Source organism: Netta rufina (genome assembly GCF_964035555.1).
Source record: "Netta rufina genome assembly, chromosome: 3".
Classification (NCBI taxonomy): domain Eukaryota; kingdom Metazoa; phylum Chordata; class Aves; order Anseriformes; family Anatidae; genus Netta; species Netta rufina.
Genome location: NC_140125.1, coordinates 86,832,592 through 87,120,949, shown reverse-complemented (window position 1 = coordinate 87,120,949; position 288,358 = coordinate 86,832,592). Strand labels below are relative to the sequence as shown.

Sequence of the window (288,358 nt, the reverse complement as noted above, 5' to 3'; positions counted from 1 at the left end):
AGATGTAAACACAAATCTGCACACAGTATTGAAGGTATAGGTGCTCTAAGATTTTGTATAGCTGCAAAATTATGTTTTTTTCTTTTGCACCTAGTACCTGATGATACACAGTTGGAGTAAGACAGGAAGGATATTTATCCTACTTGCAGACTTACAACCAAAAGCTTGAACAGGACTGCAAGTCTTAATTACTCATTCTATAATATTTTGTGCGTATGTGTTTCGTGATCTGGAAGCACAAAGGTTGCAGTGTCTTTCAGTAGTAGTATCTGTTTGTTGCCACTTTACAGGAAGCTATGCTGCTCATGAGTTTTGTAGGAGTTTCTGAACTTTAATGGTCATGAATTGAACAGTGAGCTGAAGTTTCGAAACTAAGACCCTCCTCTTCTCCTGTGCTTTTACCATGTTTGTGGTCATTTAGACGAATATGCTTGACTCTGCAAATGAAGTGAGCTGAGAGATGTGGCTCAGAAGACCAGGTGGTAACTCAGCATGCCTCAATAATTCAGTCCCTTTGGCTTCAAACTTTTAGAGAGCTTGTCAATGACAGAGGAAAGAATTAGCCTCTTGCTATGCTTTCTTTGTAACCCACTGGTCACAGAAGCAATCACCTTTTGTATTTTTGTCTCTTATTTGTTCAGATTTCTTTGATCTAAACCAGGGACCTACTGAGTAAGTATTTCTGGCTGATGCCTTTGTAGTATTTGTCTGTTGCATAGGAAGGTAAATTCAAGAAAAATAAACGTACATCAAAAAAGATACAATGGTTCATTTGTATGAACCCTAAGCATGTATATGCAAATTTGAGGGGGTGCAAAATTCTGAAAATGTGGATATTAAGAATATGTTTTCTTGGCACTAAAAATATTTTTGCTTACTGTCTTAAAGAACACATGCCACTGAAAGTCACAGTAGCAATAAGAAAAATATGACCAACAAAGGATTGGCCTTGAAGGAAAATAAAGTTATTTCCAAGAAAAAGAAATTAAGGTAGGAATTGATAACAAAAAAAAAATGAAGTTTTCTTTCCTTCAGATTTCACCTCAATTGGAGAATGAGGAATTAAAATCCATAACACACATTTCTATTCTGGCCTATTATTTTTTTTTATTTTTTTTTCTCAAAATTATTTAAGCAATGATGGCTTTCCGTTTGAGACTGCTGCTTTAGTGCTACACTAATTATCAAATGTATATAGGCATTGAACATTCCCCTCCATCAATATTGATATTGAATTTATGTTTTTAAAAAAAGATGCCCGTTTATACCATGTGTTTCATAAGCAAATGCATTGACACTTGCTTCAGGATTCTTGTTTTACATTTTGTGGCTGAAGGGCAGGTATAAATAAATTAATCAGGTTATTACCTTGGCCCACACTATGAATTACAACTCTGCACACAGAGAGCAGAACATCCGACACTTGCCCTCCTGACCTGCAGAACGGTGGAAGAACTGGCACAGAAACATGGGTATGCTTTCCAAGAGATTTGAAAGTCAGCCAGCCTGGCACATGCTTGAATCAAGGCAAGCTAAAATATTTTAGCATAGACCTATCAATGAAGGTCTTCACTCTCTCCTCTGAACATGATGCCTTAGGTGAGAACTGTCTCCAGCCTTTCAATCCATAGGAAACATAACTGACCATGACTACTGTTGTATAAATACAGAAAATACCACCTGATGTGCTTTCAATGCTTTTGGTGAAAGCAAATTCAAGGGGTGATATTTGAGAAAATCGGGGTGCATCAGGCACAGCATTGCTAACCAGTCAAGGGAAGTGATTGTTCTACTCCACTCTGCACTGGTGAGGCTTCTCTTTGAGTACTGAGTACAGTTTTGGGTGCCACTAAGGACATAAAACTATTAGAGAATGTCCAAAGGAGGGCTGCAAAGACGGTGAAGGGTCTGGAGGGCAAGAGGAGTGAGGAGAGGCTGAGGTCCCTTGGTTTGTTCAGCCCAGAGCAGAGCAGGCTGAGGAGAGGCCTCATGGCAGCTTGCAGCTCCCTCACGAGGGGAGCGGAGGGGCAGGCACTGAGCTCTGCTCTCTGGGGACAGCGACAGGACCCGAGGGGACGGCATGGAGCTGGGACAGGGGAGGGTCAGGCTGGGGGTTAGGGAAAGGTTCTGCACCCAGAGGGTGGTCAGGCACTGGTACAGGTCCCCAGGGCAGTGGTCACAGCACTTACCCTGTCAGAGTTCATGAAGCATTTGGACAAAGCTCTAAGACATATGACCTGATTTTTGGGTGGTCCTGTGTGGGTTCGGAAGTTGGACTCAATAATCCTTGTGGGTCCCTTCCAACTCAGGATATTCTAAGATTCTACATTTTTATGCATTGTCAAAGCATAATAAACACATTTGAATAGTGCAGTTGAACATAAGCCATTCAAAACAAGCCTGTCAAAATAGCCACGGGCTTAGTATGTATTAATCACTTTTGGCATGCCAATACCCTTCTGACATCACTAGAGAAAATACAACAATACATCAAAATGATGGCAATAAAGATAAAATATGGAGAAGACCCAAGGAGGTGCAGAGAGGTCTTCTCATTGGTGCTTGGTCACTGGCCATCATGAGAGGGGACTTAGCCATACGATCTCCTGCACCCCTATCCTTCTTACTTTTCTGGGTGAGTAGTGGAAGCAGTCGTAGCACAACAGGGCCTACGAGCACAACTCACTGCTTTCTTTGCTGATGGAAAGTTTGGTCCATGCAATGAAAGTATTTATTTGCAAAGAGGAAAACACATCTGGAATCTAGAAGTATCTCATGACATCCAGCCCTGCAGAGGACTTGGGGGTAATGGTGGACAAAAAGCTTGACATGAGCAAGCAGTGCATGTTTCCAGCCCAGAAGGCCGACTGCATCCTGAGCTGCATCAAAAGAGCAGTGGCCATCAGGTTGAGGGAGGTGACTGTCCCCCTCTGCTCTGCCCTCATGAGGCCCCACCTGGAGTGCTGCATCCGGGCCTGGGGCCTCCAGCACAGGAAGGATGTGGGGCTATTAGAGTGGGTCCAGAGGAGGTCCACAAAGTTGATCAAAGGACCGGAGCACTTCTCCTATGAGGAAAGACTGAGAGAGCTAAGGCTATTCAGCCTGGAGAAGAGAAGGCTCTAGGGAGACCTCACTGTGGCCTTTCAGTACCTAAAGAGGGTTTATAAAAAAGATAGAGAGTGACTTATTACAAGGGCAGATAGCAACAGGACAAGGGGAAACAGTTTTAAGCTAAAAGAGATTTAGATTAGATGTTAGGAGGAAATTCATCAGTCAGAAGGTGGTAAGGCACTGGCACAGTTTGCCCAGAGAAGGTGTGGATGCCCTATCTCTGAAGGTGTTCAAGGCCAGGTTGGACAAGGCCCCAAGAAACATGATCTACTGGGTGACATCCCTGCCCATGGCAGTGGGGTTGGAAATAAATGATCTTTAAAGTCCCTTTCAACTCAAGCCATTCTATGGTTCTGTGATTTACTATGTATTGCTTTTATGATATAGCACAATAGTTGTGCATAGCATTTTGATACATTAAGTGAATAGTTCTTGTCTTATAATTTTATGATGTAAAATGAAATATATGTGCATATAAATAAATACATGTATGAGTATACTTTTAAACACATAGATCCCAGTGCTGACAGCACAGAAATAAGGAAGTCAGCTTCTCACTTGCTTAAAAGAACTGTCAGTTTTCAGCCTGTCCAGGGGGGGAAAAAGAAAAAAAAAAGGAAAGTTGCAGTTAATGATGACAAACTGAAGTCTGGTGGCAAATACACCATCTGTAAAAACAGTCTTTGAATTCTCATGAATGAGTTGCTGAAGACAACCTTAGTCAATTAACAAGACATTCTTCAGCTGCCTAACAGATAGCTCAGCATGGTCACAGCTTGCCTTGGCCCTCATATTACAGCTCAATTGTTTCCCAAGACAGTGCACATACAAACACACACATTCCACCAGCTGCCTTCACTGGATGAATACAAATAGACAAAGATGCTGAAAAAGCTGGAGGAACTTGATCAGAAATTAATAGCTTAGGTCAGGTTACCTTCAAGTTTTCCTTTCAACACAAAATACAGAAAATTCCCTCACAAAAGAAATTTGCCTCTGATGGATGAAATGCACTCTGTGGGGTCTGATTCTGGACCAGTTGTCATGTGTTGCAGGTTTGGTTGATTATCTCCTAGCTGGACTCATCAAGCTACACTGAAGGATGCTCCAGTCCTGGATTTCTAGGTGTCCCTCTGAACCAGAAGTGTGATGGGCTTTTTCTCTCCCATTAGTCTGTTTTGTACATTCAGTTGGGTACCTGCACCCTATTTGCCACCACAAAACAGGCAGACCAACAGTCTGTATTTAATCTGTGATGGAAGCAACTGCAGTGGTTTATGTCCTCCTTCTAACATACGAGCAGTCTTCACAATGACAATATCCCATATTCCATGATGTGACTGTGAACCCATCTTAAAGTATTCCCAAGGGATCAGGTTCCTAAGACCTCTGCAAAGGGGCCTTCAACACTTCTCCCAAGAGTCTTTCCAGAGTTTCCAGGGCTTTGGCCCTGAGGTAGGACAAATCTGCTGCTGTCTACAAACTAGTAAAGCAAAGGAGAGGTCAAACTAAAGTGGATTTGACCTTGATCAGCTGTTAGACTTTTCAACATCTCCAAGCTGTGCAGAAACTGAACAAGTTTTTCAGAAAAAGAATGTGGGTGCAAGATGTAATGAAGATGAATATTAAGCATTTCAGCTCTCTGCCCTTAGAATGGGAATATCACTTTCTCACCTCAGAGAGGTGCATGTTTAAGTTTCATACCCAACAAACTGGTATGTCTAGCAGGAAAGTTTCTCTTAAAACTAAGAATTCACAGGGAAAGAAGGTCATTGCATAAATAATTCAGTATCAAAATAAAGAAAAAAAAAAAAAGAGAGAATAAAAATTAAAAACTCTGTTCAAGATTCTTCTCATCCTTCTCCTTGAAACCTGTATAAAAAATAGCAATAAACAAGCTAAATCAAAATTCATTGCAGACCTTTTGAAGGCCACCACAAGGGAAGTCCTTGGAAAGTGCCAGAGAAAATTTAGGCTTCTTAAAAGAAGACATCATCTCTCATCTAGCCCACCATTAATTGGTCTTCCCTAGTGAGAACATGCCCAACAGTCATACATTCCATCATGAATGTAGTTTAAATGTTCATTTGTATTTTAGTGCTGGAAATGCCACAGAACCTTTTGGGAGTCTCTTTTAACCCATACTTGTGAACACTGCTATGATATAGTAATGCTCCAATGTTGTTCAGAACATAATAGTAATATTTCTAAAACAAAATATGGAGTGCGTACAGTTTTGACATCCATAATATGTGGCTATGCAAGGAGCAATATGCAAGATCCAAACTTCTGTCTACTGGGTTTTGAAGAGATATGAAGATTTTTGAAGAGAGAAGAAGTGCGGGAAGGAGATGAAAGCAAACAGATATGTATTTTAGGCTTTAAAAGGACCCAAGTATGTAGACAAATCAGCAAGGAGTTCTTCATTGTAGAGGAAAAAAAAAAAAGTGTAAGTTCTGTAATATTTCCTTAATATAAGTTTAAAAGAAAAAAATATATCCTCTGAAAGACTAGGGGAGTCCTCTGTCCTAACTTAAGGAGTTTGATTAATCACTTTAATCACACTTCTTGCACTTTTCTAATCAACTGCATAATGATTTCTATGCTTATACATGAAAATGCCATATTTGTATTGCTTACAACAGCACAACTAGCATGCTCAAAAAAATACAGGACTGACTTCACTTAATTGTTATCATAGGTAAGGCTTAGGCTAAGTCATTCTTTTAGGTACTTCCAGATGGTGATTCAGAGAAGGTGGGTGAGGCTCCAGCTCTGAATTACCTTCAGAGGATATTTCTTTCTCCACAACCACAGCAGAAGTTTGAAGAGACTGTTCTCATAAATCTGGTACCTAGGCATGACTCCTAATTTTGGTAGTTGTAAACGCTTTCAGTAGTTTCAGATGCTCTTCATATGTGCTTTCCTTAGGACTGTGGCCAATGTGCAGAATGCTCTGTTGCTTAATGACAGGAAGGAAACTACTGTTTGGCTCAGTAATTTGGATCCATTTGTGTCAACATTGCCCATCATCTCTCTTGCCACTCAGGAAAGTGGAATTCCAAAGAAATCAGACTTCATTAATTAAGCCAGAATATTTTTTTCAGAACTATTACTGGATTACATTCAATAGGAATTGCAAATCATCTGTTACATGTCAGAGGATCTTGCCAAAATATTTTCAAAAATAATCATTTCATGGTGCCTGACTAAGTAACACAATTTGAACATCCCTTTCCAAACACATGCTGTGCCTTTTTAGATACAACTTTTCAGCCAACTGTTTCTCTGTGACAATCTCCTCAACTCTTCCAAGAAACTTCTCTACATAAAAATATCCAACCTCTCTTCACTGGGTGCATGTGCTTATTGGGCACTTGTTATCTCTACAAATATACCTGCTTGACACAATGCAGTGCTGCATAGAGAAACTTAAACGAGCTCTGAAGAAATCAGAGAGGCATCCACATCTGCATTAGACTTCTCTCTACCTAAGACTAAAGCATCTAGCCTTGAAAGTGTCCTCATCTGCTCTGCACTAGGGCTGCCACTCTGGCTCTGGTTCCTAAAGTAGATCATTCATTAAATTGTGCTGTCTGCATACCCCTTCGCCTCGGTTTTCAAAGCAGTGTTTTTTCCTCCTATGGAGACAAAATAAGTGGGAGCTATCAGAAGCCTGAAAAAAAAAAAAAAATTAGGCTGAGTTTTATTAGAGAAAGTAGTGAACACAAAACAACAAATCCCATAGAAACAGCCTCAAGGCTGTCTTCATGCCCTTGGGTGGTGAAGGCTTCTTCCCTTTCCACATTTACAGACATGGATGAGGGAGCCAAGCAGTGATACAATACTTGGAGCTGTGCTACAAGAAAGAAATGTGACTGTGAGGCATAAATTAACACTAGAGTGAATAACTTTAAATTATATTGAGAAACACTCATTTTAGCATGGTGGAAGTTTAAGGTTGACATTTAGTTTAAACTAGTTGTCTAAACTCCCTCTTCCACGAGGCTAGGTGGGTTCCTTACAGGTAACTATCTAGGGGGATGGAGTTACACAAGATGGACACATGGAGGAAGACAGGCTCTGTAGAACTCCTCCCTTATTCTTCCCTGCTAAGGGCTGCCACATCTTTCAGATCTGTCATGCGGGTTTTCCTCTAAGACCCAAGACAGAAAAAAATCTGCCTACAGGTTCTCTTCAGCACTGAGAAGCTTCTCACACAAAGTCACTTCTTATGAAAAATCCATTCAGTGAAGCGTCCTTCAGCCTTCTCTCAAGATGTGGACTGAACAAAGAGGGGGGTTATTATTACTATTTGCTTTTGCCTGTTTTCTATTCCCCTCTGTTAAAATTTTACAAGAAGGCCACTAATCAAATCTAAATTTAAATAAAAATCCTATTGCATTATCTTTTATTGTTGGTACTGTTGTTCTCATAATGCTGAATAATGTTAATGGTGTACTGGTGTGCAACCAAAGGATAAAGTGTAAAAAAAAAAAAAAAAAAAAAAAACTCTTTGTGGCATTTCTTGTTTCATATTGAACTTAGGACAGATTTTGCTAGATCAAGTATGGTCTGGTCTATTTTATTGCAAAATAATTCACATTTTCTTTTTCATTTTCTGCAAAGGCTACAGATAAGCAATGATTTTATGCAGAATACTAAACAAACTACAGCCATATACATATCTACATAGCCCACTCATTAATACATTCATGAGATGGAACACTTATGCATTCCAAACATTTTTGCAAGTAATTTATACATTTTGAACAGGGATGTTGCACTTTCAATGCAAGGTCTAATTCTAAGGAATGCTACCCCCATATCAGTGCAGTCAGCATTTTGCCAGCCACTCCTACATCTTTGCTTTCATCCATTTCTACGTGCCTTTTGTCTTTGCATTTCATTGTATTAGCATTGAGATCAGTCACAAGATTCCTGCTGGGAGTAGAGGGAGATGTCTAAATCCGGTATTTATGATACCAATATTTGTATATTGTACAATCCAATATTTGTCACCATTCCTCTCTAATACCAGCTGCAAACCAGTGTCTGCTCTTCTAACTCATCAGTTTTAGATATTTAACTATTTAGGTCTTCTCACTATTTAAAACAAAGATAAAAATATGAACATGAAAAAAATTTCAAATAATGCTGACACCCTAGGGTGTATTAACACCCTAGAATTTTTGCACAGTTCGTTTTCTAATTTAATTTCATATATTCACAGTTGTGAATATACTTGTTTAGCTACACAGTCCCCACAGGACAAAAGGTTAATTTCTCTCTGGTTTTCACAAGAGCTGAGCAAGCAAAGCTCACATTCACTGGATGTTTATGAGTTTTCAGAGTGCACAAAATGCACCAACTTACAAAAACACACCAACTGCAGCCATTCAGATAAGGAAAACCAACCTGAAGGTCTGCAGATTGTAGAAAGGTCTACCCCAGAACTTTCTTTTTGTGAAACAGTTCCTTCTTTACTTACTGTGGTGACTCTTCTTGAGAAATACACTTTGATAGTTTTCACACTGGGAAGAAAAAAGTAAGTATATTTTTTCCCTTTAATAGCAGCTCACTAGCAAAAGGAAAGTAATTAAAATTATATCTATTCTCATATCATTTTTATTTTCTGAGAATGTGTAGTACATGTAAGATTGCTCATCTTAGTACGTATACTTGTAAAAACACATTAATTATGAATACTTGCCACTGGATATCATTTTTAATCCAGTTAAGATTGATGGTGGATGACAGACCAGCAAAGTAAATACCATTTTAATCAAAACAATTGTTGTAACTGATCTCTGTTGTTTCACTACTCACATACTTGACATGGAAAATGAAAATTATTTCTCTGATATTTTCACACCTGGAATTTCAAGACTGTCACTACTATGAAATAAACAGGAATCTTTTCATTTGCTTTTTTTTATGTCCTTTTTTTTTTTTTGGAATCAATGTTTATTCTTGTTGTAAAACAAATGCCATGGGAAATATAAAATTTCAAACTGTCTTTTCTGTTAGACTGGTAAATTAGCACACAATTCACTGATGTTTTAAGTTCCCATGTTACCACAGAGTTCAAGATACTTCTGAACAACACATAACATTTGCATACAGCCCTATCTTCCAGGTTCCTAAATTAGTCCCAGGATTACCACAGATTTCATTAGGTGTTTAGACCAGGATTGTTATTTCCAAACAAATGATAGAGAATGAATCAGCAGTGAAGATGGTCTGTAGATATGAATTTGATATAATCTGGAAGGCTGGAGGACTTTCCAGAATACTGGAAAATTGCTACAAAAAACAGTGTGCTTCCCTAGGAGTGACAACCTGATATGAGGGTTAAAAAGAGGACCACAACCCACAGGGAGTGTGTGGCTATGTGCATCACTGCCTTATCAACATCACCTTTATTGATTATAAATATTCAAAACTTATAAAGCAGACAAGTGTTAGAATTTGGCTTTTAAAAACAATAAGCGTTGGATTGTTTTTACTTACCTTCTAATTTGTCTTTGGAGAAAATTTGTGTTGTGCTTTTGAGTTTTTCCACTGCAACCAGTAAGACTAATAGCTGTTTATGGACTTTTTTCTTTCTGAAATAAGGGATTTATCTCCCGTAACCACTTGTTTCCAGGAATGAAGGCTTTGACTGAAAAAAAATAACCACTGCACAACTTGAGATCTATTGTTCCCCATAAAGAGCTGGCAACTCCAAAACGCAGTGCAGCTTTCCAGAAATAAGAGGGAAATTGGAACTACATAGGGGTTTTATCAGATAATATAAAAGAAAACAAAAGTGTTATCATACTTGTTAGTAGGCACAGAGAAAAACAGGAGCTGCTTGGTAACCAAGCACCTCCTGTACTTTAGGGCTGTTAGGAACCTGGGATTGTTTCCAGTGTTACCTTTAGTCACCTCCAGTGCTGGACCTAATACACACTGGCCCTCAGAAATCTGGGGACAATGATGAAGACAAAGAAAGATGGTATCTGTGAAGCAAGGGGGTATATTAAGCTTTCATCTCTATGCCTAGGCAACTCAGAAAGGGTTGAACTAAAAACATATGGGGACAGCTCAGGACCTCCTGATGAAATGCACAGAATATCAGAGCTAGTAAAAAGACATTCAGTCTCTACACCACCAGGTAAGTGTCCATTCACCCTTGAAAATGAATAGAATAGAATAGAATAGAATAGAATAGAATAGAATAGAATAGAATAGAATAGAATAGAATAGAATAGAATAGAATAGAATGTCAAAATATAGCCTAATGGTCTTTTTAGCATACATAATTTCTGATAAATTTTACATAGTTTTCTTCTACAACCTAAATAGAAAATGGGTTTTAAGCTCTGAATGGGGGTGCTGCATGTGGTGAAGGTGTTGTGTGATTATTACCTTCCAGCAGCTCCATAGCACTGACTTTCACACGTCACCACCACTTGGGATGCCTAGGAAGAGGACAGTCACCTTCCTATTACACTGTCTGGATGCATGGTAGAGCCTAATTCAGTTTGACTGCCACATCAAAATGCAGCTTGTGCTAGATGCTAATGACAGGCTTCTGCAATTCAATGCTTTCAACAACAATTTATTGTCTTGGATAGGATCTAGCAGGGCACAAGGCATTTTATTCATGAGAATATACTGTAATAAAGGAGAAATACCATCAAAATTCAACTGCTGTGTTCATGACGAATCTGAGGGGGCTTCCACCTATTTAGAATTTTATTACTTTTTTAGAACTCCCAGCAGCACTAGTGACTAAAATGTAGGAAAATGGCTCCTAGAGCACACCAAGGGGCAAGGACATTCAGGCAAGGTGACAAAGCAGGAAGAAAACCAAGAAGTCTGTTGCTCCTCCAAGCAGAGCAGCACTCACTCCCATCACAGGATTCAGCTCACAAGTACAGGTCTACTACTTGCCAGCCTTCTCCACTACCATGTATTTATGTCAGGGTTTTATTCTGTTCAGTAAACAGAACATATTTAAAGATGAAGCATACTGGATATATATACAGAACACTGCATAGCAATGGTTTTTGCCAGCTAGATACAGGCTCAAACTGATCTCTGGTACCTGTAGGAGACTCACACACAGCTACTTGGCAGCAGCATAGCTCACTCCCACACTGCGGACACCCAAACTGGGACCAATGGCATGGCCAAGATGGCTTAAGCATCACTCGATAGAATGCAGAGGAACACATCCATGAATAATATGACAGAAGGGTGGCAATTGCTGAGGAAAAAGTGGAGAAAATAACAGTGGGCAGTCACTTCCTCAGCCCCCATAGCATCACTGTTTGCTGTTTACAAGTCAGCTCCTGCCATGGGCCTGTGCAGTGCAAAGTACCTGGAAAGAACAGGAGAGATGTGAAATCAACATAATGAAATGTGGACTTCTAATCCTTGTATCTCCATACTTGTAAAACAGCCTGCCTCAGTGAAATTCAAATAAAAGGAATGGCCTCTTCTTTAAGCTTTTAATAGCTTCTTTTATAAGAAAAGAATAATATTAAAAAGAAAGAGGTAACATGAAATTGTCTAAATGGAGATACAATTTTGTCTTGCCTGATACACGAGTTGAACACTAATGACATCTCAAGAGTCCCATCTTAATTCCAGTCAAACCAAAATCATAATTAATTACTTCAGGAGGCTACTAAATGCCCACAGCACTGAAAAGTCTGTGGAAATCACTTCAGTGCTTCTGTGCCGTAAGTACAAAATCTCAAACATGTAAATGATTAACCAGGTCTTGTCAGTTTTCCATGGAGAGACTGGCTTCTCCCAACATTTCCTGCAGAGCCTCATTCTCCCAGTGTGCAAACACACACACACACTGTTTGCATGAAGGGGTTGCCACAGCGTTGATTTTATGAAGCAACATACAACAAAACCCGTTAGAGAATATTGGGAGAAGTTGTTGGAGCAGGGGGATCCACCCCAGCTCAAACCACTAGGGTTAGTGAGTTCATGATGCACTTTTGGTGAAACCATCCACAATCAATTACTGAGGTATAAATAGGAGTGTGGGAAGCAACCCCCTTTAAATAAACCAATGATGCACCTGGAGCAAGGTCCTTTGGGGAAAACTGTTCCTTACTTTCCTATCCATGAGAGAGAACTGGCTCCTATATACTTAAATTCCTGTACAGTCCTGGGGACTTAAGAACCAGCTTTGATCACTTTTCTCACTGTGGCAGCTCTCTGGTTAAATAAGAGGCCTTTAAAGTAAAGAAGGTATAGTATGAAATGCAACTAACATCTCCCCTTTAAGGAAAATACTGTTTGACTAAGAGTTGCTAGTGAAAGCGATGAGATACATTCAGATAATTCAGAGATGCGTTCAGATTGCTCAGACATTAACTCATGTTTGCTGCAGCCGCAGGCTCAGGTAGAAGCCCTTAAGATTTAGGAGCATTGCTGAGTTTTTCAGAAACGCCATGTTAACATTTTCCACCAGCTTGCCTCCTGGAGTCTCACATTTTACAGCTGAGGCAGGAGAGCCTGCAGACCTATTGGGACCACTAGCAGTGCTGCCTGCTGCCCAGTCCTGTCCCCGTGCTGGGGGTGGCACTGGCCCAGCCCCACGTTTCAGCTGCTCACCTGAGCGCTGCCTTGGGACTGCCTTTGGCACGGAACACTGCACAAACTGGGCTGACACAACTCCTTTCTTTTCCACCACACAGCTTCTGTCACGCGCCAGTTGAAAGCAGCACGCAAAACAAAGACCAACTATTATGTAAAAGAAAGGGGAAAAAAAAAATCTTAGGGCTTAGATTTAAATCTTTAAGCAATTACCAGGAAATCAGACTGACTGTACAGGAGTACAGGAGAGATAACCTTAGAAGCATGATGCCTGTGTTCATTTCTTTGAGTTGCATTTTGTTCTAATAACCTGGTAAAACAAAGTATGAAATAGATTCTGGCAAATGAGCAGATTATTTCATATTAAATTAACCAGTATTTAATAACTGCTTGTTTCAGATACTGTCTCCTTTTATAAGCAAGGTTTTTGAATGTTCAGAGTATATGTATTACCAACCCTCAAAAGGTTTCTTTTGTCATTTGACAGAAATTCAACCTGCATTGGAGCACGAGAGCAGGAAATCAACACAACAGAATTCCCTCCCAGAAGATATTTAAATTTTATGTAATAAGCAAGGCCTATGACAAAAGTACGTGTAATGTAATGTAATTGTGTCATTTCTCAAAGTTTTACATAATGATTTTCTGTTTCTAAATTGTACTTCATTACTAGGAGCAGGAGAAGGTAATTGTTCTCTGGGTGCTGCTGATAGCTCCTAAGGGTACAATCAATCCTGCTGAGACACATAATTCATGCACTGTTTGCTTCTGATACAGCTACATTTACGAAAGCAGTGCTGTGATTAGATTCCTCTGGAATAAATGTGCCTATAAATCCTTGTGTTGCGAGTATTTCTAAAAACTACATCCACTAAAGGACTTGGGCCACTAACATAAGGCTGAGACACAGCTAACAGGTCTCCAACCAAATCGTAATTCAATAAATAAACAAATAAATCTCATCTATTGCTTAACCCCAGGCACAGTTTCACTCACGCAGCACCTTCCTGTCTAACTCCAGTCCACTGGTGCCTGAGGCACTGCTCCAGCTCCTGCTCAGCACTGACTATCCGAGCTTTTCCTACAGAAGGGAAAACAGTCGGGGCATTGAGCCCTCTTCTGCTAAGCTTTTGGAAAGATTGAATCTGATAGGCATTTAACACAGCACAAGCAGAATCGGATGCCTTCACAAAATGCAACTAGGGACACTCATAAAAAATAGTTGCCACTTTAGCTGTCAGCAGGTGATCAAGAAGGGAGATTGCTCTCTGAAATATCTCAAGCCAGAGGAGAACAGGGCTCTTAGCTACCACGGGCTAAACACCACCCTACATTATAATCCAGGTACACACAGAAATTACACAAATAGAGCAGAGGGTCAGGTTCATCTCTCCAAAATAAGACATCTGCATTGGAGCTAGCTGGAGAAAGATCAGTGTTTTAGGGAATAATTCATCTTACTTAAGGAAAGTACCTAAAACTCATGATGTGTTTCACTCCTTAGGGTTGTGATTCCCATACCAACTCTAATGGGAGCCCCCAAAGCTAAATCAGATGTAAATGTATGCACTGCAGGCTGCTAAAGTTAGCTGAAATCAGTCTTGCACTAAGCATATATTAATAATTTAACTAACCAGAAACACAGACAAAAGTGAGTCGATGCATTGTTTTAATATTATTTATGTTACCATTGGGCTGAGCAGAGAGCAGAAAGATTAAATACTGAAAAGGCATAAATCTTTCCTAACCATGGAGAAAGTCACATTTAAAAATATATATCCTTGTATCATATTGATTTCCATCAATTCCACATAGGCCATTAATATAAAGAAACCAAATTCTGAAGTCAATAATTAAAAATAAATAAAAATAAAAAATAAAAGAATGGGAGCCTTGATAAGCCTATAGGACTCCTACGGGAGTCATAAGAGTTTCACATGAGGCTGTGTAGCCACTAAAGTTCAAATTGGGTTCCATGGACACAAATATAATCAAATTGTTTCAGTCATTTCTGAATCAGCTTTGAAAAAGATGTATTTTTTTTCATCTTCCAGTATAGTCAGATTCTCAGAGCTTTCCTCCCATTTGCAACCAGGCTGTATAGTGCTCAGGTAGGTACATCTGTGCTGAGTTGTTCTTTCCACCACTGCATGTTTCCAACATGCACGTAATTTAAGAAAAGACCACCAATGTGAAGGCATATTTCCATTGTTTTTACACCATCTGGTAGCATGAAACATCAGTGCAGAACTTATTGAGTCTTTATGGACAGTATTATATTGAAAACTTTTAATAATTCCCTCTATTAGCCAGACATCATGTATGCAGGCCATCCACATGAAGACAGACTGAAGAATGTGATTTTTGCCTGGTGCAGTGATCTGTTCATATCTTTACATTTGCAAAATTGACACCAAGATTTCCAAAATGATGACATAGGAATTTTTTATCCTTTAAAGCAAATCAGAACTACACACCCTGTGCATCACCTCTTGTTGACACTAGTCTCTAATTTTGAATATGTCCTCCCCACCCCATGAATCTTGCCAGTAAATCTTTCACTGTCTTTGGTACATAGTCTGACTTCCAGGACAGCATCACTAACTGTTTTCCAAGTGTTCAATTAGCTGGTACTTCAGACAGGCACATAAAGTAGTTTTCCTGCAAATGAGCCATTTAAGAAGAGCCAAAGATGATAACCATCAAATGTCATAGGAAAAAAAAAAAAAAAAAAAAAAACACAGAGAGAAAGAGAGAGAGAGAGAGAGAGAGAAGACAAATAACAAAACCGAAGGAAAATGATCAGGAAATCCCCACGAGAAGAAACAAAGATAAACAATCCTTAACTGAAAGAAAGCAGGACTCAAAGACCAGCACTCACATTTCTTCGTTTTGAGCTCTGTTTTCTTCCTGAGCACACACCAGCTGTGGCATAGCTAATGTTGGCTGTGGTCATCTTTCATGGTCTAATTGTTGCCCACATTTGTAGCTGCATAGGGCACAACCCTGGGCCACAAAACAGCCTAACTTGGTGTAGGTGGAATAGAGCATGAAGTATATAGTATATATACAGTAAGGTACAAGGCATCTGAGCACATCTGGCCATTTCACAGAAAGATGGGTTGCTTTTGTGCAGCCTCCATCTTTCAATGCTATCACAGCCTTGAGGCACATCAAGACTTTTTCCCCTTCCTTTTTTTGATGTCTCACAGTTGCTTTAGCTCTAAATCAGACTCCTCCACACCCAGACGTGTGTCTCCCAGCTTCAATCATCAGTGGCACATTCTCAAAAAAACTACCCAGAGAGGAGGAGGGCTTAATGTATTTGATTCTCAGTTTGACAGGTTGGGCCCTCTCAAAGCTCTCAGCAGTCTGCAGCAGTGATGCTGACAACAAGAAGCCAGGAGCACAAATATATATTAAAAAACAGCACTGGGTAATCAAATACAGGTAATAATTTCCCTCACCCAGCAAACACGAAAAATTAAAAACCTCAGAGGTACACCTGTGAGCCCCTGGATCATATTCAGTAACCTACTGTTATCTTCCTTGCAAATTCAGACTTATGAAGGCTGATTGTGCTCATCCCAGTTAATACATTGCAACCCCAAGCAGGACTAAGGAGGACTCTGAAATTTAGCTTCTGAGATCTCAGATGGTAACTGTCAGTCCCATGTAGGAAAAGGAAGGATAATGCCTATCTCTGCCATCTGTCCAGTATCAGCAGTGCACAGCAGCTCCAATACAATACCAGATCCAGTTGGGCTCCTTAGTATAAACAGGACCACAAAGACATAAAAATTTATTAACTTACCCCACCCCTCCGTATTGTGCAACTGTAGACCAGAAGGGAGCTGAGGGCTGAAATGGTTTAATGAGAGATGACCTGGACTGGAAGGAAACAGACTGGGCATCCTCTTGAGGTCCCTGACATCTCTATCTCCTGTGACTGCTCACTGGTTCAAGTAGTGTAGCTCCTATCTGTACACCTAACTTTAGGCTTCAACCTATTAAAGGAGCTAATTTAAAATAGACAAGAAAACATGTCCCAGACTTCCATTCATCTGGACGATGTCTCCCTCTTTAAAAAGAAGATCTATTCACTTAGCACTTAAGCGACATTCCTAAGCCATGCTCAGGCACTACCTTCCCTAGAAAAGTTACAGTACTGATTATTTTCACTAGAAGTTTGTAATATTTATCATTTTCACATGGATTTTTTTTATTATTATTTTTTTTAATGTCAAGACCCTTAGCAAAGGTAAATAGCTGCAAAATAAACCTTTAAAGAACTGCAGTTCAGCATGCAATGGTTTCAGTTCAAGGGACGTTAAAGTTCCAGCCCCACCAGACCAGGCTGCCCAAAGCCCCATCCAACCTGGCCTTGAACACTTCCAGGGATGGGACATCCACAGCCTCTCTGTGCAACCTGTGCCAGTGCCTCACCACTATCAGAGTAAAGGATTTCTTCCAAATATCTAATCTAAATCCACACTTTTTAAGTTTAAAGTCTTTACTCCTTGTTCTGTCACTACATGTCTTATAAAGTCCCTTCACAGCTTTCCTGTAGGTGTCCTTTACATACTGAAGGCCACTGTAAGGTCTGCCTGAAGGCTTCTCTTCTCCAAGCTGAACAACCCCAGCTCCCCCAACCTGTCTTCGTAGGAGAGGTGCTCCAGCCCTCTGGTCATCCTTATGGAGAATCACCTTCCTTGACCTGCTGGTCACACTTCCCTTTATGCAGCCCAGGATCCAGTTGGCTTTCTGAGCTGCAAGCACACATTACTGGCTCTTGTTGAGCTTCTCATTTACCATCATCCCCAAGTCCTTCTCATCAGGGCTGCTCTCAATCCATTCTCTGTCCAGCCTACGTTTGTTCTTGGGATTGCCCCAACCTATGTGCAAGAACTTACACTTGGTGCAGTTCTAGTAACTATTTGTTGTACGAGAAATTGGTTATAAAGGTATAATTTAGGGCTTCAAGGAAAATGTTAAAGCCAGGTATAAATTAACAACCTAATGCTGCTGTCACTGAAGTCTGTTAGAACATGACTGGATTCTAAATGACCACTGGAAGTTACCATTTCCCCACAGAAATTCAGTGAGTCAAGCATTATGCTAATTCTTCTCAGTTATTAAGGGCAGACATCCTTAATATCAATAGCTGCAAAATACTCCCACATATGGCAAGCTGTGTGAGTGTGCTTGGGGCATGATGGGGTGTGGGGTTGTATTTGAGCATGTAAGCATAGAAAGGTGCTTGGAGAAAGATTTCTTGTTGCTTATTATTTGTTATAAATAGCTTTATTACCCCAGGACCTAGAAACCCAATATCTCATAGAATCACAGAATGGTTTGGGTTGGAAGGGACCTTAAAGACCATCCAGTTCCACCCCCATGCCATGAGCAGGGACACCGCCCACCAGACCAGACTGCCCAAAGCCCCATCCAGCCTGGCCTTGGACACCTCCAGGAATGGGGCATCCACAGCTTCTCTGGGCAACCTGTGCCAGTGCCTCACCACCACCGAGCAAAGAATTTCCTCCCAACATCTAATCTAAATTTCCCCTCTTTCATTTTAAAATCATTCCCCCTTGTCCTGTCATTATCTGCCCAAGAAAAAAGTGGCTCTCCGTGTTTCTCTGTGTGATGTACTCTACAAAGCTGTAAGGCTGCTCTAACCACCCACAGCCTCAGCGAAGAGGCAACGGAGCATTAAAGGCATATAAGAACCGATCAGACAGTATTGATTGGCCTGATAGACAACAACATCTGCATGCCAGCAGCCTCATCATCGCTATGTCCTGGCAGAAATTACAGGCACAGAGAGCTATTTTAAGGTGCCATCCAAGAGGAGATAACAAAGCTGTTCTGTACTTGTTTTCAGAAGCTATTCTGCAGCACGTTGGCAACATGAGCTATATCAGTGCACTTTTGAAAACTGGTGAGCAGGCAGTCTTGACTTTCTGGGATGACTGAGTGCAGCAACCAACATCTTTAGTATGAATGAGAGATGCTAGCCTGGCTAATATGACTGATTATCTCTGCTTGCACATTTTAGTTACTGTGGATACCTTGTACGACACCATGTGAGGAAGAGACACCTCAGAAGCTTTGGTACCAGAACACAGATAACAACCTTAACACACCACTTCACGTTAGAGCTTGTAAGAAGGTGGTCATTTTAGGACAGACATGGTATCATCCTCCTTTGGCTATATTACTTAAATTTTCAATTCATAGCTTGTTGTGTTTTTTTTTTTTTTTTTTTTTTAAAAAAAAAAAAAAAAAAAAAAAAAAACACTTCTTCTGTACAGCACTGGAGAGCCTTAGGTTCCTACTGGAAATTGGGGATAGTAATTGTCTTTTTTCTGTCTCACTTATTTGAAGACAAGATCTGGGAGGCAGGCACTGCCTTTTAATATTCATGTGTGCAACAACTGTACAATAGAGCCCAGATACGGGCAAGGGCCTCTAGAAATTCCTTCAGTACAAGTAGTAAAAGCAATAATAAGGTAATCCTACCTCTCAAAATATCTTCAACAAGTAGACATGGACTATAGTATTATCAGTCATGTCAGGAAGAACCTAATGGCAGTTTACCCACAAGACCTGTTCTTCTCACTCACTACTGATACTCAGGGGCGCCTAATGGCATGTTAGAGGCAGAGCAACAAGAGAAGATCAATGTGACACAGAAAGAAAAAAACATAACCCAGTGGTGTGTGGAGAAAGCATTCAATCAAGCACAGGGGAAGCAGCTGCTTTGTCATCTGCAAGGCTCTGTAAAATACCACAATCTAAAAAGAATAAAAGAATTTTAAAAATAGCACTCCATTTTCCCTTCTTTAAAGATTTTTCACCCCCATCATTTTCTCTTCTGCAAAGTTCTTCTCACCATCAAAGCATTTTAGCTTTAATATTAAAGTGACATATCACTTTCTTTGTCTTTCTTTTTATTTTAGGGGGAGGAGGGGATTTGAATACTTTCTTTCATTGTTGGATTTATTTTCTTCAATCTAAAAATGGTTTTGAAATTCTAAGCAGGTTGAGAAGCTCTGGTAGAAATTCAACAACTTTCTATTTATTTTATAATTTAAAAAAAAATCTATTATATAAACCTCTATCATACTGTGCAAAGGACATTAACAAACCCTTTGCAGCTCTTGCACTGAAAGTCTTTCTGCAGGTAAAGCAGGACAATGGACAAAAGGAAGCTCACCTACCAAGATCCCAAGTCTGGTTGTCGTACAAACACCTTCCTTCTGGCACAGACAGGCATCCTCACTTTGGCCGTAAGATATTCTTCTGCCATTTGTCACTCTGAACCTGGGTGAGTGTGGCAGTGGAGGGTTACCACTGCCTCTTAAACAGGCTCTGGAAAAACACAGCAGGCCAGACTACTCTTGGGGCAAGTCATTTGGTAATCCTTCTACTGGGACTTGAGTGGAAACAGCTGTAGGTAGGTTCACTTTTAAGGGTAAATCACTGCTAAAGCACCATTCAAGACCTTACTCAGAGACCAAGGGATATTATACTGATGCAATGAGTAACACAAATGACTCAGAGATCAAACCATCCCCACTGGCAACTGTAAAATGAATGGCTTAACAAGCAAATATTTTTATTAAAGGGAGAAAAACAAAAAAGGCTCTAGCAGACAGATAAACAGGGTAACAATAAGTAATCCTCAAAGCATAACTGTAATGTATAGCCTTTTCTTCTGCGGAGGGAACAGCTATGACAGCTGGATGCCTTTCCACCTTTCTGCCAACCTTCACTCACAGGGCAAGACTTTGCAGCCTTTCAATGGCAAATTTCAGTTGGGCAAGCTGGTTTTGGGAAGCCCTTGCCTCTGCCCCAGCTGCTGCCCTTTGCCTGGGACTGGGAGAGAGAGGAGCTTTGTGGTTCCTGTCCCTCTGCCACCACTCTGCCTGACCCCTGTGGTCTCTCTGATGGGTTCAGCTCTGGTGCCCTGGAGGCTATGGGCACAAACTGGAGCACAGGAGGTTCCCTCTGAACATCAGGCAGCACTTCTGTGCTGTGTGGATGATGGAGCACTGGCACAGGTTGTCCAGAGAGGCCGTGGGGTCTCCCTCCTTGGAGATCTTCAAAAGCCACCTGGACATGGTCCTGGGCAACCTGCTCTGGGTGGCCCTGCTTGAACACGGCTGCCAGATATGCACATGACATGAACATATTTCAACATATCTGTGCCATTAGACGTGGCACAGATATACCCCTACATCTGGATGTGGGGAATATATGGGCCTATTTGAGCCCACCTCCCAGAGACATTAAAGGTGGCTTCTTGCATGAGTCACATACACAGCACTGAAATATTCGTGGGTTGTATAAGGGACCCAGCTGGAAATTGCCAGCTCAGGCCCCTGCTTCCTGACTAGCCCATACAGAAAGCAGACATCCCTCTGATGAGAGCAAAGGCACCCAGCAAACAGCCCTCAGGGCAAGATGACATGATGATGGCTTTCCCGTGTCTCCAGAAAAGCATCTTCTGCGTGGCAGGCAAAGAGGAAACACGCGGGGGAGAAGGCAGGAACCACATGTGGGAGTCCCCTAGCAGAAGTGAGAATAAACACTCGCAGCCAGATGCCCAAACACAGTCACGATGCTGGGACTGGAAAGGAAACAAGAAAACTCAATTAGTGTCATACTTTTTCTTTCCTTTATTTTTTCACAGGTCCAGGAGCTCCCAGGGGGGTGAGAGTGTAGCGTCCACAAAGCCTAGACAATATTGTGTTTTATCAAGGGCAGAATAAAAAAGAATCTAAGGATTCCCAGTTTCCAATGGGAAAATCATCCCTGTCTTTTATTGCAAGTACGACTCAATGAAGAATGCTGCTACCGATAAAACCTCACGCAAAGCTCTGAAAGAATAGTACACAGGATCCTTAAATACTAACATTATAGGGCTCGGTTTATGTCTTCACTGCAGAAAAATATAAGGCACATATTATATAAGGCAGGACTGGTAAATTCTGAACCAGCTCCTTTAACGGTGCAGAGATCTCAAGTGCAAATAGCGTCATTATCAATAAAAATAACTTTTCATTTACTGCAGTTTTTGTAAGAATGCCTATTCTGTTCACAGAAATCTGCTGTTGATTGAAAAAGCCAGCAGTTTTCAAAGTAGTGACAGAAATTACCTGCCTTTCTCTGTATGTTTGCTTTCTCCCCTATGATTTAGCTGCCTTGATAGCAAAACTGTTTTGACTAAATTACTGCAGCCTGCTTAGGCAGACAGTTATATCAATATAAAGGAGGTAATATATTTATAGGCAGTACCAACAAATATTCACATTGACATAATGGTTATATAGATTTAAATGCATTTGTACTTCTCCCACGGTCACTTCACAGAGCTAAGACTTCTGAATAAACAATAGCTATATTAACCATGCACAATAGTCAGTAAACTTTTATATCAGCTTGATTTGATTACTAAAGTTGAGACGAAAACTGTCCTCCAGGCTTCAATGCATGAAAGTCTAGAAACAGCCACAAAAAAAAATAAGGTAAAAAATGGTATTTTGCTGATGGAGTTATTTTAACTCTGGAGTTAAATAAATTTCTGACTGCACAAACTGACAAAATGACACATTCGGTGGTTCCACTTTGACTGCAACCACTACTGCGTTGCTTGATCCTGTCTTTCTTCTTCTAAAGATTTTGTTTCCAGTGAAACAAAAAAAAAAAAAAAAAAAAATATGTGGAGCCTGTCTTTCTGTTCTACCTTTGAGCAGCACTAGGACAGCAGGAGGTTAGCTCACAATAAAGTGAAATAACCGATAAGCAGATATATTGCAGCATAGCTTGCAATTATCAGTTGATAATGAAACTGTCAAGGGTTATCTAAGAGGAAAACACATCTGGCTATGCAGAGCATCCCAAGTAATCCATAACTTTTTGTTACCTTGTCACCAAACAGTCTAACAGGTATTCAATAACATATTAAACCGAGCTCGTAATAGAGGCTATGTGTCAAAACATCCTTCAAAAATTTACTAATGAAATTTTTATAACATAAAAAATTCTTGATAAATCAGGCCATTAATTTGGTCATATTTTCTTAAAATCAGGAGCAGTAGCTGTTTGAAGCCAAGGACATGCAATAGCCGTTCCAGTCAAGATGAAAGGAGGATCAGGGACAATTTGCCCATTTCAGAGAATGCTCTTTCTAATCACGATCAAAGCCTTCTTTGTAGTGCAGGTGAGAAATTTTTCAATTAATGGCTCCCACCTACCCAGTGGGAAACATTGACTTGCTAAAACTTTTTGTAGAAAAGACTTAGATTTAATAGATTTCTTCATAGTGAAAAGAAAAGAAAAAAAAAAAAAAAAAAAGAAAAAAAAGGAAAAAAAAGAGGAAATGTAAGTTTTCAAATTGTTGTATGGTTTTATCTGGGAAAAAAAGTTACAATTTGTTTATTCAAGCTACTTTGTTTTGAAATTTCAACTAAAACACTGTATACTTTCACCGAAACTGTGTGATCTAAAGATTTTTAATCGTTAACATTACTGAGATTTTAATTTTGCATTGCCACAAAAGAAAACATTTTTTTAACTTGAAAATTCTCCCGCTAGCTTCTCTATTATTTATTGGTTTGTGTTTTTGTATTGTTTAGTTTTGTTTTGTTTTCCCCTGAGAATTAGGAGATTTTTAAATAAATTGAATACTTTGATTCAATAGACACTGAAGTTGCAGCTGGAGACAACTGTCAATGCAATGTTTCAACATGCTTTCATCTTTTTTCTCCAAAACAAGTTGTCAGCAAAATAAATAAAATTTCAAAAGATAGTACAACTAGTCTATGTATTTTTTCTTAGCAGATGTTATTTATCTTTTAATCCTCTAACGTACTAACATACTTCCTGCTTCTTATCTCTGTTTTGATCTCTTCAGGTTTTCTCCAGAAGCTTGGCTTCAAAAAATGCTGCCAACACATGAGAGAGGTCAAATATCTGTGTGCAGAAAAATGGGACACCCAGCTCATAAATAAATTTCCGTGCAGGAGAGGTCACTGTGCTACTCTTGCTGAACCATTTCCATGTGCAAGGTATTGCAAACTTACCATGAATGTCTTTAGGTGTAAGAAAGTAGTTATTGTAGCATTTCAAAACCACAAAACTTTATGAAAATCGTAGATATTAAATGTTATTGGTTCTACTAAATCTGAGATCATGCAGGCTGAAAGTTTGTCTAGAGAGAACCAGAGAGATATGTCCCCTGTAACTCTGAGAGAGTACAGCTTTACTGCCACCTTTTTCCAAAGCACAAGCTAGGGCCCTTATTAAAGAAAGCACATAAATTCATAGCTTACTTCACTTACTCATAAAGGAATAAAACAAGTTTGACTCTTTAACACATTCTTCCATTTGGAAGAACACTGACAGACAGTAGATTTTAATCTGGGTTTTCCAGAAAGAAGATATCTGCTTTATCTCTTTTGGTGCAGCTCTCAGTACAAATAGACTTTAAATGAACAAAATCACTTCTTTTTATCTTCCAATGATGTCTTGGAAAAGATGTGATGGTAGAGGGTTATTTCATAGCTGAAAGAAAAATAAAATAAAAAAGAATGGGACCACTATTCCATAATCCATCGGAGTCTTTCTAACCACTACCTTCTTCTCTGGATTATGACTTCCAGTTCTACTGCCAATAAATTTCAGGAGGTTTATTGTGATTGCAGCTGGGAACCTCAGCCCTATTATGGCTGGTTATCTCAGTCTCACAATGCATTTGATGCAACCTAATCCATGAGTAGTAATTTCACCATTGGTTGGAACCATTATAGTCTCTCTAATACAGAAACAAACATAAAAATAGTGAAAACAAAACCCTCATGTGTCAGAGTCCACATTATAGAAGTCACAATCAGAAGTTTTCTATGCAATAAGCATTATCAGCAAAACGTAAATTAACCATAACTGAGAGTGCAATACCATCAAAAAGAAATGGTTCAAATAGAACAATGACACCCTAGGAGTAAAGAACAGTTTGTTGTTACACTCTTTTCTCTGAGAGAGAAACTAATTTCCTAGCTCCATGAGCAGCAGAGGTGATGCAAGTTGGTTTCCTACAGCTCCGTATCTCCAGACTGTGTTCTCCTCTGGATTCTGTGATGTCTGACACAAGCACTTCACACCAGCCTCTCCTCTGCTGGGGCATGAGCCTTTCACCTCCTCCACTTGACCAACTATTTTCACTAAAGTTGTAGGGGGTTTTTGATATCTTTACCTTTCTGACAAGTCTGCATGAAATCAGCTCATGCTTCCCCACAATACGACAGGACCCATCAGTGAACAGGGCATATTTCTTTTCATTCTCTGGCAACTGGTTGTACAGTGGGGCTTCTTCAGCACGACCCACCTCCTCCTCTGATGATATCCCAAAGTATTTGCCTTCTGGCCAGTCCATGATCACTTCCAATATTCCTGGGCGACTGGGGTTTCCTATTCGAGCCCGCTGAGTAATCAGTGCAACCCACTTGCTCCATGTAGCATCAGTTGCATGATGCGTAGAGGGGACCCTTCCCTTGAACATCCAGCCTAGTACTGGTAATCGGGGTGCTAGGAGGAGCTGCGCTTCAGTACCGACCACCTCCGAAGCAGATCGAACTCCTTCATATGCTGCCAATATCTCCTTTTCAGTTGGAGTATAGCGGGCCTCAGATCCTCTGTATCCCCGACTCCAAAACCCCAGAGGCCGACCTCGAGTTTCCCCAGGTTCTTTCTGCCAGAGGCTCCAGGTGGGGCCGTTCTCCCCGGCTGCAGTGTAGAGCACATTCTTTACATCTGGTCCTGTTCGAACTGGCCCAAGGGCTACTGCATGGACTATTTCCTGCTTGATTTGTTCAAAGGCTTGTCGTTGTTCAGGGCCCCATTCAAACTCATTCTTCTTGCGAGTTACTTGGTAGAGTGGGTTTACAATCAGACTGTAATTTGGGATGTGCATTCTCCAAAACCCCACAACACCTAGGAAAGTCTGTGTTTCTTTTTTGTTAGTTGGTGGAGACATAGCTGTTATTTTGTTGATCACATCCATTGGGATTTGACGACGTCCATCTTGCCATTTTATTCCTAAAAACTGGATCTCCCGTGCAGGTCCTTTGACTTTATTTTGTTTTATGGCAAAACCGGCTTTCAGAAGGATTTGGACTATTTTCTTCCCTTTCTCGAAAACTTCCTCTGCTGTGTCACCCCACACAATAATGTCATCGATGTACTGCAGGTGTTCAGGAGCTTCCCCCTGCTCTAGTGCAGACTGGATCAGCCCATGGCAAATGGTAGGGCTGTGTTTCCACCCCTGGGGCAGCCTATTCCAAGTATATTGGACTCCCCTCCAAGTGAAGGCAAATTGTGGCCTGCACTCTGCTGCTAGAGGGATGGAGAAAAATGCATTAGCGATATCAATTGTGGCGTACCACTTGGCTGCCTTCGATTCAAGTTCATACTGAAGTTCCAGCATGTCCGGCACTGCAGCACTCAGTGGTGGCGTGACTTCGTTCAGGCCGCGATAGTCCACTGTTAGTCTCCACTCGCCATTAGACTTTCGCACTGGCCATATGGGACTATTGAAAGGTGAATGAGTCTTGCTGATCACTCCTTGGCTCTCCAATTGACGAATTAGCTTATGGATGGGAATCAGGGAGTCTCGGTTGGTGCGATATTGCCGCCGGTGCACAGTTGTGGTAGCAATTGGCACTTGCTGTTCTTCGACCCTCAGCAACCCCACAACAGAGGGGTCCTCTGAGAGACCAGGCAAGGTAGATAATTGTTTAATGCCCTCTGTCTCTAAGGCAGCAATACCAAAAGCCCACCGGAACCCTTTTGGGTCCTTGCAGTATCCTCTTCTAAGATAGTCTATGCCAAGGATACATGGAGCATCCGGACCAGTCACAATGCGGTGCTTTTCCCACTCATTCCCAGTCAGACTCACTTCAGCCTCCAATACAGTCAACTGCTGAGATCCCCCTGTCACTCCACAAATATAGATGGGCTCTGGTCCTTTATAGCTCGATGGCATTATAGTACATTGTGCACCGGTGTCTACTAAAGCCTTATACTTCTGTGCGCGTGATGTGCCAGGCCATCGAATCCACACAGTCCAATAAACTCGATTGTCCCTTTCCTCCCCCTGGCAGGAGGCAGGGCCCCCCTAATCCTGGTCAGAATCTTCCTCGTTTCTGTGTTTGAAGGACTGTCTGCTGGAAGTTGGAGCAGCAAACTTTTCGGAGAATCCCTTTTTCCTGATTGTTTTCTTTTGCAACTCACGTACCCGTGCCTCTAGGGTCGCGGTAGATTTTCCATCCCACTTTCTCATGTCCTCTCCATGGTCTCGTAAGTAAAACCACAGGGTGGCACGGGGTGAGTACCCACCATATCGTCTTCCTTGTGTGGGTGAACGCCTACCCCTGACAGCTGAGACACTGCTTTGTACAGGTGCGAAGGAGAATAATCTCTCTTCAAGTTGGTGAACCTTTTCAGAAAGTTTCTCCCAAGTGTTCTCCTTTGGTCGGTGGGCACTGGTTGGTTCAGGTGGGGAGGACAATAGATTCTCTTCAAGTTGGTGAACCTTTTCAGAAAGTTTCTCCACAGCTGAGACGCAGGCCTGTAAGGAAGAGGAGAGACTTTCTTCGTACTGCCGGAGTTGTTTAGCCGCTTCACCCACTGTGGGTTCCTCATCCTCTTTCCAGGCCATTATTGCCAATGAGCTGGCATATGATGATGGTGCACTCCGTACAAACTTCCGCCACATGGGTCGTGTACACTTGACTTCATCTGGATCTGTGGATGTTTGTTTGAGGTCTGGATCCTCATAAATCACTTCCCGTACGGCTAATTCCCTCAGGTACTGGATTCCCTTCTCCATAGTGGTCCACTTGCCTGGTAGACATAAAATATCTTCCTTGAAGGGATACCTTTCCCTCACAGCTGAGAGGAGACGCCTCCAGAGGCTGGTGGGTCGTGCTCCATCTGCAATTGCTTTGTCAATGCCGGCGTCTCGAGCAAGGGATCCCAGCCGCTTGGCTTCCCTGCCGTCTAATTCCACACAATTGGCTCCAGAGTCCCAGCACCGGAGCAGCCAGGTGACAAGCTGCTCACCTATACAGCGACCAAAATCTTTTCGCACATCTCGTAGCTCGCGCTCGTTTAGGCTTCGGGTAGTTACTGTTGCTCTTTCGGCATCCTCATCTTCCTCCTCCTGAATCCTTGACGGCCCAGCGTCGTCATCATCTTCGTCATCTCTATACTTAGTTTTGGCAGAAGCCTTACCTGGATTGGCAGAAGACTCTCTGCGTTCTAAACGACTTGAATTTCTGTACCATATTTTCACCTTCTCTACAGGGGCAGCTTGCACTGCTACTGCTCGTTTCTCTGACTTTGTTACAGGGTCTGCCACAGGGGTTGGAATGCCCTCTGCAGGGTCAACTTGCACTGCTACAGCTCGTTTCTCTGACACGGCCACAGGAGCTGGAGCGGCTACAGGAGCTGGAGCAGTTGCAGGAACCGGAGCTGTAGCGGCTACAGGAGCTGGAGCTGGAGCTGGAGCAGTTGCAGGAGCTGGGACTGGAGCAGCAGTAGGAGCTGGAGCTGGAGCGGCTTCAGGAGCTGGAGCTGGAGCGGCTTCAGAAGCTGGGACTGGAGCAGTTGCAGGAACTGGGACTGGAGTAGTGGCCGGAGCTGGAACTGGAGCGACTGCAGGAACTGGGACTGGAGCAGCTGCAGGAGCTGGAGCTGGAGCGGCTTCAGGAGCTGGAGCTGGAGCAGTTGCAGGAACTGGGACTGGAGTAGCGGCCGGAGCTGGAACTGGAGCGACTGCAGGAACTGGGACTGGAGCAGCTGCAGGAGCTGGGACTGGAGCGGCTGCAGGAGCTGGGACTGGAGCGGCTGCAGGAGCTGGGACTGGAGCGGCTGCAGAATCCACCGTAGGGGTCACAGTGGCCGTTGGATCTGTCACAGGGTTTGGAGTGGCCGCAGGGTCTGTCACTAAGTTGACAGCAGTATCAATGGCAGCTCGATAGGCATGAGCCAGGCCCCAGCACGTTACAATGATTTGTGTTACTTTGGAACTGCCAGAATCATTACACCTTTTTTTCAAGCATTCTGCCAGTTTTTGAGGATTTTGCCATTGTTCAGGGGTGAATTTCCAACACACTGGGGGTGCCAACTGCTCTAGATGCCTGCCCATATCCACCCATACTCCCTGCCACCCACAACTATACTGCCTCCGGGCAGATCTCCGGATGAGCTTCATAAGTAGTTGTTTAACTTTAAGCAGAATCTGAAGTGCATTCATGAGGCAGAACAACAAGACTATGGTATTCTGAGTATTCCAGAAATATTCAATATCTTGGAGAGCTATTGTGACAAGCTCAGGGGATAAGAGGGTGGTGAAGGAGGAAGGCAGAGTGACCCAGGAGGATACAGGGGTGGTGAAGGAGAAAGGGAGAGTAAGCAAGTAAGGAAAAATATCCTCCCCTTTCCCCTCCACAGATTGACTCTCTAATGGAGAAAAACAATAGGTATAATTGCTAATAGTTCCCAAGATGCTGTTTCCAAAGTACAGAGTCCACGATGTTACTGAGTATAAATACCAAGTTAGAGTCATGACCAGATATCTTATCGTCTCATAAGCCATTGCTATAACACTTAGTACCATAATGGTCTGAAACCAGGGCCCGGAGAGGAGAAACAACACTACAGAGAGCAAATACGGAAAATAATGTACTATAATACTCAATTTGGAAAACAGGCGCAGCAGAGTTGTGATTAAAGCAATCAGCATCATGACAAGTGACTATTAAGCAGGTCTAATCCTTACACCAATTTTAGTTTAACACACTCTGATCAGATCTGCCGTTATCTCAACCTTTCGGGCCCCACGTTGGGCGCCAAAAAGACTGTCGTGGTTTAACCCGACCGGCAGCTAAACACCACGCAGCCGTTCGCTCACCCTCCCCCCTCCCTCTCTGGGACGGGGGAGAGAAATGGAAAGTGAAGCCCGTGAGTTGAGATAAAGACAGTTTAATAAGACAGGAAAAAAAAATAACAAAAATAATAATAACAATAATAATAATGATGATACAATGGGGATAATACGAAAGTAATAATAGTATGTACAAACAAGTGATGCACAATGCAATTGCTCACCACCCGCTGACCGATGCCCAGCCTAACCCCGAGCAGTCCGGCCCCCTCCCCCCGGCTAGCCACCCCTATATATTGTTTAGCATGACGTCAGATGGTATGGAATACCCCTTTGGCTAGTTTGGGTCACCTGTCCTGGGTCTGTCCCCTCCCAGCTCTTACTGCACCCCCCAGCCTGCCCGTTGGCAGGACAGAGCAAAGGCTGAGATGTCCTTGGCTTAGTATAAGCACTGCTCTGCAACAATTAAAGCATCGGGGTGTTATCAGCACTCTTCTCATTCTAAGCCAAAACACAGCATTCCACCAGCTACTAGGAAGAAAATTAATTCTGTGCTAACTGAAACCAGGACACATGTCCAAAAGTTCTGGGCCAGTACAGGCAGGACTCTGGGCAACTGATCAACAACCAGTCAGACAAATGCAACATTTTTTCATAAGTTTTGTTTTATTGTTTCTGCCTGCCATCTTCCAACTCATGCTGCTTTTGATTTATCTGTGGGATGGGGAATAAATTATATATCAGAGAAAGGGGTGAGGGAGGTAAATCATCAGCTTTCCTAAAAATTACAGAGAAGAAGTGTGCCTGTAAAGGCAGTGAGCAAGAGAGATGCTTAACTTCTGTGTCACGGATGTGCCATGGGAGGATACTGAGAGGCAGATGGCTAGGGAACAGCAAAAACATGTTAAAGAGAAGCCTCTGGGAAGACTTTATAGTGGCCTTCTAGTACATATGGGGGGCCTACAGGGAGAGACTCGATCAGGGAGTGTAGCAATAGGACAAGGGAGAACAGTTTAAAACTAAAAGATGGTAGATTTATATCAGATATTAGGGAGACATTCTTCACAGTGAGGGTGATGGAACAGGTTGCCCAGAGAAGCTGCGGATGCCCCATTCCTGGAAGTGTTCAGGGCCAGGCTGGATGGGGCTTTGAGCAACCTGGTCTAGTGGAAGGTGTCCCTGCCCATGGCAGAGGGTTGGAACTGAAATATCTTTAAGGTCCCTTCCAACCCATGCTGTTCTGCAATTCCATGGTTCTAAGGGAAACTCTTGTTCCACACCTGAGAGTTGGAAGAGAGTTAAAGCCTCTTGACATCTACATCTAATGAGAAACCTATTCTTTAGTGAAGACAGTGATAATTTACTTTCCAACAGCATGGAAGCAAAACTCTGCATTGTCCACATCAGAAATGGTCTGAATCACATAGCTGAGAATGACAAAAGGAGTCACAGACACAATAAGTGCTCCTTATCCCCAAGCACTTCCATGACTCATCTGCTGGTACATTTCACGTCTAAATGATTCTCAGAAAACTTCTGAAGCTCCCTAAGGAAGAGAAAGTGAGAGAAAGAGAGAAAGAGAGAGAGAAAGAGAGAGATTGGCAATAACATTTGCCATTTTAATAGCATCTGACTTCTTTGAGATATTCCATGCAAGACAAGGGGACCTGTCTACTTTCACTTACCAACAAATATGAGTGTAGAAAGAAGCAGTTTTTATAAACATGGTTTCCTTTTGGGTGATGGATTCTCCATATGGGATATAATAGTGATTGAATGCCACTGCTGCTTAAAGTGAAGGCAGGAGCACTGCCTGCCCAGGCTGTGGTAGCTCCAGAGCTACCAGTTTCTCTCTGTCTCCAGCACTGTGTATGACCATGCTTCTTGCACTTGTATCAAAGCAAAGGGGAAGATTGTGGAGCACTGTTGACTGACCCAAGTTCAGCTTGTGTTACTGTCTTACTGCTGGCCTCTACAAAATGAATTTGTCTTTATAGCATTTCATTATTTCATTAACAATTAAACTCAATCTCGCCTAGCTGTATGCTTGAATAAGATGTAAATCAGAGGACCACTCTAGTTAGAGACGGGCCAAAATTAGTGTCAAACTCTATGTCACATTAGGTTTCCAGGGCGTTGAATTTTGAGGCGTGAATCCAGATTGGTCTCACCAATACTTTGCAGCAGAAGATGAGCAATTTGTCCAAATATAGAAGCCCCATCTCCACTCAGACAGACATACTGAATTCAGCCTCTCCTCCAGCATGGGAGATGTAAGAAAAAGCCCCCACTTTCTGTGTGTGATTGCTGTGGAGATCAAAAAGGCACCCATAAATCTTTCTTTCAGCAGTCTGAACAAACATGGGTGAAGGTATCAAAGGCTAGACATGAGCCCAAATGGATCTCCTGGCTTTGCCCACAGAAAGGCATAAATGTGCCGTTGGTATCTGTGCCCTCAATGATAGGTAAACATCTACCTTGAAATGGGCTCAGCAAAAGCTGTGCAGATATTTACCTTTAAGAATCTAAGACCTAAAGCTGCAGAGATGAGTTCCTGTATTGTCCAACAGTGAAAACTAAATTGATTTGGACTCAGGATTTAAAATAAAATAAAATATAAACCCTAGTTAAGTTAAAGAAAAAAAAATAGCTGTTCCATCTGTTTCTAACTAAAATTTACTACCTTGACCTTAAAGTCAAAACTTCAACAAAGATTTGAAGATTGAGCTAAATTAACTTTTCTTTCTGAGATATAATCAAGAAAGAACTGTGGCATGTGATTCTTTGGAGCATACTTGTGTTCTGGAAGGTTTTTTACAGAGCTGAGAAATCAGGCTTAGCAACACAGTGCTTTCCATCTTAAAGTACTTCAAAGACTTTGCCCTGGACTATGGCTCTGTGAGCTGCTGCAGGACTTGCCTCTTCTCAATCCTCTGCTTGCCAGGACTGGCAGCACTGACCTCCCCAGCACATTCCCCAGCTGCAGCCTGCCCCAATGCAATCCTGAAAAGCATTCCCAGGGAACACTGAGCTGCAAAATTACATTGCACAGCCATGTATCAATTAAACACAATAGCCCTCATGAAAACACGAGGCAACTTCTGGAAGAGTGAGCCTCTTTGTGGTCTGCTGTATAGCAAACCTCTCAACCTTTAATTTCATCCTGCTCCCAGTGCTGTGGGGCTCTGAACTTCGTCAGAAAAGATGCTTGTTAATGACTCAGCTCTGGGAACCCTGACTGGTTTAAAGAAAATGTATTCTTTGAAAAAGATCTAATGGGAATCTTCTCTTTCAAATCATTCCTCAAGATCTCTCTCTGCTGTGACATCCATCAGCCAGACTACAATTGTAAGATGTGATAGCAGACAGGGGCAACCTGCATCCCCTATCAAACATGTTTTCAGACGATTCAGAAACACCACGCTGGGTGTATAGTTTATGTAATCTCCGTTATAGTTTATGTAATCTTGTCATATCGTTCTCATCTTTTTCCCTTCCTTGTTACTTCTTTCCATTTTAAACATATTTGTTGCATTTTTTATGAGCCCCTGCCCTCCTCTTGTGTTGGGGCAGCATGAGATGCTGGCCAGATTGCACGAATCCTGCAGCTGAAGCTCTGCACAGATAGGCGGTTGGATGCCTATGTGTACATACTTAAATGCACTTAAAAAGCACAGATGAGTTTGTATATATGCATATAAGTGCATGCACACACCTATACACCCCTCCCCACATACCCTATCGGTTCCCAGAAAACCTACCTGGAGCTCCCTACAGCAGAGCTCCCAAACATGAAATGATTCACATCGCTGACATGCCATTTAAAAATCTTAAAAATCAAAAGTAAACAAGCCAAATTCTCTTAGGTACATTTTTAATATCTGATGAGAAGAACATTTGTTTTTAAGGAATATGAATTAATTCCCCTAAATATACATAGCTACTTCACTGGAGAAATGGAATATACTTAGCAGGATCAAATAAGAGACTAAATCTGCCAGAAGAACTCTCTTTAAGGAAAATGTTCAAACACATAAAACTTTTAATACTTTTTTTCCCTTGGAAGCCACACAAGATAAAAGCAAATGTGTCACCATTCTAAGTGAATTTTAAAAGGTGAAGAATCACTGCATGTTTTACTACCTCTATATACATTGTAGAATTACTTACAGCATGAAAGATGTTTGCCAATAAAATGGTAAGTAAAGCATGAGAAAATAAACTGAAAATGCTTTGGGGCTGTTACGACCAGGATTATTTATTGCAATGGATGACAGCCATCCCCCTTTGGAATCGGTTAGAGCTTCACCACCCTGACTTCACCCAGGTGGCTGCGCTGGGACACGGGGCTAGGTCTCAGTCTGATTACCTGGCATGAGTACTTTGACCAGTAACACTGGGACATGGAAAAAATAAATGCAAACAATGATGAAATGTCCTTTCATTGCCACATTAGGAACATAAATCTCCCAATAAGTTCACATGGTTGGGTACAGCTGGATTCTGGCCCTGTTTGTACTGGTCACTCCGGTAAAGTTGCAGGTGCATCTGAGAGCTGCTTTACCAATTACCCAGCAAGCTCCCAGTTCACTCACTGTGCCTTGAGCCTGTGGCAGACTACCAGCTTCTCTGTTTGGATGCCCAAATTCACATGCTACCAGCAACTTTTCCCTAGCACTGAGTAACAGTGGCTGAGTTTTGAGCTTTGGCCATGAAGAGAAAGGGCAGAGCAGCACGGCCCCTGGCCCGTTAAGACACCAGGCAGCAGTTTGATAGATTCCTGAAACTGGCTTTGAACACATTACAGTTTTTTCTCCCCATTTGAAAGCTCTTTAACACTTTCACATCTGACTGAACGCTACATCAGTGGCAAATTATTTAGCAAAAGCAGCAGAGTGGAGCTGAGAAGAGCACAGCCAGGAGATTTAGGAAGTCTTTGGAGTCACCTGCTCACAGGCCAGCCCATGCCAGAGCAGCCCTACCCAGCACTGTGCCCCTCTGTAGGACTTATAGCTGCATACCAGCAACCAGGATAAAAGCCAAAGCAGTGGTTTCATACCACATGGAAGTTTTCTTGACAAAGCTGAAGTCCCTAAGCTCAGGGAAAAAGTGAGTTTCACGTTGTCCACATAGCACAAAGCTACCTCCTAGGGGGAGACCTCTGCAATGAACATTCCCAAATAACTTTTCCTTTATCAGGTTAACTAGGAACATTCTCAAAATTTACTACTATTACAGTCTATATAAGAGAATATCAAGGTCAGACATAGCCAATTTGTAAAGCTGAGTTATGCTAAACTGAATACTATGCTATAAAATAGCATACTAAAGCCTTTGCCACTGGAAGGCCTCCAGATACCTTACTCGTTATGTGCCAGAACCAATCTGGTCAGGATCACTTATCACCTGTAAATCAAGCTAACAAATCTGATGTACACAGTAAAATGCCTTTTTTGTGTGTGTTAGAGGCTCTTACTTGTCACACAGACGGAGCAGCTGCTAAGAGGACTGCAGTAGCTGCTGTGGCTGAGATGTTGTCAGCTCCTGTTTCAAGCCATTTGATGTATTCTGAAAAATCAGCATCAAAAGTACTTACCAGAAATTATGTAGCAATATACTCACCAAAGGTAAATAAAAAAATATATATATACCTGTCAAAGATATATAAGAAGTGGAACAGCTGCATGAAGTTGATGATTTTAAAATATACAAAAGCTATAGAAATTGGGTGTTAGGGAGTTAAAGTCTGTTTGGGGAGAAGCTTGCAATGCTGCACAGAGAAAGGTCAAAGCTCACCTCCTTCCATCTGTCTTTATTCTGGTTTTCTACTCGCTTCTTGGACTACATGGTGTGTTTGTGGCTGAATCTTCTGGCTAAACTGCAGATTTTCTCTAAAAAGTGTCTTACTTCCTTGAGACAAATCCAAGCTGGCACCTTGGACTTCCTGAGCCAGAAGGCATCCAAACACCTGGGTCAGTCTCTGGTGACACAGATATGAGAAGATGCCCAGCCAAGTACTTGCCACTGATGCTGAACAGCAGAGCTGCAGACCAACTCCAGGTTTTTATGCACATGATGAATATTTTACCTAATAGAAGATAAAGTATTTTGCTATCATATATCAGAAAAGCTCTTGAGCAGAATTTAAACAAGCTTATTAAAACAAAACTTGACAAGCTTCCAGAACAACATAAGCCAAGTGATATTCCAAAATACATCCTCAAGATCACTACGACCAACAGAAATTACTTCAAAATTACCTTATCTGTGCATTTAGGTCATAACTCCATTCAGACTGAATTAGCTGCCATCAAATACAACCACAGCATAGAATCGCCACCTTCATCTGATATTTGCTGTCTCCTAGAGTTTGGGGTTTTCTTTATTTAATAATTTACAGAAAGGAACAGATGTTAGTGTCCTTGTAACTAGCAGGCTTTCCATAAATTCTTAAGCACATATTTCAACTTCAGCACTGCTTAGGTATTGCTTTTGCTGCCAACAAAAAACAAATAAACTTTCCCTGTTCTGAGAATAAATTCACTCGACGGTGTAGCAGCTTCCACCTCTTTACACCATCAGGAAGAGAAAGAATCAGCTGCTGATGGTTAAAATAAAATAAAATAAGTAAAATAAAATAAAATAAAATAAAATAAAATAAAATAAAATAAAATAAAATAAAATAAAGTGCTCCTCGGTTAGAGGGGAACTTGAGGTGTACTAGGCAATCACATGTCACATAGATTCCCGAAAAATTCTCTCTCTGCTATCCTGCAGTAAAGCCTATGTCCCCAAAGTGCATCTGCCTGCCAAATGAGGAAGCCATAGGAAAAGGATTTCTTTTATCCCTGTTTAAATACTCATATGCAGCTAAATGTGTGCCACACTCTGCTACATGGACACACATTGCTGCAGAGGTGGTGAACAGCAAGAGGAGGCTGGGCAGGGCTCACCACAGTCCCTTGAGGTGGGACAGGAGTGAACCTGGAGTGTCCTCTGCAAGTCCCTGGTGGCCACCGGACACTGCTCTGGCTACTCTTTGTGCGGCTTATTTATGTGAGGAAAGATAAAATCTATCAACTTCCAATAATGATTAAATAAATCTAAAGGAAAGGAAAGTTTCTATGCATCTTAAAATTGCTATAGTCTCATGAAGTTTTAAAAAAAAAAAAAAAAAAAAAAAAAAAAAGTATACCATTTGGTGCAATGCAGAGTATTCCAAGGGCAAGAACTTTTGTTCTTCAGAATTATTTTTATAATGTCACCTCTGCCAGGAATGATTTAGGAGTTTCCAGATAAAGGAATGAATTTCATCAGAAGCAGAAAGATCACCTCAAGACTCTCTTCCAATTCTTGATGAATAAAATCCCCAGCCCTTTCCAGCAGCTTACTGCTCCACTCAGAAGCAGGACTTTAAAGCAAGGGAAATTATTTCTGAGTCTCAGTCTAAAGAACATCCAAAAAAAAATTAAGAAAGGACACACGAGTGTACTGAATAGAGTCAAGCTTCTTGACTAAGTTTTAGATGCCTTTAAAAGTGAAATTCTCTTAAATCAAGTGTGTTCAATGTACCTCTCTGAACCGTTATTACTGCATGGCACCACCATGCCCGCTGCAAGTGGGAGCAAATATCCGCTCACATTTTCAGAAAGTGTCATAGCACTTCAGGTGTCTTGCAAGCAGGAATCCTCTCTATAAAACTGACACTTCTTTCAGTGCTAGACACAGCAGAGTATCAGCTAAAAACTTAAATAAGGCCAGCTCCAAAAGGATTTAAATATAAATCAACCTCACATCATAGAGGAGGTTCCTACTGAGTCTTGCTCACCAGGCCTTGCTCACCAGGCATTTCCTTCTCAGTATCAGTTAGTTCCTCTTAGTAAGCACAAATAAATGGGCAAAAAAGAACTAGAAATGGGAAATCGTTTGCAATTTGCTCCTTCAGCCAACAGAAGCAGCTGATAAAAGGGCTCTTCCTCCATTATAACCCTTCTGCATAGCTCCAGTAAGGAGAAAGAACCCTAAACATTGCATGCTCCCAGCCACAAATCACCACAAAAGGCACTACACTGGAGTGACACCAATCCCGTCCACATGTTCAGGGAATACTGCTTAGATGAATGAAGAAATGGAGAAGCTTATCTTGTAAGGGGATGCTACTACAAATTGGCTTACTCAGCCTAAGAAAAAGCAAAGATTCCACATCCTGAGACAGGGTGTGGTTGTGTTACAAATATGTTAGGGAGAAAATAAAAGAGAGAAGAACCTTCCCAGCTCACCGACAGTGTTGGCATATGAAAAAATAGTTATGAAGAAATCAGATTTCTAGACATCTAGAGACTGAGGTTCTGGAACAGATTTCCAGAAATATATATATATTAGGAAAATCAAATAAACAAGCAAGCAAAATTTTTTACAAGGTAGAGCTGACTGTGTTTGCACAAGGGGATTACTTGGCACGGTTTCTCGCAAGGAAATGCACCTCTGTACTTTATCTGTTGCTCAATGCTACTAATAACCTATAATCAATTCTAGGGAATCAGAACACCGAAAGGCTGTTCAAGCAGAGCATTGGTCACATCAGCCTCTACGTCAAAACACAGTGCCAGCATAAAAATTTTTTTTGCACACTTCTGCCCCTATGCCTTCACTGCTGTAAGTTCTGAGTGGCAACTTTATGAGGTATGGTAGAGCATTATATGCAAACAGCACAACATACTTAGGAAAAGCGTATCTGAAATATTTAAAGATGAGGAAACACACAAAATGAAAGTTTTAAATGTTCATTTAAGGAAAAGAGCTATCTACAATGCACAGTATACTGAAAGGCAATGAATTGAATTAGTATTTACTGCTGTATTTCAAGAGCCTTTGATCATTTCTTCTTAGCATGTAATTTACGTATTAATAAGGGAAGTGCCATTTGTTTGTCCATTGCATTATCACTGTCTGATAAGCAAGTGTCATTAATACATACAAATAAGAAGCTCCCACCTGTCTGCTAGGACTCACAGCCCGAAGTTCTTTACAGAGGAGTCACACCCAGCCTGTTTCACACTGTCATGAATCAGCTGCCTCGTTAGTGGACACCTCTCCTTCCTGCACATCAAATCAGCAGAGAAATGTCTTAATGCATGCTGGGTAATAGCACAAGAAGACTTGAGATTTTAAAATCTAAATGCTGTTTTGCTGTGAGACCAAAATAGAGACGTGCCGGAATTGTACCCATGTGCCTCTTCAAGCTGCACCCTGTACTTGTGCTTCTTAAAAAGGAAGGAAGCTAAAACCCAACTTTTAGGGAAATCAAGGCTTGAGAAAAAAAGGAAAAGAAAAAAAAAATCCTGGACAGTGACTGAAGCAGAAGCTTTCGGTAAGCCACAGTTTCCTTCTGGTAGAAGATGAGTCCCAGCAGCCACCTGAGTCCTTTGGCGTTTGGTCACTCAGTCAATAGCAAAGAACATGGTTAATGCTATGTAGCCGACAGAACAGATATGAGCAGAAATATTTTAAGACATTTTGGTCAGACTGAAGGTCCATTTGTTCCTGTAGCCATTCTCTGGCAAAGGCTATTAGCAGATGTTACTGCCAGGGAACATGGCCCATAGAGAGCCCCATTGACCACAGACAATCTTCCCAGCAAGCAGGTGTCTGAGGCTGCTGTGTGCCAATTTGTTCTTCATGGCCTTTCTTCTCCAAATCCATCCCATCCGCTTAACACATTCCTACTTTTACATCTGACACTTCATATGGTAATGAGTTCCTAAGCTGTATTACAGGCTGTGCAGAAAAAGTATGTGTAATACAGATGTCTAATAGTACCATTACACTGCCCATACTGCAAGGGTTGTGAGATACAGGGAACAATCATCCCTGACTTGCCTTCTCCACATATATCTCAGTAGTCTCTTTCCCAGGCTAAAGGGCATAACTCATTTAATTTCTCCATATGCAAAAGCCGTTTCAGATTCCTGGTTAACCTTACCGTACTCTCTGTACCTTTTCAATCTCTACAATATCTTTTGAGATAAAAGAATCAGAAATGAATGCCTTATTCAACACCCTGAATATGTAAGCAGAGAGAAAATGATATTTTATCCATTCCTTTCCTTGTCACTTCTAGCATTCAATTTTCCTTCCATTTTCATTGATCATTACAATGATTCAGAAAAGTATGTATAATATCTTCAAATTGATATAGCTAATAAGAAAATTATAATTTTGTACATATAGTTGAGATTGGTTTTCCCATGTACATTACTTAGATTTTATGGTCACAAGATTTCATCTGCCATTTTTATCTTAGAGTCAAATAGTATAAAGCAATGATATTAGAATGAAGGAAAAAAAGAGTGTCCTTTAAGGAATGAAGAACATCCTTCTAATGCTCTTTACAGTTGGTTTGAATTTTGGCTTCTCAAAAATATCTTGTTTGATCAAGCAGTAGTTGTCACCACATCACCCACCCCTTTTCTCAGCTCATTTATGAGTATACTAAACAGCACAGAGCTGGGACTACGGACTTTCCGCTCTATTGTGAAAATGGAGACCATTTACTCTTACCCTGTGTCTCCCTTCATTTAACCAATTGTTAATCCATGACAGCTTAACCACATCCAGAACCTTTGGTAAAAGGTGTTGTTGAAAGGTGTTTGTTTGTTGTGTTGTTTTTTGTTTTTTTTTTGTTTGTTTGTTTGTTTTGTTTTGTTTTGTTTTTTAAATTTGTAATTAACTGCATCACCCTACATATTCTTCAAAGAACTAGACCAGATTTGTGAGGAATGACTTCAGCCTAAAAAATCTGTTTTCGCTATTTCCCAATATGTTGTATTTCAAATCTCTACTAACTCTATCATTTGTTACAGCTTCTACTGATTTTTCTGGTACAAAAACCAGACTTACTGTTCTGTAGTTCCTTAAATTCTCTTTGCAGCACTTTGTTAAAGAATTGGTGCCATTTCTCATCCATCCAAAAAGGGAAAAACAAAGAAAAAAATAAAAACACAATAGGTTGGAAGACACAATTAATTGTTCATCAAATTCAGCCCTGAATTCCAAAAAGTACTGTGCTCATGTTACCTGCTGCTGCCACTTTGATAGTACTCTTTCCACTGATTTTTCTAAAACCTCTTCTGGTGACATTTCATATTGAGAGTGTTCCCCAGACTCATCCCTGAAAAAGGAAGGTGTTACAGTAGGGCATCTTCCACAGTGGCCGTCATTGAAAATAATTTGCTTTAACTTTTGTTCCTTACTTTCACTGGGGTCCCTACAATTTCCTTCTGCTGTTTGAGATGTCAGTAGCTTCACCTAAAACCAGTTATTCTAGTCCATACTTCATTTTTCATTTTCTAATGCTGGTAGAAAAGTACTCACATTCGTATGATTTTTTCCAATACATATGCATTTTATCTAGCTGCCTATTTCTGTGTCTCAATCTTAACCAGATTTTATTTTTTTTAATGTTGATTGATAAAGACAGGGATCTTACATGTATTTGTCCACACATGCTGTTATGCAGCCTCATGTTTCATAGCATCCTGTATTTCTGTGTAAAATCACTTTATTCCAGAACATTTAACAACTCCAATGATGACAGAGAAAAGCACAAAGAATAAATTCAAGACAGCTAGCACTTTCACTCTTCTGTTCATTAGCTGTTCACCCCTAAGCACCACCACCATGACCCCTTCCCCTCCCCCCCAAAAAAAAAAAAAAAAAAAAATGTATTTAAATGAGAAGATTAGACTATGTTACTTAAGCACAGTCTTAAATGTGAAAGGAAGATACATATTTCTGCTCTGGGTTTATCATTAGTTTTTGAACATAAAGCAAATGTTCAATGTCATGTTTATACTACCACCTGCTGTAAGAGGCTCCAGGGAATTTGCACTCTGCTCATCTGAAGTGGTAAAAGTATTTGAGCTATCATTTGTACAGCAAGCCAGTAGTAGGGAATGAAAGCATGAAACCATCCTTTTAAAACCATGTGCAATACCTTGGCTGAAATCAACACCAGCACTTCAGTGCTCACATACAAAAAGGAAACACCAAGTTCTCTCTCTCTAATGTTGCTTTTTCTTTCAGAAGCTATCAAAATTGGATATTGCTTTCATGATGAAGCTGACAAACGATTTCTACTCACAATTCAGCATCCCCAAATATTTGTCAGCAGCTTTTCTTCTCATTACTTCTAAATAAGTATTTTCTAACAGCACTGTGTTGAGACCTATGAATCATAATGGCATTCTTATCCAGGGCAAAAAAATATGATGATGAGCTTTTTCAGATACATTTATGAGTATCAATCGAAAAACAGTTCTGCGGGTACAAGCTCTGGAGAGCACCTTTTTTAGTGATTTACCTTTGTATAGAATTCCCTAGCAGCTAAAATCTATGATCCTTTCTGTCTACTAACCTCAGCAGGACTACTTGTACAATTAAGGATTAATTGTTTCAGAGGGATTGCTTACAATGCAAGCAAACATAATGAACATGTAAGATGTTCTTATATTCACATGGTTTGGGCCAAATCATCAACTGATGTACTTAGCACAGCTCCAAAGAATTCAGTTAATTGATGCTGAAGGTCTGGTTCCTACTGTTTGTATGATTTAGAGGGAATGTGATAAAGAGAAATATATTTTTGTCCAAAAAATAAAGAAAAAAAAATGCCTACTAACATATGAGAATTTTATTCAGCAGACTAATAAGAGAAATAGGCTGGCAATGTATGATTTATTTCATTTTTCATTAAGATCTTTTTGAGGCTATTAAAGACACTGATAAATCACAGGTTAAATGTCAATCCTCTGCCCTTGCTGGGATTTAAAACTTTTTAAAAAATAAGAAGGTAGAGAATTTAAAAGTAGCTGTAGACTGGCAGCTTTATGTATGATGTATGTCATTAGTAAATAATCAGAAGATGATTTGCTGGAAGTCTCTTTGGGTGACAAAAATGTTGAGGTGCATCGAGTCTGAAGGGGCTTGAGGGATTAAAAAATGTACTTACATTATATGTGTAAGTGCATAAGGTAGTTACCATTTCTAATACAAAGGGACCCTGGAACACTCTGCTCTTAATAAGAGAGAACACTGTCCTCATCTGCCCAGAGTTTAATATACTGCATTTATCCTGGGCAGTGTTGTAACAGTATTTTCAATTCCCCTCGTTTTGCTTTGTCTTTTCCCTTTTTCCAGAAAAAAAAAAAAAAAAAAAAAAAAAAAATCCTTCTCTTTTAGTGATCCATCTCTTTTAGTCTATTAGTGATAAGACACTCCTGGAAAAAAAGTTCCAGGCTGAATTTGGTTTCTTGTGCTTTAAATGGTTTTATAAGAGAGACAGGAAGTTCTGTCCTCACCTACTGCCTGGTGTTAAAAAGAGTTTTCCTAACACTGCTCCAGCTCCTAAGAAATAAATAGATAAATAAATAAAACTATTGCTCCAGTACAAATATGTCATCAGAGCTAACTCAAATCCAACAGAAGGACACCTGCAAGTCTTTGAGACTGTAGTTAAGTCTTGCCAGTGTCATTCAGCAGAGGACTCGGCACTACTGGCCATGACTCTACTGAAGAGTCATGTGGCCTGGGACAGGGGCAATAAGCAAAGCTATGAGCTAAGTGCTTGCTTCAAATCAGCCCTTGTGTAGGTGCTGCCAGAAGGGAAAATGGATCATAGCACATGATAGTACTGAAATGCAGTGAAGAGAATGGTATTTCTTGTACCCAGCACACAAGGACACTTGAGCTTTCCCTTCCTTTCTTCCTTCCTCCCACCTTTCCACCTCTCTTCCCCTTCTTTCTCTGCTTCCTTCTGCTATAAAATCTCCACGGGATGGACCACAACCATTGTGCCTCTGTTCAGAGATACCCCGTGCAGCTGCCAAGGGTTGACCTGGGAGGAGCAGCTGCCTGTAAAGGAAACAATATCTCTTTTAGCAATTTTTCTCACCATTATCTCACATTTCTATGGGCACAGCAACTTCAGAGGTGAAGAAGTCTTGCATACCAGCATATATAATGAAAAAAAAAATATATATATTCTCCACTGACCTTGTTCTTCTACATCTGTGGGAGGTGTATGGAACATAACAGCAGCGTGTGGAAAAGTTCAATTCAGTCAGTCACGGCTTTCACACGGTAAATGCATTTTATTAACTATAAGCTTTCATTTTCTCTCGTGGGTTCACAGGAGCCTCATGTGACACTTATCTAAGGAGAAAACAGAACAGAACAATCTTTCAAGAAAAGAACACCATAAAGCTCACAATTAATTCAGCTCTAAAATATGCAGAACACAGGCCCAAAAGCCAATTTAAAATCTTCAACATAAGATCAAAAACTACTACAAAAGGATATAAGTATTTTTAAACAGGAATGTTCTCTTTAGGAGTCAAACTATTTCACAAGTTGACAACTTTCTGTGTTCAAACCCAGTAGCTTTCCTTTGAAGCAACATTTCACATTGAGATCTGATGGAATCATTCAACATTACAAAACAGGAAAGTATTATTAATTATTCTTATTATTTTGAAAGTTCCAAAACTACAGTCACAGTTAAAGGTCTCAAGATGTACACAGCCTAAAAATAAGAATTAAAATTAAAATTAAAAAGAAAAAATTGACTAGACCCTTTCGTATAGAGAGTATAGCTGACACATTAGAGAGCAAGTAGACAAAATACGTAGGAAAACAATGTAATGATCAAGAAAAAAAAATCCATGAATTTGCATCCTGTTTCACAGGGTCATATATAAAGAAATAGTAGGTCAACCAAGTATTTGTATAAGTTCCCTCTTCAACCAAAGTATGGTTGTATTCCTGCAGCGACATTTGGAACAGAAGAAATGTACTGTCAGACCCTGCCAAACACAGCCTCATCATCTGAAAACAGCATGAGACAGAGAAGGAAGTAAAAATCAGTCATCTACAAAACTCAAAGCACTGGCAAGTCTATCAGCCAGATGATTGAACCATATGTGTATAAACACGCAGTCAATGAGGGGCATTAGCAGAATAATATTCTTGTCATTTTAGTGTTACTAGCACACGGTAGGGGTATTAACTTAGCAAAACTTAAAACTGCAAACACATAGCAAACCTAAAGCCCAAGTTCTCCTTAAGATCAGACACGAAGTGGTGTTTAGACTTCCCATTAGACTGCTACACAGAAGTGGACTTCATACAATTTTTTTATTGGATCTTTTTAATTTTGCACTCCATTTCTCGAGCACATGTGTACCTGCTGCAGAGCACTGTGAGTGCCACAGCCTCACAGGTGCACAGGTGGATGCTCTGCAGCCAGCTCACGATATCTGCTCTGCACAATGTGTGATCACATCACAGTGTTGTTGTTATCTCTACAGCATCAGTTAACAGCTTGCTGGAGCAAAATACACGCTTTGGTTTGTTCATGACATCATTTATCGTTTTATACCACTAAGAACTCATCTGGAGATGTCAAAGGTGTGAAGCCATCTAGAGGCCCATAGTATTTATATATTAAACAAGGAAAGGTTCATACCCGTCAGCTAAAAGTATAAAGGAAAAGTCACTTTTTTGAGAGATTAAAAAAAATAATAAAATGAAAGCAATGGCTGTAAACTTTACTTTTGTCTCCAGCACCTCCTCCATTTGCTCATTATTAGAATAGCAAAATGATTTTTTTTCTAAGGTTGTTGCTGTTTAAGAAAAATGAAATGATCTGTGGCTGTTTCCATGGCTCCTGAAGGGGAATTTACCTATGGGATCAGCTCACCAGGCATGAGACTGGAAATAAGGGTGCTGCAAAGGATGATATACCATGCTGTCAGGATGGTGTGATGCATTCACTGCTTAAAAGTAAGAATTTATTTGGCAACACTATTGCTTTGTGATTACGTGACACCGCATGGTACCAGGGAAGAGCAGAAATCAAAGGGAACAACATGAACAGAAGAACAGTGCAGCTAAAAGCTTCAGCAGAAACACTCTGAAAAAAAAAAATAGGGGCAGAAAGGATATGGGAGAGACCTAAACAGCATGCATCTCCGCGAGTAACGGTTGCCAGAAAAATGGAAGGCTTGTCAAAGGATGGGCTTAATTCTGGAAATCTCTGGCTGTGAAGCAGTGGATGTGCTTTACAAGTTTGAAGTAATTTGGGCAGAGGAAGCTAAATCTGCAGCAGCAGCACATATTTTGAAGGAACTCTTTCTTCTATGCAAACGAAGAAAGGGCACCCAGAGGGTGTGCAAGCAGTTTTGCTCATTCCCCTGTCCAACAGAAGTACCTTAATGATGATCACAGACCCATTCACTTTTAGGAAACCTTAGAACAGAGGTAAATAGCAGATGTTTTCCTTCTACCCTCTCCCTTCTCCTCCCTTTCATGTGCATGTCATGGTGTTGTATCTCCCAGAGAAGCCCTGGGGCTGGCACTGACACCCTAGGAGCAGAGCGTACAGAAAGCTACACAGCTGCTGCCAGTGCCACATGTGGGTTAAAGGGATTTCTGTCACCACTGGGGCCAGATGGTTTAACGTTCTTTGTGAACACTGTGCTTGCTTTCTTAAAAAGTATTAGGACTCTGTCATTAAATGCTCCCTGATTTGCACAGAATTAAACTCTATTGTGATGTAATTTTTGCTATGTTTTCTTGCATATTGTTTCAACTGTTGGCACAGTCCTTTGAAATTTGTCATCTGTGCCCTGAGCATTAAAGAATTCACTGGGCCACCACTTATCTTAATCTTTTTTTTGACAATTTTCATATACAAAGTCCCCTGCATAATAGCAGGTTCAATACTGTTAAAAAAAAAAATGTAACTAGCAATTTTTCACGGAGTCGGGCACATATGCAATATGCTCGGTAGATTACTTGCTCTGTCCTTGCCTGTACAGGACATATCCAAAAGAAGATTTTCCCCATTGGGCACAGCTTGCATACGTATGTAATCAGTTAATTTTCACACATGCATGATTACAGGAGGAAGACTGGACAGACATTTATGTTCATAGGACATCCTGCATAGCTGTAGGAACATCTCCTCCTTCGAGACCCCATTTGCACTTCAAAATCAATCATATTAAGGAACTCTGGGCATGATTCACAGGGAACCCAAACTCTGATTTATAGCAGACCTGGAGTGCAATTTGTCTCCTGCCACCTCAGCTGTCCACAAGCTCAGCACCTAGGGTAAGCAAGTCTTCTCCATCCCCTCCATACTCCAGGGAGTATCTTTGGATACAGGTAACTTTCTGATCAGTGATTCATCAGCATCTCCTTTTTTTTTTAGGACAAGCTGAGTCATTTCCTGGATGTCTCTGCCCACTGATTAAGAGCCTAGATCACTTTCTCAGACTAAATAGCTAACTTCAAAGCAATTAATGTTAGGACATATTAATCCTACCCTCAGTTAAAACACTGTTCTTCAGTTCAGGTGCTGTTTTCATGTTGGGAAGGAAACTACAACTTAAATCTCGGGGAATCCTGGCAAAGTAACACTCCTCTGAGAGTCAAGAGTCCCGGTGGCTCAGGTGTTATTCTCTATTCCAACACTATTTATGCTCTACAGACCAATTAGAAAGATAATTTAAAAAAAAATAAAAAATAAAATAAATAAATAAAAAAGCAAGAATAGTGATAAGAGGGACACCTGCCTCCCAAACCATGTCTTTTATCACTACACAAGTGCCAGGTCCCTTTCCTCACTCTGTCCTAAGTTCCCACTCCCAGGTCCCCACTGGTCCAGCCTCAATGGGACAACTGCAGCCACTTAGAGCAGTTACTGGCCCAGCACCAAAAGCACTTTCATTTGCAAGAAGCCTTGAATCATTCTCCCACAGTCTGTCTGAGAGCTAAATTATTACATACAGAAAAAGCATCTCTGTTGCTCCCACAAGAACATGAAGGCTCATCACCTGAGTCCATGAAACAGATTTAGGCTGCAGATTCCACTCTCATCTAAGTATTAAGAGGGCATGGAGGTAGTGAGACAGTTCTGCTTTCACAGGCAGGTTTCAATATATCTCTGTAGACTGTCTAATGTTAACACCAATCCTAGGTGCCAAAGATCCCTATTAGATTCAGAAAAACAGAAAATTCATACTTAATGCAAGCTTACAAATTATATATCAAAAATCGGTGCTTAACATTGGGTCCAGTGTAGTGAAAGAGGATTTGGGTGCCTGGCCTGCTCCTGACTTGCTGAATACACTTTTCTTGGAGTCTGGAGGCACCTGGTGTGGAGATCACAGATAGGTATCAATGATGCCTTTTGCAGACCATAAGCAAAATATCCGTGAAAGAAGCTCTAGCAACCACATTTTCTATCGATTAACTTTGGTATTTGGACAGAATATTCCGTTAAATGCATTATTGCGTAGGCAACCTCCTGACCTTTGGATCTTTAAATAGGAATATTTTTTGCCCATGCTGAAGAAAAAGCATAAACATCCAAACTGAGAATTATTTGCTCACTGCACGGCAATAGCCTCATACCATGTAAGTGAATTTGTTTGCTTTTTGTCTTACACAAAATCACTATTAGGAGAGATGTTCAGAGGGTCTGTTGGCTGGAGGTCTATTGGCAGAGAAAATAATTTTGATATTCTGCCAACAGGCAAAGATTTAAAGGAGAGACTTACGGAACAGTGATAATAAACCCTCCCAACTCCCAGGTGTTAGACACCTCATTGCAGTGCAATCTGAGGGAGACTGGGGCTGGAGGAGATGAAGGTATAAAATAACCTTTAGCATGAATAACACTTCTAAGAATCCTGCTTTACAAGTTGCAAGGTTTTCTTCCATCCTGTCTGGTAGGTAAGTCTACAACATAATTCAGCACGGTGGTACCCAAATTATTCACCTATTCTTTTTGCTGGAAACGGTGCGATCATATTATTGTGATCATATCCTAGCTATTCTGGTCCTCAACAAGAATGGGTCCCACACTGTCCCAGCTCTCCTGCTCTGGAAAATGAAGCTCTTCAACACTGTTTTGTGCCCTGAGCAACAACCCTTAGTGACACTGGAAGTACCTGCAGGCATAAGAGAAGAAGAAGCAACACATTCAAACAGAAGCTGCTAGCCCACCACAGACTCTCTTAAACTAAATAAAAGACTAAATAAAAGGGCAGAGAACAAGAGGAACTATAAAAGTTGTACAGAGAGGGAAAAAACTTCCTTAGGTATATCCTGCATGGGCAAGGACAGAACAAGCCAGGAGTGTTTGCTGTAACCGACACATTCTCTTACCAACTTCTTGCTTGAACTTTCTCTTGCTCCTGGAAACTTGATCTAGCATTGCTCTTATTAACCCAGCACACAATTCAGGAATGATCAGTAAAACAGACCAAACAAATAAATCTTTATTTAAAGATCTAAATTTTAAGATTTACAAATGAATAGTGTAAAGAAGCTGACATCAGGAACCTACATTGGTAACTAGAAATCCCCACAGGATGGCATTCCTGAACTAGAATCTACAAAAGGTAAAATATATTCACCAAATAAAAAGGGATGCTTTTCATATTTTGTACTCAGAGAATTAGAATTACATTTCAAAGGACTGAATGTGCTTCTAGCACAGGGGAACAGAATTTCTTTCACCTTCACTAAGTAAAACATGCATTTATGCTGAAATCTTTCATCTGTGAAGCCACTGCTGGAGTCACATAAAGCATTTGACTAAGTACACAAAAGCTCATGAGCCCTCCATTCAGTATTTGGGTGATTATGTTTGTTCACACAAACTGTATCTTACTTTTGTAAACAGCTAGAAAAATTATGTTGTTTTGGGGGAAGTTTATACATCAATATTCAGGTATCTTGTTTTGCAACTCTTACTTCCAGTTATTAATTAAGTCCCAGTGATCCTAAACTGAGCCAGCAGAGTTGGTCTTACATATACCTACCCAGAACATCACACCTGCATAAATAGTGGCTCAGCATAAGAGAGGGTCTAAAAACCTGCATGGAATAAATTTATATATATAATAGATTTTTATTTTTTCACTGATGTATTAGTTTTTAATAATTTAGCTCATCTATAGAGACTAATGAACAGCATACTTAATTTTAGAATGGTAGCTGAGTTACTGTAGCTTACAACACCATTTGAAATCAGTTGTTTCATGCATTCACATTAATAATAAACTTTTCGACTCTGTTTTTCTCTGTACCAGAGTTATGTGTCAGGCCTATGTCTGAATCCCGTGTTTACAGTTGTGGTCCAAGTCCATGAAGACACAGACAAAAGACAGACAAGCACAGTTGTTCTCCTGCAAAGTCCTTAAATCTTGTCACTGAGAAGGACATGAACTACTGGATCTAGCTATATTAAAGGTAAGGTATGGAAAATGAACCCAGGAATGGGTACAACTTCTATACAAATATATTTCCGTCTTCCTCTTTAAACCTAAAGAGAAAAAGGTGCACATAGTTTGCAGAGTTAAAACTTTGAAATATGTTCTTCTTTCATAATATGTTTGTTCAGTATTTCTCAAACTCAGAAACCACAAGAATTTTGGGGAACAGCCTCAAAACCAACATACGAGAGATAAAGAGGAAAAAGGTTTTTCTCTGACATTCTTGGTTTTGGCTAATATTTTTTCGGCACACAGATATGTTTATAAGCAACTAATAACTATGTTAATTTTATTCAGAAGTTTACTAATCCATTTAATTCTAAGGCCTTTGTGGCTTTGGTGGAATTAGTGCAGGGATTCAGAAAGGATAACAAAAGATTATTTTGATGAGTACCAGTCAACATATTTCTAAAGACAAGAAATCTAGTTATTCTTTAAGGAAGACCAAACAGATAAAGTGAAATTTACCTTCACAAATTTTAATAATAATGCATTCCCACAAGTGCTTAAAATTCCAGTTAACTAGAGAATTTCATTAAAAATAAAATAACATATTTATATTTGACACATTTTTTTACTTACAAGCATTTAATTTTATTAATAAGAATCTGGTAAAACACAGAATGGACTATTTTATTATTTTATATGTTTTACTTTCACGTTTTGCTGACAGTTCACATTGACTTCAGTAAGAAGTATGTCTCTATAATCAGACTAGATGGCTTATTGTATTTTTCTGAAATACCTATACGTGCAGAATCAAATATTAAAAATCTAATTACAATCAAATTAATATATCTATTAGTCACAGAGCTGACTTTTTTAATATGTAATATAGGTAGAATTCAACACTACTTGCTACCCAAAAAGTGACTTTAATTTATGTATTTGACTTAGAGATGAATCTGGCTCCATATATATTTAAACAACTGTCAACTTCAACCTACATAATGTCCTATAATTAATGTTCACAGCATTTCATGAGCAGATTGACTTTATTTGCAGTTACTTCTCTTTTCTAGCCTTAATGTAACAAACTGTTCTCCCTCAGTGAAAACAAAACAAAACAAAACAAAACAAAACAAAACAAAACAGAAAAGAGGTTGAAAATCCAAAGTTTGTATCTCAAGTGATGATCACCTCCAAAACAGGTCATGTGTGTATTAACACAGATACTTCCATTTCCACTCATTTCTTAAGAATATCTGATGGTAATGAAAATGTAGAATTCTAATGAAGAGATGCAGTCCACCAGAAATAATATTTCTATTCAAATCAAATAATTTTATTTCAAAACCAAGTACAAAACCCTAAGCAAACTCAATATAGTCTAAATTTCCAATAGTGTATGTGGACTACCTTATTAGTCCATATATATTTTGATATATATCATAGATGCTTAAATCTTATTGACCATCAGTGAGATTGAGGGCTCCATAGGAGGACTTTGGTCCTTCAAAATGCATTTGAATGGAAAATGGAAAATCCCACTATGTAACCACATATATTTTTAGTAGGTAAATACCTTTAAGAATCCAGCCATTAAAAAACAAAAACCAAAACCAAAACCAAAACCAAAAAAAAAAAAAAACAAAAAAAAAACCACTTCTTTGAAAATGTGAGAAGAATTACTGAGACCAACTCAGTAATTGAGCTGTCTGAACAAATTAGGTGCCAGAGTTTTCACAAAATATGCATATTCTCCTCAGCAAATGTTGGGCCAGATTTCTAAAGATATGCACTAAATCCAACGTTACCTCGACACTTTCTTTAATCCTGCCTTAAGTGCAGCTGCTGGCATATAGGAAAAACATATCTGAATTTATGCTAATTTAATGTTAGAGGAGGTGGAAGGAATAATAGGAGATATCTAAACTATTCGGGTGTAAATCAGGTGCAGTTGAACTTTGAGCTGAGTTCTCTTCTCACTCTAAATAATCTGACTAAGCAGGTTGTTCAGATTGGATTATTATTGACTCAGAAAATCCAGATTTTTCAGAGAAATTATAATTTATTTCAGGTAAAATTATTAGATACCTAGCTTATATTTTTATAAGCATAGTGTAGACCTATCAGAGTATCAGAAGGGTGCCCTTTCAAACCAGCAGACCTGTCTGTCTTAATGGCTTGGAGAAGGAAATGGGAGAGATCAAGAGAGAGCAGCAGCAACAGAAACCTCTTCAGATTCTCTTGATAGGGATTTTCTAACTTTGTCATTTAAAAGTCAACTGCCTAAATGTCAGCTAATCCCCTGGGCTCCTTTCTATCCAAAGAGAAGGAGGCACCTCCAGAAAGCTATTCATCTCATCCTAAAGTAGATATCTACAACAGGTTTGGTGAATCACTCTCTTTTCATTTTTATCCTATGGCTATGAAGGGAATGTGACGAGTAAATTTTAGATGCCTGAATCTGGTAAGTTGAATCCTGCCCTAGCGGGTTTTTTTTCACTACACTTTGAAAATTTGCTTTTGGATTTTCGTCACCTTTGTTGTATTACTGCCTTTGGGTCTTGGTTCTGTTTCTTGCCACTGCTGCCGAGCTGTATCATGCCTGACCCAACCTCACTCACTGACCCAAACCAAAGCCCACTGGAAGATTCTCCTTGATATGAATGATCTTTGGATCAGAGTTTAAGGAAAAAGCAGTAGAAAGGCAAAAGCATTCACCAAAATTATTCCAGAACAGCAAGCAAGTCACTTTACTCCAATCTCTGAAGGAAAAGTTCTCCCTTGACACTGCCAATGCATCAGTTAGCCCATTTTGGTCCAGAAGGTCAGCAGTTTTTTGATCTTGTATCTTATGCTGTCACAGATAATTTGACAAATGCATCAAATCTGATCCATATGGCTGCTGTTCACTTCTGGCCAGTAGAAAGGCCAATGAGAGGTGTATCAAAAATCTGTATTGTAAGAGTCTTTCTGAATTCCGACATTCCCTCTATTGTGGAGCTAGTTAAAAGTTTAGAATCATAGAATCATAAAACCACAGAATGGTTTGGATTGGAAGGGACCTTAAAGACCATCCAGTTCCAACCCCCCTGCCATGGGCAGGGACACCTCCCACCAGACCAGGTTGCCCAAAGCCCCATCCAGCCTGGCCTTAAACACCTCCAGGGATGGGGCATGCACAGCTTCTCTGGGCAACCTGTGCCAGGGCCTCACCACCCTCAAAGTGAGGAATTTATTCCAAATATCTAATCTAAACCTACCCTCTTTTATTTTAAATCCATTCCCATTTCTCCTATCCCTACACTCCCTGACAAAGAGTCCCTCCCCAACCTTTCTGTAGGCCCTCCTTAGGTACTAGAAGGCCATTGTAACATCTCTCTGGAGCCTTCTTTTCTCCAGGCTGAACAGCTCCAGGTCTTTCAGTCTGTCTTTGAAGGAGAGGTGCTCCAGAACTTTGATCATTGTCGTGGCCCTCCTCTGGACTCAATATAAAAGATCCACAATCATTTTATTAGATTTTAGCAATACTTAAAATATTGCTTTTTAAATGTGTCCTGCTTGTCACTGAGGCAAAATCACATGATTAACTGACTTTTTTCCACTTCTGAAAACAGGATCAGTTTATTTAGCACATGAACAGTCAACTATTTCTAGTATCATACACCAGTACCATGAGAAAGCAATTATAGTGGAGGTTGCATTCAGTGACACTGTATGAAAATCTCTCAATTTTTCTACCCTAAGATTAGTGGAAAAGATTTCTTACTGAAATCAAAAATAGTTTGTTCAGTGCATCAAAATAGCTTGTATTCTTCAGAATTGTGGGTAAGGGAAGCCAGAAAATAAAACAATCTGTTAAATGTGTTATCAACAAAGAGAAGCTGTCAGTCATGGTACTGCACTGTACATTACAAAAATGGAAAAAAAAAAAAAATGAACCTGGACTCAAAAGCATCCATTTATTCTGCATATATGAGAAAAACAAAGCTGTTATGCAGATATTTTACTGATTTCCTTATAATAACAGAATTCTTCTTGAGAGAGCTGTTGATAGAACAAGAATCTAGAATCTGGAAACTTGTTTGCAAGTTATAATCAGAAGTGGTCCATACCTGATGAAGTGGAAGGGTAAAGATGAAGAAAAGCAACAGTTAAATTCTCAAAAACTCTGGAAGCGTATCTGAGAGCTTCCAACTCTGAAGATTAAGGAGGAAAAAAAATAGGAATAGAAAGCACCATTGCATTTAAATTTGCAAACAATTACCGTATAAATAATAAGTCTGTTTAGAAAACTCAACCACAGTTGAAAATCATTTCTAAGCAGACTGGAGGAAAACAATTTGCATTTTTAGTTCAGGTGTGTCTGCCTACATATTTAGTCATATCTATCTACCTATATGAATCTATGTTAATTAAACACAGAAGTAAGAACTTCATTAAATGAAACTTAGGTGGTTTTTACATAATTTAATCAAAACCTAAGGTTCTTTATCATTTTCTCATCAGAATGAATAGGATATAGGCACAGTAAAATGTCCCATTATTGGAATTTCATTATTATGCAGTGCCATGCATTTACTATTATAATGTAAAATAACATAAATATTAAAATCTCTCTGTCCAATGTGGAAATTAACAGAAATATATATTTATATATATTAGCAAAAAGAAGGGAAAATAATAAGTTCCAGAGCTACTTTATCTTTCTCACAAATGCAAAGTAAATGGATAATTTAAAGTCTCAAATCAGATTCCATTTTTCCTACTAGTACTATCTTAATGAACATTTGGAGTTTAAATCTAGTTAAATAATGACATCTTATGACATGTGACCTTTGATCTTCTACATACATAACTGTTATACTACTCATTTTTATTTTCAGTATGAAAGTTAATCATGACAGTGCAATATCCTCCACTCCATGCCATGTAGTTGAGTTACAAAAGTTTTTTCATGGCTTTTGTTAATAGAGCAGTCCATGTCCTTAATAACAGCTTTGGTCATCCTAGGACAGTTCATCTAGCTTAAATTCCTGTTTCCACATGTGGCCAATAGAAATTGTTTAGAGAAAACACAAACATACAGGACTGGAATCAAGTGATTTCTCTGAGCTATATTTCCGAAGTAACTAGCTGAATTCCTGAGACTACATCTTCAGAAAGCCTTACTTAGACCTTGTCTGGAGAAAGAGGGAGAAGGAAAACAAGAATGAGAATAAACAACACAATGAATGTTCAGCAAGGGGAGCCCACAACAAAGTAGAAAGACTGAGGGTGAGCCTATGTTAGGGTGTCAATGCAGCCAAGGAGAGTGGTTTTGAAGAAAATCATTTGTCACCATTTTGTGTGGCTTGGTTCATACTGCAGAATGGTCTCTGACCATATTAACTGGATCCTTTTTGGATGAAAATAAATCTGATGGTGACCTCCAGGACTATAACCTCAGCCCCGAAAGAGTATGCAGTCTATAGGACAACACTAGGCTTAGTCTCAAGCATGTAGGCATAGTGTAGACACTGAGTCCTCAGTAGCAACCATTCTGCTCTACAAATATAGCTAGTGTCTCTTACTACTTCTCTATGAATATGGAGCCAGAAAAGCTCCCAAATGGAACACAGTCTGGTAGAGCCAACCCTCAAAGGTGACAGGGTGACCAGAAAGGACTGCAAAAATTGTGCTACAACCCACAATACCTCTAAGTTGACTGAAACTATGCTTGGGAGCAAGGACCTGAGTTCAACATTGAATTGGGCAGGGGAAGATGTTTTTCGAAAAAGACGTCCAAGAAAATGCCCATTTGACCTTCCCAGAAGCATCATTGTTAAAAAAAACGCAGAAATATATAATATCGATTGACTTTTGCTTTTTATTTCCAGAAATGTTAAAACCTTGACTGGGAGGAATTGGGCACATATGAACTACAGTGAAACAAATCTTACACTTCAAAGATGAAAATACTCATAGCTCATCACAATCCATCTCCTGGCTTGCAGACCAAGGCCTTCAGGGAGCATGACAATTTTCCATCACCTTTTAAATGCCAATTTTGTGTTTTGACCTATGGCTTTGATAACTAATAAAAATCACGTATAACCATGTAATTCCCCAGTGATTACATTAATGCAGATGCTGAAAAGAATAAGTTACTTGAGTGAAAACCTTCATGAACTTAAGCAAACATAAAAATTTCTTCCAAATCTACCTTTCCCTGATAAAACAGAGGTTAGGCAATACATCACTAGGTACTTTAGAGAAAAGATTACTGCTCGCTGTTGTTTTATGCAAATTTTACTTCATTTAATCACATAAATCCCTTTTTGGTAAGTGATAAGTACATTTATAAAGCTCTTTCAGTTGCAAGGATGAAAAGCACTAGCTAAAAATGCTATCACCATTTTCACTGTAGAGGATTCAGAAGACGTGACTCTAGTAGTCTGAGAGGAACATGAAATAGATAGTCTGAGGCTACAGAACATAGCTTTCAATGCAAACATAAAGTCATGACTAAATTTCAACACAGATCTAACAGAATCATTGGCACTGAGAAATTACACACCTACATGTCGCAAGTTACCTGTATTTTCTCTCTCTTAGCAAGGTATAAACTGGAAAAATCCTACCAGACTCTGTTATTCAGAAATACAGCCCTCTTCTCCTAACTTTGGCTAACTTTTTGCCAAGAAGGGGTCTACACCCACGGTGAGCTGCTCCCTGAACTGGGGGTTGTCATGGACCACCTTAATAGCCCCTCAGTATTAACAGGGATAGTGGTTTTACCAGTCCACATTGCCCATGCCCCACTAGGCAGGCTACAAAGTTCCGTGTGCATTACTGACATGATTGTTTTGACCTACTTCATTCCTACCAGCATATGATGGCATATTTAATGTACCTCTAAATTTGGAGTAATTTTCATGCAGCACAGATTAAAAAAATATATGAGCAGTAAACTTCAGGCACTTTCACACAGATGGCAATGCAGTGTGAAATGTTATTCCATTTTCCCACACTAAGATAAGAAAGTATAAATGTCAAGTAAACTGGAGGTTTTCCTTTGGGGAAAAAAAAATGCAAAAAGTTAGAAACTAGTGCCTAGATGGTGCTCAGCATCCCCCATTTTGTCACTTGTTATACAATCATGTTTTCTGCAAGGCAGTAGTTGATTCACTGGAATGTGTCACTCTAAACCACTATATTTTGCAATCTCTTACTGCCATCTTATGCCATTTTTTGTCACTGCACAACCCATGGCTTACTAAAAATTGTTAAAGAAATGTTTTCTCACATATACCATTCTTTTCGTAAGCATGTGTCATCCTATCAGCTCATTATCATCTGGCTCTCCTTTCTGCACCCCCAATTCTGCAAGAAAATATTGAACACTGAATTCTCTTTGAAGTTGATGAGAACTGAGAGACCCCAGCACCTTTAAGGATTGTGTTCGAAAGGGTAATAATAAGCTCTCCCCTTCAAAACTGTTTCTTCAGTTGCTCATTGCTTTTCAAACATTTGGCTTGATTCTCATTTGCACTCCATGTTTCTCATTCCAGTACTGCACCAGGACTACAAAGTAAATGGAGACAGGCCTGTAGTCTTCCCTCTGTAAAGAGATGGCTATAAGTGGTGAAAACAGACACACAGTATGCATTGTTCATGCAAAAAAATATTTGGAAAGGTTGTCAATTTAAACAGCTTTAGATGCTAGAACAAAATGAGTGAAACACAAGCAAAATTAGTGGTCTATAATGTGATCTTTTAAAACAGTGGGTTTGTTTTCTTTGTCTAAAAACTCATTTAATGACTTGGGACCTCTGTGCATGTTCTTTTTCTTGAATTCCACATTAAAATTCCAGTTTATATGTAAAGGAACACTCCTGGTGTTTCTCCAGTAAAGCACGAAAAATTGTCTTTAAGTATTAAAGTCTGTTTTCTTGTTTTCTTGTCCCATCCACTCTAACAGATTTTCCACCAACCAAGCACTATCCCCAGCACTATCCATAAAAAACAATAGATTTTAGTTCTGTTTGAGACGTTGATGATTAGAGTTTAGTAAAAAATATATCTTGTGGCTGATGTATTAGAGCAAATAGATTCATTTCTCTCCCATTCTTTTCTCTCATTCGGTTGTGGTTTTGTTCTGGTTGCTGCACTGATGAAAATTAAAATAGAGCTCAGCTTCTCAATACAGCTAATGCAAACTAACCTTCCAATTCACAGCAAACCCTGCAATCACATTTTATGCCACATAAAGTCAATTTTCTTCAAATGCATCGACTTTAACCATTCCCAGCTATCGTATTCCCAAAGCACAATGTTGCAAGACGACTAACATTTGTATTGATTTTTCAATATGCACTAGAATAACTTCTTTTAAGCACACTTCAGTGATCACTCTAAATGACAATGCAATCAAATGAGAGCTGCAAAGTATTTCTTTGTTTGCTTCTCCCTAACACTGGAGCAACTTCTGTATCTCACTTAATAACACATTCACAGGAGAATCAACTAATGCATTAGGGACCTTGCCATCTAAAAGCAAAATTATATTCTTCTGTACTAAGATTCCTGAGAGATATTAATGTAAACTAGTTTTACTAAAAAAGGACAAATTGATGTCATGTTCTCCACTCTTAGACATCATTTGGCGCTTGTCACTACTCTTGCTCTGTGGCATACTCCAGTGTGGGGAAATCTAAATAGCTCAAAGTCCCAGTTTTCGGCTGACTTACAAGGAGGAGCGCAGAATCTAACCCTGAAAACTCTCCATACATGCCAGATTGATGTAAACAGAATCATACGATTAATCTTGCAACTACCTGTTTTCATAAGTATTTGTATAACTCCCTATGTTGTGTATTTTTAAACATGAGACCTAATTTGCCATTTCAGGTACAAAAGAGGGACCCATTGAAAATGGATATTAGAGTCATTAGGTCATTAAAAATAACAGTTTCTTTCTTTCTTTCTTTCTTTCTTTCTTTCTTTCTTTCTTTATTTATTTATTTATTTATTTCCTTTCTTTCTCTCTCTCTTTCTCTCTTTCTCTCTCTCCTTCTCTCTTTCTTTAATCTAAGCCTAGTTAAAGAAGTTGTGATCTTACTTCTACAAAAAGACAAAGAACAAAAATTAAGAAAGGTGGTGTGTTAACAAGGCCAACCTCTTTCTCATTGAACACTGGTCTATTGAAAACTGGGGGAAGACAGCAGATATGAGGCTCTGCTAATATTAAAAAGGGGAAAAAAAGTCATTTCTTTAACAAAATGTAATATGATACAATGTTTTGTGCTGAGGGAATAGAGATTATTTAGAGAATAATTCAACTCCCAGTAAGGTCCATAGATGTTACAGCACCAAGACCTAAAATAAAGTAATTTGCCATTTTGACTTCAATAGCAGGCAAAAACATACTCTAAACCAAAGATGATGCATTTATAAATGCTGAAGGGTATTCTACACATCCCTAGGTTTATGTAGAGCAAAATGGCCATGGACATTCTATATTAAAAAAAAAAAAAAAAAAAAATAGTTTCTTAGTACAGAAAATAATCCTTCCATTGCACTTTTTAGAATATAATTTATTGTTTGGAAAAAAGAAAAAGAAGAAAAAAAAAAAAAGAGAGAGAGAGAAAAAGAGAGAGAAAATATAAAAACAAGTGATGCACAACGCAATTGCATACCACCTGCTAACCAATGCCCAGCCCAGCCCTGAGCAGTAGCGGCTCCTCCAGCCAACCCCCCCAGTTTTATTGCTGAGCAGGACACCTCCTGGTGTGGGCCATCCCTTTGGCCAGCCTGGGCCTCCCAGCTCCCGGTGTACCCCCAGCCTCCTCACTGGCAGGGCAGCACAAGGAGCAGGAAGGGCCTTGGCTCTGTGTAAGCACTGCTCTGCAACAACTAAAACATCAGTGTGTTAGCAGCATTATTCTAATCTTAAATTCAAAATACAGCATCATACCCACTACTGGGAAGAAAATTAACTGTATCCCAGCTGAAAACAGAAAACTAAGTAATCTACTTTTTGTGTTGAGTTATTGATTCCCAAATCACATTATACTATTACTACTATTTCAAACCCTAGAAGAATCTTCTCTGCTAACCAAAAACAAGATGAGGAGAGACAGTTCCCTCTACTCCATCTGTTGGCAGTTGCATGGTTTGAGGACAGGTCAGGAGGCTGCCTGATCGAGGTGCCCCAGTGGCATGTAACTGCTGTGACAAGCATTTCTACCTGGGAACAACCATACTGCTGCACCGAGAGTCTGCTCTGGGACTCAGGAAGCCTTAAGGCACCTTCTGACAGCACAAACACCACCTGTGTCATGTAGGGTGATACTTGGGGCAGCTGCTCAGGATGGGCGCTGTGGTCCCTTGCAAGGGCTTATAGCTTCAGGGAGAAGAGCTCTTGCCAGCAGGCACCTGACCTCCCCCTGTATTACAAAGCACACTGAGCTTCTGCCAGAGACATTGTTTCTAACGGCACAGATAACAATCAGTCAAGAAGAGGAATGTTTGTGCACAAAGTATTATCACTTTGCATGGTTTCACTGCAAACCCCATCATTGGGTACAGTCTGATGCTAGTCTAGGTCTTTGACATCAGGCTTAACTTTTCAGAAGGAACAGGGTTAGAGTTCGCAGGAAAACCTTTTCTGAGAAAGGACTTGAAGAGTGTTAAGACTGTAAACTTCATCCTCCAAGAAATTCCAGGAATGTGGAAGAAATCTACATGTATAAAAGGTAGAGAAGAATTCAGTGGATAGGAATTAGCCTGAAGGCCGCACCCAGAGACCCAGGTCAATGGCTCTGTGTTCAGGTGGAGGCCGGTGATGAGTGGTGTCCATCCAGAGTCTGTCCTGGGACAGGTGCTGTTTACCAGTGAACTGGACAGTGGGATCAGATGCACCCTCAGCAAGTTTGCGGGTGACACCAAGTTGAGTGGTGCAGTTGGCACAACAGAAGGAAGAGATGCCATCCAGAAGGATCTGGACAAGATTGAGAAGTGGGCCCATGTGAACCTAACGAGGTTCAACAAGGCCAAGTGCAAGGTGCTGCACCTGGGTCGGGGCAATCCCAGACATGAGGACAGGCTGGATGAAGAGAGCAGCTCTGCAGAGAAGGACTTGGGGCTTCTGGTGGACAAAAAGCTTGACATGAGCCAGCTGTGTGTGCTTACAGCCCAGGAGGTCAACTGCATCCTGGGCTGCATTAACAGAGGACTGGCCAGCAGGGCAAGGGTGGGGATTGTCCCCCTCTGCTCTACCCTTGTGAGGCCCCACCTGGAGTGCTGCATCCAGGTCTGGGGACACCAGCACAAGAAGGATGTGGGGCTGTTAGAGCGGGTCCAGAGGGCCACAAGGGTGATCAGGGGGCTGGAGCACCTCTGCTATGAATAAAGGTTGAGAGAGCTCGGGCTGTTTAGCCTGGAGAAGGCTCAGAGAAGACTTCATTACAACTTTTCAATACTTAAAGTGGGCTTGTAAAAAAGATGAAAAGCAATTGCTTTTTTTTTTTTTTTTTCTGGAAGACAATGACAGGACAAGGGGAAATGATTTTAAACTGAAAGAGGGGAGATTCAGATTAGATATACGGAAGAAGCTCTTTACTCAGAGGTTGGTGAGGCCCTGGCACAGGTTGTCCAGAGAAGCTGTGGATGCCCCATCCCTGGAGGTGTTCAAGGCCAGGCTGGATGGGGCTTTGGGCAGCCTGGTCTGGTGGAAGGTGTCCCTGCCCTTGGCAGGGGGGTGGAATCGGATGGTCTTTAAGGTCCCTTCCAACCTATGCTGCTCTATGGTTCTACAGTTCTATTAAGGTGAAAACCAAATCAACTGGATTGAGTAGATGGAGTCAAAAGGCATAGGATATAGCCAAACCCCAAGGTCATCAATGGCAAGAATTTGAACCTTAATCACAGAAAATCTGAGGGACAAAAAATGAAAGTTTGACAAAAAAAATGGAGAGAAAATACTGTGCCATTATCTGTTTCTAAAGACAATGATCTTTCTAGTTTTCATTCCCCTGGGTACAAGAAAGCACCGACAGTCTCTTGCTGTCAGCTACCCTGGTCTGAATCTCCCACTCCTGCTGCTTCTCATCCAAACTCATGCATGCAAAATCTCAGCTAATTTCTGAATTGTCACACCCTCTTGCAGCTATTCTTACATCTCTCATTCCCACCTTCTGCAACTTACCCTTTTAACATGTGTAATTTAAAGAAAGTATCTGTTACAAGCTGAACATGCACCTTTACCATTCATTAGTATATTCATCATTTCAGATCAACACGCATCATTGAAAATAATCTTAAATAAGTAATTTACAAGACCCCTAACAACACCAAACACCAGTTACACATTGCTGCAAACATTTTTAAAAAATGAGGTGCCATGTATTAAAAAAATAATAAAAGGTCAATGACTAGCAGATTCAGAGAGTAGCAGAGTTTTTGCCTTGTCCTCCTCCTACTATGCAATAGTGAGATCTCATTTGAGTTGACAGCTTGGAAATGAAAAACTAAGGAAAGGAAATTTTCAGTCAGTATATAGTCAAATTATGGATTTCCTTGCTGCAGGAGATTCCTGCTACAAATTATAGGGTCAAGTCTAATGGCTGCCTGGGTAATTTTCTGAAAGCTAACATTTGTTGCATTGCATACCTAATTAATCTTACGCTTCAACACATTAAATTGTAACATGCCCCACTGAAAAAGAAGCTGGTTTTTGTCATGGTGCTGTGAGACTAAGATAGGTTCAGTATAGTTAAATAAATAAACGACATGTAACGGAAGGATCGTTTTTTATTTTAATTATATATTTTTTTCTAATCCAAGGCTTAGATGGACAATTTTTAAGTATTGATTTCTACAACATCTATTTTCCATTGTGTAGTTTCCATTACATTAACAGAACCGTGAGTGAGCAGACAAATTCCAGGAACAGGACTGATAAAAGCTGTTTGGGGGAAAAAATACAGCCTTGGGCTGACACAGTTAAAGATTGTTGGTAAATCAGACCATAGACGTGAGCAAAGAAGTGTGTCTCAGAACTGAGCCTCAGAAAGAAGTCCACCTGGAATAAAAAACAAATAAACAAATATATATATATACATATATATGTGTATATGTATATATATACACATATATATGTGTGTATATATATACATATACATATATAAATATATATACATACATATATATTTTTTTTTGCATTTTGAAGCTGAGACACAGGTCAGCAATCAGTCATGAGGAAGGGAAGTCAAAGAGATGGTGCATCTGAAATTTAGAGACTGCTTGTAGAAAGAGGGAGACTGAATCTCTCAAAATCCGTGTCTCCCTTGCTGCTGATTATAATAAAGTGTTGAGTCAGTGCATTACTAGCACCGCCTGACAAAAAGGATGTAAGCATGAAATAGACAGTTAGGACAGCTAAGGCACTGGGAAGTGAAAAAAATCTCTACCATCAGAGGGGATTTTGAGAACCAGGTAACCAAAAAAAAAAAAAAAAAATCAATGACTGCTTGGAAAAGAAGAGACTTGCTAACTTTGAGCCTCCTCTAACTTGTATTTTCTATTCATCTAGGTGGCATGCTATTTCATCTAATTTTGAAAACAATCAGAATAATTAATCAATAAATATCTGACAAAGAAGAGTAAGAGGCCCTCCATACCATGAAATCTTTCCATCAAGATTACAAAGTTTTCTAAAAGTTCAGCCAGCACACTTTAAAACTTCTGAAAGTTGTGTGACTTTTTATGGAGGTCAGGACATGGGGATATCTTTTGACCTTAAACTACTGCATTTTGTAATTCTCCCCTGTTGTATGGCTGCCTCCACAAAGCTCCTTTAAAGTGTTTCTGCTGAACATGTAATTGCTGGAAGTGCCAGGTTCCCAGTGGTCAAATTACAGAGTCATATTGCCTTGCTAAAAAGGAGCATTTGTGGGCAGTTAGCATTAAGTTGGCTAGCAGTGCTTATATTTAAGAAGTATACATGTGCATTCATTCACGGCTGTTCTGGATGCCTAAGAAAATATAAAATTATAGACTGGGGAAAATATGGATCATTTCCTCCATAAGTCATGAAAGTTCTAATGACATTTTGAGTAACAACAAACTGAGAGGAATATTAAACTTATTAAGCACGTATGTTTTAATTAACAGTTGCTTATAATATTTTAAACTACACTTTAATCTTCAGATCCTAGAAAATTAATATTTTTAAGTTACCAATTTATATAAATATTGCTTCTTTTGACGCATAATTTTTGGTGCAGATTTATTGCCCACAACAAATAATTCCAGCCCATTTCCTCACAAATGCAATGCTGAAGACCACTGCAAGGAGTCATTTCATTTAGCCTTTCTGTAACGTTCATATCCTTGAACAGAGCCTGACTTTCTTCTCTTTTAGGCGCTGCTGAATACAGAACACGAGACATTTCAGTGAGATCTGCCACAGAAACTAGATTTAAACCTCATTTCTACTACTCTTAATTTAACTTTCTCTCTGACAGCTCTCTGCATGAGTAATACTGATACATCCCATGATTTAGGGCTTCATTCAGTCGTGACCAAAGACAACCACTGCCTTTTAATTGATTTCAGGAGCAACAGTATTAAGCTCTTTACAGTTTTACAGAAACCGTCAATAATGATGTTATGAGGGCTTTTTGTGTGGAGGGCTTTTGACTAGCAGGCTAAATCTATCAGCTCATTTCGTCAATAGCTAGCTACTGCCAGAGAACAGAAAACAATTTTGTTGTTCCCATTATACACTAAATTTGACTTCAGAAAATAAAGAGATCTCCACCTTTATTAACAGGACTGATTTAAAGCTAGAAGTCAGATCACATCTGAGCCCAGCCTGAATCCGTGGTTTTGCAGGGGCTACCTCTAAAATCATTTCACCTTGTCAAATCAGTATTTAGGTGGAAGACAAGGAGGAAAAGAAATGACTGGTGTCTTTTCTGAACCTGTGAGGTGTTGAGCTGTTTAAAGGAAGGTAAGAAATGTGATGAATTCATTCTTACTTTCCAGCAGTGCTATCTCTTCTCATGCTTACGCAACAAATTCTGTTCATAAGAATGGTGTCTTCCAGTTGGCGACATCTAGAGCAGAAACAAATGGGCTTAACCCTTTTTGACCAACCTCCCTTGCTGCAGAAATTATTAATATCCCTTGGGAATTCTGTAGGCAAGCTCAGGAAGCTGCGAAGACTGCAGGCATTTCTCTTTCTCAGTGGGTTGTTAAAGGCAAAACCTTGGTTTTGCTTTAAAGTTCTGACTGGTCTCATCAACTGTGAGCCCTATCAGATTCCCTTCAAGGCTCAGTATGCCTGTCACTGATTCCCATTGGGAAGGAAAAAAAAAAATCTTTTTCATGGCAGTATAAAAATTCTCCTGAGGACTCACATTTCCTTAGGTAGAAGGTTTCAAAGAAATCATCTAAGTTCTATATTGGTGCCAGCTTATCCAGTAAATTTTGATCTTGGAAATAAAATGCCAGCAGGGGCAGCGCTACCAATTTTGCTCTCACTTCCACGCATGGTATATGGTTTTGAAAAGGCTGACAGTGGATATATATTTGCCCTACAGAGTGATTTTCAAGGTCATGTAGACAGTGGGTGACTGACTTTGCAAATAAATATTGTAAGGAATAACTAAGTAATACACATATAGAGCTTCCGTTCATTAAAATGTTTTACAGCACAGTTAGTTTAACAAACTTAAACAAAACAAAGTCTTTTTTTCTAACAAAAAATCAAATCCCATGCACAATTAAGCACCACCTCCATCTCTTCATAATCTGTAGTCAAATTTTCAATTTTTTAGTTGAACGGCAAGTTCGCGGAATGCTCTTCTCAATTATGTTAGCTTTTCCAACACTGCTTTTCCAGCTGTTTAATCCATCATTTTCAAAAGTGCTTCCTACTCAAATTATAAGTCAAAAAAAAAAAAGCTTGTTATCTGTAGATTTGGCTTTATCTTCCAGTTCTGAGTGACAGCTTTTCGGTATACTTAGACCAGACTTATACTTAGACTTTGTGAAGCACCCCTAAAACGACTGCAAAGTAAATGTGCTATAGCCATCCCATTATCCTTAGTGTACATTGTTCTTATAGTGCATACTGACTACTCAGTATAGATTAATTTGCATCTAAGGTAATTTTGTAACTGGCCTTGGAAAAGGTCTTCTAGGATACGTCCAATTAAGCTGTTCACTTATAATACCTTTTTGTGGCAGTTACACAAGAAACACGATGTTCCCAGAAAGTTAAACATCGTACAGCATTGAATTAGGAAGTGCATAACGCTTCCTAATAACACATAATTTCGTTGCACATCTGCATATATGTGTGTAACTACTATAACAGATTTTTTTTTTTGGCTGTTACAGGCTGTCTTTCATAAAAAGGTAAATCAATTTTAATCAACAGTTAAATCAGAATAGTTTTAAACACACAAAAACAACCTGGAGAGTACATCGTTTGGCTTCATTACATTATCTTTAAAAGCTTTATTGATTATTTCTTAATGAGTGGCATTCAATATTTAGAATGTGTCTATTTATATTGGTACATTTACAAGCAAATTTTCTGCAAACATCTCAGCGAAACACAAAGCACTGCTGCAACAGAATAATTTCAAAAGCATTTTAAACTCCCTCTGTAATGAAATAATTTATTTCAGAGGAATATACATTTACCTCATCTGCACAGATGATGAATACCTAACAGGTATTTCGTCTGAAGCTTTGAGTGTTCAGCATGTCTAGAGGGAAAAACAGACTCAAGGGCAGAAGACTCCTAAAGTCATGAGGCATGCAAGAGTCATTGATACATCTTAAGGTAGAGGTGATATTAATGATGGGAAAGGCAGCTGGTACAGATTCTCTCTAATGACAGGACATGAAGCACACGCTGCATGAAGATCAATGAGGGAAAAAAGACAGGACTTCAATTCCCTTAATAGTTCTCTTTCCTGCCACCTCCAGTGAATTTGCATCTGATTTGTAAAATCAGGTCTTGATGTCTTTACATGTCATGTTTTTATCTAGAAGGAGGGTATAGCAATATTTATCTGTACCTTTTCAGGCAGATATTCGTACAGAGATTCTGAAGGCTGTGAGACCTTATATACAGCACTGTTTGATTTCAGCCTCTGTGCAAGATTCCAGATTTCAATTAACCAAAAAAAAAAAAATGTACCACAAATGTACACAATAACAACACACTAGAGACCTCTCAAGAAATTGTCATACAAATGAGGTCAGATATACAAGCCAATGCTAGCTGGATACACATAAGAAATTTAGGGTTTTGATTATTAAAATAATTTGTTGAATTTGAGAATTTCAACAAATATCTTAATTTATAGAAAATGGAGACTGGAGAGTCTGCTCATCCCCTCCCACAGCCTGCTGGATTTTCCTAATGCAGCCCAGGACGCTGCTGGTCATCTTTGCTGCGAGGGCACACTGCTGGCTCATGTTCAACTTGGTGTCCACCAGTTCTTCCAGATCCTTTTCTGCAAAGCTGCCTTCCAGCCAGCCAGCCCACTGACTGCATTGGTTATTCCTCCTTAATGGCAGGACTTGCCATCTGCCCTTGTGGAACTTGATGAGGTTCCTGTCAGTCCATTTCTCCAGCCTGTTCAGGTCCCTCTAGATGGCAGCACAGCCCTCTGGTGTACCAGCCCGTCCTCCCAGGTTTTTATCCCCAGAAAATTTGTGAAGGGTGCACAAGTGGAGGGTCCACCCCATCACCCATCTCATAAAGAGAACTGTATTGGTTTCAGGCTCTGGGGTACCCCACTAATGACTGGTCTCCAGCTGGATTTTGTGCTGCTGATCACAAGTCTCTGAGTGTGGCAGCTCAGCTAGTTTTCAGTTCATCTACAGTCCACATACCTAGTTTGAACTTCATTTTTTTTGTGAGGGTGCTATGGGAGAGAGTTTTGAAAATCCTGTTAAAGACACAATGAACACATCCACTGCTCTCGCTTCATCCAGAGAGTGAGTCATTTCATAGTCACTTGGACAGGCTGGAGAACTGGGCTGAGGGGAATCTCATGAAGTTGAGCAAGGAGAAAAGCCAAATTCTGCATCTGGACAAGAATAACCTCATGCACCAGTGCATGCTGACAGCTGGCTAGCAAAGAAAGCCCAACAGCCTTGTGGGCTGCATTAGGAAGAACAGTGCCAGCAGGTCAAGGGAGGTGATCCTCCTCTGCTCAGTATTAGTGAGGCCACACCAGGGTTCAGCTCTGGGCTCCCCAGTACAAGAAAAGTGCGGAGTTAACTGAATCTAGACCAGCACAGGGTCACAAACACGATGAAGGGATGGCGCATCTTCCACATGAGGAGAGGCTGAGGGAGCTGGGACTGCTCAGCCTGGAGAAGGGGAGGCTCAGGGGAGATCTCATCAATGTCTGTAAATGCCTGAAGGGCAGGTGCAAAGTGGAAAGAGCCAGGCTCTTCTCAGTGCTACCCAGTGACAAGACAGGAGACAAACAGCACAAACTTAACCACAGGAGGTTCCCTCTGAGGACCTGGCAACACCATGAGTATAGTTAAATGTTAGCACAGCCCAGAGAGGCTGCAGGGTTCTCTCTTTCAAAATATTGAAGGAGACCCAACCCAACCAAACTGGACACGGTCTTGGGCAACCAGCTCCAGCTGAGCCAGCTTGAGCAGTGAGTTGCACTAAATCTCAAGAGGTCCCTTCCAGCCTCAAGAGTCCTGTGGTTGCACTCTTGCATCAGGGATTGCATCCCTGCACAGGACCTGCATCCCTGCGCCTTTCCAGAGGAAGGGGCAGCACTCGGCCAGCAGACATGAGCAGAGCCAACACGTGTGCTACAAGACCTCACTGCGGAGAAAGGGCTGGTGTGTGAGGTGTGAGGAAGGGCAGCACCAAGCTGGGGCTGCTTTGTGACCCTCCTGCCTGGCAAGGCGAGGGGGGTCGCGAGAGTCGCGACATGGCGGAGCCTCTTTCCCAGCGTGCAGCGCTGCAGCGGTTACCATGGAGCCGGGCGGGCTCCGCCGCCATGGCGCTGCCCGCGCCGCTCCCCGCCCGCAGCATGGAGCTCGCCCCGGCCTCGGTGCCGTCCCCGGTGGCGGCGGCGGCCGGCCGGGAGCTGCATGTGAGCGGCAGCGCGGAGCTGAGCGCCGGCCCCGACCGGGCCCGGGTGTCGGTGCGGCTGGGCAGCAGGAAGGGGGCGGCCGGGGCGGCGCGGAGCAGCGTGTCCCGCCGGCTGGAGTACATCGCGCACAGCGCCCGGCACCGCGGCGTGCCGGTGAGGGGCTGAGGGGGGGGCGGGCACGGCGCTGGGAAGGTGCCGTGGGGGTGGGTGTCCCCCCGGCAGTGCGGTCTTTGGGATGTTGTGAAGCGGTTCTGGAGGGTTCCGCACTCAGGGCTCTTAAAAATAAAACGTGGCAAAGCAGGGCTGCGGTGGGGAGGTGGCTGGGCTTGGGCGCCTCAAAACAAAACGGAACAAACCAGATCTATGGTGGGGTGAGTGGGTGGGTTTGGAGTCCTAAAAAACGCAGCAAACCCTATCTTTGGTGGGATAAGTGGCTGGGTTTGAAAGTTTCTTACTCCCGAAGGCCCCTAGGAAGTCTGTGCCGTTTCCGTGCGTTCACAGATGAGCTGAGGAAAAGGGAGATGACAGTTTGCTCCCAAATTATTCAGTATGGTAATAAAAGCATTGCAGATTTGTCACAAAAAAAAAAAAAAAAAAAAAAAAAAAAAGATTTTGTGATAGTGCATGGCGTTACAGTGAAATTCGGTATCTGTAAATACGAAGTAAGAGTGGGTCAGGAAGAAGGAAGGTGATAGGAAAGACCCCCTAGCCCCCCTGTTTCGGGAAGGGTCACGTTGTAGCTGTGGGTTTAGATGGCGAGGAGGCACCGAGGCTGCTGCGGGCCAGAGCTGTCACCCGTGTTTTTCCCTACACGTGGCTGTGGGGTGTCTGTCACATCACAGGATCCCTGCTCATACTGATGACAACCAGGAGGAGGATTCATTCATCATCAGAGTAACTTGCTCGGTCAGAAATGGTGCGTTTTTTGGGGGGGATGCAGGCTGAGAGCCTTCAGTTTGCATCGTGAGTTGGTGGGAGCTTAGTCGTGGATTTTCAGAGGAAGACAAGGCGACTTATCATTCATTCACATTTATTAGTAGACAGAAACGATAAGCTTTGTACCCACCACTGTGATAAACTATTAGGTCACGGGGTATTTTCATCCTGGATGCAATTAAATAGCACTTCAAACTGCAGAAAGGTGAGAAAAGATAGCTGCAGCTGCCCACCCTACAAGGAACCTGAAGAACTGACTTTGGGTTTTGACATGAGCCTGGCTGAAATGGAATTGCGGGGAGCATTGGACTTCATGGCAGGTGACACACAAAAGGAGTAAACGGGCTGTTAAGTCAGTGAGTGTACTTTTGAGGTGTTGTGCACACGCAGGCTGGAAAAAATAAGTGCAAAATGAAGTGTGATCAGGACAAGTGTGGTGATATTTGGGTATAGTCAGAGAGAAATGTAATGGGGACATGTAAACGGTGGTGTAACATAGGTAGAAAGTGGACTGCTTTTGTGCTGTGAGAGCAGAGCATTCAGTGGGCTGTTTGTAGTTTCTTTTATAATGAAATGAAACTCATAGTTTCTTTTATAATGAAATGAAGCTTTTAATAGTTTCACAGCCCTCTCTCCGGCTGTTCCAGACACAGCACATATTGGAGACTGGACGTGTTCTGTCTGCAGGCCGGAGAGGCTGTGAAATGCTGCTTAAGTTCTTGGCTTCTCAGTGTTAGCGATGTGTTAGCTCTGGGGAACAACAAGGTGGTGTGTTTTTTTTCCAGAGTAGTTCCCTATGGTGTAATTTTTAGTGCTTTTTTTCCATCCAATTGTAAACCACTAGTGCTGGAGCTTTCGTTTGCCCTCTGGCTTTTCTCCCGACTAACAGATCTCACTGCTGGCAGTTTGCTCCTAACTGCATTCCCTAACACCGCTTGTAGCTAATGCCTTTCTAGACCACTGTAAAATTCATCTCTCTTTGCAATCTCCATATGGTTCTAGTTCTTGCAAGGCTGTCTACGGCCCCTTTAGAAATCAGCAGGTTGGACCATATATTTATTTTTTAATTAACCTGTAGGACCATTTCCTTAGCCGTTCGTGCCGCTGCTGTAGGAAGCCTGTGGGATCAGGAGTGCGTAACCTCTGCAGCAGCAGGAGTTTGCGTTAGCAGCTTGTCAGGATGCCGGGGGCTGCTCCTAATTTCCATATATATTTACACAGGTTTTTAATCAGAAGTAGTTGCACATAGTAGCATTTATTTATAGAGTGCTCTAAGTATCTACTGCTCTTAGAGCACAGAATCTGTACTTTCCCTGCAGCCCTCAAAGCAATCAATGGGGAAACCAATCTCTTACTGAGCCCAGCTGTTCAAAAGCAGCATTTTTTTTCTTCCTTCTCTAGAAGCAAACTGATTTATATTTACAGCTTGTTATTTATCCGGGGGGTGGTGTGGAGATGACATTTGTTTTCTTTAATCACTGTATCCAAAAATTGTCATTGGCCATCTTGTTTAAAAATAGCAGTGATTGTACAGGTTAGCTGAGGAATTAGAGAGGGGGTGTTACTTAAGGAGAAAAAACAGTTCACAAACTGTATCCAGCAGGCTCTGTCAGCACTGGGCTGTGTCCTTGGATATACATGAACTGTTCTCTGTATTTGGAACCTGTTACTCAGGAGTCACAGCTGTGGATGCGCATCCATGCAGTCAGTGGAAAAAAGGATTTGAAGCTTTGCTCACCCAGTTAAGCTTTTTTTTTTTCCAATTTCAATGCATCCTTGATTAAGAAATGCAGAAAGACCTGCATAAGACATCACCTTCCACATAGTTTAAGACATATCCCTGAAGTATCCTGACATTTGCTGAGTACAAACTTGCCTTTTACCTTTCTTAAAATAACTGTCACCTATGCGCCTGTTATTTTTTGAGCAGACGTAAAGCACCAGAAACTACCTCACCGTAGGTGTCATTCTGTCTGTGTAATGCCAAGGGGAAGGCACAGCGTGAGGGGCTGAGAGGCTGGGGAACAGACCCGCCACCTGGAGTGCATGCATGATGCGTGCTGACTGTCAGGGCTTCCCGTCCTGAAATGCTGGGGTAACCTTGCAGAGACACTCTGATGGACGGGCTGTTGTGTCAGTCTCTCATACATCACATCTCTCATTAAATGATTCTTTAATACTAAGAGAAAAAAAAATGTATATTCAGGTGGAAGAAGCCAGCTCTTTTGGTTATTTCAATATCTTTTGGGTATTATTTTTGAGTCTAGAGTTACATTAGATGCATCTTTGCAAACATACAAGTAAATTTTAAGAGGCATTTCCAGGTGTCTCCAGAGTTTTAAGCAATAGCTACACATACCAGTATAGCTCATTACAACTGTGTGCTAGTGTGCATTTCCAATCCATGGACATTTTTGCTTATTGAGGCTGGTCTTGTAAGAAGGACTCGTAATTTTGTTAACTCAGTAGTTAGGAACAGTGCACGTAATTTTACCTTCAGATAGGTTTTTTCGCATACTATACTGTTACATAGCTGTCTCCTTGAAGCGTGCTTTCGCTGAATATTTAGGATTTTCGCTGATAATTTAGGATTTTTTCCTGTTCTCTTCTGGGGAAAGCAGTAGCTGTTCCTACAACAGTGACGTTGTGATGAGGGTGGACACAACAGTTCTGTGAAGAAGCAAGTGTCCCGAAGTAGCAGAGAGGCAGGAGGAAGGGCTATATACGGACTTTGGTGTGTTGAAATGGGGCAAAACATAAGGTGAGGAACAGTTCTAGACTTGATACTCTAAGCTCAATGGGATGTTGCCTGTCCTCTCATTTTTTCACCTGCAACAGTGATAGTTTATATCACTGCTGGATCAGAAAATACACTATATAGGCAGCATACAGATGTGATTCTGTTAAGAATCATTCAATGGCTTCTAGGGGTAATTATCATATAAAAATAATGTTATATTCATTTATTTTGTATCCTGTGTCTCTTGGCCCACAGATTTAGAAAATTGAGAAAACTATTCCAGAAGTCCAGGACACCTGACACACTGGAAGTGTAGTTTTTCTTAAGGCACATTGAAAACTACTTTTTTCCTGTGGTTATTGCTGTCAAATGAACAGTTCCTGAGCCAAAATATAAACAGCAGGCATAAGCAGTAGGGGGAAATAAAGCCTTTTGCTTTTGATGTAGTCAAAGCCCTGATTTCAATTTAAAATTCTGCCGTCACCTCCTTGTCTTCCCCGTGTCCTTGTCTGAAGATGGAACAGGCTCCTGAAAAGGAACAAAGCACCTGGCAGAAGATGCATCAGAAGAGGCCACATCATTATGACTTCAGCAATTAGGTCTTCCCTTTATCTTCAGGAACACATAGAGCTACTGTCAAATCTTGGGGGATACAAATTAGCAACGAGAGAAATTGCCTAGTGGATGGCACAAGGTGGTTTTTCACTCCCAACTGCATCGGTTTTGCAGTAGTGCCTAGAACCACACGATGGCACTGCCCTTAAATATACAGCAAGCAGGCGAAGCGCAAAAACAAACAGAATAAGATGCAAACAAAAGGTTTAGAAGAAGACTGACTTGTTCGGAGGAAAAATAATATTTTTAAAGGGATTAAGGAATGGGGACGTGGGAAAAAATGCACCTTTTCTATGGTTACTCTCAAGTTTTATTACAGTATTGGTATTTCTGTGAAATAGGGGTTTTATGTGTGATTATTCTTATAAGACATGTATATGTATCTCTAGGGGGGAAAAAAAAGAGAAAAAAATTCCTGATAATTATTATAAAAAGTGTGGTTTGCTCCATGTTTCTCTAACAAACCACAGCCAGCCATGCTTCCCAAGTATCTTGAACCTATGAGTGTAAAAAGGGGAAATATGGTTTTTAGGGACTAACTCCACGTGGTCCTTGCCTTTGCTAGGAGAGATTTTCCAAAAATAAGGATGTTTTCTTGTATTTGAGCGTTATTTGTCAATCATAAAATTGAAAACTCAATTTTTATTTTTCAAAAAACCCAAAAGCTTCTTGTAGGCACTGTGCGATGATAATTATAGGTCTGATTTCCATGTGATATTTTAGAAGGAAAATGCTTCTCGTGATTAATGTCATTTCTAAAAAAATATGCATTCTACACAATAAACTTGAAGATTGGAGTCCTCTGTAGAAAATATTCTGACACAAAGCATCCTTTGAAATGTGTCAACACTGAAAGCAAATATTATGTTCCTATGCAAATACATTTAGTAAGTAAAACTTTTTTAGTAATTTGGAAGGCTTGGTATCCGCTTCTCTACAGCTCATGACTAAAAAATGCAAACTCATACTTACAATTAAACTGTAAACTGTGCTTTCTGTTATGGTGTAGTAATTTTACAATAACCTATTCATCCAAACTCTTTACCAAAGAGGGCAGGGGGTGAAAGAAATGTTCGGCTGCTAGCAAGCTGGCCAAATGTTCAGAGGTAGCCAGAGTTGTTCCGTATCTTACTTGTAAATCTTAAAGTTTCTGCTAGTGCTCTGTACAGACCTTACACTGAAAATATAGCTGGTATTAACGCAGAAGGGTCAAAGTGGAATAACCTCTTTTAAGGGTTTCCTTCCTGCTGAATAACCATTGATTAATCATTGTTTAGATCATGAAAATGACTGAAATGTCTTGGGTTTAGTACCAGGTGAATTGACAGCTACACACGGATACACAGAGCCTCTAGCTTGCAGTTGCTTTTAAGAACTAATTCTTCTCTTCAAGTGAATAGCAGCAAAATTGCCGTATAGAGCTACTGTATAATTTACTTTAAGTGATGTCAAGAAATCTTTAATATCCAGCCTTAACTGACGAGATTTGCATGGAAAATTCCAAACTTGTGTTGCTAAGTTATAAGCAATAAGCCAAAACAGTTCAACTTTTATAGAACACAGTGTACGTACATTTCCAACAGACCCTTCATTTCTGTCTTTTAAGATTATATTCTTGTGTTTTGTTTTAGGAAGAAAATATGACTGTAACAGAGGATTTTAGTAGACTAGAGAACACCTACCAAATGGAAGCAGAGGTATGTATTCAACCCAAGAAAACAAAAAATGTAGCAAGAACCAAGGAAAATTTGCAGACTCTTTCCTTGTAGCTAGACATTCTCTGCAGTAAAGGCAGCATAGTCCAAAGAAGCTACTGAAGGACTGCAATTTAAAGCAGAATTCAATTGCAGTCTTCAGTTGTGTGCAGAGCTTGTTTTCTGCTCCTATAGCATGGAAAGGATTATTTTCTTGTCAGATGAATGTGTGCTGTGACTCTACGATGCCGCGGGAGGGACTCTTTTGTTCTGGGACTCCAAGGTTGTCATCCTGTGGTGGTGTAAGCAAACCTATGGTTCTGCTCTCTCCTCAACCCCTAGATGTCCCTGCCCTCTGCTTTTTTGAAAGAATTTGTATGTAGGTGATGAGGTAATAGGCAGCTTTGGAAAGCTGCTCCAATTAAAACTAATCTGAAAAAAAAATGATTATTTTTTCCATTATTTTAGCTCCACGAACTGGAGACAGTGAAAGGCAGAGGACAAGAGTGGACGGGGAACAACCGTGGCATGGCAGCCCTAAGCTATATCTGCTTAAGCCACAGTTGAACAGCACCTGGACTTTGGTCTATCCTACATTACTCTGCCATCAGCTTGCTGCAAGTAAAGCAAAGCTAATTGTTTCCTAGGTAATTCACTTTGAATTCTGTAGGTTAAAAGTGCTGAGTGAAAGTTAAATGTTATTAGAATAATTCCATTACTTCAGAATCAGCTCAGGGGAGTTTATTTTTGCACATCTGTATTATAGCAAGAAGTAAATGCACTGAAAATATTCATTAAGGGAAATAGCATGTTTTCAATCAATGAATCTTTCCAGATTTAATCACTTCAGTCACTACCCAGCAACTTCAGTGATTCTTATGAAGATTCCTATAAAAGTCTGCAGTAAAACTCTAGCAGTATTATAGAGTTACTGTTTACAGTCCCCTAAATCAGAGTTCAGCCTCTTTAATTTGCGTGTTTGTTTTAAGGTATATTGTCATCTAAATAACAGCGATAAATATACAAATAAATGAGAATTTGGAGAACAAAATTAGATTTTAAAATGAGTCCTCGGATACTTAAATGATATCATCAGTGTCGTCTGCTGAATGGCTTTAACTTCATAATTTAGACACCTACTATCATGAGAGCTTCAATTATCAAGTCTTTTAGATAAGCTGTACTTAATTAATACAACTATATGCAGTTGTTATTTAGGCTACAAACAAGCTTAGGCCTACAGCTTCAGCCTTATGCAGTAACTAATCCAATCGTCAGCCTGCTTCTGCCATCAGTTTTTATACAACAAAGATTGTAAGTAAGTGGAAAGCAAATGACATGGGCCAACTTTACACCAGTGGGCAGTTTGGACCGGCTGTAATTGTCGTTCAGAAGTTCTGTGGTTGCCAGGGGCCTGAACTTGAAATTCTGGCCGCAGTACTGTGGCTGTGGTCTGCTTAAGTAGCAGTCTGGTAGCGCTTCATGCAGAGGTTAGTTTCACCTAGACTCCCCCCTTATGTGAGCGCTAGTTTTGTTAGTGCAGCTTCATAAACCAGTGAAGTTCAATGTATGGGACAACTTTAGCAATACAAATGAATTTTAAATTAACTTACACTGTCTTCTGTACTAAGGAGTTTGCCATTGCATTTGTGTTACGTATCAAATCACAGAGGTCCTGCATTATTTCATTCTGTACACTCCTTTTCCCATTTGTCTAACGGTTTTTAGAAGACTGAAGAAATTCCCAGACAAATAGCTATTTTAAGGTGTAATTAAGAATTCAAGGCGTACTTTCAACTGTAAGAAGATAAATTCTAATTCATGCTTTAACAAAGGAAAATATGCAGAAGAATGAAGTTTTGTAGGGGATCACAAAGCTCTGTAGTATCTTAACCGTAACAGTTCATTTGTTGCATGATGATCTCATGGGATGATTAGTTTGTTCTTGTGCATATCTTAACACACTTGCCTTTTTGTAAAACACAACTTCTTGTCCTTTACAGCCTTATCCAAACCTTACAATGTGGCCATAACGGTTTTGCGTTCCTCATATTATTTTTTTCACAGTTTTTAACCTTAATCATAATTTTATTGAAGAAATTGAAATACTGCTTTGCATATTAATGCTCAGGTATCCTCTGTAAAAAAAAAAAAAAAAAAAAAAAAAAAGTGGAATTTATTTTATTGGATCTAGCTCTAAGTAATCTATGTGAAAACTGTGTTTGGGGGTGGGGGAAACAAAATTCACAAGTGTTACTCAGTTGTTTTCTGCACCGAGGACGCCTGATCCCATGCTTTTTTACCCATAAAGTTCCTGAATGCCCAGAGCTGCCCCAGTCTGAGCAGTTTCCCTCTTGCTTAAGCCCCACCATTATTTTGTTTGACCAGTCCTCTGTTTCATCCCCTTGAGGGAACTGATCTTATAAACACTGGCAGCCATCTGGCAGACGCTGTGATGGTCCTCACAGTGACAGCGTGCAGTCAGCTTTCCACAAAACACAATCAGGAGTTTTCTTGCAAAGCAGCACGAGAGGCTGTATGGGTTTTACATACGGCAAGAGCTCTCACTGAAGAAAGAAATCCAGGTTTAAGCTCATCTTTGGTCTTAGTTCAGATTGGCACCGCACCTTCCAGAAAGTGATCCAGCCGCCGAGTTACAGGTGAGGGGTGTGTAATTCAGAGGAAGCAGTAACCCCTTGCAGCTTTATTTCTGTGCAAAAAGAAGTGAAAGAGTCCGGGACAGGAGATGGTGACCCCGGCTTGGTGATGAGAGCACTGTATGGCAAGGTGAAGATGAAGACTCTTAAAAAAAGGGTTTGGGAACTGGGATTTCTGCTTCCTGAACACTCTAGCAGCTGGGCATGACTACTTGACTGCTGAAAAGAGTGCTGTGCCACAGAGGAGGGCTTGCTCCTGCCTGGAAAGCTGCCACCTGGCTGGTGCTTCCCTGCCAGGAAGGCTGTAGGGCTCTGGATCCTGGGCTGATAGTGATGCCTGCTTTGTTGGGAAAACACCCAAATTCCTGCTGTATCATCTGTGTGTAATGCTTCTTCATGCCAAAGGTACAGAAGGCTGCACGTTTAAATTGTTTTTCATCCTAGACTGAAGTGACCAGTTCTCTGCAGGCACTGGGGCGAATCTGTTCACCCAGCACAGGGCTTTGAACAAGTGGGATGGGACTGGGCTAGGCTTCTTTTGGTCTCATAGGTCAGGTTTCTTGAACCTAATGCGTGGAATTAAAATGTAATTTTCCTTCCTGCCCGATATTTTCCACATCCTTTTGCTTGGGCTTCTGCATAATTAACATCTGGTAATCTAAGTTTAAATTTAAAAGGGAAGAGCTAAGATGCATCTGAGGATGTGTCACACACAGTACGCGTTCGTTCTTCAAATTGTCTACATACCAGGAATGCCAGACTTCCTCACAAAGAGCATTTTCTTAATCCTCAATTTTAAACCATTTCATAAGCTTCTTTCTGTTGGAAAACAACTGATAGTTTCTAGGGCTATATAAAAGTGTCTGACTCAATAAATTTATTATATACAGGACTACTACGTTTAGTTAGTTTGTACAAATCTGTCTTTACATTGATTTAATTACAGGTGTTGGATCATAGGAGAAGAGTTTAAAAAAGAAATGTACTTGTCTGATGTCTGTGTTCGTTCCAGGTCTCTATTATATTCAGTGATTTTGGAAAAATGCAGAATGTTTGCAATTTACTTACTGAAAAACTAGGGACTTCTGTTACCATCAGTCCACCTCATTTCTACCACACTCCAGAAGCCATAGACGCCCTTCGGTAAGTTTTCTCTTATGCCACAGATTTTACAGCCTCAGATACCATTTAATATGAATACATAATTTATACTGTTTGTAGTGGGAGCAAATAGTTTCCTTCATACCTATTAAAATTTATGTTCAGATCTCAGCATTTGTTCTAAATATAACTTAGAAATTAATGCTGTTCAGCCTAGGAAGAGGCATCTTGTTCTTTCTGCAGTGCCCCTGTGCAGAAGCAGACTGTAATAAATATTTTCTCACTGATTTCCATTGGAAGTATAATCTGCTGTGAATATTAGGTCAACATAATTTGACTTTGGTTACATCAGCACGTGTAGATTTAATTTGAATTTATTCATGGAGGTACAAATGCGTTACCAGATGTTGGTAATTCTAAGTACCCTTGCCAATTCCCATTACTTTTAGCTACTGACATGCTCTGAAGTGAGCCATGGATGGCGCTTGCTCAGCACCAAAATATGCTACCTTGATGCTCGTGGTCTTAAAATTGTAGGTGTTTACCAACTATTTGATTTTTTGCATATCCTGCTGATGTTGGAGAGGGTGGGAGAACCAGCGGGAAGTTTAATCTTGGTTTGGGGTTTGCCCCTTTAAAGAAACATGCCTGGGCTAAGGAGGGAGCTCAGCTCACTGCAGGTAACATTTCTGGAGATGTCAGAAGTGGATCCCAAAGTGTCGACGCAGGAGTCTGGAAATGAGGCCAGTGAGTTCAAGGGGGTGCAGGTTTGGCTTACAGCTGGGCACCCAGATGTTTGGAGCAGGGCTTGGACGCTTGCTCTGCACCACACGCCACCGGTGCCTGCAGCAGACAGGTGTTTGAAATGCCTGATTACAGCTGATGAGGACGCTCACAATTTCTCCTGTTTCCCCTCAAACTTTCAATCTACCACCCAGAAGGTGGGTAAAGGTGATGCTCCTTACTCCATGCAGTTATAAGAACTGAAACACAGGGGAAAAAAAAATGTTTGGCTTGAATATTTATGCAAGTTGACCCTGCTTGTTGTTGTGCTGCATTCTCTGCCTCTCAGCCGTCAAGTGTGCGTCGCTGCTGTTGGAAACACGCGGCAGAAAGCCCAAGAAGTATGTCGGCTGCTTGGCCAGTCACTGGGAAAACCTTTATTAATAAGAGAAGAAGAAACAAAAGAATGGGGAGGCCACACAGACAGTCAGCAACCTAACACCCCAGATTCACTGACTCTGCAGGAAAGAATCCTGAATGCTACTGCTTATGCTTCTTGTAGAGTGTTTGCTGTGTTTGAGATAAAGGGAAAGGAAAACAGAAGAAAGAAGTTGCTCTAAAACCTTACAAATTTTCTTAATAAATTTTTATACTTTCTTCATTTTTTTGTTTTCCTTTATTGATTTTTATTCTTACGATAGCAAGTATGGTTAAGACAGGATATTAAGAACATTGTTTAAGTACAGAGCAAAAATAGAAAGTTTCTTAATTTGCCTATCCAGGTGCAAGAAATGACATTTAGTAGTTTTATGTCACTCAAAACTCTTCCTTTGCACGGGTCATTTGAAAACAGCACAATGCATGCTTTTTATAAAGAGAATAGTCAAACTACTGCAGGAATACTTTACTGTAGCTCTCACTAGAAATATTTAAATTCCAGCTGGCCTTTACTTAGCTCTCGCCTCTAAAATTAAGATAATTAGTTCTGCAGATACAGTATTTAACTGTTTCATTTATTCTGCTCCCCACCCCCCAGCTCACTTAATGATGGTAAACTGAACATGCCATTTGTCCACTTCTAACGAAATGAATCCTTCAACATAAAACTTGCTTAGGAACATTTTATTTCATCATAGGAAAAAAATATACATTAGCTTTATCCTGGTGTCTGTTTGCTCAAGTTTAAAAAGGAACTATGTTGTCCAGATGCACATCATATGTACAAATAGCTGAACATTTCAGTCATGAGGATAGATTTTTTTCAACCACGGCTGCATAATGTATTTTGAGCCATCATATCCGCTGAAATAGGCCTTCATATCAGGGTGGTGCACCTGAGAAAAATCACATTTCGAGTCGAATTAGCAATGAATACAAACTGATACTTTAACGATTTAAGTTACTAGAGTTAACTTCCTGAAGACTGCTGATTAGTTTAAATGCATTTTGTACATAGATACACTTTCAGTGGGATTTTCCACACTTTGCTGTAGTTTATGGCATAAGAACAGTGGCTTTCTCAGACTGTCAGTGCCCTGTATGCATTGAACACGTCTCCTGAGATGTTACTGGCTAGATCTATACCAGGGTTGATGTTTTAACCTCAGCGCTGTTTCTTATTGAAGTAGTTTCCACTCCTTTGTTGCTGGTACAGCTTCTTGTTATTTTTTTCAGCTGGATCAGGTATCTAATCCAACTAAGCAGGCAGCAGGAACACTAAAGTAGTCAAGGAAATTGTGAAGACACACTGAGTTGATGGGCTTCTGTATGATGGTGTCTAAATTGAAGATCCATCTCCACAAAGGGCAACCTGAGTTGTGAGCTTTGTTATGATCCAGAAAGCCTAAAGTGAGTAGGTTAGAACTGGGAACTGGTTAGAGCAAGGTGAAACATTTTGTCATCCTCAACTCTTTTTAGGAAATCAGTGTCTATTAGGCTGGAGGAAAGGCTGTGGGAAGGCAATCCGCAGACCTTTTTGAAAGTGAGGTGTAGGCATGACTCATCATCTGTAATTAATCTCACCTAGACAGTTTTCAACTCTCTAAATTTGTGAGCTTGTTACCATCAGTCACCGTAACCGTCTGTGGGAAGAGTAAGCTTCCCCTATGGGTCAATAAAGCCATCTGATAACTTAAAGGCTGGCTTTCACAAGGTAAATGTTTGTGGTGAGGTATTTGTGTCTCCCCGTGGACTGTAAAGGTCACCAAAGGTAGGCAACTGACTGACATAATAAAAGGTGCATTTTTTAGACATGAGTCCGAGGGCTCAGAACCCAATTTTAAATCCTTATGTCACGTATCTGGGCTAGCATATTTCCTACTCCTTTGTTCCGGCCCGTTAGCACATTTTATGTTACAGTCACTGGCTAGAGCAGAAACATTTTAAGGAAGGCTGTCTTCTGGATCAGAGCCTCTGACTAGTTGAAGAATCAAGTGCACCTTGTGTAAGCTAGAAATCAAAGGCAACCGAGACCATGATACACAAACCAGAATTTTAGGCAGTTTTTGCAGTTAAAGAAGGGAGACATTATTCAGCAAAAGCTTTTTGAAACACGGATTTTTCAGAGTGGAATTGTGAAAGCAGTGTGTTTTGCTAGATCCAGTCGAAAGGGATGAAAGGAGTTGCCCAACTTTGATTGGTCAGTGAAATCCTAAAACAAAAGTCCATGTCTGCAACAGCCTGTATGTAACAGAAGCCAAAAATGCTAAAGGACTTAAAGACAAAGAAAAAATTATGCAGTTGGATACTTTTAAGTAGACAGCACATGGTTTGAGTCATTTATCACCTTCTAAAAACATATATTTGAAAGTACAGCTATAGTTTGTGCGTCTGCTTCCTCTATTAGTTTCACTACCTTTGTAAAATAAATAGTATCCATTAAGCCAAAGGTCAGCCAACTTTTAAACACAGAGGATAACAAGCAAGTTGCAACGGAATAAAAATAAATACTACCTCTAATCCCATAATAATCGTTATCTCTTCCTCAGGAATGTAAGTGGTAGATTTGCCAAATCCATTTGCTTTGTTAATTAGAATTCGATAGTGAGGAGTATCTCTTACATCCTGTAAAAATAGAAGGAAAATAAATAGCCTTGAGAGGAGCTGATGACTAAAGATTACATTATATAATCAGTTAACTCTCACTAGACTTACAGGGCCTAAAACCTCTCAATGTATACATACAGCAGGTTTATTTTTATGATCTTGCCAACGCCAGTTTGGAAAAATAAGTATAAAACCATCAACAATGCAATATGTGACGTTCTTCTTCTCAAATCTTTTTTGATTTTAAGAGCCAAGATATTTATTAAGTGACCTTTTTGTTTGTATATCTTGCAAGAAATATGACTTAGACTATCCCTGCTTTTTGTATATAGGTCCCACAACAGTTTGTTAGTCCCCCTTCTACCTTCACAAGTGGTGATGCCAGAGAGAAAGGAGCAAATTCAGAGCATAACACCACCTCTTACAGCCTCGATCCCAGTCCTGGATAAAGCTAAGGCAACTTCCACATATATCTAAAAGTCCTCCCGCCAAGAAAGCAGTGTAGCTTATGATTATTTTTGTATTGCCTATAAACCCCAGTCACAGGCCAGGGTCCCACTGCGCTGACTGCTGCCCATAAATATTCCCATCAAAAGTAACCCACAATCTAAACACGAAAAAGTGATGGATGAATACGGGCAGATAAATGGAGTTTGTGCAGCCATTAGTATTGATCAACGTGACAGGCAGTGGCCTCTGCTCAGCAATGTGCTGATGAACTGCAAGGCAGAGAAAGGCCGGGCTGAAAGCCTGGCTAATAACGCCGGGGGGGTTGTAATGACCAAGCTTAGCAGTTGCCTCTTAAAGGTCAGAGGACATTTTGCATAGCTGATGCACAAAACGTAGAAAAACAAAGGCAAGTTTAATTAAAAAAAATACACTTCAACCACAGTATCAATAGTGAACTTAAAACCTTAAAGATGAACACAAGATCTTTTAATGTTTTCCCAATTATATAAGATACATAAAAGGATTGAGAACGTCTGATGGGGAATGCATAGGTGTGCAGTTGGTGACAATGCCACTGAGAGGAGAAAAAAAGAGGGGAAAAAGCAAGGCCGCAGGTGTTTTTGAAGCCAAAGATGAGTAGCAGATGGATGAAATTGCAGTCGGGAAGGGGCAAAATGCACCCAACAGTACTGAACGTCTGCTCCCAGCTGAACATGGATTCTCATCTACAGGCAGAGCTTCTCATTTTTTCTCATTTTCAGTCCTCTTTGGCTTACTGATTAGTGCCTTCCGGCCACTTAAGCAGCATGTCAGCGGCCAACCCACAGGGTATGTAGCACTGTATTAGCAGCCCAGCACTGTCAACAAAGATTTAGCATCTGATTTCCAAATGCAACAAGGACTTTGGCTAGAGAATTTCAAAAGCTCTAAGAATCGTAGCAAAAACACATTGTTAAGTAGATTTATATTCCAACTGTCCAGATGCCTCAAAACACAGCTTTCTCTCTCGGAAATTGATTAAACACAGAGGCTTACTTGCATTTCTTAGGTGCAGTGAAGATGTTACCAATTGTGCCTACGCTGGAAGATCAGATCAGATATTTAAAAGCTTTTCAATTTTAGTAATACACCATGAGAAATTTGTTCTGTTAAAGGTTGACACTGCTGCTTTAAATGCAACACTGTGTATTAAAAGTAATTTTAATTCGAGAGACATCCAGAACAACCCTGACCAGTAAAGTTTAACCAATCCAAGCTGCAAAACCAAATCTCTCCTGTGACAACAGCGCAGAAGAAACAGAGCTTTCTCTCAGCTGCACAGATGATCGGGGTATTAAGTATTCCCTATTAGGCTAGCAGGAAGTCCATAGCAGCGTTAGAGATTTTTTAACAGCGTTATTGTGTGCATGTATTGATAAAATAAGAGTTTAATACAGTCAAACCTGTTTTGCTGGAGGATATTTGTGTTGTAGCCATTCTTCTGGAGCTTTAGCTTTTACATCCCATCCAACAATGACTCCCGAGTAACCAAGTCTTTTGTGAACTATCACCTGGCCCACACTGAACTGGATGGACTCAGGCTTTGGGCTGCGAACCTGAGTTGATTCTAATTTAACAGAGAAAGAGACTTGTAAAGAAATGTTTTATCAAGCATTTTAAACATTTAAACAGACACTCACATTCTTCTGGTTTCTACCGGAAGAGAAGTGACAGTTAGATTAATAGGCAAAGTAAACAAGGAAACATGTACTTTGTTTCTTTTCCCCCCAGAATATTACTACAATTTTTGACAGACCAGCATCCACTAAGGAAGGTATTTTTCTACTTGTGTGCCTTTGATATCACGTATGGGTCTTAACAGAAAGCATAAACACGTGTATGTATTGGCAATTGCTGTTTAACTGCACCTCTATATTCAATATTTCACAGTGCTACACACAATAACTAATTTTGCCATATTTTTTTCCAGTTTGGGTCACGGAATTTTTCTATTCAGTCTGACTGCAGGGATTTTTTTTGTAGCAGCAGACTAATCAATGGTTTCTTTTTCCTTTTATGAAGTTGTTCTAAATCATTCATTTGAATCAAGTGAAAGCTATACCATTGTTGCTCCATACACCAGTACAAAACAGGCACACTCAGATCTGCTCCACGAAACAGACGGATACACGTAGTGCATCACACTGATACCCTTACACAACACAGGGCGGGAAGACTTCAGATTTGACGTGTCTTGTTTTGCCTACTGAATACGATCAGACAGGAGGAAAATGACTAACATTTGCAAGACAAGTGTAGAAATACCCTACAGAAAGACCTTAGAACGCAATGCCACCAGCAAAACACAAAAAGGATTGCAAAGACTTTGATACCTGCAAAATAGGAATGGTTTTCTGCTTCAGTGTTGGCACTTTTAATTTTCTTTTCTCCGAAGTACCAGTTCCTAAAATGTAAAATTAATAACCCAGCATTCAAACACATTCTTTTGCAGGTGAGTTTTAGGATAATCAGCCTTCAGGTTATTACTTTAAGCCTTTGTCTGAATAGAGGAATAGTGCAAAGCCTTTGATGCAAAATTCTTCACAACTAGAAGCCCAAACAGAATGAGAGTTTTACATTAACACCACTTCTAGGGAACATACAAGACAAAGAAGCTTGTTCCAACAGGAGAAAAGAGTATATATATAGCTTCTTTGGATATGTAGCTCCACAGCTGCATTATAATTTTATGTCAAGGAAAAGCCATTTACTTTATATAGGTGAGCTTGATACTATTCTGACTTCTGAGAGAGATTCTTCAGTCTCTTCTGTAAATTCTACTTTGAAATCTTTAAAGATTGGTTAACTGTAGTATGGACAAGGTGCCTGGCCATGAGTCCCAGCTTAAGGCTACAGTAAAAGTGTCTTCCTCTGCAGTAGGCTGAATTTCATCTGAATTTCACAGGTGGGGAACTCAGTGTTGTGGGTTGTTTTGGTGGTTTTGTTGTTGTTTTAGGATAACCAATTCTTTATAGTAATATAAGATATTCAGAAGATGTAAGCTGCTCCAACAATGCACAAATAATCAAAGGATCTTTTGGTGTTTAGAGGCTTTATCTCTACACATGCCTGAAGATTCCTGCAAAGTTGCAAAGCAATTTGTGGTGAACCTGAGAAAAGCACAGTTTCTGTTGCCTTTTGTACATCTCCTAGGCTTTTCTGGGGGCAAAAGTAATTCTGAATTTTCCACAGTTCAGAGGTACTCCTTGACACCCCTGGTCATTGAACATGAATCAATAATAAAGGACCTTTGAAGGTCCAGACAAGGTAAAACCTTTGGAGTATTTCTACTGCACAAGAATTAAATCTCACAAACAAGCCCTTTTAACCTCCCTGAACAAGTCATCTTAAAACTAACCGGGTACATATGCAAATGGATACAACCTTACTTCTTCCAGACCAACCCCCTGTCATTTATCCAATAATCACATTTTCCCTCCATCCTAAACCCACAGATTTCCCATCTACGTTTTCTACAACCACCGTATACAGCATAAGATATCCATCCCATGTTGTAGGATCTGATCCTGTAAACGTATCACAGCTTATAATCTGTAATGTGGTTAATCCTACAGACAATCAGATTGCACAAGCAGATGAATTTAAAGTAGAGGATAACACATACAGAATTACTGCCCGGATTTATGTTTAGTTTCACATGGAGCTCCAATTGCATGTTTGTGTAGAATACAAACAAAAGCTTTTCTTAAACTGGTAGAAAGTCCCAAATCAGTCTCAATAGGAAAATGAGAAGCATTTCCCCTTCGTTACTTATTTCACCCGTGCAGCATGCCTTCCTGTTTAAAAATAGACCGTGTTTGAAAGATAGGCTTAAATGCAGACAGAATGCAACATCCTACCTTGTCTTCAACAGCCACAGCTTTAACCGATCTGCCCACGCATCCACACTCAGGTAGGACTTGGTAAAGCTGCTCCCACAGGCAATTAGCCTTCAGTAGTAAAAACAATCACCATGTCGTTTGAAAACTTTCTATCGTGTTTTTTTAATATATACTTATTTTCCTTTTTTAATGTTTAAACTTTAAGGTTTCACTTCTGTAGCAAACAGGAAAAAGAAGTCAGTGGCCAGGAACAAGTTCTCCCTAAAGATTACTACTTACACTGCAAATGAATGTCCTTTCAATCATCACTTGTACCAGTAAACCATACGTGAATTTTGGAAAATGCCATTTGCCATGACAAAGTTGCTTTTTTTTTCCTGTAGTCAGACCACAGGAGTTGCCAAATTGCATCAGATTCTGCTGTTTCAACTGTAACTTGAGGATACTGAGAACAAAACATTTCAAAAGTTGTGCACATAATCAAAGGACTATTCAAAAACAGCAAAGCAAATTCTGCATAAATCTAAATGGTTAGTAGTTGACTCATGCCATGAAACCCTGAAAGTGTTTTAAATCTGGGTCCTCGCCCACAAAGACAAACTTTGTTCTTTTTTAATCCAGCTTAATCTTTTGCTCTCATTACTTCATGGATTTGAGTTGTACAGATGAACCACACAACGAAGGCACTACACAGACCATATTAAAACTCTAAGTCATACACAACTCTCTTTGCATGGTACATCTTCAAGATGCTAACATTTGCCAGTGGTTACCACTATTAAATCCTTGGACCTGATGCACTGTTCTTCACTTTACATTTAGAACAGACACATGGGACCCTGTCAGTACATAAATTCCTAATTCATATACAATATAAGTGTCAGAAGGTAATGGAAAGTTTGAAATAGTCTTACTAATAAAACATTTAATTTCTCCCATTTTAAAGGGTTTTAATCAATAGTCACATATATTGGAATGTCCAAAAGCAGAAGAGGTTAAGACACAGCCATGCAGTCTCGCAGATTATACACAGATTTTTACGGGAAGAAAACAATGGTTGTTATTCAAATGCTGAAGGACCTCTTTAAACTACTAAATACAGTCACGTTAAGCCACAGAAATGTCTGAGGTATGATTTGAATGTTGTTTTCATGCAGGAATGGGCAACGCATTCCCACTCGCCAGGACAAAGTGTATTGGGGATGAGAATGAGAACTCTTATAGATGAATACAGTAGGGAAGGACAGACTTACAACCTTTCAGTTATCTGGATGCGCTGAGCGGAGTCTGTTCCATACCACTGGGATAGGAAATACTGTGCAGGAAGCGCGGACAGCAGCATGCAGAACTGCAGAGCCGCAGCTGCATTGATGTGAGGCATTCCGACAGGAAGCTTCTTCAAAGACTCTTCCCTGCTCTCTAATCTGAAAAAGAGGGAAAAAAAAAAAAAAAAAAAAAAAAAAAAAAAAAAAAAAAAAAAAGGCAAAATGCAGCAGCCAGCTTTGCTGGCTGTGTGTACTTAAAAGTTTCCTTCAGATTGCTTTTGTTGCTTCACAAGATAATATACAGGCTGTCCACACACATTGCAGTTACATCCAGAGCATTCCTAAATTAGGTCTCACTACATTTACAGAAACTAAAAAAAGACTAACATTGACTAATTCAGTGTATTAAACACGTCTGACACATCAGATTGATGGCCTCAGAAAAGTCTGCTTCGTTACAGTGAGTAATGCATATACAGAACCGAGGGATTTTTCTTTCAGATCAGAAGCGTGCACGGCGTTGTACCTGGACAACAACTGTGTGCCACAGTCACATCGCTAGAGCAGGAACACACCCGACATCACCCTTCACTCCAGTGGCACCTGCCGCACCTTGCCAATGCAGGAAGATACTCGTGACTCTTCTCCCCTTGCCCACCAAACTAAGATACTTGCCTTCAGATGAGGAGAGCATTTTCTGTCCTTTTGTATCTATGAAAGTTCTTCACATCAGAGCCCGGACTGCTCAGATCTGTGCCTCTTACACACGCATTCACAGACCGTACAGGCTTACTGCGACCTTCAAAACACCACCTACATCATGAGCCCTCTGCATCCTCTTTTATTCGCTTCCAGCAGAGGCGAATTGTATCTCCTGCTCCCTAGCAGAGCATTCAGCTTGCAAGCAAACACAAATTGTTCAAGTTGCTTCTAGCTTTTGCTATCAAACTTACTTCAGTTACAAAATAATGCAGGTTACTGTAACATATGCCGTACAGGTGCCTGGGGGAAGTTAGACTTATGAAAACTGCCTAGAAAACACAGTCAAGATCACAAAATTACGCTGAAGGACACCTAAGGAATACCATAAGGAATACAAAAACACACACACCACGACAGACAGCTAGCAGAAATCGCGTTTTTCTCCTCGACATTCCCTCCTTTAGAACCTATGGGGAAAATAACGAAGCCTGGCCCCGGGGCGGATCCTCGGGCAGCCGGCGGGGCGCTGCAGCAGGTGCCCCGCTCCCCCCCTTCCCTCCCGGCCACCCTCTCCCGTCAGGCGGCTCCGTTCCCGCTCACCCGGCGGTGTCGGCGGAGCTCCCCGCTCCCCTCGGCGGTGCCGGTGCCGGTGCCGGTGCCGACCTCAGCCCGGTGAGGGGCCGATCCCGCAGCGGGGCGGGCCGCGGGGCTCCCCCTCAGCGGCGGCGGCGCCGCCCTCGCGGCAGGTGGCGGCCGTTGTGGCCGGCGGACATCTTGTGCGGCTGAGGGGAGGCAGCCCGCCGTCGCGCGTTAGGAAGCGATGTGCATCAATAAAAATGGTCTTAAACGTTCTTAATTCGACAGATAGGCGTCTTGCTTTGAGCCCTACCATACGTAAAAGAAGCGCTGAAATCCCGCGCTTCGTGTTGGGCGGATTATGGTACTTTAAAGCGTGGAAAAGCTGTCCAGAGTCTCCCACAAAGCATCGTTTCCACAAAACACTGCTTCCACAAAACATTGGGGGGAATTTTGTGGGTTCTGACAGGGGAAGAAACCCAAAGGTACAGCCACCCTGTTCTGATGCTGGGCTGCAGGCTGAGGGGGTCTCCTCAGCTCCCATCACCTCACGGAGTTGCTCGGGCCACAATTCCTTCTTTAATAAAAACACAACAAGACCAACACCTCAGCAGACTGTACGCTCTTACCCTTTTTAAGAGGAATAGAAAGAAAGGACAAAAAAGTTCCGTTCTATTTTTGCAGCTTAGTTTTAAATAAATATGCACTACTCCCCTGAGCATTCATTTAAATAGCTTTTTTTCCAGGAAAGAGAAAACAGCCGGTGTACCCTGCTATGAATAGAAGCCAGAAGAAAGTCCCCTAGTATGAGTTTTATGCAAAAAGCATCACGGTTTTAACATAAACTTTTAACACAGCACCACAGCGCGTCTCAGACCACCCTCCTGGTGGTTCAGAGAGCACTTCGTGGTGGTCCACGGGCTGGGCTTTGTGGCAGATGGATGAATGTGTAACGAAACAAAAGTCTGCGGCGCGGTTTCGACAGTGCGCGTGTCAGACTTCAAACACAGCCTCCCCCTGGGCCCGGGACGGCTGCACTGGGGTCGAAGCCTCTGAGCGAGTCTCTTCTTTGTCAGGGATTTCTTTGGTGCAAATTCAACAGCGGTCAAATTTGTTGATGACACCGAAATCAGAACGGGAGCCAACAGAGGAGGACAGACTCAAACTGCAAATGACCCCAGGGAGATTAGAGCAACAGGGAAGTTATAGACAATGGGAGAATTCGGCAGCAGCAAATGTGAAGTCTTACTGGGGAGAGGAAATAAATGTTCATCTCTTCTTGTTTGCTGAACACATCTCTATAACATGCAGTACCATGAAAAAAATAAAAAAGGTTATCGTGCCACACCTAGTTCAATAATGTACCTTATTTCTCATTGTCTCTTCAGTGAGTAACATGAACCACCTCTTGCTTTCCCTTGTGTATAAAATCAGCAATGTGTATACTATAACTACCAGCCTAATACAAAATATGTTAGACAGCTAACTAGAGTCGTTATGCCTCTTCTGTAGATACAGGAAAATCATATAGGGTCTCCCATGCTGTGCTGGACAGAGCAGAGGAGTGGCATTATCTTATAAATAGAGTGCATTGCTGGCTGGAACAGTTTGACTTGTTGCTTGGGCTGAAGTGAGTTTTCTTGGACTATGGATTTGAGCCTGGAGCCCATGAAAGATAATTTAGAAAAACAAACATAATATCCAGAGGCTTACATTCAGCATCCTGGGGCATGCAGTCAAACAAGGATAATCCATCTTTCTAGTGCAGAAAGTGCTTTGAATTCCTGTGCCTTGGCTATGCAGGAAGCTGAGGAAAAACATGTCAGGATTTGGCCCTGCTTTTTTCTCTTCTCCCTTGCTTGATGTTCTTCCCTTCTGCCACAGCCTCAGGGTCTCCTCAGAGACCTTCCTTGCTGTGGGGTCTGCTTGCATTTGTCAACTCTAAATTCATACAAAGATGATGAGGGGTTTGCAAAAATTACAATACCAATTTCAAGACAGCATTGTTGGAAAATAGATTATTTGGGAACTAAGCGTCAGCTGCAGGTTTTTGTTTGCTGATGGATTTAAGCCTGTGCAACGTGGCAGGTCTGCCCAGGTAAAAACTCATCTGAGTAATGACCCAGATTAGAAATACTAATTTAACATAAGAAAAATGTTTTTAAAACATAATTAATTGAGTTGTTTCTTTATAGATAAAATATAGTGTAAATAGCTTCAGTTGGATAATTTAGCTATCATTCTTCCACCCAATTAAAATTTCATTATAGGGGGAACACAACATTAACTTTTCTGAAGGTACTTAGGAGTAACTTATCATGACTGTATTCAGAGCATGGCCAACTCAACAAAAGAGAAAAAGTACATTTATTCCCCACCTTGCCACCGCAGTAACAAGAGTGAGTTTAGGACCTATGCAAATAGGAAAAATAAAAAAAAAAAAAAAAAAAGTATATTTCTTCTAGGAGCCCCACTTTCCTTCCAGCCCTTCCAGCATCTTTTTTTTTTTTTTTTTCTTGGAAAGCCTCTTTCTCCAAGTGGATGTTTGGTGCTCAGACTGCCATGAATAACTATTTTAGCATTTAAATGGGCAAGCTGGATGGGAAGGTAGCAACTCTTTGAGGAAGAAGTGATAGAGAGGTTGAGGTGATACTTTTCCTGTTACTTGAAGAGAGACAATTTCCTGCAGGACAGCACATTCCTCCCTGGTGGTAGAAAGGTTATCAGTGCAGTGGCAAAGTTTCTCTGTATAGCAATGACATGAAAAAGGTTTAAGTTATCAGCGAACTGCCGAGGAAGTTATTCAAAAAGGAGTATTTTACAATCCTTCAGCATTTCTCAGCTCACACCACTGTTCTCCGCAGTGATCTGGGCAATGAGGGTCTGCCCAGCAGGTAAAGAGCAAGACTTCTAATATAAATATATTGTTATATATATACTTACATGCTTTTTCTTTTAAGGAATAGGCGCATCACCTCATGTAATGGGCTGAACTGTGTTTTATTGTCTTCTGGTAAAAAAAAAAAAAAAAAAAAAAGCCTGTGACTTGTAAGCATCAGTGGGGTGTCAGGTGGTTGGAAAGCAATCTACATCCACACTTTTTGTGTGAATGGTACATAATGTGGTGAAGCAGCACTGAACTCTTTTTTTTTTTTTCCTTTCTCTTTCTCTCAGCATCAAGTCTTTATGTATTCTGAGCATATTTGCTGAGGATTTGCAGCTAAGGTCACTAAAGTCAACCCTTTTCTAGTCCTGGATTGGATATGTACCTTTTCAAAAATGAGAAGATACTTTCTCCCTCTCATTTTTTTATTTATTTTTTTTTTCCAGCCTGGGAACAAAATACATCCTGTACTGCCATGAAGAGCAGGTGCTGTTTTGTAGGTTTCCTTTATGTAGACAATAGAAAGACTGGGGAAAACAAAATGAGAACAATTTGCCATGATAGCAAGCAGGTCAAAAAAAAATAGAATAAAAATCAACCAAATTTGTAACTGAGTGACAGCAATACCAGCCTTAGCATTTTAAGGGCACTGGAAGCCAAACCACTATTGCATTTACAGTCCCTGTGGTCTCACTTCTCTGCTGACTGCAGTTTACCATTCTAATTGCTGGCCAAGATTTATAGATTTAACCATGATACTGACTGAGCAGCCTAACAACATTCATTAAAGCAGAGCTAATGCTTTTTCTGATGGAAAGTCAAGTTCAGTGAAACTCAAACCTTTGAAAACCAGGAAAGAAATATCTAATGTACATATTCTGCACAGGCTTAGCCCCAGTAGAAGAGTTTACTGAAAATGCTCTCCAGGTGCGGCAGGTAGCCGAAGAGCCAGGTTGGAGCAGGTGGACAGAGCTGCGGTTGCAACAGAAGATGAGCCTTGCTTGGAAAAAACACTCATGTATTGGAGTAGGGGCGTTCACTCGGTGCCTCCACATGGAGGTCCATGGATTTCATGTCAGTGGTTCTGCTTGCTCTCCTTCCCAGCTAGCTGATGCCGTCTGGCTGCTGCAGTCCTCTTACAGAGGGTTTTGTTGATGCTTTTTTGAGCATCGATCTCTTTTATGAACAAGAAGAGCTTTCCAAAGAGAGTCAGGGATCATTTTGTTGAACTTGTTTGCACTTGAGGTAGTGCTAAGCAAAGATGAAGCATGTTACCTAAATGCTCCTTACCCTCCTCTGCACTTTGCATTAGTAGAATGGAAATTGCTAACATGTGCCAGAACGTATGGCTAATGTAATTGCTAGGGGGCCTGGCACAACAAAGAAACACAAACCAGCATATAACCACCACAACAAAACCACAGATCCATGATCTTGGCAGTTTACTCAATTGTCATCACCACAGCAGGAGGCACAAGCCCGAGTTGTTCACCTTTTTTCATCCAGCTCTGTCCCTCCACCTGTCATTCTTTCCTTGTTGAGATAGCAAATACGTTTTTTTTTAGCTGTCTGAAGCGCTGTTCTACTCAAGTGACTCTTGGTCACCCATCAACCTTAAGACAAAAATACTCCTGCATCCTTTCTCTCTGTTAGCTCAAACTTGAAACTCTCGGGGAGACTGGAAGTCTCTAGGTGGGATTCAAGCAACTTCTCAAACACGATGACATCTTCCAGAAATGCAAGGTAAATCAAATTGCAGGATGCTGCTGCTAGGAAGCAGGTTGTTGCCCAAGCACTTGAGCAGAGGTTTGTGGTGGGGGAGCCAGAGACCTGCCACCCGTACGCTCCACTGTGACCCAGAGGCGTGCAGAGAGGAGGACCATCTACCTCGTCCTCCTTTGCTGGAGCAGGGTGAGGTTTCGGTACCGGTCTGACTCAAAGGACATCCGTGGTCTGAGCGACTGGGTTCCTGCACAGCATCGCAGTGGTTTCCCCTCTTACCAGGCAGCAGTTTCTGTCCAACTTTCCTACCACAGCTGGGCCACCACGCAGCCAAGCATGCAAGAGCCACCATGCAAGAGCCAGCGCCCGGACAAGCGCAGGCAGAGGCAGCCCAAGTGCCACTGCCCGGTCAGTGAAGCCGTCTGGGAAGAGAGACACTGCTCCCCAAACCACTTGTTTCATCCCAGAGAATCCAACACAAAATGCTTGGAGAGAGCTTTGAGCACCAGCTCTACCTTTCACTCAGCAGCAGCTGAGAGAAACACGTGAGGGCTGCCGTGGTTAAATGTTTTCTTTCCCTGGAGCCGTGGAGTGGCCTGTGCAGCACGGTGTGTATCAGAAGATCTTCCCAGCAACAAATGGCAGACATCCTTTTCCAAGCCCAGGGCTTTCACTGTCACCATCTCCACGAAGAACATTAAAGTTTGGTGCAGCTGGGTTTCAACAGGTCCAATCTGACACGTGCACAGGACGGCAGGTGCCGCCATTTTGTGGCTCATGGAACAGGCTCCTCTCCTCTCCCCAAAATGGGGGCACGCCCTGGCAGGAGAGGGCAGAGTCAGCGGTCAGAGCTCCAGCAGCATGAGCAGGCTTGAACCACATCCTTGTTCATCCGTGGAAGGTGACAAAAGTGGAGATGGAAGGTCCCTAAAAGCGAGGGCAGTCGCAGCCCCTGCCAAAGCAGGCTCTTCAAGTGGGCTTAAGAAACAATCGCAAGAAAGATTGTGCCCAACAGCACATTTGGGTTTCATTTAATTGGGTTCCTGGAAACAGTCATTGACTTGGGTCCAAGAAAGCAGAGTTATTTTTTTGATGTTTCAAACAGCTGTGGAGGGCAGGGAGAAAGACACAAGAGCTACCATCCACTTGGGGTGATCCCAGTTTGCTCTGGGGGAAGATCCCAGGTGTAGAAAGCTATTTCTTTGCAGAAATTTTCTTGCACACATAAGATCTCTGGGTTTCCACCATTCTTTTTCTCCATGAAGAAGCAGGAACTTGCAGATCTACAACCATACCAAACGCCTCTCACTTGTTGAGATAGGCAGAGTTTCACAAAGCTGTGTGGAACAACAGCTTTTCATCTCCAAGATGTAGAGAGCTAGGGAGGTTGCTTTGTGTCCTAAGAAGTTCAAAACGGCCTCTTTGTTGAAGACTGGGTTCTCCATAAAGCTGGTGCAATCTAATTACAGGCACAGAAACTGGAATTCTCCACCAACCTGTGAAGCCTGGGTGAGGGAGTTCCTCAGCAAACTGTACTTCTGCCATCCAGGTGCCCTTGAGTCTTCCCTGGCAGTAACAATCCTCTGAGAGAGGAAGAGGATGCTTAGCAAGGAGTCGGGGCACCAAAACAAGTGCAAAAATAAGGACCAAAGCTCACAAGAATTTATATACAAACTTAAGTTTTGTAAAAAAGCCAGACACTGCTGCACAGACTGAAGCATTTTCTTGGAACACTTCCAAAGAAGAAAACCATGGTTTGATAAATCAGCATGTAAGAAGAAAACCTTGTCCATAGGACAGTTTCTTAAGAGAAAGCTTATACGAACTTTCTAATCATTTTCTTAAATAATTGAACCTCTCATTTCCCTTACAGCTTTAGTTATCAGGAGACTTTAATATTAATGCACATTTTCCAACCTCAAACCCTTTACAACCATTAAACAGAATAAAAATTCGAAGTACTAGAGTTTTAATCCTTCCCTATGTACTTGTGCATGAGGAGTTATCTGATGCCCGTGAAGGACAGCAGTCGTACGTCAAGTGCTCCCCGGTCTCCACGTTAAGGCTTTGGTTGGGTAAAATTATGCAGTGCAGTGAAAGTTGCTGGCATGATCGCAAGATAAAAAAAACACCTCTGAGTAATTTCGTTCTGTAAGTGTCATTAACATAAAACCTTGGCGAATGGGAAGTTTCTGACAGCTGTATTCCCATTTTTAGCTGTTCGTGGCAGCTTGCCCCAATCCCCTTCATAATAATGAGAATTCAGATTTTGAATTAGGGTTTATAATACGGGGGAAAAAATAACCACACCAGATTCCCCTACTGTGAGATGTAAATCAAGTAATCCTTTCTAGAGTTTTAGCCATTTTCTAAACTAGCTTTACATTTAAAGTTACAGTCTTTCTTGTTTCAAACATCCTTGTTCAAACACAAAATCAGAGACCTGAAACAAATTGCATGTTAACAGATAAGGCTGCATGGCACCATGAATGCTAATATTTACTTTGAACCTGGTATCTTCAGGTTTCAAACATGCCTCTGCAGAAATGCGACGCTGATTGAATTGATTACCTGCCTCGGCTTTTGTTTCCTCTTTCTCTCCCTCTCTTTTTCATTGATGTACCTAAAAGATAAGTACATCAGATAGGACCAAGTTTGGGTAAAACCTCCCCATTTCTGAAAGGAGAAAAAGAAGCATGTAGGAAATTTGTACGCTTGTTATCAGATTAGAAACAGCACTCCAGAATTCTCCATCCCGTCTTCCCTTCAAATAACACAAAGATTTCAAAGCACGAGAGAGGATTCATAAACCTTTACTACACTTCTGTCAAAATAAATTAAGCCTGTTGTGCGGAGATCTGGCATGCAAGGTTCCTCTGAGCTAGAAAAACAGCCTGAGTGTTGGGCTTTGAGCTTCCTGTCCACATTAGCAAAACCCATAAAAATTACATTCTGCGTGCTAATTTTATGAACAATGAGTCAACTATCAGCTATTTAAATTCCAGTCACCTTCTACATTGCTTGCGGTATTTAGTTTTCTGGCACTGGCTTTATTTCCACATATGCTTCAAATAGAAACATTGATCAATTTTTATAGCCGTTACGCTTTGCTTATTTGTCTTTGGGAAAAAATGACAAACACACGCTTTTCTAAAGTGCATATTGATTGCCAGGGCAGGAAAAAGCAAGGGTTTTCATACAAGAACTTTTCGCTTTGGAAACAAAATGGCCACCTTCAAGGCTAGCGCTTGATTTCCTTCATGTAATGAGCATTATGATCCAACAGGAGTACATGGTTTTAATGAGGTAATGAAGCCTTAGTACTTGGGAAGTCAGCATACTCTAGCTGCCAGACTCCACCGTTTCGCAACGTGTGATAATCCTAAACAAAATCTTGATTCCTACTTGGAGTAACTACGGTAGCCTTTAAAAATTCATCTGTCAGACACATGAGGACAGAGAACTGGGATATCACGGTATTTTAAAGCTTCTGTACAAAGTTACGCAGAAAAAAAGACCAAAAACTTCCTATAAAATTACCCCGTGTTCATCCCCTAGAAGAACCAACCAACCAAAGTCATTAACTACTCAGAGACATGAACGGTAACAACACTAAAACCAGGCCTAACGCTAAAATCCTGGACCCAGGGTGGCTTAGCTATGGAAAGCACACCACTACTTGAACGTAGTAATACTGGAGATGTGTATAAAATAGAAACACCACCTCCCGTACTCCATGTACACATGAAAGGGAAACAACATTGCATTTTCATAACTCGTTCTCTCAAAGCAGAGCATGCCAGTGACTACAACTCACACAGGTACTTGAGGGAACAGATTTTTTTCTAAACGATGCTAAAACAACTCTTCTTTTTGCCATAGACTCCGTCACAGCCAAGTCTGATATGCACAGGTCTTACAGGGTTCCCAGCACTACGCCACGACCATCTGGTCCCACTGCTCAGCAGCACACGTACCTGCAGCTGCTAGGCTAGAAAAGGTTTCTTCTACCACTGTCTTGGGATTTCAGGTAATGTATAAGGAGGGAAAAATTATCTGCTAAAGCAAGTAAAAGGTGACATTAAACATGACCTACACGGTGCAGCATTTGAGATACCAAACATTTCTTTTGTATACCTATTTATTATTTTGTATACCTATTTAGCGGAAACAATGCAGATATAAATGAACAAAACCCTGCTACTTTCAGACAACATCCTTTATGGAGCTTTCTGTGCACCACCCATTCAGGGCAGCCAGGCTGCAGCCCCGAACTCTGCGTGCAGGGAGGCAGGGGCCTTCTCTCTGCCTGGTTGGTTTAGCTTCTTCTAGAGCTGTCGAGAAGCAGATTTCCACCCATACTGGAGGTTGCTCTGGTACAAACAGCTGTCACCTGAGCAGGGATGGCTTCCTGCAGGATGAGGGCTACCCTGCTGCACACGCGAAAATGAGCTAAGAGAGCTGGGCAACATTGTGTCTTCAGTGCCAGGTGCTACTGCCTTTATACTGCCTCCAGAGCTGTGTTTTTTCAGTAAAATAAACCCTGACAGAATAGCAAATTTTGATCTCTATCACAGATTTCTTTGGCTGCAATTCTGTCTTTTGCCACGTAATGCACTAGGCAATAGCAGATTCCACAAGGAATCAAAACAAGCTGATTTTAGGCTGTTTTGAAGAACACGTACAATTGTCCCCAAACACAGTAAGTCACTAGATAGAAACAAACACTGTTGGACAACTTAGAAAAACATGTTTTCTATTTATTTAAAAATAAGTTTGTAGTTACTACATTGCAGTGACAGTAATTCTTACACATACATTCTAGTTTGTATAAAAGGATTCAAAGTATTATGCATCAAAACTAACATAGAAAGTGTCCACATAACAGTAAAGAAATTTCCAATCCTTATGTACAAAAAGAAAGGGCACTGTTATCCTGGTGAGATACTTCAGGTTATAACATGATAATCCAGATTTCTGGAAGGAGGAGAAAAAAAAAAAAACTCAATAAAGCTAAAGAATTATAGTTTTCAAAACTGTTACTCATTACATACAACAGATTTGTGTTTTACATAATTCTGTACAAAATAAGTGTAATTTTTTAATCTGAAAATGTGTCAGTTCCAAAATTAACCTTTCTAGGTCATTTCCTTAAGGTTGAGCTCCGTTCTATACATATTTAAGGATTATGACAGAATTTAATACACTCATGATCATTATCCAGTTGTCCGCCACAGTTCTGCAGTTTTAGTATGGTCCAAAAATGTAACTTCTGTATGGTCTCAGTCTATCAGCAAACCAACACACGCAGTTGTAAGCACAAAAATAGTACATGTACGTCATACAGGCATGGGCACACACTAGGTGCTTCTATTTCTTTCTCCTCCTAATTTTTATGACCTTGTTCTTTGTTCTTCCAGGGTGGAAATTGATAGCATAACACTACCTTCCCTCCCTAAAATGCATTACATGCAGTATTTGAAGTGAATTTCCTGATGTATTTATCTGCATTAAAAAAAGGATCCAAATGCCTACTTGCCTCGCTATCTAACCCCTAAAAGCTAAATTTATTCACCTTTATTTTATTGCAGCATATAAGGTTTCTCTCTAGAATGCCCTGCGGCCATTACAGTTGGGGAGGGGGAGCGCTAATCTCATTTTTCTGCAATTTAAGATGCCTTTCAACCTAGCTTTCCTGGAGTGTTTCCTTCTCTAACACATTGCAAAATGACACGGCCAATTCCCACATTAAAATTAGCACAAACGCGAGAGCACCTAGGGGTTAGCTCTGGTTTAAAGGCTACCTGTTATTTCCCCCAGACGTCGTAGCAAGTGTACAAGCTGTGTTCCTGATTCAAAACCAGTTAAGTACAGACGCTGTCATTACCAGATTTGTTATTGGAAACACACTGTCAGCTTTGGCCAATTTTACAAAATGTAGTACAGTTTATTCTGCATATGAACAAGCACTTATTTACAATAATTTACAGCAGAAAACTAACAGCCCTTTTATCAGTTGAGTATCCAAGTCCCCTTGGAAACCAATCTGTTACAGGAACTTCAGGGAAAAAAAGAAGCTATGCAGTAATTAGTAAACAGAAAATGAGCTTTTGCTGTTTCTAGGTGAGGTCTGAAAGCCCTACCTTCTGCTTCACAGCACTGTTGCAGAGATGCATTAAAAGTCTTCATAATAAATACTCAACCATGTTATAAAAAAATGAAAAATAATGCAGACAAAATACACTACTTTAGTCAGATAAGGACTCAGGACACAATGCAATTATTGTGATACGGCTGTATCTTGATCGATCAGCAGTATGTTAAAATTACCTCAGCAAGATTCGTATGCTTCAAATTAAATGCAAAGGTCAATGAAAAGTGAGCTTGAAATCACCTAACCTCCAACCTACTATTAAAGTACGGGGTGAAAGGGTCTCCAGGTAAGCCTATTGCTTTTGTAGAACCAGCCAGCCATTTAACATGTGCCTCAATTCAAATTAACACGCTAAAGCATTTACTTGTGGTCCTTGGTCCAACAAAGGTGGGCAAAAGATTTATACCAAGGTGGTGCAAAGATTGTAACAAGCCTGATGTTACCGAATGGACAGACTGTTGCTTGTGTTGTATGCAATTTTTTTTCGTAAGGCAAAAGAATCGGAATTGGTACTTGAAAAATATTTGTACAGCAATACAGTGAATAACTTGTCTCTACACTACAATTTATTTTTTATCGATATTAATATGTCCTACGTGCTGCATCAGGGTCCTTTATCAATTAATAGTTTTACAAATATTAAGCCATAGTAATATTTAACTCAACCAACTCAATCTTACAAGTCTAACAACAAACTGATCACATGTACAACCTGGACACTGTACAAATAAACATATGTAAATATATATCACAGCAGTCTAATCACTGGAGGAAGACATTTCTCTGTAAGGTTTCGCTGTCATTGCGAGTGACAATGAACTCTAGTTCAATATTGACAATAATGATCAATATAGTGGTAAAATTTTAAGTTAATTTCCTGGATAACACATTAACAACAGAAACAAAACGGCTGAAGAGCTGTTAAATAGGCACAAGTACAATGATTTCTGTTAAACATTTAAAGCACACTGGTATCACAGAAACAGAAGTTACCTCCTCGTCTGTAGGTAGAGAACACGCTGCTATTAAGATACCACTCAGTGGTAAATACCAATTTTAACGTTTCCCAGTATACAGCAGATTATCAGAACGGTATCCTCACATTTATGGCAAATATAAATGAATTTAATGAATAAAACTGTGTTAGTCGCTGCCAGATCAGTAAGATCATTTGACGTTTGTATACGACTATGAACCTGTGCAATATTTACAATGGGTACGAGAAACAAGCACGTGAGATTTTGATATTCCATTTTGTGAATTAGCTGTTAGGTACCGGAGATGGCATTTCATAACATGCAGATAGCTACAGTTCTTAAATTATTTCAGAACACTGACCAATAGTTTATTGCTCACATTTAAAAACTTAAAACTTTGTAATCAAAAGCTCCTGTGTCCATACAGCATGTCACAACCTCAAATGATACATTTTTTCCCAACCGAAATGCACAGTCTGACGGTGACTAAAGTCTCATAAATAAAGCTTGCAATCTAGTGAAACGAAATTACAAAAATAAAACTTTTAAATAAATCTGGTATTAACTTCCAATTTTATTTTATTTCATTTTTAGTGTCGCTTTTATTAAAAACTATCTAAATGATGCACGATTTATTTTAAAAGGAAAGCCATTGATGTATCTAATATGAATTAAAAAAATACTGGCTAAAGTCACCGGTATTACTGGGTGGGAAGCAGTAGCCACATTCTGCAGGTAAGGCCTTCTAGTCTTGTAAAATTAAGGTGTATAATTTTCTACCTAGTGTTTAAGGGAACGCGTATTACTTCAGTTTCCAAAACGTACGTACAAGGTATTTCCGATATATAAATATATACATAAACATGCCGTATAAAACATTATTACAAAGGGAGTAAATACAGAAGTTGGATTTTAGATATAATCTATTTCATATATTACAATGCAGATAACATCAGGAAATTACACATTTTCAAATGATTGCCTTCATCAGTGAGAACTGACAAAATCAACAGGTAGAATCAATTAGCTTTGAATTATGAAGCTGTATTGCAACTGTATAACCATAGCTTTTACCTTACCACATCATCAGTGATTCTAGTTTAATTGAATAAAGACACACTTGTTTAAAAAAAAATAAATAAATACACCAACAAATGAAATGCAAACTGATCCCTGTTCCCCAAATTCACAACCAAAACAATTCAAAGAGGATCTGGAAAATATTTTAGACTTTTTTTGTAACAAAATCCATAGTGAACTACATAAAACTAAGTACGGTGGATACCAGTTTGCCATCCACAATAGCATATTTCTGTTCCTCTTGGTGCCAGATATCAGTGTTCTTTGCTCAAACATTTTTTTTGTAACAGAAAATAAAGGGTGAAGAATTCAGCCCCAAATAAGTATACAGAATCTGTGCAAATTTAAGGTCTTAATTCTGTATGCCCTCCCAGATATTGCAGATGTTGTTTGTTAAGGAAAAAAAAGGAAAAAAGAAAAAACAATCGTTGTAAAGTAAGGGTGTACAGAATTGAGGTTTCATTTCAGGTTTATTTCTTCAGCTAAGTTAGGGTCACACAAAAATCTGTAACACTACCCAAAGTTCCAAAATAATGTATAAGCAGAAAATTTTGGTTACATTTTTGTACCATACCAGATTTCAGAAAATATGATTACTTCCGTATTTTTTTCTTAAAACTGGACAATATTTTTTTTTTGAAGTGATAGAAAATGGTATTAAAGTTTGTTTGTAAAGGTATAAAATAACTAAATGTACCATAAACAAATAAATAACTGCTTTTCTTTTCCATAGCAGTACATATAACAATACATTCCCCTAAGTCATATAGTTATCATTTACAATAGACAACTTAATTTTACTAAGGATGCAAGAAATAATAGAATACAAGGCACAATCATTAAATGGAATTTTTTCTTTAGGGTGAATATTGACTTATGTCAGCGTGATATACCATAAAAAGTGCAGAAAAACGCAATGTGCAATGAGACCACTGTATAAAACATGATTGCATAAAAAGTGATTTGGCCTTTTTAACCTTAATAATTGAAAATAACCAATCTTCCCCTTAAAATTAAACTATAAAGTATGACATTTTAAAATTTATTTTCAATTCTAGTGCTATCTAAAAAATCCTGAAAAAAATTTATTTACCTGGGAAATATTTTATAGGTGTTTATGTATATATTAATATATACACATACACTCTTCTTTGTAGGTCATTTTAGCCTTTTAAGCATGTCTAAAGTTGTAGAAACAACAATCAATCTGGATCAGAAAGTAAACATCATAATTCCATACCTGTCCTGTAAGTTCCTTGAATCCTTTAACCAATTATACATTTTGTCTAAAACATCTCTGTCAAAGGACCCCACCAGTGCATTATTTTCTACCAAAAGTACCAAAAAGGATACATTTCAGAACAATGTTAACAACGTACTATTTAAAACAATACACAGCTTTGATCACTGCAAATCGTATGCTGTACTGACACTCAAAAAGAAAAAAAAGGCTTTCCACTGCACTGATTCTCAGTCTTTGGCACAATAAACAGAGATTTAGTGATTGATACAAGAATCAAGGTCTGAAAAATTAGACATTAGTCAAACTTTTTCCAATGTGGATATATATATATTTGTGATTACATTTTTGCTATGTTTGGCAGAACTTGGATAAACCAACAGCCTGCTAGGCTTCTTTTGCAGTTGAATGTTCCGTCACTACTGAAATTAAGCATTTTCAGATTAGCAAAGTTTGGTATTCTTGTATTTGTATTTAATAGAAATGTAAGTAAATTTACTGCCACTTTTTGCCAAAATCTGCCTTCCTAAGCGACTTGACTTTACAATCAAAGTGTACCTTGCTTGGTCAAAAATAGACTTCTGTTTTCAGTTTGTGGCATTAAAAGTTCTGTCACCTTTTTTAATTACGTAGAGATACTACGCACTACTTGAGTAGAGTAGCTCTCGATTCTGTAAGTCAGTCAGAAATTGCTTCAATTATTCTCAACTATGAACAAAATGACTGTTGAAATGCATAACCTATTTGGAGGGCAATAAATAGCAAAAGTTTAAAATATATATTTCTTTCAAAGAATGTTCGTTCAGTTTATTTTTTGCTAAATTTTTCTCCCAACTCAGAACATATTCTTCTAACCCATAATAGCAGCAGGGAAGCAGAAGTCTGTTCTGCTGTTCCTTAACTGTACCTGCTTCATAGCATTCTGAAGTAAAACCCTTGGTAAAAGTTACCAACCGATTAAATTAGCTTTTGCTTTTTCAGTCAACTTTCGGACTCTGCCTCTGCTAGACGTTCCAAAAGTTAAGGAGGTGTCTTCAAACAATAGCTGCCTTTGCTCTTCCTCAGAGTCATCTTCATTGTAAAAGGCTGTCCTCCTACCCTGGTTTCTAGTTCTCATGTGAGGTTCAGAATCTTTAAGCTCCTCAGACCCTTCTTCCATAGGCTCATCTATCTTTTTCCTCCTGCTTCTTGTTTGCATTTTAACGTTTGCAGGAACTAAAAGGTCCGAGCCCGGCTGATGCGTCTTTATCTTTCTTTTTGGCTTTCTACCCCCACGGCCTTTTTTTTGTAACAAGTCTTCCTTCATATTATTTTCAGAAAGAGAATTGCAAGCAGTAGAAGCGGAGGCTTCTTCTGGTATATCCCTTGTGGTCTGGACTGTATTCTGCTCTGCAGCCTTCTGCTGTTCAATAAGTTGTAGCTTTTTTGGTTTTCTGCCTCTTTTCTTGTGCACCACTTCACAGCTACTGTTATTAGTCTCCACCTTCGGTTTCCGTCCAGGACCTCTCTTAACTGGAGGCTTTGAAGGCTGCCCTCCGTGTCCGTTTACCTGAACGCTTCCCGATGCCAAAGCGTTGTTCTTGCATTCCGCTGTAAGAAAAATCAGAGCATGGATCACGCAAAAGATTTGCACTTACATTCATTTTCACGCTGTCCTAACAAAACTCTTAGTAAAATATCTGAATGGATTCAAAGCAATTATATAATCAACCTGTCCAAACCCAAGAGACAGACCCAAAGTAGAACTCAAGAGTTTCATGCTAGTACACAATGAGGATTAACTGTAGCTGGGCTAATAAGCTCAAGGTAGCTTGAGACAAAGGGGAAAAAACAAAAAGCCAGAACAGGGAACAGGTAAGGTTTTTTTTCTTGGCTGATGCAACACGTGTCCAAAAACTCATACTTGATATCTGCAACAGCAAAGTTTCTCAAGAAGCACTGCCATAAGGAGTAGCAACGCTTCACAGCAAGTCATCTCTGGATAAACGAGAAACCTTCTTTCAGCCCAAGGCAGCATCCTTTACAATGAATTCATTAGACCAGGGCTATTTAAAAAATAAGTGAGGGCAAGGGTAAAAATTACGAAGACTTCAAAAAAGAATGGATGTAATCTGCACAAAATTTCTTATATGATCAGACAAACGTCAGAAGTTGTTTGCTTGGAGACTCATATGAGCTATGAGGTTTTCTTAGCCGAGTGTTACTGAACTTTCTCAGTGGGGCATGTCACAGGACCTCGTATGGAGGTGTTCTGGTAACACCGCCCTTGCCTAAATAAAATATGACTCATAGCCAGCATGGTGCTGCAACCATTTCTTTGATTGAGTGTCTATGCACACTGTGGTCCTGCTGTGATTAAGTGTGCCCCATAAGTCTACTAACAGCACAAGGCTCCACTTTCACGAGTGGTCGTGCAGGAGAGAGGATCAGGTAAACCAAATCCATCTCTGTGACGCTACCGATCCTCCGGTCACAGGATGGGTACGTATTCTGCCATGCCGTACAGTAACAACTGAGACCTTTGTGAGAAAGCTGGCAAGGAATGGACAGAGAATTTAACTGATCAGACCACGAGTTGCTTGTTCAGAAGCATGGAAGAGTAAGAAAGAAGAAATCCTCAGGGAGAAGAGGGCTACAGGCAGTAACAAGATTAATTAGGTGGGGCCCAATTTGCAGACTACCATTTCTCCATCTCCAGAAAATAAAAATACTCAGAGGATCTAGCTCTTCATAACAACTTTGTAACAGTTCAAAGCTCCTTCATAAGCAGGAGAGCTTTTATGTCTGGGAGATCTAATTTCAGTCTCCACAGAAACCTTGAGTTTGAACATATTCAGACATCAAAAGACCAAGCAAGTTCAGTCAGAAGATTACATGAAACTGAGTCCAATGAACCCATACAAATGTGTTCAACAGAAAGAGCAAACACTACACAGTTCTATCTTGCTGTGACACAAAATGAAAGAAAAAATGCAGCTGCAATGCTCCCATATTTATGCTCATGGTTGTGGGGAGTGACATCACACAATGTTAATGAGCCAAATGTAACCTAAACAAAAGCAGGTAAAACCCACAGGGTTTCAAGTGTGACCCTGCAAAAGTCTGCTTTGAGGTTTTAGAACTCATAAGCTAGTTGTAATACATTGAAAGTATTACCCTTGTAATAATTTAAAAGAAGGTAAAGATAATTTAACATATCCAAATTGGCTACACAACACTTATCACACCGTGCAAATCGTGTCGAGAATAGCCAAAACCATCAACTACTTGGCTAATTGTCAAAAAGGAAACTAACCATGACTGGTTAATAATTATTCCATTAGACTTTTTCTGCAAGATCATCACAGTACATATTAAATGCTCCACCCCCAAAATATCAAGTCTAAGGTGCCACTAGAACTACTACGTCAATACCAAGGTGTGTGTGGGGGTAAATATTACCAAGAAACTCCATACCTTGACCTTGTTGATTAACAGTGGAGGATTTTACTTTGCGTTTGATTTGCTTCTCTTTCTCAGGATTTTCTTTTGTGGAATTATTCCTAGTGTTATGACTGTTATCAGATTGGCTAGGGATTGGTAAAATATTCTGGTTCTTGGAATGTTTGGTTGAATTCTCCAGTACTAGAAGAAAAAAAGAAAATATGTATTTTTAGAAGTACTTTATACCATGCCCAATCTTATCTGGCTAAAAGAAAGTCACTCATGTTCTTCTACAAGCAAGCAACTTGAATCAGTGATCTGGAAGTGAAAGATTCCTGCATTAAATAACATAGCTTAACCTTTCTTCTGACAAACCTCAAGGCCGAGCAGCTTGAAAACAGCACCCAGTCTTATCTGAGACAAATACATTTGATTTTTAAAAAATGTGAAGTTTATATTTAAAAACATTGTTTGTGAAGGAGAAAGAAAAAAGAAAAGAAATGAACAACCCCCAAAATCAACTTACCTGACTTTCCTGTCCCTGCAGTAGTATTAGGTTTTGTAATTAAAGGCTTTATTGTTAAAGGCTTTGCCCCTGAAGAAGTAGATGGTTGCTCCGTAGCAGCTGCATCTGTTGTACCCCTATTGCTTCTAGTCCGCACAAGTGAAGAGGTTTCAGCTGCTTTTCCATTCATCTGAGGTGGGGCATGTCTCAGTGCTGTTGATCGTGCAGGTGCAGAAGATGATGAGGAGGCAGAAGTTTCCGCCTTCACTTGAGGTTTTATTAATCTCCTCTTCCTTTCAGGGCTGCAAAAGGAGCAACAATTTGAAACCTGGATGACCACTTTCATATGTTACAGGAATAAATAAAATTTAGTGCTAGTGTCTGAGACTGTGGAAGAAAAATGACCATCTCTGTATGAAGTAAGTTAAAAATATGACATTTTCTGTTGAAATTCATGCGGTTGTGAGCTTCTGAAAAGTGAATTTTCAGTGAAGGGCCATAAAAAATGCTATATTTATATGACAGAGCATGATGCCATCACTATCCTAATGGGGCTGAAGGCTGAGATTTCCTGTACACGGTTAGCAGTTATTTGAATGTTAAGCACTTACACTAGGACAGCTCTAGTTAAAGTTTAAAAATCTTCCACACCATAGGGACTTGCATTTCAAAGCTATACAGGGAATAGTAAAAGGAAGTATTAAAAAACCACCACGCTCAGTTCTGCTATTTAGGAATGTCAAACTTGCGTAGCATTTCATGAATACTGTAAAAAATGAATGTACCTGGATGCAACACTACTGGAAACCGAGCTGCTTCTACTTCTTTTTTTCCTTCGTTTCTTTATCGTATTTCTTTTATGAAAACGCAGGGCAGATTTATAATCCGATAAAATAGAACTTATGTGTTCTTCAAAGAAAGCAGAAAGGCGCAAACTCATGCTGTAGATCTAAAAAAAGGAATACCAGGAAATGAGAAAGTTTTCCAGTCTTCTAAAGCATCATCTATCATCTTACTTATTTACAGTTGAGCAATAGCTAGAAACGGATACTAGTTAATATGGAAAAGTTTCAAGGAAATTTACAGTTTCTCACAACAAATTTACACTAATCCATGCAAAGGTTTGCATCAAGTGTTTTCATGGTTGGAAAAAGTGTGCTATGACTGAAGATTGTACACACAAGCAGAATGAAAAATCAGAAGTGACATGTTTCCAGCTGTCACTTTCCAACTGCCCTTCCAGAACGTGTTCCTTTCTAGCTTCTGCGGAAACAGAGAGACCCTTACAGGAATTTACTTTGTCATACTGAGGGTTAAGAAATCCAATCTTCTGCATTATGCTGCACCCATATATCCTGTATTTGAACATCACTTTATTTCTCTTATGGATGAATTGATACTAGTGGTGGATACTAGTTGGTTGCAAAAACTACAATTGATGAATTAGAATTATGTAGACACTTCTTTTCTTTTTTTTTTTTTTTTTTTTCCCCCTCCAGCCTTGGATAGTTTACAGAGAGAACCAGTCAAATTCAGTTTAGATCACAACTAACTAATGGCACACAGTTGCTGTTAATTCTGGAAACAAAAACTCATAAATGAATTGAGTAGATAAATTAAGAAGGGAAACCACAGTCTTGGAACATGAAACACAAAGACAATATTGTAGCAGTAGCCTACCTAAAGACACAGGGAATTATCTGAGTGCCAGCCTAAACAGTCAAAGTGACAGAAACTGAATGCATTTCTGGAGAGGACAGCCAAGGAAGTTTTATAGGAAAATCTGTAAAAACTAGACAAAAACGTTATGCCTGATGTGTCAAGAATAAAAAGCAGATAGGTTTAGGATTACTCTTCCAGAAAAGCATCAGTGATGTAAGGTAAGGTGCTAAAAATATCACTAAATGACAAGAATCAGAGTAAAAACATAACCAAATATCACTAAATGACAAGAATCAGAGTAAAAACATAACCATTCAACAACAATGTATTGCAAGCCTATGCATGGAAGTACATAGGTTTTGAAATATTAAAATTCCTGACACCAGAACATTCCACTTATGCTTCTAAGTAAAAGAGAGAAGAGCTATAATCTAAACTAAAGAGCTAAAATTCTAAACCAGTCAGCCAAGAGAAAAAAAAAAAAAAAAAAAAAAGTCATTTAAACCAAACTGGAGCTGAGACTATGGCCAACATTCTCCTATCTTGCTTTCAGGAGAGAAAGAAAAAACGCACAAAAAAAAATCTAGATCTACCCCAAAATCCCCGCACTTTGATGTGATGAAAGACAAGGGACTTGAGTGGAACAATTACTGGCTGAAAAGAGATCAATCACTGATCAGTGCCACCTACTTGCTAAGGCCACCTACGAAGACATTTTGTCCATGCCTTTTAAGACAATGAAGTCCTGATGATTAATTTGCTGTTTAAAACAGCCAGGCACGGAAGCTAGTGAGGATTTTAGTCTAACACCTAAACCGTATTAGGAGAAGAAAAGCTACCAAGTAGCTTTGGGCATGCCTAAGTAGCCCTGAACAAAAACTACATTTGTACCTTTCACCTCGAACAGATACTGCACCTACGTGTCAATGTGAGAGAAAATATTAAGAACTTTACCACTGGCAGGGCATTTCAGTATCAGCTCAGCAACAATGGCTTTGTAGGCTCATGTTTTACATAAGATTTCTGAGAAATAGAACTGGGTAAGTGCCTCTTTACAGTATCACCACATAGTAGTGAACAGCGTAGAATATCATTATCACAACTCTGTGTGATATTTCGGTTTTAGGCAACTTTGAAAGTGGAAGAATTTGGGGGAATCTGCATGCACATTGGTAATCTGGTTTCTTCCCCAAAATATCAGTTACCTTCCCCTACTGATCATAATCACATTTCTACAGATCTTCTCTTTAGTGTGGCCCTCCCACTAGATCCACCTTGAAACACGCTTGCAGAATATCAGATTTCAGACATTTAAACAGCATGCACTCCTTTAAAATACAAAGTTGTAATACTTTCTCAGAAAGTCTCATGTCTGAAGATGAGAAAAACTTTTTTTTTTTTTAAGTAATCAATTACATTATCTGTTTTTCTGTCCCTTTTTTTTTTCTTCCCAGCTATAAATATTCTTTCAGACAAAAAATGAAGTCTTACCCTTGATCTTTTACTTGGTGTATAGGCCTTGGAATTGCTGAAAATAAGCCTCACATCTTTACATAACTCCATTGGTGACTCATAGTTACCAGCTTCCAGTGTTTCTCTAACAGTAGCAAAATCCATAGGAGTGTCAATGATATCTCTATAATCCTGTTAAAAAACAGCAAAACAACCTATTACAATTTTTTTTTTAAGACTTATTTTCATTTGGAAGCATTTGATAAATCTATTAAAACCAAACAGTCCTCCTTGAAAATACATCTGGAAGACCAATGAAGACATGTGCTCCTTCCTACTCATACATAACTCAACTCCTCACAAACATACTCAAAAAGACCAAGTTTAGAAGTTAAATGACACAAGATTTAATTCATTTTGCAAAATGATTTCCGGATATATCGAGCTCAAAAATTTCTGGCTCCTAAGGGTTAAGTACTGACATACTCTCATGGAGATAATGGATATAAAAACGTGACTACAAGCTCTCTGGATGGTTTAACAACTCAGTACTAAACCTAATACTGTTCTCACATACTAGCTTTAAAACGTGAAGTTAGAATGTTTGAACCTGATGACAGTCTTGGTGCATCTCTGCTGAAACCTGAGCAGTCTCCCAGATGGAGAGCTGACAATTTAAGAAAGTAACACTGAAATAATGAAAACTCCACAGGGTGAAATATGACCTTGTTCAAATCAACCACTGAAGTTTTTCTAGGCTAGAGAAGAAACAGGAGAATGTACACATAACAAGAAGCTCAAATACCCATATGACAAGAAGGTGGGGTAATCCACCAGAACACATGTAACCTATGTAAGTACCCCTTAATGTTAAAGAGGCACTAGGGAGCAGAGTGTTTCATGCCAAACCCTAGTAAGGAGCTCTCTATCAGATCATCTGAGGATCTGAATTGCAAAAGGTGGCTCCTTGTAGCTAGCCACAGCATGAAGTTTAGCTTACTTCAAAAAATTTGGTGCCCAATGGTTTGCCAGAGCATCAACACAGACCTACCACCAACTTCCAAAACATGACCTTTTCTTTTTTCTAACTCAGACAAATAGTTTCCCCCAAGCTAATCACCTCAGAGTAGTATTTTAAAGAAAAAATTCTGAAAACCTTTGCTTTGTTATTTAAGGTAAAACTAGTCTAGAAAAGAGATCCAAGGCAGCAAGACTTCTTGTTAAAATATTCTGTAGTTACATCTGAACTCCAGTGAAATCACCCAGGCAGAAAGTGAAATTGGAGAAACTCAGTTGTTATTACAGCTAATATAATAATAAAATATCACTACAGTGCTTCAGTCGGCACTTCTTCCCCAACAGCCCCGATGACTGTGATATGAAAATTACTCATATTTTCTACACGTCCAAAATGAAAACCAAAAATGTGCCATGACAACATTTGTCACAACAAGAAATCAAACATATTCCATTGATATATGACTATTTTTCACTCAGAAAAAGAAACAAGTGTCTCAATTGCAAATGCTGTTTACTCAACAACATAGTCATCCCTTAACATAAAACATTTTGCTACTACACTATTTAAGTGAGTAGAGAAGTACAATTTATTTTGAAACTACTTCAAAGAGACAATGAATATTATCATCAAGTGACAACCAAAAACTGACAGAATAGCTCTGTGAATAATGCTGCCTGAAGTTTCGATTAAGTGAGTTGAAAGAATGGTCACAATTAAAGAACTGACTGACTGTATTACAACCAGCTTTCCTGTCTGAGAACACTCACCGGATATTCAAGGAGATCCACCGGTTGTCGAAATGGTTCAGAGTCTTCACACTGAAAAATGAGATTCAACAGCTCCTGACACTGCTTCTTCCATGACTGAATGTCATACGACTGGGCTCTATTACGTAGCCGCCGCTTCGGCTGATGATCCTGAAATGACAGTATGGTCTGTTATTTATTAAATAAACTATCTCTTTTTACAAAATCAAAGGGAAAAGGTACCCTGCAGGATATAAATTCTAATTCATTAATTAGTAATGTGCAACAGCACGTACGGAAATGCTTTCACATTGCACAGCTCAGAAGAGTAACACTTTAATCACTCTAAGTTCAAAACTTTCCAAAAGGTGATTACACAATAATAAAACATTTTCAGTTTTATATCCATTTGTTTACAAACGCACTGTGAATTATTTACAGCACTATAAATCATTAAAAAAAAAAAAGGAGTACAGTTTTACCTTTCTTTTTCTAGTGGAAGTTCCTGGCATATTTGTATCTTTCTCTTCTTCCTTTGAGCAAGATAATGAGTCGCATAAAAAGGTTAAAAAAATATAAGCATACATGAGTAGGTGAGTTATTTTATAATTCACTTTATAATTTGAGTCTTCACAATCCTATCCCTATCTCTTTAATGCAACTGTCAGTTTGAGAACCTCTCAGATGTCTAAACAATCTCCAATAAACAGTTAATGCTCTCTGCAGTACAGGAGAAGAGGAGGCTGGATTTTTACCAGTAACCAAGTTAACATAAAGAAACATCCAGTTGTTTCAGTACTTTGTTACAGTGACTGAATACCGTCCTTTTACATCAAGTGGGACAGAGGCATCAGTCCCATTTCTCCAGTCTAGCTATGCGAGTGTCTAAGACACAACCACTTACCTCATCAGAGTCAGACAACACTTTCTTCTTCATTGAATTGTATAATGGAATGATGTCATAGCAACTCTGGTCTCTGTGCAAGAAGAAATACACACTAACATTTATTTTCCATCTTCACCCATGGAATCAACTGTATTTTGCATAGAGTAAGGAAAATATTTATGAACTCATTCCCCCAAAAAGCGATAGAGTGTTTAGTGCCAAAAGAATATTAAGAGGATGACAGTAGTAGGAAAAAATAAACAACAACAACAAAACCAAAAACCAATTTTGCTTCTAAGATATATAGTTAACTTTAGAGACTAACCCCTAGATAGTGAGAGATATCTAGATCTAATTTCACTCATTAAAACCATGGGGTTGTCCTTTGTTGGTCTAGGTAGTTAGAAACCTAACAAAATCTTTGCAAGCCTGGACTTTTTATGTATTACTAGTTCACTGAAATGAGTATACTAATTGGCATAAGCTATAGGCTGTTATTAAATAAGAATATCTACATGATGCATTAATTTTGGTAAGTCAATTAAAACCACACACTCAAAATTCCCAATCTGCTTAATTAATCAAAAAGAGAAACTACGTTGGATAAAGATGTTAAAGAACAAAATTATTAACAGTGAAACCTTTCAGGTGCATATGTGTTCCTAAAAGTGTATTTCACTAAAATTTTAGTGTCTGAAACAATTAAGTATTTTTCGCTGTTCAGCCAGTATCAGAAATCAATGGCATTAAAGATCTCAAAGATTTATGTACAGTTACATGTCTTAGATTTCCAAATACATAAGTCTAATGTTTTTAATGAGCGCATTCAACGTTTTGCTCAACTAGTAACGTATCTTGCCATTTTTACAGAGTAGGAACAGCAGTGTTCGCTACATACAAGCAAATCAAGACAACAGATGCAGTAGGCTCTTACAAACTTTACATCTGCTAATGTGTCATCTGAGAACTCTGAAATATTTCTCACAGATTCCATTTTTTATGGGCAGTAACAAAAAAAGAAAGTTTGAGATGAATATTTCTTTTGACTACAAAGCTTCCAATTTTAATTTTATCAACCACCATTTTCAGACTCATCCAGTTATAAATATTTTAGAATTAAATTCCCAGTTATATTAACACAGGCAGCATTAAAACTCAATACTAAAGCTCTTAACTTACCTGTAAATATTGTTCCATGAAGATACTAAGACACATTTTTTATTATTTAGCAAAAAGTCTATAAAATACACTTTTGAAATAAAATGCCAATCTATACTAGTCAATGTATTATAAAATTTCATCTGTTTTGCAATCTTGTCTACTCTTGTTTTGTAAACACAAACTTTCTTCTTTTCTGTCCCAACAGCAGACTTTAAAATTACTATTTCAAAAAGCCAAGTACCTTGATAAGAGACAGAATAATAGTAGACCTACTAAGCAACTCACTTTATGAAGTGCAGCAGCAGATCTGTGACAAATTTGGCAGACTTGACAATAGGACTTCCAGGCTCATTAAATGTGCGAGTGTTATGTTCAATGTATCGGACTTCCCACATTAATGAAGAAAGTCGCCTGTGTATGAAAGAAGTGGAGAAGGGATGAGGAAAAGAAAGTATCAAAAAGATTACATTTCTGAAAATGTATCACAAAACAGGGGAAGAAGTATTCAATCATTCCTCTTTAAATCTTATTATCCCATTCATCACGTTTTGACATTAAATCAGAAAATATACAGGCACAGACATACTGCCCTACATGACCAGCAGAAGGTAGCTTCCTCAGGCTCTTTTTATTAAAAAAAAATAAATTTATTAAATAAAAAGAAATTATTAAAAGTACAGATTTTTTTCTGATAGGTAGACAAGACCAGCATTCCTCACATAGCTCTGATTTAATGACCTAACTACAGAATTGCCATAGCATTGTGAGAAACAATGCACATTCAAAGAAAAAATGAAAAAAATAAATCAATCTAAAAAAGATTTTCTATGTTCATACTGGCAAAACAAAATGAAAAGAAATGCCATACTTTAAATGCCGGGCTTTATAGACTGAAGTGGGAGATCATTTAACATATTTTAAGTAGCATAAACATTTAGATACCATTCTATCATTTTTATGGTCCAATGTTTAGTTCTATATGATGCCAGAAATGACAGGGAATCTTTTTTTTTTTGTTTTTTTTTTTTTCTCCTGGTGTGCATTGTGTTTTTGTTTAAAAACAAAAACCATACAGGCAGCTACTTAAGACAACTCAAGCAATCTGAACAGTCCCCCCTACACAAGTTAAAGAAAAAAAAACAAAACACTAGAAAGCACAATACAAGGCAACTAGTATCTAACCATGCCTTGGCAATCCTAAAAACTAGTAGAAGGTGATTTACTGAAGAAGGTATGATAGTGACCAAAAATAACTGCTAATACTTTGTGATAAGTATTTTTGTGATAATTTGTGATAATACTTTTGTGTGATAAGAATGGGGGGAAAAAAAAAAAGAAAAAAAAGAGCTTGCCAGCTCTGACTGCAACACATTAGAGAAGTCCAAGATGAATTATATCTTACCACACAATTAACATGGAACAAAATGTATGTGAATGATAACATGTAATATCCAGGTTTAGTTTTGAAAATGAAAAGTGATTTTAATTTAGAATGCTATTTTCAGTTAGTACACTTGAAGTGCTACAAATAAACATTGAAATTTGGCTGAAAACATTATCCACTTGTATCCTACAAATGAAGTATTAGAGGGAAACTAATTTCCAAACCAGAAAGATTCCAAGATCCAAAGGAAACAGAAATATTTTAAAGGAGCATGCTCCTACACAGATAACATTTATTGCAAATAACATACAGCAATTGCAATTGCATTTTAGGAAAAGATCAAAAGTGTATCAAAAAGTTAAAACTTATTTTAAAACCATTTAAAATTTCAAGGCCAATTATTTAAGCAGCTATTTTCCATCTAATGTCTTATGCAAGTTTAAACAACAAACAAAAAAAGTCTATTAGGACTAAACACTTTACATACGTGTGGTGGTTTTACCATGCTGGGCAGCTAAACACCACAACCGCTCTCTCACTCCCCCTCCTTAGACGTGGAGGGGAAGAAGTAAAGCAAAGAACAACTCACGGGTTGAGATAAGGATAATTTAATTAAAGGGAAATAATAATAATAATTAAAGAAAGATTATTATGAACTAAACAATTTAACTAAAGGGAAATAAAAAGGGAAAGGGGAAAAGGGAGTGGCAAAAGGGAAAGGGAAAAAAAGGGAGGGAAACAAATAAAACAAATGAAGGCTATGTGGAAGTGCAGAGGAAAGAAATTACTCTCTACTTCCCACAAATGCACAATGATTGACCACGTCCTTGAAGCAGGGCCTCAACGCACATAGCTGGTGTTCGGGAGGAGGACCGACATTTTCTCAACGAGAGCCCACCCCTCCCCTCTTCTTCCTGTTTCCACCTTTTATTGCTGAGTGTGACATTATATGGTATGGAATATCCCTTTGGTTGGTTTAGGTCAGCTGCCCTGGTGATGTTTCTCTTCTCACTTTTTGCCCGCCCCCTAGGAGGGTTAGAGAAAGGCCCGATGCTGTGCCACTGCTGCTCAGCAGTAGACACAACACTGGTGTGATAACACTGCTGTTCCAGCTACAAGTGCAGAGCACAGCACTGTATGGGCTGCTACAGGGAAAGTTAACATCCCAGCCAGACCCAGTACAATATGCCTACGGTTTCTCTTATTTAAAAAAAAAAAAAGCCTTAAAAAGTGCACTGTTTTGCAATTTGCATCTGACATGGAACGATTTGCATTATCAGGAATTTACACCACATAATTCTAAAATACATTTAGAAGAAGAGACATTCAATCCTTTTTAACAAACCTTATACAATAGAAACTTAGGTGAAGGATTAGACAAACAGAAAGAGCACACCTGTACCCATTTCCAAGTCAGGTATTATGAGACGAACAGCTACCAAAACCACAGTTGGTAGTATTTCACAGCAGTACCTGACACTTGAATCTAACCTGTAAAATCTGCTTTCCAGTCTTTGTTTAATGGTACTGAGGTCCGTGGGATATGCCACAACAGTGCAATACATTGGGTAAGCTTGAAGATCCACAGGTGCCACAAACGCAGATGCAATATCTAGACAGAAGTGAAAAGTAGTCAAAGTTATTATGTACCACAGAACAGTCCTTTTGGAGTCTCAAGAATTCCACCCCCCGCAGCACATGATTTTTTTCATGCTTGAAATGCAGGGCACTTTCCCAAAACCAACAACAATAACCGCTGTAGATATTCTGAATGTTATTTTGTGATATAAAAGTGCTTGCTGACGTATATGCTGCAAGTACAGTCGCTGTAGTGAGTACCCATCCTGTTGTGCATGAAGCGCCACGCTCTTCAGAGACATGGCGAGTGCATGCAAAATATACGTGTTTGAAAAGTCAAATTAAATGTATAAATTATACATTACGAAGATATGCAATTCAGCATTATTATTTACAAGACAGGCTCATTTCATTTGGTTTTATACTGCCACTCTTCCAATTTCAAACAAGGCAATTCATTAAATTCTCACCATAAATGTCATCGTAGTATTTCAATCTCATTAAGATATGAGGAAAAATCACTCTCAAAATACAATCTCCTGTCCCCTCCAAATAGCAAAGAAGCCATCTCATACCAATCCACCACAATGCCAGAAGATTGCTGAGCAAGCTAAGTCTACGCACCTACACATTTTTTTTCCTCCTGTGCTTAGAAGCATCATGCATGCTTAAACATGTCATTTTAACATTTTACACCTCAAGGGAAAATGCGGTAATAGAAAAGCATCAAAAGCCTTTAAAAGTCTTCCTTGAATGTCTTTAAAAACAGAAAAATTGTTGATGTTAAACAGACTGCTCTTCTAAAAGCTGTTTACTTCCTCTTATGAATGTTCTAGCAACTGCTGCATTGGACCAGTATGTACCACATATGCTATAGTCAAATCCTAAACTAAGCAGTATGCCATACAATGTAACACAAAATGTAAAACTGTTACTCTTAGATGAGACAGTGAAAACAACCAAAGTTTCATTTTCTCATTTTTTTAATGTCATTCTGTAAATTTGGATGGGTTCACTATGTAGGTATTTTGTTTCTTTTAGAAGCAACAGGAAGCTTCTTACTAAGTGTGTCATGAAAGAAGTCATAATGTGGGATATTTAGATATTAGAAGTATTTCAATAATTTTCTGGGATTTGTGAAACCTGTCACTTTGAGTAATTCAAAATCATAAAAGTAATAATCTGTGACAACCTGTATATATGTAATTTATGATTGCTGTTACCCAAGAACCAAGACTGGCAGCTTATCACAGAACATACAAGAGATTTGTGATTCAGCCTGTACTTCACAATGTCAAAATCAAGTAGTTGTTTTTATCAAGACCCAAACCCCTAGTGTATGTCAAATTATCTACCAAAAAAATACAGTTATCTTTGAAATTAAGAGAAAGTGTAGGCTTTTACGTGTACTTACTATATGAAACATTTAAAATGTGCTATGAGAAAGTTTTATTCCAGTTAATCAGGAAGTTAAAGGTGTATTTTTTCATGACATAACAGTTACTGATATTGGTAATTTCATAAGTATACATGAGCATAGCCTGTAAAACATAACACAAAAATGTTTTCTATAATATTCAGAATTTACCTAGAGTCATGAGCTGGTTTATCCCTGCAATAATTCTGTCACACTCCTCGTCTCGTGTCCTGGAGCCCCATTCTCCATCCAGAGGTTTGTACAGCAGTGTTCTACGCTCATCATCTGTTAAAGGAACACTAGTTCCTAGTTCTTCTGGAAATACAGCTAGAACGTAACACGAAAACTAAATAAAATACAAATCTTTGTATCTGGTGAAATACATAGTCCACGTAACTAAGAAAAATCAATTCAAATATACATAACATCTTTCTACTAACCAAGACAAATGCATAGTTCCTGATTTGCTCAAAAACATTTTTGACACACTGAGAATCCCTTCTACTGTTGTATGTAAGATTTAAATCTTTATGATGCAATTTGGTGTACAAGTCCTCCATTAAACAAGATTTACTTTCTTCCAAATAGCTAACTGTAGAATTTATTTTAGAACCAACTAAGGTAATCCTTTATCATAACTGAAGTTCACGTTGCTTGTTTTTCTTAAAACCCTAAATTCTCGGTAATGTAACTAGGATTTGCGGTTGATGATTTTCAGATGGAATTTAAGATAATGGCTTTGATGTTAGACTGGTTTATTAACCAGTCTCCATTTAGTGGTTCTACACTGCCAGTTTTGTGAGGTCAAATGCTAAAAGCAGAGCTACTGAGCAAGCAAACTGAAACACCATCACCCTGGCATTCTTCAGGGCCTGCTGACTTTGACTAAATTCATAATGTAACAGAATGATGCACAGTGCTCCTCTAACTTTTTATTTCTTTTTTTTGAAAGGAAGTGTAACAAAAATCAGTATTTGTGGACACAGCAACAAATTCAGGTTCAGGTTCAGTTGTCTGCCTGTTTCAGTTACTCACTTTAGTCATGTTATCACACTAGCTTCTGTATTTGACTTGTACGAGGTACTCATTAAAAGAAGGGTTGAAATAGAAAAAAAGTTGAAATGTGCACAACTTAAAAGAATAAAAAATATTTATGGTTACTTATTCTCTGTACAATGCCTAACAACAACAATTTCTGAACCAGACAGGCAGCAAATCCTACTATTATCAAACTCTCTCACTGGTGCATCTTGAGTCTTCAATGCATTGATTACCTGCCGGCAGGCTAACAGCTTGCAGAACAGTCAGCTTCCTTACAGCTGACATGGGCACAAGTCTACCTTCAAACCTCTCTAACTGTATGAGAAGTTAATTACAACTGTATGCCATTTATTTTGAGGTTTTGTGCTATTAGAGGCTAAATCTAACATATATTTTGTTTGTCTAAGTATGGTTGTATGTCTTTCCTAAAGGAAAGATCAGTTTATTTATGTTAATACGTATTTATTTTAATAATTCACAATGTTATTTAGACGCAACTGGTTGGTGGTACTACACTCCTTAACTGGTGAAATCACACGACATTTTTTTACTTCTTCATAAAAACTCTTAAAGCAAATTAAATTATGAATGTACCATACCATTACTTGGTATCAGCTCCATGTCCCAAGGACTCATCTTCTCGGTATCCCCATTGTCCCAGCTTAAAAATAACCACATTTAAATTATCTACTAATACAGCTTAAACAAAGTAATTATTTAATATCTGTAGCATAACTTATTTATTTATTACAGAATATTAAAATAAACTGGTACAGTGAGATGCTTGATTGAATTTAATAAAAGGAAGTTGCTCAGTCAGTACTTCAAATGAAATATCTAATTAAAATAAAAGATTTTAGATAAGTTTGCTAACCAGACATTGTAGCATTGAAACAAGCTGTCAGGATAATCGGGCTGAAGAGGTTCCTGGCTTTCAATTGTTCCAAACCACCAAGCATCATCTATTACTGATCTGAAACGATCACCTAGGTAAGAACACAAAATAATTTCATCAATACAAGCTCCTTCCTTCCTCCTCCTCTGAAAAGCAGTTTTCAGATACATTCAGCTAGATCTTGAATACAGAAACCCCTTTAAGCATTTGCAGCATCAACAGACAAATATGAATCATATTATTTAAAAAAAAAAATAAATAAATTCTGAATGCTGCCTTTAAACCTAAATGAAACAGTTAATAATTAGCATAGACAGAAGCAATTGATGATTTGCAAATATATCCACGTAACTTTTATATATGAATTTATTTCTTAATTTCATATAAAGGTGAAACATGCAAATGCTATATCTTTAAAACTACAATCTACTTGCATTAAATACTACACACTATCTTAAAATAACTGTGCACTGACACCCCTGTACAGGGAATACATTTACATGCTGCTGAGCTCATCCTCCTTGGTTTCTGGTGTTCTTCAGCTGTGTGTATAAACAACTTCCAAACACAACTTAGACAATTATGCCCTTCACTAATGCAGGCAATATGACTGATACAAGAATCACATTTATTAATGCTTCTTCAAAAGGTTAGCAAAGTCACTTAGGATGATTTGAAATGGTTTTACTACTGCAAAGCATTCGTACAGCTGAGCAAAAAGGTCAGAAGTGTTATTAAAAAAAAGAGACATCTGAATATGTTACACACATCACCATAATTTCTAATATTTTCTGTAAAACAGGCTACAAAATTTAGAAACAATTTTTTTTAGTGAAACACTCAGTTAACTCAATCCAAGAACAAATGGAATTTAAATCTGAGATTCCAAGAACAGCATTTTTTTTTTGTTGTTTTCATGGGATTTGAAGACTATACATGTAGATACTTTATCACCTTCTGTAGGGCTTTTTTTTCCCCAGTATTTCCACAAAAAAGGAAAAAACCCACAACATTCTGCTCAAGTGCTTGCTGAAGTTGTCTGAATTATTAACAACTATGTATATTCCCAAAATGTTCTCAAAATGTTTACTGATTATTTTTTTTTTAGTTTAATGGATTAGTTCCATTTATGTAATTCTAGGACAAATACAAAACTTCCACTAAGTCCTAGTTGTGCCGAATGCAATAGAACCAAGTCATTCATACCACAGATATCTTAAAAGCAAGATCAGAAATTTAAACAAGGGCTAATGATCTATTTTAAAGGAATAAATTAGTCCACAGAGCTCTTAAAGATCAGTCTCCCAAGCAGTTTTACAAAGAAATGTGAGTAGGCACAATTGTGAGTGCCTTTCCAGTGCTAAGCAGTTCAAAACCACTTAAAGGACTGTATACACCGGCGGTCAACTTTGGATTTCTCAAAAGCCGGAGCATTCCAGTGCTAAATGAGAATGCTAAAATAAGTGCATGTGAATGAAAACACTCACAGAACAGTCTCCTCAATCACCATCTCTCCAGTGACCTCTGTCATTTTATCCGTGGGATACTAGAAAGCCATCTATGTAGATATTAGATGGAAACTTCTAAGTAATGGAGGGATTTAGCATAATTTTCCAAAACTGAGTATCACCAGATGATATTAGCTTGGTGGAGATATAAAACATATGTTGAACTTAAAGTAGCTGATACATAAGAGACATGTATCACCTATCCTATATGTACACCTACCTTATATGTATAGCAAAAGCTCAAGGTATCCTATCAGAATAGGTTTTAGCCCAGATATTTGTATTCTAGTTGAACTATAAGACAATGATGTGCAATAAATAGAATCTAAGTAGAAATAAGAACCCAAAACTCCTCAACCTTTAGAAGAGTGCTCTTTTTAAAAGGATTCATACATTTAAAACACAGGGTCCCTTAGTATTAGAAACTATAAATGCTGCAGGTAAGTAAATATTCTTCCTCTTACCACCACCACCAAAAGTCTACCACAAAAAAACAAAACAAAACAAAAAACACAAAAAGCCCACCACCACCAAGGATCGTTAAGAGATCAATGTTTAATGACTTAAAGTGGAGCCAGAAAATTTAATATTCAGCGACTCTCTAAAGAGTAGCTCTAAAAATATTGATTTGCAGGCTAAGTGGCAGAAATCATAAAGGAATAAGAAATGATAATGACAGTGGTCCTGAGAAAACAAACCAGAACTGCATGGAACATTTATATCTCGTATTCCACAGTGCAACAAAACAGGGCAGGGTTTGTTCCAAATAAATAAGCATACACTAGTAAAGTATCAACAGTGTCAAGTAGAGACAAGGGTAGTGTTTCAGAAGATTCCTGGAAGAGCTGTAACAATTTTATCAGTGCTTTTGCTATCTCTGCTTTACCGTTTCATACTGTCTCACAAAAGGAGACTATTTTACTGCTACTCTTACCACCCAGAAGAGGAACTGAACAATGAACACAGTTGTCAGAGTTACAAACTCTGTATTAGTGTTGACCTGAAACTCAAGTTATTTGCACTGAAGGCTTGATAAATGCTTCTGGTGCTTACAAAAATACTTTCTACACTTCAAGTTTCTGGAAATATACTTGACAGCCTAGGAAGGAGATGCTACCTGTGCTCATAACCTTGAGTCCTTGTTAGAAGGGCTAACAATTTAAGTTTCCTCCACTACTCCTGAATTTCTGTTAGGACAATTGACTTCTGGCTAGGCTGTTCACATATGAGGTATGGCACTCATTATTTTACTGCTGCCATAAACTTGTGGGAAAACATTTACATTGTGGCAGAGGAGAAGACCACAGATCCATACCTGTCAAGAAACAGCAAAGCATGGTGACATCTTTGTAGGTGTTAACCAAGCCTGACAATTAAGGGATCTTTCAGCTGTAATGATCTTTAAAGAGGAAATTGAGGGACATTTTCCTACTGATTCGGAAGCCTAGAATTTTTACTATATTCCCTATAGATCTGAAGGCTAGCTGTTCTTTTTGACAAGTTCATGTAAAGTATTAATAGGGCATTATGTAATTTATGTATTGTCAATGCATACACACACTAAGCAAGGATGTCATGATGTGCAAAGGACAGGATATCAATTCATCTTTTCTGGCAGAAAAATCAGGTAAGAATCAATAAGAAAGAGCATCTAACATCCATCTGTGCCACTTCTTCAGGCTACTTAGTCACAATGAACTTAGGAGAGGACATCAAAAAGTAAATAATGCGTATAGATGAAGGGATGCAGTGTATTTGCAGAAATATGTATTATACCAGTTCGTTCTGAACAGGCAATCAGATGTACCATCATGTTGTTACAATAAAATCCTCCACTCTTTTATATGATGCTTTGCCTGAAGCAGTAAAAAGTGCCACCAAGTCAGCTGCGTATATGCTAGTCACAGCTCATGAGTAGGAGAGCCGAAGGAATTGAATGTGTACATCAATCATTGCTAGTTTACAGGAGATGTGTTTAACACTGAGAATTTGAGAATTGGTTTAAAAAAAAAAAAAAAAAAAAAAGTAGGCTATCAATATTTCACTTTCGGGAGCTTGTCACTACAAAATATACTGAGATACTAGAGAGGACTTAAAAGGTGTCTGTAATTCTACAAACATGGTATCAAAAACAGATTACTCTCTTAGGGGAACAGAACTCATGTTGAACTCTGAAGAATCAGTAATACTTGCTCAATCTTTTAAGTTTCAGCGACAATCTAAGGATGTTCTTAGGAATAAGAACATGAATTTCACGACCTCCTGAAAAAAACACACTTTAGAGAATCATTTTGCTGTACCGCATGTTTTTCTCCTCCTAGTTAGATTTCATTGTTAAAAGGTGATCTTTGCTACTGCACAGAAAAGATGACTAGGAAGCTGATCTGACTGGAGGACTTGCCTGTTATTAACATTCTCCAGTATACAATGCTTTACTCAAACAAGTCAAAAATAGATGGGAAAGGTATTTTCTTTGCGCAATCTAGAGAATATAAATATCAAATGCTTGATAAAGTGTTTCTGTATTTCCAGAAATAAGCAGGCCTGAAAAAATCTGGGGAAAAAACCTCTAGTAACAATGCAGTTTTAAGAGAGCCTTCAATCACAGATAGGATAAAGTAAATTATTAGTTACCGATAAACATCTGAACATTATAATAAACATATTTCTAAAAATTTATTCTTCATTCCTCCCTGCAAACACACAAGTGAGATTTATTTTTCTTTTACAAAACACATTTTATGTTTTGTTTACTTGCCTGTAGCTTCAGTCAAGGACAAAGTGGGACTCCACATCCAAATATGGCCAGAACTTTTCCTCCATTTCCATCATAGTATTAAGGATTTATTTACCATAACCTACTTTGTAATAACTTATCATGAAACCAGGGAGACATGTAAACACAAACCATTAAAAAGCCCAAACAAACTCACACAACTCACCTATATTCCATCGTCTATGTTTTGCATCATCAAACTGCTGCCTCAGAACTAGGAAATCTATGACATCTGGCATGTCATGGTACCTAATGACAACAGAACACAAAACTAATAAGCAATACAATAGCAAGAGCAGGAAGTAAAGCATAATTCAACATTCTGAATTCAAAACTTCAAAAGCAAAAGTTCCAGTCATGACATTGACTTTCAAAATAACCCAAAATTACAGAGAAGTAATTTGAATATACTAGTGCTTACTTCATGGTGAACGATCCTCCAGTTAGTTTACCCGTATCCGGGTCAAGAAAAGCTAGTTTAAGACAGCAGAGAGTAGGCAATCCCACTTCATACTTAATCCCAACTATCTTCATCAACTCTTGCTCCTGGAATCAACAAAATATTACATACCATCACGGAAGTTACGATGACTAGCAACTTTCTGAAACGTGAAAATATAGGTATACTGAAAATACCAGATTTTTGCCAAAACACGTCAAAATCAAATATTAGAAATTTAGTCTTTCAAACCAAGGTATTACTTTGTATTGTAACTTGTTTCAAAAATATGCTGCTATGAGATGTAACCAAATTAAAAATAAAATTGGCATAAACTGACCAAGCATGATTTTAGCATAACTTGCTAAAATGTTTCAAAGAAAAAGTACAGTTTAAGATCTTATTTCATTTGACAGTTAGGTTAACTTTTTCCCCTTCCATCTATCTAAAATATTAAGAGCACAGTATCAGAAATAATCTGCATTAAGAATCTTCTTTAAGTTTGTTTTGTTAAGTTTCCAAACTTTTTTTACATTAAGATGCCGAACAAAAATGAAAAAGAAATCATACCCGTAATTCCATTTTATGCCATGGCTGTTTTTTGGGATTAATACTATATATTTTGTTCTTCTTAGCCATTACAACATATGCTTCATGACCTTGTCGGAAATAGTAGACCTAGGAGTGAAATGGGACTGTTATCTTAGAAGTTATGAAGACTTTTATAAGTAAAAATGCTAGTGTATTGCTGCCATGTAATGCGTGTATTCTCTCTTTTACCATTTTTGTCTTTGCTGTCTGTTTTTCCTGCATAAGTCACAGGTTCTCAAATAAAATTAAGTAGACAGTCAAAGCAGGTATCACAGAAACTTTCCCCTTTTACAGAAAAAAGTGGGGAAGGATACCATTTTCAATACGAGCAAAATATCCTAAAATGCAAAAACAGTGAAACGAACCAGTGAAACATGTGAAACCGGAACATCAATAGCAAAACCAAAACCAGCTATTAGTCATCACACTACAGCACAATTCAATGGCAGTAACATAAATCCCACTAATCCACCTGCTCACCACTGTAAGACAGCCCTAAGATGACAATCAACCATCCCTAAAATTGAGTTAATTGCATCTTTTTTGAACAAGATATATATTCTAAAAGGAAAATTCAACTACTGGCTATTCTACTGGTCAGATCTCGGTGTTCATTTCCATACCACCAAACAGCCTAACAAAGATGAGAACAAACCAAAAATAGACATTTCAAGTGCTTATGACAATTTTTTTCAAATCTATCCATTACAAACTTCCACAATTCAGGCATCTAGACTCTTCTTTGTTTTACAATGATCCTGATACCGCTTGGATGAGTGCTTTTGTTAAAAACCGCTGTTGTAATAAAGAAGTAAGCCAAAAATCTTAAACTTACATTCAAGGAATGTTTGTGAAATGCAAAACTGAGCTTCTTCAAACTAATTAGAACAAAGATCTTATAAAGAGGTATCTGCTAAGCATAGTGCACACCAAATAAAAATCCTTTAAAAAGGTACGAAACCATAAACATGAGATTTCTACCAAGTAGGATGAAAGAAGAATAGCTTAAATGCAAAGGCCTAAAACAACAACAAAAAAAGAAGAGTAAACAGCCCTCTATAAGTTTTAAAATACATTTATAAAGACAAACACTAATATCTGTATTTCTACATGCTTCACAAAAATGTTCTATCATAAAATACTATAAAGAGTATCTGCCAAGTTTCTACATTAACTGTTACTGACTTTTCTTACTTTCATATAGCTTTTTTTTTTTTTCTTCTTTTAAATAGAGGACTCTTAAGCTTTACTTCACAACACAAACTCCTTATAACCTTGCTTTTCACGGTATTTGAAATGCATAATACCCAGAAAGCAAAAAAAGAGCACAGCAGCTACAGAAGGCATAGAAGTCAATGCACTGTCAGAACCTAAATGGCAGGAAGAGGAACTGAGGCTTCTAGGAGACTCCTCTAAAATAATACCAAGTTAAATTACACTTTCAACATTATGATAATTGTTTCCTACACCTTAATGGGTTGATAAATAACAACAACAAAATCAGCTGAGTGGCTCAGGCTACAAATAGTTCCTTCTACATTTATTGTTTCTCCTAAACCTACAATAATGCATCGTTTACAAAAGCAGAATATTTTCCTTTGAAAACTGCTCCACGCACTGTGCCTTCCATCAAAACAACAACTCCGAAAGATGTCTGTGGAAAAAAAAATACTTCGTGCTCTCTTCCAGGAAATTGTATTTTTAATCTTGATCAAGATTTTGCTTCTGGATATTATTGGCAGTACCCAGACACAAATGTTCTTTATCGCGTTAAAAACAGAATATTACAAAGACCATGTACTGTACTTGGGTAATCAGCCAGGCAAAACTAGAGTCCCGTGTCTTTTGTATGTTTCCCCTATTCCTCAAGACACATGACAAAGGTCTTTAAATATTCAAAAAGGGCAAAGGGATGGTATGTGCTATTCTTATATACTCGGTATGCCTAAATATAGCACTACTTTTGTTTCTTACTTGTTTGCACAGCTGTTAAGAGAACAAATTTGAAAACTCTCTCCTTCCAAATCTTACGAAATATATCAAACATCCCACCAAAACATTCCAAGCCCACAGGAGACTACTTCTCTCATCATATTTCTCTAATTAAACCTCTCTTTTATTTCTGTGGATCTCAAAAGTAACTTTCTAGTGAAAAGAGGCTATTCATCATCTTAAAGCAAATCCATGAAAAGCAAATGACACAAAGAATTTTAGACTAAGCAGCTTGATTACTAATGTATCCTCTATTGATGCAACTAGTCCTGCTTTCTAGATGCAGCATAGGAAATTTCCTGTTCACCAATATGAAGATTTTTTCAGCAAAAGAATGTAGCCTACTTAAATATTCCTAGTACAGAGTGCATAAGCTATTTAGCAGCTGCCAAACCAAACACCGGAGTTTATCTTACTAAACTGGGGTATGATGCCAAAGTCTCCTGGGTAATGTGGTACAGATAAATCCCTGGCTGCTTCACCGTATCCAGATGCTATCAGGCACCAAATATATTTGTTTAGATTTGATCTTTTGAGCAGCACAGTCTCCAAAACATGTTTATTTTCCTTGCTCACTAGTGATAACTTGCTTAGTTATGCTGCAAACTGGATCAGTGAGGTTGTCCACTAAAAACAAAAGCAAAACTTCTTGTACATGCAGCCACTGCTCTCCATTCAGTTTGTAAGGTGATACCAACAAATGGCTGCAGCTCAGGAGCAAATTAACCAACTTTGCCACCAAGTCAAGTACTTCTCCAACTATGTTCTAAAGATCTGAGCTATACAAGAACTCTGTTTAGTACCTCTGAAACATGTTGCTCCCTGAAGAGCCAACAGACTACACATTACAGCATAAGCCAGCTATTTCCTCTTATTTTAACCTGGGGGAATTTAGGAAACATGCACAGACTCTGATGTTCAGTATTACTTTCTATTTGATACTTATTCATGAAATTCACTGTACTGTTCGCATTTCACATATTCCAAAGTAGAAACTGGTGTGTGTCTATTTGCTATGGTATTCCGAGACATCTGAACCATGTTTACAACATGTTTTTAGTTTAGTTCATGTAAAATGGATATATACAAAATTATTCTTGTGGTTTTCTGACTTAAGAGACTAGTAGAAGTTATCTGGCATCAGCAATGTACGTGAAAAGGAACAGCATCAGAGCTTGTCTTCAGATTAAATTAAGTTTTTGAAAAACACCACCAGCACTTTTTTCTTCCTCTCTTTTCTTTATAAAAAGGTTTAATTCCCAGTTTTTACTTCAAGTCCCAAAATGAAGTTCTCCAAACAATACTTGAATTCCTATTTGATTTCGTACGTATTCTTTGAGGTGCAAGATGCTCTACCACAAAGGCCTAGTCGTACTAGATAAAGCATCTCAGACAGCTTGTATAAGCGTGCCGTAAGTCACACACTGAATATAGTTCAAGAAGGAATGTTACTGTAACAGCACGGAAGAAAAAGGTCAAAGCAACATTGTGTGCAGAACATTTTTTAAGTATGGGAGAGACTATTGGAAGCAAATGCAAATTTTAGCCTGATCAAAGAAAATCCAAAATATGCCAATAATAAACGGTATTAAATCTCTGGAAAAAAATGCAAAGATGAAGATAAAAAATAAAGACAAAAACAAGCCAAAAGAAGGAAGAACACAGAGGAAAAACTACAATACCTCATCCCCCATCTGCGGTACAAATGGGCATCGGCGAGGAACAGTGTCTGTAATCCATGCTGAAGGCAGCCATTCTTCCAGTGTCAAACCATTTTCTGCCAGAACTCCTACGGCCAGCCTCTAAAGAAAATGCACACAGAAGATTAATATGAGAAAAAAATAACATTTGGGGCATTCCTATGTTTTGGAAGTGCTTTTTTAAAAATTGACTGCCATTCCTTTAATATATTTAAAGTAAAAAGGAACATACTGTCAGTGTGAAAATAAATCTTAATTACAGCTTACAGTAACATCAAGACCAAAAAATAACAATCTAAAGAACTAAGTTGTTTTTTTTTTTAAATAACAACCTTGTGCATTTAAGATTGAATTTAAGAATTACAACTCATGCCCAGAAAACTAAAACTGAAATACATCATTCTTTTTAACCAATTAGACAAAATATTGAAACACTACAACAAATATTGTTAAATATGATCTAAAAGACTGCACGCATGCCTTCACTTTTAACCTTTTTGTATTCAGAAGCCATAATCACAAATTTGTATTTAGTAATACAAATTTAGATTCAATAAGCAGAGAACAGGTTCTACAGTTATCTTTCCCATTCCTTCTCCTTATTAAAGGTATGTTTCAAACCTCCATCCCTCAAAGATAACAGGCAGCAAACAATCAAGCATCTCAGGAGGACTGGAAACTATTTTTGATCAGACTTGATCTAACTAGTGAGATAATATGTCTTAGGCTGAGAGAGTCTAACTAGTGAGATAATCACATGGTTGTCTTGGCCCACAAGACACTGCAACTATACAGTTCCCTCCCATTAAGGAACTCTGTAAAATGGGGAGAAATAGATTAATGAGTGTACAGAGAGGTAAAGCATGTGGAAATGACCTCGATTAGGTAAATAAAAGTTTCTGCACAACCATCCAAGCGAGGTTGCTTTAGAATTCTTAACAGAACCTTGTACGTGTACAGAAAGCTACATGGCCACTGACAGAAGACCCTGCATCCCCAGAGTGCAAATAACGATAGTCCAGATTTCATTCCTGGGCACAAATTAAAACGCGGTTTCACCAGAATGGGGCCTACTTTGAGAGCACCACTGGAATTTATCACAGGACAAAGCATAAACACAATTAAAAACAACAACAGCAAAATCAAAACAGAACTGTTCCAGTGTAATAAATCACTGATAAAGAAACGTGTTATGGATTTTCAGGTTCAAATAGGGCTGTCTTATGAAAAAATGATGTAATATGTCAGAGCTAATTCCATCTAGCTCATTGGTGAATTATGGGAAGGAGAAAATAAACAATCTTTTAACAAATTCCTCTGTTGCTATAATTTCACACATTAATCAGCAGTTTACAACCTTCATGAAGCCAAGCCTGAACTCAGGCAACCATAGTTAATAATCACATTCAATAAGAAAGAGACTAATCCCTGTGAATTTGTCTAGTAATTTCTGAAACTCTGCTAAATCCCTTACTAATCAGCTCCATAACCTGATTCCATACTCAGGTTTAGTTTTAGGTTTGGTTTTGGGGGGTAGGAGCAGAATGAGGAAAGGATCTTTTTTGAGTTTCATGCCTGTCATTGGAGGTTTCACTGCAACAAAATAAGGACAGAAATCATTCTGTATATATTTGTTTCTCAACAAGGCTTATAAAAGCTTTTATATCTCATCTGCCCAAACTCTCTCCCTGTCAGAGAAAGCATGTTTGAGTCTGCCCTACCACTGAAAAAAAGCCCTGTACTCTATGCAAATATCACACATAATGGAATTGAAAAAAAAAAAAAAAAGAAGACATGATTGTTTAGTCTTAAAAAGAAGTTGGAATAAAGTGAAGAGACTGTCAAGTACAGCTGAAAAAAAAAAAAACAGGGACATGTTACACCAATACTTGGTATATCCCTATAAAAGGAATTTCTGGTCTGAGGTAGCATGGCTTTAAGGACATAAAAATGTCTTGCAAGTGAAATGCCTTATATTTAGAAAGCACATAATTAGAAGAATCTACAATTTGACTTACAAGAGTCAGTAAAACTAGTAAAAGACAAGTTTTCAAATTACACGATAATAAGCTACATACGTAACTGAATCAATCATCTAACTTTGTCTAAGACAGTAAGAGTAAACATCCTTCAACATACGAAGTGCATCTAACCTTTTGTTTTCTCTCTTTGGGTTTCCTCTTCTTTGGTGATGTTGATGGTCCATCTTTCTCCTCACTGCCTTTCTTCCTTTCCTTTTTAATTTGCTTCTTTTGTTTTTCAGGTCCTTCTTCATCTTCTGAACTACTTTCTGCTTTCTTTGTTTTAAGTTTAGGTATTTTCTTTGGTGGTTGCAGATTGATTCCTGCATCTGCTGTCCAGTCAGAATAATCACTGGAGTAGTCACTATGTATGACATGCAAAAGATATAAAGATATTAAAAAGCAGAAGTTGAAAAGCTATTCAGAGAACATAAGTTTATATAATATGATCCAATCCAAGATTAGAGTTAACAGTCTAGGTAACTATAATTTGTTTAAAAACGTTTCCTAAAAACTTACATTCTAACTGCAAATTAAATGGTAGTAAAACAAAAGCTTTGAAATCGATCCATCTTGTAAGAAGCATCTTCTAGTATAACTAATGAATCTTAAATTCATTTGGTCAGTTCAAGATGATACATTTCAAAGCCTGGATATTGTTCTCATGTCTTTTGGCTTTGAAGAACTTTGAACAAATATTAGCAAAAATATCTGGTCAGGAAGAAACAAAGAATGGGTTGAAACTACTTCAATCTTTGCTTTAATTTCAAACCAAGGGCCAGCAGAGGCAGTCACAAGAATGTACTATTGCAGGCCTGAAACATGCCTGCAAAGAAAACCATCCTGCAAAACCAATGGGAAATAATTCTGCTGCTGGCAAACAAGGATGAAACATTTCCTGAATTTTAGAAAATCAATAATACAGATGAAAATGAAATCCTGAAAGTTTTAAGTTCCTTGTCGTCTTCTAAATGTACATGTTTTAGTTACTACTTAATTAATTGTTTACAGAGAAGGCAAGAATATTTAACATTTATAAGCAGGATTTTTTAAGGTATATTGTCACTTACCTAGAACTGCCATCACTATGCCATGCTCTTTCATCATCTTCTGATGTTCCACCACTGGCAACAACTGCTTCTCCTTCCTAAAATAGCGTGGGGAGGAGAAGGAATGGGTAGGGAGAGGGATAGACAATGCATTTTCTTCAGAATTCAAAAATGATTAAGACTCTTATAGGCTTTACGTATCTTATAAACACAGCATTAGAAACGTTTTACTTTGTTAAAAGACATTTTAATGTGCAGATATTCACTTTAACAGACTAAATGAAAAAAATAAAGTATCTATACCTGGAGAGATGCACAATGGAGAACCACATTTTTTAACATATAGCCAGTGGAACCATAAGTGCTTCTCAATCTCCATTTAAAAAGGCTAGCTTACCTTTGGAAAAATTATTTCCAAATGTTTTTAATGTAGTACTTCTCCATCTTTTCAATTACAGAATCACAGAATCACAGAATCACAGAATTTCTAGGTTGGAAGAGACCTCAAGGTCATCGAGTCCAACCTCCAACCTAACGCTAACAGCCCTCCACTAAACCATATCCCTAAGCTCTACATCTAAACGTCTTTTGAAGACTTCCAGGGATGGTGACTCCACCACTTCCCTGGGCAGCCTGTTCCAATTTGATAGTTTCAACTATCAAATGGAAATTGGGACAAACCTTAAATACTCATTTTAAGTTTAAATACTCTAAGTTTAATTAGCTCAAGCTGAAGCTTAACAAATAGAAAAGGAATTTATAAGACTGCTTTATGACGAAGGATCTTACATCTGAGGAACTGTGTCCATTTTCTAACTCTTCAGGAGGCCGTGCAGTTTCTTCTAATGCGTATCTTGTACGGTAATTGTGCTGGTTAGCTTGCTGTTTTTTTGAGTCACTGGTGTCTAGTAAATGATCATGAGAATGGTTCTGTGAAGACATGAAAATCAAAACAGATCATTTGTGAGCATACTTTTTTACTAATACATAGAATTTTATTTAGCAGTAGTACTGGAGGAAGCAACTTTTGCAGTAGCAAAAGGATGCAAGTTTCAACATCAGAAAATTCAAGACAAGTCACAAGTCCACAACTAAAGCTGGTGAATAAAACACATGCATGAATACCTGAATATAAGCACCAAGTAGTTCAGTATATTCTGGACAAATTAAATTTTCTTCCCAAATATGAATAACAAATTTGTATCTTGATTCATTAATACTCATCATTCTCAACACGGTACATAGAGAGTTAACCAATAGGCTGCTAAGAGTTTGTAACAGCTCAAAATTACACTAATGAAAATGCCCAGCAGAAAGGGGACTCCTACAGAGAGCTCTAGCATGTGTCATATTGCATCTGAAGGGTCAGATCTGTTAGAAGAGAGAGACCATACATTAATGCATCCCTTGGTTACAGTCACCCCTGTATAACAAGAAATGGCCTTTAAATGGTAAGATGATCACAGAACAGTTCAAATGAATGCAAGTCAGTCGTAAAGAATCTGAGTTCTTATGAAGCTTAGAATATGTAATGTGAACACTTGCTCTTAATACATGAATGTAATGCTGTATTAGTCCCCCACCCTTATAAAAATTTAAGCACGATGATCTCAATTTCTGTTGTGTTTTTTTTTTGGTATGCGTACTTGAACTTTGGACTTGGTCAGTCCCAGCGAAATAGCTTCTGTATTCTTTTGTTGCTACACCAGGTGGTATGCTTCCCCAGTGCTCTAATTCTTCCAGAAGGGAAATCTCAGATATCTATTATTAAGTGTTGATATGGTTGAAAAAACAACACCAGAGATGAAGCAAGAAGAACTGGAACAGACCACAGAAAGGCGCTGATATTATCTGAGCATTCTAGTAGGATAAGTTGCTTGTACCTACTCCTCTTACGTTTTTTCTTCTGGAGCAGTGAGATCTATTCTGTCCTAAATGATGAAAGTTGCTTTTCGTAATGTTAAATTTTCCCTCCAAGAACAAAAACTACTTTCCGTTGAAAACTGTAGTAAAGCTTGGTTAATAAGCTGTATCTAAGATTTGGTTTTCCTTAGCTGAATGCAGAAGACTGATAGTTAGAGCTCTTCTCCCACCATCCATGTTGAAAGACACACGCCTTTTTGAGGAATGAGTTCACCTGTTCACCTTGGTAGATCTGTGCAATTACAGCAATTACATTACTGGTTTCACCAAAGTGCATAGGACCAACACACACTGCCCTGTGCTCTCATAAGTGAGCTCTGAATTTCCTTTGTTCTGTCCAGTGAAAACTGGGGAAGTCACCAGTGTCCTCTTCCTGAGAAGCTGACAGTGCAGCTACTGGAAGACACTTCTATCAGGATTGCTCAAGTAATCAGTATTTCAAGATTGCCCAGACTTTTGAAACCTGGGGCATTCCTTCTTCTGGATTCAAACTGGCAGCACATCGCAGATCTCCTCAAGCTGCTTTGACCTTACTCAGAACAGCTTTAAGGCAGCCCTAAGACCAGCTGCTGAGCCCACCACACGGTATGCTCTGCCCCCCCGGCCTTCTGGGGCTGCTCACTTCTTGTCAAGCTCTCAAGATTGATTGCTGAAGCAGACAGGACAAAAAAAGCCAACATTACAACAACTTGCTTCTGCTACTTCCATAGAATAGTCGCTGGGAATCACTGCTTTTTTATAAAGCCCATCCAGCTCCTAGCATCATGAAATGCTGTGTGAGGAAGCGCAGGCAACACAAACGGGATCGCATAAACCCAATGAAACCAACCAGTCCAGTACTGCTTATAATAGCAAGGATGCATTTTGCAGAAGCTGCATTACAACTACACTATTTTTTGTCTTCTTTTTAGAAATAAAGCTCCTAAAGATGTACACCCACACTTCTATTCATTCTATTTCTCAAATGGTTATTATAAATACAGCTTTACCCTACTTACGCTGGAACTATGGATTCCCTGAAAAACTGAGGTGCTTTGCACAGCTGTTTGATTTTGGAAAGATTTCTTCTCTTTTGGCAGTTCAGAGATTGACAAAAAGTAAGTAAATCACTCCCGCATGGAAGTGCCTATCAAAGCAAGTAACATCACTGCATACATAGTGCATTGTGGCGATGCCAAAGTGTAACAGACTGCTTTGGGAAAGATACAGTATCAAAACAAGAATTTTAAAAAAATTGTTATCCATGACACAATCGCTGAAAGGTTGAGGTTGGAAGGCACCTTTGGAGCTGATCTTGTGCAGTGGCCCTGCTCAAGCAGGAAAGGGACCAAAAGGTATACATCTTTCGCATCTTGCCAAAAAACGTAACTTAACATCACTCCTACTCAACACAGCTTTGCCAAAACATGATTAGAAGCTGTAGGTCAGGCAAATTCTCATTTATTCAGTGGTTGTTGAGTGGCAGTAGGATAGAGTATGAAGGTCTGACTGGAAAGAGGAGGTATTATAAGCTTTTCTGGCAAAATGGGATCCATCACCAAACTCTGCAACAATGACTGAGGAAACACAACTGATAGGTTTCTTTTTTCAGTATATACCCTGAAGAAAGAGCTTGAAATTGCACTCTTAACTCTAATGGGAAGTTTGAAAATAAAGCCAAGATTACCTATGATTTGAGGCTCAATCATCACTGTCTCTGTATACTTTGATGAAGTCATACATGCTGACAAGTACCTTGTACCATATCCAAGGCTTCCATTCAATATTAGAGCACATCTATAGATACATTAGAAATTACAGCTGCTGTCAGAACAGTTTTTCTGTGAAATACAAGTAATGGTATTCCCTCTATTTGAAAGGAACAGATACAAATGTGTCATCTGGACGGAGCTGAGGGACTTAACACCATTTATGAAGGATCATTTGATACCCTGGAAACTCACTGGTATCTGAACAACTTCCACATTAGAGCACTGAATTCTTCTGTCCTTAAGACCCTTGAGTCTACCAGGAAGCACAGTTTTGCTGTGATTTTATACACGGTTACAGTAATTTTGAGAAGCTAAAGCTAGAAAAAAATCATAGCATTTCTTCACCAGCAGGATCTCCTCTCTGAGAACTGTTCCTCTTTCCTCAACCTTTACTAGCAAGTCAAATCACAGCAGTCATAACTGTGTGTCTGGTAACAGAACCTCAACATCAATAGATGCTCGTAGCCTCTTTGAGACAAAGAAATTAAATTCTGGTGTTTGTTTGGGGGTCTGTATATGATTTTCCCAACATTATGATTGAAACATTATGATGAAAAACACCAGTTTGCCAAACAGTCTACATAATTGCTTTAAGTATTGACTAGACAGGCTATTTAAATGCTTCTACCTAACCAGAACCAGTTCTCTGGAACTTAAATTTGTCCGTAGTCAATGTCCATTCTTATTTTTCTGGAGGGAGATGTTTTCTTTACTGAAGTTGTCAATATAAAACTTTACCCAATCTTAACATCCTTCACTGACTGAGTTCTCCCCTGGATGACAAATAAAATACCCGCAAGCTGTTAAGTGCATAAGGCAGTTTTTATTTCACAGAACCCCAGAACGAGTGAGGTTGGCAGGGCCCTCTGGAGGCCATTGGCAACTGGGTTGGGGCAATCCCAAGCACAAATCTAGGCTGGGTGGAGAATGGATTGAGAACAGTCCTGAGGACAAGGACCTGGGGGTGCTGGTTCACGAGAAGCTCAACATGAGCTGGCAATGGATGCTTGCAGCCCAGAAAGCCAACCGTATCCTGGGCTGCATCAAAGGTAGCGTGGCCAGCAGCGTGATTCTCCCCCTCTGCTCTCATGAGACCCCACCTGAGTGCATCCGGGGCCCCCAGCACAAAAAGGACAGCAAAGAATTAGAATGAGTCCAGAGGAGGGCCATGAGTATGATCAAGGGGCTGGAGCACCTCTCCTATGAAGGCAGGCTGAGAGAGCTGGGGTTGTCAGCCTGGAGAACAGAAGGCTTCAGGGAGACCTTACAGCAGCCTTCCGGTACCTAAAGGGGGCCTACAAAAAGGCTGAGGGACTCTTTGTCAGGGAGTGTAGGGATAGGAGAAATGGGAATGGATTTAAACTAAAAGAGGGTAGGTTTAGATTAGATATTCGGAATAAATTCTTCACTTTGAGGGTGTTGAGGCCCTTACACAGGTTGCCCAGAGAAGCTGTGGATGCCCCATCCCTGGAGGTGTCCAAGGCCAGGCTGGATGGGGCTTTGGGCAACCTGGTCTGGTGGGAGGTGTCCCTGTCCATGGCAGGGGGGTTGGAACAGGATGGTCTTTAAGGTCCCTTCCAACCCAAACCATTCTGTGATTCTATGATATCATTTGATACCTACTCATTTCCAAATCTCTTCAGGACCTATCTCAAGGGACTTTAATTATCAGTAAGCTTCTCACCAATCCAAGTCCTCTGAAAAGAGGACTTTAAGAAAGAATAAACAAATGAAGAGTATGAGTTTTCTCTTCAATGATGCTATTGTATATCCTCATGGTTTAAGAAGGATTTATTTAAACATCTTTAAATAGTTACTGAATTCACTAACACTTACTCTATGGAAAACTTATTCACACACTCAAGTGCAGAGACCTTGACTGTTTGCAGTTTCCTCAGAACAAAGGTGGGAAGCCACTGAAGGATTTGTTGCCAAGTTATCTTAACCTTACGTTCAGGGCATAGAATCCAGATCAGAGATCTTTCAGATCTGAGATAAACAAAGGGCACGCTCTTCTCTGGGTCGACATAAGAAAATGAAGAAAGTTTTTCCTATGCTAGCTTCCACTCTGTAGGATTTTAAGGGTACAAATATCCACAAACTATGGGAACCCAAAGAGTTCAGTGCTGCCTTTAAATTTAGGATACTAAAAAAAAAAAAAAAAAAAAAATCTGAGTAAAGTTCTTTAAAAGAACATCCACATTAAGTTTGTTTTCTTTGTTTCAAAGATGTAATAAAAGCAATTGCTGAAACTGAAATGCTGAACCAACTAGTCTACTCTGCTATTTTTATGTCCCAGTGATATTTTAGGAGAACTATAACCCAATGAGAAATTTAAGGGCAAGCTGGTAGGAATTCACAGAGCAGGAAGGATTTTTTGATCGAGCTGTAGCTAGAGAAAAGGGAAAACTCTTGAGCAATGCAATTGTTTAAATACACTGAAGAAAGACTGTAATTCAACTCTAAAATACGTCCCTTCAATTCAACAAAAAACTTTCTTAAAATCTGAATTTGTGAGGGCCATCGTCTATTATTCCTGAGAGAAAGAAAGAGTTACCACATTTATGGTATCCTGGTAACCCACCCATTGGCTCTGCCACGGCCACGTCCGAAACAATAAAGGACAAAGAGCTTCACACTTCTGTGTACAAGAACTGGCAGATAAATAAAACAAGCTATATTTATTTAAATAAAAAAATATATATTTAAAATAATTCAAATCTAGGACACTTGTTTTTAATTTTAAAAATTAAAAATATCTTAATTTTTTTCACCTTGAACCCCGTCATTTTTACTTTTCAATAGAAAACATGCAGGCATTCTTGGAGGCACAAATTTTACTCAGGTTCTAATTAAGGGTTGAAAAGTCTCATCTTGAGTAAGTGTACTACAAAAGCCAAAGCACGGGTTGTTCTCCTTTCAAGTTGTTTAACATTTACTTCTTAAATTACACAATCTGGCTTGTAGTTTGGCTAGAAATGCACAGATATGCATGTGATGCATAGATAAAAAAAAATGTTTTAATAAACAAGACATAAGAAGATTTTTGTAAATATGGAATATACATCCTTCATATTTTCTTACCAGTATAATGTTGTAAGATTATTTTTTCATAGGTTATATGAAAACATCAAGTCAGTTATGATGACAGCTTCATTTTTAGTACAATGCATTCCCTTCTATCTATTTCATCTATCCTGTTTTCCTCTTTTCTGAAAAACGCACTCCAGATCCAGCAAAAAACAAGACATAGAAAATCCCATAAAAGTTTGCATTATGATTATTAGGGTACCATGAGAGAAAATACCTACATCTTTATTTGTAATGCAAAAAGTATTTAAACAAATTAAAGAACTACAACTTAAGTTTTAACTGAACCTTTCCACAGAACAGTATGTCGAACAGTAGACAACAGCATTAGGATGTAGTGATCAACAGTGACAGCCAGCCTACAGCAAAACATGTTCCCAAAGCTAGACTTACAGGGCCCCCACTTCGGGGGCTTCTAAGAGCAATCCCAATTTATTTAGAACATAGTGAAACATCAGTATAAGCATGTGTCCTCAATCTGGAGAGGTAAACAAATTCCTATATCCGTTTTTCAAATTTAAAACTGAGAAGAGTAATATAAATTCATGTGGCCTAAGAAATGCAATTTATTTTTATGCTTCTTACTGTGATACAGTACAAGTGACTATTTACCTTAGGGAAAGTAGGTATTTTGTTCTCTCTCTGAATGTGACTCATTACATGTTTTCTTTTCTCTTCTGATCGATACACCCTTACTTCTTCTTCTCCCTTTGCTGTTCTCCATTCTTCCTGCCTACTGAAAATAGAAAATTAAGATGTTAACTTTAAAGCAAAAACACTAGCACTGACAGAATCTCTTCCAAATCACAGAATAAATGTTCAATAGTTATGACGTGCTTTGAACAGTAGTTTCTTTCTTTAGAGACAGAATTCGGCTTCAAATACCCTTTCTGAACAAAGAAAGATTTCAAGTGGCAAGGATTGAATACATGGTTGTGTTCTGTTCGAAGGACATCTGACTTAACTATTCCCAAAGCCATGACTCTAAATTCGAAAGCAATTTTCTTGAGAAATATTCACAGAGTATCTAAAACATATAATTGAAAAGTACTCTTTCCTGTTGATGTACAAGATACCAATTTCTAAATATAAAGAAAATCTGCATGTTTATACACCAGCACTGTGTCTTAGGACAGTAACTGTCCTCTCTTAAAAAGATTTCCAAAATTTTAAGCATTCACAAAAACCCTTGGTTATCTAAGGATTCCAATCTTGTTTCAAAAAGCTAGAACAGTCTGAGTATAACCAGTAGGGTTTTTTTGACTTATTGATATAAGTACTCATCACAAGCCAATGTTACTGAACAAAATAAGGTTATTTCAGGTTTGAAAAACCAAAATTCATCTCTGGCACTTAACGCCGTGTGTCAGTGTTCCAGTTTAAAACGTCAGGAACACATGTAGTTAAAAAAACATACCATAATCTTATGTCACAAGTCCAAAAACATTTAGGCAATTAGATTTCACTGCATATACAAGTTAAATTATTCTGTCATTTATTAAATGGTTATTTTTTATTCACATGACTTGTGTAAATTGAAGGTTTTACAAGTGACATACAAACAGGTTTTAGAAGAATTATGAGACCAGAGAACAGGTAAATACCACACAAATAATGCTGTGACAATGTGACTTTCAAAACCATTCAATTTAACAAAATTCACCAAAATAAAATTCACTGCAAACTGGGCCTATGTTTACCTGGCCACGCCAGAAGATAGTTCAGGCACTACAACCCTTCGACTCCAAGCGACAAGGTCCCGCTCAGTGGCTATTTCACTTCTTGGTGCATTACTGTGCATCTGACGCACACCTTCAATTTGTCCACTACGTCTTAATCCTATATTTGGGGGTGAATGAACTTCAGAGGTAGAACTTACAGATCCTAAAATGTCAAGAAGTGATAGATGTACTCAAATGGAAATTTTACGGGCAACAATTAAAAAGAAAAACTCAAAAGAAAAAAGAATTAAGTATTTAATTTGACTTAACATATTAGTTCAGAAGAAGACAAATATTAAATTAACTATTTCAGCATTTCCTGTAACTTCCAAAATGTGCACATTGAAATATGTATAGGGCTGCAGTACTCCATTAAAAAAATATATATATATTACAAATATATAGAGAGAGAGAGATAAAAGGAGCAGATGCATCAACGCTCAAGTGAAGCAAATATCTCATTGGTTCACTGCTGTTTAAAAATTCTTTTGAAAACATTTACAAAAAGCTGACCAGTGCTAATGCACTCTGGACCCATTTTATAGAACTGTGGGCTATCTCACTCTATTCACATACTCCTCAAACTATCTTCTATCTTCAAAAAAAAAACCAAAGCCACAACATTGAGAAGTATTAGAAACAACCAACCAACCAACCAGCCACAACAACAAAACATCCAAGTTCCTTCAAACATCTACAATTATAGTAAAGATTTCGGCATTTTTCCACACTTTTCACACACACATTATTCTTACATACTTGGATGTATTGCCAACCATGCTTTTATTTTTTTGAAAGCATTGGAGACTACCCTGTAATCTACTGCAAGACACGAAAACATGGAATAGCTGTACTGAGAAACATGTCGATCTTTCCCTTTTCCTCCCTATTTTCTTATTTGAGACAATTCAGGTTTCCCTCCAACAGATGGCCAACTCCAGATTAAGCAGCAGAGCGGTTAATTCTAAGGGAACACAGTTGCTACAAGTTCCTTGAGCGAGCATACAATAGGAAGATAAATTTGTAATGTTAATAATTCCGAGATTTTACAGAAGAAAAAATAATAGATGGGAAAGCTGAATGATTTTCTGTCATCCTCTACCTATTTTCTAGTAGTTGAACAAAGTCATGCACAGTAATATATGATTTACATTTTCCAATTGTCAGCTGGTTCTATTGAAAAAACAGAACACCCTCTCCTTACGTAATTTACCTCTGCTTATCCGGCTGGTACTACTAGTTCCTGCCTCCCCAGAACGTCTCTGATCCTGCTCTTGCTGAAGTCTTTGAATCATGCTATCCAACGGACTAACTTCTTGATTTGCTTGTTGACTAAGAACTTGATTCAATCCTGTAAAATAAAATGCACAATAACACGAAAATGTTGAAGAACTTTCTATCACAAACTGCTCACTTATTTTTGCTTGCCAATTTGCAAGTAGAATATATAATCACACGCTCAATACTGGTAAAGCATATTTTAAACATCTTTTTTGTGTGTTTGTTCTGGTTTATAAAACAGGACAATTTTTCTTGATATCAAGAGTGTTAAGTTTCCAGGAGCAGGGTGATCACACACAACTGCTGATAAAGGCTTAAAATTTGACCAAGTGCGAACAAGATCCAGAAGCTTAATACAACTGTTGTCAACTCAGTCAATGTAAATTGTCCAAACGTGTTCTTTGCCTACCTCAAGTGCACCATAAAACACTTCAGTAAAAATTTATATGAAAGAACTTCATCAAGAAGGTCGAACTGAATTGGAACAGTATTATCTATACTAGAGAACTGCAAGCAGTCAGAACACTTGACTGAGTTCCACGGGGGCAGAATGATGACACAGGTAAGTAACAGTGATTTTCTTTGGTACATAGAACAATCCAGGAAACCTCCTTAGGGCAAGTCTCTTGAGTAAAATACTGGAAATAGTTCTAAAAGAAGGGATAACAAGTTGACAACACTGTTTCTGTGCAGCAAACTAAAAAGATAGCATGTAAGCATAAGCAATGCAAAACCTCTTCTAATACTCACAAAAATTTGACTTATGGGAGAAAAAGGCAAGGGTTACAGTACTGATTTGAAAAGAAAGTCAGATACCTTATTACAAAATATATGGTGGGGTGGAGCGGAAGGAAACTCTTGTCGATAGAAGCAGAACTTCCAAAAACTTTGTAATGAGGGATGACAATGTTCAAAGAAACGTGCTACAGAAATACTTTTCCCAGCATCATTCCAAAGAGATATAGTAAAAACTTTGTAAGATCAAGAACAAGATATTACAGCAATTGTGCTAGGAAACAAACACCTTTGATTATGGCTAGAAGGAAGCAGCCATTTCGTAAAAGATGATGTTATGCACAAAGAACATAAACATTTAAGATAGTGCTCTCAGAGTTTCAAAAGTTAATTTAGTTGAAGTCAACTGCCCTAAGCAGCAGAACCTTGAAATCAATGAATGAGCTCTGGCATAACCACAGCTGGATGTTTTCTGACTTGTATAGTAAGGCAATCAGATTTATTTGGTGATCTTATGAGCAGACATATTGTCTCATGAAAATAATGGGAAATACTACAAATAACTCAAGAATGATCATAAAGAAACAATTACCTAAACAAAAGGCATGTTTTTAAGTATCTAGCTTCTGAAATGTTGCCTCCACAAATAACTGTATAAAAAAATCAAATCAAATAGTAAAAACATTGGTGTAAACTTTGATTTTTTCCAATAAATTTGGTTTAAAAGAGCTTCAGGTAACATCTAAGGAGTAAATCAAGCAAGATTGTCTGAATTCCCCCTACTGTTCTAGGCCCCTACAGATAACTTCTTGACAAGACATAAATTGCCAGTGTTCATAGTGAGATCCATCAAATTCCAAAATAAAGTTTCAGAAAGCAAGAAGCTTCCTTAGTGGAGGGAAATATACGAAATACATCAGCACAGTTCAGCTCTGTGTAGGACTGCATATACTGTTGCTAAACTGTAAAGATGTAGACAAACACCCTCTGTCTCTCCGTCTCTCTGTCAGCCCTGATGATGGCTTCCTGCTTTTAAACAAAATGCTGTGGACATCATCTGGCATTCATGTGTCACCATTAAATTTAATACTGTTGGGTCTGGGTACATGGTCTGACTTGTTTCAAGATATTATATTGGAGAACATGTCCAGAACGTTTTCAAATTTGGAGGACTGAAGAATGAAGAATGTCATGACTCCACGCTGCAACTGTAGCAATAAGGTAAAATCATTTCTTGGAACTCTAATTTTGCTTCAGGCACTAGCTAAGAAGTTAGGAGAGAAAACATGGCATATGTTCACCAGAAAGGCTTTTTTCCTTCTTACAAATGCTTCTCAGGTAACCTTTCTTTCTGTAACTTTGGAGGACATGTTGAAATGCTCCTTAATATTGATTATGTAAGTAAATATTCAGTGACTTGTCATCCTCAGGTCTACTAATGAGGACAAATATCTCTTCTGGGAACAACACTGACAGTTAACTTTCCTGGAACATCTGACATACCACAGATTTCAGTATACATAAGCCACTATTTACAGGTGCACAAAGCTTTCCAGTGTTTTCAAGGATATCCAAATATTAAACAATGCTTATCTTGAAAATATTTACAGCTACTGTCACCAGTTGCTGTTTGCTCATTCATACTAATATTGAACTAGTAACACGTGATAAGTAGGCATTGTTTTTTATATCTCCACTCACGTGGGCCGTATTTAAGCAGTTTCTAATAGCCACTGGCCCATAGTATGCATGTTCCTCACACATAGTACACATGGAGAATATGACTTCAGAGGAATGTCCTAGATTTTGCATTCTCATCAAGCCTTGAGAGCTCTCAAACCAAACCAAAGCTTATGTTGAATGATTGGTTTCGTCTACAGAGGAAGAAAATTTTGCATGTTTCAGGTGTCCTCTTGTTTTTCTCTTCTTGTAGGTATACTGTAGGTATAATCCAACTGATCTGTGGAAGATCAGTCTATTTCCTAGGCTTTTTGAAGTAGGAAGTCTTACCCAAAGAGATCAATTGAAAGCTCACTCAACCTCATCTACTGCTTCAATAATGAAATAAGCTCCGAGCTAACTTATGTTGTAGCATCAGCTAGGACTGACTTGGTGGATGACAATGCTGTAAGTAAAATAGTCTATCACAAGCAATCAGTGTCAAGCTTGTCAATGTTATCTGAATGACTAGTCCCAATAATGAAGAAAAAGAACAGAGGGAGAGGGAGAATGCAGAGCACCTGTAGGCAACTGCATAGGCTACAGTGTACCGAACTGAAGTTTTCCATACCTGAAGATGTCACTCCCATCTGAGGAATAAGTTGCTCCTCCCTGCAGTTCTCACGACCTGGAACTAGCCTTTGATACCTTGCAGGATGAGGGTTGCCGTCCACATCAACCAAAAACGGGGGAGGCATAAGGTGTGGAGCCTGCTGTGTCTGTTCATCCAGGACGAAGTTGTTGGCGTCGCGGATAAGGGGCCGATAATCACTATGAAAGAACATCTGATCTGCTATCTGTAAACAAAGTCATTTTGTAATTTTTTTAAGAACCTATTAAAAAATACACAGAAGATAACTGCCAAAAGTATTTTTAACAATGTTATTGATGGTCACTTTTGCATAAACAAGGTTACAAACTGATCTGTTCATCTCACTTTCAAGGGGAAAAGTTAATTACTTTTTTTCCCCCCCAGTATGCACTTTCTATGTTCTCACAAGGAGAGTAACCCCCAGGTTTGAGGGTGGGGAGCATTTAAAGAGCAGAGGAAGGGAGCCATGTATAACTACTTGTAGACATTTGGCAGAACATAGCATGGATGTATTAAATAGGTTACCCATATTGATGTATATACATCTGATAATGAAAAATGTGTCACAGACTTATGAGCTACGGTGTAGGAAGAAGAGAAAAAGGGAAATATTTATCACATTGCGTGACTGCCAAATATTCTAACACCAGAAGCCAAACATGTATATTCTTATTATAAAGCTAGATATGTGAAAAAGTCCCCATAGAAAAAATAAAGCTGAACTAAAGTTGATTTCTTCAAGCTCAAAATTATTTAATTTCAGTCTACCTGCTTGCAATTCATTCTAGGTGGCTTTCCATTGACAGACTGAGGAATTCTTTTGTCCAAACTGCATGTAAAAAGACCTATGGCACTATCCCTTGCTGGCACACACATCTCAACATTGTGCAATCAGAAAGACTTGAACCACAAGGAGAAAAGAGAAAGAGAACAGAAGACAAACTGCAACATGTACTACATATCCCAACGCTACTTACTGGCAAGCAAAACCCCTTGGCAGCTCATATACTCAGTTTAACTTTAAACAAGTAAAAATAAAGCCATGAAATCATCATTCGCTCAAAATTAGATTTCCAGTGCAGAATAAACACAATTGAACAAACAACCCAAGGCACAGAGATGTCCAAAAAAAAGAAAATCTTGTCTTTGCTGTTAAGAGACAGGTATTTTAGCACAGTCAGAAGAATGCCTCGGTTCTAGTCGAACATCCTGCCTTGTCTGAAGCTGGTCTGCTCTATCACAACCAATTCGTAACACAATTTCCTGTAACTTGATATGTGGAAATCAGTCTGGCAGAGGTTATAACATTTAAATCATGCTCAGAGGTCTGGACTCTCAATGACATTATGTCTGCTTGTCCAGGATGTGAGAAGACCAGGGAAGAATGATGTCCACAAACATGTCAGTTACAAAATCAGAAGGTGTCTACATGCACCGACATAATGTGAATTAAAATAAATAAAGTCATAAGAATCTTTGGATCTGGACACCACACAAATTCAAAAAAAGTTCCACCAGGAGGAGAATTGGGAAGATGCATGGAAAGATGCAGTAGCAAAAAATTTACTTCAGGGTTACCCTTACAAAGTGCATGTGCACAAAGCGACGTCTTACTGCAATGGGAAGCCCTGAGTGGAAGAAGTACTGCTGCCAGATTCTCAGTTAACAAAGAGAATAAACAATAATTTTTTTATTCCGTGAGATAAGAATGGCATTTCATGGAGAACCCAGGCTCAGACCAAATGTCAGGTAGAACTCCACAAGGTCCCTGCTGGAATCTCAGGAATGAACTCATCCTCAGGCTACTGCAGGTCCACAGAAAAATTGGAAGAAGTACATAATTTAGAGAATCTTAAATATCTATATTCAGTTGCTCACACGTTAAGCAGACAATTAGAAGTACTAACAAACAACTGTGTTTCTTGATATACTATCAGAGACCAAATCCACAACAAAATGAAGATAAACCACCTACACGAATGTGTAGGCACACCTACACAAATGCAAAGAGATTTTCCCCACTACTGCACCAATGCACCACACAGGAGCAGGGGAACTGTGGTTTGTGTAGCCTACAGGTACTAAAGCCTTAGAAGGCTGAGAGATGCAGTCTAATGTAATATTTAAAATCAACATAATGGTTCATATCTTTAGGTCAGTTATGCATTTTTTGGACAAGTTTCCATCTATGCACAGACCTCTGAAGCGCACGTGACCTGCTGACAGTGAGCTCAACTTATGCCTGATGATCTTCACCCAGCCAGAAATCTCAGTTAAGACTGGCTCACATACAGTTCCCTTAATTGGGTCAAATACTGCAGGAGCTCAAAGCAAACAACAAGCGGAGTCCTTTTTTGACTCACAAAGAATTACTCCACAAAAACATGTACCATCAAAAAAGAGGAAAAAAAAAAAAAAAACACAAAACAAAACACCATCACCTCAACAACATCAAAGCCAAGATCATACAAGAAGAGGGGGGAAAAAAGGGAAGGAGAAGCCTCGACAGCGGTTCCAATCAACTATAAGCCAGATACGATTTGAACCCAACATGGAAAAAATGTTTATGGGGAAAAACAAGAGCCTGCTCTCTCACCAAACTAATGTCATCTCAACTAGAATCATTGGTCTGAGCACATTTCACAAATGCAAGAGTACAGGATTGGTTACTGTACTCCTTTCTCTTGTAAACATCATTCCCCAAGATGCATGGAAACCACTTTAAAGCCAAAAAAACGCACATCCTACCAGAGTGTATTCTCCCAAGTTGTCTGGAAACAAATGAACGAGGAGCTGAGGGTGGGACATCAGAAAACAGAGTAACAAATCTCCAGCACCTACCCACCTGTAGTTACCTTTTCTACCAGGCAGGTCAGACAAAAATGAAAGACGAGATGGAATCAGACAAGGAAGAGGTCTCTAGCTTCTAAGCTGAGATTTAAGACCGAGAGGTAAATCCTGTTTGTTCCTATTTTTTTCTATGGTCAAAACAGGATTGGTACAGTAGTAACTGGAGAAAATCATTGTAAATCATCCAATAACTGAAAAAAATAATCCATTTTTTTTTAAAGAGTGCAGATAAAATCCCAAGAGAACAAAGGGTCTGTTGTGTTCAAGAAGTGAAAAGCAACTGGTTTTCTTCTTCAAACAGGTCTAATCCCTCACAAGGAAAGTTTTCAGATGGCTACATAAAGAATCCTGGTCCATCACAGCAAAGATAAACTGGCTCTTAGTTTCAATTTCCAGCATTTATGAGTTGCAGAGGACTATGCACCTCCAAAATGAGAAAAAGAAACAAATGATTGGAGAGAAAAAGAAACCTCAGACAATCCATGGATATAGTGAGAAAACATTTTCTATCACAACAGGTTTTAAAGCTTAGAAGAGTAAGAGCACTGAATGATGGAAGGACCTTGACAGTGATCTAATAGTGCCGTTTTTCCTTGCTTGTGGTATCTTTGCTCCTCTTCATTGTCTTTGGAATGAAAGGGAAAACGCTCAGGTGGATTAACTGTAGTAATAGCTGAGGGACAGCAACAGCAGCCAAGTACTTCAACTTATAGTTGAGAAATATGACAAAAAAAAAAAAAAAAATAGTATAAAATGCTGCTGTAATTGGCATCAAAACAAGAGCTGGAACACTACAGAAAGAAATGCAGCGGTTTACATGACGAAGATTAAAACTGCTTTTGCTCTCCCTCCTTCAGGCTCCTCTGCACTGATTTTTGCCACAGTGATTTCAAGGCCTGTCTGAGTCAAAAGATCCACAAGCAGGAGGAGGCAAGATCCAGAAGCCAGCACTTCATCAACAACCTTCAAGTACCAGATAGGAAAATGCAGATATGAAAATCCTAGAGCAGGTATGTCTGCGTAAGTCTTAGAAGGCGAGGAGAGACACATCACCTCTTTCCTGGATGGTAAAAGAAGTCAGGACCTTGTAAGCACTGCAAACTGTGTAACTGGTACAGTTCGAAGAGCATGCTCATCAACAGGGGGGAAAAAACAAACCAAACCCAAACACTACAAATCTTTACCATCATGGCAGTCTGTGACAAGACACCCACATTCAGAATAGACCACGTTGAATACGACATAAGAATAAGAGGTAATATTTTAACTACACATCAACAGCAGAACACTGCTGTGCAAGCACCACAGCATCCATGACCGCAGAAATACATTAGCAGACATAACATTTTTAACTAGAACATACAGTGCAGGTACTGTAAATAACTGCCACTCAGGCTATGCAGCATTTAAGTAGAGCAATCAGCAATTAGTCTTATTGCACTTCCCTCCATTTGCTGTCTTAGTTAGGAACCAGTATATTGTTTAAAGCAAAATATTTAACTATTTTGAGTTCCAGTGCTGTTTACTCATTATCCATGTGGACCCATTAGCAGACATTTGCAACCACCTCATCTCACTTAAGAGAGGAGACAGTGACTGCATGATTTTTATTTTATTTTTTAATTTCCCGTGCAAAATAGCATGTTTCTGTAGCTTAAAACAAGAGAGAGTGAAAGCAAACTCAGTGCCAACAACAGGAATTTGAAACATCCCATATTCATGGCTGAAAAATGTGTTGAGATACAGGCTTTTAAAGCACTAAAGGAGAGATTGCACAAATGCATTCAAAACAGACAAACATTTTGATATCTTGTACTGTACCTTGTCATATTTGCTACTGGAACCAAAGCCAAAAATCAGAAGGTGACCGTGAGAATCGGTACATGCAAAATGCTGTCCATCAGGAGAGCACTTGCAGTCAAAAACTGCACCGTGTCCTTGTCCTTCAATCTGAAATACATCAATATACAAAATAATTAAGTTATCAGAAATAAATTGTTTTCATTTACGATTCTCAAAACTGTTGTGCTGATGTTGAACTTTATATAAAATCTGCAAGACAGGATAGTGCTAGATGGAAGTTACTTTAAAACATAGTTTACTTTTTTTTTAAACTATTCGCTTTTCATTGAATTTTGTAATAATGCTCATGAAAGATGCCAAATTGATAGTAGTAGAAACTGACAGACTTTATCCACAAAGCAGGCACAGTATAGGAAGTGAAAATAAAAGCTTCCCCTTGAATGTCCTGCTAATAAACCTAACCAGAGAGCTGGGTCCAGTTCAGGGCTTTAGTCGCTACACCCTTTCAATCCTCTGCCTTTCTGCTAAGCTAGCCCGTTAAGGTTGGCTGTCGTGGTGTTTCAGGACACCTGCCCCCTACAAAACGCGCTGACATAGACAACCCACATTACACAACTTAGCAGCTGCCTGTGCCTGGAGTTCCTACCCCTAATTTATTGGAGTGGGGGGAGGTTTGGATTTGTGTAAAAACTCCGCTTTTCATAGGAGAACTGCAAAGATTTTAAAAAAGGAATTTTTACCTGATACTCATTTTCTGTTTTCCAGTTCCATTAAGCCAGAACAAAGGGGTTTTTGTTTTTCCCTGCAACCTGTCAATCAAGCAGAGGTGACCAATCACCACTCTGAATTTTCACGTCTCCAGCACCTCTTCAGAAAGCCCCTTTCTATTCTCCCCAGTAAAGCCCTTTTGCATTTTCTTTAAAGCAGAACCAAAAAGAAAAATAAAAAAAAAAATAATAAAAAAGCTTTCCCTAACCGTGGCAGGCCCGTATACTGCCGGAAAAAATGACGGTGTTCAGCCCGCACGCGGTAGCACTGTGCACTTCTGCAGCACCTTCCAGAGGCCATCATCCAAAAGTTCCCGAACTAAAGCCTCAAAAATCCCCCGAGGCAGGTACTGTCCTCGCTATCTTACAGCCTGAGACTAAGGCAAGAAGTCCAAGCCTTTTGCCCCCGGTCTTAGAGCACATCCACACCCACACCCCTGCACGCACCCCCGCTGGTAAAGGCCGCTACACCTCCTAGCACTGCTTTCCATTACGGGACAGAGGTCGTTCCCACTGCAGGTATCCTCCATAAAGGTTTCTGGATTAGGGAAAAAGGAACATAAAACCATTCCGAGTTTTATGTTCTCTTTTGCCCATTACTCCAGAAGGAATGGATTCGTAATTGAAACACCCTACAGGAAAAGATGGGAAGTAAAAGCGTCACTCACTCGGAGCTCTGGTAACATCACAACAGCTAAGAATGCAGAATTTATTTAGGCTAAGCATGCTACAACAACCAAGGCAAAGCTACAACTTTGTGGTGTGTTTTTGAGTGCAGAAAGCTCATCTTATTAAAGGGAGACGGTGTAGGGAGGCAGGTCAAAGGGGAAGGAACTTCAGCCCAAGACTAAGCTTTACAGATGTACAGTAAAAACCTGGAGAAGGAGCATTTACATAGAGATTCCCAATACCCTTCCCTTCCCCCACCAAAAGAAACATAAAAGCATCGAGCTTCCTAACATTAAAGTTCTTCATAAACAGAATTTCAGGGTCCCCTCCGAGCCTGCAATGTGAAGACTTGCTTTACAAGGAAAACAAGTCATGCCACGTGAAGAACTATTTGCTAACCACGGTGAAGGGAAAAATTAAAAATAGAAGAAAAAGATGACAGATCTTTTTAATCCTTCCCCGCAAGAAATGTCTCAGATAGACCATTTTTTAAGAAACTCCTAGACGTCAGACTGAAGTGTTGGATGACATTTATTTCTGATGTAAAGGAAAACAGAGTGATCTACTATTCAGTAATTAGTACAGTGTAAATAATTTTACTCTAGATATGGCCAGAATCTGGTGTAAAACATGCTTTTGGAAAGGACAAATCTTTTAGTACAGTCCCTCAAGGCTGGCGTATAACTGCTTTGAAATAAAGACCCTTGGTACTATTATAACAAAAATCACTGTTAGAGATAAGCTTCCAAGACATAATTGCTATTAAAATTAAAGGGCAAAGACTGCCAGAGTGTGATATCCAGCAGATGTTTTTAAAAACAAAAATAATTTGGATTAACAAGTGATGCTTCACAAAGGAATTTCTTCAATAATAACACAGGAGCTGGTCATTTGGAACAGAAATTAAACGTTAACTTGCAAAAGGGGAAGTTGAAATAAATCAATGAAACTCTAACTTTGGCAAACTAGATGAGGGTCTTGAGCAAAAATGCAGCTTTCCCAACCCTATTCCTTTTAAATCAAAGATGCAAGAACTCTCTGAAGACTACATCCTGAAGAAGACGAACTGTTTATTCTGTTTGGAACCTTTCGCTGCTGAATGAGAGGAAATCAGTGCTAAAGAGAAGAGGCTGTCCATCAGAACAACAACAAAAATAAAAAGTTAATTCAGAGCTGTCCCTACAAAGTAAGGACTGCCCAAAAGCGAGCATGTTAAGACACTGCTGTTAGCAAAGCTGGTAGCACGGACTCCTCAGCCACAAGCAGGAAAGAACTCGTGATGCTATACAATAAGGACTAAAGTCACAAAGAGAGGAATGTTGATTAAGGGAAAGAAAAAGGGTAGCTCTTCTTTTCCTCTCAGTTTTGAGAGATTTGAAGTTCCTGAACCAAGGAGAACAGAGTTGTGAAACTACTATACAAAACAATATTTTAGATCCTTGAAAATAATTTGCCGTATGAAAACAGAAAAGTATTATCTACAGAGAGAGAGAGACTGGAGCAATAACAAGCCTTTTTGAGTTGTTATCAGTAGGTGGTATGAAAAACTTAAAAACTAGTTTTTAAGGAGAGTAGGAAACAGCACGTGGGGTAGCAGTAGGAGGGAGTAAAATGCAGAATGAATCAAGGAGTAGCAGCCAAACTCAGCAGAACTCCTTCAGTAAATTAACTGATTTTTTTATAGCAAGAAAATACAATTCATTCAACCTAGCTAGATTTCACAGCCATCACAAGGCACTGAAAACTTTGTGTTCAAGTGGCACAGACCGTGACTAGTAGGAGAACTGCACAGTAGGTAGGCTTTCTGAGGAAAGAATAACAGTCACTGGTTTTGAGAAGATATAAAGAGATAAAAGAATGTGATTACTGAAGTTCCTTAAGCCAGGTCTTTCTATTAGTGACAATGGAAAAAATAAGAGTTTGCTGATGAGCTCTTTGCTCTTTTCGAGCATTGGCAAATCGTCTGCTAAGACCAGATGTGGGACACAGCACAAATGGTATCAGCTGAAGCAATCAGAAGCCAACAGGACAAAATTCAGTAGACCACAAATGTAGTAAGATTATTAGCAATAACTTAATGGCCTGACTGGCAGAAATAAAAATGGAACTGGGTCTGTGTACCTCTATTTATGTACTATGCATCTCTATCACACCTTCCAACACAAGTCATCAGCAGTATTTAGAAAAGTCAGTGAACTAAGTCTTTTCTAGCCTGAAGAAGACACTTTTTCTTCCTTCACATGAAGAGACTGAGGCCATTAGTTGGAACAGAGAGAGAAAGATCACTGTGTATTTCATCGCAATGCATCACACACAATGCGACAACAAAAAGAGAACTATAATCCGAAAGCGCACCAGAAGTATATCCAGACAAGGAAGAAAAAGCACACACACAGCTAGACGAGTAGACAAGATAAGAAAGAGCTCTTCCAAAGCGACACAAAAAAATCTTTGCTTCCCACGTTCAATAGAAGTAAATCCCAACTGCAACAGCTACAGAAGAATGTTTTCACTCGGCACGAGCAGGGAAAACCTGAGAGCTCAGCCTCTTAACACGGACACTTAGCAAAAAGGACCGCTCCGAATGCATGTACAAATAGACCTCTAGCAGGAAGAGAGCATGTCAACTTAAATGTATGTTAACATGTGAAAATTAATTACGAACAACACTCAAACTTGAAAACTAAAATTTAGCTTCTACCAGTCAGAACGCTGGTACGCTAGAGCAACTTTCTAAAAATAGAAGAAAAAAAAGACAACTAATTATTATTAAAACAAATAATCTCTTTTATAATTGCTGAAAGTGCATAATAGCTGCTTGAACTGAATCAGTCTCCAGCTATTTTGAAGTCTCTTGCATATTTAGGTTCTCTTCTGCTTTAAGGAGCAATCTCTGATCACAGCATGCTCCCGTGATACGCCAAAAAACATCTACAGACTTCATACGAAGTCAGAAGAGATTGCTGCAGCATTGGATGACTGGAAAACAACATTTAATTTTTATTAAGCCAGATTAAAAAAACAAAAATTGAAAGGGCTTCTATACTGCTTCCAGAACTCTAACAAAGGATCAAACAGTAGGAACAGGATAGGAAGTAATTAAACTGAGAGTGAAAAATGTTTCGATCTTCCTAGCATCCCATCCCAATCCATTATCTATTCAGGAATACTGTTTGTCTTCAGAGATGAACATATCCATGACAAGATCTGAGAGACTGGCCTAAGGATGCCTGAAATTATATAAAGCTCTGCAAAATACTTACAATTTCTTGTTTCTTAAGGAAATGGTTGTTCATAAACATTCTGCAAACTCAGAACTGGCTTTTACTGGGACTAGTAGGGCATGATGATGGCTTCACTCTTCAGGATCCTCCTGTGCTCTTACGTACTATTCAACTGCAGAATCTTTCAAAATTTTCAAAAACATTTCTGTAGGACTACGACTGACCAATTCAAAAATACTGCAGCTAAAATCTTATTTGAAGCTATTCTATATTTCAGATGCGGTCACTACAAAACCTGATCTAAAAATACAGTCCCATATAAACCCAGCAAAACAGGACCTCTCTTCAGACTTTATGAAGGCCACAACACACAAAATATCTGGTCTTTAAAGTTCCAGTACTGCTGGAGATTACACCAGGCTGTCCCTATGAGCAAGTGGTACGCCTTTTCAGACATTAATGCAAAAAAATGTGGGAAACAACCAAGCTACAGAGCACACTGCTGAGCTGCCCAGGATGGAATCTGATCTTCCACGTTGTTCTTCTGCATTTTTTTTTGGTATGCCATTTAGGCTAAAGTTCAAGTAGGCTGAAAAAATCAATTAGCTGTCAACAGCTCCTAGGTAGGCAATCCAAGTTTACTAATTAGTGAAAAGGAAACAATGTTGTAACTGATATGATAACACCAGAGCTTATCAGGTTGCACTGAAAGTGAACGCAGGGTTACAAAATACTGAATCACATTGCAGAGATCAGTGAAAGAACACGCTTTCTTTTGTAAGATGAAACTGTCCGCTGCATTTTCAAAATAATGACCAGATCTCGGAAGACAGGGTAGGAAAAACACCATGTTAAAAAGACATAAGGAAGCACAGCATAGGAATTGCCTGGTAAAAAGAGGTTGGAACTAGATGATCCTTGGAAGTCCCTTCCAACCCAAACCATTCCTCAATTCTGTAAATCTCTCAGGTAACCACACAAAACTAAAAACAAAGGACAGTCAACAACCAGCTCTCTGAAGAAGCAGGAGCACGCAGAAAAATCTGAATCACAACTTGGTAGCCTCTGCTTGATTGACAATTTGCAGGAAGAAACCCTTTTCACCTGAAACAGTTGATGCTGTAACACTAACACAGTAAATTCTAAACAAAATAAGGATTAAATTGTACCAAAATACTTAAACCATCTTTGGGGGTGGTTGGGGAGTCTGGCCAAATTCACAAAAGCTTAACGACACCTCCATTATCAAATGCATTACTACTGTCACCTCCACAGTGGTTCCCAAGGTTTCTCACTGATTTATGTAAAAACACAAGAGGTATAAGAAAGGGTACAGAGACTGCAGAGAGGGGAAAAAATATCACAAATATCACTGCATCAAGTAGTGCAGCAGCCTCTCCTTTCACTTCAAGGAGTGTCAAAATTACACTCTCAACAGTTTCCACTGTAAAAAAAATAATAAATAATAAATAAATCGAAATTCTTATGGGATGCTTGAACTTGTGCTTTACTTGGACAAGTTTTGCATATGACAATTTTAGTCACTGTTTACACTAACAGCTTCTTGATTTACAATACAACCAGAGATCAAGGCTAAGAAAGGGTTTCTATTGAAAATTTTGAAAAGATAACAGTGTGTGTAGCAAGACTGTGGAGAATGTAAAAGCCTGAAGAAAGAGCCATGCGATATGACTACCAAATATCCTCCAGAAGAAGATATTTCTTCCACTTGAAAGAAATGCATGGAACCAGGAAGAGTACCAGACAACTCTGCATTCATTAGATACCAGCTCGCTGCAGATGTGGAAACAAAACCTCAGACATCAGCTTCAGCAATCTTGTCCTTAATTCTTCATGTCTGCCTCGTCTGAACTTTTATGTTTTAAATATAAAGCATTTGTCTACACTGACTGGAATATACAAATTAACCAATGCCTGGCTACGACAAAGCATATTTTCACAACCATAACTTCATACAGTGAATGCACAGCAAAGCTATTCCAAGTGTATCCACCTGCTTCAAACTGTCTCACCAGGTGCGTGCCAGTACACACTTCCAATTTCAAAGACAAGCTTAACTGTTTAAATACAGCTAGTGTTTAATACATATCACTACATTTACTGATTCTGCGCCTGCATTTCTACAAGAGTAACTTGGTTTGTTACAATGCCATCTGAAATAACAGCAGCACTTTAAAGCTACGCCGTTATTATCATCATTTAACCAAAAGAGGGGGGCTTTACAAGGCAGATTAACATCTGCTTGCTGATCCGACTTCCCCAAATGTTTTTAAAGGCAATCAAATGAAATTAAGTAATTTCCAAGAACACTTTCAAAGCAAGCATGTCAAATACAATTTTTAGTTTCCTCAGCCCAAGGCTTCTCGAGGAAGAAGCAACTTGAGAAAGAAAACTGAGGTCTAAAGAGAGACACATTTTTTGTTTACTGTCTATAAAATAAAGGCTTGTATCTAAACTTTAAGACTCTTCAGGAAACCAAGGGACCTAGAAATAAGTTTGTAAATATTCACAAACAAATTCTAATTGGAGCTATTGCAGTAAAGCAATAAGCAAATAAAGTATCAAGGAGCAGTCCAGTGTCTTCACAAGACCCTTCCAACACAATTAACTTTTCCAGTGCTATTAGCAATTTAGTTATTCTCTAACCTTCTAAATGTGAAAAGTTGCTGGATTCTTGAATTCTTAACTGCAGGCACATCTACTGAAGCAAAACTTTTGTTCTTCACAACTCCTACTTCAGCAACACCCAGACATAATCAATACAGCTTTCCAAAAAATGCATATAAAGTTTCAGTTCTGTAACATCTTAGCTTTGTGTACCTGATGTCAGTATAAAGACATTAAAAATTAAATTTAACCGATTATTAGTTTCAAAGTAACAATATATAGTCCTTTTCTCAAAAACAAAAAAATGCTGAGAAAGGCATTATGTACATTTGGCTGAAGAATATATAAAAATGCATTTGCATTTTCTCCCTTTCCAGAGTATTTCCACTTTAATTTGTAGTGAAAAATGTGTAAGTTGGTCATGCTAAGGAACAGGTTTTTGTCAGGCTAAAAAAAACTTGTCCAGCTTTCTCAGAGATACAGATCTGCATTTTTTTTTTTTTTTTTTTTTATTACATGTATTATTATTATTGATCAATTTCAGAGAACAGATACTGTCCCATCAAAACTGGTTAGGAAAGGCAGACCAAGCTTCTGGTCAGCTTGGTAAGATAGTGTAAAATACTCAATGCTTTGTGAAAGAAGTCATAACCCAAATAAATCAATAGTTACAAAGTTCACAGTTTTATTAGTGGTTTTACACCACTACAAGCCCCCATTCCCCATTTTTTTGGTGGGGTGTGGGGAGAGATGGGAATAATCAACTTCTGCAATAACTTCCAAACCTCCAACCAAGTATATAAGCATAAGATTAACCTGTAAGTTCTTTAGCTCCAGTGACAGAAGCACTTTAATGCTTGTATGCAATGTATGTTCAGCAACGGTGTGCATCTAAGTAGTTCGTAACTTTTTTCTATACCGGGAACCTGTACGTGGGGAACAAGTTGCTGTTCCTCACTAACGTAACTGTTAAGGGGAAAGTTTATATTTAAGCTTTGATGTGGCACTATATTGCAAAGTCAGAGTAATTTATTTTCCTGAAAGGGTTCTCAACTATTTACGTAAGGTTCCAGTAGTATGTCCTTTAATCTCTGAACCCCGAGGATGAAAGCTTTGTCCCCATTTTTCTTTTAGCTGTCAATTAAAAAAATACAAACAGTAGAGGAAATAAAACTTTTATGTTTATGCAGTTAAATTCAGACTTTGGCCTAAAATCTCAAGCAAATTACTTCTGGGCTGACATTTTGGATGAGTAAGACAAAAATCACATACTACTAAATTGGCATTGTAACTGCAGCTGCAAAAACTTAAACTTGTTAGCAAATTGACACTTTTCAATTCAGCTTAACACTGTACTTGTTCTAATGCATTGCTTTTAACACAGATGGAAGAAACCACACTCACCACACTAGCCAGACCTTTGAATAAGCTTTTTAACACTTTGTAATGTAAACACAAAAGTCTAAGTCCTTACTTTGTTTAAAAAATGTGTTTATATTTAACGTCTAAGTTTCATAATCTGTTGCTAATTAATAAGCATACTGAAAAGAACACATGCAAGTGATAAAATTCCTAGTTCTGGATACAATCATTGCTTGCATAAAATACAAGTAACATTTTACATGAAAGTTTGGGATTATTCATCGTGAACTTCCTACAGAAAAGTACCTAGAAGGAATGCAAGCAGCTAAAATTCTGGTACAGAAGCTGAAAATGACAACTTATTTTTCCCCAGAACAGATGAACACCCTAAGAAGCCTCATCCTCCCTTACAGCAACTACAGCTATCGAATATCTTGTTGTCAGTCTAGGTCTCCATGAAAAAGCATGTTCTATGCTTAGGACCAGAGTTTTTCAAAAGTGGTAAAGAACTGCAAGCATACCCTATTACTTTCTCCGGCACTGATGCAAGAGGCAGGTCAGCCTCCAAGTGATTTTGAAGTTATTTCTGCTGGTTTCCATCAAGCAGGATGGAGGGCCTAAGACTGACTAACACCCATTCAAGCAATAGCAGACAGTGCTGTAACAAATCATCCGCTATTTAAGTACCAATCTGGTTTCCAGGGGAAGCAACATTTACTCAGTGACACAGGGAACAATCATGTTTCTTGAGAGATTAAGGTTTTTCGTTTACAAATGTGACAGCCAGCCTCTTCTGAAATAGCAACTAAAGGTGCAGGAGATGGAGAACCAGTTCAGTGAGGATTTTTTCCTCTTCCTCCTCAAAAAGAATCAGAAGGTTGCTTCAAATCACTAGTTTACAGAGCTCAGGTTGTAGTGCATTTCTGAATGCTCCTGGCATTCTGTGTGCTCTGATGAAATGCGCTTTTGCATTTAGAAAAAAAGACACATCAGCAAATTTGTGACAGCTGGACATAGTGTGACCTTTAAGTGTCAAAGGCTAAGGTGGCTTAGCCTTTCAACAAGTTGGATAAAGCCACAAAGGTAGGAGGATTTTGAAGTATTCGCATCTGTCAATTTAATACAAGACCGTAAAAACATTCTTTCTGTATCAGTATTTCAAAGCATTCTTCAGAATATGATGAAAGGACTAAGGCCACCTTTGCACTGAATTCAAAGAGGCTTCCAGAAACACTATCCACCCAGAACGTGTTGTGAAAAGCACTGTAATCCACAGCAGTGCTCAGAAAGACTGGCTTAAAGCTAAGGTAACAACAAGAATTGGCCCATATGAAGTCTTCACAAGCATTAGGAGGAAAACTTGAAGCATTCCAAGCAGAAGACTGACCTTGACAGGTATTCAGGAGGCTCTGATGCATACAAATAATGTGAGATGTAAGGAAGCCTACTAATGGCTTTAGCAAAGCCTTACTTTTCAAAGATTAACTTGCTATGGCAGCCAATCCAGCAAGACAGAAAAGCAACACCTAGTCACTGTAAGATCTTTGGGCTGGTTGGTTTTGTTTGGATTTATTTTGGAAGTCTCTCTATCAGCTGAACCATTTTTTTATTTATAGGCATCTGTATTCCTACTTGATTTATTTCTACTTTATACAATGTGTGTTTAAAAAAAAAAAAAAAAAAACCAACACCATAAAGGTTAGTCAGCAAGACTTTATCAACTAATACATGAGCTTACAATAATTGCAGGGCCTGCTTACCATATCTGATTTAATCTGGTATCAGATTCAAGCAAAGCAATTACATTTGAAGATGCACTACAAAAAAAATCATATGCTCTACAGTAACAAGGATTATAAAAATCCCTGTCCTTCCCCAGTCTCTCATTCCTGATACTGCACTACAGTCACCATACTTTCAGCAGCATACTTGCAAGTAACGGCAGTCACCATATGTTCCTACAACTGTTCATTAAGCTACGCTGTAAACCAAATTATAAAAAATAAACATAAAAACACAACAATTACAGGCCTTTCAATACATATCCTGAAAACTTTCAGGAAAGATTTTTTCAAAAACATACTTCTGCAGGGCAGCCCGTTCATGGGACAAGAACATTAGTGGTACTGCAGGAGAAACCTACTCTCTACGGCTCCATACAGAATGCCTGCTGCAAGTTTGAACCAGCAGATCTTGGCCTTGTCACTTTTCCTTAAAGGCAAGTCCATAAAGGAGACCACAGAAGTAAAAGAAAAATCCAGGGCAGTACTGTAACACCATAAAGCTATTTGGGGTCAGACTCCAAGAACACCATCACTTACGTCCAATTGCAACACCCACAAAAAACCAATTACCAACCCCAAAACTTTTGCATCTGCTTAGTGTAATTAGGCACCTCCTTTCTGACCTGGAAGAGTCTCAAGTCCCTGTGTAGTTTTCTCTTCCCCTCAAACATTCTCAGAACTGAGAAACTTCATCTTAAGGCCTACAGGAATCACGAGCGTGAGGCCAAGCTGCAGCATACACCATCTGACTGACAACCCTGGCATTCCTAATAAACCAATAGTAATAGTAAATTAAGTCCAATTTAACTTAGCGAGAACACCTGCAAGACAACAGGTATTATGACAACTGAGTGCTGAACAGCTTTTACCTATGGCCTAACAGAGCACTAATCCTGCAAATTCAAGCTTGTTCAAAGCTTGAATCCAAAGGCTTCCATTTACCTAGAACAGGATTTCTAGATGCAGGAACACGAGCTTAGCAGCAGTGCCTGAACTGACACGCTGCAGATTGAAGATTCATGCCTCTCCGCTGCAGCACAACTTCAGAAGTCAGTCAGGGAAATAGTCCAGTGTAGAAATACATCGCTGAGGCACCCGCTGGGTAAGCGGCAGGTGTTGAACCGTACCTTGCCACCTGAGCAGACAACAGAATTTAAGTCTTTTATTTCCCAGCTGAACTGCTTAACTAAAAAAAGCCAAGTACAACTGCCACCATTCTTCCTGTGCCCTCATTTCAGGAGAGCAAGGCATTTCCTCTGCTCTTGGGAAGGTGCCTTACCACACCAGGGATCCAGACGCCACACTGCGGCTTTGAATACGAAGTGGCATTTCAAATACCTCTCTACACACTCTACCACCAAGTAGCTCTTGCTAGACAGCTCACCACCTGGTATATTTTTCCTCCATTGTCCGCTAAGACATCCAAATCTACCACACGGCTCAGGGAAGCAAGCATGTGGAGGAATATTGCATTTAGCTGTGGGGATTAAGAACCTCACTCCTCAGGAGCTGAGGTGCTAAAACAGTCAAGTCCTTCAGTGAATCTAGGCCCTGGGTAACGAGCTACAGCGTAAACATTTACTAGGCCTGTCTTGTCCTTCTGGAACAAAACAACTGGTGCTGTGAAACATGTAAGCTCTAAAAGTTGGCTGTAGAAACCATTATTATCCCAACTTTATTATCCTGGGTTTCTTAGTAAGTCTGCTCAATGCTTCCCTCTACATGGGAACTACAACCAGTGAAATTGCCCTGGTATTACAACATCAAAACCACACCCTCAGCAGTTCCTTGGAGAAATGAGTGACAAAAACACACGAAGAACACATCTTACATTAGCAGATGTATTAAGTCAAAAACAGCAAGTATATTATACAGGCTACAAATAACAACAAACACCTGTATTTGCACATGCCATTTACAGCCCTCCCAGAACTTATTTGCTACGTGTCAAAAACTGTCTAAAAAGCTTTATAGACCTCTTGATTTTAATATCTCTATGACTACTTTCACTCTTTGGGTAGGGAACATTTTTCTTCAGTCTAGCTGACTCAAGTTGCTAAGTTAAGCCAGACCTGAATGCCCATGAACTACGACACCAAGTTATAAAAGAAAGACCTATATAAATTCTATCACCACAGTGAAAACTACACGTGAAAATGTCGAACATTGAAATTATATACATACTTACTGAGTAAACCCACGTGTCAGTCACTTATGAGACTGAGTTTACTATTAATTATAAAGACCAAAATCTGGCAAAGAGACCAAAGGTGTTTCAAGTTCAACCATGACTGTGCTAACTTATTTAACAGCAAATCTTAAGTTAAAAACAAATAAAAACAAAAAACAAAACTCTCAGAGAGAATGTTCTGCAGGACCACTACCACTCAGTCTCCTAGTGGCACCTACCTGTAACACATCAAGGCATAAAAACTTCGATTCCCTCATCTAAGTTCAATACAGAACAAGAAATGCATTTGGCTACCGAGGCTTTGCAATTTCACATTCATTGACCGGATAAAAGGAATTAAGTCTCTGTAACTCAACTGATGAGTTGAGTTTTAAGTGCGACAGCATTCGCATCACTCAGATTTTGATTTTGATGCTGACAGTGAAGAATTCAAACTTGGGAGAACGTAAAAATACCCAACTCTACTTTAGGGATTTGCCACAGTGCTTTAGATGCAACAGCTCTCCACCTAGGATGGGAATACCTGACTGGACTAATCATCACTAAGTTAACAATCCTCTTTTTTCTAATTCAATCAACACTTCCAAGGTCTGCACAGAACTTTTGTTACAACAAAATTGTTCAGTACTAGTTCTGTACTACAGACACTGTTTTGTTGGGCAATGATGAGAGGTTTTTGAATGCTACATCAGGTCTCTCCTGTCATTCAACTACCAGGTTTGGTTCTTCCAGATGATGTTCCCCATCTGATCCAACAAAACCCAATCTGTAAAAACTTTCCCATCCCCTGAATACCCTATTTTTCAGGAGTATGAGATGACAAACTGAGCAAGTCAATGAAAGTTGCAGCAGTTATCAAAATAATTTAATAGTGGCTAATCTAATGACGTTTCCAGTTGATATGCCAGTTAGGACATTGGGAAAAGACTGGAAGCTCTGCTTATTCATGCACTCCCTTAGTAAACCAGAACTCTTAACACCTGCAGCTCTGCAGAGGTAACTGTGCAATACGGAGCCTCATGCTCCAGAAGCATCTTCCCCACAATTGTCTAAAAACCCTCCAATTTCCATCCATGTCGTTTGAAGCATCAGCCACAGAAGACTGGTGAAATATGCAGACACTATAGAGAGATGCCTCTCCTGGATATCTGGCTCATAGATCTTATTCATTTGTTTGAGTCAAACTGATTGCCAGATTTACAACTCCCCTCACCTTGCTCAGCAGGCAGACTTCTCACATTCATTTCTAGCATGAAGCAAACACTATTAGCTGCTGGGAGCTTCTGATTATCTACACATTTCTCTACAATTCCCAAGATCTTCAAATGTAATTTTTACTCTTTTTTGGTGTTTGTGCCTCTTAGCACCCTTTAAACAAGTACTTCTATTTTTCAGGGTGTTGCCTAAAGTCTCAGGCACCTGTAATTTAGATTCTGACATCTCTTGACTGGACTTGTCTTACAAGCAGCAGATGGACTCAGCCTCCTCCGACTTTAAACTCCACAAAAACTATCACACATCCACTACAAGCAGTAGTGGAAGGGCAACGTAACTGTGCATTGAGGACATACACCTCAACTGGTAACAAGGAATAACACTGAGGAAACAAAGATCTATACTCTTAACTCCAAACATATTGACTGGGATCCTTCATAAGTTCAGTTACAGAAAACAATGCAGAAGGAACAATACTGAATCTAGGTCATTGCTGTAGGAGTCTAGGCCGCTCTCTTTCCCATAAAGCTTAGCAAAATTTCTTCCTTATGAACTGTCCAGTATAGTGAACATGTCAAAAATTTCTCTGGGTTCAGAGTGACCCTCCTGGCTTGTGCTGTCTGTTTGTTTGTTTTTAATTGTATTTTGTCAGTGTATCTATGGCAGGTGTCTTCTTCAGATATCTTCTTTATTCTAGTTTCCAAGACCACTATTCCACTACAGCTGAGAGCTGCATGAAGCTCATTTGCCTACTCTTAGCATTCTCAGTGATCCTCCATATTCTACAAAGACTTTTGAAATTTTCTCCAGTAGGCAAAGTCTGAATTGCAAACACATAATTACCTTTTTGAATTAAAAGATACATACAAAGACCTACTAAATATCAAGAAACAAAAAGAAATACCTGTCTCATCCATCTTCCAGAAGAACTAGTTTAGTGCAGAACAGACCAAATTTGAAACCTGCATGTGGAGGAGGAACTCTACACAGAAAGGCTGACAGTATTCAGTCAGGGCCAAGGCAGCATACAACAACATTGTATGAGATCAGGTGACTCCTGAAGAGCTTTAGCCAGATTAAGAATTAGTAATGCAAAAAATAAACTGGTTTTCATCTTGGTTTCCCAGGCAGGAAACAGAGCACTAAAGGAGGGTCTCTGTCACCTTGTCTCTTATGCATGATCTCTGACAATGTAACCTAGCACTCCAACTTCACATGGATGAAGCATATAGAAAGATGACTATGAAATACAGCCAAAGAAGCAACTTTTTACATTTTACAGATTTGATATTTGCCCCATTAAACTGAATAGGAATTTCTCTTGACTTCACTGGATGCAGGACCTCGCCCTGTATTACAAATGCATGCTTCAAGATGGCCTACATTAGAAAGTACTAAAAGCAAAAAGTTTAGAAAGGTTGCCTTGGCGTATCTGCATAAAGCACAATAATTACCATGTTGAAGTAAGACCGGATTTTGACCCCTCTTGCCAAATCCCAAACTATGACATTTCCATCATGTCCAGCAGAGAAGAGAACTCTTGGATCAAACGGATGAGGTTCAAGTACAAACACTTCATCTTCATGGCCCTGAAATTAAGGATACAGCAAGAAGAACAAGCGAATTATCTCAAATACTTAGGCAGGAATTCAAAATGATAACACTGACAACTGCAATGTTCACGTGTGAAAGTGTCCAGCACATAACAACTACTTAGACTATATATTTTTTTCAATCTGCATTATACTCTTCTCTATCCAGTTGCAATTTTAGCTTCATAATAAGTACGTCAAGTATAACAACTTCGTAACAAGTTTGTCCCACAACTTTCATCATTTCATTTGACATTTTTGATCTTAATGCTGGGCAGATTTCTATTTGTTTAGGCATGTTAGCAGTTAAAAATTTAATTTAGAGCTATGAAATAATTAAGTACAACTAAGAGAACTGCATCTCCAGAATTAACACTAATTTTAAGCTTTACTTGAAATATTTCCATTCCTAGTTACCTACAGCTAACTATTTTTACAACTAAAAAAAAAAAAGGTATCAGACATTAGTAAAAACTAATGTTTGATTCATTCTCTCTAAAAGACTGCTTTTCAGTACCCATAAAATGATGAGGTTGCAGTAACAAGGCTCTGTGTTTAAACAGGGCAACTTTATCCATTAACTGTATTTCAAACATTTGTCACGCTAAAAAAGTCAAAAGTAACAATTGTTTCCTTCTCTCCTTCCAAGATAGCATTTTAGGAAAGAAAAAAAGTCCAAAATTAGTTTCAGACATCTCAAACAATAATGGTGATTTGCACTTCAAAGCTTTATTTTCTAGAAAGCAGCTGAGAAATACCTCAATTACATTTCAATTATCTAAATACATTAATTAAGGTGGCTTTCAGGTAGAAAAAATGTTTAAGGAAGAATTTTGATGACGTATATATAAATTCTGCATTCCAGATTGATAAATGAAGGTGGAGCACCTTACCATGAGAATATGAATGAGTTGGCCAGTGAAAGAATTCCAGACTTTCAGTGTCATGTTATTGACTGCGGTTATAACAGAGTTGTCATGGCGGTCCCATGCCACCATGGTCACTTTCAGTTTTGTGATTTTGTCTTCAACTCCTTGTGGATTTTGTCTAAAATAAAAGAGCAAAAAGAGCTTCAAAGCAATTCTAGCTTGCTAAAAACATTCTTATGTCCATAACAACTGATACTACTTCTGTATTTTACTTTATTATTACGATAAACAGCATTATTTCTTCAAGAACCTGGAGAAATAAAAGACGTTTTCCAATTTTTTAACATATACAATCAGAAAAGCACTACAGATTCTTAAACAATGACTATAGAGTCTTCTCAATATTTCAAAGACTATGTTGATCCGTTTTTTTCCAAGAAAATGCTCTATGATACATAATATAACCCAATTAAGATTAAAATCCATAGTATCTGTTGTGTTATGTGAAGAACGGAAATCCAGCCTCGTCAATCAGTGTACAGTAATTTGGCCTGTAGAATACCTGTATTAAGCAGTTATAAGTACAGAAATAAGTATTCTCATGCTTTTACATTAATTAAAATTCTCAGGCCATATTCAGTACTGTATCATTACCCTTACACCATTTTACTATCTGTAATAATTATGCTTAATCTTGACTGTATTTTATTTTTATCCCTATAAAAATGAAACACCAGCTACCTGTAATATAATCTATTGGAATACCCCCAAAATTACTTTTTTTTGGCCATGTGTTTTAAAAATGTATTGCCCTTGAATTCTCTCCTATTCTTCTGTAAAAACATCAACTAAGTCTAACAATAACATAGTATCACCAACAAAGTGGACAAAAATATAGGATCTTCCATATGTATGCGCTGTAATACGTTATATATCTATATGTACTGTACAGCTCAAAAGTATAAGATGTAGTTGTAGACAGATTACTTTCTAGACCATTGCAGTGGTCTAGAGGAGGCTGAATTCTTTCTTTTTTCTCTTTCTTTTCTGCTATCAGAAAAGAAATCTTGAATTCTTTCTTTTCTCTAAGTGCACCAATTTCATTTTCTTTGATAAATAGTACTTATGAAGAAAAGATCAAATTTGGAACTGTCCTTTACACAGCAATCAAAAGGAAATAAACAGAATTCAAGTACAGGTGCTTAGCTGAAACAAGCAGTTCAGTTTCTCAAATAAGTTCATCATTTGTGACAACAGTTTAAAAACAAGCCATTGCTTTTTCTCCAGGATCAGTTAAAATGATGATTTTTTACAGGCCACATTTTCAAGAAAAAGTAGCTCAGTCTTTGTTTTCAGGGTGCCAATGCACTATAGATTGTCATCCAACAGCTTTATATTCATGTTTTGTTGCACTTGCTTAGAACAAGATACTTTCTGAACCAAACTTCCAACTAAACTATATAGCTTATTTAGTCCTCTCTTCCATGCCTCTCTTGATCTGTCAGATGTCTTTCCATAGGCTTACTCCTTATGTCTTTTTTTTTTTTTGTATTAAATATCCTTCTTTAAACTAGTCAACATGATCAGTGAAGGGAAAAGGTGTACTCATTAAACCATTATAAAACTTTCTAATGACCATCTGTTGGAAAACATTTCCTCCATGCCAAAATAAGAAGGTCTAAACCACAATCCCTACGAAGTTTTTCTCCATCTTCAAGCCTTTTTCATTATTTGGTCTGGTGTACGTAAGTTTTCTATACCTACACAAAGCCTTGCAAATTCTCAGATTATTGAGAACCCATTACATAGCAAGTGACTTATTTGCTCTGGCATGTGGTATAAAAGAGCCCAAAACTCCTTCTCTGGGTACACAGATTTCACAATAACTTTTAAATATTACCAGAATGCAAGAAATCTCAGTAAAAGATCTAATCTGGTTTTCCTGATCCAGAAACAAACACCTACATAAAAAGCATAAATTTGACCTTTAACGTGGTTTGTATATCTTTTACTCCTTTACTCAAACCAAAGAACTAGTGGAGCTACTATCTGGACAAACTAGTTTCCACAGCTGAATATATAGTCAAATATTTGCTTTCATTGGACTTCAAGAGCTAGACAAGCATATTGTAGATTTAATCCATAATCATTTGTGTTTTTTTCTTTAAAAAGTCAGCCAGCAAACAATATCAATGGACTTCAAGTATCTATCTGATAGCAAAACGTTCTATATTACTTACCCTGCTGGGCGAGTAGCCATATCCAACAAAATGCTTTTCCACTCCCTTCGTTTAAATTGCCAGATTCGTGCTGTTCCATCACGGCTTCCACTCACAAATCTAACAAAAGGGAAAAAGAGTTACACTGAGATCAACGGCAGGTCTGTACAGAAAAGACCCTTGTAAAAAGGGATAGAAACTAGAGAATTCAGAATTCTAAAAATTAAGTTGACGTATAAGGAGTGCAAACAATGTCAGAATGCTGTACTACTGGCCTGAGGTGAAAAAACACTTCGTGTACCACTAAAAATGTAAGGGTTTGCAAAAGGTGAAATCTGCTTCTCTAATATGAGCCCCTTCCAAACTAGCTGTATTTTGATCCATGGTGCACCTGGCTTAGTTATCACAGTGCTCTGCCATGGGGACACAGCAGCCCAACGAGCATTCTAACTAACAGCCTGCCCCTATCACTCCACGTAAAGCTACTAATGGGATTTAAGACCTAAAAATTGCTGAAGTGCAAGGAGAGCCGCAAGCTGACGTAGAGACTTGATTTAAAACAAACTAAATCTATTCCTCATTAATTGTGTAACAAGGGTCTCTGAATAGTTGCAAACAAGCTTGAGCTTCTCCCTCAACTTTTTCTTCCCCCTTTTTTTTGGAGTACAGGGTCAGAAGGAGGAGAAAGAGGTGGACGGAACACAATTAAGCCTGGTTTGCAACTAACTGTATTGCAATAAAAGTGTATGTTAGAACATCATTTAAATGAAATGTCAGAAATTTAATAATAAATAGAACTATTTTCTTTAGCATCCTTCACATCCAACATCTAGAACTTCAGTAGAGTATTAAAAAAGCCAAACAACTATGTAACTGTGTTTTGTTTAACAGGTTTCTCTTTATCCAGGAGTCACTTAACTGAGAAGAGGTTTAAACATTTAAACATATCTAAACGTATAGTTATTTTACTTATGAATACATATACACATTTAATAAAAAAGTTAAAGTATTTCTATACTCCTTAATTTTAGCAAATTCAGAATATTTTAATCATTCATTGCAATGAAGACAATGGTAAAACTGAAGAGGGAGTAAAAACAACTAGTGAGAATACAATGATTATAGATAACTATTGCATGAACCTCAAAACAGAAAGCAATTTTTTAGAAACTGATATTTACAAATCTCCACAAGGTCAAAAAAAAAAAAGGTATGAAGAAATAAATTGTTTGCTTACCTGCTACTACTATTAGAGAACTGAATGCTGTCAACTTTGTCCTATATAAAAAATAAAAATAAAAAAATCAAAAGCAATTCTAAATTATCCAAATCTTCCTTTTAATCAAATACATGTGTAATTTAATAAAGTATTTACAGTATGAAACTCCAACTCTGATATCTTCTCTGGCTGACCTGATCCAAAGAAATAAACCCTAATGATGTGATCTGTACTTCCAGTGGCCAAAAACATTCCACCTGAGAAAAGCAAACACAGATAAGTCGTCAGAAAAACGGGCAATCTAATGTTATTACAGTACTTTCAAATATCTGTAACATTAAATATTTAAAGTTATTCCCTTAAATTTACAGCTGTATCTCATTTCATTTGTGTCTGTAACTGACCTTTAAGTAAAAACAACAAGGTTGAGAAACTCAAGAGTTGAACTGGAGTTGAATTAGCTCACATTTGTTGTCAGACAAATGTGTATCCAGAGACGTACCTGAAAATTAGCTAACTGAAGTAATTTGTTTGTGACTAAGCTCTTAGTGGGGCTCAATCTTAAAGAAAACTGAATGGAAACAGAGCCCTAGTACGTTCTGAAAATACTATTCTGTCAGTTTGGTATTGTATCTAATTGTTTGTGTTGTGTTCTTTACCAACTGTCAACTCTAAGTATGAATGAAATTCAGAGTGTGAGAACCTGTTAATTAGCACCTTCTTAATAAAACCTCTATAATCCTATCTCAGATAAAGCTAACTTTCAGAATCACTCTGAGGAAAAATGTCACGTTTTAAAGGAACTGCAGACACAAGAGACTTATTTTATGTTCAATTGTTTTCAAGAATTTCCATATCACCAAGAGTTAATGCACAGATTATGAATATTAATCATTAATTGGTGTTTTTTTCCAATAACCATTTTAACTCAATTCCATCTTTTTAAGAAGAAATATGCTACAGTAACTGCATTATAATTCATTTTACTCTCTAAATGATTTCTTACATTGAGACAAAGATATATACGTGTATATATAAAATAGTCTTTTACCAGCACTAAAAGAAGAACAGATCATTTGGACTCCAGGCCGAGGGCGTTCCGTAAATTTTGTTGGCCTTGGACTAAAAATAAAGAAATAGTTAAATAATTTCCTAATACAGTTTCAAAAAACAAGTCAGTATGTTAGAAATAAAGCACAGAAGGACAAAATTAAATATGACGGAACAGATGGCTGCCCATCTACAAACAATTTACTGCGACTATGCTTCATGATCTGATCTTTAGGAAACTAAGACATACAGACAGACCAAACAATCTATGTATAAAGGAGAGCTGTATTGCGAATTTAAATCCCATGTCCCTCTCCCCTCAAATATGGCTATACAAAACACTTTCATTTAAGTCACCTGTAAAGCAGATGAGAAGACACCAGAGCCAGGTACCCAGGAGGTTGTTTTAAACCACTGTGTGTATCAGAGCTCTGGTTTTCTCCTGCAAAACATGGCTGCTTTGACTACAAGAGAGAAACTGAGGTTGGTGCTCTTTGTAGAAAAGGATACAAAAGAAATTTAAATAAATTTGAAGTATTTCACAGCATTAGAATACACCCGTTTCTTCAGAAAGCATGTATTGTTTGTTGGTTTCCAATAGCCCCCACAGAAAATTAGGACTATGGCTAGAAGTTTTAAAGAAAATTTTCTTTATGCACTCTGCTTCCATTTAGGCAGTTCAGTACCTGATGTGGAAGCAGAACTAAAGCTTCACGATTTGGCACTTTGAGAGTGTGTGTGTGTAAAAAACAAACCAAGGATCTAGTCCTTCAATCATTACTTCAGTTCTGCTCACGTACTGCAGCAACCCCAGCTCAGTAGGTGGTCTTGCATAGTATACCATCTGCAATCCTTAGTCCTCAAAGAATAAACTTACTAGAGAACAGCAGCATTACACCCACAAGTGTCATCGCTAAAGATCTGTTTTAACATAAAAGAATGCATATTCATGACATCCAATTTTTTCACTTTTAGAAGCAAAATGGCTTTTTTTTTTTTTTTCAGCTGCAGGCAGATGAGTAAGAGACCTTTCTCCACCTATCAGCTATTGCTATCTCAAAGAAAGTAGTAAGCATGACACCTTACTGGTGCCTATATACAAAACAGCATAAAAACCACACTGGCAATAGCAGTTAAGAAATCTTTCTCCGAATTGTCCATTCAATACAGGTTGTTTCTGTCAATCTTCCTTCAGGACTTTTCAGATAGCTCCTTGCAAAGACTTTCAGTGGGGGATGTTACAAGGTACACTAAACAACACAGAGCTATTACACAAAACAGTTCAAACCCTTCTTAACTGAGATACTAACTTAAAAAGAACTATCAGATGATTCGATATGCAGCTTACATAATACGGAGCAAGTGTAAATAGATAAATAGGCTGCTGTTTTCTTCCACTGGGGTTTGTGAACTCTGCCTTTGGAGTTAGGACAGCTGCAAAACAGAGCAAGTATGCACTTATGTTCTAGTTTGGATTATCACGTTAAATTCTCCAACTTATGTCTCTCTAATGTGTGTTATTTAAGGCATTAGGAGACAAGATTATGGCATTCTTTTACACTACAACAGACCGTGATCTTTACAAGATAAACTGGACAATCAGTAATGTGGGGAAGTAAGGAAGGTGGCTGAAGGACAATTTCTTGAAACATACAGAAACCAAGTTAATCATTTTGCTTTAACAAGCATTCTCAATCCAATCGTGTAAGTGGCTGGAACATATTAAGACACCTTCACAAACATTTCACAGAGAGGTCCAGCAAGGCCCTGGTAAACCATTTTCCTCCCAAGATGAGAGGCTACAATCAGACCAGAGCCTGCACAGACAAAAAAGCAATGTACACCGTGTGCCTCAACTAAGGGAAACACTCACCCATGGAAACATCTCTCAAGTTCACCTTCAAAATGCTGTCCTAGTGCAGGAATGGCTGCATAACCCAAACCCTACAGAGTAACCTCACTCTGGACATGCAGTGGCTTAAGTAAGATTTCTCCAGGAAAAACATGTGCAAGGCAAGCCCTCCGATTCGAGTCTTGGCTTAAAAGCCAACAAACATGGACTGGCACACCTGAATCCTAATGCACGAGAAGCCCCTTCAACGTGAAGTGCCTTCTGCATAAGAAAGCAGATGTGAAGTATGCTACCACCCCAAAGACATAAGGAATTAACGTCTTCTTGTCCAAAAGAGGAATGTCAAAATCATCAGCATGTTTTATTCCTTTTTTTTTTTTCCTCTTTTTAAAATTATGGGAAGAAAATTAAGAGCAGCTAAAAAGCAGTATAAGTTGTTCCTCTACCCAAATCTGCGAGACAGCTCTGCTGCCTTGTTGGCGTGGTCTGCCAACAACAGACTAACACTGGAAGCTTGCGATTCAAATAGGTGGCAGAAGAAATAACAAGAAAACTCAGCATCTTTCTCAGCACAAATACATATGCAAATACTTTTAGTGCAACTGATTTAGCTTTTGCACAGTGACCAGTTGTAAAAATTCTCCCTCAGACCTGAGGCAAATTATCCATCAGTTCCTGATGACCCAAGGATGATTTTCTCTCTTCTCCACACTGTCAACTGAAACAGCATGCAACCCTTGTGTTTTCTGCCCTGATCCAGAATAGTAACAGCGCCTAAACGTGAGGGAAGGTCCTAATTACCTTATTTCTAAATTATTTTTCCACCTGCTTTGGACCTTTCCTTTGTCTTCTTTATCTACAGGAACAACAGCCCTACTGTTCCTCTACTTAGAAACCAAATCAACCTGACTGGATTGTTGCAGCTTTTGGGCATACACGATAACTGCCTGGTCAGAGAGCTCTTCACTGAAAGCACAGGAGCACACAGGAGGCTCTAGCATTTGAATCTTCTTCACTGTCATCGTCACAGAAGCATATAGTAACAGAGTTGATCCCTCTCTTCTGAACAACACTGAGAATTCTGTGGTCAGTCTTGCCATGCCTGTGTTTCACCCTGTGGCACAAAATCTACTGTAAAGTCTCCTTCTGCAGTTTATTAAAACAGAGCCAAGCATCTCCCGTCTAGGCCATATGTGTAAAACAAATACTTAACAGGCCTCAATTAATGAGGTTATCCAAAAACTGGGAGACCAGCATGGGAAGCCTCTAATTTCAGAGATACTATTAATACTGCAACAGATCTGCTGGCAAATATGAACACAAGGTTTTCTGCAATCCAAGAGTGAAACAAATAAACATTTGCAGAGGAAAAAAAAAAATGGAAAGACATAACTGGGATAGGACACTTAGAAAAAAAAAATAATAAAATTACAATGGGTCTTATGAATAAGACTGACAGGAATCTCTCTTTCCTTTGATGCTCTTATATTGCTACCCCTCATTTTCCCCCAGCACATCACTGAGTGGATGTGGAGGGAATCTGCCCCATTTCCACAGTTCTGGAAGCAGATCCAGATCTAGAGGTGTGAGGAAGAGCAATCACCTCACTTAAAACCACACCAATCCACACCCATTACTGAGACCCTGTGCCCATACGACGCAGCCTCCTTGTGAAAAATTAGGCTGGATTCTCAGTTTCACAGTGTCACTTCATAGGATTTACTGGAGTGGGGAATCACAGTTAGAAAAGGTTACAGTTTAGCAAATTAAGTAAAACTTCCTGTAACTAACAAGCTTAAGAAGAGCTACATTAAGACTTTTATGAATGTCCAACTAATTCAATATCTTAAGTGACATCAATTACGTTTCCGTCCCAACAGACATGCCTGTTTCTTATTTAGACTTACCATATGCTTTGGCTTTGATGAGAAAGCATTGATTGCTTCAAATACGTAACAGCTCGACTAAATTAGAACAAAGATCTAAGAGCAGTATCCTGCTTCCAAGTGTAGCCAAAACTGAATGTGTAAGAGCAGAAAAAGTATACCTTTCACCATCTTCATACAAGTTTTCAGTGTGCATAATATTCTGTGGCAAGGAGTTTCACGGCTTAGCTGCATGTTTTAGTAAGAACCACCTGCTCCTGACTTGGAATTGGCAGCTCTCACTTGGTACCCTCTAGCACAGGAAGAGCCAACAAGCAACTGGTCGTTGTACAACCTCCTCAAGGCACTCCTAACTATACAGGTCTCATCTTCACGCACTCTTCTTCCAGACTGAAGAGACGTAGGGTCGCTCTGTCTTAAACTCAACATGCAAATTACTCCAGAACAGAAGTTGAGCACGGTACAAACTCCAGTCTCAAAGCTTACTCTGCCCTGTCGTTACACAACATGAGTCACTGGCACGGCTTGGGGCACCAGGCTCCTTCCTTTCCATTCTGCAAGGGACACCTCAACTCATCTGTTTTCTCTGTGCCACTGCACTGCGACTATTTACACATGAAAGCATTACTGAAAAAAAAAAACCACTTTCTTCTTTTAATATTTGCCAGTGCATCTCACTTAAATTTTGCATTCTACATTTACATTTCACCATGGGTAGGAAATAGCTGAGAATCCTCTGCAACAACTGACACCAGCTTGCTCACTTCCCAAGTTTTACCTCCAGACAACTTCCATCCAACTCCATGATTCATCTCCCAGCTCGTGTAGTATAACCCATTTAAGTCTCATTAATTCCACTATTCTCTCGTTAGGAAAAGGGAAGAGATCTCTTCCTCAAAACTGAATTATCAGTGATTATTAAAAGGTCTATTTCCAATTTTAGGTTCCAGATATTTCACAATTAAGAAGGAGCAAAAAGCACTTGAAAGCCATTGAAGAAGTTATCTTTAATAGAAAACTAACTCCATTTGAGGGTCCTGGCAACATTTTTCATATCTTATACTTTGAAAACAGAAGCTTCAGACTCAACTTCATCCACTGATACACAACTGCCCACGAGTACTCCTTCCTACCATGCAACAGTAAAAGAGCAACTAAGAAAGGATTTAGAGATGAGAAAAGAACAAACCAAAAATAATCCCATCCTGATTTCTTGCTAGAATATTACCTTCTCCCACCAAAATTTGGATTTTCGAATATCAGTTGCAATCATCTTGTAGCACAATTTGTCAACACCATTTTCATTTCATGTGGGATTGAGAGATGAGAATAGAACAAAAAAAGCCAACTTTGACATCACGTTACAAAAATTTCACCTTTTTTTTTTTTTTTTGACCTGGTTAATAGTTAGAGAAAAGAATGGGTATATATTGATTTGTTTCCCTGAACAAAAAAGCTCGGTGGTTGCTTATGTTATCAACTTAGTCCTTAAAAGACAAGTAAGTTACAGGTACCCACAGAAACAGATCATATCCAACAATTGCAGACAGCAAACCAACCAGTGACAAGTTTTTTCTCCAAGGTTAGTAGGTCATTCTTGATTACAAAGTAATAACAAGAAATAAAATAGCAACTAACTTTATTTTAAGGGTGCCAGCATCCCACAGCCAAAAGCATATTGTTCCATCTGCCCCGGTTGAAGATAAGTATCGCTTTGAGCCACTGCATAGTGGAGAGAACTGGGAGGGGAAACGGGGGAAGAAAAAAGAGAAGGTCTGTTAATCCGTCCCAGACATGCTAAGAAGTTCCTCAAGTCATTGGCTTCTCATTTAAACAAGACATAAAATAAAATAAAATGAAAAAAAAAAAAAGTATCAAACCATACTGAAGAAAAAAAAAAAGAACACAGTAAACTGCAATAAATAGCACAATAACACAATGCTTTTCGGAGTAACTTTCTATCTTCAGAACAACCTTTCTGGGTTACTTGCCAAAGAACTTTGGGTTCTCCCTCCCCACAACCCAAACTGCAATAGCATGCAACTCTAAACAGAAACAAAGCAAACCATACTCAACACTGACTTGAGTTTTAGTCAATGTACCCGTAAGTCAGAATCATGGTGTGCAAAGAAACCTTATTTCACAACAGAACTGTCCCCATGCATCACGCAATTTTTGTTTTGAACAAGCACTATGCCTGGCATTTTTCAAGGGTCAGATATTGTGACAATAAACCTGCCATTTTGCAGTGCGCACCATGAAAATTCCTTCTCCCTTCACAGCGTAGTTGCCAAATACGCATTTTCATTGTATTGAACATTCCCAAGTGGTTTCTTTTCCAGACAAGTGGTGCGTGTTATTGCTTAGGTGACTTTGCGAAGCAAACACCTACCTGCAATGACGTTATAGACGCGCTGTGGCCCTGCAGAACTGCTAAGGGTGCACAAGTTCGAAGGCACCAAACTCTGATCATTTTATCACAGCTCCCAGCAGCTATCATGGTGTTTTCGTAGTTCACTGCCATATCAGATATTTCAGCTGCATGCCCTCTCAGGGTAGCCAGCAACCTCCCATCATCTGTTGCCCAGATTTTTACAAGGCAATCATCTGATCCCTGGAAGTAAGTAGAAATAAATCATTTCAATCGTACCATTGGTTGTTTCAGTGTTACAGTTCACAAAGACAAAGAACTGAACAACACGATTAGCAGCACACAGGATTATTTTTTTTCATTCTTTTACTGCCTTCTAACTGCTTTTGAATAGTTTTCCACTCTGCAGTCAAAACACAACACTAGATCACATTAATTCTCAACAGCAGATACAAATCATGCATTCGTGACACAAACAACAGATCTCATAGCAAGGTGGATTTAACCTCCTCAGCAAGACACGACACTTCTTTTCAAAACTCCAGCACAAACTGAAGAAGGAAACAGTTGCAGTACACTGAATGCAAATGGATATTAAACGTGAAAATGAATTATGAATTGCTACCGTGTTTTTCATTTAGCATGATACCAATTTCACAGACACTGACTGAACAGTGACACCGTTCCAGAATGACTGATTCAAACCACCTGTGAGCTTTGAAGGCAGCCACTCCTGTATAGGTTTTGGTTATTTGTTCAGGTTCAGAACAAATACGAAGATGGGCATTGGGTTTAGCACCCAGAGCACCAATCTACTAATGGCCACGCACAGATGCTGCAGCAAGTTATAACACGTCATACAATTTCACCTGGGTTTTAGCTCTTCTGCCTACCAACAGTGCATCTGTGCAAGTTTATCTAGCCTGCCTGCTGTTTTGTATTTTGTTTGTTCGTTTTTTGAAGAAGTGGGAAGGCAGGGCGATACTGTTGTCTGCATTTCTAAGAAAGGTATCCAAAGCACAGAGAACAGCCACCAAGTTTTCAAATGGGAGAAGGCAGGGAACAGCGTCCTTGCAGTTACCTAAGAATGACACCTCCATTTGCGTTTGTACCAACAGCCAGCAAACCAGCCAACTTCCTCGGGGTTGCTTTTTGTTTAGTGAGCAAGAAGTTGTTTCTGACTCAGAGTTATTCACAATAGTTTCTCTCTTCCTACATTGTTTACATCAATGTAGACAAGACAACGTATCTCTTTACACACAGGGATACAACAATAGCCACAGTTTTCCAAAGAGTAAAAAGAAAGCTGATTGTACTTAAGCATACTGAGAGGGGGCATTTTTCTATAGGGATACTCTTCACAGGTCTTTTTTCTCTGACTTCTCTCCAAAGCAAAAAGGTTGCTTTGGACCATTAGTGGCATGTTAATCCTGCAGAATGCTTTGCAGGGAACTCCAGACATGTGAAATCAAGATAACTTAAACATTGACTGCATTTCTGGACTGTCTTAATAGGTAATTTTGATTTACCATCTGCCATGCCTCTACTTTTCCCCAGATGGGCATGACTTTCTTATGGGAATGACATTTCTTTCTTCCCAGCTCTTCAGCAGGCGCACCCATGAACGCAGAGATGTGGGCAGGACAACTCCTCCCGTACCCCTGCCCTACTTGTTTTTGGTATACACTTAGTTTGTGCTAATTGCCTCTTGTCCTGTCACAACCCCCTCATGAGAGGAGTCTGGCTCCCATTTCTTTTTGAGCAGGATGAGAGAGATGAAGACTCTCTCACATCACATCTTCACACATGCAGATAAGATCCCTGCAAGCCTTCTCTTCACAAGGCTAAGAAATCACAGCTCTCTCAGCTTCTCCTTCTATGTCAGATGCTCCAATGCCTCCACCATCCTCTCAGCCCTTCCCTGGACTCTCTCCAGCATGTCCATGCCCTTCTTGTGCTGCAGGACCCAGAACCAGACCAAACAGTCCAGACATCATCCGGGCTGAGTGCCCTCAGGGGCACATTGCTGGCCTATATCCAACTTCTTCTCTCTCAGCATTCCCAGGATCTTTCCATCAATGCCGCTTTCCAGCTCATCAGGCCCCAGCATCTGCACAGGGTTATTCCTCCCCAGCGGCAGCATTTGGCATTACCCTTGGTGAAACTTCACAAAGTTCCTGCTAGACTGTTTCTCCAGCACCTGAGGTCCCTCTGAACGTGCACCGCTAGTGACTGGTCTCCAGCCAGACTTCATGTCACCGATAATGACCCTTCAAACCAGGCAGTTCAGGCCATTTTTGGTCAATCTCACTGTCAACTTACCAAGCCTGTACTTCACCTGTTTGTCAGTAAGGATGTCATGACAGTGCTGAAAGCCTTGCTCTAGTCAGGACAAGCAATATCCACACTACTGGCCTTCATCCACCAACTTAAGTCGTTTCATTATAGTAGGTAGCAAGCCCACATTTTCCCTGTTCTTTTTGCTGCTGATATATTGAAGAAGCCCTTCTTGCTGCTCTTCACATCTGTTCTGGTTTCAGCTGATATAGGGTTAATTTTCTTCCTAGTAGCTGGCATGGTAAACATGTGTTGGATTTAGGAGAAAAATAATGCTGATAACTCACTGATGTTTTAGTTGTGGCAGAGCAGTCAAGGCCTTTCCTGCTCCTGCTGCTGTCCTGCCCGTGAGGAGGCTGGGGCTGCACCAGGAGCTGGAGGGGACACGGCCAGGGCAGGGGGCCCAGGCTGGCCAAAAGGATGGCCCACACCTGGTGGTGTTGTGCTCAGCAATAAAACTGGAGAGGGGCTGGTGAGAGGGGAGCTGCCACTGCCTGGGGACGGGCTGGGCATCTGTCAGCGAGTGGTGAGCAATTGTGTTGCGCATCATTTGTTTTGTATATGCTTTTTTTATTACTATTATTATTTTCCCTTCCTTTTCTGTCCTATTAAACTGTCTCTCCCTCGACCCACAAGTTTTGACCTTTTCCCAGTTCCCACCAGGGGGGAGCGAGCAGACAGCTGTGTGGTGCCTAGCTGCCTGCTGGGTTAAACCACGACAGCATCCCTTGCCAGATTCAACTCCTGTCTGTCTTCGGCTTTCCTACCTCCACTGCTCAGTGATCAGAGAGCAGCTCTGTATTCCTCTCAACCCACCTGTCCCTGCTACTGCCTCTTGCACCCTTCCTTTTTATGTTTGGATTTTGTCAGGAGCTCCTCGCTCAGCTATGCAGGCCTCCTGCCACCTCTGCTTGTCCTCCTGCACATCAGGACAGGAATGATCCTCAAAAATCAACCAGCTCTCCTGGACCCCTTCTCTCCAGGACCATAACCATGGGACTCCTCCAAGTATGTCCCTGAACAGGACCAAACCTGCTCTTCTGAAGCCCAGGGTTGTGAGCCTGCTTTTTGCCTTGTTCTCTTCTTTGTAGAATCACAAACTCCATCATCTGATGGTCACTTCTGTCACGACTGCCCCCCCAACCTTCACATCCCCGAGCAGTTCTTATTTGTATGATCAGAGCCAGCAGCATCAGTCCCCCCACCTCACAGGGTTGCTTTGATGGCTATCTCCATTCTACCATAAATAAAATCTCGGGGCTTCAAAATAATTGCAAACAACTCTAAATGCTCCCTCTCCACCAGAAAGGAATCCTGCACTTGTGTTTTCCTGCTCAAGTTACACAGATTCAGCTTGGGACCAAGACCTCTCCTATTCATCAGGTAACAAAAAGAAACTCATCCTCTCATAAAGCATGCTACTCTCTGTTTTCAAACTATGCCAGCAACAACCCATTGCTCCTGGCTCTCTGTGCTCTCCCCACCTCTCTTTCCTGGCTTGTGATAAGTCTTTTATTTCTCCTTTGCCAGAGTGTGACAGATATGAAGGGATGAAGTTTACTGCTTGACTTTGATAACTTAACCTCTCTTCACGCGTTTCAATAGTGAAAACATGATCTCATCTGCAAGGAAGCAATTGTTCCTGTGGTAACTAGAGATCACTGAATGCTTTGGGTTGGAGGGGGCCTTAAAACCATCCAGTTCCACCCCCCTGCCATGGGCAGGGACACCTCCCACCAGCCCAGGTTGCCCAAAGCCCCATCCAGCCTGGCCTTGAACACCCCCAGGGATGGGGCATCCACAGCTGCTCTGGGCAACCTGTGCCATCACCATCCCTGAGTAAAGTATTCCTTAGGCCTAATTCTAAATCTACCCTCTTTTAGTTTAAAACCATTACTCTTTGTTAAAGTCATTACTCCTTGATCACGCAGATGACAAGATTTATAGTAATACCTAAGTTGTAAAATGACCTTATATATTGTCCTTAAGAGATTCATGCTTCCTGTACTTTCCCTAGTAACCCAAATAACAGTATGAATGAAGCTGCTGGAAACCTGACAAAACTGTATCACTCTCAATAATTTGATGCGGTGACAGTTTTGGCCCCATACTGCTCCCAAAGTAAGTGAGAAAGCACCGTAATTCATCCTCAGGATTTGGGCATTTTATCCTTTAGCAACAAGTATTTGGCTGACAGTCACTGCAGCTTCAGAGATACTGAAAACCACCACACTCCATAAAAAGCTGAATGCACAGAGTTTTCTTGTAGTTGGCTTTCCTCCCAATCTCCAAGGATACCCTATGGCATTCCAGACCACAGGAAGGAGATGTGCAAAGGGCACGTTCACGTCGCTGTTAGAACAGGTATGAGATCTCAGCTGCTAATTTCTGCCACCTTCACAAGGTAGTCTTTAGGAATTCCCAGCCGGAGTCCAAGATGCACAAATGTAATCTTACTTCTGAATCTCTGCCCTCCATAACAAAGAATTACTAAGACCCACGTGGAAATCATGCCAGTTATTGCTCAGTACTACCAACAGTGAAAAGAGGTGCAAACTCCAACGCAAAGACAGAGGAACACAACCACAAGCGAGAGCCCAGATTTCTAAAAGCACAGTCTGTATACCCACTGACTACTCACCATTCTTTCCACCTTCCTCAGAAAGAGGATGGTATACAGAAACATGTTTCTGATAACTGCTACCTTAATCTAAAAACAATTGCCCCCTGGTTCACAGGAAGAGTCTTATGCAATGAGATGCTGCTTTCCGAGATGGCTTTTCTAAAGACACAAGAGGGAAACTCTAGGAACAAGGGACGTGCAGTAGTGAATCCTATGCAAGGGAAACATCAATATCACATTAATCCCCTCCTCCCAAATGCTGGGGTTCATCTCATTGGGTCTTTTAGGAGAAAACTGTTGGCTTAGACAAGGAAGCAGACCAAAGGCTCTACAGCCGAGGCAGAGAACAAGGCCAGACACAAGATCTGGGATGGATGTCTCCATCCCCCCTCTGCCTGCATACTGTACACCATAACAACCTGTGTTCAATTCCTTCTTGAAGCTCAGTAACTTAGAAGAGTTTACCTCTCAGAAAGCCACGCATTGTGGATTAAAAGTATTCTTGAGATAGTTCGACATTACCAAAACCCTTAATAACGTTGTTCTAGTAAGAAGCTACTCTGTTTATCCCTTTATTGCCACACTGAGTTCAGCTCAAATACCTGTATGGAAAAAAAGTAAATCACTTTCAGGAAGTTTTCAGTTTATAGATGGAATTTGGGATCCCCCAGTAAGGTGCTCAGAACTTCTACAAGGAGAAAGAAGACTCAGGTGTCTCTTAATTTCATTTGTAGTTGTTTAACTGCATTTACAGTTGTGAGCATTTAACGCTTTTGAAAAGGCTCCAGATTTCACTCATCCTGAATACCTTGATTCAGGCTAATTTCATTTATCACCTGATTTATTCCCTTTAAGTTGCTGAGAATGCTAAAGAGAATGAAAAACTAAAGAAAAAAAAAAAAAACAAGCTCTGTAATTCACATTTTCAAATCAATTCAAATGAACAAGTTAACAGGGGATTACAACAGAACTAGCAAACTTGCTGTTTAAAGCTTTATAAGCAGAGTTAAGAGAAAAAAGGGCACCATTTTTGCTTTAAGCTCTGCCTGTTAAGCTTTAAGCAGATTGTTTTAATCCCTTTGTTTCTTCAAAACAAACATATAAGCAGTCTATAAAGCAAATAGGTGATTTTTTCCCAATACTACTCAACTAATGAGGTTCCGTAACTGTTCCTGTTTTCCTAGATTCAAGGTTGCACTTCTGTAGCTAAAATTTAAAAAGTTTCACACTCTCCGTCAAGCTCAATCATTTATTTAACATTCCCATGCCTCCAGAAGTTAGAGTCATTAATGCACCAATATCTTCGTTTTAAATGTTCTTCAAACATTTACATTGTTCTTTTCAATTACTGATTAGTGAAAGTCTTGCAAATGACAAGAGCACTTAACACAGATAGTGAAACATACTTTTACCACTTATTTTATTTCAAGTAGTTTTCTCTGCTAGACCCCTGGGTCTGCGAATGTTTAACTAAAATTTGGCCAAAAAACGTTACCTACTTAATGCACGGATGATCTGAAATGCGTTATGAGCTCACCCTGTTCTACTGCTTTCACTGTGTAAGATCTCAAGAATGAACAAGTTTGCATATTCTTGAGGGAAGCGCAGTCACCACCAAAAAAATCAACGGAGGAGACATAAAGGGCTGGGGTGGGCAGGTGTGTGAAACTCATGGTGACAAATAATGCCCTCACCCCTTGAAACACAGACCTGAGAGTGTAAGAAGGGAATGGGGAACCTAGAATTTCTACAGTGCTCTAGGAGGGTGGGGATGGAAATCGTTCACATGTGGATTGATCTCTTACACAAAGCAATAAACGTATGAGAACAGAGCCAAGCCATTAACATTAATTACTTGCATCACAGTCTAGAAGCCTCAAACCACTACCCCATTTTTCTTCGAGCTGCACAAACAGTACTCTCTGCTGCACTGTATATATTATATAAAACATGCTTCTGCAATTTTCACGTTGTAAGGATCAACATTATGAATCAGCTACTCACTTACAGCTTGCAGCCATTCTACTGGATGAACAGATTGTTCAAAGCAAATAAGTAAATAAATGAAAGACACCCAATAAACTAAACCTCGCATTACAAGACCCCTAAAAAGCTGCTTGCAGAATGTAATTGATGGAGAGCAATCTGTGCATAGATAACTTAAAGATGTAAAAGAGTCAGCAACAAAGGAAAAAAAAAAATAAGCAGCTAGTTCTAGGATCTGCTGACAGCTGGAGACCTCAGAAGTCGATTTAACCACATTGAACTAAGGAAAGCTTGAACTAAGCAAAGACTTGGCTTCTCCCTATCTATAGTATAGCCTACATAGTTATAGGCTGGCTACAGAGGCATGTGTTGTACCTCTCCATTACAGAGGAAAATTAAACTGTCTCAGCAAGCAAGAAAGCAAGAAAAATGTCTAAAGTAGTAAATTCTGTAGCATCTTGGCCAAACAGTAATATTAGATCTGAAATAACTCCGTGAAATTCTGCCTGATCTGAATGGGACAATTCACAACTCTTCAAATACTGCTGCAGTTCTACCAGCGAGGGCATTGGCTTACTCTGCAGTTCACATTTCCAAGGTTTTGTCTGCAACTACTACACATCGTGCACCTATTAAAAGCATTTGTCAAAAGTGAGTGCTAGAACAAGTTCAGCACCAGCAGAAAAGCGATGACAGCCTTACCAAGGTATGGAGCAAAACTGGTTCATCGCTTTCCTACCATTCCACAAACTTGTGGGCTGCAGTGGGCTGCCAAAATCCAAACAAATCAGCCTGTGTAAAGTTTCCAACCACGGGTTATTACACACCCTTGTTTATTATTCCCTAGAAAGAGTATCTCGGAGGCAACAGGGAGATAAAGGTGGCGGAAAAGAAGATGGCAACTTTCTGACTGCAAGGAAGGACGAAGTAGTACAAGAACCAGACGAAGAAATGCCTGTCCCTACTACCATGCGTGGGTTCTGCAAGTCACGCTTTTCGAAAGATCCAAAACACAGTCTCAGAAATAATTAGGTTTTCTTCACTGGCAGCTGGTAGTTCCTTCAGTTGTGTCTTTGCAAGGAAAGAGGTTGTCTTCATTGCAGTTAATTTAAAAATAGAAATTACCAAGACATCCCAGTTTGTATATTAGGATTATTTTTGTATATTCAGGGAAAAAAAAAAAAAAAAAAAAACAGCTTAGAGGCTGATCTTCAGAAATCTCTTGTGAAATCTTTAGAAGAATGTAAATAGAACCAGTCACTGCATGACCTACTAGCTAGTAGGAAAACTGCATAATGTCCTGTTTTCACTGCCTCCAGGCAAACTAAGAGCACCTTCTTCCTAGCAAAGATAACATCTCTCAGAACAGCGTGACTTGAAAATGTGCTGAGATCACTTCTTTCTTTTAATTTGAAGCAGCACATAAACAGAACCTGAATTTAGAGGCTTTCAATCCTTCAGAGGTCAGAAGGAAAATAGTTATGATGCATCTTCTACACCCAATTATAAATCTAAACCAAGCTCTTTTATCTAGCTAATGTCACACTAAATGCTCTAGGTTAGAGTAAAACCAGAGCAAAAATGATCCCCTATTGATACATATAAATTTATATGCTGGTAGCAGACATCTAGAATGAAGTCTGCCTTCCTTCTGATTAGAAATTCCCAGTTCTACTGACTACACTGGAGACTGAAGAAACAGCATTGGTCTAGGCTGAAAAGAAGACTTGTCCCCATTTTGTCATAAAGATTAAAATGAAATTAAAAGAAGACAGTTCATCACCGATTATCCATTGACTACACCACACTATCAACTTCAACTTGTATTTCACTGAATGCAGAATAAAACGCTTTGGTTTTCCATTTGTCACCAACCACTTAAACATCTACACAACACCCACAGGCCTTACCTGACAATGCTGAGGTAAGAAGTTCTGCCCCAGCTCCCCAGATGAAAATTCACCAGCTACAAGTACCTTCTACAGACAGTTTATTCGACACTGGATTGAAATAATCATGATGTGAACTTGTGACCTTTTTCGGGCAATTTTACTGGCAATTATACCAGGACATCAGTTTATCTCTCAGCAAAGGACTGCCAGCAAAGCTCTAGGGTTGCAGAAGCGATATTGCTCCCCTCTATTTTATTCCAGGTTCTTCCACTTTTATTTTGGAAATAAATTGTTGTTACGGTCCAGAGAATTGTCCCTCTATAGCCACTGTTAAGTCACACTGCAGAGCACAAGGGAATGTGCAACTCTACTCTTCCCTACAGGTGCACTCAGGGAAGTTTAGTAAATTCACAGAATCGCAGAATGGGTTGGGTTGGAAGGGACCTTAAGGACCATCTAATTCCAACCACCCTGCCATAGGCAGGGACACCTCCCACCAGACATCCCTCAAAGCCAACAGATTTTAGGAACATGGGATTCAGAAAAAATGAAGAATCACAAGACTTAACAAGGACTTTCATGCACTTCTCCTGGTGCTTCCTTGAAGAAGTTTTTTTTTAGAGGTGAACAGGATGAGCGTAGGGGATTTTTATACTCGCACACAAAATCCCTAACCCATTCTACCTTGTCACGTATAAAATAAGCCCATGACATCGGAGAGACCCTTCTCCTGACAGGTTAATCACGCACAAACTAGAGGAGATGGTAAGAATTTAATGCCTATGACTGTTGAGGGACTTAGCTTGTCAATGAAAGCTAAAGAAATATGAAGAAAATCTCTACTGTGAACAAGTGAACAAATAAAGAGAAGCCTGTTCATGACTCTCGAAGTGCCCCAGTCCCTACAACCACACATCCTTCCACACCAGGAAGTAAAACGTATGTGGGCGAAAGGGCAAGTTATATTTGTGGCTGTGCTGAAAGCATTTGAACAGTTAGGACTGCAAGACGTAGCGTAGAACCGAAATGTACTTTCATCTGCATTGTCGGAGTTCACTGTCACGAGCTTCGAAGGGACACAATCAAGCTCCTGAAACCACAAAGGCATCAGAAGTATCCAGTACTTGTGGGAAGGCAATAAATGCAGCTCAAGTGGCCCACACTGACACGGGGTATGCATTTATATGGTCCTTTGCTTCATTAAAATTGACTATTGCTAAGGTATCCAAATTATACTGGCACCCATCTGTTTTCATAATTCCCATTTATTTGGGAAAAATGCACTTTCAGTACTGATTTCAGACACCCTCCTTGTTTTTTAAACAAACAGAACAAAACCCAAAACAAACAAAAAAAAGGCAAAAAAAAAAAAGACACCAAAACAACACAATGAAAATAGCTACAAAAACTGAGAATATTGGCACTAAAAACAGTTTCTGGTATCTCACGGATTACAATTCCTTGTGAACCAACATCTGTTGAAACGCACTATGCTAGGCTTCTGGTTTCCACCAGCATGCCATACAAATATTAAGTACATCACCAGACTGTTAACTGTCATGCTTTAAATTTTTTAAAAAATACAGAAAAAAAGTCAAAACATTTTTTAATTACATATTGATTGTCCTCCCTGACTTCTAAAATTTTGTGGTGGTTGTCCATTTTTTTGCTATGTATCTTCCCAGAGAATACAAGTCTACTCATGGTAATTTTACTGGAATTTACTTGTTTTCTGACTAAAATGCATGGATCAGCAGTCACCGTCACATTTAGCTGTGGTGGTTTTACCCAGCTGGGCAGCTGAGCTCCAACACAACCGCTCCCTCACTCCCCCTCCCCAGGGAAGAGGGGGAGAAAAAAACAGACTCAGCACATGGAGATTAATGTAATTTATTGGCTACCTCTAGCAGACTAGAGCAGTGAGAAACTAAAAACAAACTAAAGCCACCCTCTTCCACCTCCTTTCCCAGAGCAGTGCAGGGGGATGGGCTGCGGTCAGTCCCTTACACTCTGTCCCCAGTGCTCCTTCATGGTCACGCCCTGCCCCTGCTCCCCATGGGGTCCCTCCCATGGATGCCGTCCTTCCCCAGCTGAGCCTGCGGGGGCTGCCCACAGGCAGCAGCTCCTCAAGCACTGCTCCCACACGGCTCCGTCCCACGGGGTCCATCCCCCAGGAGCAAACTGCTCCAGCACGGGTCCCCCATGGGTGGCAGCTCCCCCCAGACCCCCTGCTCTTGTGTGGGCTCCTCTCCACGGGCTGCAGCTCCGGCCCGGGGCCTGCTCCTGCGGGGGCTCTCCATGGGCCGCAGCCTCCTCCAGGCCACATCCACCTGCTCCACCGGGGGCTCCTCCACCCCCAGGGGGGCTGCAGCGTGGAGATCTGCTCCATGTGGGACCCATGGGTGCAGGGGGACAGCCTGCTCCACCAGGGGCCTCTCCACAGGCCACAGGGGAACTGCTGCTGCCTGCCTGGAGCACCGCCTGCCCCACTTGTGCAACGACCCTGTGGTCTGCAGGGCTGCTTCCCTCTCATTTTCTCACTCCTGTCTCTCCCAGCTGCTGTCACACAACAGTTTTTTTTCCCTTTCTTCAATCTGCTCTCCCATAGGCCCACCTAGCATCGCTTCCTGGCTTGGCTCTAGCCAGAGGCAGGTCCCTTTGGAGCCTGCTGGGTGCTTCTCATAGAAACCACCTCTGCAGCCCCCTGCTACCAAAACCTTGCCATGTACACCCAATACATTAGTATGCTGAAACTATTTTAACATGCAAACCAGCATGGTCATTAAAAAGCATCCAAGAGTAACAACAGCAGTAAAGCATTCATCTGCTCTTAATATGCAACATCAGTACATTTAGGTTTTGGGAACAGTTAAATGACATGCTAACTGCACTTCAAAAAAAATCATACAATAGAAAATTTGTACTTACAGTAAATATTCTCCTGCCAGTCCGATCAAAAGTTACACAGTATACAGAAGATAAGTGTCCTAAAATTCGTTTATGCATCTTCATATGTTGATAGACTGCAGTTGGAACAAGGCGTTCAAGTCTGTATTTTCCATTTAGTTTTCTCGAAAACAAGGTATCCACTACCAAATGAGAAGAAAGAAAATAAACAACATTTATATTGTGTTCATAAACTACAACACTGTCATGAAAGAAGTGAAAGTTCATTTCAGCATTGGACCACACCTCATATGAACACTTTACTACAGTCATTCTCTCATTTTACCTTAATAAGGGAAAATGTAATACAAAAGTAGCCTCTGATACATACATGCAAAAAAGTAGTAAAGTGCAAGGCAGAACACAAAGGTATTATACATCAAACTTCCATTTCTAAGTGCCTAAATGTATGCTTCTTGCTTCATACGTAGTGTGAGAAATTCAGGAGGACCAAGACAGCTTCCATGGAGGAGTAAACCACCTCGAATTTAAGATACATACAAGCTTCCCCACAGCTATTAACTGCACACCAGAAAACATTCCAGTCCTCTCCAGGGCAACCTGTTTTTAGACACCTGCATAATCAAACATTTATCCACCCTCTGCAAGATAAAATCAGTTCTTGTTTTGAAGAATACTACTGCCTGCTATGGCCAAAAAACAAAAAATACAACCAAACAAAACCAGATACAAATTTAGCAAACCCTGATTTTGATTAACGGAACTTTGTTTAAAGGGTTTAGGATTTTTTTTATCCAAGTTTAAAAGCTAAAAAAGTCCAGGAGCAAGAATTTACTTTGTTCTAACAAAATGGAAAGAAAATAAAGGTCAGAGTTATTAATTTTAAACTGCTACTCATGCAATGATAAAGCAGCAAAGTGTAGCGCTTGCATGCATGGATACACATTAGTCAGACAGTTCCCCATATTGTTATTAGAGCTAAGAAACTGTGGCAATATATTTTATATTCCACAGAATTATGATAAAATTTGCAAACATATCCTGCTTCTGAATATGTGAAAAGCAAAATAAAATAAAAATAATAATTAATGCCCAGCAATATCCATAGCACTACACATGAAAAACAAGATTCACCACTGTCAATACAGGTAGTTGCTACTCTCATCACTGGTTAAGATGAGAGTTAAGAGTTCTTTACACATCATTTCACCACAGTAGTGCGTGTGCTAGTGAACTAACGGGGACAGGGTGCAGGGCTGGAAGTGCATGACACTCTCGCTAGCATCAGCTGTGAAGAGCTACAAGCCTCTTGCACTGCACGGTTTTGGCCCAGGCCAACTAGACAGTGGTTCATGAGTCAGCACAGGTCAAACTTCATTCATTATGCAAACTGGATAGCAGCTACTCTGCACGGGAGCAAAAGCACTTAGTGGTATGGACAACTGCCAAGCCCACTGGCTTCAGGCCATGAGAACAGCCCTGAAACATTTCAGCTCCTGCATATGTAGCCCAGGGATTCAAGGAAGTCTTCCCAGTTCAAGACGCTTTGTGAAGGAGCAGGATCCGTAGCTGCGGGGTGAGGCACTGACTCGCTGGGCTGCTACTGCCTTAAGGCTCTGCAATATCTTCACCCTCCCCCTACACAAGAAAAAGATGCAGCTGCAGTTGCTTTATGACAAAGCTTTTCCTTGCCAACAGACAGTCTACTTTAGAACAGCAGGAAACCCAGATTAGTTCAGTCACAAGATAAATCGTTTCTGCTTCTGACACATCATCCCATGGTAAAAAGAAAAAATAAAACACACACCAACCACACACAATAAAACAGAGTAAGAAAAAGTATTTGCCACAACAATAAAGTGATCTTACACAATCTCAACCTATTCAGTAGTTACCTTTTTGTTTGCTCTTAATGTAAGTAGGTTGCTTGGAAATCAGCTTCTAGCACATTATATAAAAATGAATCCATAGCTCTCATAAAAGCAAAAAGCTAAACTAAAAGTTAATTTGCTGAGATGTTCTGTCAGTAAGTTTAGAAGTAAGCAGCCTCTTTAGGAGAAAGCAACCAATAACTTCATATAAGCATTTAACTTTTAATATACAGACAAATTTTGATTTTTTTTTTAATTTAATAGATTTAGTAGATTTTTAGATTAATTTAATAGATTTAACATAGCCTAAGCCAGTATTTCTGCTGATATTCTTGTTGATGTCAAGTGGTGATGGGAAAATTGCTACTGGTTCACATATCTCTGGGGAACTCAAGCATCCCTTGTTTAGTAACAAGCAGCCTACTGCACACAACAGAAGCAACACAGCAACAGGGGAAATGAGAAAACTGGGAGCTTACTCACTGGCTTTGAACAAAATTTAGATTAAAACTACATAAAAATCCCATTACCCTTTAAAAATAAATTTAAGGGTTTTAAAAATTGGCTTTATAAGGCAAAAAGTATCATTACGAACCTATGGACGATGGGGAAGAGAATTTTTAACCAAGATCATGCTTTTAGAAAAAAAAAAACAAACCATGACAACTTCCCATAGGTTTGGACACTGTCCATTAAAATACTATTTTTCAGAAGACTCCTCCAACATTTTTTTTTAAACTAAATGCTCACATCCATCATTGTTCTTCAGTACAGCCTCCCATTTAACTCTAATTATATTTAATCTCATTCTCTTAGCCAAGGGATCCAGCTTGATTTCTGAGGCGTTCCCATGTTTTATTCCAACATTTACAACTCCAGCACAGACCTTGTTAGCAAAGGAAGTACTCTTTTTTTTTTTTTTTTTTTTCCTTTTAGAGTACGGGTAAAAATTAAAAAATAGCTGCATCTTGTGCATCAAAACAATAAAACTGATTTTTTCTGGTGTGAACCAAGCTGAGAAAGACTACCAATTGCTAATAATAATACGTTTGTATTAATTATAAGTCTTAGGTTTCATCATGATAGATACCCAGATCTGGCCTCAATACCTTTCAGGCCTTCTGTGGTCTTTAAGCTATTTTAGCTTGATTTTAACTTTATTTGGGGGGGGGGGGGGGGAGGGGGAGGAAGTGATTTTAGGAACTCCTGTACAGCGGTTACTCCTGCAACTCTCTTGTTTAATCCCTATGAGCAGTTCTGAGTCTTTGCTTAGGTTCTGCCTGGCCTCACACAATGGGGTCAGCATAAGCAAAGGTGTTGGTTCAATCACAGGAAGAGTGATAAGGTTTAAGTAGTTAAACAGCTGCCACAAACAGTACCTAACAAGCAAGGAAAGGGGGACACAAACTTTATCCAAGGCTGGTTAGAGAGCACTGGTTGGGCCCTACCAAGTCAACCAAGAAAAGAAAGAAGGGTTGGATGCAAGAAAGAACAAAGCTACACAACAGATTGCTCGTTCCTTATTAGGATCTCCCCGTGAACTGGACACTGCATGGAAAAAGCTACAACCCAATGCCTGGCCAGCTAAGGGAATTAAAATTATCTTATCTTTGCGTCTGTCCACTACTCATGCACAAGATTTTGTTTTAAAAAGAAGGAGAAAAAAACAAACACAGATGTTATCAGTTGTGTGCATGACACAGAACAACACTCCACTACTTAGTCCCAGTTGACATTTTGGTTCTCATATATCAATTCTTCGTATTTAATAGTGAAGCTAGCTGATCAGTAGAATTCAACACCTAAAAAAGTGAGGTGCTCTGCAGATGTTTGAGCATGTAAGAAAACTTCTCCACAAAACCAAACAAAACCTCATAAGTTGCTATCAGTTGTTTACCAGTTGCTTCCAAACAAAGCAAATTGCTCATCACTTTCAGGTAACTGGGCTCATCTTCACCCAACATGACCAGCCTTAAAGATCGACTCTTGACCTTGTCACAGAATCACAGAGGTTGGAAGCGACGTCTGGAGCTCAGCTGCCCAACCTCCCTGATCAAGCAGGTTCACCTTGGGTAGGTTGTCCATGACTGTATCCTGTTGGGCTTTGAGTATCCCCAAGGGTGGAGACTTCACCACCTCTCTGGATACCCTGGGCCAATGTTTTGACTACCCACAGTAAAAAGGTACTTTCCAATGTTTCAGTGGAAATTCCTGTACTTTGGTTTGTTTCCATTGCTTCTTGTCCTATCAGGAGGCACCAATGAGAAGAGCCTGGCTCCATCTTCATCACAACCTGCCAGTTAGGTATTTATACCCCTTCCTAAGATCTCCTTAAGCTTCCTCTTCAAGGCTAGTAAACCCCAGCCCTCTTGGCTTCTCTTTGTATGATAGACACCTCAAGCTTTTCAACATCGCCTTTTGCTAGATTCATTCCACTGTGTCCATGACTTTCTTGTTCTGAGGAGCCCAGAGCTGGACCCAGCACTGCAGGTGGGGTCTCAGCTGTGCTGACTAGAGGGAAAACACCCTCAGCCTAACAGCAATGCACTACCTCCAACAGCACAAGATGCTACTTCTTTTTGTTGTGCAAGGGTACACTGGGGACTCATGTCTGACACGTTGAGCACCAGGACACCCAGCTCATTAAGCCCCCATTGTCTAATTGTGCACAGAGACCTTCCTTCCCACGGACTTCTGCACTTCTCTTTGTGGAACCTCTGTGAGCAGAGCCCAGCAGCTGCCCCACGTAAGATCAGAGCCAGCTCCAGCCGGCTCCACAGGTACCCACCACTGGCCAGAGCCAAGCCAAGGAGCAATGCTGGGTGGGCCTCTGGGAGAGGAGACTGAAGGAAGGGGAAAAATAATCTGCTGTGTGACAACTCCATCCCAGTGGAGAAGGTGGATGTGGCCTGGAGGAGGCTGCGGCCCATGGAGAGCCCCCGCAGGAGCAGGCCCCGGGCCGGAGCTGCAGCCCGTGGAGAGGAGCCCACGCAGGAGCAGGGGTCTGGGGGGAGCTGCCACCCGTGGGGGACCCGTGCTGGAGCAGTTTGCTCCTGGGGGATGGACCCCGTGGGACGGAGCCGTGTGGGAGCAGTGCTTGAGGAGCTGCTGCCTGTGGGCAGCCCCCGCAGGCTCAGCTGGGGAAGGACGGCATCCATGGGAGGGACCCCATGGGGAGCAGGAAGGGACTGTGAGACAAAGCATCAGGGACTGGCTGCAGCCCCCATTCCCCTGTGCCACTTAGGGGGAGGAGGTGAAAGAGGGCAGGTGGGGGTAGGTGTTTTTGGTTTGCTTTTAGTTTCTCCCTGCTCTAACCTGCTTGTGATAGGCAATAACTTGAAACCACTTATATTAATCTCCTTCTGCTGAGTCTGGTTTTGTCCATGACAATAACTGTTGAGTCATCTCCCTGTCCTTATCTCAACCCCTGAGCCCTTCTCATCATATTTTCTCCCCCTTTTTCCTTTGAGGAGGGAGAGAGAGACAGCAGTTGTGGTGGAGCTCGGCTGCCCAGCAGAGAGAAACCCCCACATCCTGCTCATGCGTTTCTCCAGCCTGTTAAGGGCCCTCTGAATGGCAGCACGGTCCCTCTGATGTGTCAGCCACCACCCCCAGTTGTGCACTGCCTGCACGCTTGGTGTGCCATCATCCAAGTCACTACTGAAGATGTTAAACAGTGCCGGCCCTAGTGTTAGCCCGTGTGCACCATCAGTAAACCCTTTTGCCAGTCAATCCTCTGAGCCAAACATTTCTGCCTGTACCAAATCCCAGAAGGGCTGGGGCTGGCAGGGCCCTCTGGAGCCCACCTGCTCCAACCCCTGGTTTAAGCAGGCCCACACAGAGCAGGCTGCCCAGGACCACGTCCAGGTGGCTTTTGAAGGTCTCCAAGGAGGGAGACTCCACAAAGGCTCTGGGCAACTCTGTTCAGTCACCAACACAGTAAAGAAGTTTCCTGATGTGCAGAGGGAACTTGCTGTGTTCCAGTTTGTGCCCATTGCCTCTTGTCCTGGCACTGGGCACCACTGCAAAGAGCCTGGCTCCAACCTCTCTGCACCCGCTCTTCAGGTATTTATACACAGTGATGAGATCCCCCTGAGCCTCCTCTTCTCCAGGCTGAGCAGCCCCAGGTCTCTGATCCTGACCCCACTCAGCAGAAGGCCCTGCTCCTCCTCCAGACGATGCTACACCTGGAGAAGCCCTTTGTGTGCTCCTTCATGCCCTTCCCCAGATTCAATGCCAGAAGAGCTCTGACTTTTATTACTGCAGAGCCGCAGAACACTACAAGTCCACTCCAACCTCAGCAAGTCACCGGGTCCAGCCTCCCCTTTGGAGGCAAGGTCAACTACAAGTTACTACAGCCCTTTACTAGATTAAAAAAAAAAAAAAAAAAAAAGTGTGTGTGGGAAGTTGCAGATGAACGCAGTGAGAAACGTGGGATTCTGTACCCATCAAGGCCAACACTTAAATACATTTATTTATTTTTAAAGGTCACTTAGAAACATAAACCAAACAGACTTGGGCTCTTCAGACAACTTAGTAAAATGGAAATTTTTAAAATCTCACTTCTACTGTTATGATTCACCGCTACTAACAATGTTAATCTGAAAACCACATCTCTGAGTCAAGATCACCTTAATTTTTTGCTTTCCCTCAGAACAATTTAAAATTTAACATACATAAAGCTGCTGAATGTAAAATGGTAGGAGTTCTCAATAGAGCTTGTGAAAGATTGTATCAGGCTTTCTCCCACTCAAAAGGCACGCGGCAGGCACCAACCTGAATGCCTTCAAAGTTTTAGAATGTCTCTAACTCCGCACCCAAAATAGCACAGGCAGCTCAGAGAAATACAGCAATCTGTGAGAGATAAATTTTGGTGTCTGAAAGACGGTGCAGTATTAGCTGTGCTGACCTTTTTTTCCCTTGGCTTTTTTCCTTTTTTTTTTTTTTTTTTTTTATCCAAGCGACCAGCTTCATCACCATATTTACACGGTCTTATCCTTGAATGTGAAATATGCCTTTAAAGACAGGGGAGAGTAACATGCTTTACCTTACATCAAAAAAAAAAAAAAAAAAACACATACAGAAGTCTTTATGGTTTATTTTTCATTTTCTTCCCTTCTGGAGTTCTGTTTAATTAAAGTTCTAGTCTGAAGAACAGCAGCCACTTTTGTTCCCCTTCCATTCACACAGAAATGGAAGCAGGTTCAAAGCAGATCTTGAAGGACACTTGAGAAACACATTTTATTCACAACTCTTAGCCATAACGAAATGAGTTGCATAGCTTGAGAGCCTGGGCACACCTCTAGTGAATACCAAGGCATTTACAGTTGTTTAAAACAACAAGACTGCCAGACTCCTCCTGTCGCTGTCTAAGCTAATAACATTAAATGTGTCACGCACTCAGGTTTTCTTCCTTCCTCCACCCCTTCTGTCAAGATGTCCAGGATCAAAAAAGCAGCTTGAACTGACTTTTACCTTCCCACCATTTCTCTGTTTGACTTCCAAACTCTACGCAGTACTCCCCGTCTTCTGGCTTATAGGCAATGATCGCTACCCATCTGAAGTGAGATAAAGCTAGCAACTGATTGAGCCAGAACTTGTCTCAGGGCAGGGTAAAGGCATGCTGGCTTCTCACTGGAGCATATCTGAGTGTATGTCAAGTCTATGTACACCCAAAACTTTGCAAATAAAATTTACCTGCTCAGTGAAAGTAGGTGACCAAACCCTTACCAATTTAGAGAAATGAGAGGCAAGACGCTTGCAAGGGTAGCATGCAACGACAAACGAAAGCTGTGCAATCCCCAGCATTTCCAAACTCTTCCCTATCTTCAGCACAATCTTGTTTACACCCAGCATATTACTTATTTGTTACATATCTCACTCAACATATTAGGACTTCTATAACATTTCTTTTTGCATAAAAAGAAGGCATTTATTTTAGTATAATTCACTTTATACTTGAATAAACACAGGTAACAACGTTAGTTTACACAGATAATTTAAATGTATTGCATCGCTAATATTCAAAACCTAAAGCTGGTCTTTTGGGTTAGTTTATTTTGGTTTTGTTTGTTTGTTTTTATGGTAACAGGAGCATATTATGCAAAGTACTCTTACGTTAGCTTTTAGGCCTAAAGTATTTACTAAATTTCTAAAAACAAACATCTACACCACTAGCAGAACATCATGTCCTGTTTACAGCCGAAACAGCAGGAGCATTTAATAAAGAAACTGTGAGAAAAACAGAAAATCTCTCAGAACTTTTATCGAGGAGGACTATTCAGCAAGACAATGAAATAGTATTTCTCAAAGGCAGATATATTCATCAATCAAGAAAAACATTCTTCATTATCAGGGAACGAGCAGCCAGTCTCATTCAGCTCTTCACACATGAATGACCAGCTTCCCAAGAGCTTTGAACTCACGGCTTTAAGCTTTGGTTCTGTGCTTTTTCAGCAGTTCCTGAAAATTACTGAAAGAGTTCCATTTCTGTTCCTGCAGGGATCTTTAACAATACAAAAGAACATATGACATAGCTCTTTGTGTTCTTAATTAACTATCTTAGTGCTTATGCCGCACAAACAATATCAACTGGAAAAACATTATTTATTACCCAAGTTTTGTTTCTCTTTATCATATTCTACAAATGCTTTATAGTTCTCTGCTGAAGCACGTATTTGTACAGATGTATTTTAACTGCATATAGAAGTTACTTAGAAGGCAGCTGGCACAATGTGCATGAAATTTTTAAACTAAAGAGTATCCTTGCAGCATCGTAATTACATCGGTCCATCAAACTAGGAAACGTGCAAATATGCTTAGAAAGACGTAAACGAAGGATAAAGCTTGCACAACACTGAAATGCTTCTTCCCATTCCTCAACCATTTGCGGGCTCTCCATGTGAAATACATACGGCCCTGAGAACATGAGTTTCCAAACGTTTTGTAGCACAAATATGTAAAATACAGCTCTCCTAGTGGAGAAGGGGTTAGCTATGTAAGAAAATGGAATCTAGTATCTAATGTTATTTATAAAAGTGTCATTCCAGTTCCCAGTTTCATTCAAAGGCTCAGACCAGAACAGGATAAACCAAACACAAATGCTTTAACGCACAGGTCTGAACCAGACATCCAAAAAATCCAAATACACTTCACAGTTGAAAACACGCAGTTACCAGCACTTATCTCAACGTTCAGAAAAGGAAATTATTGGTCATGAAAAACGTGGTATGTTGAAATAACTATAATTTTGCAAATATTCAGAGCTCTGCAAAAGGTTCAATAAAAATAACATTTACTTAGGAAGCCGTACGTGTTCTTCCTATAAATAGCCTGAAAGTTATTTCTCCTAACAGTTAACTTCTCTACCGTGGCAACTACAAGTTTCTTTGCTATCTAGCTGACAGAGACTTCATGCACTGGTCTTTTCTGCTTAAAAAAAAAAAAAATATGTACCGTGGATTAAGCCAAAGTACAAAGCAGAACAGTCTGCTTCTTCTGCTGCTCTGATTTCAAATATGTTTTAAAACACATTGCCAAGTATTGAAAAAGTTAAGACAACCACAACTAAGGAAATCTAAGCCATCAGACAGCTCTGTCCTCCAGACACCTTGCAGATAAGGCTGCTTATCCAGCCCAAGATTTTCTAAGTTCACAATGTTCACAACTGCGTACAGCCACTCAGAAAGGGAAATACTCGGCCACAAGCACTTCTTCCTCCACATCTGGAGCACAACATAGAAACTATTCTTTAAGTGAATACCAAAAATAACATCTGTAAACTAAAACCTACTCAATGCAAGTAGGTACTACAGGAGGGTTTTGGTGAACCGCCTCGGGATAATACATGCACTACCTGAGGAAGCTCTGAGAAGCCAGTAACGCCGTGTCCTCTCCCTATATCCCACGCACCTACAAAAGTATCATGGGAAGTATGCAACTTGTGCCTTAAAAGAAAAGAGCCACTAGAACACCAAATACTTTGCCATCTGACCAAGTCAAAGTTGGCAGCGCTCGACTTCAAAGCTTCTTAGCTGTAGCGTGCCTCTGCTTCAGCTTAAGGCTGAACCGTAATCCTCTGGATAAAGCGTGCTGGTGCGCACTGTGAGGTTTCACTTGGAGATTCTTAGAACACCAGGAATAATCTGGAGAGCCCAAATTTAACATTCTCAGTTTTATTTTATTTATATATAAATGTTTTTTTAAATTTCCCAATTTATGGAAACCTTACAGGCTACCAATATTCCTCAAAAGGAGTTCAGACTTCAAAAAACCCATAATGACAAGATATCCCATTTAAAATACCTCTGTTCTGTACAGCACCCAGCTGTCTATTTGTCCATTGCTACCCAACCTATCTTCAATTCTCTCTTTTTTTACCATGGCCTTCACAGCAGCCTGTCTTTTATCAGAGATACACTGCACCATAGAAGCACAAAACTGAAGACTGCTTAAGCAAGGAACTGTTTGATTTGATCCAGAAACCTGCTGCTGCACCGTGACTTACTCCTCAAGGCGTCTCAACTTGTTCTCATCTCCAGTAGTTTCCCAGGTTCTTAAACCTCCAATGTGTTAAAAAGAGCCCCTATGCCCAATAAGGAATTCTGGATTGCATATTTATGTCCTTGATTTGTGATTTTAAAAAAAATAAATTAATTAAAAATGTCAGTATATCATTGCTGTTGCTCATGAAATGTAGAGAAAGCTTCTGGGAATTTTTTTTCCTCCTCTTACAGCCACATGGTGTTTATACTTTACAGTGACTAAACAGGTGCTTAAATAGCTTTCAGGAAAGGAGGTGTAAATTAGCTTGAGGCCTACCTTTGACTAACCACTGTCCTGTCTCTTTAGAAGCAATTAGATGCTTGATGTACTCTGAAGACTTGTAAGAATTTTTGAATATGATTTTCTGAATATTCATGCACATATGTACGGATGAAAAATCAGGCCACCCCCGACTAAACTATGGAGAAATACTAGTATTAATGTACATCATATTTTCAGATTTTCTTCCTACAAATAGTTTTAACAAAGAATAGATTATAGATCAAAATAACAGCTTAAAAAGATACTAAGTGTTTCTTTGATCACTCATCCTAAAAAGTAAAAAGAATGGCATCCTGTGTTAGCTGTTCACTAGATTTCATCAAACTTGACTTACACAGGAGACAAGAATAGGGGTGTAAGCTAAGGGTAAACAAGTCCTTAATCACTGAAAACTACAACACACCCTTGTAAAGGTGCAAAGAGCTGCCTCTGAAATGGAGGCAAAATGATCAGGGGCTGAGCCAACGTGAACGAGCTGATTAAAAACTGGGTATCTACCCTCCTTCCAACCTCATCCAACACTGCACTTGGCATCTGGCCTTAACCGCCCCCTAGGCAGCAGCAGAAAAAGATGAAAAGACAAGTGATTTTGCCCAGTTTTCCTATCCACAGCAAAAGGAAAAGGATGCTCTTTAAACAATCTCCTAAAACACTACATCTCCATTCTCTTAGCAATTGAGAACAAGAAAATGCATCTTCTTGTTAAAAGGTTGAAAGCTAACAGAATATATTTTAGTGACAAAGATATGAGAGCTTAAAAATAGCAACTAGATATATATATTAATTATATATGTATATAAAGGTATACACATGCTAGCCTTCAGTTTCTCAGCAAGACAGACAGCACGTGCTTCGTGATGTAACACAGCAAACTAAAGCAGAGCTACAAAATTACTGCAGAGACCAAAGAGCAGAGAGAATCACTTCTACAGGACACTTAAATTCTTCCAAAGAAAACCCTCACCAGTCTCTGAGACTTATTCTGTCCAACAATGGGTGCAGACAATGTCATTCTGGTTTTAACTAACTTCAGAACAGAACTGGTGCATGAGTTTACAGTATCTTTTTCCCCCCCAAAGTGGCAAACATGCCAGTTATGGCATCTTAATAAAAAGTAATATTTAACAGAAGACATATGACACAAACAGCCAAACAAACAGAACTACCACCACCGAGCTCTCATCATTACTATAATCAATTACCCTGGGAGCCAGGTAGTGCAAGGGCAATGCTGTAATAAATTTGGCTTACCTATGCTCGGTGGACTGCCATAGTTTACAGGTGACTCTGGAGGCCTCCCACAGTGTAATGCAGCAAGAGCAGATCCCTTCCATACAACGTGCTTGCAACCTGTTTTAGAAGAATTACACAACAGATGTTTTTCCTTGCACAAAATCGCAGAAGAGGCATGAAATATACCGAATTCTCAGAACTCTCACACATGTTTCATACTTTTGTTTGTACGAAGCAAAGACTGTCTGCCAGCTCCTAATAGCGTCTGCACTCCAGGGACACTTTGGGGAATTTCTTGCTCTAGAAGTGGTCCTAGTCGATGACATATTTGAAGCAAGTGATCAGGTGCCAAATGTCTGTAATATTTCACCTATTATATGAAAGAGTAAACAAAACATTTGATGAGAAAGAGTCATATTTTGGACAAATTAACACCCTTTTTTTTCCCCAGATCGTTACACGAATCCTAAAGAAAATTATAGTATATGAAAGATAAAAACATAATGACCTTTAAGTACAATAACTCATTCCAGCTGGTCCCAATTAATTTCTTCTATTCAGAGCACGCTACTTGTACAGAGAACCGTTGCTATCTACTAAGAGTTTAAAGCACAGTTGGTCAAAGACTAATAAGCTGCTTTGTAACAGTGAAAAATGTAAAGAACATTCAATATTACATTTAATTATCTGTCTGGTCGATTTCAATTACTGTAACAGAAGAATGAGACAAGGATTCTAAGGACAGCAATATTTACAGAGTTACTGGAAGATTCACGTATACTAAGCAAGTACCAGGGCTTTGTAAAGGACAGACACCTGACACAGAAGCACCCTGCCACAACTCGCCTAAGTTTACAAGACCTTGTGTTGAAGGACCACAACTGGATTTTTTTTTAAACCTCTTTCTGTCGCTGCTCAGTTTCCAGCTGCAGGGTACCAAAGCTCGCTCCTATTGCCCACAGCAGACCTTCTCACCACATGATTATAACAACGTCAAACCACTCTTAACAGCAGCCCAGACAAAAACAGCCCATTCTCTTGAACTACCATAATTACAGATCAAAAGATCACCTTGTACAACATCATCTTATATGTCTTTACATAAAAGCTTTCAAACATATATGGCAACAGTAAAATCCCATTAACACAAAGCTTTGTTTTAAGAAGTATTTTTTTAAAACGCATAAGTTATTGCCAGCTTAAAACATAGCAAAGAATATTTAAAAACAAGACGACTAAGAGGGAGAATAGAAACTCAATCTTCTTATGTCCTAGTACAACAGTGGCATGTAAATAGCTTAAACCCTGATCCAGCCCAAAATGTTTTCACGGGTTTACTTTTACTTTGCAGAAAACAAAAGCATTGCAGCAAAAGCTTGTGATGGTTTGCTGACTGACATTTTAGACAGACCGATGCTTCTGTACTACAGCCAATTAATGGGAATACACCTCATTCTTCACCAGACGTGTTCCTCCCTTGCTGACACGCTGTGACCGCTTCTTGTATTCCAACAATCTGCTGATGTAAAGGCTGCTGGCGTCTGAAACGGGCTCTGGAAAAGCCCTGCTTACACTGGGAATTCCCACCAGCCCAGCCTTCCAGTGAAGGAGGAAAAGTTTTCTCTTCTGGTACTCTTCTATGAATCACATTTCATTTGCAGAAGGCCTTGCAAGCTGCTGAATTTGATTGACTACCCCAAAGTCAAATGACTTTGAAAATTCACATAAGTTTTAAAAAAATAAAGGCTTATTTTTTAAAAAACATTAGAAATTATTTAAGTAACACTGAAAAGCTGCAGTCGATTATACAGATTAGTTCATTCGGGTAAATTTAATGACATCAGAGAGGCTCTCGTAAATGAGAGAAAAAAAATAATCTCACTGAACTGAGAACTTGTGATTCTGATTCATTTTTCTTATCAGTAACACGCAAATGAAATTCGCTTCTCTTTGGAGAAGGAGGAATCACAATCAAAACACACATTTGAGCGCCCTAAAATATTAGAATAGCTGCAAGTAGTGACAAAGCTACGTACGGTTCCCACCATCAACAGCCCAGATCTATTTCCTTGGCTTTTATTCTCCTCTGCTCCTATGAAAAGGAGCACAAAAACTTAACGAATACAGCCCTTTGTAGGGATCTATCTGCATCCAGACTTCACAACTCTGGAATCTGAACTTACCTCTCAAAGACTAACAACTGGGTTTTGTTGTTGCTGCTGTTCGAATTGCAGCACTGAGCTACCTATGCAACATGGTTGTCATTTTATCCTGCTCAACACATTTATTTTTTTTTAAGCATCCTCACAAGTGCACAAAATCTAAAGCAAATGAAGCAAATCAGCTTTGACACATTCCCAAACTACAGCTAGCTCGCATCTTGAGTCATCCATCTCATGATTTGTCAGAAGCCATGTGTTCATTTTTTTGTGGTGTAGCAGAAACACGGTAGGCTCAATTCTTCCTGCAGTTTTTGAAGCAAATGATTTGAAAAAGGGGAATCTATCTGTATTATTCTTAACATTTGTAGTAGGTACGAGCATCTTAAGGCATACCTTTAATCCACACCACAGTCTCTTCTTGTCCCTTTGTGAGAACACAGCCGTTCGTGCCACGTTACGCAGCAGTACCGTGATACTTCTGAACAGCATTTTTCTGAGTAATCATTGTTTGCTACTAAGCCCAGCTCGTTAACAAACTGATTCAACACTACCAAGCGAGCTGTATGCTAAACAAAAATAAAATCGAACGAGTGGCACAGGCCATTTAAACGCTTGGCAGTTCCAGGAAGTTTATAAAACAAATTCCAGGAACCATGTATAAGAAAGCACCATTGGTGATGTAAGACAAAAGCACACGGAGGAAATTTTTAAAAAGTAAAATAAGGCTTATTTCTCTGTAAAAATCTGCTAAGGTAAAAGCCTCTTATTTCATTTTAAGTTTCATTTAGACCTGCTCCTTCCCTTTTTCTCCTATAGAAAAAGAGTAAATGAGGGAACTTAAAAAAAATTGTTAAAAACACACTATTAAGTAAGTTTTCTCAGGGCACTTTCTTCTCCTTAAGAAAAAAAAAAAATCTCAACACTATTCATTTGTGTATGTGACTACAAGCATTAAAGTAGAAGTCACAAATGAAAAAAGTATTTAAACAAATTTATCTTAGTTCTACAATTCCTCTCTTTTTGACAAACTATAAAAAAGCTAAAACCAACATAAAATATACCTACTGCCCTCTTAAAAATTAAGTACTTCCAAGTCAGATTTAAGTGACAAAAAAAAAAAAAAAAAGAAATAAAATTACTCTTTAAAAGGATACTTTACAAGTTTTGTCCAAAATAGAAGAGCTCATGACAAGCCAATAGAATGATGGAAATTTGTTTTGATCCCAAAAGGAGAAAGTGGAAGGAAAAAAAAACACATGACAGATGTACAAGTATTTAAAATTCATACAGCTCTAAATGAAAAGCAGACTGGACTCTACACACACGAATTTTAAAATTTTATGCCAAAATTGTGATGTCAAGCAGTAAATAAACACAGATTTTTTTTTTTTTTCCTGCCAGCCCCACCTAGATGAAATTCTAGCTGGTTTCTGTCCTCCTCCCATTAGGCTGTCTGCACCATCTAACTCTGCCCTGCTCCTCCGGCAGGAACGCAGAAGACAGGCTTTTGTGAGGAAAAGGACGAGCTAACTCACCTCTAGTTCAAAACACACAGAAAACAAGTTAGCAATATTTCTTAAGCATTACTATAATAAGAATCAGAACCACTAGAAAACACAAAGTTTTCAGACGTTCGGCATGAATAATATTTCCTAGACAATAAGAAGCTGCATTACCCTCAAGCTCACCCTTCATCTCCTACCCCCAGCTTTACTTATCCCAGATGAACTGCACGAGAATACACTAAACGCAGCTAGACAGCTATTTGGACTAACATTCAAAACATTATTACCTTGGAAATAGACATAAGTGCTTATATGTTCATTCTGCATGACTCTGCAGAATAATTCAGCGTCACAATCACAATGAATGAATCAACAGAACCATAATTTAACCTAGACTCCTTAGTTAAATTTGCAATGCATAATTCAGTTACACACAGACTCTTTTAGACACCGAGTAAAATATAACCCTCTTCTGGAGCCTCCTCCAAGCACTACGCATACTGAAACGTTCTCCAAGGCGTTGCTGGTTTCCCCCCCATGCTACCAGTTCGCAGGCTTTGCTGCGACTCTAACAGCACACACGGACATTTAACAGGACCTAAGCCAGTCAGCTACTTTTATTTCAAGAGATGGGAGCTCAACCTTCCTAAAACCAGCAGCCAAGCCAGCTTTAACTACTGCGCTGTACAATTTATTACCCAAAACAAGCTTCAAATTGAGTTACAGTAATTGTTTTACTATATCAGGCCATCCATCAAATTGAGAACCCTGTACCACTAGCTACTGCCTTAGTGCCTTAAAATTAGGGATTGCAATAACATGCAATTACTTTTCTCTGAATCATTTTGATGCGGGGGGATGGAACAACAGAGGTGAGAGTTGGAGAATTAGCGATTTTCCCAGAAACATTTATTTCTGGTGTACCTTCAACAACGCATGATGTAAAAGCACAGGGATCTTTAGCCAGTGCTCCCTACAGAATGCCCTTTATTTTAACATGAAATAGACCCGCATGAAAAAACAGCTGTCCTAAGAATACCTGATCTGTTTTTCAACTACTTAATACTTTCAGTAAGCAAGACCAGAGCAGATAAATTCCTCCAAAGCTTGGTATAAACGAGCTGCTGCAAGCTTGCTACTTACCACATGGTAAGTTACGAACAAGTGGAGTAGCACTTTCAGCCTCGTGGACCAAAAGGTTCAACTCTACGTACTACTGTCAGCACAGATGTACCTGTATGTCTATACTAGACTCATTCCAAACCTCTTTGTGTATGTTTTTTTCTTCTTCTTCTTTAAGAGAAGGTGCACCTTAGAAAATTAACAGTCCTCTTTAGTCCATCTTTCACCACCTTAGTCTCAGCCTGAAAGAACAAGTGTAAAGCAGCTCACTGACACACACTGGTTTGCTCCTGAGGTAATGAAAGGGAACTGGTTCTTTGCGCAATTAATCATTAAAATATAATGGTGTTAACAGAGAGGCTGCAACACCATCTCAACTACCAGCTGTGGGAGCAATCTGTAGGACAGAAACGCTGGTGTTGTAGAACTAAAAAGCAGTTACTTAAGTTTACATATGTCCAACAGCAACACTGATAATGAGAACAAAGCCACTGCTCAGGATCCCAACCATTGCACAGGTTTTCATACCACCGTATCTAAGACTTTCAGACCACCTTCCCAAACACCACACAGACTTTCCTCAAAATACTGTAAATAAGGACTAGATGAGGTAGCTCTTTGATTTAAGTCTCATTTTTCTTCCTTATTCCATCAAATACCTTTTCAGCACAAGACTTCCTGAAGAAACAAGCCACTGACTATTTGGTTACTTATTAAGAAAGAGAACCATTAAACAGTAACCACAGCACTGCCTAGAAGCCCTTTCTGTGTTAGAAAGTATAAGAACAATGAAACACAGTGACAGCACGCCGTGTCGATGTCCCGGTCCCCTGACACTTGGTTACACAAAGGTGCACGAAGTTACAAAGAACAAAGTTTGGAATGGCCTAAATATACAGCCCTTCATTTTCACTCCAAACCACATTTAATAATTCAGGGCAGGGGAAGAGGAGGTGACAAATGTCAACAAGATAGGAACAAACAATCTCTGAGAACAACAAAGCGTGTTGCGCTGCCTGCTAAATCCGCTGCACTACCATCCTGTTCCATGGGGATTCTCTGCCTTCCCCCTCCTCAAGCACCACCAACAGAAATAAAATCCAGCAGAGAAAATCACAGACACCTGAATATTTCAGATAAGTTAACATAATAGTTCTGAGTGTATACCCTGTGGTGCTTGTACCCTAGAAGACCTAAAACATGCCTGTGATATCTTTGAATGGCTACAGTGAATCTGAAGTCACCTTCAGCCAGCCAAAATCCAGCTTGCCCCGAAAAGTAACATCCCCAGCAGATCCCCCAGGCCCTCTGACCATCTCCCTCCTGACGCTGTGAGGCCCACGTGGTGCTGAGCGCGCGGAGCCAGCTGAATCATCTGAAAATCATCGTTGTGCTGCTCATTTCTCAGACAGTTCAGCTCCCTTATCTGACTGCCTGCACACTTGGATGAGCACACAAAGGATGCAGCGGGACTGGATGGCTTTCAGCAACAGCACACAATTAGATCAGCTACACCCACAGCGAAACTGCAACATGAAAAAACAATTACCCCGGAGTCAAATGATGCACCAGAGCTTGTTTGTGTGTCCAGGCCCTAATAAACATGTTTTAAAGCCTATCAGCAATTCAGAAGGCTCCCTCAACTCTGCTCAAGTGAGCTATTAACCCTCTCAAGAGCCCTCAATTTTCATCCCCCATCAGGAGAAACCCTCTGCCTCTCAAGAAGAAAAGAAAAACAGCAGTTCAATAAGTTTTCACAGCTGATACATGAAAATAAAAACATCCTGAGACCTGAGGAGTCTGGGCGCCCTTGGTACTTAGGCTGTATGTTATGCACCAGGGATGCAATTCGCAGAAAGTCTTTGGCCCTAGCGCACAGGTGTAGGGCTGGCAGCAGAAACACTGACTTGGCACTCTGGAATAAGAGACCTCAGCCTCAGAGCAAGAATCAAGTAGTTTATGCTCCAAATAGCGACTACAGAAAAAAAAAATATATATATATATTTATATATATATAGAAATACTAGAGTTCAAGGCACTGAAGAAAACAAACCACAGCAGAGCATTTCTGAACTCATGCATTTCCCTGTGGCATTACAAGCCTGCACAGCGTGGTGTTAGCTCATAAGAAAATGAAATGTTTGTTTTCACTGGCCAAAAGAGAAAAATTTAAGTAATTTACGAGATGAAAACTGCATCCAATTTAAGATTATTTGCACAAATTAAGCCACAGAAATAAAATATATTAAGACTACATGTTTTGGTTTAATATTTGAAAGTTAACTCTTATAATAAATAAATGTTTTCAAAAAGAGGACAAAACCAGGAACAATGTCTCTTGAAAAGATATGCTCCACTAGATCCACATAATTACATCCATAATAAATGGCATGGGTTTGCAAATAATAGAACAGAAGCTTGGGGTTAAATCCCATCAGCTGTTGCACAGCGCCTTTCCTCCCTTCCAGAGTAAAAGTCAGGCTCCTAACGTTACACTGATCGGTACTTTTGATTCTTAGCTTTTCTCAGCCCTCTCTGTGAAGTTTAGTGAAAGTTCAAGGCATTCAAGTCAGAGGAACGGTGCCAGCGCATGACAAAACATGCCCTCTGCAGAAAGAAAAGGCAGCATCTTAAAGGCAGAAAAAAAGATACAGATACATTATTGCTATGTTATCATTAGAGGAATGAAAGAACATGGGGCTAAATCAACATCAACTTCTAGCTTCGCAGCGAAAGATTCCTGAGTTGGAGTTCAATGAGTTTTTGTTTAATGAGTACAAGACATTGTGAAAAACACTTCTTTTGTATGAAACAACCTTCACCTTGCAAATGCACTTCTGTGCCAGTTTTCACAAGCCTAAAACGTCAAGTGATACTAAGTTCACACATCTTTGACAACCAAAGCCAGAGCAAACATCCAGGAAGGAGAGAAGTACCGAAGTAACCAACTGCTTTTTCTCTCCTCCCCCAGTTTCCAGGTAGGGGCAAAGTGGAGAAGGACACACAAATGTTTACCGCCAGCCTAAGAAAGCTTTGTTAAGAAAAGCAGGAAAAGAGAAGGGACCCAATTACCACCGTATGGATCCAATTACCACGAGCACATGGATTCAGAATCAAGTCCAAATTACGAGATGTACACCTCATGTCATTACGTACCTATTCTAAGTTAGTATCCATCTGCATTACAACAAAGAAGGGTCTGAATGAACTTGTCATTAGAGCTTCTTAGCTTAATCTTTAAAATTTCTTTCTTCTCACTTTCTGTCTTTACATCCTCTTTTATACTGGCTACGTAAAAGAACCCCAAACCCACCATACACTGAGACTGCACCTCCACCTCTTTAAAGGATAAAACACGATACGGGAGCGACTTGTGCCAAGTTTTACCACTCAGCTTGTGACCATTGCTTGAAATGGAAAACATGGCCTTCGACAACCACATGCATTTACAATGCCTCGGCGAATTCACCTCTTGGTTCAGGAAAAAAGAAATACAGTAAACAAATTGTTCCAACCCAAAGAAAAGTCCCTAATTCACATTGTTGTGTTCACCTATGCATGTTCAAAACAACCTTCATGCAACCCAGTGTTTACTGGCTGCATTATGGATGGGAGCTGCTCCCTCTCCTTTTGCATGAGCTCAAAAGTTCTCCACAAGTCTAAATCTCAGTTGTGGAGGTCAGAACCACTACAAACAGCCTGAAAGCTCGAAGGGAAACCTTGCTTTGACGAACACTACAAGCAGGGCTCACTCTTCCCGAAAACGTTATTCAGAAATTCAGAGACTGAATTATACAACAGCGCACCTGTAACGAAAACAATAGGGGCAACAAGTTGCTAACAGTTGCTCAACTCAGACATCTTGATTGCTGTCCTCTCAACTACTATAGTTCACAGGATAACAGAAAAAATATGTATGTTGATGCTAGCAGAGACAGGCCTGAACTACAGTAGGGGAATTAGTACCTTTTCTACCTTTTCTATCACAGATTACCTTTTCTATCACAGATCCCCACCTGAGATGCAAAGCACACACAGGGCGATAAAAGATAAAAAGGAAAGCAACGAAAAAAAAAGGAAAAAAAGGCAAGAAAGGGCAGCAAACCTGGGCCGTGCGCCTGGCCGCTCCGGCTCTCCTGGTGCACACCGAGCAGCAAGCCCCGCGGGGCTCCTCGGGAGCGAGCCGGGGACGCCTCAAGCTGCAGCTCCCAAGCCGGGGGAGCGACGGCGAGGCCGTGCGTGTGCACAGCAGCGTGCAAAAAGCGCGCCCGGGTGCGTGTGCACGGGCGGGCAGCGGGCGCGCCCCCGCCTCCCGCCATCCCGCCGGCCCCGCCCACCCCGCGGAGGCCCCGCCCCCTCGAGGCGCGAAGCCCCGCCCCCCCCCCCCCGCGGCCCGGCCGTGACGTCCGCAGCGCCTCCGCGGCTCGCGCAGTGCGGGCGCGGCCCCGCGCCCCGCCGGGCGGAGGGGGCTGCGCGCCTCCGCCTGAGGGGAGGGGGGGGGGGGGACACACAACAAACAACACATAGGGAAGGGCCCGGTTAAACATAAATAAATAAATAAATAAATAAATAAAATAATAATAAAGCCCTGAAGTTTGTGTGTGTGTGTGTTTTTTTTTTTTTTTAAAGTCGTCTTTTTTTTTTTTTTTTTTTTTTTTTTTGCGGGAAATTCAATTTTTCGGGCTGCTGAAGGGAGAGAGGAGAGGAGGGGATGGGAAAAGGCAAAGGGAGGAGCCGGAGCCGGGCCGGCGGCCGCTGCCTTACCAGGTTCTGGTAGCTGCGCGGGTGCTCCTTGCCCGTCCAGTCCGTGCGCTTGGGCAGCAGCTGCAGGAGGGGGGGACACAAACGGGGGGGGGCAGAGCCGTGAGCACCCCCCCGCCGCCCCCAAACAGCGGGCAGGGGGCGAGGGGAGGGAGGGAGGGGAAGGGAAGGGAAAGGGGGGTGAGGCCGCGGGCGGGGCGAGCGGCGCCGCTTACCTCTTTCTCCGCCACTTCTCGGATCAGGACCTGCGGCGACAACAAAAGGGGGACGGGGACAATAAAATCGATAAATTGGGGGAAGCAGGGAGGGGAAGGGAAGGGAAGGGAGGGCCCTCGGCTGGGGCCCGGCCCGGCCGCCCCTTCCCTTCCCATCCCATCCCTTCCATCCCATCCCATCCCACCCCTTGCCGTCCCCGGCAGGCCCCGGCGGCGCCATCCGCCCCTACCTGAGCCGCTTGCTGGCAGGGTCCGTCCTCCAGAAAGCGGGCGATGAGGAAGTAGAGCTCTGCGGGGACAGCGGGGAGAGGCGCTGAGGGCTGCGGAGCCCCCCTCGCCCCTTGATTTTCCCCCCTTCTCCCCCCTCCCTCCTTTCCCCGTTTCCCCCCCTCAGCGCTCACCCGCTCGCAGCTCCGCCGTGTGCCTGCTGCCGCCGTCCCCGGACATGGCGAGGCGAGGACCGGAGCGGCGGGAGGAGGAGGAGGAGGAGGAGGAGGAGGGAGAGGGGGGTGGGCGGGGGGGAGGAGGAGGAGGAGGAGGAGGAAGGGGGGGGGGGGTCGGGCCGCGCTCCCGCGGCAGCGCCGGGGCCCAGCGGCCGGCCGGCGGCTGTCAGTGGAGCGGGACGAGGCCGGGCTCCACCATTCGAGCCCCGGGCGGGCAGCGGCGGCGGCAGGAGGAGGAGGAGGAGGAGGAGGAGGAGGAAACAACAACTCGCGGCCGCCCGCGCCGCCAGCAGCCAGCCGCACGCGCGATCCCTCCGCCCGGAGAAAGAGTCCCTCCTCCTCCTCCTCCTCCTCCTCCTCCTCCTCCCTCCGCGCCCCCCGCCTCAGCCCCGCCGGCCCCTGGCGCCGCGCCGCCCCTCCCCCGAGCCCCCGGCCCCCGTGAAGAAGATGGAGGAGGAGGAGGAGGGAGGAGGAGGAAGGAAGAGTGGGGGGGGTGCCGCTCCTCCTGCCCTCGCAGGCTGAGGGGAGAGGAAGGAGGGAGGGCGCCGCGTGCTGTGTGTGTGTGAGTGTGTAAATGAGCGTGTAAATGTGTGTGTGTGTGTGTGTGAGTGTGCTCGGGCAGAAGATGGCGGGGCGGGAGGGCCGCTGGGTGTCGGAGCGGCGCTTTTCTCTGCGCCGGCAGCGAGGGAGGGAGGGAGAGGGCGGCCGGAGCGCGGAGGGATACGGAGGGAGCGGGAGGGGGAGGAGGAGGAGGAGGAGGAGGAGGAGGAGGGGCCGCCGAGGCTGGAGGCTGCCGAGCCGCGGTGGCGCAGCCACGGGAAGCGAGCGAAGCCAAAATGCCCCCGGGGAGCGCGGCCCCGCTGGGGAGGCGGGCTGAAGGCCGGCCCTCCTCCTCCTCTACCTCCTCCTCTTCCTCCCTCCCCCCTGCCTCAGGCAGCGCCCCCCCCCCCCCCCCCAAGGGGGAGTGTGGGGGGGGCTCCGGTGCCCCCCGGCGCCCGCGCATAAGTCAGGCGTGTTGGTTTTAGGACAAAAAAAAAAGAGAATAAACATTAAAGAAACCAAAAACAACAACAAAAAGAGCACCCCCCCACCCTCCCAGCCTCGTGTGTGGGCGCTGGGTTCCTGCCACGGGGGCGCCTGTAGGTTGAGTTCATCCTCCTCAGCTCGTCCTCATCCTCCTCCTTCCTCATCTTCATCCTCCTCATCCTCATCTTCCTCCTCCTCCTCCTCAGGGCGCTGCTCGCTGTCCTCGCCTCGCCCGGGAGCGGAGCCGCCGGACCAGCGGAGGTAACGCGGGGCTGGCCCCGGGGGGGGGCCCAAAACGCGGCCCCCGGGCGTGCTGAGGGCCCCTCGGGGCCGGGAAGGGGGAAACAAAGCGCAGCCCGATGGTGGTGAGGTGAAAATGGGGGAAAATCGGTAAAAATAGGGGGTGAGGAGCGCGGCGGGCCGCCCGCCTCATGGCTCGCCGCGAGCCCGGGCTCTCTCGGGTCGAGCCGCGGCCTTGCGAGGAGGAGCGGCTTTCGGGGCAAAAAGCGGCGATTTTAGCAAAAAAACGTGTCCGGCTTTCACACACGGGGCTGGTAGGGAGGGTAACCGGCCGGGCCAGGAGTGCCTGAGGTGGCACGGGAACCAGGCAGGAATACAGCGGGCGCAACGAGCCCTCGGGCCTCCCCGCTGCAATTTGGGGCCAAATCGGGTTTAATCCGTGTTTTCCGGGCCCGGGAGCTCGGCCCCAGAGCCCGCAGCTTTGTGCTGGGCACCCAGCTGGCCGCAGCCGCCCCTCTGCCTCCCTGCACAGGGAGAGGAGCTAAAACCTCGCCGCTTTCCCTCGCTTCTTCCCGGTCACCTCACAAAGAGGGATTAACAACTGGGTTCATACAGCAGGAGCCCAGCTCCCGTGCCTTTTGGCGTACAATCATCAAATACCCTAAAAAAAAAAAACAACCCAAACCTTAAAATCCTAATCTAGCGCGGTCTATAATCGAGGGTAGAAGCGCTCCCCGGTGCAGATGTCCCTGAAGCAGCAACACCCTACGTGCTATGCCCGATCGGTTCATCTGTAGCTTCCCTCGCTTTTAAATTACAAAATGTCTGGGTGTCTCCCTTTCCCCGGTTTTTGCAACAATAACCATGCTCTGCCTCGGCTTCACTGCAGACAAACACTTGAAATAAAGTGAAATGGCAACGAAATCATTTACGGCCTAATAAAGATTAAAAAAAAAATAAAGCGACTGGAGTCTCTTTCTTAGCTATGTAGAATATGTATCATAATACCTCGTAGGTGGTTCTCACAACAAAGGACTACACGAATAATGTGATTAACATTTTAATTTCCCCTGGTGTTTACATATAAGAATGTATACTTAAATATGACATCACTAAACCTATAAACCAAGGAATTGAGAATTTTTAACGGTCGACGAGTCTGAAAGTAGAGGAAAACTACCCTGAATATATCGAACTTCCCCGTTCCTTTGGCAGCTTGTAACTTTTCCTGATGCAGATTAAAATACAGCCCACAGAATCAAAATGTTCGTGTGTTTTGAGACTAAAATAAGGATTGTGTCTTTCATTTGATTTTTTTTAGAGCACCTAGCAAAATGGAATCCCAGTCCCCGACTCAAGCCCGACCACAGCAGTGCTACAAATACTAATTAATGAGCAGCTTTTACAAACATACATTCCTCTTCTCCGTACAGATAAAATCTGATTTTGTTGATGTTGTTTATATGTGGCTTAACACGGAAGTCACAATGGCCACAAGAGAAGATGCAGCGTTATTATTGTTTGGTGATGCATGTTCGAGTTTTAACAATTCCTGCAGCAGTAATAAATATTCCGTTAATTTTTTTCAGAGATTAACAGGGCGTTTGTTTTTGTTTTTTTTTTTCCCCTGATGCAATTCAATTGAGGATGTTTTTGTTACCATACACTAGTGGAGAAAAACACCCTCATCTCTGAATTTTTACAATCTTGAGTGTAGGGCTTTCAAATAATTCCCTTCCTTTTGAGTGATCTTGTCACCTTACATTATCCTTAAGTAAAAATACATCTCTTCTACTCTGTCACTGAAATTTAATGTTTTTTAAGAGATGTTTTCACTCTGTAAAAATTGGCATAAAAAAAAAAAGTGTAATTACTTTCCTTCTTCAGATATAACAATTGTTAGAACAAAAAGGAAAATATCAGATTTTTTTTTTAAATCTGATAATTTGATTGTTTTAACATCTGATATTATTACACATTCTTTTTGCTGATGTTAAATGTTCCATTATATTTTTGTGGCTTTCCAATTTGAATATACATACATGTTCACTAAAATAATTTTTAAAAATAATAAAATTTACTAGATTTTGCTTTTAATAAAGCTGAAAACTTAGTTATGGACTGATGCAAAGACTTTTTAAAATTTTTCCTAGCTATGTTGGCTTTTTTTTTTTTTTCCTTTTTTTTTTTTTTTTTTTTTTTCCAGAACATGTTTGGCACTAAAAGTATCCAAATATAGATATGTTCGGGAAAATGCTCTTGGATTACTGCTTATGTTTGGTAAATAAAAAATGTAGTATCTCTGATTTCTTCTCATTTTGTGTGTCTTGGTAAGTTTTTTTGTTTGTTTTTAATTTGTATTCTTCCTTCGTTATACTTTATATCAGTTATCAGTGTAGTTTAGCTATCTTGCAACCAGAAAGTGCGTTACATGTTGGCTGCAGTTTGATATGAAAATGCTTTCTGTTTCTCATGAAATCTGGTCTTTTCTTTACAGACAAAGGAAAGTATTTATGGCTTGTAAATTGCCAAGCCGGACAATGTAGCTAAATACTTGAATCACAATATTGGGGGAGCGGGGGTAGGTTGTGTGAGCAACATAAGGCATTCACTAAGCTTTCTTGGTTAATTTTTTTTTTTTTTATTTTTTCCCCCCTCAAATGGGAATTATCACCACCAGTTGCTCGTCTTTTTGTGACTGTTGGTTCTTACTCTTGAAACCAACCATTAATTTGTCAAGGGTGAGAAGAGTGATGTTATTATGCAGCCAGCCAAGTTGTTTGTGGGTTTTTTTATTTTTTATTTTTTACTGTTGTTGTTATTTTGTATAATACATACCCGCATAAGGAACCAAACGTGTCAAAATACAATACTACCCCGAGTAAATTCCTTCTGCAGCTTTAAACAATAACCTACAATTTAGCTAAATTGCTTCACACCAAAATGGTCTTAAACACCCACTTGCTTATGCTTCATGCCTAAAAGATCCTTTCTGCACTCTACGTCGGTAACCTAGAGGAACATTCAACTGGAAAGCTCCTTACGGATGGTGTAGCCAACATGCATTCACCCTGGTCCCGATCCTAAATACTGAAGTGTATGCTTCCATTCGTGACCTTTATTTCCTTTCTCTAGCGCACCATTACCACTGAACATGGATGTCTTCCCACTCAACCCAAAATACGCCATTTCACCTTTTGCTTTCTTTTCCATGATGGTGAACAGTAGCATGGCATTAGAGATCTCTATTACCCAAATTAACACCATCATTGACAAATTATTGTTTTATAAAAGCACACAAATCGATTCACCCCTAACAAACGTATTTTTAAGTGTTCTTCTCTTCTGCAGGTAGAAAAGTCCTGTCACTTATGAAAACATCTCTCATTTTTGTATAAAAATTAATAATAAACCTTGAATCTCCCAACAAGAATCTGAAACCAGATCTATGCCTCATTTATATTTTGAGCGGAAAATGAGTCTGGTTGAAAGTCATCCTCTAGTCTGCTGTTATCCAAATACATGTAGGCTGCACTAACTACAAGATCCTTTCAGTTTCACTATTAAATATGTGAATGAACATGAAAAATTCCCCTTATAAACAGAAACTAAGAATTAGACCTATGTTAACTCCTACTGAATAAAAGACTTCTACTGGTTTGTTTCTTTTTTTTTTTTTTTCTTTTAAGTAATTTAATTTTTGCCCCTGTATGTTGTAAATTAACTTCGATTACAGTAACCGAATCAGTTTGACAGTACAGCTTTCTATGCTGACTATGTTTCCTAATTATCCAGAGAATTTCAAGAAAAAAAAGATTAAACTGCTGTACTTAACTGTGCGCTGTTAGGCTGTTCTTCACAGAGAATTTGGGGTATTTGCCACGTTTGGTTCCACGTCCATTTTGATGCCTTTCAGGTTTTCTCACGATTCTAGACCTTGTTTTTTTTGCTTCTTAAGCAGGACTTAGGAAAATAAAAATAACATGCAGGGTCTATTTTAGAGGAAGGGTAGTGCAAAATGTATATAGGAGCAGGAAAACAACATTTACTATGTTGCTTTCTATACCGGCAGGCATTTTCTGATGTCATTACTTCTACAAAACTTTCAAAACTTTGTTGTTACTATTCTTTCTAGTAAGGTACTCCAGTACACCAAGGCACTTTCCACTGAGCAGAAGAGTTAAGATGTATCAATGGTTTGCTTCACTGGTTTCATTTTAGAGTTGTAAACCTCAGAGGGCTTATTTTAAGCCTAAGTGACTTTTGTTTAATGTTCACAAATTGTAAAGTGTATTCAGACACATTTTAATAGTGTCTGTAAATGACTGTTTATCTTCCTGTTTCTCCAAATGAAAATCTAGATTTCCGTTCAACCAAATTTCAGGGCCATTCACGATTAGGGGGTTGGATCTGATGTTTTAAATTATTGTAGTAGTCTTGTAGAAGCATTACAACTTTTTAAAATGCAGATGAGGGGTTATCTGTCTGAATCTTCAGTGTGAGGCTGGTAGCAGTAGATTTGGTATAGGCTTGGAATTCCCCTGAAGTTCATGCAGCGGACTACTACAATTTACATCAAAGTAATAACTTGAGAAATGCTGTCATACTTTTATCTGAGATATAGTCTGATATAATTACAGGAAATGCTGAAGGGAACATATTTCAGCGTTTACAGATACTCACTGTATGCAGTTTAGATAAAACCAGGAGAAAGATCAGAGATCTACCCAGAGAAGAGTAGAAGAACATTGTAGGTAAAATTTCACGATGATACATTCAAAATAATCCATCAGAAGAAATAATGGAAGTCAGTTATGCTCCTTACGGGCTCCTCAAGAAATAAAAGCAAGCAAGCTAAATTCAATATCTAGCTTTAACTTTAAAAAAGACCATTCTAGTTATGTACTCACCATCAAGAATGTGATTTTTTTTTCTAGAACTCTTAATGTGAAAACAGTGAAAAAATCCAATGATCCATCTTATGTTGGAAGATCATGCTGAGTCTTCCACCTTATCTCAAAAGAATTAGAATTCAGAGATACATGATGAAAATAGGTAAGACCAAGAAAAAATATTATTTTAAGGATAGAATTAAAGACCAAGGAAATGGAATAAAGTATTTGAAGAAGGTAAGATAAAAAAATGGCACATAAAATATCTGTTTCAGAGAAGATAAAGAAGGATCTTCAGTAAACTGTAGGACGTAGTGCAAGAACTGAAGTCATTGAAAGGTTTCAGATTAAAAATGATGTTTTCCCCCCATCACAAAATATAGCCATCTTGGCTTCATTTTGCCTCAGAACCACCAAGGCAAAGCTTTTAGCAGTCTTCAGAAGAAAGAACTGACACTTCTGTGGGCAATCCAGCAAAAGAACAAGTGCAGAATGGAAGGATCATTAGGCTGATCCGCTACCGCACTGCCCTGTTGCGAGCCTTAAGACAATGCCTCGTTTCTCCTACGTGTTTCCTTCAAATGTGGTTTGATTTCGCTTAGGGCTGTCATGTATTTTTATTTCTATGTAGCAGAAATATCTGCTTTCCCCAAAACAGCCATGATGCAATGCAAGGAGTACCAATATTTGCACTTACAGTAAAGATTTTAGTGCTGTTAGCATCAAACCATTTGGCTGACAGTGCCTCCTTTGCATAGCATATGTGATTTGTCAATCACCCATGAAATACACATCACTGAGGTTCTGATCTCCATTTACTGTTCAGTCTTCTGAGAAAATCCTGGGCTGCAGATCCAGATTTCTTAATATTTTGTTTTCCTCTCTAGCATCCAACTGATGCCTTGAAATGATTACTTTTAATTTTTCAGATTGCCTAGATAATCTGCAAAAGGGTTTTGGTGTGCCAGGTAGGCATGGTTTACTAACTGAGGTATAAATTGTGTAAGGTAGCTGCTGCTGTAAAATCATTGCTTCCATCTCTTGATTTTACCGATATAAAAGTACAAGAGACAGGAATTACGATTACCCTTGCATTACACGATGCTGATTTTTTGTTTGCTTCCTTGTTTTAAACCCAATAAAAATGAAAGATGGAGATCGGCACATGGGCTTCCCTTTTTTCCAGGTAAGGACCTACCACAAAACTAAGAGATTGTGCTCATTCTAGCTCAACTAATCTTGAGTTTTTCCATGTAAAGTGGAGAGGCTCATTAAGTGCAGGCCAAGAAGAAACCTCTTTCAAAGGTGTCTGCCTGGATGGCTGGCTCGTTCTCTCTGGAGGTACAAAGTGCTTACCATGTTTGCTTCCCGGAGGAAGAATTGGAACTGAACTTGGATTTCCCAAGCATCCAAGTGGGTGAAAACTACAATGCTGCTGGATAAAAGGCAGGGCTACCATTGTGGTTGGGAGCTAGGGTGGTAAATGGGCTCTGGAGATGTTTAACGAGGGGCGCTTGCAAGCAAGGCGAGCAGAAGATGCCTGGATCCTGAGTGGGAACAGGCAGCGTTGGGGACCCTCAGAATTCTACAGATATCCAGAAACTCCTACTGGTGGAAAATTAAGCATCTACATTTTGTATCTCCACATTATTTCGTAGTTAACTGCTGTACATGCTCTCACCCAGCTTTGGGTTACCTTATCACAGCTACCCCGCTAGGGTAGGTGTTCCTGAAGCAAGATCTAGAACACGAGCATGCCGCTCGTTTTTGCATGGGCGCATTCTGTTAAAGCTCAGGCTTCCGAGATCAAATAAAACAGAAGGAATTGAACTTGATCTTTCAGCATCAAGTTTCACTAGTACTAATTGCCTCTCAGCAGGCCCTTGTAAGCAAAGCACTGAATAACACTAAAACTCAGTCAACTCGCATAAAGAAACGAGATGTTTCACGATGACTAGATCGAGCATTTAAAGAAACACCCAGGTATTTGTCTTTAACACAGTTCCAATTTGGGAGTTCATTACTCTGGCCATAATAAAAATACATTTACTTAGTCCGTGCATAAGGTTTTGGTATATATGTTTGAAAGCGCTTTTGAGGAGAAATGACTGCACATTTAACCTTCCACCTAAATACAGCTGAAGTCTGAACCACCGAGTTAAAACACCAGGAATGCTAACCCAGCATCTCAGCGTTCGGGGAGCTGGGACCCTCCAAAATCCTTACCTTATTTTTATACCGGGTTTCTTTTTGTTTGCATGCCAGGTATGCTCGGTCTTATAAAACAGCTGGATCATGTTTTAAGCTTTATCTGCTAGACATTTATAAGAAATGAAAGCTGTGGTTTTTACAGCTTATTTTCCTCTAGATCTGAGCAACAAGGTAAAACATCGAATTCCTGCAAGCTGAGAAATAAAAACAGAAAAGATAAATTCTCCTATGTAATCTGATACAATTCATAAAAATCAGTAGGGTTTGAGAAGAACAAGCTGCAGGAGGAATTACTTGAAATCTAAGTAACACTGAAAATAACATACTGACATTTTAAAGGAGGGATCACCTGGATCCTGTTGATCAAAATTTCATCAGAACTTGATCTTTACGTCTCAGATTAAACCTTACATTTCAACACATGGTTAAAATTCAGAGAACTCTGGAAAATTTGTTTTGCACAAAACAGAAAAGAGAGTTGCCTAATAAACTACCAAAAATATTTCCTGGCGAGCCTGCCAGCTGGCAGTTTCTGAGTTTTGGTTTCGCTGTGTTTGAGGGATGAACAAGGAACACAGAGACAGAGAGCAGCTGATGAATCAGCAGAAGTCAGGGGGAAGACACCTGCGCTGTAACAAACTCCTGAACAGGATGTAAAACTATTTTAAAAATGGGAAAAAATAGGGATTTTTTTTTTTTAAAAAAAGGGCATTCCCTTAGAATGCTGAAAACAAACAGTGTCAGCTTTCCAGCCTTCAGGTAAATGCCTGACTTGAAGAATTGATTTATGCCAAAGTTCAGAGTCAGAAACTTAACATCACAGAGGCTCTCACTGAAGTTCCAGGATTGATGTTCCTGGTCACTGAAAGTTAAACATTTCTGTCAGTTCCTAAACCCAGCAGAATATATGCCTTTTTCCTCAGACTCTGGATAACAGTTACTGGCAATGTGAACAGTATAGGCAGCTGCATTTGAGTGCACAGACCTGAGTACCGGTGCTGTTTAAGTTGTTACTTAAATTCATTTTCAAAGTGGTCTACATTCTTAAAAACAAACAAACAAAACCAGAAAGAGGTATTCGTGCACCTAATCCCATTTAAAATAACCAAGCAAACAAAAAAACACACATTGAAACCCCACAACACAACTCTTAAATTCTAATAACGGGGCAATGCCTCAGCTCTGTTTATCTCAGTTAAAGGTCCTTGTGTTGGAAAGAAAACTAACCAAATCAGAAGCCCTAACCCCCCTTTCTTTCTTTGGATCTTTAAATCAAAACCAAATACTACCCAAGTGAAATAAGAAAATCCTTCAGCCCTTTATGGTAGACCACTCTCTGCATCCGAGACCTTCTCAGACCAAGTATTCTCTGGTCATTTAATGCTGGGTGTTTCTGACAGCACAGGCCTCTCTGCAGGAGGTCAGGTCATGGCATAGTTACACAAAATACCACTTTGAATTCCAGCGTGCAGAAGGTAAGGAGTACTTGTTGCTATATTTCTCAGCTCTGAATGTTACCAGTGCTAGTAAACTGGCTTGCACTGGTGCTCACACCCTTCCTGAGGCTGACTGCTTTGCCCTGGCCAGACTCATTTTATTAAACTCTTGACAATGCGGATGCAGCTGTCCTGCTCGGGTGGTTAAAATTTGGGCTGAGCTAAACCTTGAACCATGCCAAGAGTTGCTTGGGAGAAAGCTGGTTGGCCTGGACCCAATGCAGGGGCTGTGCTGACACTTCAACAGGGTAAGCAGCTGGGTTCAAGTGTCTAGCCCTGGCACCCTTTGGTTTGCTAGCTTCGTGACACTGTGACAAACACAGCGCCAATGACCGCCATTGGGCTTCGCTTCTTAAAAAATAATCAGATTTTAGTATGTAAACTGTACGTGACTGTAGCATGTAAAATATGGAACGTGTCCAATACGAATGGCCTTTGTTCAGAAGTTTGAGGCTGAGCTAAATCCTACCCAGTTTCTAACAAAACCCTAATACATCTCGGAACATTTTTGCACAGCGTCTGAATTATTCAATCCTTCCTTTTGTCCAGCAAATAATGACAAAGCTATGAAATGTTTTTTTGTTGTCGTTTTTGTTTTAAATACAGTGACCACTTGAATTTTGTGTTTTTTTTTTTTCCTTTGATCAGCCCATGATTTAGTAAAAATAGCTAAGTTCTTATACATATCATACCATACGGTAACGTATGTGGCATATGATACAAATCAAAATATTGCTGTATCATTTGGTCTGGGTCTGTAAATGTTGCTGAGAATTTGGGTGCAGGGACCTCAAGCTTACAGAACACTGATACTAGAGAGCCCATCGTAGCTTGCATTTTCCTGGTTCTTATGGCTGATGAAAACTTCAGACGCAGGGCAGCTGAGATTCAAATAATTGTCTGTAGAAGCTTCTCAGGACTACAGGAAAGATCACTGAAGGAAGAGTTGATGTGGAAAACAGAAACCTGGAAAATAGAAAGTGTAAAGCTGCTGAGAAGTTGGGAGAAAACAATTTAACGTTAGATGGAGGTAAACATAAATTAGCGGCCATCAGGGAGATTCACGGTGTGCCTCAAACTTCCACGCGGTTCTGAACTGCTGACTCCCTCTGGTTAGAGGCAGCAAGCAGCTGGTTGCAGTCCTTTGCAGTGAGTCTATTTAAAGTGCTTGAGGCACATTGCAAAGGAGATGATGCTGCGGTGATCAAACACTCGGCCGTACGAGGAACAGGAAGGCTAGTTAGTGCATGAAGAGCACTGAAAAGAATCCTTAAATGGGATTTGGGCTGAGGGCTTCTTGCTGCCTTGTGTTATCTGGCCTTCTGAGCAGGAAAAAATCCACCCAGTTTTGAAAGCCGTAACAGATAACAGAGCCCTTCGTGGCCCAACAATAACTTAGAAAGTATCAGACTGCTACACATGAGGATGCATTGTTGTAAGGAGCTATATGGTATCAAATGCACCATTGTCTAATTGCTTTATGAAATAAAGGGGACAGGCAGTGTCTTCCATGTTCGCTGATATAAAATGAGGCTCTTGTTTTTAGTGACAAATCGAGTCAGCCACTGGATCTTCTGTAAATGCAGGACTTGTACTGCAGGCTGCTCTATACGTATTGCTTCATGTGCTCCAGGGCCTATGGCCCAAAACCACCAGCCTGTCCTGAAAAGGCAAGCCAGGTCGCACAGGACTCCCTGCTGGCTGCTGCGTTCACCAGGTGAGGAGCACGATCACTGTTTTCACTCAACACGCCCAGCATCTCAAAAATTAGTCAGACACCCCTGCGAACATGTGAGTTGGACAGGGGCTTGACAGAGCCACAGAAAGGCAAAGAAAGGTCTCCCAACATCAGTTACTTACGACTCGTGTGGCAGTGATCCTCCTTAAATTCTTGCAGTTTCATCACTGAGGGTGACATCTACTTGGAAATACGGTTTCATTTTACCTGGCCTTTGGGATGCTTTTACAAAAGTATATACAACTGCTGCTGTAACTGGAGCTTGCAGCTCCTAAATTTCATACGGTTCCCACAGTCCTAGCGCCAGCTCTACTGCCAGAGAGGTGACTGCTCCCACACCCTGGAGGATTCCCTGCTACTGGCTTTGGGAGGCCGAGTTCACTGCGACCTGTCACCACGAACGCTGTGCTTGGCTCGAGGCTCACGTGCTAGCAGGGACAACTAACAAAGGAAAATCGTGTCCCTGAGCAGGGAGCTGCTAATGATCAGGGTAATGAGGTCCTAGAGCAGCGCTCCAAATGGAGCCAGCTGGGGAGAGAGAGTAGGGAGACCACGACATTTAAAAACTGAATAAATTTATAAAACTCTGAAATATGGCATGGAAGACTTCAGTAACAGGTTCCAGACTCAGAATTACCCCATAGGTCAAAACCTGCACATCCTAGTTCCCTTGGCTGGCAAAGCAGGCAAAGCTTCCTGAAAGGCTCTAGAAGCTCATCACCGAGCAGTTATCCTCGAGGTGGGAATTTGGCACCGATGCACAAATGATAGTTAATTGCAATGAAGTACACGGCAGCTTGATTTCTCTATTGCCCTCAAGGAAATAAATACAGTTACAAGATTTACCAGAAATATATCCCAGAGGGGAGGAAAAAAATGAAGTAGACTCGGTAACTGAATTGTTGATACAAGGCTTAAGGGGGAAACAGACTTTGGCGATGCTCATGGCTTGCTTGCATGTGCAGAGAATTTTGCAGGGTTTTGCTCTTGTACCTACCCCTAGAAAAATCAGTTTCCCTCGTGTTGCACGAGGTCTCTTCCTCCACCCCCACCTGCCCAGGTTACAGGGTTGAGACTTTTTCCATCTCTTACCTTTTTCTCCTTTCCCTGGCTTGCCTTCCACGGACTAATGCTGCTTTTGCAGTATTCACGCATCTTCTTTTCCACGTGCTGCTGTGCGGGAGCTTTCTTCCAGCCTCGTCCTGGGACATCCCCCGGCTGCCTCCTGTTGCCACAGCAGCAGCACTCCTCCCTCTGGGGCCAGATAGGCAGCCGGCTTTGGAGTGACTGTAAGCAATCACAAAAATATCTCCAGACCCACGGCTTCTCTCTTCTTGTCAGTTCCTGTAGCTGCAACTGACGTATTTACATCTGTTCCTTAATCTGGAGTGGCAATCAATCCCTTCATCTTATTGTAAGAGCTCGGGTCTTCTGCCATTACAGAATGTTATCAGAAATTAGAAGGGGGTTGGTTTGTTTTTAAGACATTAGATCATTGCCAGATTTTATTCGGATGCTATTAAGAGCTTAGAATGGCCTTCCAGCTGCCCTAGATAAGGCAAAAGTTCTTGTTCTAAAACCTTTACTTTGTGAGGAACTACGGTAGCATTTTATGCTGATTTTGAGGATGGACTGAAGACTCTGACAAGGTCATTGCTTCCAGCCTTTGCGTTGTCTCCAAGTTCTATCACTTGGCATTAAATCGTTCGTTATTAGAGGAAGGCTCGTAATCAGGCAGCACAGTACCTGAAGCCTCCCAATATACTCCCAATATAAGTTCGTTTTTATAACCCCCAAGTCTGAAATTTGTTTCTGAACGGGAGTCAAAGCAGTGATAAAACAATTCCTACAAGTTACGCTACGCCAGTGCTGAAATTAAGCACAGTGGGCCCATGCACTCAATTCCTTGTTTAAGCAGGAATTTAAATTACTAGCTTTATCCCCCTAAAAGGTATTAAACCACTCCTTTCTATTCGCATTTAGGGGGGGAAAAACGACTAATTAGTATCAATAGACAGATTTGCAATGCAGTGTTAGTGAAGTCATTCTGCACAAGAACGTATTATCGCTCTCTTTGAAGGTGCTGACAAGAAAACAGCATTTTGCTGCACTCGTCAGTCTCTGCTTCTTACATACACACTACTTTGTTGCTAATACTATGGTTCATCACAAAGGGAGTAATATGTCAAAACAATTTATTTCTCCTTCTGTCCATTTTCTGTAGAAAAGCTATAATTATTTTGATTTATTGTAAATCCAGAATTGGTTATTACAGAAGGCAATCGGTGGGTCGTAATCTAGGTAAATAGCAGCTTTGCAGTGAGTTCAAAGTTTGTGAATAAAGCAAAAAGTCTGCTTATTACAGAGAACAGCAGTAGAAAATTCTTGCCTTTACCACAATCATCGCACCGAACATTTGAATGGTGCTGCTGACCATCCCGTTTGTGGTAATTTAACCAGCGGTAGCAGTATTGCTCTAGTTTTCCTACAGGTAAAGAACCATAATCCTTAAATTAGGAGGATGACAGAGTTCTGGCTACTGAACTTGTTTACAGACAGTCTCCGCTATCTTTTTACACTTTGATTCAAATGTATGAGTTTACTGACTCATTTAATATAAATTAAGATAGTGGGCCAAGGTGTTGCTTAAAATCAGATACCAATCAGCTGCCCAGCAGCGTTCCACGCGCAATGACCCAAGTGAAAACACAGATCCCATGAGGGTTCCAGGTCAAAAGCAATTTATTCAGGGGAGCCACACACTCCTTCACATCGCAGATTATTTTCTTTTCTCATTTGACACCATCTTATCTTTATAGCATACAGAATGGTCACTTGTTTCTCAGTTGTATTATCTCCTTCGGGTTACATAAATTTCTATATAATTGTATTAGAAATTTAATTAATACTGTGGCTGTTGAGGTTTAATATCATGATGCACACTTCAGTATAGTAAGAGTGGTTTAATTTCAAACCATGCTCTCCCTTCCCACTCTTCCTTGACTCTCCTTAAGAAAGTGCACCAAAAAAAACCCAAACCACATATTATTTTCCTATTCCACTAAAACTTTAGCTCTTACATACGTGTATTTTGCTGTTTGTTCTAATAAGGGAACTGAGACATCCCTTAAGTTCCCTAATCAACTAATTTTCTTGCTATTCTTTCTCCCTTTGCCTACTTTTTTCTATTATTTTTTTTTTTATGAACAAACCAAATAACTTCCAAAGTGGGCAAAACATAGCAGAACAACTTACCTTTCACTGTTGTTCAGCATAAGCATTCATTTTCCATTAGCACCCCCATAAAAACTTATGTCTCATCTGCAGTTCTCCATTTGGAAAAAGCTGCATTTACCATTTCAAGAGTCAAAATATCAAGAGCATCCTTTGGCTGACATATACAATTAGCTCAAGTTCACTCAAGGACATGGAAAAAGCAAAAAGTAACGACCAAGAAAAATAATATAAAGGTGGGCCTTTGACTACAAAAGAGTGACATTTTCAGATCCTTCACTGAGTCTTGTTTCTCATGGGCCTGCCTTCTTTAAACTTGAGAACAGTCCATCCTTCCCAATAAATAAATACATAAAATTGTTGTATGTACCCTGAGCTACCCATCCATTACTTCCCAGGAAGGCCAAATACTCACAGATTCTTCCAAATCTTGTGTACAAGCGTGAAGCAGCCAATCATTAAATACTGATGATGCAAGTTTCTTCAAGGCTAAGATGCAGCATCTGGCCCTTTCATGAAACACTTCAAAACTAAAATGCTTACATACTTCCTGAAGGTGCTCTGAGGATCGCCAGCTGCCCACAAAAACACCCTAGCCACATATGTTTGAAGATGCTTTCAAAAAAAAAAAGTGTTTTACAACTTGATACAGTGCTTTGAAAATTTTTCTGCATCTCTGAGAACTTGACAAATAAATGAAAAAAATGCAGAGCATCACATTTACAAAGCACTTCTGAAAAATTAGAAATATTAATTGAATCAGCAGGATAGTGTGCTTCATTAAACTTCATCTAAGTGGATTTTCTATTGTTAAATGCTTCCAGCAGAACTCTAGCACTGAACTGAATCTACTAATCTGGTCAAGCTGACACGAATTTTGTGCCAGAATTGTTACATGTTGAATATCGTCCAATTAATTTAAGGACCAACTTCTGTCTGACAGAGATTTAGTCAAAGAAGCTCCCCTAAAAGAAGCCTGTCCAGATGTGTCAGCGTCTTATGATGTTACATCACTGCTGTGAAGGGTCATTTCAACAACTCCACCTGGCTAGGTAAGATTAAGCAACTAATCCCTTAGTTCTCCACAAAAACTGGTCTGAGTATAACGTCACAAAACCAATCCCCAGGAATGATAAACCCATAAATTGGCAAATGCTTGTAAAAAGCACCTTGATGATTATGTGAAAAAGTTCAGATGAAACTTCCCAAGACCATAGTGTTTAAGTTAACAGACTTTTCAACGGGGACAATCAGAAAGCAAATGAGAAGTACCGTGCAGGATTACTCAGTACATATCAGTGAAAAAAGATATTGACTTTCCTTCTGATTAGGCTACAAATTTTGTTACAGCCCTCTACCTTCCTTATTTCCATTTTTTTTCCAAAACTAAGACCACAATGCAGCAAACAGACTCCTTTTATTTGGCTTTAGCAAGCTGAGCACAAGAGCAGCAGCGGTGCTTATCTCGATACCAATCTTAACTACTACTCTAGCTAGCATATAGCAATGGTATTTGTTTTTGTATTCAGTCTTGTAACTTTTTAAAAATGATAGACAGGCTTAGGTTTTTTTGTTTGTTTGTTTGTTTTAAAAAAAGGCAACTGGAGATTTCTTCCCAAAGAATAAATAGAACACTAGGTCAAGCAACAGTCATTCATTTATTGACTTAAACAAGCAAGAAGTATCCTCAGACATAATGGCCACCACTTGAGCAATACAAATCAATACTACTGAAGAACAGGGAACATCTTTTTCTCTCACCCCTCCCATCCCAGAAGTAACAATAGAAATACCAGGGCCCCTAGAGAAAAGAGAAGGAGAAAAATTATAAAAGGCGCTTATAATGAGCTGCAGAGTTGAAACATGGATACTAAAAAATCATTAGCTACTCCACCACATCACCACAATCACCTCAAAAATAACTTTCATTGTTCCATTTCTACCAGGTAACAAATATATAGCGCTGTTTAACAGCGATTTCAATGTATTAACAACTGTCCTCAGCTGAAGCAGAACAGCAATTACTTGTTTATATTAAATTTGAGACTGCAGGTAGAAAGAAGTGTTGCCAGAGAATATGATGCAAGTCTTCTCTAGTTAATGAAAAGGGAGCAGGGGGAGAAACAAAGCTGGTTTTAGCAGTTACTGCATGTCTGTAGCAATCGAGCAATTCATTCTCTGTTGATACTTCATTACAGACACGATATCCTGATAGAGTACGTCAGCTCTACTCACCCTATGAGAGAGTATCTGAAGAATGTACCTATAAAGTCGCTTAGGTTGCGGGCCACTGAAAATCCCAACCTGCTACTCCTGTGCGGGTATTTTTTTTTTCCATCAGACACCAGCAAAAAAAAGAAAATCCAAACAGACTGCATGCAAAACTATCATTGCTATATCAATTCGTCTTCCTTGTAACAGCTGAAAATATGAGTAAGGCATTCCTCAGATTTAGAGAAAACATTAGGAGGCTGTAGTTTTGCAGGCAAGGAGACCTTTTATTTTAATCCATTAAAAGAACCCAAAATAGTCAGCAGGTGGCCACATCTATCCATGTTTCATTAAAATCACATAAACCCTAAGTACAAAAGCACCACTGATTATTGCTCTAGAAAAACTGCATGAAAAATTCAAATACGCACAGTAAAAACATCACCATATGCACAAGACTTAATTTCTTAAAGCAAGTGTATGGAATGCTGATCCAATTTTACACATACCTTGCAATATTAAGTTGATATTTATATTACTTGGCAACAATGGGAATTTCTAAAAGCACTGTTATGAGAAGGGAAATGTTCATATACAGTTTAATATGTCAACTATCATAGTCCTAAAAAAATTAGCATTTACAAAATACTTGATAAAAATATCTTTTAAAAGTTGTCCAAGAGGTACATAAAATCAACCCAAAATTTTCATGATATTTCATTCCTTCTTGTCACCTACAGATTCAGTTTTCTGAGCCTGTGGAGAAGAAAGAAAAATTAATTACTATAGTAAATTGCTGTTATATATGTATGAATACCCACCCTACTCTTACTCCTTCGATTTCTTATTTTTAAACAGCTCAATTTCAACCCTATGTCGATATTACATTCACACAAACAAAACAGGTACACTCACACACTTCTCTTAATTCATTGGTCCCAGCTTTTCAAAAGCAATACAAGCCTTACCTGTCAGCTTCCATTGTTCATACTGAAAAGCACCACACCACTACCTGTTTCTATTCACTGCACACATGCAGAATGCTCTACCGTACCCTTAACTTTCACTGTTTCAATCTGCCCTTTTACTGACAGTGTGCTGGGTGGGGCACCTCTGGATGTTGAAACACTAACAGTTGAGCGAGAGATGCGAATCTGCAATAACATTATGGGCAATAAAAAGAAACATTATGAACATGCTATCAATGTCTGAAAGGCTGAATAATTAAAAAAGCACTGATTCAATCAGCAGGAGGTATGTGTGGAAAGTACCTCTTCAGCTTTATTTTCACCATTTTCAGATGGTGTAGTACCTTCCTTTGCAGCTTCTTGCTTTTCATCCTTCTTCCCTTTAGCACCTTTGTTGGCCTTTGTTCCAGGTTCCTTCTGACAGAAGATTAAAAACATGGGCACAGATGTTGCATGAATAGCCACAACTCTACATCTTTATCAAAAATCCTTCATATGAAGTACAAAGCAAATTCTAGCAAGCTGCTTGTGCTGGACTCAAACAGAAAACCAGCTAAACACCACCTGAAAAATTTATATCCAAAGTTAACCAGACTCCCTGAATTTCTAGAAAATTTACTTCTTTGTTGTTTCTCTTAATTCACTGGGATACAACAAAACCCTCGAACTATTTTGGTTGCACTGATTAAAAGCCAGAGGTATCTAAAATATCTGTATGAACAAATCCAATTATAATATATGGAAAGCTTATTTAGCCAAGCACAAACACCGCACTGCTTGTGCAGCAGCACTACAGTTTTGATTAACATGAAATAATAAATTAGATTAACAAAATTAAGCACTTTTGTTGGCTGTCCTTTTGTTAGTTTGGTAACATCTGTGATGTTCATTTCATGTCAATGAAAGAACCAACCAACACATGAGAAAGGCAAACTGATAAAATTCCATCTGCAGCAACACAAAGCAGAGAATTTATCAAAAGGAACTATCCTAACATCTACAGTTTCATTTGGAGATATGCTCTTGAACAATTCCTATGTTGAACCTACTTTTTGTTTTATTCCTTGCTTTCTGTATGTATTTATATTTGTGATCTCAGAGCAGTAGAAACATAGGATAAAGATAAAAACATAAGTAATGGGATAAAAATGTAAATCATGTTTGGCAGGGTATTTTTTTTCATTGGCAGCTAAAATAGTTCTGATAAACCCTGGGAATATCTTCCATGGCATCATTCGCTCCAAATTCTCCATGCAAAATGGCAACAGAAGCTGGGAGCAGGGATATTAAGGTCAGTTTCCCTTTGCATTGGAGCATTAGCAGCCATTCCCCATAAAGCAGTGGGGCAAGGAGGAAGGGATGTCATTAATCCCAGTTACAGGGGAGCCTGAATTACTCCTTTCACTCTTGAGCTTCGATGTTACGCAGCAGCTGCAATGCCTGAGATGCTTCCTGGTGGTGTGTATCATCTTAACTCTTCAGCTACAAATGAATGAACTGAGGACTTAGTAAATCCGTACTTTGCAAGCTTTGAACAATAAAAGGGATGCTGAAGCTGTATTATCTTTAGTTGTTTATTAGCGGGGTCACAGCACACATTTGCTGCTTTTTGTTTTGGAGACCAAGATTAATATACTCCTTAAAACGTGATCTGGTTAGAACTCAAAAAACCAGACTACTGTATTGAAAAAAAAAATAAATTACTTGGAGTTATGTTGAAAAGGAGTCCGGTTGCCTGAAATAAGCCTTGGATGCCAATGCAGCTTCACCTGACTCATTGCACCATGTTCATTTTGTAACACATGCTGGAAGATACAGAACCTACCACATTCCCTTCCTTTCCTAGTGGCTCTTTTTAAGAGAGAAGCAGGACAGACTCAGCAAGGCATTGTTAGTATTTTAAGTTGCTAAGTTATATATAATGTGTTCAAAGCCATAGCTTTACTTTCACACACGGACTTCATATTCTGATACTTGCCCAGCTGAGATCCCAATACAAGGACTTGAAAAATGTAAGCGTGAGGAGTGCTGGACTGAGTTTCCAGCAGTATGTTTTTTTCTGATAAAGCAATTGTTCTTATTTAGCATTCCCCTTGGGCGCAAATAGATCTACAGTTTCTGAAGTACATGATTCACATGCTGAAATCCTGGAAAGGTATTTCAGACTCTAATAAGATTTTAATTTGACCGTAACTGACCTAGAAAACCCAAACCATTCAATTTAAATATATTTAATTTCACCTTTAATTATAATTGTGCATTCTCAGCAATTGCCAGGCTTCAAGAAGAGATAAGAGTATCTCACTATGAAATGAAGTACTGCCCCTCTAGACAACGAAACAGGATGGCATGCACTAATCTCAAATCCTATTGTAGAAACCAAACCTGTAAATTTCAGGAAAGGTGTAGGAAAGGTGAAGAATGTTTTTGAAGTAGAAATTAACTACAAACTAACATAGTCTGCATATCAAACAGGCAAGACATTTTGTTTGGGCCAGTAATGAGGCCAGGAAGGGGTGGAACAGAAAGAAAAGAATGATCTAATTTGTTTTTTCTTTGAGGGGAGAACTGGGAGGAGGGCAGGGGAGCTGATGCCTCTCACAAATACTCAGCGAATTCAACTGTTTGCAGTGCAAAAAGGGAGTGTACTTGCTTATTATTGGCTACAAGGATGGCAGCTGAAGTATATTTACCTTAGTGGTTTTCCTTGGCTTGGGTTCAGGTTTTGGTGGAGCAGGTTTCTAAAAAGACATTTTCAGTTGCATGATGTATTAAACACGTTACCAGAAGCCAGTAACCCAAGCTCCACGCAGCTTCCCCCCCCCCTTCCCTTACTTCCCACTCGTTACCGTGCACCTCGAAAAAGGCTGAAAAACCTTAGTGCACCTCCTCACCGTACACACACCTATTTTCTTTAGCTCACTCTAGGAGTTGAAAGCAGATCAAGGATCATTTGAAGAGACAAACACGGAGATCAGAAGTAACTATTAAAAAAGGCCTATCAGATGTGCTCTAACAGAGAAGAGCAACTAAACCCAAGTACTAGTAGTGGCAGCGAATGAAGCCCTCAAAGGACAGCCTTTTCTCTTTCACAGACAAGTTGCACTTCCACAACTAGCAGCCTGCAAAAGGACACTGAGTCAATACCGAATGTAGCACACGGCATTGCACTGAGGTGGGGAAATGCATCTTCTATCAGACTAACTTCCCAAACCCAAGAAAATGCAATTATCTTTAGCTGTAGAGTTCTTAAATACCTCTCAGCAAGAATTAAAATTGAATCAAGCAAAATGTAACAAACCTGATGGGGCTGAGAAAGCACTAGAAAAGTATACACCAAGGGCTGTCACAGATACTTACAGCTGACAATCTTGCTGATCGTCTCGTGGGCTACAGAAAAGGAAGAAAGGAGAAGACATTTTTATAGGCAAACAGCAAGCAGCATTCAAAGCAACACAGTATCAGTCATGGTGACAGCATAAAACACGCCCCTGCCAAAATACCCATCTATTGCCAAACACAATTCAGGGTGTCCTCATCTTGGAGGACCCAAATTTTAAAAGGACAAAGTGATGTGTAATTCCTGACAAATTTTCCTCTAAATCTACTCTCAATATGGTGAAATACTATTTTCCCCCTATTTTACAAGTACTCCTGAGGCTGTTGCTGCACTCTGAAAGGTTCACAAATACATTACGTGTGCCTACCTGTGCAGAGGACACTGAATCTTTCTCAAAAATACTTGAATTTCGTAAATACTTAGAATGACGTTTCTGTAATTTATTAGATGTTATTTGTAATAGCCAGTAAGAAAGACTATCTGATACACAGCAGAATAAAGATAACGTCCTTCCCTAGAGGATATCAGAGCCCTAAAATTTCAAAAGGAAAAAAAAAAAAAAAAAAAAAGAGGGGTGCCCTCACTTCCACATCATCCCCCGCACTCAATCCAGGAGTGCATATGACGAGGCATACAAAGGCAGCTGCAGAATCACATGGAAAATGAATTCTTCTATTTAAACATAATTCTAAAAAGGAAAGAAGAATGTCAAATATTGTGCTTTTCTTCCTTCTTCCTTCATCACCTCCCTTATTAATCTTTATTTCATTCTGTTCTTTCTCATAAGTTTACCACTGAAGATGAGTTAAGTCTTCAAAGCATCTGTAAGCTCACTGGTTTGCTAACAATATTTTCTGAAATCATCAAAACAGATGAACCCACGATCCAGTTACACAGCATGGTTAGCAAACACGCTTAAAGTTTGGCCTGTATCATAAAACTGGAATCGCACTTGTAATCAAAATAAAGAGACAGCTCAACTGCAACAAATATCCCGTGTAACACAGCCGAAACAGTGAATCAAAAACACCTTTTTAATTATGCATTAAGCATTTAAGTTGAGATGAAAAACCACAGCTCCACATATCTCTTGCACCAGAAAAAAAGCTGTTGTTTATGTCTGAAGAATGCAGGAGTTTGTATTCAATGGAGCCATTTAACCACCCTTTGTGGAAAGCAGTAGTGAAAACTTCAGATCTGGGTTCAACAAAACAGAAGTCTTAGCAAAAAACCACCTAGCGATATTTTCAGCTATTAAACATTTATGCATCTTTTACAAAAAACAAAAACATAAACCTCTCTTTTCTTATAAACAAGTCTGTTTTCACAACTGATGATTTCTATCCCTCAACGTTTGGGCATCAAAATGTTGTGTCAGCAGTTACGTTTCAAAAGACACTGTGCTTTTCTACACAAATGATAACCTCCCCCACGTTCCCCACCTGTGCCAGCTCCATCACTGGTTTCATGTATGTTCTGCATTGCTATGAGGAACTCAGCACAAGCCGTCCAGCTCCTTTAAAGATGCCTGAATGCCCGACTGGTACGTCACTTTAATGCTCATGCAGAGTTTGTATGTATGCTGTGTTATCTGCCTATAAGGAGGTAATCAGAGTCAAGTAAAAGGCCAGATTTTAATATCATTTTGGAACTTTTTTCCCCATTCAAACAGCTGTACTAAGACAGGAACAATCAGCTTACCCAGCTGTCTGTTTGACACTGGTCCACTAGCAAACACCCCTGGAAAGAGCCTATGCAATGGAGCAGACAGAGCAACCAACACTTTGCACTTTCCTACTGCTCCAGCTTCTGGCAATCCACATGTGCAAGCTTTCCAACCTGGATGCTACATATACACCACACGTTTAACAGCCCCCAAGGGACATTTTTTTCCATAAACTTGTCTAAGAAGCTAGTGAACTCATTGGTGCTTTCGGTTTCCACAACATCCCGTAGCAATGAGTTCCATAACGGGGTTATAATGCTGTGTGGAAAAGAAAAAGTAGAGTCTCCACTCTTTGTGGCCTTTCCTCTAAACTTGCTTGGCTTCTTACTTGCACTATATCCCTCTGGTTCTCAGGTTACTAACTGCCTTTCTCTGTGCAGCTGACCATTTTATCCCCTCTTATATGAGGAGTCCAGAATCCCAGACCATCCGCTGGAACCCACTGAAAAGCTGCTCCGCACCCTCTGTATGTGCCACTGTACTTCGTGTGCTTTTCTTTCTATCCTTCTTAAGGAAGAGCCAGGAGAACTTCATTTTGTAGTTTGCATCTGGGTGCCCAACAAAGTAATCTTGTGATACGCTGATGTTTCCCACTCTGTCCTCCGGTATTTGTCCCACATTCTGTTTACTTTGTGATGAGAACCGCTGTTGTCTAACAACTGCTCGCAGTGATTCCATAATCGCTCTCCTGATTACCAGCTGATTTGGTGCCAATCACTGCCATCTTCTCCTTGCCACGTGAATTAATTCACATCTCTCATACTGAGTTACCACCACTTACATTTTATCACCTAGTTATCAGTGACATTACATCCTTCTCGGTCTCACTTCTAAATTTTTCTGATCATGTTTTATAAAGTTTGTCATTTCTCCACTACTCCCTCTCCTACATTATTTAATGAATATATTCAGCAACACAAGCTTAAGCACAAATCTTAACACTCCACTGATAATTCTCCTCCAATATGAAAATTAGCTATTGTGAATAGCTATATTATGAAATATAGCTATAGCTATATGTCCTACTTTCTTCTCATACCTTTATTTGTTATCAGTTGTTAGGAATATCTTCCTTTTAATCCATGCAAGCTTCGTTTCTTGAAGAACCAGGTTGGGGAGCCTTATCCAAAATGTTATTTATGTGTAAGCAGGCTGTAGCAATCAGTATGCCAGCATTTATGCACCTGTTGCCTTTTACAAACAACTCAGCTGTGTGAAGTATAACCTCTTTGCAAAATTGGTGTTGGCTCCCTCATTATGCTATATAAATTATTATACATTTGTCTACATGCATGCATTGTAGCGTTAATTTTTCTTTATATTATTTTACTAGTTTTCCAAGTCAGACTTACAGCCTTCATTTTCCAGAATCCCTTATCTAAAGTCTTGGGAGCATTTCATTACCTTCAGTTACTCTGGTACCGGGGCCAAGCAGTAAAAGTTACGTCCCACACATAAAAGTTTGGCAACTTCAGATTTGGGTGCTGGTGAATACAGCCAGGCTGCCTAGATCTCCCTCTGACTCAATTCAAGAACATCCTCCAGATACTGCACCCATGGGAAGTGGCCCCACTGTGAGCACCTCGGTAGGAATTACCCACAGCAGGGGTTTCGTTACTGTACTTCAGCTTCACATTTGGCTTGCTGGAGGGTTTGCTCCTTCCCTCATTATTTTCTATCTTTATAGAAACACCTTTAAAAATGATAAATTTCCTTTAATTTGCTGTTAAGCCATTCTGATTGGGAGGGCTTTTGAAGAATAGCATGCTCTTCTGCGAGCCTCTAGCATGGTGTATCACATAGCCTCTCTGCCACCTGCAACCATTAAACCTTTTAGCTGCTCCTTTTAATAGGCTATCATTTTTAAGTAAATTCCCTTTCTTGATATCAAAACTTACCATCGTGGAGTTTATTTGGACTTACATTCCTGCAAGGATGACGAACCTGAATATATTATAGCCACAACTACAGATTAGTTCTCTGCTAACTGTCCTTTTAACTAACTCTTACAATACTACTGAAGAGCATCAAGGACTTATTATCCTTTTATTGACCCTTTGATTTGTTCCTCCAGGAAGCAAGCACTTACAGTTTTAACTTGGTTTTTGCCTTTGTAGTGCCATCCTGTGCCTCTTACCAAATCTCTGAAGGGTAAGTGAGATCTCCATTAACACTATTGCTGTCCTCGGAACCTCTCTGATGTCCCTTAACATCCCATTGACACTTTTATTATTGTGGCCAAACGATAGCGGGCCCAGTTTCTACACTATATACACCCCATTAACGCAGGGCTTGGCAACCCCCAAAGGACTCAGCTGTAGTTACTGATTTCTCTATTAATCTAGAGAAATATTAAAGACACGTGAGGCATGTAACAATTCCATCCCATCTCTAATGCCATGTAGTTCTCCAACCTGGATATTTTGGGCCCCAACAAGTTTCCATTACCTACTGATGCCCTCATTTAAAACTAGCGGGTCCAAGTTGCCCAGATTTCGATGTGCAGTTCTTACAATGCGAGTCTGTTGCCTGTTCTCACGGGTGATTTAAGCAAAGCTTTATTTCTCAATACTGCTCTTTGACTTTTCAGATGTCAACCTCTATGGTTTCTGTGCCATCTCCCTCCCCATCCCACTGCCCAGGAGCACTGACTTCACCCTACGTACTCTCTAACTATTTTAAACAGCACATCTGAAGGAGACCAACAAGTTCTTCAGACCTCCTCAATGCCATCCGTATGGGTCTGTTTTGGTTCAGATTGAAGCCACCCTTTCTGCACACATACCACCCATTCCAAGAGCTCCCACAGTTTCTAAACTAATTCTTTCAACTATGCTCCTCACTCACCCACTGAGAGCTACAGGTATGTCTATTGAGAAGGTATTCTTTTTTTCCTCCCCTCCTGTAGCATCATCAGCCACTATTATCTTGACTGAAGACTACTCTAAGAGCACTCGCATTTCAGAGCAAGCAGGCTCTCTCTAGAGAACCTGTATATTTCTGTAAGCTTCTTGGTCCTCCTTTATGTAAGCAATCAGCTCTCAAACTTTTAGGGGAAGGAACCTTACTTTTCTGTCCCTTGAAGAAGTAATATTTAAACTGGGACAGAGAAAACCATTAATTCAGAGCAAAAAAGATTATATTTTTACGATGATTTAGTCAGCCTTTTCATATTTTGTGAAAGAGAAACTAATTGGTCTTGGAGAAAATTTCATAGGAAGATACTGAGATACCAAAACCCATTCTTCTCAGACTTCCTTCCCAGTTATTATTTTTTTTTAAGGAGCTCATTATAATCGCTCCTATTGTTTGAATATTTTGACATTTTCTTCGCATCTTTTTTTCTGCTGGATTGACCAGCAACCAACTTCTCAAGGCAGAAAATGTAAAACTTCATTTGACTTCTTCCCAAGGATTTACAAGAAGAGCAATTAAGGTTTAGCTCATTTGAATCTTCACCCGTCGGGTCCTGATTTAACTTCGTCTGCTTCAAAAGATGACAATCTAAGAAAACAAATCCCCATATTCCCTTAGCCCCTCCTTCTTTTTTTCAAAAAAAAAAAAAAAAAAAATTCACGTTAAGGCCTGTGACAGACGAACTCCAGCAAACCTCACTGTAGTGGTCAAGCCACCACCTGCTGCTTCCTTGCCTTTTCTGCCAGAAGTTGCTGTGCCCTTAAAGCGAATTCAGACAAAGAAAACACACAAATGTGTCAGCTGCTCCAGGTCAGAGCCTGGTATCTGAATTCAAGACACCCTTCCATCAGGCACTTCAGCTAAGAATAGCTTTGATGGAGCGTGGCTGAGGTGCGTGTATTAACCCTCTTCTGCCAACTCACTAGAGACAGGAACCCGGATCCAGGCAGTGACAGCCCCCGCTGCTGCATTACCAGAGCTTATCTATAAAAGCCCTAAATGGTTCTGAAATGTATTCTGTGTATCGGTTAAGTCCTATGAGACCTCAGTGCACCAAAACAAACTATGCCCAAAAAAGCTACAAACGTGGATCGCTGCTGGTTTCAAGCAAGCTGTCTTTACTCGCACTGAAAACACCTCACCAGAAGTGGCAGAGCGATTCGTAGCCTTCTGATACGCAAGACCACAGATCTCCAGTTAAAGAAATACATGCCAAAATGAATTAAAAGAAAAAAAAAATAAAAAGGAAATATACTTGCCTCTTGTTTAGTTACTTTTGCTGCATCCTTGCCTTCAGCACCCTCTGGAGACTAAAAGAAAATATTAAGTCAGTGCTTTTATTACAGACTTAAAAGCATCCAAGCAACAGCAAACAAAATTATGGTGAAGACGTTTCTTTCCGTACATTGCAGCAACTTCAGGAAGCCTGGTACGGGCACCATCGTACCAAAACCATTCTTGATTTTCCAAGCAGGAACACCAGGACTGATCATCACCAGGTACACGTGTACCACACAGCGTCCCCCAGTGATCCCCGCAGCCAATTAACCAAAGCACCTGCAGGCTCCCCTGGGAGCTTCACCTAATCAGCAGCTGGCAGCGCAACAGTATGAACTGGAAGCCTGAGGTTTGCTCTTCTCGGGCTTCTGAAATCCCCAAGAAACTTCACATGTTTCTTCCCAAACAGGAACTTCACTGGTAATGAGATGAGGCGAAACAAAAAAGCCCAGCATTACTGAAATGAGTGATTTCTTTATCTGATTTGCTCCTTTTGTGCCTCAGGCTCACTCAGCTGGAAGTTTGAACAGTATTTTCCCCTCATCTCCTCTCCACCATCAAAACAGCAAAAATCGGTAAAACACCAAGACTTCTGCAGGAAAGCCAGGGACAAACATCTTTCTTCGTAAGAACAAAGCCTCAACCTGGCCGCTGTTGTCTGCCAGAGGTACCAAAGAAACATTAGTTAAACCGCTGCTAGAAATCCAGCTTCTGCTCTTCATTTACAGCCCAAGATGCACTACTTTACATTTTGCAAATGACACGGTTTCCACCTAGATGCAAGCAATTCATGGAAAGCCAGCACACGGCAGCAGCTGGAGGAGAACTACGAGAAAGGCATGGGTTTAAAAAGGGCATTTAACAGGCAGTTTGGTAGCCCTTCTGCTTTTCAATCAGTAAAGGAGCAGGCTAGGTACCTTCTCCTTTCTCCTCCCAATTCCCCCCTTACCCACACACAGGTTTTGACACAATTCCTTGGAGTTACGCAGGTTAGAGCAGAGAAAAGGACCGGCGGGTTGGCAGCAGCTGCCCACTGCCTTCTCCTGTCCCTGGGCGCTAACGTATTTACAGAAAGACACTCTGCAACTCCCTGCTCGAAAATAAAACGTGGCTTTGTTACTCGGTGCTCTCCGGCCAGAAGCGGGGCATGCCACAAGAGCAGCTGGGTTAAAAAAAGCCGAGGAGCGACCGTCTGAGCAGCTAGCAAACAGCAGGAAGTTGAGCAGCACCGAGCGGGGTAGAGCAACTCAGAATAGCAACAGTCAGGCATCCAAAATGGAGCCTGGCTGCTCCCCCAGCTCCTGCAGCCTCGCCGGCCTCCCGCAGGACTGCTTCAGGTTTGCATTCCTAAAAGCCTCTCGGCTTGGTTACGAAAGAGGTGCCACGGCTCGCTGCTGTGATGCTGGGAGCATGAAGAGCCGTAAGCAAAACACAAACGAGCAGCTCCACGAGCAGCCACCAGCAGCCTTGCTCCTACAACTTCCCTCTTCGGCGCACAACATGGTACGAGCTTCCAGCACAGCCTTCCCGGCGCTCATCAAGTCCTAACATCTGTTTCTCCTGTCTGAATTTTCTCAAGTCTTCACAAACTTGCGCTGCACCCTTTCTGCTACGGGGAACTCAAATAGCATCCTTCCTGCACTGGGCACCTATTTAGATATGAAACCTGTGAGAGAATGTCTCATTTTCTCCTCACGGGGGCCAAGAGGCTCGAGATTTATAGGGGCAGGGACAGAAAGGCGGCATGATTCATTTCCTTTGGAAGCCAGGCTGAAAAACTCCCCGTAAACTGAATGAAACCGATTCACACCCCGCAATCGGGCTGTTTTACACCGTTTCACTTTTAGGAGCTTTGAAACAGGGCTAAATCCTCACCAGCCGGCACTGTCACATGCCAGTAGTCTTGCAGTAATCGCCCGGGAGCAAATTCTCATCCCACAACACCGTATAGTTAAGGCACAGCAATTTACCCCATTATCTCCAGCACCACCGAAAGACACGTCCACCTTCCTGACAGACGGGGCAGGCTGTTTTTAGATGTCAGTATTATTGCTTGACGACAGATTTTAAAAACGGCTCACGAGGCTAACCACAGAAAAAAGAAAAGTGAAGTTATATTAAAATACCCTTAACGCAGCCACAACCGCTGTACAGCGCTGCGACATGTTACGTAACAGCCTGATTAAGTTAGCTAATTAGCCCAAAATTCCTTTTGAGGAAAATCCAAGAGCGATCCTGAAGGCCGAGAGCTTTCCTCCACGGAGGGAGGTGCACAGGAGCCACCCGGGAGGCACGGGCAAGCAGCGCGGGGTTGCACCAGGCTCCCATTTCCACGCCGGCGCCGGTGCCTCCCCGCTGCGCTCGCCCTCCCAGGGCCTCGCCTCCCCAGGAGGCTGGCAGAGCAGCGGGGGGGGCCGTGTCGCCACTGAGGTAATCGATCCGGCTGAAAAATAGCCTGCTGCTTCAACGAGTACATAAATATTATAAATACAGATACAGATTATAAGTATGGAGCCCCCCCCGGCCCGCTCCAGTGAGCTCGTTTGGCTGTGCAGCTGCACAAACAATTGAGGCAGGGCAACGGGCAAGAGCCAAGTGGCACAGGCAGTCGCGAGCAGCCCGGGATCCATAGGCTGGCAGACCCCAAAAAGTTGTCAGATAGGGCTACAACATAATTGCTAAAGGAGGAACAGAAGCCTGTTTTCCCCTCTGTGAGCCCTGCTCGGGCATTCCAGCCTGACGTGGATCTTCGTGCTAGTTTCCACAGCGCTTTCTCCTCTCCCTTGGGATCAGAGATTGGGATGTGAACGGATCTGAGCCAAGCGCAGCTCCCAGACCACTTGGCATGCCACAGGCAGTGGCAGCCTGCACTTGTATCTGGGAGTCACGGGGCTTTTATGTAGAAACCACCATAAACCTTCAAGTCCGTGTCCCAGCTCTTGCCCTTTCTGCTGGTGCCAAACCACCAAAGGAACCCTGGTTTTGTCCTCTTGGCACGTGGCTCACCGTGTTTCACCCCGGGCACATTAAAACGTGCCCTGGTTACCATGCCTTGCCCTGCAAACTGCCCAGGGGGGGAACCATCCACACGGTGAATTTGGTGAAGCCAAATCAAGACCTCAGCTGGCGCTGAACAGCACAGAAGGGCACAGCACAGCCTCGGTGATTCCCCAGCCGCAGCCCCTCGCACGCCCACGTTACGCTCATAAAGCAGCCTCTGTAGGCCTGCTGCATCTGACTCTGCGTGGATGCCTACAAGAGACGAGGCAGATAATAAAAGAAACAACCGATAAGGCCCAGATAATGGTGAATTATTTTTTTCCACTCACAGAGGTACAGAGAAGGCACGGCAAAGGAGCTGACTGGCTAACTATAAATATGCTTTTGACATTTAATCTAACGGCAAGTTTTAGGTTCAGATGACCACACATTGTGTCATGCCTCCATCTGCACTACGTAGTGGCAATACAATTGGAGACGAAGCTGCAGCTAAGCTTCGCGAGCTCTGTCAGATCTGCACAACTTTTATACCACCAGGTTAACCTGCAAGGCTGTGTGCGAGATTCCCCGTGCCTAGCAGCAATCAGTTGGATTTTGTGGTGGGGCTGGTTTGGGGTTTTTTTTGGCCTTCTCTTCCTTAAGCTACAACTTAGAAAATGGTTTTGTAAAGATTGGAAATATATATATATATATTAATAAATTACTGGGAGTATTCAGAAGAAAAAAAAGGTAAATGAATATTGAAATTGAACTTATTTACACACAAAGTTCTTGCATTTCACTAGCTGTGAAGTATGCACAAGAACTGGTGTTTCTACGCACCACCACAATACGGTGGTGCCTGCAATGCCAACACCATTACAGAACTGTTGAGTTGAAAAGAGAAAACTAGATAACTGTTTTAAGAAAAAATGTAAAAGAACAAACTGACCAATTTCCTTTGTTGTTGTTCTAAAGGCTGCTTACCTGGTGGAGACGCTTTTTCTCCTTTTCAATTCTCTTATTGAAATCCTGCAACATAAGCAGGGTTTAATGGAGGACACAGTAACCTGTGGTAATGAAGTTATTGTTGTTCATTTGATAGATCCAAAGGCGCGTGTTTGAACCTGCAGTGACCAGCTTCAGGATAAACACTGCATACATAACTGAGTGGGTTGCACTATCGTAAAGGAGAGCACACTAAAGGCACGAAAAGTGAGAATGCAAGAACGTGAGAAGTAACAGTTGGCAAAGGAGGTGGCTTATAAAATGCAACAGATCATTCATTCCGGGAAGGATCCTGTTACTAGCTGACACTCAATACCTCAGCTCTGGTGGGACAGAAATTAGTCCTTTCATACCCTTGCATAAAGCAGGTACCAATTTCATAGTAACTACCAGCTTAAGGAGTTTGAAAGGCAGAAAGCCTTCACCGTCCTACCACACGAGCACTCTCTGTAGTGTTTCCTCCCTTCTTTGCAAGCTGTTTTGCTCAGCCACACCTCAATGCGCTGCCTGCGATGGGATTTGCCTGTGGATACTTTCCTGGCTCGCTGTTCTAGCTGTGATTTCCATGACGTAATGCTTTGGTCATTCCCTCCAACAACTTTTTTCACCAACCAAAACATGATAAAAGCTTGCAACAAAACCACTGTAGAAAAAAAAATAAAAGACATCATATTGAGCCCTAAGCCTTTTCTTTTTTTTTTGGGGGGGGAGGGGGGGGCAGGGGATACTGCAATGTTTTCCTAACATTTCCACTCCCCTTACTTCCCTGTGAACAGAGCTCTGCTATAGCCTAAATTTAATTCAATGAATTGTTTCCCCATACATGCAAGACCTTCTAATTATTTCTGTCTTCACAGCAGCTCTGAATTTCGTGCCATTTCATAAATGTAATTAAAATGCTGTTTGCTTCTTGTTTTAGATTAACAGAGACTCCGCGGGTTCACTAATTTAACAATTTAACACCAACCAACTCCTGCACCATCCTTCTAGCCATTGTTTCCTCCTTCAGCTCCTCCAGGATCTTATCATTAACCTTTGTTTATAGCTGGTTCTTTGATCTGCTCGCAGCTGATACAACTATGCTCACTGCCAAGGAAATCTGAATGAACTCTGCAAGCGGAATTAAATCACCATATTAAATGCTTTAAGAAATCAGGTATTCTTCCTACTGCACTCCTTCGTTTCTTTTTTTCTACAACAAGCCTGACCCTGGTTTAAAAAAAAAAAAATGCCATTAATGTCAAAAACGGGTAATTCTGCCAGAACCATGAAGTACAAAATAAATCTGTTTAGTGGTTTCATTTTGTAAATACTTATCCAGACTGACATGTCTTGCACTCTTCCAAAACTCTTAGATTTTTTTTATATATATATATATAAAATATTTTTTTCAGTTTTTGCTTTTTAAAATGAGAGTTCCACTATGTACATTCGACTTCGGAGGTGGGGGTATATTTATACATTATTTATATAATCTATATCTGCACACATATATATGTGCATACAAACATATGTAGATATAAGTTATTCATATACATAATCTGTGCAAACTTTGTATGTGTGTATATACTTACATATATAAATAAAATCTTGATTCTGTACAGGGGGAGGCTGGGAGCTGCATGTTCCTAAAGCTTGTCAAGAAATATTTATAAAGCTCTAAAACATGCGTGACACAGAAACTCCCTCCTGCTCCAGACACCAAATTGCCAAATTACATTTTGCTACTTGTATTAAATCAAACACTTACTCCTTACTTTCCAAAAAAAAAAGTTTAAATACTTATTCTTTAAATCTATATAATATTTAATCTTTTCTGTTAAGAAGCATTACAACGTTACAATGAAATACTATACAAGACATCATTTTTAGAATATTAATGTCTTTATTTGTGTCTACTAAGAGCAGAATATTTAATTTTCTAATCCTTTGGGGGAGAATGTTGTTGGATCATGAAGTTCTGAAAACACAAACCGTACTTAAAAGTTTAAATATAAGGAAGGCCATTAATGTCCCCTGGTATTAATGTGCTAGTAGGAAAAAAATGAGTGAAAAAACAGTTCCTGATCAAAATCTCTGTTCTTCATTAGAAATTCAAGCCAAACAGAATAAAGATGCATTGCGTTTTCAAAGAATATGTGAGAAAATAAGAATACAAGCTGCCTGGATATAATCAAAATCACTAGGCTCAGAAAACAAAACAAGCACATTTTATTAAATTCCTTAACTTTCAAACAGTTAAATTCTGCGAGCTTTATCCTTTTCCAGAGCAGACAGATGAGACAGAAAACAATTTAGGCCTGGGGTATTTCTAGATATCCCAAACCTGCCAGAAAAAGTACTTTTTCTTCATTGTAGATAGAGGCCTTGCTGCTCCCACTGAATGGGAATGGCAATGATTGACCAATATAATTTAAACCACACTGAAATTTGATGGCACACTTTGCAAGTCTCACAACTGGCTTGGCTTTTTGTTTTTACACCATTTACTTGAAGGGTTATATGACTAGGACAACGGACTGAAAAAAAACAGGGACAAGACATTCCAAATTTGTCTTCCCTCAAGTCAGGTTTGGTAATGGGCCATTTTCTACCTGTAACAGAGCGAAGGAGTTTTCAGAGGTAGCAGCTCAGATCTTAAAAACAGCAGTGTAACTTAGAACAGTTATTCCTTGTTCCTTCCTTATTCAAATAATTCGCTGTGTTTTAAAAAATGCCCACCAGCCACGGGAGCAGTGAGCAGAGCTCATCTATCTGAAGTCATCCAGCTTCCCCTGAACTCCAGACCCGAGAATTCAGCTTGGTAGTGTGTAAATTCCTGTCTCAATATTTGCTTAGCAACTTTACTGCCACCATAAAATAAAAAGGCAGATTCAAAGAATATGATGGATGACATTCAACCACTAATAATAATATTTCTCCGGCCTTTCAAAGCTGGTGCCAGTTCTGCAAGTGGGATGGAGCTGATTGACTCATGCAAGTCTACACGCACAGCTGGAGCTTTTAAAACCTTAAAGGCCAGGTTTTGAAATCACCCATGTCTAAATGGAACTGATCAGGCCTGCAAAGGAAAACAGCACCAAATACTTCTGGAAAAATACGTAAGAAATTTAAAAACAGAGATTAATTTATGCAACTATTTTTAATAGCGTAACTGCTTCTCAGAAATAGCCACCTCTGACAAAGAGAGATACCATGAATGACAAAAAAAAGGTGTATAATTCCTTCCCTCCCAGAGGATGTAACTGTGATAAAAACAAGAGAAATCCAGAGAAGAGCCTTTGTTGGGACTGAGAGGTGCCACAGGGCCCCAAGTAAGGCACACATGGTGCCGTGCCCCAGACCCACCAGCCCCTTTTGTCCCAGGAATGTTTCCAACTGGGGTTGACAAGAGCATCGCCCTACTACAGAAAGGAGAGCTCCACAGACAACCTAAATACATTTCAAAAGAAGATAAACCAAGGGGCTAAGGCTGAGAGGACGAGGCAGGTGGGATACGAAAGGATGCGGCAGTGACAAAGGATGTTCCCACTATGAACAGCACCAACACCTCTCCTTAACTCTGCCTGAGAGGAACAGAAGAGCGCAGAAGTAAACGTCAGCAGCCACTCGACTTCCAGCCGTGGGAGCACCCTCTGCTGCTGCTAACTCAGCACTAGGACAACAGAGAAATCTGGGTGGGAAGAGCTGACATACCTACACAGTCCCAGCGAGGCTGCTGTTGATGGGAACGCGCACGATCTTTCTGTGCAGACAGATCCGAACGCTCTTGGGGAATTGCCTTCTATATTTGCAGCTTCCACTGTTACCAAGCACACCCACTCTTTACTACAGGAAGACAGGAGCGGTATCTCCGAGCTACAGGAGTAATTAATTGAAAATTGGTCACCAAGGGACACCGAAGGAAGAAAATAACCAAACAAGCCCAGCGCATCTTTTTCCATAGCAGTTCCGGGATACGATCTGACCGTCAAGTTGTTCTGAGGAGCAATGCCTAATGAATTAAGGAACACCCCTCTACGTACCCTAACGTAGGGGCTCGGGGACAGCCAGAGGAAGGCTGGCTGTGGCTGTGCTCTGCTGAGCGCCTGGCTGGCAGCAGCAGCCACGGTGCTGGGGGGAGTTCTGCATGTCCCCGCCAGACAGCCAGCTTCCTCTTCGTGCCAGCCTCTGGGAAGCCACAGCAGCAGCATGGCCCGCCTCAAAACTACCTCAAATGTGCACGATGGCCCACAGGTTAAATCCGGGTAAGGAGACGAACGGGTGTCTGGAACTGCTTCTTTGGCCACCCAAAGTGTCTGTCAAACTGCAGCCCGAACCATGAAGTCCCGCACTGCCAGTTTTGCTGATGGTAAAACTGAAACAGAAGGACCTTACTTCTGAATGCTGCCAGTTGCTCGTTCCCAGCCCTACTCCCTCCTAAGGGGTTATCACACATTCGTTGCACCATCATGTAGCACCTCGAAACTAAAATGATCCAAGGAAAAAAAAGAATTCAAGGGCATGTTCACATCTGTTCAGTAAGAGAGCTCTAACAGGAGCATGACCTGCAACTTAAGTCCAGTGCCTGAAAACGCCTTTTTGGCTAATGGACCATGGGAGAAATCACCATTTTACCTGAGCTTGGTTTACAAAGAGAGATGCTAACTTCCAACAAGAGCTGTGATCTGGTTAGCTTACACCCTGCACTAAAGGCACACTTGCACCAAGTAAAATTCAACTTCATACAACTTCTCTGAAACAAGGATACGTCTTGGTACACAGCAGTTCTACCTACTGCTTGGGTATAAAACAGCAGAGAAACTAAAAGTTTTTCTAGTAAGATAGAGGAAAAGCAGCACTAAACTGCATGGCATATACCAGCTACATCCAGATACATACAGAGGACTTCTTTATTTTTTTATTAAAAAAAAAAACACAACTTAATGCTGATAATTCTAGAATGCAAAATAATACCAACATCCTGGCCAGATCACACAATAACAACAACCCCACTGGCTTGTTGAACTACCATCAAGCTTATTTTTGATTTCCCTTACAAGCATCACTAGGTACTTCCCTAAAATCCATGTGCTCAACAAGATGACTTGCATCTGCTTAGTTTTGGCATAGAAGGTGATGGGTTATAAAGCAGACTGTGTCACTGGCTGTACTTCATCAGACAACATGCTTCAACGCACGGAGAAGCATTACAAATGACTTTTAATTCAGGGAAAAAACAAGAACGTTGAGGGTGCCCATTCATTAATTCCAGTTGTACTTCAGTGTGGTCAAAGAAGAAAATTCCTATACGTTGTAACCAATTGTTATTAAATGGGTCAGATTTTTACAGAATTGCATAAAGCAATCAGAAGCATTTTAGATCTATAAAAACTCGGTCGATGAGTTTATAATCACCATAATTCTCAAAAAAAACCAGTCATAGCTAAAGTTACATTAATAGCTCTTTTAAGCTTTTTAATATAAACCACGGACAAATATATGTTGCATGTATTTAACAGCCCTGTAATATTATTTATGGCAATGTGGCACAGCAGCATTATTCAAGAATGGCTTTTCAGTGCCAGTCAACACTGCTACACTGCACTACATCTAAATGTACCATATGCAGATAAAACCATGATCCTTCCTGCTTGTTTTTTATATGAAAAATGTAGGTTCTTCGAGTCGGTCAAGGCCAATCAGCAATTTTGTTTTGCTTTAAATACATCAGGGTTTAAAATCATCAGTGGTTACAAATTTATTACTAGCGCTACAATCTCTAAAATTGAAAAGCCATAACAAAACAGCCTTTTCCCCCGTATTACGGGAATCCTGCAGTCTTAGCACGCTCTGGCACCTCTGTTCTGTTTGCCTTGGTTGAATCCAAGTGCGTCCCTGACCGCACAGCAAACGTTGTGCCTGTGCCTGCAAAGGGTGCCCAAGGCAGAAGCCCACCCAAGGACTCTGCTGGCACGTTAGGCAGGAGTTTTTTTTGTAATTGGGGTACCTCAGCGACATGGATCCAAAGCGGCTTTTTCTGATGTTGCTTATCCTGATTTCCAGCAGTTACTGGACAACCTAAGATTGATCCAAGGCAAAAAATGGAGCAGAAACTATCTTTACAGAGCTCTGACTTCTTAGTCCCCATGCAGCAGAGGGAGAAAGGAGGAAGTGGTCAACACAAAACATGGGGAATTTGGGGAGAGAACGGGAGGGGGTAGCAGACAAGACATTAAGGATCTGCTGCTGACTCCCTTTGCCCTTGTAATGTGTAACCAACCTCCCGGTCATGACACAGACCAGAGAATTCCCCCATCCCATGCCCTGCTGTGTTTGAGGATGAACCCAAAAGTGCCTCTGCTACAGACCAGCAGCTTCCAAGCCCAACACGGGGCACTTTGACCATCAAGGTGCGAGTCCCAGGGGCATTGCTGGAGCTTCTGCCTTGTCAACTCTGTTTTGAAGTTCCTTGGCACAGTCTGATGCACGCCTGGAGTATGAATACCTGGAAAGGGACAGGAATTAGAGCCCTACAGCCCTTGAGTGTACTTCTCACTGCTGCACTACGAACACAAGCTCGCCTACTGCTTTTGCCACAAGACCTACACCTCCCCCTGCGCACCGAGCAGTGACAGCAGGATCAGAGCCCCAGCAAACCAAGCTGTCATCTGCAGGACCCTTGGCTTCATTAGCTAATTGGCGTCAATCACAAGTTGCTCCCACACTTCAGAGAACTGGTTACTATTTGAAAGTTCCTCAGTTTCTGTGTGCTTACCGTAAGGCAGGACGACAAATTTGGAGAAGTAACAACTGCACCACTCAGAGCTCATTAAGAAACCATCACTTCAGACATCTTAAACTGAGAATCCAAGGTGAGGGGACCATTCCAACACTTTCTCCCTTTATTTCTGTGCCCCGTTTCCCTACCAGCAGGGCAGGAACACATTCCTCTTTGAATATCCACAACATCACAGAAACAGAAATTCAAACATGATGAAGTATTTCACAAAGAGCACAGAGGTTAGGTCCAGAGGAAAAAACACCGGCGAAATCTAACAGCTCTAGTCCAGTACATGTGAGAACCTGCATTTAAACCCAAGGATTAGAAGACACATTGAGTAGACACCTGGTTGGCAAAAGAAGTAGGAAAGTAAGAGTCCTGCAGAAAAAATGATTGCTGGATCATGTAACTAAGAGCATTACAATGGGCCAAGCCCAAAGCATGGCACCTTCTCACTTCTACTGAAGCAGCAGCATTCCAACCCAAATATTCAGAAGTTTTCGGTTTCTACAGACTAGCTGGGCATATTTACTGACTTTAGAGAAAAGGACTTTGCATATCGGAACAGGAACCTGCCCCAGATGTTCCCCACTACGTTTTCACAGCTTCTGCAGTACAGTCGATGCTAACATCCTTGACTACAAGGGAGCAAATAGTTTACAGAAGCGGCAAATTAGATCACAGCGTTTTTATTTGCTCTGAAGCCACAGCAACATTCAAAGATGTTATCCAAAACAAGGCATCAGAAGAAAAAGTTGGAACTAGCCCTCCCACCTGATCCAGCTCTAAATGTTTTCAAAACAGCCTGTGTAGCGTAGGTCGTGTTGCTTGGGGCCGGATTAGAGACCAAGTTGCATCATCCCGGAGCGTGGCCCCAGCTCTGCACGGGATGGGTCCCGCCTGGCCTGGTCACACCCCTGAGGTAGTGCACGCGCTGCTGAGAGGTGTGAGCACTGCTCACCTCCGTGACGATGACACCAGAGCTTATGTACGCACGCCTGCGCGCGTGGGTGTGTGTGTGTGACCACATGGCGACTCTCCTTGCCACCAGGCACAAGACGGCTCCTCATTCTTCCATGCCTAACACAGAGATGTTTTTACCGGGGCGGTTTCAAGGTCAAGGAGTTTTCCAATATGACCCAAGAGCTAATTCCAGTTCGACAGGCAACAGAACAAGGGGAAACACCCCCGACCATGCCAAGGCATTCGCTGCTATCGATACCACAACAAGCCTTCTGGTTCACCCCACACTGGCACACCTTGCGAAAGGCCACGCTCACGCCACAACATGTTATTACAACAGGCAAAGCGCGCAGAAATCTGACAGGAAGAGTCCAGAGTTCAACCTCCTTTTGTTGTAGTGCAGCACCCAACACCGTCTGAACACACGGTAAGCTCTCCAGTCTCCCCACAAACCTCAACCTGCTAGCGATACACCAAGCCCTGACGCCACGGCCCTGCAGAGGACAGGCAGCCCGATGCAGTCACTCACCACATCCACCAACAGCGCCGTGCCAGACACTCAGCCACTCGCTGAAGTTTACGTAGAGATGCAAACTTTGTTCAGAGATGGACAGAAAAGCAGAATAAAAAAAAAAAAAAAAAAAAAAGACCAGCCAGTTGAGGTAACCAAGGCATACGCAAAAGCAGGCGTGAGCAGCAGCAAGCCCTTTCTGCGATATTATTTATTTACTTATCCACAAAACTATGAAATTTTCTCATTTTGTTTTTTGGGGTTTATCACCCAATCAACATTCTGGTATCGGCAGTTTTTTTTCCAAGCTAAAAATTTTGTTTTGAGAGCAGAATTCGTGATTAGCTGCACGCGATGGCTCTCTGTCCAGGTGGGAGCTGACTGATGAAACTGCTCAGCTGCTGCTGTACCACTGACTTCTCACTCCGTGGATGTTACTCTGGAAGAAAACTGACCACTGTGGAACACTTCAGCAATTCCACTTTTCTCAAAAGTGTTGTTCAAACGCTTCCTGGACCCAGAGCTTCCCAAAACTGGTATTTTATGCACAATCTTAAAATGCAAACGCTCGCCTGTGCGGTACGAAGTAAATCACAATTTACCGAGTAAGCTTTGTCTCCATCGCTTTGACAACACGCGTAAATTTTTTTTAATAGTCTTCTAAAAACAAGCCATGCTCTCATGGACCTACTATCCAAAGATAAAGTTTCTCTTGACAAACACTTCGCCACGGGCAGCAAAAAAACCTCCACGAGCGACTTCAACCCTGCTCCCCGCTCGGAAGGGCAGCCTGACACATTCCCACCGACCTAGTGCAGAAGGGCAAAGGACCCGGGGCGGGAGGGCTGCCAGGTCCCCAGAGTCGCCCCAAGACCTCCAACTGTCACCTCCTCCCCCGTGGCAGGCACTGGGGGCCGTGGGGAAGGGACAGAGGAAGGAAAAGCGCTGGGGGCTGGCTGCCACCGAGGCGAGGCATGCCAAGGGAGGCCACCAGCCCTACACGGCTGGCAGGGAGCGAGCTCTGTCTGCTTGCTGGGGCTCGGGGTGCTCCAGCAGCACTCTATGTCTCTCAGCAGCAGCACAGCACAGGGCTGGGGGGCACCTCCATCCCCCCACCTGTGGCTGGGCACCAGGGGAGGCCGCGGGTCACCTTATTTTAGGGGCCAGGCCCCCAGAACCCAAAACCAGCATGGGGGGGGGGAGGCAAATCCCGCAGCACCACGGCGCCGGCAGCCCCCCAGCCGCGGCCCCTCGGCTCGGGAGGCCGGGGGGGGGGGCCGGCAGCGGGTACATACGGGTCTGCGGGTCGGCTCTAACATGGCTCGCTGCCTCCTCCTCCTCCTCCTCCTCCTCCTCCTTCCCCACAGACCCGGACCCCGCGGCCGGGCCCCCCCCCCACACACCCCTCAGCCTCATCCCAGGCCCGGAGCTGCCCCCGCCGCCCCCTTCCACCTCCCAGCCCCCAACCGCCGCCGGGAGAGGAGCGGGGCGGGCCGGGGAGGCCGGCGGGGCCGTTACCTTTCTCTTCGGCATGCTGCCCGCCGGCGCTGAGGCGACCCAAGCGGCGAGCGCGGCTCCGCCCGGCGCTGAGGGCTCTGCCCGCGGCTCTGCCCGCTGCCCGCCGCCCCCGGCGGACCCCCCACCGGCGGGGGGCGGGCGGAACGGGGCAGCCCCGCCCGCTGATTGGCTGCGCCGCTCCCGCCCCGGCGGGAGCGGGCGAATCAGGGGCGGCCCGCGCGGGTCAGAGGCCGGCGGGGCGGGAGCGGCAGCGCGCGCGGGGACCGTTGGGGACGCGGCCCTGAGGGGAGCTCCCCCCCTTCTTCTCCTCCCCCCCCCCCCCCCCCCCCCCCCACAGGGAGGTCCCCTCAGGGTGATGGCCGCGGCGTGGCTCGGCCCCGTTTAATCGCCCTTCGCTTTCTCCTTCCCCCGGTTGCGGCTTCTCTTCCTCCCTTGAAACCCGCCGCAGCCCCGTCCCCGTCGTAGCCGCTCTCCCCTTTCAGCCCCCGGGCTGATTTCCAGTGTGGGTCCCCCCCCCAGCTCCTCCAGGGCTGTGGGGGCGCCTCACGGTCCCCGTTCAACCGCCAGCGACGCCACACAGCGAGGGGAACAACACAGCCACAGCACAGGCTGCACGGTCAGCCAAGTTAGGCTGCCAACAAGCACTTCTCAAAATACAATTTTAATAAAGAATATAATTTTAATGCAAAAATAAAGAGAAGTCCCATGAGCTGGATACCACGCGATCCCCCGAGCACCTGCTGGAGCAGCAGGACCGAGCCCCCTGTGCAGAGCTCGGTCACCCACAGGGATGTGGCAGCCAGAGGCCTCGAGCTCTTACCTGAGGGGACTGAAGCCCATACCTCTTGTTCTGCTATAGTGTTATTTTGACAACAAGCTAGAGGATCTCAGAACTAGGAAGGATTAGATTCTCCTGCTGATGTTGTTGGAACAGCTTTGTATTGATTTGCTGGGCCAGAAAGCCTGTTGCTCCCTGTGAAGCGTGTACACCACCAAGCTAGAGTCACCCCACCTGGTTCATACTGCCTTCGTACATTTAAGTACCTGATGGGAGGCAACATAGTTCCATGTAGAAGGACTGAACAGCACACACTTCATCAGGAGGTAACTATGTGAGACAAGGATTGAGTCCAGTCTTACGCGGTGTAACATCTAAATACTAATTAACACAGGAAGGAAATGAGTCAGGATGGCTCCATAGCTTAACCTTTCCCTGTTCCTTTTCTCACCTAATCTCCAGGATTTGTCCCGTGCATCTTTAGTTATTTGTGGATGATGGTATCAATCCCTACAGCTTCCATTCAGGAAGAGAAACCAGAGCTAGGCCTCCATTAATCCAGATGAAAATTGAGAGAACTGCACGCAACCGCAGTAATGAGCATAACCGTAATATTTTCTCCTGTGCCACACAAAAATCTGTATTAAGCACACATCTAATTCCATACCATTCCAAAACTTTGGAGGAACAAATTAAAAATTCTGGCCACCTCGCCGACTGCCTTCCTCCTCATTTAGTTCTTGGTTGATCTTGTCCTCCTGCTTTTAGACTCACTGGATAATTCAGGTTGGAAAGGACCTCGGGAGGTCACCGAGTACAACCCTCTGCTCAGCTAGACCCAGTGGCTGAGGGCCTCATCAAGTTTTGAAGAAGATAAAATTTCTCTCAGCAACCCACACCAGGTCTTCACCAGGTAGAAGCCTGGGAAAAGGAAGAAAGTCCAGTAGACTTGAGGGGGTAATTTTTTTCTGGCTTTGGAGGAAGAGGAGAAGCAATCCTGTTGACATCATTGTTATAATTAGCTAAAACTAATGAGCAATGTGAAGAAAATGCGAAATTTTAGCTGCAATAAATGAAAGAACTAGGAGCTGACAAGTTATTTGCAGATGGTTTTCTTCCTCCATTGAACCAAGCTCAGGTCCGATGGAAACATTGCAATTTAGGATAAAATCACTCAGGAAATACGCTGCTCTGTAGAACAGTCTGGAAGAGAAAAAAAACGTTAATATGTAGGTTTTCAATTGAATCCCAAACCCTTCCAGTAGGGAGAATGCTCTCTTTCAGCATGTAATGAAAAATTCTGTACTATAGATGTAGGCCGTAGTAGAAAAGCCACATTTTTTGTCATCACAGAAATTAGTTTATAGCTTATTTTAACTTCACAGCTATTACTATTTAGTAACAACTACTTAGGAAGTGCACAGATCAAAGTAACATAGCCCTATATCACCTTTCTTGTCCAAGGGATGACATTTGTGATTCAGAACCACTCAGATACCTCAGGTTGATAGTTTCAAGGTTATCATGGTCTGTACCCTCTAACTGAGTGTGTGGCTATAGGCCAATGGTGGAGTTATCAAGGTAAGGGGATACAGATACAGAAAGTAACAAATCAACACACTTATAGATCAACAGTTTCAAACATAGGTCCCCCAAAGTCAGGTAATTATTGTCTTTTCTTATCACAATTTTTCCTTCTAAGTAGCAATTCTGAAGTTAGAGAAATTTCTAACTTCAGCACCGGATATTAATAATCTGTGACAGCTACCTTTGTAAAAAGGCCAAGCAGTTCAATCAGTATGAAGGAATTCCCATACACTGTATAAAATTTTGTAAATTAGCTTCAGAACAGCATTATGGTTTATCTCTGAATAAGAATAATGTTCAAGCACTCCAGATTCACCATGCTGCTAGCATGATGGCTTCCAAGCTATCAAGCTTTTGGAACACAGAATCATAGAACATGTCGCAGTTTTCAGCCAAGCTCCTTCTACCGTTGTTTCAGGGACACCTCCACCACCTTCAACTACTACAACCACATTTTAAACCTCTCCTTTAGTATAAAAAGGCAACTTTCTTTCAAACATGCTTTGCACAAATACTGCAAGGAAAAGTAAAAAATAGAGACACTTCATAGCTAGCTACTACAGAACAGAAGGCAAGTCTAATTTTTCTATCATAGCAATCCATAAAAGTGCAATGAGTTCCTCATATGTATGACATAGACCCCCCCTTCTGGGATCAGTTTGGTGCATTTGGATCGTGACGGTATATTAGGAAGGCAGTTGAATTTGGAAGTCAATTAATTCTCATTTTCTGCCATAAATTTCTCCTGATTATTTGCAGAAGTAGAGCAACTGATATACACAGTCTCCATAGAAGTCAACAGGAACCACACCAATAAAGCTTGGAGCAGGATCTGGCTAATACTGTACACCCCAGAAAACTTGGACCATTTTGGACACTTCATGTTATGACCAGACTATGAGTTGTTTAACATTTAAGGTCACAGAATCACACAATGATTGAGGTGGGAAGGAGCCTCCGGAGATCGTTTAGTCCAACTCTCTGTTAAAAGCAGGATCAGCTAGAACAGGATGGTAAGAGCTGTGTCCCATCAGGTTTTGGATATCTTTGAGGATAGAGACTCCGTAGTCTCCGTGGGTAACCTGTTGCAGAATTTAATCACCCTCACAGAAAACCTTCTCCAACACCAAGATGGGCATTTCATTGTAGTTCGGTTTCTGCCCACTGCCTCTTGTCCTGTCACTGGGCACCACTGAAAAGAGCCTGGCTCCAGCTTCTCGACAGCCTCCCATCGAGTATTTACAGACATGGATAAGGTCTTCCTGAGACTTCTCTTCTCCAGGCTGAACAGTCCCAGCTTTCTTAACCTCTTCTATAATGCTCCAATTCATTCATCGTCTTTGTGGCCCTTTCCTGGACTTACTCCTGTACATCTTGTACTGGGGAGCCCGGTACTGGACACGATACTCCGGGTTCCCCTAACTAGGGCAGAGCAGTGAAAAATCAGCTCCTGTCATCCCATCATCTAGGTCATAAATTATGTTAAATAGTAGTTGCTCCAGCCTTGCCCCTGGGGTACACAACTACTGACCGGCCTCCAGAAGAACTTCATGCTGCTAACCACACCTCTGCGCTCACACCCTGACAGGTCTGGACCAGCCAGTTTTCTGTCCGTATCACTATTTAGCCTGTACTTCAGCAATTTGTCAATAATGATGGCATGGGAGAGTGCTGCATCTCTAATCTCAGCACAAACATCCACATTCTCCACACCAGTCACCTTATCATAGAAGAATATAAGGATTTGATGATTTTTCCTTCATGAATCTATCCTGACTACTCCCAATTACCTTTCTGTTCTTAATATACTTGTAAACATTTCCAGGATTATTTTCTCCATCACCTTCCTAGGGATCAAGACACAGCTGACCTCGAACGCAGGTGTGACATTTGCTCTCTTCCGGTCCTCAGGAATCTCTCCCAGTCATCGTGGCCTTTCAAATACAGTCCAGGGTGGCCTCACAATGACACTGGCCAGTGCCCTTCACCACAGTGAAGTACTCCTAGCTCCAGGCTTTCCCTCTGATCTCAAGGGCTTAGTATTCCTGAATTTCTGACTTATTTGAAGAAGCCCTTCTTATTGCTCCTCTGTCCCTTGCCAGATTCAGCTTGTTTGTCTTCAGCTTTCCTAACCCCATCCCTCAGTGGTCAGAGAGTGGCTCTGTGCTCCTCCCAAGCCATCTGTCCCTGCTTCCACTTCTTGGACCCTTCCATGTTATGCGTGAGTTCTGTCAGGAGCTCCTTGCTCACCCATGCAGGCCTCCAGCCCCGTTTGCTCATCTTCCTTTGGTTCCAGAGAATAAAGAATAAATGAAATCATGGAAAAGAAGGAAACTTTTAGATAATTCTTGAGGGATTGTAAAACAATTACCTTTGTTCAGATGGGTGAGAGAAGTCCTGTCAGATACCTCCAACAACATTCACTGTGACTTATAAACCAAATAAAAACTGTTTTTTTTGTTTGTTTGTTTTTGTTTTTTTTAAATAAAAAGTTGAGGAGAATCAGGACTCCATGACAATCAGACCTGTTAAGCCTTGGTGCAGGAGTACAGTAGAAACACTCACTCTGGAGAGCCAACTGCATATTAAAATGAAATGAGAACCACACCATGCAGTTATCCAGCCCACTGTCAAAGTAAAGCAACCACCTGCCATTCTAGCCTTCTTACTCCGTTACGTAAAACCATGAGGCAATTTGTGACCTATTTGTACAAGCACACTGTTTTGCATGACTTGCTAACGCAAGAGCAAAGGTCTTCACCTGTCTTAGGCTCAGCACCACCTCTATTCATGTTGCCTTCTAAACACGGACACCGAGCTGCCACAACTTGCAATATTCCTAAAGTGTTCTCACTCTGCCTTGTCTCAGCATCTTACCTTCTAATCTCCTTGTGTGGAAAAGCTAGACCAAGAAAGATACCACCTTTTGAGATAAAACAGTAAATCTTGAATTAACCTGCACAGCCAGGGTAAGAGCCTTTCTGATCTCCATTAGAAGGGAATTTCAGAGATTTGTATCATCTTAAATCTTCTCCTGTCTCATTCCGCTTTGCAATAGCCCTGTCCTCAAGACCTTTAACTTTATGCCAGCCTGTTCTAAAAGCATCTACAAGCACATAACTGTAAGAATACACTGATAGTATTTCCAGTGTGATGGTACTATTTACTTTCTGAATGCAAGAGATTTACCTTGAATATGCTAATATTTCCACTAATTGTTCACAAATTTATTCCTAGCACATCTAAGCTCTCTAGAATGAAGTAGTTGATAAATGAGAACCAAGAAACCCTACAGCACTTTCCACACTGCGGTATACATCAAGCATGCAAAAGCAGACCTGGCCCCTCTTCGTAGGGCTTCAGCAAAGGTCTCACATGTTGCTCCACCTAACTCTGAGCCAGGTGAAGCTAGAGACTCCTCTCAGGTATATACCTCTCCTCAGTGTACCAATTTTTATGGCCACTACTATCAAAACGATTGGGTTAGAAGCACATGTATTTAGAGGTATTTAATTAACCCAAACCCTTTTATAGGACTGAGAGCAGCCACACATGCAGTGTGGGGTTTGGGAGCACATTAATCTCCAGCTAGCGAGGTAGGGCAGTAGTCTGTAGCTGGGGGCAACAAACACTGCTTAGCTGCTGCTGGAACAGCCTGAGCAGTTGTGCTGCAGATTTGTCCTGCCTTCTAGCCTTTAGGCAGTTAACTGAGGCGATGCCTCTTCTTAGCTGCAGCTTTGCTAGGTTAAAGGGCCTCCCTACCACCTCCAGCCTCCCGTCCATAAAAATCTAAAAGCTGCTGCCCCCAGTTCTGTTGGCCCAAGCTCTCAAACAGTCGCTCTCTTTCAGTTCGGGCAAACCAAAGTGGACCTGAAAAGATGGGTCATTAAAAGTGATCAGGCCTGGCTAAATGATAGCTCCTCTATTAACATACAGTAAGGAAGAAAAAAAAAAGAAAAAAAAAAGTAAACTAATGACCTATTTCTCTTCAAAGCATTAAGCCCAGCTGCTCTCAATAATCAGTAAGAATTTATCTGTAAGGAATACTATAAGCAAAAGGTAGGTTTGTTGTTTGGTTGTGGTTTTCTTTGGTGTAGGCACCATATACAATTCTTAGTTGAAGATATGGGGAGCCCGTTTTGACTAATGGCAAAATGCTGATGCAACATAAAAACAATAAAATTTCTAAGCTTGTCATCTAGTGAAACTCTGAACAGCTAAAGCAAATGTTCTGTTGAGATTCTGGACCAGCTAAGCAAAAGAAACACATACGTACCCCCCTATTACTAGCTCCTCACGATCTCTGCACAGAGTTTCTCTGCAATTATTTCATCTGCCTCAAACTGGAAGAGTAAGGACCATGCAGGAGACCATGAACAGGAGCTGCAGTGGTCTTTACTCTGAGGCTGCATCCATTGCTAGGTGAGAGTCAGATGCTAGGCATGAATCAATCTGTTACCTTACACCAGGGATAGGGAGGTTAGTTTATTAGCTATTTCGAAGCTAGAAAGAAGTGTAAATGTTAATTCTTTCCCTCTTCCTTGCATATGTTTTTCTGGGCTAACTGTACTTGTTCCTTTTTGTGTTTATTTTATGATAAATACGTCAATAAATAATTGAGCTGACAAGAGGAAAAAAGCAATGCAATGGAAATCTTGTCAAGTAAGGCCTTTAAACAGTCAGTATAATTTAAATGGGAAATCTTAAATTAACTGTTGGATAATGTAGCAAGTAAATATATTAACCAGCCACAGAGTCATAAAATTATGTTTGTTGATATATCAAAGTCTACTCACAGTAATCAAAAAAAAAAAGATGAGGAAGTGTTATTGAAATTTGGGAAATAAAGACAGCAAATTGTTTTATGGAGTTTATAAATTATGCCTTCTAAACATATTGTTTTATGGAGTTTATAAATTATGGCTTCTAAACACTTCCTTGAAAAAAAAAAAAAAAAAAAAAAAACACATTTTCGGGCTGCCATTTTAGAATCATTGTTGACAAACACGTTTTGTTCTCAATAAGACTTAGCCACTCAGGAGATTAAGAGGCCTTAATGCTCAAAGAATGCTGCAGGTCAGCAGCGCATGGTGGAATCCTTATCGGAACAGCACTTGGTCCTACGCAGTAAATAGGATATAGTCACTGAACAACAACAACAACAAAAAAGTATTTGTTGGTGAAATTTTGTCACTTAAAATATACATATATAAATATATATATATATATGGATACGGATACAGGCAGGGTGTTTATGGTATGCTCTAGTAAGATTCTAGTAAGATTTCATTTCTCCTACGAGTTAGTTCCTAACACCCTAAAATAAGTAAAGCCAAACAAAACTAAAACAAGTGTCACCGTTCTCCAAACCCATGAAACTTCATATCATGCATCCTCTTCAAACCGAAGAGACATCATTGGTGGGTTTCCCAAATACTTGCCCTCAGCCAGCTGCTGCCACTGAAACCCATGAAACTATTCTCTTTGGTAGAAGAAAAGTTAGGCCCAAGCTGACTTTGGGCCTAGTTCTGCTTCTGCAAATCCTTTCCCTGTCAACTGCAAAGAAGAAAAACATTTGAAAATAAATACTTAAAATGTTTACAAGTGTGCATGACTAACTCTGTAAAAGCCCTCTCTCGCAAACAGAACAAAAAAGAAACCACTTTTCCTGAAAATTCATATCGCTGCTTCTGGTTCCCAGGTGATAAGCGATTAGCTGTTGTACGCGTTGTTATTTTAGGGGAACCAAACAGATCCCATAGCTGTTAATTTAAGCACTTGGAATTTAAACCCTGGAGAAGTTTAGTGAGAAGAGGGTTAGCTGGAGTTGACTAAAGATCTCTGTTTTGTTTAACAAACAGGAATCTGTAGCTGAGGCCATACCTGATATGGCCTTTACTGATGTAGCAGTGATAAAGTCAAAGCATTCTAGCAGAAAACTTCAGAGGTGTATAACATATATTGAACCATCCTCACACTTTTTGTAACATAATTTTAAAAAATTTATTCTTTTCTTTTACTTTTTTTTCCCGTGTGGTGATGATGTCAAAGGCTTAAGAGATGTTTTTGGCACGCAGTCACCCCCATGAGGATCAGCTTTATATGTACAGCTAGCGTGTCCCCTGGGCTTAATTTTCTTGATCCTCACTGCCAGCAGAAGTTGTGATGATAATGCTGTGAACCCTCAGAAAACAATCTTCAGCAAAGACATTAAATTATTAAAATAAGTTGGTAAGCTGAGCCTAGACATGCTATTAACAGTATTTCTTCTTACCACCTGTGAGCAGAAATCAAAGCTGTTGAAGCACAGTGTGCTAATGTACTCTCAAAGCACTTCTGCATTGTACTCTGTACTGTTAAACTGCCCCAGTGCTTTACTACAGTATTCTCTTCCGCAGCTTCTCTGTATGCCAGAGACATGTCTTTGGAGGGGAGGAGAGGGGAGGTTGCTTTGCTGTACTGGGTGTCATTTGTGTTAAAAAAATTTTCCGTGAATTAAGAAGTTAACTCAATTTCATATTCATATTTATAACTATATATATGCAAAATCTATAAATAGGCATGGAGCACTATACAATGGGAAATATAATATGATATATTATCTTATTGTAATCTGTTACATTATATTTTGCATATTACAACTTGCAATTAAATACATTCAAAATGTATTAAATATACAAAATATATTTTTGTGTAGGTAATAAGGCATACATTAAAAATGACATTGCTGATTTAAGATTTCTCTGGCTTCTTTGCTGGTAGTTTGTCTTGGCCATTAAAATGGAAACAAATGAGGTCACAGCCTCAGGCCCACTTCTTCAGCTTCGTACATCTGCTGTTCATTTACTTCTTTGTTTCCCTTCAGATACCTTATCTAAAACCTAAGTACGTAGCTAGGTTATGAGAGAAATTTTCTAGCATTGCTGTTACTTTGTAAAGTGGACGCAGTACCTCTGCCTGGATCCAGCGTGCCTGAAGGGTGCTGTAACGCACAGCCTGTACTTGATGATCCAGCACAAAGCGACCAGCTTCGGTTGGCTCTGTTTGGTAGCCCTCTGTAACATCCTTCACTATGTTATGTTCATTATGATAGGCAGGCCCTACACCACTGGCTGAAAACATTGCCAAGTCTGACCGTCATGCTGTGAGACACAGAGAAGAGACGTCTGGAGAATGAAATCCTATCCGTACTGAAACTAAGAAAAACCCAAGCCAGCAAACGAACAAAAAACCTTCCATTGAATTAGGGTCAAAATTTCAAAATACAAGACACGCGATGATTGTCCTGCTGCCTTTGGAGCAGATTGTTGCGGTGCGGAGTTCAGGCACATTTATAGGACATACCGAGACATGAAAAGATCTGGGGTGGCTGCCCTTGAAATGGGCATGAAATGTCCTCAGGATGACCACGATGCAACCTCTGTAGCTCAGAAACCATTATTTCTCTTGAGACCTCGCATCTGCATCTAAAAGTGAAGCTCACAGTATTGAAAGTTGCAATCTTTTTGATGCCACACAGAATTTATGAACTTTCTGTACAGCATCATCTCAGCTCCCTGCTCCCTCTGTGGTCAGAGGAAGGTGGCACTAAGATCTAGCCAATGCTGATGGTAATTCCAGCTCTGCTCTGGGGCTTAGGCTTTCAACATTATTAGAGGGCGCTCTCCTCTCCTCAGGCCATGTGGCAGCAATGTCCTTTTAAGAATAGAAGCAGATCTACAGACTTGAGAACAGGGGTCTTTTGGCTAGCATTTCGGGACATCTGCAGCCTGTTGGAGCTGCAACTGCCAATAATTTATCAGCACCAAAGGAATGAAAAGTCTTTGAGTTCCACCCAGTGGAAAGGAGGATGTGATCCTACACTTAGCTGTAGGGCCTCTACCCAGGAGGGGGGAGATCCAGTTTTTCAGTTTTTGCTCCAAGAACTGTTCATGAATTTTCTTCACTGACTGTTTCTTGTAAAATGCAGAAACTGTCCAAGAAGAGCTCTGAACCCAGACGTTTCTCTAAGGCCAACCCAGCTTCCTGACTATATTTCCTCTTTCTTTTCAGGCAGCTGGAGGAACACCATGGCTTTGGTACTACTGCTGGTGCAGATGTGAGATAGATGCTGAGATGCTTCATATACACCTACAGAAGATAACTGAGAGATTTATAGTGATATGTTCAGAATGAATAGACTTCTTCACATTGTCATTTTGGACTTGGACACCTCTTATCTGTGTTTTGAACCTGAAATCACTGTTCTCTCTCTCCCTCTTTTTTTTTTCTTCCATGTGCATATCAATATTTGATTAGACCTTTATGGACACTGTCCCACTGCAAGTCTAAGACCTAATATACATATATATATATATATATATTATATATATATATGTGTGTATGTATATATTATTACTTTTTTTTTTTTTTAGGAGATACAGCTTGCTTATTCTGCCTGTTTCTGGATTTTAATTCTATTTCTTCTGGTCTCTTTTGGATATAACTGCACAGTTGTGAGCCTTCACTCCGGATGGGCATGAGTCAGCTCCAAACCATAAACAGCGTAGCCATGGTTAGTAAGCCTGAGCTACTAAGCCTTTGCTGATAGCGTGGGCACAACAAGTTGTGTCGGCTTGGAGTACAACCAAAGCAAGCTCACATCTGCTTAAAAAACAACAACAACAATGACAACAAAAGTAAATATCATAACCTCTTCGTTTGCTTTTTGCTCTTCCCCCTGCCTTTCTCCTTCTCTCTCCCTTTCTCTTTCTCTCTCTGCCACCCACGCGCCCCCAGAGGAGCACTCACAGAAACCCCACCTATCTCAGCCCTCCACCCAGATAGTTCAGATTCCTGAGTGGGATCTCACAGGGCACACGTTTGTTTAGAGTGGTAACAAGTGGCTGTATTTTGGTATAAAGCCACTTGCACGGTTCCTTACAATTAATTTGAACAAAGAGCAGTTATGTTCATTGTTTCAACAAGGTTTAACTCAGCCTATTTTTTTTTCCTACTACAGCTGATTGGAACCAGAAAAGGGTAATGTGGATTATGAGGTGGAAAAAGCTTCAAGTTCCACATTTTTGTTTTGTTTTTCTTTGTTTTTATATAATGCATATGTCAAGAAACAGTTTGCTCTTTCCCTAAATTTTCTCTTCATCCGTCTTTTCTTTCACTAGCTAGGTATTAATTATGTTGTACATCATCCTCTGCCATTTTGCTGGCAGGAGCAGCAGGCTACCACAAGTCAGTGGAAACTCAGTGTTCATTAAGGTTAGACTGTGTATTTCCTGGCTATCTCCTTTGTCCTTTTTTTTTTTCCCCCTCCCTAAGATGATCACTTGCAAGAGTGAGACCAACACTTCGTTTCACAGCAGGAAGCCCTCCATGTTAGACAGCAAGCCTACATAAGCTGCATCTTGGCTGTTATCTTCTTGATGCTAGGGATTTAGTGTTTCCAAGATTTGGGGATTTTTACTAGTAGGTTTTGAAAAACATCAACAATCTTAGTCACTGACACACTTGCAGAAGGACTGCATTCTCAAAGCAATGCTTTCTGACAGAACAACCAGGGAAAATGCTGAGAAGGAAAAGGATCACCACAGAACACATCTTCTTCTCTTTTTTAAAAGGTATAATCCTTACGGAAGATTGCTGATAGGTGAACATTAGAGCTGCTCTCTCTTCTAGCTTGAAAGCTTGTTTCTCAGGGACAGCTCTCTTTTGACAAATTAAAGAAAACCGGGTTTCATGGGATCCCATTGCCCCCATTTCTCTTTCTCCACAGGAGAAACTGGTATCAGAGGAAGGAAGCTTACTTAATCCTCTGAATCCTTCCTCTGTGTGCGTGTGTGATATTTTTCTCTTAGTGACAAAACCCAAACATACCAGGTACAGACCCCAGCGTTTTCTTTTGTCATATTCTCTACATTTCAAGCAAATATCAGGAAACTAGATGAATATGGTTCTTCCTTGATCACTTTTCTGCTACCTGTTGGTTGTCACAGGCTCTACAGCTTCATCTACACGCTGTATAACTTGGTTAAACATGGGAGAAATATTTATATTGGTGTTCTAGTTGGAAGACACTTACATAGCTCCTGCTATTACAGCATCCTCATGAGGTATAATATACATATCTTTCATAAATCTGTTGCAGTAAGATTTGCCCTGGTATTCCCGTTTTACAGAGAGGAAACAGACAAATAACATGTAAATGACTTGCCCAACACTACATATATACAAGGTCACACAAAATCACGTTTGTTCCCTGACAGAACAAGGCTTGGTTTGTTTCATACGCCAAAACAGTGCCTTAATTTGTTTAACAAGACCAAAATAGTGCCTTAACCCTTTCATCTCTAGATTAGCACCTTATTACGGTGGAATTAAGTATCATATGGTACCTAAAACAAGTACAGATTTCTCATGTCTGCCAAGTATATATAGAAACTTCACAGTATTTGGGCTAAATGGGACAGTCAAGTATAGCAGATGGAGTGCAGAGCTCCTCACTGTCAAAACAGGTTTGGGGCTTGGAAAGGTTACTCAGAAAAACCATCAAGTCCCACCTGATCTTCCCTGCTAGAGAAGGTGAGAATTCCATTCCTGTGCTTCCTACCAGTTAATTTCCCATTCCAGCTCAACATCCTAAACCTTCACAGTCTGCACTCCAGGGCTGTGCTAGTGGTAATGGGGAGAGGAGGGAGAATCCAATTAATTATGTCCTACCTCGCATTCAGCTTTCAGAAAGCAATTATTAGACAAAACCTGGTTGAGGCCCTTATTTGATTTAGGGGACTTGTGTGTCTTGGCATTCATCATGATTTACTGATGTTGATAAATTGCTCTTCCCTGTCATGGCTCTAAATAGATATATCAGGTTTGTCCCAGGCTCCTTGCTGAGCCTTGATCTAAATGATCTTTCATCTAGGAGTATGGAGCAGTTGTTCTTTTATCTGGAACTGTGATATGGAGGTCAGAAGTAATGAAACTGGCATTTGTCTAATTACAAATTCCATTATTGTTTTCCATTTCTATTATTTTCAAGCAGCTGGGGGTAGATCCACGTGAGTCTGCTTTAGTAAAGCTCTCTTGAACTAGCATAGTAAGATAAATTAAAAGTAGTGTGAGCCAAGTTTCTCTTAAGATATCTTTACACGCAATATCTAAGCAAGCTCAAGCTGCAGTCTGCAGACGTGCTGTTGCTAATGAATGGGGCAGTCTGCATGTAACTGCTTGGAGTACACAATCAACAGACTGTACTAAGTTTGCTTTAGTTAAATTTCAAGATAATTGATGGGGTGCCCAGAGCCCTGGAGCACTTCTGTATTTCAAACCAAAAGAAAACCACATAAAGAGAAAATAAAACCATAAAACCCTTTCTTTGTCCCTCCTCTCTGCCTCCCATGGTACTAACCAGGAGCCATGTCAAGTACTGAAACTTGTTTTTTAAGACTAGTTCTTGAGATCGTAGCCGCAATGGGCAGGATTCTGCTTCTCCTCACACAAGACAGTTTCTTTTTCCTCCTAAATTCTAATTTCTCATGAGTCACTGTGTTACTTGACAGCTGAATTTAGTGTATCTGACTGTCAAGTTCCCTAGCTGCTAATGTTCAAAGATCACTTACTGACAAATACCATGTAACATCCATAGCAGAATCGCTGCACTTTCATGTTAAATAACTTCTGAGTGTTTTTGTTTTGTTTTGTTTTGTTTTGTTTTGTTATTGCCAGGTAGTTCAGGCTAGATGTTGTTTGTTTGTTTGTTTTTTTTTATATATAACCAAATGTAAAATCTAACCTGTTCTGACCAGCTCTGTCCCTTGTTAATGTTTAAATATGTGCCACTTTTACACCAAAAGCTGCAGTAAGGGACATTTATGAACTGCCAAATTCCAGAGAATGGCCTCATACAACTGTGCTTGTAGCCCAACTGTCTTCTTTATCAGGAGGGTTTTAAAGGCTCAGAGCAATCATCAGTTTGTTCTTATTGATGAAAAAAAAGGGCTGGTTTTCCACAAATAGTACTTGCTATTCATTGTTTCTATCTAACAGTTTCAGAAGTTTGCTGTCTGACCAGTAAGTGGACCAGATGCGAGGAATTATCCATCACAGATGAAAAACAGAGAACAGTTGCACTTTTCATACTGTAGAAAAATCCAGACAGTTTTGGTAAAAAAATAAAAAATTAAAAAAAAAAAAATCATCAGTAAGCATTTGAAAATTGCAAATGTAAATATGTCTACAAATGGTGCTGAAATAGTCACAGGGACAAGAAGAGCTTAAACTGATGAGATGTGATTATGTGGCAGATGCCATGACTGCACAGCTCTGTAGTCTCTGAGCAGCTTTCCCGAGGCAGAACTTGGTGTTGCTGAAATGGCAGCGGGCCTTTCCTCCTGTATCACTGCATGCCACCTTCTCGGGGAAATTCAGCTCCACCCCACCAGATTATGGCCTCAGCCAGGCCTGTGGAAATAAGGTAATATTCTGGTGCCGAGCGTCCGTATATCACCTTAAACTTTCTTATGTCAAAATGTCAGAATGTACTAAATACTTTTATAGTGCTCAGCTTCGGTACTATTGTTCTTTTATATGTCAAACTGAAGATATAACATATCATAAAGTCATCTAGATGTCAAGGTATTTCATTATTATTTGATAGCCAGCACAGTTTGCTCTGCTCTCCTGTAGCTTTACAGCAAAAGTTGATATATTTCTTTATAAAGCACTTATTCCTTTACATCTCTGATTACTGCAATACAGACCGTATGTTCAAAGAAAAGTTGTGTTGGGCCTAGCAATTTAAATAACCAAACAAAAATAAATACCTAATTGAATTATTTGTTGTTAGAGTAATATTTTCAATAGCATTTTTTTTTTTTTTTTGTATGGACAATTAGAGGAAAAAGCATTCCTAGCTCAAAGGAAGAGGTGATAAATTTCTAACCTTTTGTTGACTGCTTAACTAAGAATACAGGACAGCAAGGTTAATCAGAAGAAATGCACTGTGAAGAAAAGAAATGTTTGTTTTTTTATGGTCACACAAATTTAAGTGAACCATACAGCTTTAGACAAATATATGTTTGTTGGCACATCATTTTGCAGTGCATGATGACTGAGTAGTTATCCTTAGTGATAACCTTGTATGAACAGACACCAGCTTATATGCACCATCTCGTGTAGAGGACTCCAGAAACTGTAGTATTCCATACAAAACCTAACATATAATTTAAGGCAGGTATTCACACACTTTTTGAACTTTTTGAACTATCATTGTCTTTTGCACTTAATATACAAACCTATTGAGGGATAATACTATTCACTACCAAGTGAATCTCACTGCAGTTAATTAACAGTGAACTAAAAACCTAAGTAACATAGATTATCTTGACTAAGAGCATGCAGCATGTACCCCACCAAAGGTTCACTAATCCAATACCCTGTCTCCAGCAGAGGTAGCACAGGGAATCCACAACCTCAGCAGAACTGGGACAGGTGCAAGTTGCAGTAGTTCATTTCAGAAACCACTAATTAAAGCCCTGCTGGAGTTTGATTCATCTCTTTTAGCAGCAGCTATTTACAGTGTAGATGCCTACATCCAAGCTAACTGTCTAGCCTCCCTATCAAAATTAGTCACTCAACTAGAATTATTCATTTCTGATTTGCAGCCTTAAAATGTCTGTTTCTTTTCAGGGTCTGGAGAAGGAACCTGCAGTGACTATCTCAGACATAGACATTTACATGACTCCTTCCACAGGACCTTTGTGCTGGCCTACCTCACGTTCAAAGACACTCAGATGTCTATATATGCAGATAGGACAGGAAAGCCAGCGGCACTGCATTCATCTTATCTGCAAACAAATGCCAGGGAGACGCCTCAGGTAAGACAATTTCATTCGAACTCATTCATCTGGACTTACAAACCACAGCCAAAGCTAACAGAGCTCCTACTGTTTTAGACAGAGAATTCACCAAGGAGCTCATTGATGTCTGGCAGAGAATGGTGATGAAATAGAAGGATTAACAAAAGTGATCTGTACCAACAGTGAGGATTTCAAAACGATAAACTTTGATAAGCTGGGAAGACTATGCAGTGAAATGCAATGGACTGAAGGGCTTAGGGAAGGGAACACTTGAGCTGGAATTTTCTGAAATCAAAAAAGTGCAAAAAAATAGTACAGAGTTTCCATCCAGAACTGTTAAGAAAAGGTTGAGAAGGAAGATGGACAATTAACCATCCCAGAAGGATATTAGAAATAAGTAGACACATTTAGGGAAAGAGAACAAGGGACTGAAGAATTTCTTGGAGGGCAAGAAGAGTAGAGCTCAAAAAAAAAAAAGGGGGGGGGGAGATAAAGGAGGAGAAGAAAAGGGGGGGCATCTTGAGTAGTACAGCTGAGCTGAGCTTATTTTATTTTATTTTATTTTATTTTATTTTATTTTATTTTATTTTATTTTATTTTATTTTATTTTATTTTATTTTGTTTTGTTTCCAGTATGTCCAGGATAAATGGAACAGTATTTATTCTGTGTTTGCCAAAGGTATATTATACCATAACAAAATGATTTTTTTTAAGACAAAATTATTTTCTCCACGCTATCTTTCCCTAGAAATACCTTTAATACGCTTGGACTTTGCTTATTTACTTTCTATACCACATACGGGATCATCAGTTTAAGAAGAGGATGCGTATAGGAACTGAAAAGAGGATAGTTAGAAGGCAGATGATAGGAGTTTATGCTAAAAAGACAGTCATAATGCTAGAGGGAAGTATGCAGCAGAATTCCTCCAGGAGCAGTTTTGGTCTGTCTTGATCTCTAATTTAATATTTTCATGTAGTATATATTGCCATGGGAAAATGTGTGTCTCCTAATGAAAACTGATGATGATGCGAAGTTGAGAGGCAGCATCAACATACAAAAGATTTGAATATTGAGGGTATAAAAGAGGATCAGAAGGCATAAAGGAGGATCGGAGAAGCATTTGAGGATGAAGTTACATTTAACAATGCCAAGCACAAAGCAACAGACTTTGGAACAAAGAACAGGAGCCTCTGCCATTACATAGGTTGTCATCAGATGACCACAGGCGGACTACATGGTGCCAAGATGACATGATTGTGAAAGAGGCAAATGTGATTCCAGAATGTGTCTGAATCTGCCCCTAGACTCTCGTTTGAATGGGTCACCGTTCTCTGGTTTGGTTCTGGTGATCATTTGTCCCAGGGACTGCTAGCACACAAAGATAACTTGTAGTTGTCGGGTGTCGTTTCCTCAGGCCTTCACACTCCTCCAACGCTAGCCCAGAAGGCTTAAGGCATCCTTAAACTCCACCGTGCTGATGCCAGGCCCCGTAGTAAGCAATGCATTCTTTACCATCATACTATAACACAGTTATTATTATGCCCTAGACCCACAGCGTCCCTGCACAGTCCCCAGGGAGACCCAAGCCAAGTACTGTGCAGAGTGTGTAGAAAGGTGAGTGCTCGAGGAGGTTTCGTTCTGAACAACGTAGATGCTGGCTTCTCACCCCACTGGGTCTGAAGGACATCTGGGAGGATGTCTTCAGAGACAGACAGACACAAACTGCCTGTGGACATCCAGGAGCAGCATCCACTACCTTGCTGCAGGCTAGACAGCTTTTCTGGCTGTCACTGGAACACACAAATTCCTTTCTTGATCTCTGTGACGCCAGCTTTCAAACCAGCTCTTGTAGCTACCATGATTCATTTTTCCTTTGATTATTCTAGGAAAGCTGGACAGCAGTTAAAATACTGACTTTATGATTCATTGCCCCTGAGGAATGTTTTGCAATTAGCCAGTTACTTTGATATCATCCTTACCTCAAAAGAAGGAGAAATAAAGTGCAAATAACTGTATTAATTCCAAATGTAAAACAGAAATGGGAAAAAAAAAAAAAAAGAAGAAGAAAGGAAAAAAGAAACTGCTTAATCTGCTGGCACCAAGATCAAAATCTAAAAATAAAAAATAAAAAACCTCTCTCCTCTACAGTCAGTGTTTTGTAGACACTCTGGTACCTCTACTCTGGTAAACCGCAGTGACCTTTAACACTAGACCCTGTGGAATACAATAGGATCTAGAAGAGAGTCAGTGCAGAGTGATCGTGGCTGATTTCTCTAGAGCCCTAAGCAGTGGGGACCTGAGCTGCCCTCTGGCCTCAGGGTCAGGAACTGGCTCCTCACCACCCTTAGCAGCACAGATGGACCCCTCTCTTCACCGATGCTGCCTCCTGGTCTGCCCCACTGTGGAAACCTCCTCCTAGTGTAACATCCTAACCCCTACAGCCTGAGCTTCTATTTTATATCCACCTGTAAAGGGGTGAATGTACCTCTTACAAACAGGTAAATGAGATTAGCATATCACTTTCATTACAGATTCTCAACTGGCACAAGAAAAGATGATAATCTACCACCTTGGATGAACATGAGTTTGAGGTTCTCCTTTTTTTTTAATGAAAGGAGACCAAAAGCTTTAGCTTGGGTAGCTTAGCAAAATGAGAACTGAGGTGAACAGAACTGCAGGATAATGCAGGTTGAAAGGGACCTCTGGAGGTCATTTGTTTGAAAGTCCTCAAAGGCAGAGCTAAATTCAAAGGTAGGTTAAGTTGCTCAGGTTTTTGCCCAGTGAAATTTAGATTATTTTAGGCACTGAGATTCCAGAGCCTCTCTGGCCAACCTGGTTCAGTGCCTGGTCATCCTCCTGGGATTTTTTTTTATTTCTTCTTGAATCTGTTTGGAATTTCTTTGCAGCAATTTGTGTGTGTTGCCTCTCAGCATTTTTTTCTGACCACTCTGAAGACTCTGACTCTATTATCTTCTCTATAAGTCCCTGATAGTCACCTAGACCTTTCCTGGCTTAATGGACCCACATCTCTCAGTCTGTCCTCATACATCCCATGCTCCAGCTCCCTGACCATCCTCGTGGCCCTTGGCTAGGCTCAGTGCTGTGTGTCAATGCCTTTTTTTTAAGTCAGAGGCCTAAAAGCAGGCACAGTATCTCAGATGATCTTTTGCAAATGCCAAAGAGAGGGGAAGAGCCGTTTCCTTTGACCTAGTCATGACACTCTTGAAGTTTATCTTTCTCTGTAAGTTTTTGAGGATAGCGAACACAAGGGAAGAGAAAATCTGCTTAAGTAAAAGGCAGAAGAATAAATGATTCTAAACTGGTCGTGAATAAATGTGTTATAGAAGTTAGAAGAGGCATCTGATAAGGAGAGTCCTACTTAGAACCAGACGTCTGGTAGGAATAGTGAGGTAAGAAACTTAACTAGTTTTACAGTTAAGTATGATGGATGTATAAAGCAAAGCAAGTGATGTGATTTATTCTTTCAGCGTTGGATGCTGAATTTGGAGATATAGGAGGTCCCCTTCTCTCCTCTGTTCAGATTTCTTTAGAATTGTGTTTATTTATTTAATTATTTTTTTTGTTGGACTAGGGTGAAATTTTCCAATCCTATTTCAACTAGTTGGTGTTCACAGTGACCAGTGGTCCAGTGTCCAGTGGTGACACTGTGAGCAGGAGTGGTCTGAAAATTTAGGGAAGCCTTGTGAAATCATTATTTGGAACAAGAATCAGTTATTTTAGCTGCAATTAATTCTAACCAAACACTTGTAAAAGTCCCTCAAATTGTGGCGTTTAAAGATCCTTTTTTTTTTTTTTTTTTTTTTTTTTTCCAGCTTCTAAGACTCTTGGGTGCATTCAGGTCACACTTTCAAGAATTTTCTGTAAAAACACAATTATAAGAAACGTACATAAAAAAGGGAAAGGGAAGGGAAGGGAAGGGAAGGGAAGGGAAGGGAAGGGAAGGGAAGGGAAGGGAAGGGAAGGGAAGGGAAGGGAAGGGAAGGGAAGGGAAGGGAAGGGAAGGGAAGGGAAGGGAAGGGAAGGGAAGGGAAGGGAAGGGAAGGGAAGGGAAGGGAAGGGAAGGGAAGGGAAGGGAATTCTCCAAAATTGCGGCAGTGCTAACTGTGTTCTCTTGACTTTAGTGACCAGGTCACAGACACTTTACTATTGTTTACAAATAATTTATTTTTGGACTAGCAGCATCAGTGCTAATGGTTTTGGGTTAGCAGATATAATCACGTCTCCCCTCCATGCCTAAGCTAATCAGCTGGAAATGACCCTTGGTGGGCAGGTTCTCCGAGGTGATCAGAGTAATGGACCCCTGTGTCTGAAAGCACAGATTTCAGGAGCATTTTTCATGCATATAATACTCTACTCAAATGGATCAGAGTGTATAGTTAGGACACATGATTTTTAGGGACTCAGACATTGTCAGGAGGGAAAAAGCATTTCTCTTTTCAAACAAAAAGAATTCTGCTGGCAAGTTCTGAATAGAGCCCATTAAACCACCATGTTTACATCTGTTAATGACTTTCCTGCTTCTTTTGACTCCCACAGTGAATTCTTTTCTTCCCAGAGAAAAAATGGACAATATTATTTTCCAGTGGATACTTGCTTTACAACGGGAAGAGAAAGATTAATCACACAACAGAACCTCATTATGTGAACACCTGATTTCCAAACTTCTCCCTCTAATGAACTAGCAATATCTTCCACTTTTGTATTGATTTGCAATTAGCTGCAAGTCCTTGCTGTCACCCAGCTGATTCAGACAACCAGGTTTTCATTAGAAGGCAGGTGCACAGCAGAGATGCTCAGGCAGTCTATAATGCCGTTCTTTGCAGAGCCACGCTAACAAAAGAAGCACGAACTTGCACTTCCAGAGTTATATCACTGTTATACTGTGTGTACTCTCATGTTATATTGCATTAACTGATTCGGGAAAGTTAAAGAAAAAAAAAATCACAACCTCTGAACAGAGTTGTTATCAAATAAATATTTAGAGTTATTTGGAAAGACAAGATGAACTCCCAAAATACAATTATATTTTCATAGCTTGTTTAGCTTAAAGAGTAATTTGGGTTCAGTGGGATCTTGATTTATTCCTGAATTGTTTGTTCATAATTTGGTATTAGATTGCCTAATGATACATAATTGTCTGCTCTTTTCAAAATGTGAGGTTACAGTTCAGTATGTACTGAGTGAAAAGGCTCTGTCAGGTGCATGTTCTCTTGTCACCAGCAAAAAAAAAAAAAAAAAAGAGAGAAATTATCAACACAGCTAATCATGCCAGGCAGTAAGACGTGAATTGTCTTAGTGGAATCACAGAATGGTTTGGGTTGGGCAGGACATTAAAGACCACCCAGTTCCAACCCCCCTGCCATGGGCAGGGACACCTCCCACCAGGATCAGGTTGCCCAAAGCCCCATCCAGCCTGGCCTTGAGCACCTCCAGGGATGGGGCATCCACAGCTTCTCTGGGCAGCCTGTGCCAGTGCCTCACTATCTTCATTGTGAAGAATGTCTAATCTATATCTCCCCTCTCTCAGTTTAAAGCCATCACCCCTTGCCCTATCACTCCACTCCCTCACAAAGAGTCCAGCTTTCTCCCCAGCTTTCCTGCAGCCCCCTTTAGGCACTGGCAGTCTGCTGTAAGGTCTCCCCAGAGCCTTCTCTTCTCCAGGCTGAACTGCCCCAGTCATCTCAGACTGTCCTTGTAGGAGAGGTGCTCCAGCTTTATGATATTTTCTGTTTTGTGACCCTTCCCTGTGTTCTTGGAGGCAATGCCTTTTTCCAGCAACTGTACCTGCATTTCAAAGTACAATTATTCTTCTACTCACTGTTTCCATTCAAGTTCCAGTTGCAGGCTGCTTGCTCGTCACTGTTTTGTATTCTTGACTTCTTGTCTTACCAAATTTCTAAGATGAGGCAGGAAATAGAAACACAGCATTTGAATTCATCAATGACTGAAGCAAGCTACTAGACACTCATTAATTATAATAATTAAGGAAACAATTAAGGAAACACTTTAAAGACTCTTGTCTTTTTAAATAGTGTACTACAGACCCACTGGCAAATATAGGCAGATTGTTGGAGAGGCCCCTGTCCTCTCTTCTCCATGTGCATGCATTTCAGCTGTAAACCTAGTTCAGGCTCCATCCAGATTTTCACTCACTTAAACTGTTCTTTATTTATTTTACAGAGAACTAACAAAAAAAAAAAAAAAAAAAAAAAAAAAACAGGAGCTGTATTCCTGATTTGCTGAGGAGCCCCGGCCACCCAGACATCCCGGCCACCCAGACATGTCCTGGACATCACACACCCCTCTCTGCAGCACCGCTGAGGTTTGGGAAGCATTTTGGAGTGATGGAGGATGTTCACCCACCCATTTTCAAAATGCTTTTGGGAATAATGTGCTCCATTTCACAGGGCTTTCCTGCTGAATGAAGCTTGAAGGAAATAATGTCAGCTCATGCTCTTTGTCTTTGTTAGCAATCCTGTGTTTTCGCTTATCATTAGCTGTGTACAAAGCTCGATACTGAGGATGACTATATGCTGATTTTCCAGACTGACAAGCAGAAAATTGGCCAAATATATATTACTAAGCACGTGTAAGACAGTGCTAAGCACTAGTAGTTTAAAAGATTGTAAAGACAAAGTGGCACATCCATCTTCAAGCGATGGACTTCTGAAAGATGATCTGTTGCTGAGGAAGCTGACTAGCACTCATCGTCCCCCTTAACAAAGCAACACTGCACCGTTGTGCCTAGCTGACAGCCCCAGCAGGCAGAGCACGGGTGAGGAAAAAGTCTCACAGCCATAGGCAAAGTCCAGCCTCTGCCTGCCCCTGGCACCCCTCCAGCAGCACCAGATCTCTCTGTGTTTCCATTGCGCCTGGGAGGAGAGGAAAGGAGGTGGTAATGGAGTGGGAAATGGGACAAAATAGAGGGTGGAAGGCTTAAGATCTTCAGTCCTTCCCTTTCCAGAGGCTACAGATACTGCAGACATTGGGACTAGGGAAATTCGCTGGCCAACACGTTGATAGCCAGACCTAAAGGCACAAGGCTAGGTGCGCTGCTGGCATGACCCATTTTTATGGTCACACCTAGACAGCCAGCAGCAACAGAAGAACCTGTGAGGGATGTCCCAAGCTTGCAAAGTACTGGTACGAGATATAAAGTCAGCAGCAGTTTTCAGGATACACCTCACACCATATTGTAAGCATTGCCTGTTGAAGACCAGGAGCCGGAATACAGCTTGGGAATGTGCCTGTGGGGATCATCCCTGCTCTCATTAGGCTGAGGAGACAAGTCTCTGTGCTTGATGTCTTAACAAGCAGCCACAAAGGATTATATTTACAAATGCTGCAAAGAGGAGCTACAGCCGAGTCCTTGTCAGTCCCGACATGGAGAATGTCCTTCCTGAATGCTTCCCTTGGCCACAAGAAAACTGAGTTAATATCACACTTTAACACTACCCAGCTTGCTTAGAAGATTGCTTTGAAACAGTTCTGATTTACAGCAAGTAATCATCTAGCTAATTAATATTTTTTTGATTGAAGAGAATGAGCATAATCTATTTACGGCAACTTCAGAAAGTGTGACCAGTTGTTACACTACAGCCAAGCAGGATGACCTGGCTAATTGCAGCTCTGACAGCCTGGTGTCAGTCCTGGGCAAATTAATGGAATGACTGATGCAGGACTTGATTAATCAATCTAAATGAGGGGAGTGTAATTAATAACAGCTAAAAGGGGTTTGCTGAAAATAGATTGAATTGTACTATGTTGATTTTTTTTAAGATGAGGTTACATGTTTAAAGATAATAGAATAAATAAATAAATAAATAAATGACAACACAACATTTTTACTGAGAAATTGTGGAGAATGGAGGTCCATATAACATTGATGGATGAAGGACAAACTGTTTAACTGATGGTGTCCAAAGACAGTTCAAAATGTGGAATCAAATCTAACCTGGTGCTTGCAATGGGTGCCGCGGGGTTCGGCTGGGGGCCCTGGCTTGCAGCCAGGTTCTGGTTCAAACGATGCTCAAAGATCACACAAAAAGGTGTGAAAGCAGCAAATACAAAGTGACTAAAGTAGACAGACATGGGCTGCTCTTCACAAGGGTTGAGCATGCCCTTCAAGATGGCCTGAGGGGAACTGTACATCTGTGGGACAAAGCGAGCAGGCCAGGCTTGAGGATGGGTGAATCTCTCCTGTCAGACAGTGGCTGGGACCAGGAGTGGTGGAGGGGAGGTGGCAAAGACCTGGCGATGAAATCTGACTGCGGGACTGCGGCCACTGGGCCGCGGTAGCACTTGGTGTATGCTGGAGGGAGAGCGGGGCAGTGGGACCAGGCCCTGGCGTGATGGCAGCTGGAATATACATTGTCTCCATCTCCTGTTCTCAGACTCACAGAATCATTAAGGTTGGAGAAGACTTACAAGATGGTCCAACCATCCCCCTACCACCAATGTCACCCACTAAGCCATGTCCCTAAGCACCACACACAACCTTTCCTTGAACACCCCCAGGGACAGTGATGCCACCACCTCCCTGGGCAACCCGTCCCAGTGCCTGACTGCTCTTTCTGAGAAGAAATGTCTCCTCATTTCCAACCTGAGCCTCCCCTGGTGCAACTTGAGACCATTCCCTCTATTTCTGTCACTAGTTACTTGTGAGCAGAGGCTGACCCCCAGCTCCTGACACCTTCCTTTCAGGCAGTTGTAGAGATCCATGAGGTCTCCCCTGAGCCTCCTCTTCCCCAGACCAAACACCCCCAGCTCCCTCAGCCGCTCCTCACAGGACTTGTGCTCCAGGCGCTTCACCAGCTTCGTAGCCCTCCACTTGTCAAGAAACAGTTTGCAACATGCTCCCCCACTGTGGGATATATCTCATTTACCCTTCTCAGTCCCACCAGTGCTGCAGTCTTTCTGGAGGAACATGGCACATGTTTCCAGGAGAGGCAGGGTGACATATCTGCTAGAGGAGGCTGTCCCTCCATGGAGAGGAGGTGAAATCCAGAAACTGGCTTGGACTCAGCCCAGAGGGCTGAAATTGAATACCACGAATCCCGCCCGCTAACCAGCATTTCAGAGAGACCACAGATCCTTTTGAGTGTGAATGGTGATCAGACTAGCCACCACTGAAGCTGATTAAACTTTCTTCCCAGGAAAGATAAAACGACAAGACTTGCTAAAAAGGCTTGAAGTGGTTGTCTCTGTTCCACCCAGCTGCCTGTGATCCTTCAGACCAAAAGAACCGACAATAACGGAGCCGATGCACTTTGTGCCACAAACACCTGACACGAAGGGCAATACAACGGGCTACAGAAGCTAGGATGCTGCAGCTTATTTTTGAGGGCTTGAGGGAGTTCAGCAGCAGAAACAGGTAAATTAGAACATTTTTAGAAATGCCTTACAGCCGTTTTGAATCAAGAAGCAGAACATTTGGGCAGCATTCAGCGCAACAAATGGTGGTTATCATGAAAGCTGCATTTGGAAAAGACGAATTGCTGATACAACACAAAAAACTGTCTCATCTTGTTTATTGTTCTAACTGGCTAACTCTCAGCTAAATGTCAGGAAATGATTGATCTTTCATCACAGATGCGTTGTGAGCTTCACTTTATTGCATTGCGAGCAATTTTACAGCGGGGTACAGTTATTATCATTCACCAACTTAAACAGCAAATATTTCTGATGACATAAATTAGCTCTATGGTACGACTATTGCTTTTCCTCAGGTATACTGCAGATGCCTAGACCTTATAGTAAAAACCATCTTTCTTGCACTCTGGGTGAAATCCTGCCTCACTGAATCAATACTTTCTCTTCAGTGGAGGTGGCTTTTCATCCACTCTCTTCAGCATTTCTGAATAATTACGCCAAGCCCAGCAGTAATATTTGCACGTACTTGCAAGGTGGGACCTATGTGTTAGAGAAGCTGGAGGTTTCTCACAAGTGAATATTTGTATGGCGTGCTCAGGGTTGTCAAAAAGCTAGTGTTGGAATGCTTTTAAAACCATTTTAGCAGGAGTAGCTTGGTCTCATAAGAACACTTCCCAATGTAACGAGAGGACATTTGAAATATTTAATTCCATTCCTTTCTGCTGAATATTCATTACCTTCAGAAGAAAGGTTCATAACTTCAGATTACTGCCATAATGTTATGACACCCATACCCTAGAATGACTGATAAAATGGTAAACTATAGCATACATGTAGTGACAAATATTGTGCAATCCTACTCATTTTTGCCTCAAACTTGACTGAGTTAATTCAGCCTCCGTGCAGAGACTATACTACAAATATACTGGTAAATGTTAAGTGACATACATCTCGGTGATGTCTTTGGAGCCAGCCTCCCACCATTCAGGGATCAGAAAAGTAATGGCTAACTTCAGAAGAATACAAACAGAGTAATTCGGTACGTTGACCCACTTGTCCCACAAAGTGAAGCTGCAAGCAAATTGATTAGAGGGTGTAGTGATAAAAGTGATTGTTGGTGATACAAAATAACTACGGCAATCTCAAATCAAACCAGATGCGTACAGCTGAAAGCCCCCACCTCTCAGTGAGCAGAATGATGTTTTTTGGAAGGCCTTGAGATTCCTTTAGGAAAATTGTGTGTACATGAATAAAATTATCCTACACCGCCTTCCTCAGACACGAGACGCAGCACTGAAGGGGACAGAGGATGGCAAAGACAAGCTTTTGTTTGTTAAGGGGATAGCAAGATGCAGAGATAACAGGCCATGCAGCAGCAGCTAGGTTTGTAAATATTCCATAAATAATCATATCAGTTTGTTGTCCTACACTCAGCTTAAAGGATGCTGAAGCATCTTAAATGTACGGGAACAATGCTGTTAAAAAATTGTAAATGAGTCTGAATAGGTTGTTCCTACAAATACCAGGAATGTCAATGCCACTTATGTGTAATAAAGCATATTACCAGCAATCATTCAGAGACGTGTATCATTTCGTAGCTCGGGAAAAGGTGAGCTTTTTTCCTTCAAAATAAAACAGCAATGCGTACGTATAAAACACAATGTACAAGTATTTTCCGTATTTAGCCCAGCTGGCAAAGAAATTAGTATGGGAGGTTCACTTACACCGTACACCTCCACGAAAATAGCTGATTGATAGAAACTTTTTGGTAGCACGGAAGTTAACTTCCCACAACCGTTCCTCCATACTCCCATTCCTTAATGTAATTCACCACATTTAATGTAATTAATTTGGAAAGAAGGAAGAACAATTTTCCCAAAGGAATTTGCTGACTGACAGCTGCTTTACATAATCAGTGCAGACACAGCGGTGGTAGAGCATACTCCAGCTATTACCTCCTAATGGACATTTATTTTGCTCTCCTACTGTTTTCCGCAGCAAGATAGCTAGGGAGATTCAATTTGAATTCCTTCCCCTGTAAAATTATTTCTTTAGCTAAGCACGTGTGCTGCTTTGGGGCAATAATGAGCACCCAGTGCCTGGTCAGCCTGCAGCTCACCAAGGGATTCCCCAGAAATATCAGCACCACAAAGTGTCTATCCCTTCCAAAAATCTGACTTCCCAATGAGAAAACTGTAGTATTTTAGATACTGTTAGGTTTGTGTGATTGTGAAGTAATGAAAATGCAAGGATGGCAATCATGTAAGACGTACTGGAGCATTTCTCCTATGAGAAGAGGCTGAGGAAGCTGAGACTGTTCAGCCTGGAGAAAAGGAGGCTCAGGGGGGACCTCGCCAATGTGCATAAATACCTGAAGGACGGGTGCAGAGAGGATGGAGCCAGGCTCTTTGCAGTGGTGCCCAGTGCCAGGACAAGAGGCAATGGGCAGAGACTGAAACACAGGAGGCTCACTCCAGACATCAGGAAGCACTTCTGTGCAGGTGATGGAAAACTCACACAGGTTTCCCAGATTGGTGCTGGAGTCTCCACCCTTGGAGACCTTCAAAAATCACCTGGGCATGGTCCTAGGTAGCCTGCTCTGGGTGTCCCTGCTTGGGCAGGGGTTGGGGCAGGTGGGCTCCAGAGGGCCCTGACAACCTCAGCCCTTCTGGGATTCTGTGAAAATGATTTGTGATTGCTTGATGAGAGCGACTATACCCATGCTAAGAACCATTAAAGCATTGGAGCCTATTTGGCTGAACACATGAAGTGAAATGGAAAAGCATTATAAAGAAAAAGCAAATCATTATTTGATACTTTTTTACAGTAAAGAGTTCTGAAGGAGGAGTGGGGAGTAGCAAATATGTAATAAATCCAGTATTTGATTCCTCCTGAATAATGTTTCCTTTATTTGTGGGAGGAAAATAATCACGTCTTTCACTCCTGGCTCATTAAATACACAGGTGGGTTGTGAAATGTCTCTCTAATTTTCCATTTTCATTCCACAAATGAAAAATTCTGCTTTTTTTCTAATCTAATTTTGTAGAGAACCATAAACATGGTAGGAGTGCCCTTCCTTTCCTCTCCCTCCCATTCCCCCATGTTCAACAGTAGGTAGTGCTCCCAGGGTAAAAATGTGCAATGTCTAATATGCAAATTAAAGATTGTTTTTCTGAGGAAGGAGAGATCCTTTGGGTTTTTAATGTGGTAACCAAAGAGTATTTAAAGAAGAAAATCTCCGAAGAGATAATGCCTGGTACTAACTGATTTTTAAATTCTGTGCAACTACATGATCGTTCAAAAAATATGGAAAATACACTTTTTTTCAGTCTTTTTTTTTTTTCCTTGCAAATATTCATCCAACAAATCGTTCATTTAACTCATACCCTGATTGTGGAATTGCAATACATGTGCTTTATTGCCCAGATTTCACTCATATTTGCTGAGAATGTAAGTAGCAATTCCAAATTACTTATAAGGTCTCTTCAGTTGTTAAATGTGTTTAATCTGCTTTATTAGAAACTATGCTCTTTATATATTCTTTCGAAATTAGATCCTAGATTTGTAGCACATGCCAGGGGGTTCTTAAAAGGCCTAAAATCTTTCCAAAGCTGTAAATAACAATATAAGCTAACATTTTCTGTTGGGTTTCTTTGCGCTATTCATACAATATCTGTTTGCTTTTCAGTTTCGTGCTACAGATACAGTCTCACACATTCTTTATACGCCGAGAGAGGTCGCATGAGGGACATAACTGAGTGCACTCAAATTCCATCCACAAAGTCATTAGCAGAGCATCATACAAATGCTTAATGAAATATAGAACTAAAGTGGCAACTGCAGTTGAACACAAACCACGAAAATTAAGCATTCCAGGTAGCTTTCAAAGAGGAGGGTGTAGGGTTTTTCTTAGACTTTCTTTGCCTGTTTACATTTCTGTAGGATTTCTGCAATATTTGCATAATATATTATTTGTTTATACACAATCTGACAAATCTGGCAATTTGCAAACAGTATATTTTGTTAATTATAGTAGGTGCATTGCCTATTTATGTATTTGAGCAGCTTGAGCTAAATTGAGGGAATAAAACCAATGAGGCAGGAAAGTCCAATTAAAAGTACATTAATCAAATGCCCCCCAAATGCCTTTCCTTTCTAACACATATTGTTGCACTTTGTGTAGAGTGCCTGTTTGATGTCAATCGTCCTTCTGCATCTGATGCTGTATCTTACTCAATGTGCAGTAATAAATGTAATTGCCAAGTGCCTGGTCTTGGATGCTTCATTTCATATTTTATAGATTTTATAGTTCATTTAAATTTTAAACCATTCTTCTTTTTAAGATTAATTATAGCCCAGAAATAAAGAAAAATGAGCAAATGACTACCACGTTAAGAAATGACTGTATAAAACATCCTGCTTTTAGTCTACTGTTTTTTGCTGTAGTCTATCTTCTGCTCTGCACTGGAATAAGCAGATGCTGTTGGTTTTCATATAAAATTCAAAATAGGAAAGTGCTTCGACACAGCACTGAAAATTTGTTCCCTTAATATCTGATAAACACGATTAGCCTGACTCAGCTTCCAGTATAACACTATAAATCAGGACTAGGTCTGTTGGTGCCCAAGTGAAAAGCATATTTTGCTGTATTGATGCATCTCTCAATACAAGAATTAGGGCTTATGGTTGTTCTGCAACATGAAAATTGGGTTTGCCATACAGCAGCAGCCTGAGTTAAGAGACAGAATTCCAGCTCTTTGATCCATTGCCACATCTTGACAGGCAAAACAAAACAACAACAAAAACAAGCAAAAAGGAAAACAAACAAACAAAAGAAATAAAGTGAGATTCATGCAGAATTTAGGATCTGAGTCTTTTCTGGTTAATCCTGGGAATTCCTCAAATCCTGCTATGCACTTCAGTTCCTTATATGCCTAAATCACCCTGTTTTGAGAGCAGCCCTATTGCAAACAAGGCAGAGCAGTTTGGTGCCTGCCCAAATACAAGGCCATCCAGAGAAGGGGCACTGTTTATCCCCAGGAGAAACTCTGTCTGGCAGACTTTTTCAGAGCATACTGAAGGCATGCTGACAAGTTTGGGCTCTGCACAACCTTGTTGAGGCCACTGGCTAAACGTAAACCCAGCAGGAGGGTACTCATGTCTGATATACAGAAAGAGGTAGAAAACTTCCAGAAAATGGCGTATCAAGTTAAAATATTCCTGTATATATTCCTTATAGCTCCTTTTCTTCTATTTCTCTTTGTCTCCAGTGTTTTTTCTGCACAATGGCTTGGCTTTGAGAGAAGGGATGGATGGAGTGTCTTCCTTCTTCTAGCTGCTAGGGTACCCTGAGAGGAGTGATTGAGGCCTAAACTCTCTAACCAGAGAGACACCTGGGACAAGGTCTTGGTTTAGGATTTTCACTGTCAGACTGTTGTAAAGGGGAAATCCAATGGCCTTCTCTTTCAGTGAAAAACAGACAGAGGCATGCTCTGTGAGTGAAAAGAAGGCAGGAGTTCACCTGCAGAAGCTGAGCTATGGGTATCATCTCAATGTGAGGCACAGAAGACAGAGACAAGATGGGGTTGTAGCCAGACTTTCTCTTCTCATCATTTCCTGCACATCAGTGCTACCCTGTGCTGAAATAAATGCAGCAACTTCAGGTAAGGGCCTAAGAGCAAGCTTATCCTTTGTATCCCTTTCTGAGCTACCTCGCCGTGGGCACACCTGCTTCCAATCCAGCTGAGCCAAACCGAGAGGCTTCCCTCCCTCCTCACCCTCTGCACTCCCACATTGCAGACATGCCTCATTTTCTCTCCCTTTCTCCACTTCTTCGCACCAGAGGTTTCCATCCTCTTCAGCTGAGCTGTTCATGAGCCATTCCTGACAACAGGAGCTGGCAAAGACTAAAATTAATTCTGCTCCAGCCAGCCCAGATGAGGGCACCCAAGGCAAGCCAAGCAGGGGTTGTATGAGTGGGTCAGAGGGCAAAAGTTTTAAGGCATGGTGGAAGCCAAAGGCCTTGCAGGAGATGAAAAGAGGAGATGTGTTTCTGGGCTAGCTAGCATTCTTTGTAGACAGAATAAGCTTTGGTAGGAAACTTAAAGATATTGCTTTATGTGGGTGGAATATACTGGGCTTGTCTTTAATGTTCTACAGGTAGCAACCATTTTGCTGTAAAGGGAAAAAAAGGAACCTGTTTCTTATTGCTAATCAAGTGATTTATGCAATTCTTTGCAATACCTGAGTATTCAATAGCATACCTTAATATTAACTATTAAATTTCCTCCAGTGAGAGGATTTTTAGGAGAGGAATTCTGAAATATCTTAAAGGGGGGTTCATCATAAAATGTTATGTACCTAAAATGCAAGCATCTCTGGTGGTTGCATTACCATAAAATATTTGTCAGGATATTGGAGAAATGGCATCCCGTGCTAAGCTCAGCCTTTTCTGGAAGAAAAAGTGTTTGTTGGGGTACGTGTTCAATATGCATACCAGATGCCATTTCACAGAATTAAAATTGTGGACTGCTTACCAGTAAATTTAGGCTTTCTGACTTCCTAGATATCTTAGGTTTAAAGATCAATATGTTCCCTAGTTAAAAAGCATGGAAACTGGACAAGTTTTTAAGGAGAATAGCTCTAAATAATAAAGCTTGAATGCCACCTTCAACTCAAGAAGCTCTTAAAACAATTGCAAAAAACAACAAGTTAAGTTCATTACCAATGATTTTCCTTTTACTGTATGATTTTCTGAATAAAAAGACAGGTATGCTTTGTTCTTAATGAGAAGTAAATAAAATATGCCCAGGTAAATGATTGCCTTTTCCATTAATAACACTGCTAGGCAATCTGGCATATATTAAAAAAAAAAAAAAAAAAAAAAAAAAAAAAAAAGGGGAAAAAAGCTGATAGTACTTTGGGTTAATTTGTTTGAATTCGAAATATTGTGCTGAACTAAAATTAAAACATATGCTCGGTGCATATGTTATGCAGGCAGGAAGAATTTAATGCATGAAGTATTGTAGATAGACATTCTCATAAGAAAATGAAGGCGTTTTTAAAAATGTGGATATGATATTCTTCTAGCGATATGGAGACTGAGCAGGTTTGCCTTGCCTTGGTGTTGTTTTAAAAGAAGGCTCAGAGAAATTGGAATAAAATATTTGATACAGTCCTCTGGCATTCCATGATATATGTCATATTAGCTTTTAAATTTGTTCTTTTATTGACATGTCTTCATATATAAGAACACTACCAAACATTATATATATATACATACACATATATAAAATATTAGTTCATTCTGCCTCTTAACTTAAAAAAAAAAAAAATAGAGCTTGTTACATATTTACAGCACTACGTCCACCCTTCTGGCGTTCCAGCAAGGCAGTTTGATTTGTTGTTTTGCAGAAAGGGAAGACTGAGAAGATGGGAGGACTGCCCAAAGTCACAGAGTGGACAGAATAATAGAAGCAGATAGGGGAAAAAAAAAGAAAAAAGAACCTGCCTGTTTATCTCCTCTAGTGGATGAATAATTCTTTCTAGTACTGTTATTCAATTATAACAGAAAGTCTTATATTTCCTATTTTCTTACCTTCAACAGGATTCCCTCACTGTCCAGTAATGCTTTGCAAATTAATTAGCTCAATGGTAATTGGGAACCAGAACCTATTCCTCCGCCTATAAAATCCTCCCGTGTTTAAGTTGATATAACAAAGAATCGTTTAAAGGAAAGAGAACCAAAAATCAAGATTTCTTCCTCCAGGAAAATAAACGCCACAGGAGGCAATGACTGAGCAATGTATGTGCCATCAATAGCTGTAGGCTTCAGCTGCAGTTCTGACTTTCCTCATCCAGGCATAAAAAATGGTATCAAAACCCCATATGAATTAAACAAATAGAAATGAAGTTATCATCCAACAAAATAATTTGCTTTCCACAGAATTTTCTGAACCTCACGCTCTGGATCAATGTTCTCTGTGTGTCTGGAGACTCTACTCTCTGCATAGGCTCCTTGGCCACCAGGTCACTTTATGGAAGTCTGCCATCCCGCTGAATAATGTATCCTCCCACCATACATCCACTGTTTTTATTTGGCCTGTAAACCTGTGGGACCCATTTTCCAAAATCCTAACTTAAGGGGTTATGTACATCATAACTGTGGAGCATAGCCAAGGGTCTTAAATACGGAGCAACTAAAATTATGGCCTCTGAAAATGACAACAGCATCTAATCCCAGTGCCTGGTTCTTGATCGCCTGGTGACTCCAGTGCATGTGGAAATACCACAAATGAAAGCTTTTAAGTGGACTAAGTGTGGTCTTCACAGTTAGAAAATCTTCAAACCATGGCCTGTGCCAGGTGGTACGTCCATGTTGGCATCACCAATGGTTGTGTCTGCCCCAAACCTGGCAGCATTTTGAGCTCCAGACTAAGCCCCGGTACTTGGTGCAGGCGGGATCAATGCAGCTAAAGCTCTGGATGCCCACTGCACTGCCATTTCCTGAGGCAAAGAATGTCAGAGCTTTTTAAGACAGGTCCTGCTGTTTTCTCTCCCCATCTCAGGCCATCATTTCCCCTCCTCTTCTGGGTCACGGCAATTGGGAAAACTACAGAGTAAGCTGTGCCTGATCCTAGGGCAGACAACTGCATGGTGAAGACCACCAAATTCAAATGCAACTGAGCTTTCTCCTGCAAGTAACACATGCGCTGGGTGTTTTTGCAAGTAATTAATGTATTGGACATCTATGTTACCTTTCAGCTGGTGATAGGAACCTCTGTGCAGCACCCACGGAAAACCAGAGGTCCTTCTGTTTAGTCCACATAGAATGGGGAGATTAAAAAATGAATAAACCTTAATCACATCTCCAAAGTCAAACAACTGCTCTGTAATTTGATAGGAAGTATGTTATTTTTGGAGTAGGCCTGCATTAACTCAAAATTTGGGCATTAACTCAAAAGTTGGACATAAAATTCTTCTTCTCTCCCTCTTTCTTTGTTTCTCCATTCAAATTAGCAGATGCACTTCCTATAACTTGGTACTTTTTCTGTCAATAACACACAAATCCCATGGAAGCGTGCCAAAGATTTTCTTAGCAACCAAGCCTCTTGCCTGATATACATGATTAACTACAACAGTCTGTTAAAAGCTTAAAATAAACCTGTCTTTTTTATTTAGAATTTCATGTAGTGCAATAAAATTAATTGGTAATGAATTTAGCACAATTTCAGCAGAATTTATTTATTTTTATGGAGGCTGAGCACTCAAGGGATGTCATGGTAAAAGCAAATGTCTCTGTAAAGGCAAATCTGCTGGGATCGGTCCAATAACGGTGAGTTCAGGTAAAGTAAAAGCACTCAACAATTGATGGTATTGGCTCCCCTGTGATTAAAATGTAAATTGATTCATTCCTCGTTAGTGTATAACATTGCCGTAGAAACCATCCTTCCCCACCAAGAAGCAGTAAATTCCCTTATGAAAGATGGCAACCTGACAAGGCGTTTCTAGTTCCAAGAGGGTAAATATTTTGGGGAAGAGTGCACAGACTCTGGGAACTGCTTTGAAAGTCTCTGGGAGGTGAAGACTAATCACGTTTTCAGAGAGCAGAAGCTGCAGTTACGTTTTCAAATTCGGATAAAGTAGAATATAACAGAATGTCACAAGTTCTGCCCTCTTTCCAGAGGATCTGCTTTATCCTTGCTTAGGACAGTCTCCACTGACTTTTGAGGTCTTTGAATTAGACCCAAGCCAACCATCCACATATGCATCCACTACAAAGCTTATAGACCGTTAGGTATCACCCTGTAGGTATCAGAGCCAGCATTAAAATACCCAATTTCTCCAACGGTCCTGAAAATAGGTTTTCAAGACTAGATGTTTTTTTCTGGCACTGAGGAAAAAAAAAAACAAACAAAAAAAAAAAAAAAAAAAAAAAAAAAAAAAAAAAAAACCCTGTTAAGTAGGAGAATGGAAAACAAAGGAACTACAAAATGCAGCATTAACCATTATCAACTGAAGACCTTAAGTAGCCCTTTGTTCAGGTCTTTGAAATGGTTTATAGACAATGGCAGCTTTAGTGATCTCATAGGAAGAATGACTTCTCCACTAAACCTGCTGGTTGAAATTTAATGATATGCCTCCAAATACAATCTTCCTGATTTGTGTCTGCTGTAGGGAGGTACAATACATCACCATAACTCTTCTCTTCTCAAATGACCCACGGCTTCTAATGCAAACAGCTGCAGTGTAGTGAGGAGGAGTGACCGAAATGACCATGATAAAGCTTGCAGCACGTTAGATGTTCTTAAAGTTTTGCGAAGTTGTGCAATCTAGTGAAGGGGAAAAAAATAGCTCCTGTTTTAAGTAGTTGTTTTAGCAGAAAGTTATTAGAAAAGTAAATATTGCATGCACCTTTGAAGACACAAAGGTCGTTGTTACCTGGAACTGAGTGGGTTGAGCCATGCCCTGCTGCAATCATTCGGTGTCCATAAACTCATATTGGTGCCAAATGTCAGCATGGAGAATCCTATTTGCCTCTGTTATGGCATGCTAATAAAATCCAATGACCAGTACCAGCCGTCTCTGTTACTCACTTCTGCTGCCAGGGGACAGGGAAAGGGCTTCCACAACCTTTTTCACTATGCTTCTGGCTGATGCCATCTCTGACCTTTATGCTCCTGTCACAGAGGT

At 40.4% G+C, this 288,358-nt stretch overlaps 4 protein-coding genes across 7 annotated transcripts; 1 reads left to right on the top strand and 3 right to left on the bottom strand.

The window, feature by feature from the left end:
- Positions 1–69,008: 69,008 nt before the first annotated feature.
- On the top strand, positions 69,009–80,190 carry IRAK1BP1 (interleukin 1 receptor associated kinase 1 binding protein 1; the record flags this gene model as incomplete). Its single annotated transcript, XM_084285024.1, has 4 exons — positions 69,009–69,257; positions 75,027–75,092; positions 78,759–78,889; positions 79,920–80,190. 4 exons carry the CDS (start codon positions 69,009–69,011, stop codon positions 80,188–80,190), a joined length of 717 nt encoding a protein of 238 aa, XP_084141150.1.
- Positions 80,191–80,773: 583 nt separating this feature from the next.
- LOC311208042 (F-box only protein 21-like) lies at positions 80,774–88,327 on the bottom strand (the record flags this gene model as incomplete). The annotated part of the gene is made up of 6 exons (XM_084284459.1): positions 80,774–80,904; positions 82,523–82,633; positions 84,508–84,671; positions 85,438–85,508; positions 86,965–87,054; positions 88,200–88,327. 6 exons carry the CDS (start codon positions 88,325–88,327, stop codon positions 80,809–80,811), a joined length of 660 nt encoding a protein of 219 aa, XP_084140585.1. The 3' UTR covers positions 80,774–80,808.
- A 10,552-nt stretch (positions 88,328–98,879) lies between these two features.
- On the bottom strand, positions 98,880–211,046 carry PHIP (PHIP subunit of CUL4-Ring ligase complex). Of its 2 annotated transcripts, none has more exons than XM_084284556.1 (40): positions 210,998–211,046; positions 210,827–210,885; positions 210,597–210,626; positions 210,385–210,444; positions 201,051–201,201; positions 200,850–200,948; positions 188,923–189,083; positions 177,178–177,399; positions 176,424–176,524; positions 171,049–171,119; positions 170,154–170,254; positions 170,016–170,056; positions 168,800–168,898; positions 166,584–166,737; positions 165,553–165,687; positions 150,277–150,405; positions 145,585–145,810; positions 142,492–142,629; positions 141,258–141,441; positions 140,170–140,293; positions 133,583–133,723; positions 132,815–132,891; positions 131,877–132,108; positions 129,706–129,825; positions 126,011–126,118; positions 125,423–125,547; positions 125,168–125,250; positions 120,697–120,808; positions 120,422–120,483; positions 118,953–119,108; positions 117,278–117,398; positions 114,688–114,813; positions 113,260–113,332; positions 112,838–112,888; positions 112,377–112,526; positions 110,628–110,780; positions 108,260–108,423; positions 107,496–107,776; positions 107,003–107,170; positions 98,880–105,136 (listed from the first exon to the last, which is right to left on the bottom strand). In XM_084284556.1, the coding sequence occupies exons 1-40, from the start codon at positions 211,041–211,043 to the stop codon at positions 104,493–104,495; spliced, it is 5,478 nt and encodes a 1,825-aa protein (XP_084140682.1). In that variant the 5' UTR covers positions 211,044–211,046; the 3' UTR covers positions 98,880–104,492. The 2 variants fall into 2 exon arrangements, with proteins under 2 accessions (XP_084140682.1, XP_084140683.1); XM_084284557.1 differs by having other exon boundaries at positions 140,170–140,290.
- A 16,469-nt stretch (positions 211,047–227,515) lies between these two features.
- Positions 227,516–252,237, bottom strand: HMGN3 (high mobility group nucleosomal binding domain 3). 3 transcript variants are annotated; one of them, XM_084285119.1, is made up of 6 exons: positions 252,058–252,221; positions 238,297–238,347; positions 232,416–232,445; positions 231,749–231,796; positions 229,400–229,472; positions 227,516–228,843 (listed from the first exon to the last, which is right to left on the bottom strand). In XM_084285119.1, exons 1-6 carry the CDS (start codon positions 252,070–252,072, stop codon positions 228,830–228,832), a joined length of 231 nt encoding a protein of 76 aa, XP_084141245.1. In that variant the 5' UTR covers positions 252,073–252,221; the 3' UTR covers positions 227,516–228,829. The 3 variants fall into 3 exon arrangements, with proteins under 3 accessions (XP_084141245.1, XP_084141244.1, XP_084141246.1); XM_084285118.1 differs by having other exon boundaries at positions 229,359–229,472; positions 252,058–252,214; XM_084285120.1 differs by lacking the exon at positions 227,516–228,843 and adding an exon at positions 228,850–229,241 and having other exon boundaries at positions 229,359–229,472; positions 252,058–252,237.
- Between the last annotated feature and the right edge of the window lie 36,121 nt (positions 252,238–288,358).

Coding starts and splice junctions, on each gene's coding strand:
- PHIP (XM_084284556.1), bottom strand. CDS start 211,043: ATGTCCGGGGACGGCGGCAGCAGGCACACGGCGGAGCTGCGAGCGG. Junction 210,886..210,997: donor CACGGCGGAGCTGCGAGCGG/GTGAGCGCTGAG, acceptor CTGTCCCCGCAG/AGCTCTACTTCCTCATCGCC. Junction 140,294..141,257: donor CTATCTTCTGGCGTGGCCAG/GTAAACATAGGC, acceptor TTCTATTTTCAG/TAGGCAGGAAGAATGGAGAA.
- HMGN3 (XM_084285120.1), bottom strand. Junction 231,797..232,415: donor GATCAGCAAGATTGTCAGCT/GTAAGTATCTGT, acceptor ATGTCTTTTTAG/AAACCTGCTCCACCAAAACC. Junction 229,242..229,358: donor GTGAAAATAAAGCTGAAGAG/GTACTTTCCACA, acceptor ATGTTATTGCAG/ATTCGCATCTCTCGCTCAAC.